Below are 288,358 nucleotides of genomic sequence, written 5' to 3'. Positions count from 1 at the left end.
TGAGTCTTTTAATTGTGATTGTATTTATTGACTTTTCTTTAGAGATAAACTGTGATTCTTTTACCAACAGCTTTAGAAACTGTAGCTTTACATGTTGCTAATGAACACAACACACCAGTTGCTTACAGCATGGACCAGATAAGAAAGAGACTTCAGCTCTCACATGCACTGCATTTCTCAAAGAAGCCAAACAGGTATGCCTACAGTGTCATGTGGTGTTTGGATGTCCTCTTTTGTATTGGTGACACTTCTTTCCCAAGTCTTTAGTCACTGCCTAAGAGCAAAGGTTTTTGTTGAGAAAAATTAGACTGGAATTTCTGCAAGGCTATATTGTAGCCTTTACACTGAAGTCAAGTAAAACTGCTTCCTTACTTTTGCTAAAAAATATTTAAAAGTGCTTTCCCTTAAGGGAAACGTTTGAGCTGAAGTGCCACAGCGCTAAAGTGAAAAGGCTCAGTGACCATGACAATGTGCTAATGCTACAATGGGTCTCTAACGAGTGAGAGCCAGCGCTAATTTCCCTGTTTGACAAAGGGACTCTGTGATCCTTGGCTTTTAGGGGTTAGCCGCACTAGCAGGTGTGTGTGCGTGTGTGTGACAGAGAGAGAGGGTGAGAGAGAGATATTTTGTATCTGCTGTAGTCTCACAGGCATGCTTGAATATACCGATTCTCCTGCCATTGTGTTCAACTGTGTGAGTCTGAGTTAGCTCGTGTTTTGCACTGCATAGAAAGGGTTCCTTTTCGCATGCATATGAGCAATTGTTGAGGTTAAGGGTCAGAGGTGGCCTTCTGAGGGTTACTTGGCGCAGGTCACAGAGTGGACAGGTTGAGCGGCATATCTTTTACATCTCTCAGCATGCACAGTGAGTTACTGTCACAGGATGTGCCACTGTTGCCAACACTCACAGGAAAAATCCCTGAGGAAGATGAACAGTCCGCATCTGCCAATCCCATGCAGAACACCCACAACTGCAACGCACTGGTTAGCAGAAAAAAATCCCAAGACAAAAGACGTGAACAAAATCAAATAATCCAGATGTTTATAATCCGGAAAAGCTAATTACTGCATTTACCATGAAAGGAAAAATATTTATTTTTGAGGCAGCTGACAAATAACCTCTCAGTTATTTAATAATTATTTAACGAAGCCCCATCCTCAATGAGAAATCAATACTGTAAATTTTATTTATATAGTACTAAACCATAGCAACAGTCACCTTAAAGTATGCTATATTGTAAAGTAGAGAAAGCCTCAACAATCAGACCCCCTATCAGCAAGTACTTTGGCAACAGTGGGAAGAAAAAACTCGCTTTTGACAGGAAGAAAGCTCTGACAGAACCAGGCAAGATATAATTTCTCTGCTACTTCAGATTTCGGCAAGGTAAAGTAACCATTCAGAGGAGGACGTGTGTATTGCCCTCATTTTCCCACTCATCTGTTTCTTTGGAAATGTAAAAAAAAAAAACATGCTAAAAGCGTACACAGCCATGGTGTGCGCAAGGATCTTGGGTTAAATGTATCCACCAAACAGGACATGTGAGAAGAAACTGCTATGTGAGAAGATAAAGTGGAGATGGAGAAGGTGCTCAGATGGTGATGAAGGACTGGACAAGTGAAAGGGATGAGGAGGCGAAAGAAGAAGAGACAGAGACAAGGGCAGGAGGACGGTGACAGCTCTGACACTACGTCCAGTCTTTCAAATACTGGGATAAATTTAAAGCTGAGGATTGGATGTGCCTTCCAGACCTGTCACTGAGATAACTCGCATTCTTGTGCATCTGTCCGCATCTTCATCCTTTCTCTATTAGGGCCTGTGGGTTTGCGAACATGAACATTACCAAGAACACTGTGAAACCTTTTTTTAAAAAACCCGTGTCTAAAACACTGTGACCACAGTATATGAACATGATGCACCTGACCATGAATTGTAGGTTATGTTTCATCAGGTCACCTAATAAGGAAAGAAGCTGTCCTCCCTATTGTTAGCCTTGAACAACCCACGGGCAGACACTTCACTGGCTCACCTCAAACCTGAGATAACTCCAGACTTGTGCACATCAAGCTGCCAAAGGTCATTTTACCTGTCATCATAACAACTCATTGAATTTCACTAAATGTAAACATCACTTCAGTCCTTGTAGCGAGTGCTTCAAATTGTTGTTTTTGCGAGCCTGTTATGCAAATGATGCTTTATTCCATTTTCCAGCTGTTGCCTCCAAGATAAAAGTAATCGTGCAACCAGTTTGATGAGAAAACACAGCTAAGGCAGGAATAGGGGGAAAGGTCTTGAGTATTCCAGAGATCCCACACTGGATCGGTAATGATCTTGACTTTCTGTCCCCCTCTACTGTCCACATCTCAAGCAGCACATAAATCATACAGTGTATTCAGACGCACCGACACCCTGGGGTAGCTGGCTGGCATCGCTTTCTATCTATCAACCCTTCTGTCTGTTCTCCATGCTTGTCTGTTTGCATTCCTCCATCTGTGTCTTGCCAGCATTCTCCTCACATGTACACAAATCCTAAGTGGGTGTTTGAGTGACTCTATGAATTTGGATGAGTGCTGAGCCTCTCTTGAGGACTTGTGAGACTAATGACTGAATTGCACACCTGCCTGCCACTCCTAAAGTTCATTCAAGAGGAGAAAAAAAGAGCAAAATATAACATTTGCTTTGTTGGATCTTAAGTATTTCTTATATTTTTAGCATGCGCGCAGTGCTAACACCATCTGTTCTTTCGCGTTATTTCGATCGCAGTCTTTTTGTGAGCCCACAGTGTGCTGAGACGGTAACAGACAGAGATGAGGGGGTAAAGGTTTAACTTGGCACAGGACGGGACAAGCTGATGAAGTGAGACACTTCATACCTCTGGGGAGGGATCATAGCTTCGCTTGCATCGTGTTCTGCTTCCTCTTGTTTCTCAAATTAGTGCCTCCAGTTGCTCTTGGAGGTTGTGCTTTAAATATCTGTCACACCATATGTGAAAAAGCAGTACAAAGTATTTTTGAAATAAGCATTCTGAAATTGTTTTTACATTTGGTAAATGTTATTGTGATGATAGCCATAAAAGGTCTCATTTCTATAGTGCATGTTTGTTTCTGACTTCAGAAAGAGCTTTCAGACAAGACATTTACAGAGCGTTTAAATTTCACAGATGGATTAAGTTCGATATTTAGCTGGTTTGTTGCAGTCCGTCTCAGTACTACATGCCTGAATGAATGTTTGTCACAGTCTCATGTTATGATCACTGCTTTTTGTGCATTTACATTCCATCTTTGCTCCTTTCCCACCCTTGTTATTCTCTTGATTAACCTGTGCCCAATTATCCATCCCTATATGAAGTCTGCGTGTCCACCCAGGTTGTTATCTTAAAGGTAACGTCAGCCTACTCAGTGTACTCAAAAATATATTGATCAGTGTGTAATTACATTATCCAACCAAATGATGCGTTCTCATGAAGCCATTAAAAACACATAATCATGAGTACTGGTTTAAACGTGCATAAACATGTTTATTTATTTCTGATACTGATAGCAGATTAGATATGCAAAGCTCCTGTCTCTGGACAGCAAGCCATCTAAACAACAGCAGCTGGTTATAAGCTAGCATAATGGCAGCTCAAGTTAGGCTTGGGTGTGTTGAATATCACACTTTCCCTCTGATATTCAGTTTGATTAAATCCTTACATCATATGAGAGTTTATTAACTGCCGAATCCAATAATGTTACATCCACTTCAAAGAAAGTTAACTAAAAACAGTTAACAGCAGCTAACGGAGGCTAACAGCAGCAATAACAATAGCAGAACTTACCAAAAGAAAAGTACTAACTAACCTAACTATTGCTGTTACTGGGCAGAAGTCAGCTTCACTGACTCAACCACTTGTACTGGACTTCTTTCTCAAATTGTACAGTGGAAAACGGATGTGGAAACCAGCTAAGGTAAGCAGCAGATTAACACCCTATATTCACTATAGAAAAACGTCAGCTGGGGTTGTCTGTAGGACAATTCTGATTTCTGTTTTCTTACCACTCCCAATTCTACCAATCTTAGCTACGGTTGTCTGTAGGACAGACAACCGTAGCTAAGATTGGTAGAATTGGGAGTGGTAAGAAAACAGAAATCAGTTAACTGCAATCTGCATTCTACTGACATCTAGTGGTGAGATTTTAGAAACTGTATCTTTAACTCCACCCTAAATCCTCACTTTTATTTCCTGCTGCTGGCTGCCTGTTTTGGTGTTTGTTTGTTTTGTTTTGTTTTTGTTTTTATTTCATTAGTGATCTGTTACAGCGCTTTTGCACAGTCATTCTGTACAGTGCCAGTACTTTTAACTTTTAAAAATACCTCTAGGTGCTTGATTGAAGAGTGGCCATTCATCCAGCCATCTATCCATCCATGGATGGGCACATTGCAATGGCATTTTCTACCTCTTTTGCCAGTCCAGGTTGCAGAGGCAGGAATCTAAGTCGATTAAGGCATTCCCAATACACCCTTACTGGGTCCTTTCTTTGTGGAAAAGCAGTGGCTATACTTCTGGATGACCAACCTCCTCCTCCTCACCCTTCAGAGGAAGCCCAGTTGTATCTGTGATCTCATTCTTTTGGTCCCTACCTAGAGCTCGTGATCATAGGTGAGGCTAAGAATATATAGTGGCTGGTAGATCAACAGCTTTACTTTTACACTCAGCCAACTTCAGCGTGCACAACACCCTGTTTGCTTGTTTGATGCTGTCATCCACCATTTATAAAATGAGCTTGTAATATGAGGAAATACAGGACCTAAGATTTTCCATTGACTCCTGGATAACGTTTTAAGAGAGCACAAGCATAATGGATTATTGAAGTTCTCAACATAATCATGAATCATTTGAATTCATAAAAGTGAATTAAAGACATCAGTAAAAACAAATAATGGATGTTTGATACAAAATGTATTTGTTATGTTCAACCAAACTGTCAAGCTTCATAGAAGTAATTAGATACCACTAGCACAAGAAAATTGATTTTTATGTATGTTAAAACATATTCTGTCATTTCCACAGAGCTATCAGATAACTGACTCTGACGGCTAGCGTTGGGTAACGGCTGCTATGGATTTGAGATTAGGCCACAGCTGTCCCGGAGAACCTTATCGTCCTGCCATGTTCGTGTTTCTTGCAGAATAGGATATTCTTTCCTCCCCTTGAGGGAGGGGGGGGGGGGCAAGGCTAAAATGCTTGAACTATCTGACACCAGATCAGCCTGGTGGAATTTAGAGAACGGCGCTGTCCCCTTGCCATGCAAATGCCCGCAGAGGCGGTGTCATCTCTGAATTGCGTTTATTCGTTGGCACCCTGTCATAAAAAACCTCAGCTTCAACTGCATGTTAATCTTGTCAAGTAAAGTCTTTTTATTCTTTACTTTGGATCCAAATACGAATTACTCCTCTTTATTGTTTTCTTCTTCACCCACCCCTTTTCTTCTGGCACTTTTAACTCAAGCACTCCTCTTCTGCACTCTGACATCCCAAATGCAAACACATAAACACGTAGTGGAGCATGGATTTGGTGACATGTGGTAGTGGCGGTGGAGGGCACTAAAAAGGTTCCAGTGATGAAAAACCTCTCAGCCTTCCAGGGAGGTCATCTTCTGTTTCACACCAGGCAAAATTTATGAGCTTGCCACTCAGCATCTCTGCTCTCATGTTGAGACGTAGCGAGATTCAGAGAACGCCATGCAGGAGAGGAAGGAGAACTGAAATGTAGACGTAGAAGAAGCAGGAATTGTTGTTAGCGAGATGGAAAAAAGTGATGACAAGGGGAAAGAAATAACTAACGCTGCTGCGAGATGTGACACAAAACTAAAAATGACAAGCTTTTATTATGGAAATCAAGACAAGGCTACTTAAATATGTCACATATGAATTTGCACTCATCGGTGAGTCACAGGGGTAATTCAACCTTTTTTATGTTTGAAGATTAAAGGTCAAACACTTAACTGGTCTGGACCAATCATAAATGTGACTTGGTCCATGAAAAGCTTAAATTAAAATCTTCCATTACTAATCGTCAGACAGCTGTTAATTACAAAAAACCTCCACACCAGACGAGACACTATAATATGTAGGGAAATATAACATAAGCACTCTGCAGCCGTGTTGCGGCTGTTACTCAAAAAAAAGTAATGTAGTGAACATTACTCATTACTTTTCCTAAAAAAAATGCACTACGTTACTTAATTACTCACTTGAATGTGTAATTTGTTATATTACTTGTGACATTATTATCATGTTACTCAATAAAATGACTTGAAATGCATTATCAACAATATGACAACAACATGTACAAACACAGACTGACAACACAAAGCAAAGATGACAACCAGTCCAAAGGCTTCACTGTGATGATCATCTCAATGATTTCACTGTAGAAACATGAACAGGTCAAAATAGAGCTATAATGCTGCTCATCACAGCCTTTGTTACCTGCTGAAGATCAGGCTCCGGTTGGTAAACGGACTGATTCGATTATAGCGATTTTCTACTCTTCTAGAGTACTCAAAGCGCTTTCTCTAAACTTAGTGGTGTCTAAATTCACACACATTCATACTCCGATACTTGAGGTTAGTACCTTGCCCAAGGATACTTGGCAAGCAGACTGGAGGAGTTCGAACCACCAACCTCCCGATCAGTAGGTGACCTGCTCGACCTCCTGAGCTACAGCCACCCTGCTGTCTGGGGTTGGCATACATTCAGCTTTCAAATCAAAACACAGTCGCCTCAAGGTGTTTTATATTGTAAAGGGAAACCCTCCAATAATAGAGAGAAAACCCCAACAATAAAATGACTCCCTATCAGCAAGAACTTTGGCAACTGTGGGAAGGAAAAACTCCCTTTAACAGGAAGAAACCTACAGAAGACTCAGGCTCAGGGAGGGGCAACCATCTGCTGTGACTGGTTGGGGGTGAGGGGAGTGAGGCGGGACACAAAACACACTATGGAAGAGAGCCAGGGCTCTTTTCTAGCATTGTGTTAGCATGCTGTCTGTGCAGATGCTCGCAAAGATCTCATACATAAAGCAGATATTTCTGTCTTGGATGCACTATTTCTGTTTCCAGTGTACCATAGCGGTCTTGTCCTTTCAAACAGTAACAGTAAAAAGTCATTTCATATCTCGACTGCCAAAGCTGCAGACTGCCCCACCATTTTCCTCCTTTCCACACAACTGAAATCAGCTGGTTGTACCACAAGCACGCAGGGAGAAAAAAAAAAAGCTGTTAATTTGCTTTTGTTGTCTCTCTATCCTGAACCTTTGTAAGGTAAGTGATGGCATAATCATAGCTGCAATGTAAAGTAGAGTAATGCATTACATCACTGTGTTACTGAAAAATGGAATGTAATTACAGTACAATACAATATACCCAACACTACTCTTGTGTTACCTTATGATTTCAATGCAAAGGTTAAGAAGCTCTTCGGGAATACTTCTTAAACTTAAGATCCCCACATTAGAAGAAACATGCAGTGAAAAAGTATCATATTAAATGATTATTTTAAAAAAAATACTTTAAAGGATTTACTTACTTTAAACTTGCTTTGAAAAAAAATGAGTGAAGTTGGGTATCAGAGCAGGACAGTCCAGCAGGACCTGGTTCAAAGAGATTCAACATTTGCATGTTGGAAACACGATATTATTCACCAAGATGAGGGAGGGTGTATATAAAGTATACATTCCAGAGCACGAGCCAGCATCAGGATGCGCTTCAGTGGAAAATACTGCATACTGCTCAGCAAATATCTCTCAAAGACATGATATGAAGAAATTACTTTTGTATTTGCTCTAATTTTTTCACTCATTTTCATATACTTTATAAACGTTTATGCCCTGTTCAGAGTAAGATTTATAACTATTTCAATTCCACAAATGGTCAATAAAGCGAGTTACCCTCTGGTACATCCCTGAACCACCCACACACCATTTAATGGAAACACCACTTGCCACAGAGCTGCGACTCATTTGAACCTCATGTTTTTCCTCACATATTTCAAAGACTCAAAGTTGTGTTTTGCCCAATTCTGTCAGACAGCTACCACATGCTGCCTTCAAAGGGAGATGGATTCACACAAAGCAGGGACTCTGGGCAACAGAAAAAATGACCTCTGCCATCCATCATCGTGTTTATTTACACGGTGATGAGATCAATATTTTATAGGAGAGGCTGGTGGAAATTTGGATGTCCTGACTCGGTGTGAAGCCACAGTGAACGCTTATGGAAAAAGAGTCACCCAAGCAAATTAAGCTCAGCCAGGGTGTATGACCCACTGTTGTGCTGGAGATGGATGAGGGGGAATGAAAAAAAGAAAAGCTCATGATTCCCATAAGGAAATTTGCACTCTCCTTTTAAACCATCCTAGGGACTAAGAAAAGAGGGCAGCCAGGGCTTCCCAGCTACCACATCTATTTGTAAATCAGTGCCTCAGCCAAAGGCAAATTTGGAAGTTTTTTGGAAACTCCTGCAACCGTTGGGAAAACATGTATGTGTACAGAAAGGTCCTGCTTCTAAGTAAGAATCTTCTTACTTAGAGGCAAGACATTCACAAGGATTACATGAGCATCTTATCAGTCTGATCAAAAACAAGATCCTCGGTTCCTTACGTCAAAGTGAAACCCACTCCTGCAGATGAGGGTTCATGTTTCAAACAGTTTCTCTCAAGTTAAATAAAATCCCAAATGTCAGCCAAGAGTCTGAGTGACTCCAGTTCAAGCATCCTTCTCCTCTCATTTGCACCTACACTTCTAGCCCGAGACCAGATTTGGTCGAAGAAAGTCAGAGACTATCGAGCTACAGGCTAGCGAGCGAGAAATGCACAGTTTGGAGATGAGGTGGGAGGCAGGCACGCAGCAGGGAGGAGTTCAGAAGGCAAAAATAACAAAGACAGTGATCACGGTCGTAAATTATGCCGCCGACACATCAAGCTGTCCACGCACTCTTTAGGTCGAGTGTCAGCTGGTTTGGAAATGAAAACATTTAACCCCACTGTGGCTTAAAAGGTCATAACTCACAGCTCTCCCCTCTGACATGAGTTACGGCCTCTCGTTAGGACTGGACATCCCTGTCTCCCACCTTCTGTCTCTCTCCTCCCGTCTGTTCTATTTGTGCAGTCGGTAGATGTATCCATTGCCGGTATCTCCGCAGGCGCTGAACAAGATACTCTTACCCAACCTAGCAAAAATGTGCCACAAGTGTGCAGTAAGAGGAAGTGAAAGCAGCGGTGGCGTCACACGCACTTTATTTTTACAGTTTGGACACACAATGCTCTCATGTGATACGGGCGCTTAATCTCCTCCAGTGTAAATTTATATTCAATTCAAGCAGAGAATGAGACCGCTTTAATATGAGGCCCCCTACCAGTCAGTGGCATTCTGCCTGGGAGACCTCTACCACCTCTATCATCAGTGGATAGAGCTCCTTATCCTTCTCAACACCCCATAGAGCCGGAATTCAGCAGCAGTCTGATCTGAAATCGCTTTGATTTATCTGAGCGTAAAACAAGTCTCAACACAGGAGTTACATCATTGGCTGCTGCTGCTTTTTTAGCTAAGGTGAAGGATGAAATGCAGGGGGCTTGAATCAACATGGACTTTCACTGGACTTTAACAACGGCGTGATGATTGAAGGATTTATGCAGCCTCGTAGATATTTTTTAAGACAGTAATTTGGGGATATGAAATAAAATGTACTGCCAAGGTGGTGTAATCGAACCGTGGGAGTCGCTGTGAGCATAAAGGAAGATTTATCACCCTCAAAGCAGCATGTTAGCCAGATAAAATGTTACTTGAGAGAATTTAAAACCCCTGCTGCAGGTGTTTAATAATAAAAGACACTGACTCTGAGTGGCTGGTGTGCGATAGTTAAAATATCAAATGTAGACAGATAAAGCAAGGAAGGGAATAAAGACAGAAAAGCACCATCATAAGAAACCCAGAGCCTTACTTAAGTCTTCTATCACCTTCCTCCACAGATTGATTCTTTTCATTCTTTTGAAAGTCTGATCAAGTGAGGTCTGTAAGGTTTGCCATAATTTGCTGTGGATTGGCGAGATATTTACGGACCCAAACACAGGATGCCGGAGGTAGGAAGTGGAGCTAAAGTTATCTTTAATGTTGATTTCCCAGGTTATAAAGTGCAGTGCATGCAGTTTACAGAAAACAAGGAGTCCATAGATCAGCAAATGCTAAGAATTATAAATGCATAAACTTACAACTACAAGAGAACCTGGCACTAGATCAGAGGTGGGCAATCTCAGTCCATGAGGGCCGGTGTCCCTGCAGGTTTTAGATGTGTCCTTGACAGCGTTGGTCAAGTTACTTGAAAAGAGTAATCAGTAACTAATTACTGATTACTTCCCCAAAAAAGTAATCCCGTTACTTTACTGATTACTTATTTTCAAAAGTAATTAATTACTTAGTTACTTAGTTACTTTTTAAAAACACGATTTACAGGTGATAAAGCGATAGATTTTTCAGCACAATTCTACTTTTTCTGCATAATTCATCATACAAAATGTAATCAAATGGAAAAGTCCCTTTTTAAAACTTGTTTTATTAGTTTTAATCTTTTAAATTTATGCATCAAGCAAAAATTTAATTATATGCAACATTCTCTGACTGGAAGAAATTTGTTTAACTTTTTTCTGCACATTCCAGCACATAAAATAAATAAATAAACACCCAGCACGCCCCTGCGGGCGGTTTATCCTTCAAGCTCGGGTCCTCTATCAGAGGCCTGGGAGCTTGAGGGTCCTGCGCAGTATCTTAGCTGTTCCCAGGGACTGCGCTCTTCTGGACAGAGATCTCCGATGTTATTCCCGGGATCTGCTGGAGCCACTCGCCTAGCTTGGGAGTCACCGCACCTAGTGCTCCGATTACCACGGGGACCATCATTACCTTCACCCTCCACATCCTCTCGAGCTCTTCTCTGAGCCCTTGGTATTTCTCCAGCTTCTCGTGTTCCTTCTTCCTGATATTGCTGTCATTCGGAACCGCTACATCGATCACTACGGCCGTCTTCTTCTGTTTGTCTACCACCACTATGTCCGGTTGGTTAGCCACCACCATTTTGTCCGTCTGTATCTGGAAGTCCCACAGGATCTTAGCTCGGTCATTCTCCACCACCCTTGGGGGCATCTCCCATTTTGACCTCGGGACTTCCAGGTTATACTCGGCACAGATGTTCCTGTACACTATGCCGGCCACTTGGTTATGGCGTTCCATGTATGCCTTGCCTGCTAGCATCTTGCACCCTGCTGTTATGTGCTGGATTGTCTCTGGGGCATCTTTACACAGCCTGCACCTGGGGTCTTGCCTGGTGTGATAGACCCCAGCCTCTATGGCTCTTGTACTCAGAGCTTGTTCTTGTGCTGCCATGATTAGTGCCTCTGTGCTGTCTTTCAGTCCAGCTTTGTCCAGCCACTGGTAGGATTTCTGGATATCAGCCACCTCCTCTATCTGCCGGTGATACATACCGTGCAGGGGCCTGTCCTTCCATGATGGTTCCTCGTCTCCCTCCTCTTTCTTGGGTTTCTGCTGCCTGAGGTATTCACTGAGCACTCGGTCAGTTGGGGCCATCTTCCCAATGTATTCTTGGATGTTCGTTGTCTCATCCTGGACTGTGGTGCTGACACTCACCAGTCCCCGGCCCCCTTCCTTCCGCTTAGCGTACAGCCTCAGGGTGCTGGACTTGGGGTGAAACCCTCCATGCATGGTAAGGAGCTTTCTTGTCTTTATGTCAGTGGCTTCTATCTCCTCCTTTGGCCAGCCTATTACCCCAGCAGGGTACCTGATCACGGGCAGGGCGTACGTGTTGATGGCCCGGATCTTGTTCTTACCATTCAGCTGACTCCTCAGGACTTGCCTGACCCTCTGCAGGTACTTGGTGGTTGCAGCCTTTTCTAGCGGCCTCTTCATGGTTCCCATTTGCCTGCGGGATCCCCAGGTACTTGTAACTGTCCTCTATGTCTGCAATGTTGCCTTCTGGTAGTTCAATCCCCTCAGTTCTGACTACCTTCCCTCTCTTTGTTACCATCCGACTACACTTCTCCAGTCCGAACGACATTCCAATGTCATTGCTGTATAGCCTGGTAGTGTGGATCAGTGAATCGATGTCTCGTTCACTCTTGGCATACAGCTTGATGTCATCCATGTACAGGAGGTGGCTGACAACTGCTCCGTTCCGTAGTCGGTATCCGTAGCCAGTCTTGTTAATGATCTCACTGAGGGGGTTCAGGCCTATGCAGAACAGCAGTGGGGACAGAGCATCTCCTTGGTAGATCCCGCACTTGATGGTGACTTGTGCTATGGGCTTGGAGTTGGCCTCTAGTGTTGTACGCCACATCCCCATTGAGTTCCTGATGAAGGCTCTTAGGGTCCCATTGATCTTGTACAATTCTAGGCATTCCAGTATCCAGCTGTGGGGCATTGAGTCATAGGCCTTCTTGTAATCAATCCAGGCAGTGCACAGGTTGGTCAGTCTGGTCTTGCAGTCTCGGCTGACTGTTCTGTCTACCAGTAGCTGGTGTTTTGCGCCTCTGGTATTCTTGCCAGTTCCTTTCTGTGTCCCGCTCATGTATTGACCCATGTGCCTGTTCATCTTAGCCGGTATGATGCCTGACAGGAGCTTCGACATGGTGCTGAGGCAGGTTATTGGTCGGTAATTGGAAGGGACCGGTGCCTTCTGGGGGTCCTTGAGGATCAGGACTGTCCAGCCTTCGGTTAGCCATTCCGGGTGTCTCTCGTTAACTAGCAGCTGGTTCATTTGTGCTGCCAGACGCTCGTGGAGTGCAGTCAGCTTCTTTAGCCAGTAGGCGTGAACCATGTCGGGCCCTGGTGCTGTCCAACTCTTCATACTGGAGACCCTTTCTTGGATATCTGCCACTGTGATGGTTACTGGACCCTGTTCAGGGAGGTCGCTGTGGTCTGCCCTCAGATCCACTAGCCACTGAGCATTGCCGTTATGGGTTGCGTCCTTTTCCCATATGCTCTTCCAGTATTGCTCCGTCTCCAGCCTTGGTGGTGCTGTTCTCTTATTATTATTGTTCCCTTGCCACTGAGAGTACACCTTTGCTGGTTCCGTGGAGAACAGCTGGTTTATTCTCCTGCCTTCTATCTCTCTGGTGTACCTCCTCAAGCGGCTGGCCAAGGCTGTGAGTCTTTGCTTGGCAGTTTCCAAGGCCTCAGGTATGGACAGCTTGCTGTATTTCTTATGCACCTTCTTTGTCGCACCTTTCTGCAACCCCGTTAGTTGGCTAACCTCCCTCCGTGCTACTTTGATCTTGCCCTCTAGCCTCCTTCTCCATGGAGGGTACTGCCCCTTGTGGCTGTTCAACTTGTAGCCAAGCATCTCACTGAGAGATATATATATACATATACATATACATACACACATATATATTTGTGTTTACACTCACTCTTTCAAATAGATGCAAGTAAAACACAGCAGAAAATAAATAAAGTCAAAGACTCAGCGGTCCTGTTGCTCTATTTTCACCTGTAAAGCAGGAGTAGGTAGGCGGAGGTTTACCCTGGTGCAGGTGTGCCGCAGCGGTCAGTGGAAGGATACGGCAGCTTCTCTGTGAGTTTCCCATTACGTCGGAGCGCACTCGGTGCTTGCTTGGAAGTTTAGGGGGTTTTTTTTTCGCTGTAAAAATAAGTTTTCTTCCCACGCACAACGGACACTAATGTTTTTGTCACTTTTTATGGAATCAAACTCAAAGTAAGGTCAGTACTTCCACGCTTTAAACGCTGCATGCTCATACTCTCTCCCGCACTGGATATATTATCCATTGTTGATCTGCACACAGCTGTTGTCACGAATGTCGCACTTGCTTACGTCACTGTCATGAGACATTCTTGCAAAAAAATCACGGTTTTAGTAACGCAGTAACGCAGCGTTCCTACGGGAAAGTAACGGTAATCTAATTACCGTTTTTGCAATAGTAATCCCTTACTTTACTCGTTACTTGAAAAAAGTAATTGGATTACAGTAACGCGTTACTGCCCATCTCTGGTCCTTGAACCAACACAGCTGATTTAAATGGCTAAATTACCTCCTCAACATGTCCTGAAGTTCTCCAGAGGCCTGGTAACAAACTAATAATGTGATTCAGGTGTGTTGACCCAAGGTGAGATCTAAAACCTGCAGGGACACCGGCCCTCGTGGACTGAGATTGCCCACCCCTGCACTAGATGATCCACAGTTAGAGAGACAACTCCCCAATGGACAAGGGGAAACTGAGATAATAAATACAAAAGGTAATGAGAGAAGTGGAAACAGGTGGAGAACACAGCTGAAACTAATCACAAAACAAGGGAAGTAAAATTAAATACAAAGCACAACAGACAAAATACTATCAAAATAAAGCAGGAAGTGGCTACACAGAAAGGAAAGCAAAATATATAAAATATATAAACTTTATACCTTCCCAAAAAACCTATAGAACGGAAACAAATAACAAACATACTGTTATAACGGACACAATCAAATTAAGAACCAATTAGAACAATAAATAATGAATAAGAATTCAGTCCACAAACCCAAAACCCAGGACCATGACAGTAGTCCAGTGGACCCATCACATTAATGTCTTGGAAAATTAAACATGGACCATAGTGAATAAACCTAAAGGAACCAAACTAAAATACCAGCTTTCTTTGTTGAATCCAGTTAGACAGCTCATCATTATAGATTAGTGTTTCAAATGCTTTGTCACAGCTGTTTCACAGATATGAATGAGGCGTCGATTGGCGTTTGTGGTTTTGCACACTGTAGGTCAGGACAATAGTGAGATTCACATGCAGACACTTGGTAGCATCTCATTTTAATTCACTGAGTAAGGATTATTTCCTGCCTGAAGTGTTGTTAATACTTCTGTTTCAAGTCAAATCATCATTTTTCATATTCCCTACCAAGAAGTATATAAGTTAGTAAGTAAATCAAACCAGGAGGTGAAGGTAAAAAGTGAGTGAGGACACATCTCTCAGAAACAAGTAGCATCTGCCAGAGCAGCAGTATTTGACACTGGGATAACACCAGGTTGAACTGGACTGTATGTTAAGTTATTCATAAAGTTGGGAAATAAACAGTGTCATTGAGAGATCTGTGCATGTCTTCATTTAGACATTATAGAAATATTTATACATCAGATGTAGTGTCATACTTGGGTAGCATTGTGCAATAGTTGTAGTTGCAGCACTGTCACCGTACAATAAGATGGCTATGAGTTTGAATCCATTGGCTGGCTGGGGCCTTTGTGTGGGGAGTTTGCATGTCCTCTCCTTGGCTGACTGGCTTCTCTACAGACCAAAGAGAGGCATGTTAAGCTAAGTTGGTGATTCTGAATTGGTTTTTGATGAGAATGATTGTCTGTCTCTCTTTTAGCCCAGCTACAGACGCTAAACCTTTCGCGGCCAGCGTGTACCCCACCTCTTGCCCTATGACAGCTGAGATATGTCAACATGGTTTAAAATCTCTGAGGAATGTTTCCAGCTCCTTGTTGAATCTATGCCATAAAGAATTAAGCCAGTTTCCAAACAGGGGTCCAACTAGGTACTAGCCTGTTTAGTATTAATTATTATGAATTATTAATACTAAAATTCCCTGCAGCGCATCTCATATGGCTTTCCCTCTATTCAGCGCTGCACAAAAACAAGTGTTGAAAGAAGAGGAGATTTCATCTGTTTTTCTATCCCTCCCTGTCATCTGATCGGAAGCACGGCGGCAGGCTCTGGAGACCAGATCTAGGAGGGTTTATTTGGTGCTAAAAAAGTTATCAGCAACTTGTGAAGGTGCTAAGCAGAGATCTGTCACTGTGGAGGAGGAAAGGGATGATGTGTTAGAGAGTGGGAGGGAGTAATGGTGCAGAAAATGGAGAAGTGTTGAACAAGGCAGGAAGACAAGGTGGAAAAACACGGGAGTAAGGAAAGAAGTCAAGCTAAAATGTTTCACTCAAAAAGGTAGTGTGACTGAGATTGTGATTGAATCTCCAACATGTAAAATAAGGGTCCTACATGTGATGTAGGCAGCCAATAATATAATAAACTATATAAAGGTTTTTGGTCTTATACACTGTGGGGTTATTAAACCATCAGAGAGTTTCTGAAGTCATGAAGAATTTAACTTCTGTTTAATATTAACAGAAAATACAGATCAAACCTTTGACTTTACAGAAGACTTTTTCTGTGATTTAGACATTTCACCCATTTGAAGGTAGGAAAAAGCAACTTTACAACCTCAAATCTGGTCTCCGCGGCTGATGAATATTTCACTTTGGATGAAATACCTTAAACAAAGCAGCTGAGGTAAAGATGCATGTCCACCTTCTCTTATTTATTTCTCCATCCATTTTCTGCCACTTATCCAGGTCCAGCTTACAGGGACATAGTCGCAGAGCCTTGCTGTCATAAAGAGTGCAGTCTGGGTTGGACAAACTCAGCATAATGCTTATGTGAGTCAATGCAGGTCCATTAAAACAGTCCTACACTGGTAATTGTTTGAATTACTTGCATTGCATTTTATCTTGAAAATCTTCAAAGAAAAACGACCTCTCGATTTTTTTCTAGCGTCTAAAAAGCCGAAGAGGGTTACAGAAAATAAAATAATCTCCAAACGTTCCCCTGCACATTAGTCTGTGTGGTACTATTTTGACAGTCAGCCTTTAAGATCAGATTTGGAATCAGCTCCCTGCTCCCACCAACATTTTGGTACGCCGTGAAGATAAAAGCACCCGACTTGCTTGTCTTGGCATCGGTGCGGCTGAACCCTTGGCCGGAGGGTAAAATCCGAACCACAGAAAGCGAAGCCTGGACTGCCCGAGAGGAGAGGGCTGAGATGAGAGAGGGCAGGTAGTATGAAAAGAAAACAATAAGTTGGGGCATAGAAAACAAAGCTAGAGAAATGTGTGCTTATAGATGGAGGTCTGCTTAATAATTTCATTGAGTCAATCTCATGTGAGTGAGGCATCAGTGATGGCCAGAGGCAGCTATCAGGGCTGTGACGGTGATGGCACAATCTGTTTTTATGGCCTGTGGTCCCAGGCCGCAGGAACACCATCTCTGAGCCATGAAAGGAAAGACGACTTCAATTGAGTTATTGGACTGCGGAGTGAGAGAGGTGGAGAGAGGTCTTTTAACTTCATTAAACACTAATATGAAGCAGTCGGTGCCTGTCCTCCTTTTTAAAGCAAGCTTTCATGTGTGTGTATGTGTGTGTGCGTCTGGCTTGAAATGAAGGCTTTGACAGAAGTTTGTGAGCTTGGACCCCCTCCCCCCCGCAGTCCCCTATACTGCACAAGCCAGTGGTGTTATTAGGTTAGGTTAGGCAGATTAGCATGTGCATTTTTGTGTGTGAATGCATGTGGCAGTGTGTGAGATTGTATGTTTTGACAGCATTAGTATTATAGGATTAGTCAGAGGCCATAGAGGTAATGTTGGACAAGCACATGTCTGTGTGTGTGTGTGTGTGTGTGTGTGTGTGTGTGTGTGTGTGTGTGTGTGTGTGTGTGTGTGTGTGTAGCTGAGTGGTTTGCTTGTTTTGTGGGGGTTACAGGGGTTTTTAAAAATTAAATCGACTGTAGGTATCAGACCTAGTCCAAACAACCTTTTCACTCTCTAAAAGGAAAAACAATCCTCAGCTCTTTGGAAAATGCAAACAACAACTGAAGCAAGATGACAAACCATCCGCTGGTGATTTAAAAAAAAAAACCTGACCTCAGAAGCAGACTCTTAATGCTAATAATTCAGTATTGAATACTGTGAGACAAATGGAAGGACAGAAGATGAATCAAAATAAAGTGGATGCATTTCATTAAATAAAGTTCCAGTTTAGCTTATAGTTCAGTTTGTTCAGTGGTTTTGATTGTGGTAAAAATCAAACAAACTAACGTTCATTACAGAAAGCTAAACGAGCCAATTTTTTTCTGCCATTTTGATTTTATGTATTGTTACACATGACCTCAGAGCGTTGGTCCAATCAGTTGGACCAACTGATTAGTGCTGATTAGTGCTGATTAGTTGCTGAGGGCTTGCCACATGAATATAAACCCACAGAGCTAGCTTCTCGGTCTCTCTCTCCTCCTCCTCCTTCACCTTCATCCGCACCCATAAGTTTCTGTTGCTTTTACAACTTTATTTATTAGGTACAGGCTGAGTTAGGAGTCACCAGCAATTCTGGCTTCAGTTTATTATCTGTTAGCTGAGTTTACAAGAACAATTTCAGTGTAGAAGCATGAATCCGACAGGCCATTATGTGACTGGTTCGAGGTCGTCTTCCTCCTTTGATTGTTTTAGCCGGGGCGCTTCCCTTTTTGTTTCAGTTTTTCAATTGTACGTAAATATTTTGATTATTAAAAGTTTGTTTAATAGCAGCAGCATTGTGCCATCTTTTATGTCAGGTTCCTTTGAGCTTTAACATATTTGGGGGCTCTTCCAGGATGAAACCCAGGACCACTCACAGTCCAAGCGTGAATTATACCCCTATATGAAGACAGCACAGAGAATTTCTATAGTTGCCATCTGACAGCAGCCGCATTCAGCTACCACAACCAGATATGTTTCTGTTGTGGTTTAACCACCTTGAAACAGGTGCCATCTTGCAAGTGTGTGCTTCTAAAACCAGCCTGCATTAGCAGTATTTCATAGGCACAACTGGCATCCACGGAGGACAATTTTTCCCATGAAATGCTGGCATTTTTGTACATATTGTATTTGCAGTATTTCCAAAAACTAAAGTAAAATGTGATTTTTAACATTTCCATTCATCAGTCAATTATATTCCACTTATCCGGGCCTTGGTTGCAGGGGGCCCCCTGAACCAGGAAACCCAGACCTCTCATTCCCCAACTATCTCCTCCAGCTTATCCCAGTCGTCGGGCTGAAAGATGTAATCTCTCCAGTGCGTCCTGGGCCTCCCCCAAGGCCTAGGCCATCTCACTCAGGAGGCATCCTAATCAGATGGTAGAACCACCTCAACTGGCTCTTTTCAGTGTGGAAGGGTATCAGCTCTACTATGAGCCCCTCTCAAAAGACTGCACTTGAATACAAATGAATTAACCGAGGACTATTTTGTGCATGTTCTGTGTTCGACCCCCACCTGAATTATAGACCATTTCTGTACATATGGGATTGACCAATATGGCTCCCCTAGGTCAGCTCTGTCTATTGCCCCATTCAGCAGATTTTATAAATGCTTTTTCACATTAATACTACACAAAACACTTTTAGACAAAAGCGTGCCTCCAGTTCTGTAGCAGTATTCTCTGTTTCAATATAAACACAACCTCATGCACAAAGTCAGATCCGTGAAAAGAACAGCTTCTCTGGTTTATTAGGGAAGAACTTAACTGGCATGCACAGAACCCCGGTTCTAACTCCAGTTCCAGCACCTTTGGGATGAACAGGAATGCCAGCAACGGGCCAGGCTTTGCAGCCAAAATCAGTATAAAATTCACTAATCCTCTTGTGGCTGAATGAGAGCAAATGCCTGAAGCAACTTAAAAAAAATCTGTTGGAAAGTATAAAACCAAGAGAACAGACGATCATATAGAATTATTATACACACATTTAATCAATTTGGAGTATGTTTTTTTCATGTTCATGCACATACTGCTTGCTTGTCATGCAGATACTCTAGAGTTTTTTTTACACTTTTAGCATGTTTTAACCCCATTTTTCATTTCTTGCTTTTTGTAGAGTTAAATTGCAGAACTTCAGCAGGAATTTAAAGTTATAAACAACTGACCCATTAGAAGCTGAGTAATAAGGTGACATGTAACTGTGAGCAGTATATCCTTGTAAGTCTCAGTCATACTTATTGGATGTTTTCAGTCTTGCAAATCTAATAACTGGACATTTGCGGAGCGGTATGTGCTTTTCTTATCTTCCAGCTTTTGTGCATATCACATTCGACAAACAGCAGTAAAAAGCAGAATGTGTGAAGTCTTTATTCAACAGATTGGTCCTTTAAACTGGACTGGAGGTTGCTTTATCTTTGCTCAACCGAGCCCTTTAATGCAGATGGATCACCCAGCCGCTATTAGACAATGTCTCATGTCAGGTTTACACAGTGCCTGTCTAACAGTTCAATCTCGAGTGGTCCTGGGTGTTTTGTTGTGACAGAATGATATGTAATCTCATATCATTCTGTCAGTCATTACATGAAAGGAGCAGTGTTTCCATCGACTTCTCTTAAATCTCCCTAGATTAGCCAGATGCCAGGAGGCTGTATGGTGGTCTGGACTGAGGCTGCAGGTTATGTTTGGACTGATGTTAGAAGACTCGGTTGGTTTATTGGTTGGTCAGTGGTTGGTGTGTATGTTGCTGGCAGGAGGTCCATTCACTGACAGAGGGATTACGGCAAGCTCGGAGTTCAAGCCTCTGCGCTGACAGACATCTTGCCCCCGAGAGTCAACACACACTCTGGAGACACACTCCACCTGCACCCGCGCCTGACCCCGATGTGTGTGTGCATGTGTGTGGGTTCATCGGGGGAAGGATTAGTGAGTGTTTCACTACGGTCTCTATCGACATAAGTTTTCCTTTATTTTAAGGAAACCTGTCTGCTTTGATGAAACGACATTTATGGATGATTCGCATGTCTTTGAGTTTAATATTGACATTTGCCTGCAGCACAGTCCAAAGGCCGCTGTGTGGGCAAGGAAATGGAATCAGATGAAACAAAATCAGGAACAACCAGAAGTGTGCAGTCACAGACATGGCAGCAGAATACATCAGCAACCATTAAATCAATTAAAGAGAAATATGGAGCGATATCTCGCCAAGAAACCTTATACTGCAGTGTTTACCCCCTAAATGAAATGACTGACAGCTCACTATTCTTTCTGGGTGGTCTTTGGAGGTCGCTCGCAGTGATGGTAGCAGAGGGGTTTTTGACCCTCTCAGCTATTTTTCATTCCTACTTTTTCCCCACATAAATCTTTAATGGAAGTAACCACATAACCCTCGTCACGTGTCTGTTTCTTAGTCCCAAAGGCAATTCTGACATCTTATTCACAGATCCATAGCACCTCCCTTTAAGAGACACTCTGTCCTCTTTAAGGATTTCAAGACTCTTTCCCCCGCTTGGGATATTAACACAGCTTTTAAAACAGTTCACTCTGGAGTCACAGAAAACCTTATGTCACTTCTCAAATGAGATGAGAGGCCAGAATCATTTCAAACAAACAGAGACTGCTTGGGTCGCTAAAATCACTCAGGGCTCTAATGTAGTTTAATATTATTTTCATCTGGCTTGGAACCGCTTTTGCAGGTTATGCGGGATAGTATAAGAATGTGGCTTTAAAAAAGTTTGATTCTGTCATCCAACAGAAAAAAAACAGTCCCCCAACAATCAATTACTTTTTAAATATGTGTTTGTGACTCCAAAACTGAAACAGGCATGCAGAATAGAATAAAACACACAAAGCTTAAACCCACAAATTCCAAGTGCCAGTGGACTCAGCTGCAGATATCTGATACAGTCCAACGACTGCCAAACCCATGTTCCTAATGAATGATTAGCTCAAATTAGCTATAGATTCATTTAATAGCACACACATTGTTGCCACATAATTTTCAAATAACTTCATTTTGTTCTTTGTCCATTCCATTACCCTCAATTCTTTAATTGTTTACAGAGCCTCCTGTTTAGACCCTTTCACCTCTTCCAACCTTTTTCTCTGGTTTTTCTAATTCCTCAGCTTTTCCACCTCCCAGCCAGCCCCACATATTTGATCTACCACATCCTTCAGAGCTGTTTCTGCCTCATGTTTATGGCCATTTGTCTTCATTTGTCTTTTGTTCTCTTTACTGAGCTACCACACCCATTTGAACTGATCAACTACTGCAGCGGTCCCCAACCCCCGGGCCTCGGACCGGTACCGGTCCGTGAGTCGTTTGGTACCGGGCCGCGAGAGTTGAGGCTCAGGTGTGAAATGTGTAGTTTTCAGGGTTTTTATTGGTTTTCAGCGTTATTTTGTTATCGTTTTTATCGTTTACTCGGTTTTCCTGGGTCTTTTCAGGTGTGTTATGAATAAATTTTCTTTTTTTCGGTACCGGTACTAGTTTTATTTTGTTGTATTTATCTGCGACACCTTAAAGGCCGGTCCATGAAAATATTGTTGGGCTATAAACCGGTCCGTGGCGCAAAAAAGGTTGGGGACCACTGAACTACTGGACTTTTTTTTTGCATACGTACAGTGCTGTGAAAAAGTATTGGAACCCTTTCTGACTTCTTAGTTTTCTGCATATTTGTCATACTTGCATGTTTCAGATCATCAAACTAATTTTAATATTAGACAAAGATAACATTACTAAGGGCTAAAAGTTATCCAAACCTCCCTGACTCTGTGTAAAGAAGGTAAATGCCCCTAAACCTAATATGTGGTTGTGCAGTCGAGTGTCTGCGGTAAATGGAAATGTATCTTTCACATCACTGTGGAGGAGATTTGCTCCACTTTCTTTGCAGAATGTGTTAAATTCAAACACTTTGGATGATTTTTAAAGCGTGAACGCAGTCTTAGAAAGTCTTAGAAAGTCTTAGAAAATGAATTTACACAAAAACAGGTAGGTTTGAATAACTTTTTCCACTTGATTTCAGTGTTTTCAATTCAGTTTTATTTATATTGCGCCAAATCACAACAACAGCTGCCTCAAGGTGCTTGACATTGTCATATCGAAATGAAATCCTCATTAAAAAAGCTTCTTCTTTTTTTAACTTTTCTCATTTACACTAAAATACAGTGTTTATATTCACAGGAAGTACCTGCAGATCATCAGCCATGTAAGGAGCATCTTCACTTTTTTCATTGTCACTGAAACTTTACACTTGTGCACATTCACCTCATCTGCAGCTGTTCAAAGAGGAGGATATGATGCTTTCTCTTCATATTTTATGACTCCATTGTTGATTTTTAACAAGCTTGATTCCTGCTCTGGGCTAATTATCATATCCTCACTACAGGCTCCAAGCAGCCATTTGCCCTTTGCCCTTTGAGTGTCATACCTTATCCAGATGTAAGGGCTTTACCACCGACCACACTTCACAGGCATTCTTCAGATTGCTTCTCATTTTGGCCGATTATTCCTCGTTTCCCCCGAGTCTGCCAAAGTTTTGACACCTTGATCCAATGCTAGACCAAACACAGAGCTTAAGACACGGCAGCAAGTATGGACCACTGATCGCGTCTGTCTTAATACCTCAGTGGATGTTTGGGTCAGTCATGTGAACGGACATTATAATTGGCTGTGTGTTTGGGTTTCTGCTGAATTACCAAGGAATACAACATGTGGTCCGCTCAGTGAAACAAAGAGTGATTTTTGTGGACAGGTGGGATTTTTAAAACAGGTGTACCAAGTGCTGAAAGAACGCTTGCACACAACGGCAACAGCACCGACAGGCCGTTTATCCTCCCTGCCGTTAAATCGTTTTTCATTTTGTATTTTTAGCCTCATTTGTGTGTATGCACACGCTCAAACTGGTTGTTTGAAATGGATGCACTTCAGTGAGTTGTTCAAACGGCAGATGACTCTTGCTTGTGTTATACAGGAAGCTAAAAAAAGATTTATTGCCAGTTTTCCCTCGGGAAGAATAAGAAAGAAAATGTTGCCCGTGTTTGTTTGCACTCAAAACACCATTGTGGTTTTCTGAGATGCTAATGGCTCAGACCAGCCGCTCGCATCTTGGCTCATGCGATTTAAACCGTACTGCTTCAAAACTCATAAAGTATTTTGTAAAATGACTTTCTGGAAGAGCTCTGGAAGAGTATTTATGATGTGTGCCACCAGATTTGTGGAATTACATAAATTGAGTGAAGTTTGCGGGCTAATTGTGCTGTTGGTGTTTATGGATTTTTCTCAGGAAATACAGTAAAAGAATATAGTCAGAGTTTTCATAGGAAAATATGAGCTGAAGCTCTTAAGTGCCCAGCGACAGTCCCACACTGTCTCGTCTAGCATTCCCTGCTAGCGGTTTGACTGTTTTTCATGTACAAATAGTTTCTGTCCTTGGCTCTTTTTTTTTTTACCTTATGGATTAAGTTAGTGTTTTCTCACACAGGAAATTGCATGTCTGTCGGGAGGATTGTGGGTCAGCGTCCTCTTCATAAATCATCTCTCTAACAGTGACCACATACTAACTTCATGTTACACAAAATCACTCTGCTGCCCTCAATTTGTACCTAAACTCTCATTTTCAGCAAATGGTGCCATATTTGATTTAAAAACTCTCTGAACTTATTTCCAGCAACATTCACGGTTAGCCCGAGCTGCTCAGCTTAGCTTACCTGCTGTTTATAGGAATAGGACATGTTAGATTTTCACTGGATTTAGGCTTTTCGTGTGAAATTGAGCAACAAAATTCCTCTAGGCCTTTCCGATTCAGCAGACAATCTGTGTTGTGCTTTGCTTTATCCACATTCATGCCACCGTATACTAAGATAATAACGCAGATTAAGCCTTCTGCAAACACTCCGCTCCGTGTCATTCCATCGATCAGCCAGCACCACCCTGTAAATCCCCCAGCAGAGTGAAAGTATTGTTAAACTATTTTTGGAGCGGAATCGGGGTAGAACGAGTTGGCTGGACTTTTTATTTTTCTTATTATTTATTTTCTGTGTTTAATTGGACAAATGAATAGCATTCCAGCCTAAGAGCATAGTAGCATTATTGTTCTCTGAGAATAAACACAGAGGGGTCCTGTGTGGACTATAAAACTCCAGAATAAACAGCACTCTCAAAGCCCAGTATTGAATGTCTGTTTATGACTTGTAATATGAAGTGCAGAGCTCTAAAATCACTAATTACATCAGCTACGTGGATTTCTGGGGAGAGTTCTTAAAGAGCGGCTATGCACATATGTGTGTGTGTGTGTGTGTGTGTGTGTGTGTGTGTGTGTGTGTGTGTGTGTGTGTGTGTGTGTGTGTGTGTGTGTGTGTGTGTGTGTGTGTGTGTGTGGAGGAGGCTTTTAAAATTAAGTCCAATGAGTTTTGTGGGCCGATGGCTGCCTCGTGCCTTTAGTGAAAACTCTGGCCTTTTCTAAAAGACATAGATCCGTTTGTTGAGTTTCGGCTCTGTGCCTGTGTGTGCGCTCCAGTATTACGAGCTTGTTACGTGTGTTCTACAGAAGGTTGTGCATTTGTGTGTGGTTTGGTAAGGGCATTCGGGGGGCTGACCTCGATGCAGGGCGGGAGGGAAAAAACGGTTTCCTTTCCCCTGATCTCTGCAGACTCTGGTTATTAAAACATGTTTCCCCCTTCCGCTGAAATGAAGGAAGGTGAGCTGCCGACCCCATCAACATGTGCAGCACCATTAAAACCTGGAGGCAGAAACGAGAGCACGCTGAAACAGGAATGGATAAAGCCATTTTTTTGATAACTTGATGGATTTATTATTGATCCCACTTCGTGGATTTGAGTAGAAGTAGTTTTTTAAATCCTACAGTTGCATTTTTTTTTTATTTTTAACTTTCTTGTTATTAATAACAATTATTAACAATATATCAATTACTTAATGCATTTTTTGCTACATATTACAGTTGTGCTGCACATATTAAAAGATCTGCTGCAAGAGAAGAGACACCCAGACATGCAAGCATCAAGGAAAGAAGTGTAGAGAGTCTGAGGACAGCTGAGGGATGAGGGGGGGAGCCGAGAGGATGCAAAGAAAGGAAACATTCATGGCTGTATGTGCACAGCTATGCAGTTAGTGGCCAGTCGGCCCCGTTGGCCGCCTCTGCGTGCACCATCACCTCATCACTCAGCAACCTGCCTGGACGCTCAGCGGCCGCCGCCCAGTCCTCCCCTCCTGCTGCTGCTGCTGAAGCAGCCACATTACAACTGCGTCCCAGCAGAATGAGCCGTCACCTCATATCTCAGTGCAGGTATGGGCTCATTCATGAGTGCTGGACACAGATTTAACACGAGGCCAGTCGCTGGGATGACTGGTGGCCTGGCAGGCTGATGGATGGCCTGTCTGTATGGTTGAAGTTGTGCTGCTGTCTGACTGGACGCCACGATGACTGTGCTGAGGTCATTGCAGACGGATGAACCAAAACAGGCTGCGGGTGAATCGTTTTAGACATCAGATATTATAATAATGAGCTGGCTGGCTTGTTTAATTAGAAACAAAACAAAATGAAATCACATTTGGAGTTGCAAAGTTTGTGTAAACGTTACATGGTCTGCAGGTCAGTAACTGCTCTATACCTCAGTGGTTCCACAAAATGCCTGGAGTGCTTCACACACACACCTAACACAGCAGAGGGCAATGCAATGTGATTAACCTTTAAAGAGGCTTCAGACTGTAAATATTTTTAATAAAACAATAAACTGCTACTCAAAAACTTTTTCCAACCTATGTTATTTTTTTTAAATGTTACCTACTCTTGTCAGGTCTCATATCTCCAGAAGTACATTAGTTAGAGACTCAAAAATCTGCTATAAACATGCTCAATAATAATCATCTAAAGGATAAAAAGGCCAGTGAAACAACTATTCAGTTTTATTTATATAGCACCATATCACAACAGCAGTCCCCTCAAGGTGCTCAAAATCCTACAATTAGACAATCCTCTATGAGCAAGGACTTGGAGACAGTGGGAAGGAAAAACTTCCTTTTAACAGGAAGAAACCTCGAGCAGAACCTGGAGGTGGATATCTGCTATATCTGTGGAAATCGTTTATGCCAAGAAATAACAAAAATTACTCTAAAAAATATTTGCAAACAGATTACAAATGTAAAAAAAATAAATAAATTGAAATCTCAGGAATTTCCTATTGAGCCGGCTACTGCAGTTTTTGAATTCTAGCTTGTAGTTTGGATTACTTTCATCAGTGGATCATTATGTACTTGGTACCTTATGAGTACTTAGAATGAAAAATACACTTCTCCTTTAATATCTATAGAAGACTTTGTAATACATGCAAAATATATTTTAGCAACATCTTGCTGAAAAAGATCTTTCCTGAAAAAGATGTCATCCGAGTGTCCTTCATACGTCATGCCATCCACACCACATTCACCAGTGTATCATTGTCAGGTTTTCTAATAAGAATGTTAGATTGTGACTGTGTGTTCTGGATGTTGTGTTACTAATTTACCTGATTAGCTGTCAGTGACGTTGCACCAGGGTTTTGTTTTCAGTGCATTTGTGGCATAAGATTTGCAATAATCATACAATTTTTTTTAAATGTAGCCACACTTTATTTTTATCTATATTTTAACAATTTATTTTAATTAAATTCAGGGAAAAAATCCTTTGTAGATTATTTGTTCTGCTTTTTTGTTCATTTAAATTTTACAGAGTCACACTCATTTACACTTTACTGTAGCACAGCATGTAATTACACCAGACAAAATGTCATTTCCTTTGCTGGATATGTTTCACTTTAAAAGCATTAACTGATCAAATTAAATACATTAACAAAGAATGGACACAAAGAAAATATTCAAGTGCCAACATCTCAAGCTTGTTATGCTCTTCTTCAGTCACACTGTTCAAGAGTTGCTGTGTGAACTGTTCAACAGAGGAGCAGCGCTGCTGTAACAGGAGGCCTGTCACTGCCGACAGCACCTATCTCAACTATGGGTCATACACATTTATAGCTCATATCACATTCACTGGCTATAGACAGCAGCAGATCAAGTCAGCATTTGTGAGTAGATCGTATCCTGCTGTACATAATTTCATGCAGAGTATACAATGACAGACTATAGCAATGTAGACCGCATAAAGTAACACAATCTCCTGTCCATCAATTTCTAATGTAAATACAGACTGTTAAAGAACACATAGTGTTAGAGAGCTAATACTCACTGCCTGGAAGAAAGGAAAAATAATAAGTTACAGAGAAGAAACGTTGTTTAGACATCACTTTAGATTACAGAACTAAGTAGAGAAGTGGATCGCCTGCGACAACTAAAGCTCAGCATCATCCAACACTAATCCAGAGTTTTTTGTGCTTCTTTCACTAACAGATGGGTGTCGCAAATGTGTACGAGCACCAACGAAGCTGCTTAGCCTGAATATCTCAGATCTGGGGCCACTGCTTTAGTTTTATTCCGCTATCTACTATTATGGCCTGAGCTGCAACAGGAGTTGTGAGATATCCTAACATGGACTAATGCATTAGATCAGACACCAAAACGGGCGCGCTAAAGCCGGTTTAAGCAAAGCCAAGACTGCCATCTAGTGAATGAAACATGTCATTCTGTTCCCTGGGCTTTCATCCATTAAAAAAGGAGTCACTGCTGCCTTTTTAAGGAATATTCAAGGTCGTAAGGCAAAAAGAATACAAAAGTGACATCATAGTGGCAAAAAAGATTGATGTACCTTCTTGTTCCACGCTAATGACAATAAACTTACAGATTATTGTGAGGGCAGGACCCAAATAAATCTTTGGATTAATTTTTTGGATCCTCCTGCAAACACTGAACATGAGCTTTGGAATAATCGGCTTGCAGGTACACGGGGATGCAAAGTGCTGTAATAAAGGCTCTAATAAACAATAAAGCCAGGCTTGCTTGCAGGAACAGTGAGGATGAGTGAAGAAAGAGGGAGAAAGTCAGCAGAACATTCTGTTACTGAGGAAGAAAAAAAGGAAAACACCCTGAAAAATGGTGCTTTGGGGTTTCATATTCTGCACAGACCATTAAAACTCTATTTTATGCTGTTACCTCACTGTAGGTTCAGTGAAATGTCACACACTTTGGCTCAGTTTGAGGCGAAAGATGCTTGTAGATTTAAGGCCTTTGAATTTTTCCCATTTTAATCAGTCTGCGATGATTAATCTAAACCACAGTTGGGTGCTAATGCGCTGCCGGTGTCGTTTGAGTGCAGCCTGGGATTTTCCTGAAGAATTTTTAATTTTGGTAGGTGAGATATTTACAGCTTTGAGACCAAATCCAGACCCATAAAAACACACACACTTTTTTTTTTTTACATGCCTCTAAATACAGAGTTAATTTGCTTTTTTTGTCCTCTGTGACATTAGTACATGAACAGTGAGTGTGAGGTGTTTTAAAGGGTTCATTTCATTATTCCAAAAAGCACCCTACCGTCAGGAAATAAACACACTTGTGGAAAATGAAGTGTCTGATGTGGGTGTGAAACTTTTCTAAAGGCCAGAAGATTAGAAAGCATTCAACAAACCTACGCTGTTCACATTTGTGCAGCTCACAGAGCTGGAAACCAAGATTTTTCTCCCATGCTATGAATTATACTTACCCCATCTACCAGGCCTTGGGGTAATAAATCCAGGATAGGTTACTGGGGCTATAAAGTCAAACCACATCTCCCTAATTTCAGTAGTGGCTGGCTGCACTGAGGCCAACTGGAATCAGGGGACTTGCTCTGTGGGGCAGGGTGGTAACACCCAGGTGGTCTGGAGCTCAGGTAGTCTGTGACATCTTTCAAAACGACTGCCACGTCCAGACAATCTTTGGCCTTGTTTTGGCTCCGGGCCTGAATTGCTCCCTTTGGGCTTGTAGATCAGAAACCAGCTTAAATCATACATGTCCTTTTGTGTTTGTGGCGAGCATGAATGGAGTACTAGTGCTACTTTAAACCTGAATCTATTTAAAGTTTAACTATATTTGAATGAATTTTATAGAAACCTGAGGAAACACAGGGAAATGCTGAGAATCCACGCTACGTTTCTCTTTGCCACCAAGGATTTATTTGTTTTGAAAGCCCCCCCGCCCATAAAACTTCCAAGTACTGTGAGAAAACCTCGTAGTTTATTTGGGAAAAGAAGCTTGCCACTGAATAACACTTTGTTACATTAGTTCAGGATTTAATAACATATAAAAAGCAACAGTGTGAGGCATCTAGTCCACTCCTGGAATAAAGCAGAATGGGGTGGAGAGTGGACGTTTATACGAAAACAATCCAAAATGTTCATTATAATTCAAGCAATGGTCAAGACGGCCCTCTCCCTCTTCCTCCTCTTTTTCTTCTTCTCCTCCAGGCGACCTGTAGTGTCGGCAAAGAACATGATGTCCTCTTTGCTCTCGATCTCCCGCTGGAGGAACTGCAGGGCTGCACTGTTAAAACCCATCACATCCTGAAAGAAGGAAAGTGGAGAGAGAATAGAAGCAACAATCGGTTAAACGCCAAAAAGCTTTGCTCGGTCCCGCTCCCTTCCACTCAGATGTCACTTACTCTGATTTCCCGCACTTTTGAGAGTGTATTGGTCCGTAGTTCATCGATGACAGACAGCAGCATCTGGTTACTGGAGATCTGACCAAAATGGATCCTAGAAATAAACAAAACACTTTTATTAGGTGCACCTTGCGAGTGTTATTCATGGTGTGTTATCCTGCTGGAAGCAGCCATCAGAAGATCATCACTTGCAGTCATAAAGTGATGTTAACGGTGAACAACAATACTCAGATAGGCTGTGCTTTTAAGTGTGCCATGAAAATATCCTCCATCCACTACCTGCAACCTGAACTGTTGAAAAAAGGACATATGGATCCACGTTTTCATGTCTGTTTCATCCATGTGTCACAGAAGAACCTGATCCTCATCTCATCGGGCGACGTTTTCCAATCTTTAATTATTCATTTTTGTTGAGCCCATTCAAATTTGTAGCCTCGGCTTCCTGTTCTTATAGCGCCTTTGAATAATCTGCATTTTCTCAACATTTTAGTTTCGTTAAAACATTTGATCATTGAAATGAGCTTCATAACACCTAAAAACCCACCATTCTTATGTTAATTAGTTTTTTTAAATTTATGTTTTAAATCTTTTGTTGTTTAAATTTTTCATGCAGATCCCAGACTCCTGAGTCACCACTCAACAAAGATTAAATCTGACTATAAAACAGACAACCATAATAAAGCACGTCTTACTTGAGAAGGAAAAACAGGCAGCGGCAGACCAGCTCCACCTCCAGGCCCTGCTGGATGTAACTGTTGAAGAGTTTCAGGAGCTCGGGGACATAAGGAAAAGGAAGCACCAGCAGAGAAACCTCCAGCTCACTGATGATCACAAAAAAACGTAAAAAAGAAAAAAATCTGAGTGTATTTAAATGCACAGGACAGTGTAGGCAGATGGTAATCAGCTTCACATCATTCGCTTGAATCTTACCTCGATCTGACCTTCTTTATCACATCTAAAACGTAGCGGGAGGGCTTAAAGAGGGGCAGAGACAGATTGAGTTTATAGCTTGAGCTGAAAACAAGGTTTATTTGTGATCTCAGTATGACGACATTTATTGTTCATAACTCTGTTTCTCTTACCGAAACATTTCCAAAGGCCACGAGGATAGGGTTGGGTTGCGGTGGAGGAAGCTGCAAAAGAGGATGAACTGTTTAATGTGACCTGTGATGCTTTTTAAAAAACAAAAAACCTGATTTAAACTTCTCTGATGTGCCCTTTGATCTTCTCCTGCACATCTGGACCCAAGTCTGTGCTTCTGCCAGTATTTACATGACTCCCTGAAAGTCGTTGTGGATCTGCCACAGGTGCCCGGTCACAACTATGTGACTCATCAATTTAAACTACACTCTGGTAAGCGCACAGAGCTAAATTTAGCAAGTAGGGTAGTTTCCATGGTGATTTTTCAAATGCCCTATTGTAAGTGGACAGAGCAGGACGTCCAGTGGAGCCTTCCAAAAACAGCATCACCACTCAGGGTGGTCCAGAAGTGCACAGCAAGATGACCTTGAAGGGAGGAACTTAAAAACTAAGGTAATGGTGTTTGACCTCTTCCTCACATCAGTGCATTTGCAGCTGCTGGAAAAATGATTTCTGCTCAGAATCAGCTGAGCATTGATAAAACAAAAAAATGCCCTTTTACTGCACTACCCCACAGCAAAAGCAGAATAACTGAAATCATGACTCAACCTCTTTGCCTGCGCTCTCACAGGCATATCTGTGCTCTTCCATCTTCCTTGTTTCCCCTTTATAAAGCTCCAGAGCCTCCATGATTCGCTCTGCCTGCAAAAAAAAAAAAAAAGAGAAAATCGCACAAATAGGAAAAAGATCAACAAAGAAGGCTTCTGATTTTTGACCCTCATAAATATGAAGAATAATTCTTAGTAAAAGGCAACTGAAATATAGAAAATCATCAAGGATTTATTCAATTAATTAATTATTAAAGAAAATATGCTTGATAAAAACTGACTGTGTACCAATCAAGTAAATTTCATTTGACCAAAGTCCGTTAAATTGAACACTTTACAATCCTACTTATGGAATACAATTACACAGAAAATTTACATGTAATCAGATTACTTAAAGTTTTCATTTTGGCCATAAATACTTTTTGAGTGCAGATAATAACTCAGCTAATTACTGAAGAGAACTCACAGCTTTGACTGTCTCCACAGTCTTCTTGCCAGCAGGTGCTGCCTCTCCTTGCGTTTCTCCCGGTACCTGAGAAGCAGAACGTATAAATGCAACACTCATCCAACATAACAGCAACTAAGTGTAGAAGCTGAAAACTAAGCACTCACCACAGGTGCATCTCCTTTAGCCAAGCTCTCCTCAAACTCTGCCTCTCGCTCCTATCGACACAAAAAGGAGGCGGTGTTTAGGTGTTTATGTCAACCACTGTAACATCATCTATGTGGGCCCTGTCCTCACCATCTCCCTTTCTTCCTCCAGGATGATGGGCTCCCTCGTCCTCTCCCAGAGACGCAGGGACTTGTCGTGAGATGACGACACGAGGTGGTCTCCGTTTGGGCTGATGGCCAGACACCAAACCTCCCGATGGTGGCCCTGTGATTCAAAGAGGACGTTCAGTGTTACAACGTAGCGTAGTGGCAACGTTCAAAATGTAAAATGAAGAAGCTGGGCAGTAAGAAATGTGGGGCAGCTACAAAAACAAAATCACATAGGAAAGACCAAGTATCAACAGCTACTGGGTGGAGTGCTATAAAAATTAGATTATGAATTAATTCCTGATTTAAGATAAAACCCCTTTGAACCCTACGGCGTAACCTTCCAAGCCAATCGGTCGTCTGCGTTGCTGCGTTGACCTGACGTGAAATTACACTTGTTGTCTGGTTATAACCCGTTTACAGTTACATCGTAGGTTACAAATTAGATTTCCAGCTGAAGTCTATATAAGTTTATGTCCATAAACAGAGGGAGGCGACGAAAGTTGGATTAAGAATCAGCGCCAAAAAAACCAAGGTACTCCGAGTTGGCTATGCACGTGCCCGCATTCCTGTCATGATCAACCAACAACGTGCTGAAGAGGTGGAGAATTTTACATATCTTGGCAGCATCATCTCGAATGACGGGGTCTCTGATCGGGATGTCGACGCCAGAATAGGGAAGGCAGTTGGTGTCCTGCGACGTCTCCAACCTATTTGGAACTCGACCTCCCTGAATGTTAGGGTCAAGATCAGACTACTGAACTCTATCGTCTTCCCTACTGCACTATACGCTAGTGAAACCTGGCACTCAACAAGTGCAATTATTCAACACCTGAACGTGCTTCAACAACGTGGCCTGCGGCGAATCCTGAGAATTTCCTACCGGGACCGAATAACAAATGAGGAGGTCCCACGAAGAGCAGGCACCCGCCCATTAGCCGATGTTGTTGCAGAAAGGCGCTTCCGCTTTGCGGGCCATATTTTAAGCCTACCCCCTCATCGCCCAGCTAAGATTGCCATGACATGGCGTCCACGCACTGGCAAGCGAAAGCAAGGCCGACCAAAGACCACATGGCGTCGAACATTCATGGACGATCTGAGAACTGTCGACATTGTTACTCAGCAGCACGACTGAGACATTGTTTTGCTGTCTCCTATTTCACCACCAGATGTCACTGAAACGAAGCTTTGAATGAATTAACCTATTTTTAAAACAGCTGATGAAATGGTTAAACACTGCTTCATTTGCGCATCACTAACGTATTGATGTGGCATCCTGGAGGATCTGATAGGGTCCAGGTATCACCTCATGCTACCGGCAGTGACACTGACAACCAGCCAAATGCAAAACTAGTGTATCTATGAAGCGCCTTGAGGCGACTTTTGTTGTGATTTGGCGCTATATAAATAAAATTGAATTGAATTGAATAGAATAGTGAAAAGAAACAGTCAGAAAAGATGAAAAGGGAAACATGTGAGCGGCCTCCACCTGCCAAACCATTCCTGTTTTGGGGATTGTCTCATTGTTACCCCTCTAGTGCATCTTCTGTCAATTTCATTAACACCAAAGGAGCTGAAACTAATTAATAATTAACTTAACCGACCAGATTAATATCGTAGAAGTTTAACTGACTTCACTCTGAATAAAAAATGTTCTTTTCATTTTTCGAGCGGTGGGCGTGGGGAAAGCTGTTACCTCAAGTGTCTGGATGTGCTCAAACTTGTCTGCGTCCCACTGTTTGATCTTCTTGTCCTTCCCTGCTGTGAAGAACAGATGAGTCTTGGGAACAAACTGGAGGAACATGACACTGCAAAGAGAAAACAGAGGAAAGAAATTATGAGACAAAGCAGACTTAGATCAATTTCAAACAAGGAGACAGGAAAGAATATTACACAACAACACATTTCAAAGAAAATTAGAAAAAAAGTGAAAGAAAAATCACATTTAATCAAAAATTAATTAACAAACGAAAAGAAAGCATCAAGTACAGAAACTGAGATGGTCCATGAGAAAGCAGAGGAGCGTGCAGATGAAAGAGCAGCTGGTGTGAAGTCACGGGTCAGTGTGAGTTAACAGGACACAGATCAGAGTCTCTAACCACAGAGATGAAGTCACGGTTGGAAGCTAAACTGCCCAGTAGATGACTTCATCACTGAGTAAAAAACTCTTTTATTTCCAGTTGAACCTCTGACTGTTTGGTTTGGGTCTGTGCTGGGCAGTACCTGTCGTCATGAGCAAACATGGAGCGGTGACAGTCGCCAAAATCCAAACCCCAGATCTTCACGTTTCTGTCGGCGGAGCCAGTGGCAATAATTGTGCTATCCTGGTTAAGAGACACACAAGGTCAGAGTCAGGAAGACTGTGGGCTGAAGTGAGTCTTGCAGCTAATAATTTTAATATCTCAACAGTACTCACGTGTGAGATGTCCAGACAAAGTACAGGCAGCTTATGTCCATACAGAGACAAGAAGAACTGGAGCAGCAAAAGGAAGAATGTGTAGAAATGATGTAAACAGTGTCATGAAGCCAGTGTGCGGTAAATATAAATTTAAGTTGAATCTTGTATGTCGAGCGTACCTTAAGTGTGTCTGTGTAGAAGATCTTGACTGTGCAGTCTAACAAAGAGACAGCCAGCAGTCTGTGGTCAGGAGAAAACTTCACACAGAGAACGTCTTCCTCCAACTGCAGAGTGCGTTTGTGCTTCACTGTCAGCCGTCTGTGTCACAAACACACACACACACACGCGCGCGCACACACACACACACACACACACACAAACACGCACACACAAAACAACTCTGCAGGTAAGTCGTGATGCAATAACACAATTTTCAACATCACTGCTTTCACCATATTTAGCAATGTTTCATATTGCACCTACTGCAAATAACAGGAATAGTAAATTAGGCAGTTAGGGCCAAATATTACTGGACACATTCTTATTGTTTTACATGCACACCGTCCAAAAGAGCATCTCCAGCATATCCAGGTTATAGCAGGAGTCTTAACTGACACACAGTCTTAACTGTGTGTCAGTTAAGACTGTGTGTCAGCTATGTTGACACACAATAATGACACACAATAATGACACACAATACTTTGGGCTCTTCCCTTACTTTCCAAGGGCTCAACGCAGCAGATGGATCTGCGTACTCTAATTGGGACTGATTTAGACAGGACGCCTTTTCTGACACAGTCTCAGGGACCTCCTGAGTCTGCAAAACTACACATTCACTCATCCATCTCCTCTTCAGCATCCAAATGTGGACCTTTCCCCCCCTTTTAAAGGCTGAAAATATTCATTTAATATACATGAACACAAATCAGAACAGATAAGAGTGGACATGACGAGAAGTCGTGTTCAGAGACAAGAAAAAAATGTAAAACTTGTGTCCAGTAACATTAAGCAGTAGCATGAAGGCCGTGGCTATGATACAAACTGCTGTGAGATTATGTTAAAGAGAAGACTTCATGGAAAACAACAACAACAACAAAAAAAACGCACACACAGCAGATTCACTGCAAAGTCTATTTAAATATTAAGATCAACCAGATTGACAATATGGAGAGTTAGAGCAATGGTTTGATTGAAACAGAGGCCATGTAATGTATGGGAATGTCCCGATCAGGTCTGCTCAGACTTGGTCTATTTCTACAAAGATGACTGGAACCACAACCACAGGCAGTTGTGTTAATAGCGCTGACAAAGTATTTAGAGAGGATTGGTGAGTTTTGGCCATCAGGCAGTCACTGTCTGCAAACGCATAAAATATTAAAAATAAGCATTTTATTTATTATGTTAATTGATCCTATATACACATGTAGCTCCTCAGTAGTTTCAAGCTTATACTGAACCTGACCACTTTATTCCAGGTGTTAAGGGTCCTATGAGATCATTGAAAATCTACCACATCGATCCTGAACATTGAACAAAATAAACTCACTTCTGGCTCGTCTCCTTGTCCTTTACCAGCTCAAACTCCCAGAACTTCACAGTCTTATCTGCACTTCCTGAGATAATCCCCCTCTAAAGGAAACACACACAAATAAAAAACAAATCAAATCAGTCTTTGGACTTCGATTTTTTAAAAAAAATCCGTTTATGGAAAGGATAAGTTGGGTGTGAAAAACACTCAGACACACAAGCTGAGTACAGTGAGGTTTACCTGATCTGGGGCCAGGCAAATTGACCACACAGCTCCATCATGGGCATCTACAGTTTCCAGAAGGCTTCCTGAACCCAGCTCAAAGATCTGCAGCTTCCCACTCTAATAAGGACAAAACACATTCTTGACTACAAGAAAGTCTACAACTTTGTAAGGAGCAATATTCTCTCTTCCAAATGGTTGCCATTAGATTACAGGATTCAGAAAGAAATACACTCTACACGCTCAAATCCACTAAATCACCGATGACATCAATAACTTATAGAGAACAGTGGTTGAAACTGACTGTAAGCCTTGGACAGAGTGTCTGAATGACTCAGTGTGTCCACATACCTTCGTTCCCAGGATTATCTGTCGGTCTCCAGGCACAAAGAGGGAGCAGAGGGCGTATTCGCAGGCCATGGTGCGAATCACCTGCAGAGTGGATCTGTCACAGTGGGCAGGACAGTTAGAAGACAATGACCAATGAAGCAAGAGCTTTTTCACTGAATGCAGCAAAATGAATCTAATTATATGACCCTTTCAGGACCTGCTGCATCTAAACTGGTGTTACCTGTTCCAAACTTTGACGGTGTCTCCGGAGGCGGAGAGGACAGCCAGGTTGTCTGAGCTGAAGGCCAGTGTGCGCACATCTGTGCGGTGTCCCCCGAGTGTGAGGCGAGCCGTTTTATCGGCTACGGGGGTCTTGTGTGAGGTCTTCAGGCTGTAGGTCTCAACTGTGTTATTCTGGAGCAGCAGAGCCACCTTCAGCTCACCACCTGCACATGACAGGCAGTCCACCCACCTGAGAGGGGACAGAGGACATGGATGGTGTGTACATGTGAACAGACCCCTGATTCGGAAGAGCGTGGCTAGCGAAGATCCCTGACTTGTGACACAAGTACCTGGGAGGGATGCATCAGGTCAAATATGTGGTTCCATTTATTGTGGCGCCCCCTTGTGTAAATAAGAGAGGAGCCAGACACAACCTTTCTAATTCTGGAAAGTGCCATCCTACATAATTTCAGGTACTTCAGATATATTTAGATCAACAACTTGTACACAATTTGAGCTATTTACATATAAGGACAAAATTATGTTGATGTTTGAAAAAGCTATGTTAAATACTCTTTGCCCTGTTTAACTTAAAAACTTGCTGTTTTCATAGGGGGGTTAATAATTGTGTCCTGATCTGTACTTACTTGAATAAGAAGTCTAAATGTTTTTTTTCCCACTTATTTATATTTTATATTTATTTCTATTTGTAAATCTTGTGCAGCACCACTATTGTCAGGTGGTAAGAACTTGTGCTTTTAAATGACATGAATCTTCACTTTGTTATTTTTCTACATGAATTAGCCTTATTTCATCCTATGAAATTATTCAAGGAACTAAAGACTGTTAGTTGTCTGGAATTGTACTGCAATGTAAGGCCGATTAGAGCAGTTTATAATACTTCATTCCTGCATGCTCCGCTTTTACTTGTCCAGCAGGTGGTGGCAATGCACACAACAACCATGATCAGAGGAAATTCATGATCTCCTACAGGTAACTGTGGCTTAATGTTTAGAAATAGGATCACTGGATCAACACAGATAAAGAGACAAACAGCGGCAGCAAAGTGAATTCAAAATGTCTGAAAAGTTAGATTTGAAACAAGAAAATTCATTTTAACATTTATTCGGATGCTATCTGGACCTAAGTTTCAAAATCTTAGGGAGAGCATAATTCGCTGCACTGACCTGATCTTGGAAGATGCCTTGATGTTTGTTAGTCTGATGATCTCGTCCTTCAGCATCCTCTTCACCACGGGCTCCTCTGTCTCCTCACCTGAAGCTTCCTGAGCTCTGCAGAGAGCAGGGATAATAATCATCAGTTCAAAGGGAGAGCAACAATAACAAAAAGCTGAAACTAATCATTTAGGCAGCAGCACTTGCACTTGTCCTTCCACCTCCACTGACATCAGTGTGTTAGAAGTAGTCAAGACAGGTGGTGTCAGTACTGGAGTTATATTAGCGACATTCATATGAAGCTTTCTCAGAAGAGAGCAGAAATACACGCGTTTAATTGTCTTTGGTAAATTTGTCCACCTCAGTATCTGAATGTCTGGCTAATAAAACTAGCGCTGGTTGTGCGGTGGTAACAGTAACAGTCAATGTGCAAATATTCCAAAGAACAGAATACATGTGCGCTTACTTGGTGGCCTTCTTTTTGGCTTTCTTCAGCTTCTTTGTCATTTTTTTCTGCACTTCTTCCTCTGACAGCACAGTGAAGAGCTCCAGGACTGAGTCGTTGCCCTGAAAGACATAGAAGGCATAATGTGTGTCATCAATCGCTTTTAGCTAGAAAATTCGTTTACAAACACAAAGGAAATGGAAGGCATTTAAACTAGTATGTGCAATGTTTAAATTACAGCTGATTGTCAGGCAAATGCTGACAGGCAGTGTGACTGTATAGGAGGAAATAACTCAGCAATCAGTCTGACCAACAAAACAAAACCATTGAAACTATTCTTAATCGCATTTAACCATCAGGTCATGTGATCAGAAGACAAATGAATATACAGACAATTACAGCAGGTTGTGAACTGACGTACATTAGTGATGTCAGAATGATCTCTTTCACATTACATTAGCGACACTGACTAAAAGCCACAAGACGACCTTACTACTGGTGAGTGCCTAAAAGCTACCAGTGAAAGAAGAAACACATACTACAGCATGACTGCAGCAGGTCTCAGTGGGCTCAAACTGCACCGAGCAAGCATTACATTCAACCCACATATAAATACTGTGTATTCCAGACATCATGCCGAGTCACAAGCAGCTGTAAGATGCTTCAGTACTAACGTGGCAGGCGATGACTCTGGCGTGGCGGTCTGCTGTCAGTGAGACGACGCGATCTCTAGCTTCTCTCAGGATGGAGCCGGCCTTTTCACAAGATAGGATGCGCTGCCCAAAAAGAAAAAGAAAGAATAAAGGTTAAAGAGAGAATTTGGTTTAATTTACAAAAATACTCTAGTTGAAGATGGTGTTGAATAATTGGAACTATTAACAACTGTGAAACATTAGAAAAAAAGAATCAACAGCACAAAAACTTTATCCTTCTGAGACCTACACTGCTTAATAAAGAATGACGTTCCACTACAAAGTTGATACATGCAGAGCATTTGAATCATTTTACCCTCACTGCAATGAATGCTACTTTACCTCTTCAAGGCTTTCATCCACGTCTTCTTTATCGTCTTCTTCATCATCATCAACCAACAGAGTTTTTCCCCTCTTCACCTTAGGCTCACCCTCAGCTTTTGCCTGCGCAGGACGCGAGCAGACAGAGTTTTACGACCTTACAACAACTCCATTAATATCGTTTTTAGAGCCAAAACCTACAGTTAATAAGAATCTGATTAACTTCAATAACAAATTTAATGTAATTGAAAAAAAAGTGCCCGTGTTGTGTAAAATTACAGGCAAAATAATGCAAAAGGGAAATGAAAGACTACTAAAAGCAAAACATGACATCTTCATAGAAAGTAAAGCATCGCACATTAGGGGAGAGACTCCAGGATCTCAAGAAAAACTGTTTGCTTTCTCTCTGATTGTCTTTTTTCAGTAAAGGGCAGTTGGGGGAGGAAGAGAAAAAAGTGCTCAGCTGTGTCCTTTCTCACCTCCTCCAGGTAGTTGATGTCCCAGGCTCGAAGCTCACTGTCTGCAGAGCCCGTCAACAGCCTACTCTCCTGGCTCAGCAACACCATACCCCAAACCTAACATACACACACACATTTAAAACAAAAACATCGAGTCATCTTAATAATCCAGGAAAAACATTAAAATTCCAGTGGAAAGTCTCTTATAATCCCCATTTCCTTCCAGTGAAAGCAGCTAGTCACAACAGCTCCACTATATGGACCAAAGTACTGCACAGTACACCTACAGGAACTGCTTGGCCATGGAAAATCCTGCCATGAAGCTCCCAGTGCACAGTTTTTGTCCTGAGGTTAATGCCAGAGCAGGTTTGGAACCACACTGTGCGCTTCAGCTTCAGTGTGGGTGATATTACCTCAAAATGCTATCACAAGATGTCAAGGAAATGTGCAATAATGATATTTCTGACACTAAAGAACAAAAAATACTCAATAAATGCTGTACCAATGAGTAATTAAAAGAAATTCCACAAAACGACTTAAATAAATGCAGAGAAAGAAGCATCTCACCTCACTGCGATGGCCCACCATAGTCTTAAAGCAGTGCTGTGTGTCCAAGTCCCACCACTTGACAAAACTGTCTTTGGAGCTATACAGTGGGCAGAGCACACAATTAGCTTTTCAAACCTCCATTTCAAATATACAATCCAGTAGACAAGACACAATGTAAACATCACGGTGTCCTACCATGTGACGAGGAGGTTCTTGTCTCTCAGGAACAGGGCCTGCGTGATGACATCTTTATGGCCTCTCAGCCTGTACAGCCCACACTCATTGATGATGTCCCACACGATCACATCTGTGTCCTAAGAGAGGAGTAAACAGTTAACTGAGGTGATTCCTTGCAACTCACAGTCCATCTTGTAAAATAAAAAAGCATTTTTAAAGGCAAAGTAAACCACTCTACAAACAAACCTCCAATTTATCTTCCATTTATATTAACACCTTTATTTTCGTGTAACTGTTGTCACTTTGATGTCGAGTTTAGAATCATGTCAACACTTAACAAAACCAAGGAGCAACCTGCCACACTCACCTTTGAGCCAGTAACAAGTCTCGCCCCGAGTGCATCATAGTGTATGACGCTGACTGCAGACTTGTGGCCATTGAAGGAGACGTTGCTCTCACCGTTCAGCAGGCTGAAGATTCTTACTGCACCATCTTCGTAACCCACGGCAATATGAACTCCATCAGGTGAAGGGCAGAGAAAGGTCACCTCATGTTTCTGACCCTGCAGGATCAGGACCTACACACACAGAGATGACAAGAATAAAGATAAGAACAGATAAAATCTGAAGGGAAGTGTACCTGGATATGAGTTGTCGCATCGTTATAATCACACTTGAACCTCACCTTCTCTCCTTTTCGAACATCCCAGATGAAAACATGTTCACATGCAGCCACAGCCACATAGCGCCCCTTCTCCCCTCCTCGAAGGGTCACATACGTGATGTTGGCTTTTTGGCTGCCAATGACCCCAAAAACGGCGCTGGCAACATAGCGCAGGTACTGCTTGGTCAAACCCATGACCAGCAGCTAAGGTGATGCTGAATCCTGTTTCACACCAGAGCACAGGAGAAAAATTTACTGTGCACACCTTTTATGGACGAAAAACAAAGACTCAGTGCTTGATTGGCTCCACCTGATTCTACATAATGTCTGAATAAATTTAAGACAAGTTCAGAGTTCAGCATGTTCTGCTAGATATTGAAGTCTACATTTTCATGAAGATAATACAGAAAACTGTTTTATTATCTTTATAACACTGTTTGAAAAGTTGAACATTACACCCACATGTTATTAGTTATCATGTCACCCTAAAGTGGCTTTGACGCCTCTTGTGCTAAATGTTCCAATATAGTGTGGGGAAGATCGTGAATAGTTTTTATATGAAAAACCAGTTTCCAGATACAACAGGAGGCATAAACACATAAACACTGCTGTAAACATTAACCATTTTAAACTTTGGTACTAAACCACATTTGCACAATCAGGGCATCCCTCTCTTTTTTAAGGACCTGGCTTTCTGTTTGTGCAACTGTTGGCAAAAAAAGATGGAAACATCATTGACAATGCATGCTTTCCATCATGACAACAAAGATGAAATACATTGTATATCAAATGTACCCAAGAGTCCACATATTAATAGATATTCACAGCAATAAAATGACGAATCTTTATCTATATAGCATAGTTTAATTTGTGCTGCAATTTGTCCCTGCTATCTAGAATATATATAATCTACCACATATGCGTATTAAATATATCACAGTTTTCAAAAATAAGGTTTTCTGTTTTATACCAGCATAAGACACTACATACTTAATACATGTCTGATCTTAGTGTGCTATTCCGTATTAATGAGGTGTAAAGTATTTTCGTATTGTTTATAATGTGTCGAACTACGGCCTTTATTTCTGCAGTGTCGATTCAATGTTGTTGGTCTATTCCTTCGTTTTATGTCCTTTCCTCGTAATTTGCAAATCCTGCTTTAAAATAATACACCAAAAATACGTACTACTTAGTAAACGTGTAGCAAGGTATAGCACATCAGTCCTCGAAGATACGGGTACGTTCGTTTTAGTACACAAAACTGCAGGCAGAGTTGCCGGTTTACGCTTCTGGCATTTGACTCAACACGACAACGTCAACCTCCGCCCGCCCGGAGACAAATTTGACCCAAATCGAGTGTGCCTAAGCATGATAACCCAGTTACTAGACCCACGTGGTAAAACAATTCTTGGATAATTGTACTTAATAAAAGTAACTATAACATAAATGTACATCTCTAAACGTTATATACAACATTTGCGTTTGTTTCGTCAATGTAAAGCCTCTATGTTGGTCCTCTTACCTTTGAAGTGTGGCAACTAGCAACTACCTTGAAGTGCCTGACTTCGGCTGCTGTTTCAGACCCAACCAATCTATCACAAATCGTTACTAAAACAATACCATGCAGTGCTAGTTTGCCTATAAAACTATGCACACAGATACAGTCTATTGGAAATATATATATTTTTTAAATATTTAGATAGGATTTTAGCAGTGAACTGCGAGTCAAAGAAACCTTTCTGTTTCTCTGTTTTCTCGATTGCGCTCTTTCTATTGCTTTTGACTGCAATACCAAAAAAAGACATTTTATACATTTTTGAATGTACAGTCCAAAATAAAATAATATATTAGGTCTTTACAGATACTCGTTTTTGTTTGTTTAATTTTTGGACAGAGACGTCTGGCTTAGAGCCAATGATTTTTGCGGTTTACATCAATAAAGTGACTCCACAGTGATCCCTAAGCAACCATACCGGAAGTGTTTTTTTAAGTCAGCTGACTAGCACCGGAAAAATAAAATGATCTCGTGAATAGCACCGGAAAAGTGTTTGTCTAACCTATACAAAACAAAAGCGTGTGCTATTTTAATAGGAGAGTATAGACATGACAGAAAACTATAAAGAACAGAGTAAAAGTACATTAAACATACTCTAAAAAATAGTTGAAAGGTCAGAATAATCATACTCACATAGCATTGTATTTCGTTAGTAATTCCAACATGTAACACATACATGGGACCGCCACTGTAGAGAGAGGGAGAACAGACTTTCACTAACTACTTGATAATGATAAAATTAATGAAACACATAATTAATGGAGTCCTAACTGGCTTTTTCTAAAGGAGGGACTAAAACAGAAGAAATTCTTTAACAAGGTGCATTTGTACCCTATTAAAGGAAAGGTATATGTATATGTTTTGGGTGTTTTTTAAATGCAGGAGGTCACTCGATTTGTTTAATCCAAGCACCTAGCAGAAACGTTTTTTAAATCATCCACAGCACTTTATTAATGAAACTTGAGAAATAAATGTAATAAGTGAGATCAAAAAGATGCAAGCAGACACGTTTATGTTCAGAAATTAACGAATTAGGTCAAAGAAAATGGGAAAATGTAGTTGTCATGCTTATATGAAATGTAGTTTTTGAAATGTAGTTAAATGAAAACATTTCGAGAAGTTTATTTTGAAATGCCTAACGGGATGTTGATTTTTTTTAATACTCCAGACTTTACGCCGCAACAATCAGCTCTTAGCATGGTTGCTAAATGTGCAAATCCTTGTAATTGGCACTTTGAAACTTACTTTTTGACTGCATTTGCAGTATTTGTGCTTGTTAGTATGAGGACCCTGAGGATGAACATCACGTCTTGATTTTATATGGTGTCGTGTCAAGATTTATTAATTGTTCCTTTTATAATTTTGGCGTGACATCACCCCTGTAAAGGAAATACATTGCTAGGTGGGTAACTGTCTGTTTGGTTTCTGAAACACTCTGACCAAAGTGCACTATTTATCGATTTATAAAGAGACTGCTTTTCTGGCCTGACATAGAAATGCTTCGGAAGAGAAAGAAGTTTACCTAGTAAGAGACAGACGATTAATTTCTTGTGACGGATGCTTATCACACATGTGTTTGATTATTTTAATGAAATGCAGCTGTTACAGAGCTAATGGAGTAGTAACATGCCAAATGCCATGTCTTCAAACTGCTTATTTAATTTACAAAAAGTAAGTAAAAGTATCCAATTTGCCACAAATTAACAGCAAGAAAAGCAGCCAATTACAAACAAAAACAGCTCGACCAGCTTACTAAAAATAACTTTCTGCGTTACACTGAACTTATTTAAGGCTTACGAGTTTTGTCGTGCTCATGACATGGTTTTATCTCGAGCTGGGGTTTATATGGTGTTACATGTGTGAACAAAGGGACTACTGTCATACGTGTATTCAATGAAGCGCCCAGCTTTTATCTGGTGATAATGTTATTACATGAGGGTTTCTTGTTGAGTTTGCCGCCGTAAATCAGAGACAGTCTGATATGTGTGTCTGGAATCAGACTGGTGGCAGCCGTGCATGTAGTTTGTAAGGTCCGTCTTTACTCCAGGTCGTTATTAGGAATGGGAATCGACAGCTGGTTTTCTACTCTCTAATCCGTAGACCTGCTTCATGACAAACATCTTGACTTTTCATTTCAGGGAAAGCTTATTTGTAATAATGATTCCTGAGTTCAGTAAGTGTTTCAGTAAGCCAGGTTGAAATGTGTGCTGTTAAAACAGCTGGCCGAGCTCAGCAGTGCTGTCTGTCTGACAGTTGTGTATTGCCAACGGTGAGGTTGAACTCAGAGTCACGTGCATATTTTGTACTGTCTGAAGACCCGGAGATAAGTAAAACCTATGTAGGTCACTGACATAGTAAAAATGTGGCTCCATTACAGACTCCTACAGATCAGTTTATTAGATAGATTAACAGGATGCATGTTACATATGTATTTGCATAGAAAAAAAATAACATCTCAGTCTTATAGGTTTGAATTTTTAAACACTTCTTTATTCTAAACAGTTTATTTCAGACCTGAATGTATTTTTCATGTGCTAAGTAACTGCTCTGTTAAGTGATCTTATTAGGTCTTCTTGATGCTGTAATGTCCTCCTCATAGCCACCGAACAGGTCTCTGGAGGCTAGAGCCACCTCCAGGAGACTGGAACACCCTTGAACTGGGTTTTGCACAAAGATCCAATCCTTGAAACATGTTTAACAAAATCATAGGTTTTGTTTTTACCCTTCAAGTTTTCAAAGATAATGTCATTTTTGCCAGTTAGTTCTCCCTGCCTGCACCTTTCTGTGTTCTCCTTGTGTTTGTGTGGGTGCTCCAGCTTCCTCCCCGAGTCATTTATGGGGTTAAGGCCAATCAGTGATCCTAACGTGGCCATCGGTGTGAATGTGAACATAAATGGGTTGTCAGCTTTTCTGTGTTAGCCTTGCAACATACTGGTGACCTGTGGCCCGATCACAGCTAGGATAGACTGATTACCTGTGAAAATAAACCAAAATGCAGATCTTCTCAAAAGCACAGCAAACGAGCACTGTTCATTTCCACAATCATCTAGATTTTTATTTTATTTTTTTGTCTGTCAAAGCCACAGGGAGACACTGGAAATAGGCAAATGACTTTATCTTGTACTTGCAGCCCAGCTAGTTGGTGATCCTCTCGAGGCTTGTAGTGCCGGATGGGGATGGATCCTCTGGGTGCTCGCTCCCAGTTTGTGGATATCCAGACTCTTCCCACATGGCAGCAGCAGCTGGACAATGACGGCGAGGAGAAACGGCTGGTCCGGAGCCACAGCATGCTCAGCCAGAGTTTCCCCTCACCCTTCCCCTACAGACCAGATATCAACCGCAAGATCATCCTCTTGTGAGTCATGCTGTTTCTTCACATTGTTGCTGCTCTGTAGAAATCTGTCTTTTTCATAAGAGGTCACAACGTCACCCACGGTTTCTTCCTACACAGTTAGTGAGTGCTTAACAAAGATAGACACAGAATCATATAGTCATTCAAGCAAAAATGTCACAATGAAATAACTAAAGTTTGAAAGTATATTTACCTTGTAGCTTTAACTGGTTTTGGTGGTCTATATGATGTATTTTTTGTAACTATGTCATACTAAATTTCTTCTTTTTTTAACACAGTGATGAAAATCTGCTCTTTGCAGTAAGATACAGCTGCTGTGTGTGTCATTGCTTTTGTGAAAGTGACCAGTCATACCGAAACTATCAGTAAATCAGATCAATGCCCACAAAAGTTTCACTTTTTACCTGTCAGAGTGTGTATTCCCACCCACCTTAACCAAAGAGAACCCAACTCACAGTGACTTTGAGCACTTGGCTGCTTAATCCAAACACACTTTTGGATGCATATCTGTGTATTCTGGTAATCGCTATCAATCATCTGTCATTTAAGCAAAGTGTGTGATCCTAGATACATCCTAAAAAAGGGCAGTAATATTAATGTATTGATATTAGCAGTATCATATAGTAGTAGTAGTAAATGCTGCTTGTGTGTCCATGTGCTCATACAAACCTGTTCAGAGTCCATAACCTCGTAAATCTTCTTTGTAGAGAAACGCATGACTATGTGGAGCCCGACTTGGCAGCAGTTTTTCTTTAGGAGCCTTGTTGTGGTGCCAGCCTTCCCCTGAGCAGTCATCAAGAGCACGCACATTCCTGCCACAATAGCATGACCAGGATTTGAGAGCAATTGACCCTCGAGCAGTGGTGCTTTTAACCCTTCCAGCAGCTAGAATGACAAAGGGGTCTATTTTTGAGCTAATATCAGAGGTTCCATATGACTACAGCTTAGATTTTCAGCCTTTCACTACTTTCTCAGACTTACTTTTAAACCCATGGTGGTTAAAAAGTAAAGTCCAAGCAAGATATCTGAAGGTATTGAAAGTCTTAATAGTGTCTCATTAAATAGATAAAGAGCTGTTGGCTCATTTCTTTTGACAGAAAGTCATTTATAGAGTAATTAAATAAAAATAATTCTATTTTATTTACTTTATGGTTGTTTTAAATGTCAGAGTCAATGTCATTGGACCTCAAAGCATCATCACGCTGAAGTTCTTCACAGAATCTTGTAGCAATGTTACTCTTCCTGTAAGTAATGTTTGTTGATTTATGTGATAGTCATGATATAACTCTGTCAATGTGTTGCTATTTTTATTGTTTTAAAATGAACTTGTGCTTTTCGTGGATACTCTGATAGCGCACACCTGGTACTATATGTTGTTAAATGACTTTGTTCATAAATGGGGAGAGGACGTTGCATTAGTTTGGGATATATCTGCTCTACGACTTAATACAGAAGCTAGCATTTGACAAAACAGGAACAGGGGATTCGCACGAGATCTGTTTCACTGTTGTTTGCAGGCATCCTGCTTGACTTGATTTGGTGACTCATCTGTAATTGAGCTAGGAGGAATGAGCTGAACAAAAAAATACACAACTCTTCCTCCGTGGTCCTGGTTGCTGAATATGTCTTGTGATCAAACACTGTCAACACATGCATTTCCTCATTGTTTTTTCCTAACACAACCTGAAGGGCTTCTGAACAAAGAGTTGACTTCAGGTATTAAAATAAGCATTAAAGTTTCGCCAAATGTCTTCAGGGTCTAATTGTTTGCAGTATGTTTGATCCCTCGATCACTGTTACTGTTAGAGGTAAAGAAAAAGTCTTTGGTTACCACTGGGCTGTTACTGGAGACTGGGGCCTGGTGATGACTGTCAATAAAAGTCACATAAAGCAACTTGGATAATGAACATCAGTAGAAGTACAATTGGGTGTTGAAATGTTCGGACAGTGGCACAGTTTTCATAATTTTAACTCTCTGTGTCAACACAATAGTTTTTAAAATGCAACAATAAAGTGCAGATTTTTAGCTTCTATTTCCAAGTGACTGTGCAAAAACATCATTCTCACAGTACTCAAATGGATGAGTTACCCAAATAATATTTTTTTTTAAAAACCCAGTGAATTAGTTTTTTCTTTTTGTTCTTTGTAAAAAGTTTCAAACCCACAGACATCACCAAATAGCAGATTTCCTCTTTCTGATCCTTTGATGTTGGCACTTCTGGAGCCTGTAGCGTGAAACACTTTCAACATACCCAGGATATCTTTGTTTCACTTATACTAATTCAGACCAAAAACAACGATAGACTAGCCTTCTGTTTAACCATGTAGCTACAACGGTGTTCCCAAAAGGGGTGATGTTGGAAACGTATGATGACTCAAACATGATTGTCCATACAAAATATTGTTAGAGAGAGATGAGATTAAAAATATAATGCATGCTATAGTCCAGTATACCTGCTCCAGTTAATGTGTATGTGTAGGACATACATACTGTACGGTGCTTTTATCCGATATTCGTAAAAGAAACCCTTCGGTGAATGTGCGCACATTAAACACTTTGACTGAAAATGCGTTATGTTATAAAAGTTTTCTTCAGCCGCATGAATTGAAGCTCAAAGTTTGCATTTAGATTGCATCTTTGTTTCATTGTAAATCTGTTGTAGCTGCTTACAGCATCAAACTATTCAAAAATTGCGTCCCTGTCCAAAACATTTCCACACCTAGAAAATACAGAATAACAAACTTATATAAAACATTGTTTTATGGCAAAAAAAAGTGGACAACATCTTTGGCAAAATGACATCACATTTTTTTTATACGCCATATCATTCGTATTTACTCTGTATAGTTTTAATAGATTGGTTTTTTTTGTTTTTGTTTTTCCCCCACAGTGTTGGTGACATTGCTCTGCTGAATTGCACCGCCGTCGTGAACACCAGCAACGAGTCGCTAAACGACAAGAACCCCACGTCTGACAGCATCCATCAGCTGGCAGGACCCGAGCTCCGAGACGAGCTGCTTAAACTCAAAGGTAGACATGGATGGTTAAACTGCTGAAATGAGCTTGATTTCACTTTGGTCTTCTCAGAGATATCACTGGGAGTGTTAAATATAACCAGTCACCTGATATCACGCTGGCACTACCGCTGGCACTCTAATACAGAGTAACTTTTATCAAGTCTCTACAGCTGCTGAAAGTACTGATAACACACAAATAAGTATGTTCTGGCTTCTTAATCGTGCAAATGAGATTGTTAGAGCTGAGATGAGATCTCTGATTCTGACTTTTCACCACCATTGTGCTTTTTTTTTTTTTTTAACTTTTTTTTGGCTTTTCAGACGTCCCAAGTACAAAAAAAGGTCTAGTTACTGGTGTTCACCCCGACACACTGGAAGTGTCTTTTCATCAAAAAACGCCACCTAAAAATATCTACATTATTATATATATATTGATGCTTTAAGATGCAGTATTTCAAGACGCTGGTGCTCAAAATAAAAACCTCTGTGTGGTTAGCATACCAGAAAATTTAATCAGCAAATTTAATTGTCAAAAGAAAACAGTTTTCTCTTTCATGAACTCAGTTGTCGGCTCTCTGATTCACATGTGTATTTGCTGGATCAACAGCCATGAGAGTTTATTTTTAACATGTAATAATAAATATAATAATCTTTTTGTGTGTTTGTGTCCAGGATGTCGCACCGGGGAGGCAAAGCTGACCAAGGGCTTCAACCTAGCAGCGCGGTTCATCATCCACACCGTGGGGCCAAAGTACAAAGCCAAATACAGGACGGCAGCAGAGAGTTCACTATACAGCTGCTACAGAAACATCATGCAGCTGGCTGCGTAAGAATCAGCAACTTATAATTCAGCCCACGTGCTAAACTTGGCAGTAATCGGACTTTCACAATTTTCATCTGTTTCATTCTCTGTCAGAAAGCACCAGCAAACAGTCACTGAATGAAAGTGACGGAGCTTTCCAGCTTTTCAGATTACAGAAACACTAATTTTAGAAAAGTTGGATCCATTTTAAAGGTTGATGGAAAAACATTAAATCCATCTGTAAAATATGAACTCATTGGATAAATTAAAAACAACCCCCCCCAAAAAACAGTGTTTCAGATTAAAATCCACAATTTCCTGATCAATATTTCACAGACCAGATTGTGCCGTTTCTGTCCTGATCTACTTGGTGATATAGATGTTTGCAGTATATGATGAAGTGGAGAGAGCAGTGATGATGATTTAAGGGAGAAGGCTGAACCCACTAAGACAAAAAAAAAGAAAGGAAAAAGTCAGACTGGCAAAATTTAAATAGTAGTACTGGAGGTCAAAGGAGCTTGCAAAGTGTGAAACTGGCTGATTGGGACCCACACCCAGTTTCACACCTTGGCTCAGGCGATTAGAGGATCATCAGGGGGTCCTTTTGTCCCTCTGTGGGGGGAAACTCCCACTAGGTTTATATCTGGGACTCTCCACCATTTGACCTTAGAACTGAAGAAGCTTCTCGGATGAGAGGTGAAACGTCTTCAAGTAACTTAAAGAAGTCCAGACGCTTTTCTTTGCAAGCTCCTTTGACTACAATGACCTGGATGACTGAGAACCTTCACAGACATAGTACTGGAGGTATTTAGTATTTTGTTTTTACCCCTCAGCTGTAAAAAGGCTGGTCAGAGATTGTTGTCACGCCTCCCTCAGGTGGGCAGGCAGCATGGACACCTGAGTTTGTGAATGCGATAAATCCAGAACATGGCAGGAGTTTTAAATGAATACCATACATGTATCTACTAAAAATCTTGGAGAAATTTGAATCTCAAACTCAAGGTCAGAGGACAAGTTTTCTGAAAATCGTGCAAATGCGATAACTCGCGTAGGTCACCTAGGACTTTCAAATTGATACCATAGGTTTGTCTACTAGAAAACTGAGGGGAAGCACTGACGGCTGCCAGCATTTTCTTTACATGGAATTACATTTTTACCTCCATCAAGGATGTTATGTTTTTGGTAGTGTATGTGTCATTCTGTTTATAAACACAACAGCTCAGTAAGTTCTGGATGAACTCTGAAAACTTTGTAGGTGTGTAGAGTGGGGTCCATAATAATCCCTTCAAATTTGTCTTAAATTTGTCTCCACCAAGATCTTCAAGGTCAACTCAATGACTTATTGATCAAAAACTGATGAAAAGCCCAAGAACTTCAAAACTACGATTGTTACAAGTTGGTGTTTATTGTCAGCATATAGAAAGTGCCAAATGAAGGTTTAAAATATCATGTCACATTTGACCTCTGACCTTTCTTCAAGGTCAATAGAGGGATCTGAAGGTGCTATATTGAACCATTGTTTGTACTGACAACATGTAGACATATTGGGAATGATGTATGTCACATTTGACACTGTATAGTCAGTGTGTACTGTAGATGTGATGTGCAGTATGTGAGACTGTATTTCTTCATTTTTCACCACAGAGAGCAGTCAATGGCATCAGTTGGCTTCTGTGTGGTGACCACAATCAAAAGAGGTTATCCTCTGGAGGATGCAACACACATTGCTTTGAGTAAGACACACAGACACACACAGGTTTTTATTGGAGTGACACTTATTTTAGTCATATTTTCTTATTTTTTTTATCTCTCTTTGTAAGTTTATCGGTGCAGCCCTCCACCAAAATCCCGATTCCTCATGTGACCCCTTTGGAAAATTGAACTCCCCAAGCTTGTAATCGGCCCAAATTCAAAACAGTGGAATTTAATCTAAGAGGTTAGATTGCCACCCTGAAATCACTCAGATCCACTCAAACAGAAGTCTTACTCACCTCTGGAGTTAAAGCTACTACTGGCTGTAAAATAACCACAAAAACTGAACTGAATGTAAGACTGGATATACACGGGTCATAGTTGAGTGTATTAGTTCAGTGAACACCCAAAGAGAACCATATGTGGCAAATATTCTGCTTGTTTGCAAAATGTTTGTTCAGGTTTGTTCACTTAAATACACGACTACAGGTCCGCACCACAGAAAAGGACGCATCTCAGTTGGTTTCATCCTCTTCTTAGTCTTAGAAAAATTGCAGTTCTCTGTAAACTACAGATTTGCTGTTATTTGTCTGTGTTATCTTGTAATAAACCAAAACAAATGTGTTTGTAGGGACAGTGCGGCGGTTCTTGGAGAATCATGGAAACAGCATAGAAACGGTGGTGTTTGCGGTTTCAGACACAGAGGAGGTTTGTGTGACTTCTTGTCTTTAGTTTAGACCAACAGGAAACACTGAACATGCATGTTCCTCTTATTTAAAACCAGCTGTATTAAGTTAGCCATGTGCATATTAATCACTAATATATTCATATTTGTGCTCTTTCAGTCTGTGTTCAAGAAGTTACTCCCTCTGTACTACCCACGCTCTGAGGGAGAAGAAAAGGCTTGCCTACCTCTCATCCCAGCTGACATCGGCAATTCTGAGGGTGAACCAGTGGTTCCAGAAAGACAGATCCGCATCACAGAGAAACCAGGAAGCATTGAAGGTGCAGCCTTCTTCTTCTTCTTCTTTTTTTTTCTTTCAATAATGTGATGAACAATTTCCTGAAATCGGAAAGGGACACACAACATGCTTCACTTTCATTTCAGTCGAAAAGAAACAAAACATTTCTTCCCTGTAGTTTGAATTTGTAGAATAAAAGCTTTTCTTTTCATTTGAAGGACTTAATTGTCAAGTTGAAATGGTCTGACCGAGCAGTCAGCCGTTTGGCTTTTTAGGCTGTCAGCCATTCATGTTGTTTGTCACTCACTCACCAACCGAACCATAAAACATCTGAGCTCAATCATTAAATACAGTGTGAAGATGACACTGGATAATGATTAACTTAGAGCTCAGGTTGTTTTTGTGAGTCAGTCAGACTGCATCTGCCTTCAGGCTCCTGAAGTGTCAGGACATGATTGTTTTATTTGTAGTAAAGCACTGACAGGACATGAGAATGGAGACGCCGTATAACCTGACGTAGAAGTATCGCAGACAGATTTTAACCAGCATAATGCCTCGTCACAATGATTGTCTCAAAGCCCTTGAACAAAAGTGTTCTCCTAAAAGAAAGAGTTTGATGTGATCAGCACACGACTATCAAACAAAGGAAGATTCGAGAAACTTTCAGAATTCTAAATAGGGAAACTGTTTTGAAGCACATCAAAGCTTTTCTAGTCTCCCAACATTTTTATTTGTCCTCTAGCTAAATGCAGACCAAGTAGTCTTTATTGAAAGTAATCGAGGCCCAACAGTTCTGTAGAAATAGCAAAATAATAAAAACAAAAAGGACAAACAGAAATTTTGAGTTTTTAAACCCTCCACATAAACTGGATTTTGTATGACCTCTTTAGTTTACCTCAACTAAGCCTTTGCTTGCACCCTAAATGTTAGGTTTTGGTGAAGAGGCCTGTGAAAGTAACACCAGCCCATGTGTTAGTGAGTGTTTGTGGTTTCCATTTTGAGCCTCTTGCCTCCATTGACCTCAAGTGTGGTGCCTGCTGGCCTGATGCTTCAAAGCATCGACATGTGGCTTTGGGGTGTTGATCCAAAGCAAGCAGGCTGCCTGCGAGTGAAACCCAATAACAACAGGCTGATGTATACACACTGACAGATGCACATGTCCGTTTGGATGTTGATAAAATGCACAGACATGCATGCAGCAGCGCATGTGGTCTTGGAGAAACAAGGAATGAAACAGACTTGAACTCGAGCCTGGAATCTGTCAGCTGAGTTTATGACTTCATAGCAGCGCTTTCACACACACGTGTAACGGCATCCTTGCAGATGAATTGGAATCTGTGTAATAAAATAAATACGGACAAACAAGCAAACCCATGAGAATGTTGCTGCATTTATAATTTGCTAAAACTTGTACACAGATAGTGTTTTGAGGGGAAACGATCGTTTAAAAAAGCCAGAGTTAACTGGATTAATGATTTTTTGTAAGTAGTATCGGATACAAGTTCAGCATTTCATTACGATGTCTTATCTGTTGGCTTGTCTAGATGAATGTGAAGAGGACAGCCTGGAGTTGGATCTGGGTCAGGTTGGGACTCACGCCTTCGCCCGGATGGAGGGCGACGTAGACAAACAGCGGAAACTGATTTTACAGGGACAGATGTCTGAGGCAGCCATGCAGAAGCAACACCAGAGAAAGTAAGAGTCCAACCAAACTGTGAGATAACTCGATGATGCTTTCAAATGTTTTTCTTTAAATAAATGTAATGACATAATACTTCAAGTGTTTTCCACTTGTATTAACATTGACGTTGCCTGTATTAAAGTTTTCACGTGCAAAATCAAGTGCAGTATTTTCTTCAGTTACTAAACTGTAAATAAGTACAATTTGAATTACTCTATTTATGAAGTATTTCTATCTAATGTTGTTTCAGTTTGCACTGTAAGTGTTTGTCACTTAAAATTTTACTGAAACATTTCTGAACGGCTACGTTTTGGCTGCTTTCATGATCACACTTAAAGTTCTTTTTAGTTTTTTTGGGTTTTTTATAGGTTTTTAGTAGATGTTTTGGCAGTAATTTACAGAGGCAGTAGTTATAGCATGTGTGTAACCGCTAATTGTTGCATATATTTAAGATACTCTTTCTGTTTTAATCCTGCAGCTACGGTCGCTGGCTGTGTCGAGCGAGAGCAGAGGACCTGTCAGACATCGCCGCGCTGAAAGCGTTGTACCAAACTGGTAGGTGTTTGAGCATGGGACGTGCATATTAGATCTTTGAAGGAGTCTTTCAACGTCTGAATGTAGATCTGAAACAAAACCAGGAACCAAAAGACAGTTTTCAGACATGTGTATTGTAAGGGTGCTCGCCTGAGAGTTTCTGTTTCGCCTCTGCATGAAGAGCGAAGGCAATTCATCCTCTCTAAGGCACAATTGACTGTCATCACCAGTAGGAGGCAGTGTTGTTGCACACAGTCCAGGACAAGGTTGAGCACCAATTAGCTCAGCCGATGTCAAGTGAGGCAAAGGTTGAACCTATTTGAACTTTCAGGCCGTGTTTTGAGGTGGGTACATTTAAGCTTTAACATTAAATATATAGTTTTAAATTAAATATTCTTTAATTTAAAACTATATATTTAATGTATTTTACTTGTATCACAAGAAAAGTCTTTCCAAAAAAAATGTTCTTTATGTTGTTGACTGTCTTAGGGAAATATGCAAAAGAAACATTTTACATTTTTTAGTGATGCTACATAAGTAGAAGGTCTGTATGCATTCAAGTAAGAAACAAAGGCTGTCATACAGCCACTAATGCACATTACAGTTGGAGTGTTTTATCCAAAAGTCAGCTTTCCAAATCACTGCAGATTACAAGCAAAAAGTCCAGATCATAATCACAGAGGCTGAACTGCTGTAAAACTAACTATTACTCAGTGTTGGCCAGATGACCTCTGTAGGCAGAGGGCCAAACACAGACTGTATCTCCACACTTCTCACTTACTACATCTGCAGCTCTGTTTCAGTACTGTGATACTATATTTAAATTAATACAAAATTGCAGGGTCTGAGTGTCTTTACACTTTACTGTGTATTTGTCCAGGCGTGGATATATGTGGCAGGACGGTGATGGTCGTGGTTGGACGAAACATCCCCGTGACCCTCATTGACCTTGAAAAGGTAACGTGTGCCAATATGTCAAAGTGAAGCACTTTTAGTGATCTTAGTCATGTCGGACCTCACCGTAACAGATGGTGCAGATTTATTTTTTTGTGTACTCGTAATAATGCAATACGTGTGAGCAAGCACAGGTCACATTGATCTGCTTTTAACCTTGTTCACTGCACGTTTGATTTTACTCCTCAGTACCTGTTGCAAAATACAATATATCTGTTTTTAAATAGGAAAAGCTGCAACTATAAAAGAAAATGTATCAGATGTGGGTGATCTGGTTTTTAACAGAACTGTAAGTAAATAAATACTTACAGTAATCCTGTGTCTTTGTTTCCTCTGCCCGTGTGCTGTAGGCGCTGTTGTACTTCATCCATGTAATGGACCACATCACAGTGAAGGAGTATGTTATGGTTTACTTTCACACGCTGACCGGAGAGCATAACCATCTGGACACTGACTTCCTGAAGAAACTCTACGACATCGTTGACGTCAAGTCAGTCTGACATTTTACTCACCTGATTACACTGAGCCTGTGGCTAATCTAAACCTTGACCTAAAGGCATGACTGCAATTTTTTTAAGTATTTGCCTTCCATCTTTTAAATTAAAACATGTCAATATGAAGTGGAAGAGAACATTGAATAGATAAGGCATTAACTTAGTTCCAGTTTTTGTCTTATTCCTCTGGCATTGAGTCACTGAGTAAGAACAGTCTGCTTCAGCTTTCCATTTATCCAGAACTGTTGTCATCTGGGTTTACAACATACAGGGAGTGCAGAATTATTAGGCAAGTTGTATTTTTGAGGAATAATTTTATTATTGAACAACAACCATGTTCTCAATGAACCCAAAAAACTCATTAATATCAAAGCTGAATGTTTTTGGAAGTAGTTTTTAGTTTGTTTTTAGTTTTAGCTATTTTAGGGGGATATCTGTGTGTGCAGGTGACTATTACTGTGCATAATTATTAGGCAACTTAACAAAAAACAAATATATACCCATTTCAATTATTTATTTTTACCAGTGACACCAATATAACATCTCCACATTCACAAATATACATTTCTGACATTCAAAAACAAAACAAAAACAAATCAGCGACCAATATAGCCACCTTTCTTTGCAAGGACACTCAAAAGCCTGCCATCCATGGATTCTGTCAGTGTTTTGATCTGTTCACCATCAACATTGCGTGCAGCAGCAACCACAGCCTCCCAGACACTGTTCAGAGAGGTGTACTGTTTTCCCTCCTTGTAAATCTCACATTTGATGATGGACCACAGGTTCTCAATGGGGTTCAGATCAGGTGAACAAGGAGGCCATGTCATTAGTTTTTCTTCTTTTATACCCTTTCTTGCCAGCCACGCTGTGGAGTACTTGGACGCGTGTGATGGAGCATTGTCCTGCATGAAAATCATGTTTTTCTTGAAGGATGCAGACTTCTTCCTGTACCACTGCTTGAAGAAGGTGTCTTCCAGAAACTGGCAGTAGGACTGGGAGTTGAGCTTGACTCCATCCTCAACCCGAAAAGGCCCCACAAGCTCATCTTTGATGATACCAGCCCAAACCAGTACTCCACCTCCACCTTGCTGGCGTCTGAGTCGGACTGGAGCTCTCTGCCCTTTACCAATCCAGCCACGGGCCCATCCATCTGGCCCATCAAGACTCACTCTCATTTCATCAGTCCATAAAACCTTAGAAAAACCAGTCTTGAGATATTTCTTGGCCCAGTCTTGACGTTTCAGCTTGTGTGTCTTGTTCAGTGGTGGTCGTCTTTCAGCCTTTCTTACCTTGGCCATGTCTCTGAGTATTGCACACCTTGTGCTTTTGGGCACTCCAGTGATGTTGCAGCTCTGAAATATGGCCAAACTGGTGGCAAGTGGCATCTTGGCAGCTGCACGCTTGACTTTTCTCAGTTCATGGGCAGTTATTTTGCGCCTTGGTTTTTCCACACGCTTCTTGCGACCCTGTTGACTATTTTGAATGAAACGCTTGATTGTTCGATGATCACGCTTCAGAAGCTTTGCAATTTTGAGACTGCTGCATCCCTCTGCAAGATATCTCACTATTTTTGACTTTTCTGAGCCTGTCAAGTCCTTCTTTTGACCCATTTTGCCAAAGGAAAGGACGTTGCCTAATAATTATGCACACCTGATATAGGGTGTTGATGTCATTAGACCACACCCCTTCTCATTACAGAGATGCACATCACCTAATATGCTTAATTGGTAGTAGGCTTTCGAGCCTATACGGCTTGGGGTAAGACAACATGCATGAAGAGGATGATGTGGACAAAATACTCATTTGCCTAATAATTCTGCACTCCCTGTATGTTTAAAGTAGAATTAGATTTGGCTGACATTGTTGGCCAACTACTTCTCCAGTCTTAACTAACCAAAACTTAAAAAAGAATCAGACAGAGAGAGGTTGTGTAAAAAAGACAGTCTTTGGGAATTCCCCTCTCATTCACTCCTTTTCTCTCTCAAAGGCCATGACGATACTATGATTGAGTCATTATAGTAGCCGCTGTCATATTTTCTTCCATACAGCATAGTGCTTACTGGATTTTAAATCAATCTAACGGTCATTTTGTATCAACATGACAAAGGGTCCACTTTTCGATCTAAATCAAGGTGTTTAACATTTTGTATATTAGGCCATACAAACATTTAGAGTTGACTTTCATTTGACCTATTTGGTGTTCGTTGGCTCTTGCTCTTAGCCTCTGCATCTGCATTAAAGTTGAGAAACATTGTTCGTGCCACAGTACGATACCACCAAGGTTACAGTGTTTAGATTATTGGAAAAGCCAAACAAGCTGTGAAACACATTTGTTTCATTGTTGGTGTTGGCGCGAAGTCTCGCGGTGACTTGAGGCCAAGCAACTTCGCTCTGCCTTGGCCTCAAAGAGTTCAAACGAGTTCTAAACTGAGACCGGATAAGCCTTTCAAAGACAGCGCTCTGAAAAGTTGTTGTCAGACATGACTTTGTGATAACTGAGGTTGCAGAATGGATTTGGATCTGAATCAGTCATTCTGTTGAGCAATGAAGTGTCCATTGTGTACCATCACATTTGGAACTCGATACACATGGAGTCAGATGCTGTTTGATCTCTTTGAGATCTCCTGAAAAGTTCACCATTTATGAATATGTTCATCGTGCTTAATCGTAGCCACATCTTCCAAATGGAAACCAGAAAAATCTACACTTCTATTCAGAGATCAGAGTAGACCTACAGCTTCACTGTTCTGAAGTGACTCCTCTATCCACGCAGACTCCCCTGTTTGTGAATGTTATGTGTCCAAAATTAATAAAGACAGACATGAGTGGTCATACAGTAGATATTATTAGAGTTAGGTTTAAGTGTATGTCTTAATCATCCTACTACTACTGATTTAAAACTAGCACTTGAAACTAGATTAAACAAATTTCTAGTGTCCATAAACATCAACACACACATGAAACCCACACAATATCTAAACGTAACTGGAAAAAAAGAAGGGGTTGAAATTTTGTTAACTGGAAGCCACCAAAGGAAAAACCTAGAGAAACTCGGGTACTCGGTGGGTAGGAGAAGCGTTTATAGTTGTCATCTCTTTTTAGTTTTGGTTACTAGAAACCAAACTTGCTTCCTGTGTCAGTGGGAAACTCCATGCAGTCAAGACGTACCTTTCCACGCTTGTGTTTCTCAGGTTTCATTGCTTTCTGACTGTCTATTCTGTCGGTTTCACAACACCTTTCTTAACCTTCATAAAGAAAACTGAAACTGTAGCACATTCCTGATGTTTATCCTTTATGTTGTGTGATAAATTTACCCTAAGGGTGTCAGATGCAGGTTACGCGATATATTTCAGTGAGGCAGGAAAAGGGAATTTAAAAAAAGCAAACCTTGCTTTCACAGAGTCTTTAAATGCGAATGAAGACACCTTCATTCAGCTTCCCCTTTCATCGGAACAGGAAACCCCCATTCAGTCATAAGTGACGAGGGCGAACGTTTGTGTTCTGCTGATTCATCAGTGCAGCCTTAAAATGTTAGGGATGTTTAGGCTCCACCACCTCTGCAAACTTTTAGCTGGACCTAACGAAACCCAGACAACAGTCTGGCCTCTACTAAAGGCTCATTTAATGTGAAACAAAAAACGCTGAGGTTATCTGTTTGCTTGTACACTTTCTGACTTGGATATTGTACTTTGGCTGCAGTAGAAAATGATGACTGCTAACAAGTTTGTCATTTAGCAGGGACGTGGGTCTGGCAGAGCTCTGTGTTTAAAGCACAAGAACTGTGCTGCCTGTCAGTCACAGAGACAATCAAAGCCTTTTTTGAGGGAACTTTGTGTCCTCATTCTTCTGCAGGGCGAGGAACACACGCACATCACGTTCAGGGATCACTTTACTTCTAAACAGTTACAGTTTCTGTTCTAGCTATTTTCATTTAGGAGTATTTTTCTTTCTCTGCTACATTTCTCAAGCAGTTGCTTTGTTTTGGGGGTTTTTTGGTTTGGCATCGTGATATTGAACCCTGGTCTGGCTATTTGGCTATTGATTGACTGCAGATGCATGTTAGCTTCAAATTACCTAACCAACAGACTCTCGCCAGATTGAACATATCCACAGTTTTGGAAGCGTATATGTTGTCTGCATTTAGCAGGAGACCGATTGACTCGAGAGTGATTATTTTTAAATATCCTCGGGTCCGGCTCTGGACCAGTGCAGAAGGCCACAAGTCACGGTTTTGTACGTTTGAATTATTTGGATAACTAAAAGTTCCTGTGTGTTCCTCTGATGGACAAATGTTTTGGTTTTTCTTAACACAAGCAAATTTAGTATGGATTGAAGTTCAGGTCGGCACTATTTCCAGAGTTTTCCAGAATGCAAGAACTTTTTGGCAGCATCCAAAGGGGCCGGGGTTAAAGGGAAAGAGCTTACTGTTATTATTTAATTTGTGTTTTATTTTAAGAGTAAAGTGGAAATGTTGAGTGTAAAGTTAAAGTGTGTGGACAAACGTGTTCTCTCTGGATAAATCTGAACCTGAATCTGAACCTCACCCTGAAGACTCAACATCTGTGTGTGATGGTTGATTCCTACAATATCAAGAAGAACTTCCAGATGCAGCACATTAATTTAAAATATCATCTGAATTAGTGAATATCAGAAATACGAGGAATTTGGCTCTAAACACATGTAACTAGTAACTGACCCACAGTTTTAGTTGGCGCTCTCTTGCTCTGGGATATACCCCTGATTTGTTTGTTAGTCTCACAGTCTGGTTGTTTGCTTCTGTCTTGAAAACAGACGCGGAAGTTGACTCCAGCAACTTAGGAATGGCAGACATAACAGGCTTATACCGGTTTGGTAACCTCAAGTTTACATGTCATGTTTTTGCCAGTGATGTGGCTCTGTTGCTTCATTGGAGCATGGTCTGTAGTTAAATAATGGTGATTGAAATTGAGTTCCTCCCAAATGTAGATGCCTCTCGGGCCCCTCTTCCATCAGGGAGAGTTGGTTGCGTGAGACTGACAGACTGGTGAGCCATCTGCGGTTTTGGCTGCTTTGACTGAGCTTCAGATACAAGTAGATGGAGACAAGTGTCTAAAATTAGCTTCCTTCTGTAGACAGTTTGGCACAGTTTTATGGCTAAAGTTGTCTGATCAAAGCAGTGTAAAGCAGCATTGTAGTATGACAGCTGCTGTAGCTGACACTGTCGATTAATTGTCTAATTACCTGTCTGTTCAATCAAATAAATAACCAAGCATTGGAAAAACATTTGGCACTTCTATGTGGTAAATGTGTCCATGCTAATGTACAGGATGGAGCTGATTGTAAAGTGGTGTTTTTGTGGGACAGTAAATGTGTGGCTTTGGAAACGGCCACAGAAACATTGTGTCTCCTCTTTCAGAACATCAATCATTTTCATTTCATAATACAGGTTTTTTAATTTTATGTTTGATTTCCAGAATAATGAGTCATAGGGTTGCTGAGAAGTATTGTTCCACTAATGTTCTGCTTTATTTCTTGCAGGTATAAAAAAAATTTGATGGCTTTCTACTTTGTACATCCAACATTCCGCTCGAAGGTAAGGGATGGTTTTATTTACAGTTTCTGCAAAGCTTATTTAATATACAGGCCTGTGTAAAACATTTATATTTCAGTTGATAATGTATAAATGTATGAAAACAAACCTTGTCTGTGTAGTTTATTGTATTTCAGATGATTTTGATCAAGTTTTTATCCTTTTTTTGTAAGAAAAAGAGTGAGCACAAGACATTAAAAAGCCATATTTATACATTTAAGATTAAAATGCTGTGCCTTTACACCCTTCAGTGGAAACTTATTTCCACTGCTTGCCTCATTCTTTTGTTCACGAGCCAGGGCTCGTGACCACAGGTGATAGTAAGAATGTAGACTGACCTGTAGATTGATAGCGTTGCTTTCATGCTCAGCTCTTTCTTCACTACAGCACACCGACACATCATACGCACCAGTTTGCCTGTCAGTCTCCTGCTCCCCTCACCCCTCATTCACAAACAACACCATGAGATACTTAAACTCCTCCAGTTGGATCAGCAACTCATCCTGACACAAAGTTGGGACTCCACCGTTTTGCCGTCAAAAAAAACATGGCCTCAGATTTGGAGATTTGTGCTAGTTTTCATCCCAGCTGCAAACCACTAAAGTGCAAGCTCGAGGTCACTGCCTGATGAAGTTAACAGAACCACACATCTGTAAAAGGCAGACAACCAGGAGCGTTTTGCTTTTGTTATTAATCTAAGTCCTTACATTCCTACCACACTGATCCAGAAAATATTTTCCTCTTTAGGTAACTTCTGGTTTATCTGGTTTCCTGATAACTTTTTCTTTATTCATTAAAGTTCAGTCTTGCTCAGTTTTGTTTTTTTACAAAGTTGTGTTCAGTTATTCTTTGATTATTGCATGACTGGTGTCCTGGCAATGCAAAATCAAGCTTGAATGTTTTTAAAAACTGATGAACGGTTCTTTACACACATCCATTCTCTTTCTTCACTTGTCTCAATCAAGGTTTCAACATGGTTCTTCACCACTTTCAGTGTATCTGGCATGAAGGAAAAGGTCCGCTACCTCGACAATCTGCAACAGCTCTTCACCTGCATCAAGCCTGAGCAGCTCGATATCCCTCCATTTGTCTTGGAGTACGATGCACGAGTAAGAACACAATAACAGAGAGATCCATAACTCAGTCCTATGTTGTTTGCACATGATCCACGGATATCTTTCAAAGTGATTTGAATCATTTTGCAAAGGTAACTGCTAAAATACATAAAGGATTTGATAAAGCTCTCAAAACTGGCCCAAACGTTTGTTCCAAAAACCCCACACAGGTTGGAACTATTTATTTTAACATAATCAAGCTGACATCCATCCAATTATTGCTCATCTAATTAGCTCTCCTTCACCAGCAGCAATGCATCTGAAGTATAAAGCAGCAGGTGTTCTGCCTTTGCCACACAGTATGTTATTGCAGATGGATAGAGCTACATTAACCTAGTAGAAATGAATGGTGTAAATCAGCCACTGAGTAATGCTGAAGGTTTGTTTTGTTTTTTTCAAATGTAATATCAACTTGTGTGTCTTTCCCTAAATTGAATCTGTGTAATCAAATCTTGCATATTCACTAACAGCACTAGAAATTGCTGACCTTACATCTGCAATAAACCAGTATCCTGCTACCTTGTTGTGGCTAACTGCACGGAAGGTCAACCATTAAATAGACAGGAAATGAAAGCACATCAGATAATGTTGTAGGCTGATTCACTCAGCGGTGGGAGCTCAACGATTTGCAGAGGTTCAGAAGTGACATTCAGTTATTATTTTCCCTAATTATTCTTATTTTTACTACCTGCCTACCTAATGTGATATTAGAACAGAGTGTTTTAATACTGCAAAGTGGTTCAGCTTTTGCCACTTTAAAAACTTTTTAACATTTTATAGTTGAAGCCATATGTGGTTATAGTCTGACCATTACTAAAGTACTTTGTAAAACATCTAATTTGGGCCAGTTTTTCTTTTTTCTTTTTTTAGCTTTCTGACTTTACTGTGACAGGCAAAGTATGTCAGTTGGGTGCAGCTGTGGTAACCCCTCCGCCTTCCTCTATAAGAGTTAGGGTTCATTTGAAGTAGTGGCTAGAAATTCTAATGTAGACACCAGAAAGTTGGTCCCACTTTCTCTAGATGACTAAAATATAGCTCAGGTGCTGAAGCATGTGGTTTAAAGTTACAAGTGACCTGCCAAAATAATTTGATGTGTCAGAAACATCTGGAAGTTGCAGCAGATTATCCCAGTTAATATATTTTAACTTGGAAAATATGTCACTACATTTAGAGCGCTGATGTTTGGAGCCAGTAACTGACTTCCTTTGATAAATTAGAGTTTGTGTGTCTCCACCTCCCTGTAAGCATCAGTTTTGCATTTTCAGATGTCGAAGGACGGACCGTAACCCTGTTTAGCCTCACGTCAGCTCTCTGGCTGATGATGTTTTAGTAGAAATATTTAGGTAGGCTATGTTCCTGTTGATGTCTCGAATAAACCTGAAATCACACAAACCCATGTGTGTTTCTATTCACGTTCTTTTTTCATCAGTTGTACAGGGAGTGCAGAATTATTAGGCAAGTTGTATTTTTGAGGAACAATTGTATTATTGAACAACAACCATGTTCTCAATGAACCCAAAAAACTCATTAATATCAAAGCTGAATGTTTTTGGAAGTAGTTTTTAGTTTGTTTTTAGTTTTAGCTATTTTAGGGGGATATCTGTGTGTGCAGGTGACTATTACTGTGCATAATTATTAGGCAACTTAACAAAAAACAAATATATACCCATTTCAATTATTTATTTTTACCAGTGAAACCAATATAACATCTCCACATTCACAAATATACATTTCTGACATTCAAAAACAAAACAAAAACAAATCAGCGACCAATATAGCCACCTTTCTTTGCAAGGACACTCAAAAGCCTGCCATCTATGGATTCTGTCAGTGTTTTGATCTGTTCACCATCAACATTGCGTGCAGCAGCAACCACAGCCTCCCAGACACTGTTCAGAGAGGTGTACTGTTTTCCCTCCTTGTAAATCTCACATTTGATGATGGACCACAGGTTCTCAATGGGGTTCAGATCAGGTGAACAAGGAGGCCATGTCATTAGTTTTTCTTCTTTTATACCCTTTCTTGCCAGCCACGCTGTGGAGTACTTGGACGCGTGTGATGGAGCATTGTCCTGCATGAAAATCATGTTTTTCTTGAAGGATGCAGACTTCTTCCTGTACCACTGCTTGAAGAAGGTGTCTTCCAGAAACTGGCAGTAGGACTGGGAGTTGAGCTTGACTCCATCCTCAACCCGAAAAGGCCCCACAAGCTCATCCTTGATGATACCAGCCCAAACCAGTACTCCACCTCCACCTTGCTGGCGTCTGAGTCGGACTGGAGCTCTCTGCCCTTTACCAATCCAGCCACGGGCCCATCCATCTGGCCCATCAAGACTCACTCTCATGTCATCAGTCCATAAAACCTTAGAAAAACCAGTCTTGAGATATTTCTTGGCCCAGTCTTGACGTTTCAGCTTGTGTGTCTTGTTCAGTGGTGGTCGTCTTTCAGCCTTTCTTACCTTGGCCATGTCTCTGAGTATTGCACACCTTGTGCTTTTGGGCACTCCAGTGATGTTGCAGCTCTGAAATATGGCCAAACTGGTGGCAAGTGGCATCTTGCCAGCTGCACGCTTGACTTTTCTCAGTTCATGGGCAGTTATTTTGCGCCTTGGTTTTTCCACAGGCTTCTTGCGACCCTGTTGACTATTTTGAATGAAACGCTTGATTGTTCGATGATCATGCTTCAGAAGCTTTGCAATTTTGAGACTGCTGCATCCCTCTGCAAGATATCTCACTATTTTTGACTTTTCTGAGCCTGTCAAGTCCTTCTTTTGACCCATTTTGCCAAAGGAAAGGACGTTGCCTAATAATTATGCACACCTGATATAGGGTGTTGATGTCAGTAGACCACACCCCTTCTCATTACAGAGATGCACATCACCTAATATGCTTAATTGGTAGTAGGCTTTCTTTTATTTTCATCTCCAAGTTTAATTTCACCTGTTAAACCGTTGACTATAACCTCAATTAAAATGCCCAGGATGCTTTGTGATTACTAAATGAACAAAATAATTATCAATAACTTTGATTAATCAAGATTTTTATCGTTTTAAGAAAAGTTAACTGATGTATTTTTTTTTTTTTACTGGCATGTTTGAAGAAAAGCAGGTGAGGAGTTTTTGATTATCCACTGATAACTCTGCCGTCACACCTTCCCCTCAGGTTAAGAGTGTAATATCAGTAAATAATATCAGTCGCTCTTCTTGTTTTCATCTTGGTAATGTTACCCGCCTTCGTCCTTCACTTACTCCAAACAGCACCGCCATACTTGTCAGTGCTCTTGTCACATCTCGTTTAGATTACTGCAGTTCTCTGTGGTCTACCTCATAAATCTCTTCATAAACTGCAGTTAGTTCAAAATCCAGCTGCTTGTATTGTATCCAGAATTGGCTCTAATGAACGTATATCACCTGTTATTAACTCCACTGGCTTCCAGTTCACCTACGTGTCAATTTCAGATCCTGCTTCGGGACTACGATCTCTCTCTCTACTTTCAAATCGCGTGTTAAAACCCATCTATTCAGAACTTCATACCCTTCATTATGACTTGGTCTTGTCGATGTTTACCTTGATTAGCTTTTATAGTTGTTTTATTTGTTTACCTTGTAATAAATAAAAAGTGTTATTAATAATATTTTTATTATTAACTGTGGGTGTCTGTTTATACTCGGAGCTAAAATATAGGGAAACATGACAGATTGATGGCACATGTTTAAGCGTGTTTCCTTTTGGCATTCACTGAGTTCCCATGAAACAACATAAACATTTGGATGTTCTTTAGTGGCATCAGCTAAAACGGACTGTCAGAGTAGAACGTCAGCGTTGCTCCTATTTTGAGTACTGAGGAAATGTCAAACCCTGAGGAAGCATAGTTAGAATCAAAAACAACGTCTAGTTTGTTAGTTTGATGCAGTTTGAACTTAAAAAACGTTCTTGCATCCTCCGTTTCTTTGGAATAATTCACTTTTTCTTTGTTTTTGTTTTTTGAATAGCTGATATGTTTGTAAAACACTGTGGATGTCCACTTATTGATGTTGGATTGCAGCAGTAACAAGCTTGTTTTCATATTTTGTTACTCGGGGTAGTTATGAATAAAGACACACGAGGTCACAGAGCTGTAATAATTACTGGTAGATGAGAAAATGCACTTGTACATGAGGTTACCTGTACAATAAAGTATCATTGTTTCAGATTCAGTGTTTTGCAGGGAATGTAACTCCAACAGTGTCCTGATGCATCAAGACACAGAATCAATTTTTTGGAACAACAGTGTATTTTCCACTTTCAGTACAGCAGACGACCTGGGCAACATTGTTTATATTGACACCTACCCAGAAACACTTGTCCTGCTGAGCTTAATTACAGTGCTGATGGAGTCCAGGAAGTAATTGCTCTCTTTGTTTGCTGAAATTGAACCTAACCAGGAGGTACCTTCTTAAACGGAATCTCTTTGGAAACCTCGGCCAGTTTGAACAGTCGTTAACTCTCACAGCAGACTCAGAACAGAATTGTCATTTGTTTATACCTAAGAGTAGGAACCAGGGCTTTCACTAAAACTCTATTTGCGCTGTTACTAACTACAGAGGTTGTGTCCTTAAACTCATAAGATGATGCCACAGTTTTTTTTTTCGTAGCAGTCAAATAAACCCCACATAGCAGGTTTGAAACTTCTTAGGGGCGAAATGGGGGTTAAAGTGCGCCGTGTTCCAGAGCCTACACCAGAATGGTAAGGATGATATGACGTGTGAAAGAAAGTTGGCTACAGTTACCACTGAGCTTAGATAATTGTAGATTTTCTCAAAAGGGAAATTGAGATGGTATCGCTCATGTAACCACTCACCAGCCGTCCATTTTCCTTTATTAGAAAACAAAAAAGTGAAACTTACCTCATTCTTTGTTGGTAGAGTACTTATTTCATTTCACAACACCTGCTGGCATTTCACCATTGCCTCTCAAAATGGCCTCGGATCGACTTGTCTTTAGTACTGTTGGCTGTTTTCACATTTCTCACATTTGGCCACATTTATTTTAGCTTTGCTTGTCAGAGTTTGACTAAAGTGGAATCTATTATTTCTTTTTAATGCTCTAATAAGCCTTTTCAAGGCACACTGCCTGCAATAGATGAGCTGTTGTGTAAATGTAATTATGTAAATATTCTTCTTGCACAGAACTTGTTTGATTACAAGTTTAAATGGCGTATTTTCACATCCAAAAGGAGTTTTTTTTGTTTGTTTGTTTTTTTCTCTCAAATTTTTTTTTATTACTTTTTTTGACAATCTGTGTGGAAATTTGTGGGGTGGGGGTTTTTTCTCCCACTGGTCTACAGCTAAAATCCTTCTGAGTAAACATAATCTAACTTCATTAATTTTTGGCCTTTTTATGCTTTAATTTGTTTTCTGGCTCCTGTTGTCATGAGGTGCTGTTAGTTCTTAGACAGCTACTTTGGTAAAAATGGCTCAAATGTGGATATTTGCTCGTTTTATATGCTTGGGATCATTGTCCTGTTGTATGATCCGTTTTCAGCCACGCTGTAGCTGTCAGACAGATGGCCTCTATCATATTTCTATATACAGAGGAGTCCATCATCCACTCAGTGACTGTAAGGTGCTCAGGTCCTGAGGGCCGAATCATCATCCAAATCGATACCTGTCTACAACCATCCTTGACAGTTGGTATGAGAGGTTTTGGTTTTCGTCAAATGTTTCGCTGTCCATTATGGCCAAACATCTCCACTTGAGTCTCATCTGTTCTAGAGGTGTTTTGCTCTGTTTACATGCAGCTTTGCAAATCTAAGCTGTGCTGCCGTGGTCTTTTTACAGAGAAGAGGCTGTCTCCCAGCATCTCCCCAAACAAGCTTTAGTCTTTTTCTAACTGTACCGTCATCACCAACTTTTACATTATAGAGTCTGAGATGCAGCTCTCTTTGTTATTTCTCTGAGCATTGCACAGTTTGACTTTAGACCGAATGCTGCGATGTTCATTCCTGAGATGCACAACTGAACGCACCGGAACAGCAAACTGCCAGAATGTCTTCATTTACAAGGTGCTCACAGTTACTGCAAATCAACTCATCACAAGCGTCTGATTAGCACCATCTGGCTGCTGCTTACCCTCTTAATTCCTATGGAAGCAGTAAAGGTTTTTCACAGAACTACATGGTCCTGTGAAAACCTTCTTTTGCACATGAATATCTGCTGACCTCTACTCTGAGCTTGGACTTGAGCTACCTAAATCTAAAGCTGCATGGTTTTTTTTTTTTGGTTTTTTTCAAGTGGATCAAAATGTGCCTCAAAACCACTTTTAATTTTCTTTCTCAATATGCTGTCGACATGTAGCCGAGGGATGAACCAACACGTCTACATGGCGTAATATTCTGGTCAATTGATGAAACAGATGTTTCTCCCTGTTACAACACCCCACGTAGACACAACATCTTGGTCTGACATTCTAGACTCTGAATAAATGTATTATTCTTTTAATCATCATTAACGTTCAATAACCGTGCTGTCCTTTTTATGTGATGTTTCTAATTAAATCTTCTCTTTAGAGGCGTTTTTGTGAAAAGTTTACAAGCTCAGCATTTAATAATAACACATAAATGTAAAATGTAAAAAAATAGAAAACTTAAAAACAGTAGCCAATCAGCTATTTCACTGTCATACATGGAGCCCGAATATAAAATTTCAAAGCAGACACATTCTGATAAACCAGTATCCTTTACTTAACTCGGCTGCACACTCACACCTTGATTCACACTCATGTTTTTGTGCTTGTATATTCAGTAAGAAGATCTTTTGCTTAACTAAAACTTGAATCTTTCTTAATGTTAGCGTGTTGACATAATCTTTAGCTTATCAGTGTAATTATTCTACCAGCAGAACAAAGCAGTCATGCCACACCCAACACTGCTGTCGTCTCTTCTGACAGTAGAACACTTTGAAGTTGTGAAAGGCTCTGACAGGTGTAGTCAGATTACTGCCCACAAATTTTTCTCTGCATTATTAAAACACGTGCAGCAGCTAACAGGACAGCCTGCCCCTCCTGGTACGAGGAATACAGCTTCCTGACACTTTGCTATATCAAGAAAACAGCACAATAGACCTGAATGAAAGCGAGGGTGGGTTGTGATTCATGAATAATTTACTTCCTGTTAGCATGTCCCTTCTGCAGCTGCTCCATCACATTATTGTCTCCACAAAACACTTCTGTTGTGTTTTGTAAGGCTTTGTTTATTTCTTTGTTGCAGTGCATTTGACGTCTCAGGGCCACCGTAGTATAAGTCAAATTCTCTTTGTGTTGGCAATAATCACTTTAGTGTTACCAGCTTTGGCTCAAGTGATCTGTGCTAACCCAGGTGTTTGTTTTATTCTCATCTATAACAGGTGAACGGACCCTACCATCATTCAGAGGCTTCCGGTCTGTGACACGAGTCCAATCGAATCTTTCTGTCCAAGTGGCGAAGTGGTGGATGTCTTTTCTGGACATGAAGTTTTCTGTGTGGTCTGATCTCCATCCTCCTCTTTAAGGCTTTGAACCTCAGTTGAGGAAACTCTTCTTTTGTTCTGTTCCTGCCAAAAAAGACCAAATTAAGAGTCGCAGTGCACATATAGCACGGCGCGGTCTGGTGAGCAATCATTGTTACTCACCACAGACTATTTTTGGATCTGGCATGGCTCCTGGATTATGCCTTATACTGAGAGACTCACTCAGCAGTTTTGTCATACTGCCCAAAATATGAAGTATCACATCATAGCTGGCACTTAACTCAAAGGCTTTCCTGTGATGTGGTCGTATCAGACATCCTCGCCCATGTCTCAGAAGATGGCTTTTCAAATGCTGGAGTGATACGGGGAGTGCCTGTTTGGATTTCTACACCACACGGAGCGGCAGAAAGTCTGCAGTAAAGACAAACATTGGGTTTTGCTCAGCCGGAAGTTTTTCTCCACCTGTTTCAGCGTAATATGAGACCGTGAGCGCCAGCAGTCCAAACCGGAAAATTCCAGACAAACATTAATGCCGGGGAGATTTTCTTTGATTAAAAGCACACGTCAGCTGGCTAACATTCAATTTACATCACAAGGTCATCTTCATATTGTGTGAACATGTGAAGTTAGCTTAGCTTGGCACAGAGACTGAAAGAGGAAGCAGAAAGGCTCAGCTTAAGGTGTCAGAGTCACTTCAGCTGTAGCGTCATACATTAAGTTAAATTCACAAATATTAGAGGGAGATGCCTCTTATCGTCTAACTCCTGGCCGGAGAATAAATAAACCATTTCCCAGATATGTAGATCTGTTACTAGAGGCAGTGCTGAAGTACTTCTGCTTAGCATTAACAATGTAAAAAGCCCTGTTTGTTTTCCAGTTAGCTTTATGGTGGGCCTGAAAGGAAGCAGGGCATGTGTGCCTCTACCAAACTTGTTAGCACCGTGTCACTGAAATGCATATTTAACCTCACACATTTAACAACATATGCCTAACATTAACTGCTTCCGATCTTTGACTGTTCTAACTTAAATACTATAAAACACGTTAATTTCCTGTTTCTGGAGATGGAACATTTGTAACTGTTTCTTGAAGCAGTAACTGGAATCATTAAAAGAAATTGGCCACTAAACAGTGATACAGTTCTAATAAGGCAGTGCCTCTGTAACCCACAACAGTGGAAACATGATGTGCAAGTGAACCTAAATTACACAAGTCAAGTCATGAGGAGTCCTCACTCTCACAAGCCGCTGTGAAGGAAAGTGATTAACTATTTTTTGTGCTTTTGTGTCAAATCGCTCTGTTACTCAGTCACTAATTCCTTTGTTTGCACAGCTCGCTTCACTTTACGTTGTCGTCTGTGGTTTGATTTATCTTGGACTGCCACATGTGTGGGTGTCCAGGTCAAATGGAGTGAAGTAAACTCTGAAAGCATTTCTGATTGTTTGAACCTCCGATCAGTCATGATGTAGCAGGACCCCCGCATGTGTGGTAGCCCAACACTGACACTATCGCCATAAATCTGGAGGGGGGGTTCACCTGTGTGTAGTTCTGCGTTCATCCAGGCCAAACATCAGGAACTCTGCATGATTGCATTTGAACTGTGTTGGCTGCATGGAAACTCTTTAACCTTGAAATGAAAGCGGGGATGTTATTTAACACTAGCACACAGAGTTCAGCTTCTAACTTTTGAGGTTTCAGATAATGTGATGTGCACACTGGTGGGGGGTATGTATCTCATGTCACTTACTCCAGGAGCTTCTGTTTACTGTGTTTGTAGGGCTCCTTCTAAAATCAATAATAAATGGCCTCGTGAGGAAAGCATGCGCAGTCAGATTGAGCTGTTTAATGTCTTTTGTTGTTTTCCTCAGTGCTTTGAGTTCCATCCAGTGAAATGAGGTTAGTGTTCCCTCCTTTGACAAAATGAAATGTGCTGTCACTGCTGAATCGGTCAGCACAGACTTGCTGTTAGAACTGTGATTATATCAGAATGTGCATCAATGAGCCAAAATATCTGTGTGTAGATGTTTGGGGGAGTTTTTTATCATTTTAAAGTGATATGTGGAGGGCCTGGTGTTTGACATCCTCTGAGCTTTACAGGAAATGATGTCATTCATGTTTAAATTTCCTGTTCTTTTCTTTCTTTTTCTTTTTTTTTTTTAAACACTTTGATCATAAGATTTTTTTTTCTTGATAATAACGGGCTTAGACTATCCTTTTAGAAAAGAGCTGGTTGTATTGTGGAAAGTATTTAATACCTGATGAAGAATAAAGATTGATTTTGGTGCTGTAGAAACATTTGTTATGTTTTCAAAGTGACTTTTCTGCTTAGTCTCAGTTTTCTTAATGAGCGCCTCAAGGTTTTGCTCCAATTTGGGAAAAAGTGTAAAGTGTAATTTCTAACGCAACTCTGAATTCTTACAATCATCATTATTCAGGTGCATCATAATATTCCATTTTCCTCGCAGCTAATGGATGAGGAGAGATTTGGTGCTAAGCTTGTGATGTGTGCTCTGCAGCAACTTAGTTCTGCGAAATGAAAATTCCTCACACGGTTTACATGAAGGGTATTTATGCAACTCTTAGCATTTCGGAGAACTCCATGTTGCTTTGAGTTCAAGCAGTTTAAACCCACATTCCAACACATATGGTTTGGCTTGACTAAACAGTGAGGTACGGCTGAACGAAGGACGGCTTTTTAACTTCTTACCTTTCAGACTGAAAAAGTCCATACAGTAAGTATTAATGTTACAACACTGTGATACATTTATTTTTATACATTTTATAAAATTGAAAATTCTTCGTGCTTGTGTTTAACATAAAGCAGAACGTGACACTAAATAAAAGTAAGACAATTCATTCTTTTTGTGGTTCTGCCACAGTTTTTCCTTCCACTGTTGTTTAAACGGGGTCATGTGATTGTTGGGGTTTTCTCAGGTTTCTCTGTATTATTGTCGGGTCTTAACCTTACAATATAAAGCACTTTGATGCAGCTGTTTTAATTTGACGCTATTTAAATTAAGTTGAACTGCGAGAAATCAGAGAAAATTGCAAGTCTGTTGACATCTCCACAAACGGAAATTCACATCCATTATACTTACATTCAGAGTCCAGCCAGAGCTGCGTTGCTTAAAAATAGAAATTATTTCACAAAATGACGTAAGCGCTCAGCAACCCTGCTTTCATATAGGAATATAACCACAAATAGAACCAGTTGAGTCGTGTCCCCTATTACAGAGAGACGCACCGCAGGTGATTTGTACTCATCAGCACAGACTGTTAGGCGTCTGTCTCTGTGTATAAATTAGATGGCAATTGTTTGCTAACCTTAGCCAATCTGTGGGCGTTTGCATGGATGTGCAACACCTTCAACCTCTTGCTGGCAAGCTAGTTGCTGTAAACACTTACAATCAGTCTCCAGCAGCAGAAAAAAAACTATCACCAGTAAACCAACAACTTTTCCTGGTTGCAAAGATTTGATTTGATTTTGGCTCTTATATTCTTGTACTCTTTGTAATAAAGAGATAAATGAGATGTCTGTCTTGTGTTTATTTATTTCAAATTGTCCAGTAAACAACTCTTGAATTTTGAGTTTTAGGTATTCAGCTGAAACAGCTGTTTGCACAAACAAGACAGCAGTCTCATTTTCAGAGGCTGTTTCCAGACATGTGCACTAATACAGATTTAGTACTCTAGTGGCAGCCGGAAAATAAACTCTTGTGGGCATGTTTGTGATAATGGAGGAACATGTCCACAAGGCCCACTCTGACTGTGTTTTTGGGACAGCACTACAGCCTTGACGACAGAGAGGAATACTGTGCTTAAGTTCTGGTGTAGCAGAAGAACAAAAGACTGCTGGGATCAATGGGGTGTTTTAGAGGCTTGTGAGTCTATCTGCATAAGAAATGTCAGGACACAAAGGGAGTAACAGCCACACAGCACTGTAATTTGGCTCATTTATATTTTAACACAGTGTAAAGATCGTATAGTGTAAAATAATTATCTTAAAATAAAGGGATTCATGATTAAATCCCAGTCCATGGCTTAGAGCCTCCAGGGCGGCACATTAAAAGGTTTGCTGTGTCTCTCAGCTCGGTCTCAAAAGCATTGAGGAGATTCCAGGAGACAGCAGTTGCTTTAGGAGAGCTGACGAGGACCATAGAAGGGCCTTAAGAAATCAGCAGAACCGGTATCTACTCCTATGTCTGAGGAGGAACAGTGTAAGCACTGCCAGAGTTACAAATTGACCTCCAGCAGGCCACTGGTGTGAATGTCTCTGACCAAACAATCAGAAACAGATTTCATGATGGTGGCCTGAGGGCCCCACATGGGCTTGTGGGTCCTGTACCCACTGCACAGTGCTGTGGAGCCTAACTGGCATTTGTAGTTAGAGAAGTCACATCATCAAAGAAGATGTACTGTTAAAAAGAACTACGCACCTTGGCTAGATAATGAACTTAATGCTGCAATGTCAGAAAGCGATATAGCAAAAGTAAAAGCACATAAGTCTGTCAGTCCACAAGAGTGGGCAAGATATCGTGAGTTAAGAAATCAAGTAACTAAATTGAATAGGTGCAAGAAGAAAGGATATTATCAACTTAAGCTCAAGGAGGCCAATAAGGACAGCAAGAAGGTGTGGACAGTTTTAAATAATATAATGGGTAGAGATCTTGCTCCGGTGTCACACGTCTACACGGATGGAACGTTTATAAGTAAAGCTAAGGATATACCCTATCACCATCCTATCACGCCACCTTACACAGGATGTTATCATGAATAATAAGCAATGCCAGTTTAAGTTTGAGACAGTAAATGTTGAGATGGTGGAGCGTTTATTAATATCACTTCCTGATCATACATGCTCCGGCTCTGATAACATAGACAGTAAACTGCTCAAAGTTGCAGCCAAGTTTGTGTCCCTTCCTATATGTCACATATTTAGTAGATCTCTGGCATAGCTGGATCTGTATTAGAACAGGTCACCCAGATTAAATTACTTGGTGTTAGCATAAACCACCACCTTTCATGGTCTCAGCATATCGACTATGTTATTAAGGAAATGGGACAGGACATAGCTATGGCTAGGAAAGGCTCCTTTTATATTACTTCTTCAATTATGAAAGGTGTCATTAATGCACTAGTATTATCTCGTCTAGAGTACTGCTCAATCAGCAGCTAATAAGACAGATCTGAACAGACTTCAGTTAGTCCAGAACAAAGCGGCCAGATTAGTGTTAACGTGTTCATATTATACAAATATCAATAAAATGCACAATAAACTTTCTTGGCTTTCTGTACAAGCTGGATTATACTATGGCTTACTTGTATTTTTAAAGAAAGCAATACTGTTAAACACACCATATTTTTTTCTGCTCAGTTGCAGCATCCAGATGAAAAACATAATCATGCTACACGGTTTTCAGCAAACCGTAATTTAGTAACTCCTCGAGTTAAAAGCAACTTTATGAAAAACTCTGTTATATTTAGAGCATCTTTTCAGTGGAATAAGTTGCCTTGTGCAATTACAGAACTGGCTTCTATTCATAATTTTAAAAATCACTTAAAAGCCTATTTAGGCAGCTTTTAATTTATTGTAAATATTGTAAGAGGGCAATGTCATTTGTAATGGAAATTTGTGTATTTTGTCTTAGTGTTATTGATATTTATATGCTTATATTTTCACAAACTATTGTAAAACCTTACTGTGGATGGAAGAGCCAAATTATGCGGATATTTTGCATCCACTTTATTGTGTAATATTTTATTTGATTGTATTTGATGGTTTGGGCCCCAGGAGGAGCAACCACTGTTGTGGAAGCTAATGGGGTTCCTTATAAATAAACAAATAAACATTACATCAAACAAAAGTCGTTTTATAGAGAGCTGTCAGCATAAGGCAGACGGGACGAGGCGATGCTTATCCTGAGGATATTTTTTCCCCTTCCTTTTTTTCGTGTCGTGTAATAACCAGGATACTGTCTTGCACACAGTTCTGTTTTTTTGAGGAATGGAGAAGGAAACTGGACCAACATGTCAGCCATGTGTTTGTATAGTCAAATATATTTTATTATTATTTCGTAGCTCGTGTGTACATACTGCTGCGAGTGACTTACCTGCAGGAGATGTCAAAGCCCTCTGGTGTGTTTCTCTTTAAGAAAACAGGAAAGATGGAGACCCATAAGTGGCTGAATAAGATGGATAAACAGCAGGTGTTGCAGTCAGTGTGGCTTTTTCCACCGTCTCATCTTCCCTTTGCAGAAAACAGCATCATTTTCCAGGAAGTGAAGAAGAAGTGGCCCTGTCCTGATTACCCCCCCCCCCCCACACACACACACACACACATGCACAACCCCCACCCCACCTCCAACCTGCACATTGCCCTCAGCTCCTCCCATCCCCTCACCTGCCAACATCCTGCTGACCACGTTGACCCTCTTTCATCTCTTTTTCAGTTTTTTTTAAAGTCTCTCTATTCGTTCTAGCTGGATTAAAGTGCTGGGGGAAGGGGGGGGGGGTGGAAGGATGTTGCTGTCTGTTCTGTAAATGAAGAGCTGTGGAGAGCACAGGACCAAATCTATCTTTTGTAGGCCTCTCTCCGTGACAGGCTGGGGATTAGCCGGCCAAAACACAGACAAAGAGAAGAGCAGGAAAACACAGGAAAGCATCAGTTGCTTCTCACAGCACACCAACGACTAAAACGTGTTACTTTAACTGCAATTCAAAGAGATATCACAGTTTACCTGGCAATTTAGCCTGTCATTGACACACAGGGTGAATAAAGCACTATTTAAAGGTGCTATTTCACCTCAACTGCTGTGAGACATTAGGCTGCTTTTGATTTCACTAGTTGAGTTTCATGACATCCTGTCACTGTCAAAGTCTAGTGTTTATAAAGTGTGTGAAAAAAGTGAAGCTCAACAGGTTTGAGCGCTGTTATTACTCATTATAAAAAAAATAGTAGTTTTCATTTGAAAATATTTGCTTACTGCTTTCTCATCTAAGTTTTTACTGAGATGAGAAAGCAGTAAGCAGTTTGTCACATAGACTTTAACGGCAGCAAGTAATCATATGTGTACCAGCACCTCTGTGGTTTTAACTTGAGTTTCATTCCAGGAAAGACAAAGAGACTTCCTGAGGGGTGTCCAATGAAGTGAGATTGATTGGTGGGTGATATATGTTTAGCCTAAAGTCAGAGTTTTGATTGTCATGAAGGTGGTTCTCTTGCTCACAGGCTAGATAACTATGTGTAATTTCTGCTCCAACATATATACACAGTTTGGGTTTAAAGGTGACTTTAACTGCCATATTTTTATTAATTCTAACAATAGAATAACAATAAAATAACAACAACTTGATCTACAGAAAATATTTTATTCTCACAACCTGTTGAGCCTTGCTAACCACACAAATTAAGCTCTTTTATAAAGTCACAGCCAAGCTGTGTGTGTGTGGGTGGACTTTTGCATTCAGTAGGCAATTCAGAAAATATATAATTGAACACATTTTTATGCTTGGTCATGATTTTGCTGCCAAGTCTGTTTGAAATCGCAAAGAATGAAAAAACATTGCTTTTGCATATTTGTCACATTTCAAGTCATCAAACAAATTTTAATATTGCACAAGTATAAGCAGCGTACATACAAAATGTTTTAAATGATTTCGTTTATTAGGGGAAAAAGTTATACAAACCTACCTGGACCTGATGTTTCACCTCTCGACCTCATGATAGGGTGGGGCTAGGCTTCACAATGAGCTCACCCAAAACCCTGGCTGATTGTGACCCACACCCGTTTCCACACCTTGGCTCATGTGATTAGGTAGAGGATCAACAGGGGGTCCATGACCCTCTTGGGGGCACTCCTATAGGGCTTAAAATCTGGGACTCCACCAATTTCTCTTAGGGTTAGGAGGGGAAACGTCCTCGAGGTAACTTAAAGAAGTCCAGATGCTTTTCTTTCCAAGCTCCATAAACTACGATGACCTGAATGGCTGAGAACCTTCACTCACATTTGCAGTTCTTGCTAAGTTTAGGGGACAATTACTTTTTCACACAGGTCCAGGTAGTTTGGATAAGTTTTTAGATTTAATAGATGAAATCACAATTTCAAAAAAACTGTAACAAAAATTTGTGATGGAATTTGTTTTTCGCTGCACGGTGGCTTCCTCCCACAGTCCAAAGACATGCAGTTAGTGGGGTTGGGTTAATTGGAGAATGTAATTGCCCATAGGTGCGAGTGGTTGTCTGTCTTTCTTTGTCAGCCCTGTGTTAGGCTGGCGACCTGTCCAGGGTGTGCCCTACCTCTCGCCCCATGGTAGCTGAGATAGGCTCCAGCACCCTGCGACCCTGACAAGCAGAAGAGGATGGATCTTATGTTTTTATGATAATGTCTCTGCACTCAGTCCATTGTATGAGTGCACTCAAAGCAGAACGCCTGTGTTAACAAAGCAAGATGACAAGTTGTGACAGCCATTATTTCTGATTGGGGCTATGCTGAACTTTTCTACCCATTTTATTAAAATCTCACCAAGCACGCTTAATGCAGATGCCACCACACAACCTGATGACTCATCTCAGCTTTGAGGCCAACTGTAGCACAGATTGGTGTGAATCTGTTTTACATGACAACAAGTGAAACCCATTATTAAAATCCACTGTTACTTCTCACACCAGGGGAATATGACAGAAAATAAAAAGCTGTGAATCAGAAGGACTTGTCTTCAGGTTTGGAAGATTCATGCAGGTATCCAAAAAAGACAAACTATTGACAGATGAGCTAAACCTGCAGAATTAAATGAGGTTTAGACTGTAAGCCTCTTCATTTCCTTTGAAGCAGTGCTGTGTGAATCCTCAATCAATAAAACACAGGACCGATTTCCCGTCTTGTTCATACTAGTAATTGTTAACATTTCACAGAACAAATGGAGGCTTTAAGTGCATGTGGAAGCTGTGCAACCTGTTTATCAAATATGCGTTTGATCAGAATCACAGCCAGACTACCAGAGAGTGTGAAGGCAGTGCAATGCTAAATAGAGAAAACTGAATATTTTAACTCGTTTCCAGTGTCATTACCTCCGGTCATGCTGATAGATTTCCCTGCTTTATAATAAGATTTGATCAAGGAGCATTTTCTTAGATTGTGGATTTTATTTTCTATCCCCACTCCAGTGTGGTTTGTCCCTTTTAACTACTTACAACCACACTGCAAACATTTCTGACCCCAAGTTGAGTCTGCTTGCTGGAACATGTCTGGTCCTCAGAATAATAAAAGGGAAGAAGAATGCAAAGTTAGAAGAAAAAACAGAAAAAACACAACATGTTCACAGAGGCATGAAAACCAAAGGAAAATCTGATGCACGGAACGCTGACATGATACCGGAGTGCACGAAAACAAAACAACAAGCCGTCGGGTCTGCAGCCATGTTAGTGGCTCTGTGAGGCAGCGCTAAACAGAACAGATGCTGAATGAGTCAAATGTGAAAAAGGGTTCCTGGATTAGTTACCACACATGTCGTTCAGCTGAAATTACACATTTCAAAATTTTCACTCATCCCATTCATGGGCTTCGGAAATCTTTGAAAACATTCATAGCATGGTAAAAAAAAAAAAAAAGAGTAAAATAATAAAAAAAAAACCAGTAAAGTAAAATTTTGCAGGACTAATTGCAATATGCTAAAGATAATGTGCTCATATTGTAAGATAGAGACCCTACAACAATACAGAGAAAACCTCAACAATCAGACAACCCCTATGAGCAAGCACTGGGCAACAGTGGGAAGGAAAAACTCCCTGTTAACAGGAAGATCCAGCCTAGGGAGGGGCGGCCATCTGCCCCGACCGATTGGGGGATGATGCGTGTATGTCTAATCAGGACAGGGGATCAAACTCAGTTGTGGTACGTGGATCCATCTTTTTCATTGGACAGTAAACGAGGATGATAGCTGCACATCTAATTTTGCTTTTTCCGTAATGTCCTTAAGGTCTCACAGACTGTATATAAAGATGGATGTAGCCACCGTGTTATCACCGGCTGGCTAATGAGTTTCTTTGTGATCCACTGAGCTGATAGAGCATGCACTGAACCTGTATTATCATCCCTTTTTTGATTCTAATGAGTATTAAAGTCCAGAAAATTAGCATCATGTTGTTTCAATAACAACATGATAACACTTTTTTTTTTCACGCAAGCCTTTGTTAATTAGTGCTAAACACAACGTGGCAGATAAGGATCTTGTTTGATTTTTATATGTTTGATCCCCAAAATAAGAACTGGATGAAAGACCTGTTATTGATGCTGCGAAAGATAATTGACCTTTGAAGAGTTTTCAACAGAAACAAACACGTCCCCATCGTGCACATCGACGAGTAGAAAAGTCCAGGGATAACCAGAAACAGAAGGATTCTTTCGAGCACATGAATATCTGCATAGAATTTTTAATGTGGATGCATCAAAAAGCTGGTGAGATACAGTACTTCATCCTAAACCACAAAACCACAGACAGACCATAAATGTGTTTGCCAGCTTTTGCGATAATTCATCCACAACTCGTTGAGACGTTTCAGTCTAGACTAAAACAGAGGAGCTGATAAGCTGGCTGCACTTCCATGGCAGGAAAACAGTGTCATAGCAGAAACAGCACGTCCAACGTGCCTTTACATCTCAGTTCAGCCTCCAAAGGCACAATATACTGCACAACTCATATCATCTCGTATATCAATCATGGCAAAATAAAGTAAACCAGATGGCTGTTTTTCAGCTGCATTTATCAAAGAAAATAACTTCATTTAGGCATCCCTTTGTGTCAGCGCGCTTCAGTCCACAGAGTTGTCCGGTCTGTCTTATATCACGACCCAGACTTGTGACGATGTTTCAAAATGAGCATGTGCTCACTTGATTAAAACTGTACGCGGGTCCTTGGGTCTGCCTTTCTCAATTCTCTGGGACAAGGGGGCAAGAGGAGGACAGAGTGCAGTGAAGGGATTAGGCCACTAGGGGGGACAAGTTTGAGCTTCAGATCAGGGAAAAGGATGTTTACTAACCCCTGCTTCATTTTGCCTTGTCTAACTTTGTATATTCCACTAAGTTAGTGTCATTTCTAAGCATTATGCCTACCACTTTAAAGTGTCATTATTAGCCTATTTATTGTGTTTGCTTTGCTTTTATGTAGCATTTGTTGTGTCAGGATACCCAGGCATGCTCTATCAGGATGCAGCACACATACAGTAACAGTATCAGTGGTGCAGATAAGCTCTTGTGTTGGTTATACGAAACTCAGTCCAACATCTGGGGTGTATTGATACTAGCTGGGACACTGAGTTATGTAAACACATTATCCCAGTTAATGCACCCTGGTGTTAAGAAAGTAACTCCTCGCAGTTATATTTGGAACATTTAAATGATGCATTTGTTTAGCGCTTGCATGTTTCTCAGGGAGGAAACACAGCTTGTTCCATCTAACAAGCACAACCTTCACAAACAGAGGTTCAGACTGTAAACAGTCTGTCTGTGGCCCAAAGTCACGGGTCTTCTTAATGTTGTCGTATTGCAGCCCATGCATTATGGAAGACAAAGGATGTCAAAATTTAAAAAATAAAACACATTTAAAACCAATTTCAAATACAAGAATTACAAATACAACAAGATGCACATTTTTTTTTTATTTCTGTATGTATTTTCTTTTTTACATTTATTTTTATTTATTTATTTTTTATTATTTATTTTATTCTGTCTCTCCTTTGCATTTTTATCCAAACTGATTTTGGTCATTTCCATTTGATGCTTCTTCATACCTCAGCTTTACAACATTTAAATGGGAAGTATAGTACGTTTTACTACATAACAATCATACTTTTTTTCACTTTACGATTTAGTATGTTTGTGTGAAATACTCTGTACTTTTGACCAGAAGTACAGTCTGTGTGGAGTTTGCATGTTCTTCTCGTGTTTACGTGGGTTATCCCTGGGTACTCCAGCTTCCTCCCAGAAATACACAGTTGCAGGGTTAGGTTAATTGGTAATTCTTATTTGCTCATAGGTGAGAATGTGAGTGTGAATTGCTGTCTGCCTCTCTGTGTTAGCCTGGCGACCTGCATTAGACTGTGGAGACCCTGAGCTCCTTCAGCAGGAGAAGTGCAATGGCAGGTCCTTCATCCCAAGAGCAGTCAAACTGTACCTGTATATGTGCACAGGTTAAATACCTGCTTAAAAAATTTAAATGTCCATGTGTGCCCAGGCGCACCAAGCTTAGGTCCAGTCCTTTTGGGGTCCTTTGCTGTTCCTAGGACTGCGCTCTTCTGAACAGAGCTCTTGTCTGTTGTCCTTGTATCTGCTGGAGCCACTCGCCCACTTTGAGTGCTTCAGCTACCAGGGGGATCATTGTTGCTTTCAGCTTCCACGTGTTTTCGAACGCCTCTCTCAGTCATTGGTATTTCTCAAGCTACTTGTGTCGCTTCTTCCTGATGTTGCCGTCACTTGGTATCGCCACACTGATCACTACCACATTTCAAAAATTCTTGAAAAAGTTGTCGCCGCCCAGCTTCATTTACATCTCAATGACCATAATCTCTATGAACAATTTCAATCTGGTTTCCGCCCCAATCATAGTACAGAAACTGCTCTGTTAAGAATTACCAATGACCTTCTGATGGCAGCTGATTCTGGTCTCCTATCCATTCTCATCCTTCTTGATCTTAGTGCAGCGTTTGATACCATTTCTCACAATATTCTCCTGAACCGGTTAGCTTCCATTGGTATTAGTCATACCCCACTTACCTGGTTTACCTCCTATCTCTCAGACCGCACTCACACAGTTTATCCAACTTAAATCCCATTCTTCAACTCTCTATCCTGTTTCTGCTGGTGTGCCCCAGGGTTCAGTATTGGGGCCTCTTTTATTCATTATTTATATGCTTCCTCTTGGTTATATATTCCGAAAATATAATATAAATTTTCACTGTTATGCCGATGACACCCAGCTCTACCTTTCTTCTAAACCCAATTCATCCCTTCCACCTACCTCCCTCTCAGACTGTCTTATTGAGATTAGATCCTGGTTCTCCTCCAATTTCCTCAAACTTAACAGTAATAAAACTGAAGTTTTAGTTGTTGGTACACCATCTATCTTAACCAAATCCCACAGCTTTTCCATTAACGTTGAAAATTCTCCCACCCTTCCCTCCCCTCAGGTTAAGAGTTTGGGTGTCATACTTGATAATACTCTTTCATTCCAGTCTCACATTAATTACATAACACGGTCTGCTTACTTCCATTTACGTAATATTCACCGACTCCGTCCCTTCCTTACTCCCCATGCTGCTGCCATCCTTGTCCATAGTCTTATTACGTCCCGTATTGATTACTGTAATTCCCTCCTATTTGGTCTCCCTAAAAGGTCCCTTCATAAACTCCAACTTCTTCAAAATTCTGCAGCTCGGGTCATAACTTACACTCCGTTAAGTGCTCATATTACCCCAGTTCTTCAGCAGCTTCACTGGTTGCCCATAGAAGCCAGGATAAATTTTAAAATCTTACTTCTTACATACAAGTGTATCCATAAATCTGCTCCTTCATATTTGTGTGACCTGCTCCATATCACCACTGTTTCCCGCCCTCTCAGATCATCATCTGCTATTCATCTTACTGTTCCGTCCTCACACCTTATTACTATGAGGAACAGAGCTTTCAGTCGCTCTGCTCCTCGGCTCTGGAACTCTCCTCCTCCTGCACTAAGAAATATTGACTCCCTCTCCGTATTTAAGACACAGCTCAAAACACATCTGTTAAACTGGCTTATTCGCTTTAATGCTGATTTTATCTGTTGTCACGCTCTGTTTTGTAATTTTAACTTATTTTATGTATTTTATGACTATTGTTCCTTTTATTAATTGTGTTTTTTGTAAGGTGACCTTGGGTTTCTGAAAGGCGCCCTCAAACAAAATGTATTATTATTATTATTATTATTATTACGGACATCTTGCTCTGCTTGTCCAACACAACTACGTCCGGTTGGTTAGCTATCAGTGTTGGGAAGGTTATTTTTGAAATGTATTCCACTACAGATTACAGATTACATGCCCCAAAATATATTTTGTAACGTATTCCGTTACATTACTCAATGACAGTAACGTATTCTGAATACTTTGGATTACTTAATGTATTATCATGCTGTTTACAACTACGTGAATGTACTATTGCTGTGTGATTTATTACTGTTACTGAAGGTTACTCACCATATCAATAGCAACTACATTTTTAAATCTTAATATAAATGAGTAACAGTAGGTGGACATTAGGCAAGGCTGCACTTTTTGCAGTGATCTCGTATAGAAAACTATTCCGCGCGTATATAAAACAGGTCCGCGGCTCCGAACCGTAGTAAAGGGACCTCTGGCTAATACGTCGGATTCGTGTCGGGCTCGTAGCTGAAAAATAGCTTTACTTTGTTGTGTGGGTCAACTTTGCTAGCGAGAGACAGAGAGAGGCGTTGAAAGACTGCTCCAACGGAACTTATTGTTTCGGAGGAAAACACGAACACGGTGTACAGTCGAGTCTTAATAGCTTACTTACAACTGGGCTCGTCAGGCACTCTTCTTGGCTGCAGTGGTTATTATTATATTTACATGCTTCCAGCTCCCGTTTCTGCTCGATGACAGCTCGTACTTTTCCTTTTTCTCCCTCCTCGCGCTCACAGACACATAACGGGTATGGCAGTCCATTCTCAATGCAACACGGACTACACTGCCCATGAGGCTACATTCTTTAGGGCTATGCCTCTAACATTATGCTATTGCCTTCTGTTGCGAAATCGATCAATGTAGAGCAGTGAGACAAACCACGGAGGCCCCAGAAAAGTGCAATCAAACGATGAGTTTATTAACACACAGGAGAAAACATCAGCATATGTCCTCTGACCAAAATACATGTTGTGGACACTTATAAAGCAGTGGGGTACACGCCCCCCCATGGCGTCAATTACAGATTAAAATACGTTCCAGACATTAGTCACAGTGAATGGGTACATCTTGTACAATTTTAATGGCTATAAGCAGACATAGAACTTCTCTTTTCTATAACACCTTCCATACAAGGTAATAAACTTCAAGCCCTCAGGGTCTCTGGGGCTAATTATTGACTCTGGTCATCTGTTGCCAAGTAGAGTAAAATATAGTAAGACACCAAATGAGTTAAGGCCTCAGGCCTGACACATTCCTAGATTATATGTGTTGTAAGCATGCATTGCAGTTATCCTTCTATGTTCTAGTTTCCCTCAGCATGTATCACCTGGACAGTCACGCCAGTGAAGCTTAAGACCCTTAATGAACCGAACATCAACTCGAAATAAGCACAAATATGCAATGTGTATGAAATACTTCTGGCTGTACTTGTAATAAAAGTTAACATAATGGAAGGATCCTCAAATGAACATCTTCAATAGACAACTTTAATGCAATATCAATACTGTGAGAAATATTGTTAGATGGAATAATGCTGTAAAGAATGTTATTAATGCAGTTATAATGATTCAGATTATATGGCAGCAATAAAAGAATTTCTGTATCTCCACACTTCATATTAAATCATTTTAAAAAATATTTCTTCACGTCATTATGAGACGCGAGATTGAGACAGACATTAGAGCCTCTTAGTGCGTGTTTTGTTTTGGTTTCCACCGGCGTGGAATTACCAAAAATAGAGAGGGCATAGCCTAACATGTGAAACAGGAAAAGACCGCCGTGTAATCCGTTTATTTCAACAAAGTAACTGTATTCTAAATACCACCCTTTTAAACAGTAACTGTAATGGAATACAGTTACTCATATTTTGTATTTTAAATATGTAACGGCGGTACATGTATTCCGTTACTCCCCAACACTGTTAGCCATCACCAGTTTATCCGTCTGTATCTGGAAGATCCAACAGGATCTCAGCTTGGTTGTTCTCAACCACTCTTGGCGTTGTAGCCCACTTTGACCTTGGGACTTCGGGGCCATACCAAGCCAGCCATTTGGTTATGACACTCCATGTATGCCCTGCCTGCTAGCATCTTGCATCCTGCTTTTTTGTGCTGGATATTACCATTCACAGTGAACTTTAAAACATAAAGTGATGTGTCTTATATGTATTTGAGTGTATATAGTACAATTATACACAGATTCACGTTTTCATTTTGACCCCTGTGCTCATGTAACAGGTAAATTTCTGGGACCCAATGTGAGATTAAATAAAGTTATGTTAACTTCAATACAGTCTATAGACCTTCGGTTTGCGTGTGACATGTTTGCAGTTGTTTGTGTGATTTATAAAATCTGTTGCATAGAATTAAACAGCTTGGGCTAAAAATGTGTCTATATTCAACGCTATGATCGGGTCTAGTCTTTGGTGGGTCCGTTCCTTGTTCCATTCCTGAAACAGATGGTTCTTTAGCTTTAACGCACTCTCAAAATTTAAAGACACATTTAAAACACCACTCAAAATGAATGCCAATAAAAAGAGGTGAGCCTCCAGCAGCGACTTTAAAGTTTCTCGGGTTACAGATGTTCTCATATAAAAGGCAATGAATCACTACATTTGTGTGTGGATGTCAGATCAGGACACCCAGCATTTGTTGATTGTAACATGAGAATCTTAAAAAAGATCACAGACAGACATGCTCTAAATAGCCTCAATAGTTGTTTAAGTCATGGCCAACAAAACAAAACATAAACATGATTTAAAGGACACATTCCTCTAAAATTATAATCTGCATATCTGAAAGATGACAACTGCAATTATAGGAGCACAAGCGCACAGATGCTGTTCTCCTGACAAGCGGATGCTGAGCAGGAGAAACAGGGGCGGCTGGGGAAAGACATTTTGGTGCCGATCCTCATCACTTGCTCAAGTTGTTTGAGCATTGACCTTGGCAGACGACAGCGCCATAGAAGTGCCCTTCTAAAGTCCTGTTTTCATTTCAATCCGTCCTTCCTCAGAAGACCAAAAAGCAAGAACTCAAATCTAGGATTAAAACAGTGTGGCTTTAGCAAGAGAAGGTTTTCAGAACTCCAGTGCCATCACAAAAGAACTCAAAGCATGATGAAAAGTTGCCATTGGTGCCACATTTCATTATTTGTGTCATATGTCTTTATTGCAGTAACATCAGGAAAGAGTATCTCGTGTTTGAAATGGAAAACATTACATTTTTATGTTTGCAAAAACATTGATTGGAGCAAGCTCTGTTCCCAACTGTTGTTTTATAGGGCTTAAACAGTTGAGACTGGTAGCAGGGACAATGGTGATGCGCTGCTTCTTCCCATAAGTGACTGATCTAGCAGATATTAACAGCACCGGCTGTTGGACAGTGAGTCCTGCTGCGTGCTGAACGACCGAACAGTTCAAAAAGATCGCAGTTTATGGTGTGATAATTTCTCTGCTAAATGAATGCAGCCTGTTCTTACAGTACAGAAAAAGTGCCAAATGGCATGTCACACAGTTACAGACTGTGCTCTTTGTGCATCTCACTTTCAGGCTTGAAACTGAGAAAAATTGCATTCTAATAATCCATATATTTGCACATACTGAGCTCAGTTTGCTCATTTCAGCCCTTGAAAACAAAAAGCTGTACTTATTTTGGGTAATTTAGGTTGAAAAGTTATTGCGAAATCTATTATTTACAATCTCCAGAGGTGGGGAGTTTAAGGTAATGGTGTGTTTTTGTCAGGCAGTTTGATGGAAAACAGCGGCTAACCTGGGGAATGTGGGAAACTTTGTGTTTCGGGAGCTTGACTGCTCTGTTTTTGCTTCTACTTTGGTCACACATTTCTCACAGCCCTCCTCCCAAATGCTTTAACTGTACTTAAGTTTTGGTCCATGTGGTTTTTGCTCACTTAAGTCATGATATCCCAGGCTGCTTTAAACTCTTACTTTTAAGTCCAAAGTTTTTGCCCTCCATGTTGTCCAATGAGCTGGATTGGAGTCTTTGTCGGGCCGATTCTGGTCCCCGGGCCTTATGTTTGACACCCCTGGCTTAAGTTTCATTGCTTCATATCCTATGCTTGCATGAATGGTCACCGTGACTTAACTGAGACATAGGTCACAGGGAGAAAAACGGTTTCAGCTTCCTCCTGCTAACATATGACAGGAATTATAAACCATGTTGTGCTGTGGAGGGTGGAATAAAGTGTGTTTGCAGTCCACAAAAAACACAGTGGCTCTATTTCAACCCTAGCTTTTCTTTTTAAAAAACAGAAGAAGAAAGAAAGAAAGAAAAAACAAACATCTGAGCTTTGTTAAGACAGTCGTTTTACTTCAGTGGTTTTTCACATGTAACTGTCGACAACCACAAACAAGCAGAGGAAAGATGAAAAGAAACTCCCAAACAGAGAAACATGCCTGTCATTGTAGTTCAGTTTTAAGTTTAGCAACAAGCAACTAATCAGTGACGGACAGAAACTGTGAACAGCAGCTGGCGCGCGAGGTTTCCTGTGTGCCTGGTACTAAACCTGCGCTCGGCAGATGCAGCTGTGAAATCAAGAGGACACAAAGCATCTGGATCTTTAACCAAATAAGAGTTTGGGAAAATGTTTTGCTCGGTTGCCCAGACGCTTATCATCACCAGTGTAGAAAGGATACAGTCACTCAAGTACTGTGCTTAAGTGCAGTTTGGAGTTACTTGCACATAGGTATTAGCTTTTATTTTTTATGATATATACTTATATTACAAAGAAAAAAATTTCTTTTACAGCAGACAACAATTGCAAACAGTTACTTCATAGTTTTACATTTCACATTTTTATAAAAGTTCTCTCCTCACTCTGTTTGACATTAGCTGTCACAAAGTCTCTTCTGAACTTCTCTGTTATCAGCAGCTGTTTGAAAGTTTACTCAGTAGTTAAAATGAATCATCACCAGCTACAACGGTTACACTCAGTTGGTGCATCAGTGCATTAACCATCTAATAATGTCAAGATTTTACTGTTACAAGGCGCCGCTTTACTTTTGAATCTTTCTTTCTGTCTTTTTGAACAATTGAATACTCATTAGCATAAATCAGAACTCAGATATTATTTTACTCAGAATAATTACAATGAAAAGTATAATTACATTTATACTCCTTGGCCTTTGCTTCAACATCAGACACTGATTGTATTTGTTGTATGTTATATGTATGTTATATGTGCCGCACTTTATATCTGCTGTGGCTGTTTTTTTAGGTGTTTTATAAATAAAGTTGACATTGTATGGGAAGTAAATAGTTATCATCCCATGAAGGTACAGCGGTCTACTTCACTACTAACCCCTGCTTATTTAGTAGGTTTTCAAATCCACTTCTCGGAGTTGACTGACACGAAATTTTAGACGTTTGTTTCAAACACAACCTCTGACCACTCGTTAAAGGCAGTCATCGGCTTGGTTCACATCTGCTCTTCTGTCTTAAGTCTGTGCGCAAAGTTAGAAATATACTGTTAAACAGACTGAAGCTGGAAGAAGAACAGACGCCTTGAAAACACAAAGCTTTAATAAGAACAGTGTGTCAGCGTGCATTAGGGTTCCTAGGAAGGATCCAAATCACCTCACACACGTGGACGCACATTCAGCCTGAGGTTCTTCAGGATTTACAGCCGGCCTCATGCTGCACTCTCCTCGCTACGCTGAAAATATGTAGAATGCAAGTGCGCATCTGGTGATTTTATTAGTTGGATTTATCTTCTAACACGGATTAACTGGCACTGCAAACTCATCTTTTTGAATTCATTTGGGGGCAGTGTGGAGGAAGTTGGGGTTTAAGCAGTGCTCACATATGATATGTGAAATTAATTTGTTGGTAAGATATATGCACTGTAAATCCACACATGACCGACTGACAGAGCTGCCTCATGATGCTGCGAGATCTGCGGGGCTATATTTTACATAGAGTGACTGGCAGAAGGTGCTGTTGGGGTGTGCGTGCTGAAGGGGTTGATTGTATTTCTGGGAAAGAAACCATCAGTGCGTGGAAAGGTACATGAGAACGCTCTGTAGCCTCTGTCTCTTTTTCTGTTTCAGCCACAGGTTGCTCCCCCCCTCCATCACCTGTTTCTCAGGACCTTGACGTCCTCCTATATATGGCGCTCCTCAGGGGCTCTGCGCGATGGGGCAGTGGTTCATGGTGTTTGCGCAGCTTGCATGATTCCGAAGAATCATGGACAGTTTACACAAGCTGCCAAACTTCACACACTTGTTTTTTTTATGTTCATGTGTTTATTTCACAGGTCCAGAGTCCAGACAGCCACCGTACATGGAGAGGAAGTTTAACAGCGCTAATAGACCTGCAGGCTGATAAATAATTATTAGCCGGGGGAGGATTTTAAATCCTTGAAGTTTGCAAAGAAGAAATCAAAGAAGAATATTTCTAGTTGAGCACCACTGCAAGAGATTACACAGGTGAACTGGATCTTACAACACAGATCAAAAACTGCAAACCTTGCTAGATAGATAGATAGATAGATAGATAGATAGATAGATAGATAGATAGATAGATAGTAGGGGTGCAACGATATTCGTATCGATATTGAACCGTTCGATACAGTGCTTTCGGTTCAGTACGCATATGTATCGAACAATACAAAATTTGTAATTTATTTCATCAACTTTCCTTCTGACGATGCTGTCTGTGTTGAGCGCTCAGTGAATCTGCGTTCGACTACTCCGCCTAGGCTGCACTGTCGAGCGCAGATCCACTGAGCGCTCAACACAGACAGCATCGTCAGAAGGAAGAGCGCAGGGCAAGCTAGCAAGACAGAAGTTAAGCTCTCCTTGCAACATGGCAAATTGAACCTCCCCCACCCTCATTCAGATCTGGCGTTTGGAACTATTTTGGTTTTCATGTGAAGTATGACCCTGAAGGTAAGCGCGTCATGGACTAAAGTAAAACAGTATGTTGGATGTGCCACGCAATGCTCAATTACATGGGTGGGAACTAGTGTGTTAGCGCAGTTAGCTCGTTAACGTGTTGGCCGTCTAGCCCCATGCACGGAGCGATCAGGGGTAGCTCGTTAACGGAGATTTGCCATGTTGTGGTGTTAACGTCATTTCAACGAGATTAACCTGAAAGCACTAGTGGGAACACAACGAATATGACTGCACATTTACATCATCCTAGTGCAAAAACAACAAGCATGCATGCTACAAACTTTATCCGAGTCATTTAGACAGCCGTTAGCACATGAGTCTCCTTATGGGGACCTGATATGTTTAATATGCTGCTGAGAATATAGCCCAGAAGAAGCGTATAATATAGCTTTTATTTTGGAAAGAGCCCTTTCTCTGTAATAAACTCTCTTTTCCAAAGATGAGTGATTCCTCAATCAGATACAGGGCTCGCAATATCGCTAGCCCGACGTCCAGGGGCTAGCGATTTTTCCAGTCGGGCTACCAAAATCTATCTCTGCCCTGCCCGTCGGGCTATTGTAGGAAGGAAAAATATATGTCAATGCTTTTGCATTCTTTCAGAGATGTAGCTGGGTAATTATGTCATTGGCATCGGTGAGCCACTGTCAATATGTGACATATTGAAATCGCGTTTGAATTTGCACTTGTTTTTTTGCTTTCACTTTGCAATCGCTCGGACAGCACTGATTGGTGAGTGATGATCATTTGTGCACCAATTCCTCTGACATCGTCTTATCAATCGTTAGCTTACTACGCAAACATGACAAGTGAAATCTCCCGCAGCAAGCTTAAACATGTGAGAGGTTGATCGCGCAGAGAATCGCTGAGCTTATGTGAGTGCGTGTGTAAAAGCAGCAGGATATATATTTCAGTTCTGCTGAGCCAAATAAGACAGGTCAGGGTGAAGAAGTGACAGCCAAAGAAAAGCTTACCACAAAACGGAAAAGTTATGACAAATCAGACTATAAGGCAAAAAGAAAGTGCAGCTTTATGGTTTCATGGACAAAAGAATTTCTGTAGCTGCAATATGACGAGCTAAATAACCAGGGCTGCACATAAGTGGTCCGCAGGTGCTCATTCGCTGTCAAAATAAAAAACACGCACAAGGGTTAGGGTTAAATTTAAAAACTGTACTTTTGAGTTAAAATATATATTTATAATTTTAATAAATGACAAATTAAAAAGGCATGAACATTTTTTTGTATCGAAAAAATATCAAACCGTGACACCAAAGTATCGAACCGAACCGAACCGTGAATTTTGTGTATCGTTGCACCCCTAATAGATAGATAGATAGATAGATAGATAGATAGATAACACTGGGATGTGCAGTGCTTAGAGGGGCTGTTTTGTTACAGTGTTTATGCAACTCTGTGATGCTGTATTTTGATGTGCCACAGAAACTTTTCTTCCTTAACCTTGTAACACCAGATTTATCATATCATATATCATTTTATTTAATTGCAACAAGGTTAAATAAGCATGTTTGTTCCAAACAAAATGTGAAAAATTCTGCCAATTATTTCAACTTTCAGGCTTTACAGGAATAACTTTATCATTAATATTACTAGTATTATTAGATTTAAATGTTCATGATGGGCTTCTTTTCAGCACCATTCCAGCCAAACGAGCAGCACCAATGGTGGATAACTTCTTCTTACAGCCTGCAGTAAGAGTAAGAGTTTAAGGTTGATCAGAGTGATGACAGCACCGACAGAGGAGAGCCAGAGCTGGAGGGCATGTCATGTATGAATGCAAATGTGCAATTTGAGTTAACTGCTTGAGCTAGCCTGCAGGCTTTGCTCCATTAAGAGTCATTGCATTCATCTTAGCAGATTATACCCTGGATCATCATTAAATTGCCATAAATGTTGAGGTTAAATAAAAATAAATTACAGTGAGTATCTGGCTGAGAGAGAATAGCGTGAGCAAGTGCACTCTGTACTTAATGTGTCTGCTCTACTGGGAGTGAAACAACAAACCATGAGATAATTGTTATAAGGTGAGCTTGAGCAATTTCCGCATCTTGTAGGGGTTTGTGATCTGGGGAAACCAAAAACTGGAGTGGAGCCAAAGATAGTTTTTGTTTTTCAGATTAAGAAAAGGATTAAAATGGTCTGGCACCTTAGCAATAACGTCACTTTTTCAGCAACAGCTGGATAAACTGAAGCATGATGATATTTTCTGTGCTAAAACAGGATGTCAAGAGTTCAGGTTCACACCATAAATACTTCCACCTGATAATAAAATAAACTAAAACAAGAATAAACATCTACATTTCAACACTGAGAGCTGAATCCCTCCCAAACAACCATCTGATCATCATCATCATAGTGCGCACTGAGCTGCAGCCTCAGGGGCTCAAGAATGAACTAAAAACTGCAAAAAACAAAAGCAAAGTGCCAAAAACTGCATTTCCCCCATTGGACACCTGAGCACACCAGCCTCTCTGAGCTGCAGTACAACCTAAAAAAGTGAGACACACAGGAAACGGCTCTCCTTCAAACTAAAAGTTCAGTCTCACCAGTTCAGCCAACACATGCCGAAGGCAAAACTTTTACTTTGGAAGCAAATGGTCTTCATTTCTGGTTTGCATCCCACTTATCCGAGTTTCCCTACTGGTTGGTGAGTAGCTGACGAGTGTTTGGGAAGAAATCAGCATATTCCACACAAACAGCTGGTGACCATGGCAACCTAGTAGCTACCAAAACAATTGCAAAGTTGTTTTCGTTGCAGCACTTTAAACCTCTTTGTTGCTTCCAACAACAAGCGATCCCCAACAACCAGTTGCCAACTGTTGGAATATATACATTTACCTAGCAACCACTGGTTCCCAGGGGGTCAGTGATTTGTCTTTAGACCTGCATCAGTGAATTTCACAGTAACTGTCAGCAACCACTTGCAACCAGTTATGGAATTTACATTTTTCCCTTTCAACCAGCGGCTGCCAAATGGTCACTGTCTGGTCTCTAGATCAGTGTTAGTGAGGTCATTTAGACCTTAATGTGGTACTTCCCAAACCAACAGATCGTGTGATCTCTGGTGCATATGGTTCCTTTTCCTACATATCTTGGACTGGAGCGGCCAGTCCAAACGCCAAAGTGGTTTGAAACGCTAACTTTCTGATCAGCAGAGAAGCTGCTCCACCTCCCCATATCAAGCAATATGTAAACACCACTATAAATGTGGTCGAAATTAGTCACAATATCACACACAGCTGCCACTACTACTACTCATTTGCTTCACACATTCTATAGGACTGCATAACCAGGCCTGTGTCTACCTGAAAGAAAAAGATCTTGATAAAAAGTGATTAAAAGAGTCGCCTCTAGAAAATAGTAGAAATTAATGTGGTTGTACAAGGTCAACACCATACTCTCGATAAATCCACTCAATAAAAATGTAACTTTATAGGGTTTGAAAGATTCTGTAAGGACTTGATTGCTTACAACACAACAAATATATAAATACACAAGCGAATATGCAGAACAAATGCAGTTACCCTGAACATTGGATTTTTTGAATGGTTCATTGAGAAGAAATATAATCCTATGACCCAATCCCATTAAAAATATGAAGTGAAAAACATCCAGTAAAGGGATATATTTTGTTAAACAGCTGTTCATACCCCCAGAAAAGCTAAGCCTTCCAGACGCTTTGTGTTGTTTCATGTATATTTAAATATCATGAAGTCATTAGTTGTTGAATAGATCAAAGCTGCCAAAAGGCACAAATGGATACCATGGATGTTGTGGGCAGAAACAGCTGTGCTTACCGATCTGAGTGCAAGAGCCCGTTCCTGCTAAGCCAAAAGCACGCCTGACATTACAGCAGCTCATCCTACGCCAGCAGAAGCAGACACGAGGAGTCAGGTTTGACAACATTAAGTCTCTCCTGCACTCAAATCCATCACGAACAAGCAAAACACACACAGTAATCAGCAAAACCATCATCCCAGAAAACAGATGCTATCACTTCCACAGCTCATTACTTGCATCTCTTTTGCATGGATGCTGATGAGGTTTCTGATGAGAGATCTACAGCGTGTCAGCCAGGCATTAATTAATCCACGCTGACCCCAAGGACCAAGCACTGAAAACAGGAAGGCACAGAGGGGATGCGAAAACATTTTTAGGATTAAGTACCACCAAACGAGCTCTGATGTGCCACAAATGTGTCACATGTGCGGGAAGCAGCTGTAAAACATTTAGACGGTTCAAGAGACTCTAAACAAAGCACCCTGCTGAACTACTCCCCGCCCTTTCTGTCATCTTACAATTGTCTCACGGTCTGATAATTCCTGCAACACTGTTGATTCTGGTAATGACGAATCATGCTAACTTTATTCTGCCCACAGTCAAACAGTGGTGGGCGTTGTGAAAGAACAAAAAAAACCCTCTTCTGTAAATAATGCTGTTTGCTATAGAGTAGCTAAATGTCACTTTTGACCTTTGAGAGATTAAAAAAAAGTTTATCTTATTCTTTTAATAAATCTCCGTTAAAAAATATAATAGATAAGCTTCATCTGTACATGCACTTGATCCATCGAAGAGCTAAGTTTCTCTAGTTAACACAAAACAGTTTTAGTTAAAGACTTCACAGAAACAGTAAGAATGCCGCTTTGTTCCACAATAAATAAATTAAACCAAGAAAACTAAAATAATAATAATTGCAAGATTACTAAACACAAACTGAAAAGCCACCTAATAAAATGTACTTTACTTAAGCAGTTAAGCAGAGTTAAAAGCCCTATTTGCTCAGGACTAGTATTAACCTGAGAACCTCTAGTAATTTGTAACAATCATGAAGGTCATCTGCCATCATAATCATCCAAATCTACCACGTCTGGAATTTGGAATAAGATGCCACAGTACATCACCTACCGCACTCTGCCAAACACAGAGTTTCTGTGATAATATTAACCATGTGAGACTCTTCTTCTATCACATCTCTGTGATGTCAGTCACTTTCCTACCTCTTTCTGTTCTGGAGGACTGCTTTGTGAATCATGAATGAAAGTTCGGACAGCGTTTAAGTTACAAATTCAGGAAGTTTATGTGGCTACAGGACGGAGGCACATTCATGGAAAGATCGGGAGTGAAGGCAAAGATCTCAAACAGGGATGAATAACATGCAAAGCAGCACTGAGAAAGAAACATGTTTCTATTTTTCAAGGCTGAGGGTTAAAAGACAGAAAAAAAACATTAATTAGTAGAATGCTTCCAAAAAAAGAGAACCAAGAAGCTAACCATAATTTTGTAAGGTCCTGTTCTCGGTTTCAGCACTTTGGTTTCTTGAAACAGAAGTTGTCAAATTAGCTCAATATAGTGTGGTGGGGTTTTTTTGCCCTGTCTCCCTTTCCTCACCCACAGCTGGTCATAACAGATGGCTGCCCCTCCCCGAGCCTGGTTCTGCCAGAGGTTTCATCCAATCAAAAGGGAGTTTTTCCTTCCCACAGTCTCCAAGTGTTTGCTCATAGGGATCGTCTGGTTGTTGTGGTTTTCTCTGTAATATTGTAGTGTCTGTACCTTACAATATAAAGTGTCTTGAGATTTTTATTTGATGCTATATAAATAAAACTACATTGAATTTAGTGACCATTATTACACAAGTAGCTGAAGTGCTAAGTGACCAGCTAACGCTAGTTAGCTTATTAGCATGAAGCAAGACTATGACATATTGTCTCCATTCTCTTCCTGCTCTCTTGTGCTCTCTCTGCCTTTCTCTGTAGCCTCATGTCTTCTCTGATTAGCTCCAAAAGTTTATTCTCTCTGTCCCTCTTTTACCTTTTCTCTTCCTTGTTCTCCTCCTCTTGGTCACCTACTGCTGCACTTGACCCTGAAGTGTCCTCAGGGATGGAGGTAATTAAGAAACAGGCCTAGTTGCAGGCCTCTGTCCTAACACCAAATCAATAAGGGCAAACTAAGGCCAAGTATCTGCAGTCTCTTCGCACCTATTCCCTCCCGTCCCTGGATTCTTGCAATCCTAAAGGCCGAGGAAATAAAAAATGTCAGTTGACAGAAAGAGAAACAAAGCACATTTTAGGAAATGTAAGTTTATTATCTTGCCCTGAAGGCTTCTCCAATGCTGTCATAATAGAAGACAGGAAATAAGAGAAGAGGGAAACACATGTGCACCATAATCCCTGGATGCAAACTTGGGAAAACTGAATTAGAAAGGTGGTACAGCAGGACACACAATACCCTACAGAATTTATTTACTTGGATGAACTATTTGGTTTTGGAAAGAAGAAAACTTGCAGATAGGAATACTAAAACTACTTCCTGCCTTATCAATATGGGTTCTGTATAGGATGAACTTTATCCATAAATTAAAGATTGCTAAATGTCTATATTACAAACTGCATATAGTTATTGTATCTCCATGCTATGCTGGTAAAATTCATGGCCCCTCCTAGCAGTCTGCACCTTGTTCCCTAAGAAGATGCTTCATAAAAATCTGAGAAAAGTTGTGCATTCAACCAAATGTTTATTAATGATTTTCAACTGTGCAAAAAATACTGAAGCCTAACACACATGGCCCCACCCATAAATATGCAAACTTTAAGCCTTAGTATAACGTAAACACTATGTTGAGTTACGTTTTTTTAATGAAGGACGATTCATCCTGTTCACTTGCTATGAAGACGGAGATAAACTACAGATACCGAATGTTTTTCTACCAGCCTGTAACCATGTTCATATCTATTGTGGGTCTTGTTGTGTCCTCTCTTCCTTTGCTCTCTTCTTGTCACCCCCAACCAGTCACAGCAGATGGCTGTCCCTCCCTAAGCCTGGTTCTGCTGGAGGTCTCTTCCTGTTAAAAGGGAATTTTTCCCTCCCACTGTTGGCCAACTGTTTGCTCAAAGAGAGTCGTGTTGTCTGATTGTTGTGGTTTCCTCCCTGATATTGCCTTGGGCCGATCATTGTTAGGATTTGGAAATTTAACATCTATGGAGTCTGTGGAGAGGCTAGCTCCAAAGGTAAGCCTACTTTTGGAGCTAGCCTCAAGTGGACATTCAAGGGACTTCAGTTGTTGGCAATTCATTTTTCAGCCTTTGAGTTTAGTTACTTAAAATAACAAGGATACTCCAGTCTGGTTTTTTAATGCTTTGGTAAGCTGACATGAAGCATACAATAGGTGCGGTAAGAACTTGGACTAAAACAGACTGTAGTAAAACAATAAAAACTGGAAAGAAGAACAGTAGCAGCTGGGTGACCCACCATGATCTCATCCTCTCTGCCCTGCTCTGTGGTAACTCTCCATTGTGTCTCTTTCTCCCTCTCCCTGCTTACTTGTATCAGTATTTTTCCAGAAATTGTGCATTGTTTGGCCCGGCCAAACACAGTCAGAGGGGGTTTTTGTGTCAGTGTGTGTAGCGGGGGCACGTGGAGATGTAGCTGCACGTACGGGGGAGGGGTGGAGGCAAAGGCTGGGGTTGTGTGGGGTTTTTTGTAGGCCTGGAACTCCCTCGTGGAGAGAAGTTGTAACTCACCGTTCATTTCCGCTTCTGCAACAGACACTCTGCTGCGAGTAGGAAAAAGGTGACAGCTCCGCAAAAAGAAGAAAGAAAATTAAAAAGTTAAAAAGAAAAGGGTCGTGTTTTTCCAGAGTTGATCTGCATTACTGTTTGTTTATGGGAATTAGAGCAATAGTTTTGTATCGATTGTATTATAATAATAACAACAATGATAATCAGAATGAATATAGAATCATTACTATTAATATATCTCAGAAACCCTAATCGTTCGTTTTATGCAGAGGTGTGTTCACAAGGGGGGCATCAGGTGGCACCAGACACCCCAAAAATACGACTGAAGAAACAAAGTTATTCAATGCTTTAACTCATACTTAGTGCCACTATTCATGTGATACCATCAGTATCTTCCACAGTGTATTAGTCAAGTATTCTTTAAACGTCATGGAAACAGCCATGGCTCTGTAGTTTTATTGTAGATAACCACCAAACTAATTGGTGACTTTCTAAAGAAATAATAAAACAGAGATAAAAACACAAAACAATGTTTGTATTGTTTGGATCTAAATTCATTAGCTTGCACTCTGCACCACGCAGCCCTGCCAGCTGGACTGCTTATTATGTCAACCATGTGTTCACTCAGACATGGCGCGCACGTCGACCACGTTGGAGTGCATGTGTTTGGCACACAAACTAAAACTAGTTCATAAATAAACAACTTGACTTCAATTACGGCAGTGTTTTTAGAAGGGACCTTTAATGTAGTCTAAAGCACTTTAAGTGGTAAGTACGATTTGAAAGATGCTATATAAAAACAAGTACATTATGATAATATTCAAACATGTGGGAAAGCGGCGGGTTATTGCCACATACCGGGAATTTTCAGCAGTTCAACAAGTCATGGCTGAAACATTCAGCATGTTTGTGGTGGATCATGACTTCGATATATAAGAGTACAACAGTCAAACCCTCAAATAGTCAAACAAATAGTCAAGTCACTTAACTCACAGAATTACTTTACTCTTAAGATAGAGTACTTGTGTTTCTTTATTTCCATAAGATCCAGAGTAACCAGAACAGTGCATTTCTCTTCTGAAAGGGCAGTAGAGAGAATAGCAGTGAGTAAGTCAGTACCATCAACAGCACCCTTTACATTGAAAAACAAGAAGCGCTCAGAGAGCAGACACACCTCCACAGAGGCAGCTCACTCTCTGAGCAGTATTTACTTTTAGGGAACAGTACTGTGTTGTGAATATTCATCTTCTTTGCTTTTTTAAAGGTACTTTAAGAAGTTTGTAGTGCAGTAAAAATCAGATAAGGGCAGCATACAGTTCTGCTTTGATTACAGAAACGTTATGTAGGACTAGGTAATGGATAATAGATGCTGATCAGTAAATACCTGGACATGAATAACTTTATTTGATTATATAATATTATACTGCAGAATGTATTTGAACTAACTAGGCAGCTAATTCTCTTTCTATTACTTTAAAGATATAAAACATAATTGGGTCAACTTAAAAGAAAAGCAGATGTGAAATGTAAAAGTGAATGCAGACAATAGTGTGATATTTTAAATGCCCATATACCAGAATCATTTCCTAAATGAAATACAGACAAAAGCAGCAGAATTTTAATCAAAGTTTTAAAGAAAAAAGTCACATCTGACCTTGAAGAAGAGGTCAAAGGTACAAAGTAATGAGATATTTAAAATCCCCATATATCATTCCTCATATACCTATATGATGTCAATACAAACAATGTAAGAAACAGAGCTCTATGTGGCATTATCATGACTTTGACCTTTAGATTAATTTACTGACCTTAAAGAAGAGGTCAGAGGTCAAATGTGACATGTTTTTTAAACTCATATGGTACTTTCTAGTTGCTGACATTGCACACCACACTTGTAGGAGTCACAGTGTCTAAGTTATAATGTGTTTTGCCAATTATTGATCAACAAATCATTAAGTTGATCTTGAAGACCTTGGTGGATATAAGCCAGATTTGAATGGATTGTTAACCTGACCTAAACCCCTACAAAGTTTTATCAGAATTCATTCGAAACTTTTCGTGCTGTCGTGTTTACAGACAGAATGACACGCATGCACGCAAACCCTTCCAAACGCATAACTTCCTTGGCAGAGGCAGCAACTTCACACAGACCAAACTCTCTCGAATGAATGGAATCTGATGGAGAGATGCTCCTGCGAGGGGAAATCCATGCAACAGAGCAAAAGTCAAGTGAAGACATGGCTAGAACAAACAGAACCAGCATGAGTTTGCATGAGTTCAGTATTAGCTGCTTTCCATTTCAGGAGCAAACATATAGATCATGCCAGAGTTCACCAGAGCAGCCAGGAAAAGGACTGTTGCTGTCAGGGGTCTGACCATACAAGAGAAAACATCGCCGCACCGACTCTGAAAACCAGTTTCATAAAAAACAAACTTTGGTTTGTGCGGCGCATAAAAAATCTCATCCATGCCAGAGTGCAGGGCAGGTGCTGCTTTGCAAAGCGATATTAATAACTTGTAGTTGGGGAAAAAAAGTGTGATTTCAGCTGTCTGCCACAGCTGCAGTCTGTTAACAAGACCTTGATGCAGACTTAGTGAACTGTACTTTAGGATTAAATTCAAATGAGTACACTGGACTTTATAACAGGACGCTCTGAAAGACTGTGTGGGTTTACCAGCGTGATCTTCATTCACGTGAAACCACAAACCACAGTGGAGGAGGAAAAGAAGTCCGAGCTGAATTATCAAAATTAAAGGTTAACAGGGCCTATAAAGCAGCATCAGCGAAAGGACAGAGGGGGAATGGAAAAAGAGGTTAGTTAGGGCAGATAACTGCGTCACCTAAGTCCACACAGTGAGTCACTGCCCGCAGATAAGTCACTGCTTTTATGAATGGCAGTTGGTGAGTGTGGGCTGGGGGTGGCAGGCAGATGGGGGCGTCTGGCCTGAGCGGAAAATAACAGCAGATAGTGAAGCTACACCAGAGGATGTGTGAGCATAGCGGAGAGGACTAAAGAGGAGAAACAGAAAAAACACACATGGCAAACCTGCTTCCTTTTCATGTTCCCTTCAAGCACCGATTCTGCTCAGTCCTCCACTAAAGCACACTGTCACAAAAGCAATGTCCAGGCTGTTATTACCCAATAAAACCCCTGGCAGGGGAGGAGTGCTTTCCACTGCACTCAGATCAGCGACGGAGGGATTTAAAGGTCTGAATGCTGAGCTGACGGATCTCCCCACTAAACCGCTTCCCTCAGTGATGGAGACGGAAAAACATCTCTGGTTAAAGTCAGTCAGTACGCCCGCAGGGCTGAAATGAAGGAGTCTATAAAATCCAAACGGTACAAGATCAGAAATACATCAGTACCACTTTCTTTAAGTGCATTCAGATATTAAACATCCCTTTTTAAGTAAGAGGCAGCAATTAGGACACTGTTTCGCTGCTTGAGTATTTCGTTTTTTAATTATTCTTTTCATCAAGGAGGTGTCAGATGTCTCTCATAATTATCTGTGCAGCATGACTAAACATAATGTCAGAGAGGCACCTTCACTGTGCAGGGGAACAAAAAGTCTTGTGACAGATGGCACGGTCCCCACAGAGCCCTGATCTCAATATCAGAGAACAGCTGAGACAGCCTAAACCCACAGAGGAACTCTGGAAAGTTGACTGGAATAACCAGTTTGCCAAGTACCCCCCCCCGCACACATCAAAAACCCCACACCAAGTATTATTATATGTTAAGTGCTGATTTATGTTTACTTTAAATAAAGTTAATGATAAATAAAACTTACCAGCAGCACGCAATCAGACCCGAGCACTCGCTGTTTGAAAGTACAGCAGATCCCACTTTGCAAATGCACGTTGGACTGCCGTGCCCAAACAAATACTCACAAAGGATCTACCTTATGTTTTCCTAAACCTCCTTTACATCCTCCTGAGACCCTGCGTCCTCACGGTGGGACACTACACTACGGCATTTCTGCTGATTATGCTTCATTCTGCTCAATAACATGTTTTAAACTTTGTTAAACAATTGTAACTTTATTGTGTCATCCTGTAAAATAAATCCAACGTCCCCATGTGAGGACATACTTTTATTTTTAAAAAAAACTTTTTTTATATACATATATATATATAAAAACACTGATCCAAATTAAGAATACTTTAGATACTTTAACAGTTGATGGCGCTAATCTAGCACCTGGTTCTAATCTCTGTAATTACCTGACAAAGCGAAGTAAAGTTGGCAGCAATCATTTCACTAGATGGTAGTTATTGATGGCAGCGGTTCAGGTAAAGGTTCAAGGGAAGAACCTTCTAGGAATTTTAAGAGAAGATGGATGTTACCAGAGGATTGGTTAAACACAATGGCATCAGATGTTCGACAGTGGCCCGTTCACCACTGCGCAGGACGTGGTTCCTTCTTGTTTTACAGGATGTCGTCTTCTGAGAGAATCTGGACTGAGCTGGCATTGCCGTCACCACAAGCCCAAAGTCTAATCTAATAATCTGCTGAGGAGAACTGGCCCAAATATCACGAAGACCTAAAGTGTGGATCTGCAGCAGGTGTTGAGCCTCAAAGTGATCAGAAGTGCTTTCACCACCAGTCTCTGCTAAATGGTGGTGAAAAGGGAAAAAAGAGTAAGGGAAAAAAGGCTTCAAGTTGCTAACACTGGAATACTGAAATAACCCATCTCTGATTTAATCAAAATAAATAATTGATAGAAGGATGAAGTTATGGCTACACAAAGCAGGTGGCTTAAGAGGAACAAAATCTACCAGAACAAGCTGGCAACACACCACAGGTATACATGTGCTTAAGTCATTTGAAGAGAACAGCCTATGTACTGCTTATCCTTTTATCCATGTCAGAATCGCTTGAAATTGTAATTTTTAACAACTTTCTGCATTTTCTTTTCTTTTTTTTTTTAAATTTAGGTTATGTAATGATCTCTACTGTAACATGACACAAAAACTCAGGATCATTTACTGTGCTTGTACTTAAAACTTCAGTTTAAATGTCAGTTTCAGGTCAACTTTTGAAACCCCGTCATATTTTCTAGTGTATTCCTGCTGTGACCTCTTAACGTAGCATCATGAACTTTGCTTTATGCCTGCATTTATTCTAGCTGCTATAATGTGTATTGCTGAGTCATTTTACTTGACCATAATCCTCCCATGATGTGATGCTTTATTGCTATCGTATAAAGAAAGGAAATTTAAAGTTTACAGAGCACAACAGCAGGTTCACAATAAAGGACCGCCTCGGTTCTTTAGTCAAAGTTATTAACTCAAGCTCGTATTTCTCCACACTTCTAGTCTTGCTTCCAAAATTTCTTTTAGTCACATTAAGTAAAATTCTGCTAAACTCCCATTTTCTTAAGTCTAAATCACTTGACTGTCATGCTAAAACATTGTCAGTTTTACATGCAAGCTTTCAAGCAACAAACAAATGAGGCACATATTGCATTGAATACTCTTTATTCATTATTTCTTCTTCAAACACATTTTCCTGATGTACATGTACATTTCCATTCAAAGGAGAAAAAAAAAAAAAAACTCAAGTGAGGTAAAAGTGCTGAAAAATGAAATAGTTTAATGGTTGTAACCATCAAAGTCACAATCACGAAGCTGACAAAAAAGCTCTTCTGCATCAACTATTTCCAAAAATATATATATAGTGCGACAAAGTTCATATTTTCCCCCACTTTTTTCCCCCCATTCAACTTGTGTTACCACAGGCATCCCTTCACACAGGCGCAAACAAACACGCTCCACCACATGTTAACGTAAACACACATCTGTTTCTGCTGCAAACAAAATAAATCATCGTCATACAGAAACTGTAGGACAGCTTCTATCACATTCCTATGGCATAAGACTTGCACTTTATACAAGCATAACCACTAAATATCTCATCTGCATCTCCCCTCTAGCAAAGGATACAGCTACAGGTGTCATAAGGGGGGGAAAAAGAAAAATGCTGTACCAATTAACAGCAGCCCAAACATGTGAGCCAACTCAAGGTGGTGTGAGAGAAACACTGGCAAGTTTACAGCAGAAAAAAGTGGCCAGAAAATAAATGCAAACTACAATTTTCCCTTTCCATTCACAGAGAGTTCAGACATACGTCAGCCCAGTAAAGGAAAGGGTTAGACACAAGCCCCGCAAAAGCTCGGGCATAGTCATCAGAGAAAGCCACAATAACCGTAAACATGTGAGAGCAGGGTGGGGCAAAGGAGGATTGGGGGAGGAGAAGAAAAAAAAAAAAAAAAAAAAAAAAAAAAAAAAAGGCATTGGACTAGTATTCCAGACTGCTATCAACTTTCTAGGAAAATGCAAATTTGCTCGCAGTCTCTTTGACCTCGCTCTTAACAGCTGTTGGTGAGCGACATCAACAAAAAGCCTGAGAAGAGGCTGGTTTTCACCACACAGCAGGCTTCAAACTCCAACTGTGAGCAGCAGCTGGCTCTGCATGTTGCTCCAAGCCTCATCATTACTTCAAAGACCATAATCCACTAGGAAAAAAGGATTTTAGCCTGAGAGTCAATGTTCTGTCCCCGAGCTTTCAGAGACAACATCTCAGGGTTAGGAGAACACCACTAAAAATACAGCTTTTGGCACAAACCTAGGAGAGCCTCTGAGTAACGATAACATTTTGGAGCGAATGGGTGTAAAGATAAAAAGCAGGGCTGCTGTCGGGGTGTAACGAGCTGAAGTCTGCAGCCTACCTCCACCTTATCTAGGAAGAGCCTGTAGTAAGGGTGAGCAGAGGGAGAGTCAGGATTACAACAAAGGAAAGACGAAAAATGAAGAGAGGTGGGAGGGGGCATCTCAGGATCAAGGGCAGATTAAACTAATTTGCTCTCATAAATTTAAAAGAAAAACAAAATATGAAGGGGACAAAACTGTCTTCAAAAACATGCAGTCCCTGAGGACCAGCACGGCTCACACAGCAACTGACCAAGGCCTCTTTAAAGTGTTCCACCAGTGTGGGAGGGGGTCTTTACTCTGTGACCTCCAGCTACTGTGCCACCGTACAGCTCGTCAGTGCACTTTAAGTATTTCTTGCTTCAGATGGGGAACAGAACAGTCAGACAAACTGAATTAGCCCAGCTGTTTTAGAGAATACAGTCCTAGGCAAATGCTGGGAAGATTATTCAGTTGAAAGGTGTAAATATACAACACCTGTTAGGGGGGGGAAAAGGAAAAAAAAAAAAAAAAAAAAAAAAAAAAAAAAAAATCTCAAAATGTCAGATTACAGAATGCATTTGGGCAAGACAGAGGTCAACATGACTACAGCGACGTGACGGCCCAAACTTATAACAAAAAAAAAAAAAAAAGAAGAAAAAAAAAAACTAAAATGAAGAGGCTCAGATGGCTGTCATGGGAATGACTGCAGATTTTAAAGACAAAATAAGGTTTGGGACAAACTAATGTTAAAGAAAAATAATCTTAATAGGAAAAAAAATCCCACAAATTTTAAAGGCAAACCAAAATTACTTTGCTCCTCAACCAAAAATATGCGCATTCACCGTACAAACTTGTATCTAATACAGACAGTTTTATATCAAAGCTTCACAGGCTGAAAGAAAACTTTTGCTAACCTTTCCCCTTTTATGACCACCATTAAAAAAAAAACCTTTTAAAAAGATCAACTCTCCACAAAGTGACAGGCACTTGAGTGCTTCAGTTGCTGGTTGTAAAGCAGACTTTTGGTCCAAGAGCATGTTCTTAAAAGAAGTTTAAAAAACAAAAAAAAACAAAAACACGCTGCAGCTAAGCTGACACAGCACAACCTGCCCCTCAAATGTGACCTGCAGCCAGACCAAACTGATCTCCCGCAATTGTTCTATCAACCCAGACATTGTGAGCGAACCAGATAAGAAGTCTGCGGTTATCTCACACCAACACAAGCCACAGTGAGATCAGCAGCAGCAATACAGGGAGCCGAACTTCTGAGAAACTCAGTGCATTTGGGGGAACAAGTTCATGAGGAAATCCTCTCAAACTTGGATGCTGTTATGTCAGGAAAACCAACAGGAGCAGTGGTGGCCAGAAATGCTCCCAGCTTAGGTCATCAGTGTGTTCAGGTGTTCAGAAATTAACAGCTAATATTAGGCTTGGCTACAAATAGAAATTCATAGGTTTGGAGCGGCGACTTCATCTCTGCTGCCGTTTTGGTCGTAGCTTCCACACTGATGACATTCCAGGTCTGAAAGGGGGAATGGTATCCCACTAGCAGGCATGTTGTCTGCCCTCCCCATGACCACAAAAGGGGTTCAAAACGCTCCGTGTCCCATCAGGCAACAGATGAGGACAGGAAGTGATTCAGCTGCCACATATGTAAGGTGGTAGGGCTGCTGCAGATCACACAACCAGGCTCCAGCTCCCTGCTTCAAAGGTAGCTAACCCCAGGACAAAAAAAGAGAAGGATGATAATTATAGACTAAGAGTAATTTGAGAGGCACCGAGCTGCGTCAGAGGTGGCTCCCATTTCAGGGCTGCTGTCGAGCATGCAGTAGCTGTGAGGGACAACCCTTCGGGCCCCTCCATGTGCTGCTCCTTTTAAGGGAAGAGACAACTAGCCTGTCACTCCAGGACTCCCAGCCAAGCACATTCTCTAAACCCCCCACTAGGCTCAGTCCTGTCCATTTGCCTCCCACAATAACCCAGGGGCCGTGGCATGCGGAGGTCAATGGCAAGGCTTTCGGACTTAAAAGACAGGGAAAGTAGTGAGGTCATGTATTTGAGGCCTACGCTGTCTGAGAGTTCCACTCGAAGCCAGTCTCGACTGAAAGGTACAAGGCTGAGGAAACAAGGGGGAGGGAGGGGAGCCAATCCTATGTTGAAATTCACAGTGGAAAAATAAAAAAATACTTCTATTTTTTTTTCTCTTTTGCATCATTTACAAATCACAGGCACCGCTGGCAGATGTCTCAGAAATATTTACATGTCAAAATGAATTAAAACAAATCGACTCCTCGCTTCCCGCTGATTTCTGACAGGATATTAGTGTACCACCTTTTCTCCCTCCACAGTAAACTTTAACACCGGTGATGAGCTTCCCCCCCCCCTTTTTTTTTTTTACATAATACAATAATACTATTTTTCAATATTTTATGCATTTTTTATCAACTTTTTTCACCCCCAACCTTTTTCTTTTTAAATCAAGATGAAAACCAAATGTAAGGCTACGGCATTAGCTCCTCTTTCCTTTCTCCAAATCACAGCCCATACTTAAATTACTGATGGGGTAAACCTGGAGGTTAAGGCACAAAATGCAACTCCATTAAGAATGGGATTGATAAACAGTGAAACAACCAAACATGAGAGAAAAAGAAAAAAACAAAATCAAAACACTTAAAAATATCACTTTCTATTCAATGACCTAGACACTTCTGTCGGTAAAGGAATGAGAAAACAAAAGCAAAACGCTCGTCCAATTAAATATAATTGTGCCTTGAGAGGAACAAATTATTTATTGCCAAACATTTTTTTATGTTTTTTTTTTTCTTAAATTCATTCCTTCTCTTCTCAAAAGCAGCAGCAGCGACGCCATCTTGCTCATCCCAAGTCGTTTGTCTCGTCAGTTACACGGCAGCCATGTTGGAATGTTCTGGTTGGCCACATAGTAGTTGCTGAAGTTGTGGTCCCGGACATAAGGCGCTGGCTGGTAATAGCAGGTGACGCAGGACGCGTCGGGGATCGCGTTCTGCTCCGCCAGGACTCGGAAGGCCATCAGCGAGATGAGGTGAAGGGTCTGCCGCCGCTCGTGACCCATGAGGCACACCGTGCTCTCGTTAACCACTCGCCGGAGAATCATGAGGTAGTCGTACTTGCTCTTCTCCTCGCCAACAAAGTGGCTCTGGAGGTAGGATTCCACCTTACGCTGCTGCTCTCCTATGTCAGGAAAGTCAATGAAGAAGCGTGAGCACATATATCGCTCCAGGCCCTTGAATTCCTCCTCGCTGGCAGGCTGGAAGTCCCTCACCAGCAGGTTGCAGTACTTCAGCAGGCCACCGCCTCGGATCTCCTCAGGCCGCTTGGTGGCAATGAGCTTGTTTCGCAGGTGGCTCAGCGCAGTGTTGAAGTCTCCATACATGCTTTCCCCTCTAACAGTGGGGTGAAAGGCCTCTGACATGGGTGCCTGCTCCACCTCATAGAAGGAGAGCACGGAGTCCAGCACAATCTGAAAAGAGTCCACACTGAACTCAAACTGCCGACGTATTGAGTCCACAAACTTCAGCTCCACGTTACGGCCATTATTGTTGGAGAGGGAGATGAGGCTCCAGCGGTCCTGCTCTGTGTTCACTTTGACTAGCTTCTGCACGTAGGCCTCTTTGAGGGTCATCGGTGTAATTTTCTCTTTGTTCACACCCTCAGGCAGAAAGTCCAGCAGGGTACTGAGCACAACATCCTTGATGAGCTTGAACTCAGCCTCGTGTGGCAAGTCCACCCTGAAGATGACGTCCAGGTCCTTGTAGCTCCAGCCAATATCTTGCACCAGCACGTGGCTGGCTGTGGAGCCATTAAGCCGTACGTCCTTCACCTTAATGCCGCTGAGCTCAAGGCGGGAGCGCACCCGAGCCACAATATCATTCAGCTGCACCTCCAAAGTAGGAAAGTTCCCCCGTCCATGAACGGGCACGACCTCAGTCAGAACTTCATTGAGCCGGCTCAACTGCTCCCAAGTCAAGACGCTGAAGGGACAACTGTTTGATTCCTCCTTGTTATCCATCTTCTCAAAAAGTTTAGATTGACTAAGGAGGCAGGACAGAAAAAACAAAATGTTAGTGACAGCCCTCAAGTGTGACACATACCAAATAAAGTCTACCATGTGACAATATTAGCCAATAGTCTTTAAAGGAAACAAAAATCACTTTCTCTTAATTTTACCAAATTTGGTCTAGCTGTAGTAATGAGTGTCTAAAGGAGGTGGGGGGCGCAGTTAAATGTAATCAAGAACCATTTTCTTGCCGTGAAACAGGAGCAGCAACAGGAGCGTTCAGCACGAGCACAGGAGAACGCGAGCACGAGACAACCTGCACGCTACACACAGTAAAAGGACAGAGCCCGTGAGGTTTCTAGAACAGCTCACTGCGCAAGCCTGCCTTTTATTCCAGAACCGCTGAGAGACAAACACCGAGCTAGCTTCAAGTCCAGTAAAGCCGGGGGTCTCCCGAATAAACAACTAGTACTACTAATAGTTATTCCCCACTACGTGGAGCGACAAAAGTCGCCGCGACACACGTTAGGCACAATTTTAAACAGCAGTTATTTGCTCCAGCTGACTTTTCAATTTAGCCGTGCGGAGGTCAAAATCAAGTTTTACACTATGTACAGCAAATAAGGCTCAGTGCTAACAGCATTTAAAACGCGTACCAAACTCTGCTCTGAAACTGACGATAAGAATGCTTTATCACTACACTAGCAAGATAGTATTATGGTTAGCTTAGCCATATGGCCATAAAACCCTTTGTGAATTCAGCGGTTATGCAAAGTTAGAATATCCTCAAGCAACACACTTTAGGTATCTACGTCTCACGTTAAAATAGCGCAACCGGCGACACGTTTTTGAATCGTGGCTACAGCACGGCAAACTTTAAATTTAGCAATTCAAACTTAGCGAACGCACCACTTTCCCCAACTACGAAAATAAAACACAGATTTGCGTAAGAAACTGAGGAGGGTTTTAAAAGATACATACATTTCCAAAAGGCTGTTCTGTAAGCATTCAAAGCCCGAAACGTGAGATGTGAAGTTTGCTGTCACGCACACGCCTCCACATAATCCACTGCCCGACAGAGAGACACAGCCACCGTTTAAAAGACAGCGTTAGAACCACCAAACCCACTGAAGACACGCCTGTTTTATATAGCCGAAGTACGACCTTTCCGAAACACATGCACCGCCGTGGCACGACACAGTTCCTCGGACTATGTAATGTGCCGTTTACACTTAGAAAGTACAATGTGAGCAATACAGCGAGGATGGTTAAAATAAAATGCTAACTTTAAATATTTACTCCAAACCTCAGTTTTCATCATCTGCAGATCACATAATAATGGTCGCGTCAGACTGTATCAATGCCCTTTGCTAAGTATCTGATTGGCCAATGAGGTTTATGCGTTGCCAAGTAACCAGGAGCGTCTAGTTTAAGAGTAGAATTTAACTGTTGGTAAGCAAAGATTTCATAATTTAATTTAATTTCTCTTTGCTGATATTTTGACTGTTATAATAAAATCTACTAATTTGTGTTACTTCAAAACAAAAAAGATTCATATATACTCTGGATACATATTTATTTAAAACAGGGAAGCTAAAAGTACCATCTATGTTTCAGCGATAGCTACTGTTAATTATTAGCATTTATGTGTTTGTGTGTGTGTTCACAGTAATTCTGACCCAAAATATTTATCCTGTGCATAATATTGCATTGCTAGTACGTAACTGTTTGTTTAAAAAAATAGTAATTATTACCACTGACATTTGATTAAAGTACTAAGAATGCAGCTATTCTCAAAGCCATTGAATGAGCTAGAATATGGATAAGTAGTCGCTGAAGTACAGAGTAAATGTACTTATACTTTACTTTTACAACTTTCTACTTCCACTCCACTGTATTTTATGTGCAATCATTGCACTTTGTAGTCAATACTCTTTAAGCCTCCAGTGACTTATTATTTTTTTATTGTTAATATTATAAAACTACCTATCAGTGTGTAACTAATTAAAATGTCCTTCAGCTGTAAGTATTGTTTGAGCTTAAAACACTTGTTCTATTACCTAAATAAAAGGCCTAAATACTCATTTCATCAATTTCACTAAACAGTCATGTAACACCACCTCTATGATGACATAGGGCTCCACTGAAACCAGAATATTGTGCCCTGTGTTTTTCACAATCCATTTATTCCTCATTAGATATTCCGAGTTCCTGTGGACACCCCACGGCCTTATTCTTCTTCTCCTCTTAAATCAATACATTCATAAATTAATACTCCTGGAAATACCCCTGTATCTGAGTAATAGAATGCAAATCAGAGGTCAAACAAAAGCAGTCTCTTAAATCTCTTTAAAAATGCTTAAATGAAAACTCTTAATCTTGTTCTGAATTAGAGGGTATTCGATTTTTTTCTTCTTTTTTTATTTTTTTGCAATTACTAGTGACCAATCAATTCACAAATTCCATGGGCTTAGTGTGATCATCTTACACCAGGACAAATGTATGTCTAAATCTGTCAAACAGTAACCAGTTGTCATTTGCAGTGGCTGAGTACAGTTAATCTTCTGTATGTCTTGAAGAAAAGTGTGTTGTTTAATAGATAAGTGGGCAAAATACTTGGCCTTCTACTAACTGTTAACAGCAATACAGGAAGTTATACAGGAAGCAATGATGGCCGATACTTTCCCCAGCTGCTGAACCTACCTCATAGATTTCAATGGAAGAAACCTCACTAGAATTTCACTAGAACACAAACTTAAAAATCCTCTTTAGATCACAGATCGCCACATTGATAATCACCACATCTGCATGCTAATTATCCCCAAGAAAGGTTTTCCCTTACTTTCAAAGATGAATTATTGTTAATGATTTTTTAGAAAGAACCTGCAGAATCCCTCTGATGCTGTGACAGAATTGAAAAGACCAATGTATTCTGAATGAGAACACATAATAATGAACAGACTTAAAGAAGAAAATGAAACAATTACATAATTTCCTTAGGGACTATTAAAGTACTCTGATTTTGATTGAGTCTGAATTTATTAAGGATTTGCAGCAAAATCAATAACAAAAAAAAGTGAAATTATTGCAAACCAAACAAAGTGAAAAGTACAGTATACAAAAGTACAGTACAGACATCCCCATTCAACATCATAAAACTGTTCTAAACTGATGTGGGATTTCAAAAATGAATACCCTCCCACACAGTTACATACACTTCCAAAGAGCTGTTCTGTAAGCATTCAAAGTCCAAAATATGAGATATGAAGTTGGGTGTCACACACACGCCTCCACATAACCCACTGCTTGGGAGACACACACAGCCACCATTTAAAAGACAGCATTTGAACCACTAACCCCCCTGAAGTACTATCCACTGAAACACAAACACCGCCGTGGCACGACACATTTCCTCGGTCTATGTAGTGTCTGGTAGATATTTTCCCCAGCTGCTGAACCTACCTCATGGATTTCTGTGGAAGAATCCTCACAAGAATTTCATGCTAAGTATCCACAAGAAAGCTTTTCGCTCACTCTCAAACATGAATTATTGTTAATGATTCTTTAGAAATAAACTGCAGAATCCCCTGACACTGTGAGAGGACTGAATGAGAACACATAAAAATGAACAGACTTAAAGACAAAAAATAAAGCAATTTATTAAGGAATTGCAGCAAAATCCATAACAAAAAAGGGAGAAAATTGCAAACTGAACAAAGTGAAAAGTACAGTATACAAAACTAATTACATCCCCATTCAACATCATTATATATAAAAAACTGATGTGAGATTTATTTTCCTCATGTCAAAAACGAATCCCCTTCCACATTGCTCACCCTTACACACAAACACATCAGTGAATGAGTCAGGGAATAGGTGACTTAAGATTCGGTTTCATGAGTAAGAACCATTTCCTTTCCTCTGTGTTGTCCACGATGATAAGACCGGGAGGTGAGATGAAACCACCGATCAGCAGTGTGACGTTTAAGCTGTGTCAGCTGCGTGGTTGTGGATTGTGGGTAGCGTGGAGCCCCTAAGGGAGCCAGGCTGCACACCAGCGTCAGTGAGTCAGCATCAGGAACACTGATAGGAAACTAGCCGATCAGCAAGGGGATTCCCTCCTCCTGTCTGCCTTAGCTTCTCATTTAAGATTTTTTTTTAAAAATTCTAACTTGTGATGACAGAAACTTTGATGTCATTTTCAGATTTCACTTTAATACAGTTTTAAATGATATTTCATTTAAGCGAACAAAGGGAAGATTGTAAGCTGATAAGGATGAGGAGGTTTACTTTCCCCTTTTATGTGATGAAGTAATCACAAAGATCAGATGAAAGAGGAACTTGTTTTGGGGCAATTGGGCAGTAAAACTGACAGGCTGCAGCTATAATGTTGGTTATCAGCGTTTGTAAAAATGAAAATGTTTGAAAAACAACCCTATGAATTTTCCAGAACACAAGATGATGTCTCAGAATCACTTGGCTTTGAATTTAACTATATAAGATAAGATAGGATAAGATAAGACAACCCTTATTGTTATGTAAGCACAAGCATACAAAAAAATTGGAAGCACTGCTGAACCTGGTGTATAGAGACAAACAAACAGTCACACTTCTTGAATAAAAGAGTAACAAGAATATGTTCAATACAATAATAAATGAAAGAATAAATAACTAAATATTTTGTTGGTAACACTTTATAATACCACTTGCAACTAAGGATGTATTTCTCCTGTAATTAAATGGAATTTCTCTCTATTTTATTTAAAGTTACAATGTATTTACCTACACATACTTACAGGTAGTTGCAGTAGAATAGGGAGGTAACAATTTGGGTTTTTACATGAAAAAAAACCTGTATGTAATTTTAAGTAGTGTGAAAGTGAGTAATTCTAAATATTTAACAACTTTGGGTATTTAACTGGAAGATACAATTTATTACATAAGCAATTTCAAGTACTGTAAAAGTCATATTAAGTAGGTCACAAGAAGTTGTATGTCACAGGAAAGAAGAAATAATTAGATTGTAAGCAGTAGTGGAAAAGTAATCGCAAAGTGCCTGATTTCTGTGTATAGTGCTGGAAAGGAGACAAAAATTAGACTCTATGCAATGTTAAATACTACATAGGTAATTTTAATTAATGGCTAATTTCCTGATAATTTTCCAGAGAAACAAACAATATTTCCATATCTTGTACTTTTTGGGGCACAGGTCCAATTTTGGAGTGGATTATTTTCTTGCCTAACAAATCACGATTTATTACTAAGCATTTAAACTTACTTCCAGTATAACTATTTCTTTTTTCCTGTAAAACCTGATGTATTGCCCTTACTCTAGTGTACCTACCTCTAAGGATGTTTAAATAAATATAATTAAGTTATAATTTCAAATAAAATTCACTGAAATTTCATTTAATTTCAGGGGGAAGTACACCGGGGGAAGTCACTTATAAAGTGCTACCATTTGTGGGTTTTAGACTCAAATTAATCTGATCCTGGAAATTTTTCAGTTAGTCAGTAAGATAACATTTTATCATATGCCTTATTGGTAACTGAAGCACCTTTACACTGTTTTGGGATACTTTAGAAATAGTTATAAGGCTATATTTTCAGTTTCTTTCTCATCTTTGAAAATAGTAAAAACAAATACAACAATAATGGACTCCTTATCAAATGATTTGCATATATAGTATATGTCAGTTATCTATGTGTCAGTCAAAGATCTGCTACAGTGTGTCTGCCTGTGGTTTTGGTCCTGACTTCATGCAGAATTGTCTAAGCCTGATGGCAGATGACACCACAAGGCCTCAGGCGGCTGGTGAGTAGTCTGGGTGTGTTCAGAACTTTGACCTTTAAAGCTTAGCTGACATGAGTGAGCCGATAGCTTGGATGCATACACAGCTGCTCATCGCCCAGCTACTGCAGTGTTTTTTTCAGGTGATCCCTCATGGTATTGTAACATGGTATGTTAATGGATGTAAGTGAACTTGTGCACTTCATTAAAAATGGACTTTCTGGCGCTCTCTCAGAGGACTGTACTAAAAAGAAAACACACACCATGTGACTATAAAGGGCCCCTATTATTTTTCCTATCCTTTGGTCTATTATACAAGTTGTTTATCCATGTGAAGGGTCTATAGAGTTACAAAAGGCACAGAAACGCACCTGACAGAGTTGTTCTTTCGCACACAAACGACCGCTGCTAGAATGTCTGTAATGCACTTTTTGCATGTCTTTGTATATCTGTTTGCCTACTTGTCTGGTCAGTACACTAATATAATACCTGTCTTGCAGCTACTTAATGTGCTTTCTCAGCAATGAGGAAAGAAAACCAAATGTTGTGTGACTGGGTGCAACCAACCATACTCTTCCTTAAGCTTAAGAACTGAAGACTCTGAACATCAGGTAATCTTAATTTAAACTGCAGTTTCTTATAACTATAAATAGATGGTATGTATATAGCAATTACTAGCACAGTGCTTAGCTGATGTTACCAGTGATTGATCTTCTCTTACATTCACACAAGTGTGAAGAGTCCTTACTGTGCCATACTTGTTATGCCCATCTTTTGTGTACAGTCTGTGCTTCTTAGATTGTAGAAACTTGCTTTTATAGATAAGCATTTTTGTAAATAATGATTTATATTCTGGAGAGCACAGAAAAGTTTACCGAAATAAAAAGTAGCCTCTGCTGGTGTCACACCTGAAGAAATACACCTCCAGAATTGTGATGATTAAAATATTGCTATGAAAGCTTGAACCTGACTGGTCTCAGCTTTCCTCAAGCCTGCATGAGCTGGCTGTAGGAATTTTTTCCAGTTCTGTCACAAGATAAGGTAAAGGTCACATCAACACACTCACTTTCAGAGAAATTGGACAGGATTAAGCTGCCACATATACATTTACATATACTGTAAATGAACGGTCTCCGGTTAGATTTGAAGGATGCACAAGAATCTGGTAAATGGAAAGTCACAGTCACTGTCATCTACAAAATTACTTTTTATTTAATACAAAAATTGGTTTTTATTGAAGGCTTGTGCAAACTTTCAGCAGCCAACTATACTACACAGTATAGGGCTGACTGGCAGGCTTTAACCAGGGTGGTTGTATGGGGTCAGGCAGGTAGACTGGGGTTTAAAAATGCCTGAATCTGAAACACACTGCTCTTCCACAAAACAATAATGCTTAAAGCGTGGAAATGAGCATCTTAAGAGCAGAGAGTCCTTTCATTCAAAAGATAAAAATCACAATTATAGTCTACAGAAGATGGTGCCGACAGGTTTCACTGAGGCTATTTCTTACAACAAAGTAGTTCACGATGAGGCTCGTTATTATCCTGACCTAGAAGAGATGTTGCCGAGTCCTTTAAAAGTCCATTAACCTTAGCTGTACTAGGGCGGAAGCAGACAACACAAATCCTCATCAGGCAACCTACTTGAAGATGAAAACCACCCGGAGGTTTACAGAAATGTTTTTGTTTAATTTGAGGATCTATAATGACAGACAGTGGGAGTCTGGATACAGACGACACAAAGATAACTAGGCACTAAGACTGAAGATGAGCTAGGTGGTTAGCCGCTGCTGACAGGAAAGTACCAACGCAGAAATGACAGCGTGTTGAGCTACTCATTATCTGTCTCTGAAGAAACACTCCTCCAATACTCTGTAACACAAAGACACAGCTATGCAGGAAATAGACTGCGCTCTGTGTTATTACCAGGTCGCAGTGAAAGACATCAACAAGGCTGGATTTCCTGTAAGAACTCCTACGCGTCATCTCTCACCTTGCCTAGAATCCAGTGGTCATGTGATCTGATCAGTGTTGTTCGCTTTAACAGCTTGAAGATTCAAAGTGCACACAAACTGGTTTCACTGCAGTGATAAACTTTATGCTTCTATAAAGGATTTAAGCAATTCGACAGGCTATAAACATACAAGTGAGACTCTATGGACTTAGAAAAACAAACATGATAGCAATAAGTTGTTTCGTAACAGGTTTTGTAAAATGTTGAATGTTATTGTCCAACGATGCTGAAAAAAGGGACATTTAAAGAGCTTTCATGACAAACAGTCACTTGATCCATTGTTAATGTACAATATTGATTAGTGCAGCTGAAATTTAACACACTGGGGTTTTAAAGACCAGGCATAAACATCTGCTTAAATTAAACAAACGCGTTAATGTTCCGAGTACATCGTGTTTCATGTTCTCTGCACCTCCGGTTTACACGCACCAACATATCGTTTACATTTGTTTTAGGAGGGCACAGGTAGTACTGCTATTATTGTGCGAGGTAAGATCTAGAAGATTGAGTTACTTTAATCTCTAAGCTACAAATGGGCCACATGGCACATTCAGTGGTCTTAAGAGGGCCGAATGAGCTGTGTGTTTGGGACCCAGGTAATTTCTCAACCAGAAACAGCGATTAATTACAGTTGTCCTTCTCAGAGGAGTACTGTAAAAATAACTATATATTGTGAGTTAATTTAATAACATGTACTCGAATAATGAATGTAAAGTAATACATTTCTAACTCCTTTACCTGGTAAGGGGGAACTAAAAAAAGGATGTCAGATATTGTTCTTTACTTCTAGAACTTAATAGCAGACTTTGTTTTGTTAGCTCCCAGTTCCTTGTGGTTGAATCCTGAGCTTCACCCAGTATACAACAGGTGGGAATAGTAGAGACAGAATATCAACTAAATGGAGCTCCATGCAAGATCTTGCCTCGCCAGGTGAGGATGATCATGAGGTACTTGGTGGATCAGGCCACAACTGGGAGCACAGTCACCAAGAACACCATTGGTATTACATTACACTGTAACTGACTGAAATCTTGGAGTGCCCACAAGGTCCCCCTGCTCAAGAAGGCACATGTACAGGCCTGTTTGCCAACATCTAAATGACTCAGAGAAGCTTTGAGAGAAAGTGCTGCAGTCAGATGCAACCACAGTCGAGCTCTTTTGCATCAACTTGCATCAACAGCTCTCTTGCATCTGCCAACTTGACCTTTCCAAAAAAAATGAAATGCTTAACATGACCCAAAGAACACTACGCCTGTCAAGCACGGAGGTGGAAACATTATGCTTTGGATTGTTTGAGTGGCCTATGGACAGAGTCATGTACAATAACACCTTGGACAAGGTCATAGATGGGTCTTCCAGTATGACAATGACCCAAAACATATCATCAAGGCAACAAAGGACTGCCTAAAGAAGAAGCATATGGAGAAGGTCATGGAGTGGTTTAGTCAGTCTCCAGACTTCAGTCCTACAGAAAATCTGTGGAGGGAGCCGAAGCTTCGAGCTGCCAAGCTTCAGCCAAGAAATCTAAAGGATTTAGGGAGTTTCTGTAAAGAGGAGTGGATTAAAATGTCCGCAAGGCTGGTGACCAACTACAAAAAACATCCTCCTGCTGTGATTGCCAACAAGGATTTTCCCACCAAGTACTAAGCCATGTTTGGCTTGGGAATCAAACACGTACTTCACTCCATGAAATACAAGTCAATTCCTCACTTTTGTGCAATGTGTTTTTTTGGGGGGATATTTGGTTGACATTCTGTCTCTTTACATCAAAACTCTCAATTAAAACAAAACTGCCACAAAACATGAGCTTAGGATCAAATAATTATTTCCTCCACTGTATTATTACAGAGCAGCCAAGGTTCATAATATATGATTACAGAGTTCGAGCTGCAGTTTAAATAATTTAAACAACAGGATTTCAACCAATGTCAAAGTCATTTGGTATTTATTTGTGGTTATTTCTGGATTCTCAGATCTCGCTTGCTTTTCTAAATAACTCGAGCACTGTAAAAACAGCCCTCCTCTGGACGTTCCTCACCAAGCAGTTTGTGTTTGCTGGTGTGTTTCTGTTGTAAATGCAAAGGCCTGTGCTGACAGAACAAAACATCTGAGCATCACTCCTGTTATTTCAGCTGTTTATGCCAAGCCATCTGCCTCCTAAATATGAAAATATGCAGCATGAATGGAGCTGCATACATAGGCAACTTGAATAGAACATCTCTGAAGGGACAGAGGTCTGCACTTTCTCTGACTAGACTACCTAAGTCACTTATATGTGCATCCTCCTACCCACGAGTGTTAGGTGCTGTGCCATCTGAGAGGTGACTCAGTGTGTCCAGTCCATGGGTGGTTAAGCAGCATTGGCCATTAACACATTAAACACACAAAGGCACAACACAGTTCATTTGCATGTACCTTTGTGCGCACCCGTGCAAGCAAACAAGCTGTCACACGAGAGAGCCATTAAAGGTTCCACGATGTCCGCTGACGTAAACATGCGCTAACCTTTTCTGAATGACTCAGTCTGGCCATAAACGCACTGGGCTTCCTCTGCCCCCCCCCTATGTGCCCATTATTACAGGATCAGTGTTCATCTTAAAGCCAACATGTTCTCCATGAATGTCTGCTGCACTCAGATATCTTTCCGCAGATGAAAAGAAACAGTGTCCCTTTCTTCCTAATCGCCATGAAATTGATTTATTTTACCCCAAAAAGTCGCTTCCAGATATTTATTGCATGCAAGAGAGAATAATAAAACATATTTTAAGAGTGATACAACTGTGGAAAGACATCTGAATGATCCTTGGCGTCTGAGCACAAAAGAAATTGACTGTTAAATGGAATATGTTAGAGCCAGCTAAGAAACATCTTGGGCAGTTTAGTTGTTTTTGTCCGTTTTATAGGACAAAGAAATCTCTTCAGAGTTGTAACATCACTTTCCTGAGGCCAAAGCCCATCTGTGTAAGAGAACATTTGTATATTGAAACAACAGCAGAGCAGAGAGACTGGCTCAGGATGAAATTGGCAAAGAGGACACATGACAAAAAGAAAGGCAGGAGAACTTTTAATGGTCTCAATGCAGTGTTAGCAGCACTTAGAACAATAGTCTGTCTGGATGACAGAGGCAGAGATCTGTTCCCAGAATAGATGCTCAATCTCTCCACGCCAAAGAATGCAGTCCCTCCAGTGGCCACTTGAGGCTGTCTCCAAAAATGGGTTGTTAAAGTGCTTCCCTTAACAGCTTAAAAAACAGTATTGGGCTTTGTAAATATTTCATGAATTCATCACATTGAATTGGGTTGTTTTTATTGATACAGGCAGCATCAGCCGCTAGCTGTCTGGTAGATCTCAGCGATGCTTACTCAAGCCACTCGACACCCTGGCCATGCTTCTGTTGTTTGGTCCTTTTTGAGCATTTTATGGCATTAATATGACTCTTTGTGTAGTGACCATCCAAGAAGTTTCTACTTTAGATGTGATGAGTGCAAAACGCAGAGCCCAAAAGCAGTGGGTGATATCACAGTGGCTGTGTCCATCTGTTATATGCTGTTTAAAATTTATGGAGGCTGTCCAACACTCTTTACGGGAAAAAGCAGGTTTAGTCACCGTGTACCTGGAAAATATGAGACTAAAAATAACCAAGTGCTAAAGCAAATACACTAAATGGACAGCTGAGTATCGTCAAACTACATAAACAGAAAGTTTTCACATGACTAAGTAAACTAAGTAACCAAACAGGGAACTAAGTAAACTAAGAGCACCATTACTCATCTACAGGAATAGGGTAAGTAGCAGCTAGGTGTTGCTAATTAACTGCACTTAATGAATTAATTGCGAGCAGTGTGAGCAAATCTGTAAAAGCAGAAGTTTGGGCTGTTGGCTGGTGTGCAGCATTCAGGAGTGTGTTAACACAATGCCGCTATCTTCCCAGAATCTTCCAGCCTTCAGGTCTGATTAGCCTCAGTTAGCATGTTAAAAGCTCATGATGGTGCAAACAGAATAAGACTGAACTAATATGGCTTATTTGGAAGGGTTACCAGGAGGAAGTCTGCTCTCTCTAAAACATCCAAAAACATCATCCCACAGAGCCATAAGGTGGTGGAGGACTGAGGACATAGGATCTGATCACCTTAAAGTCACTGAGTTTACCATTAACTCATTTGTATACCAAAATATTCCAATGTGAGGCCACCTGTCTGATAGCTCAAACTTGACTGAAATCGGTTCATGCAACAGAGCAATGATTCCAAGCACAACAGTAAATCTACAACTGAATGACTCAAACAGAAAAGAATCCAAGTGCTGCGATGTCCCAGTCAAAGTCCAGATCTCAGGACTGAATCCTTGGAAAACTTTCTTTTTTTACATGGCTGTAGTACAAGACCCAAATTATTACATCACTGGACAGAATTCTGCTTAAACCACAAAAACACAAAAGAGGATTACAGTCCAAGGTAAGGTAATAGGTAATAAGAGGCAACAAAGAACTTCAAACCAAACGAAGCCAAACACTGAACTCCATCATATGAATAACATATGACATTTTTAATGAATGAAAAAACAAAAGGTCCTGTCGGTGCCTTGTTTTGGAAGAATATCTTCCTGCCAGTAATGAGATCATGACCTATTTTTGTTGCCAATTTGATTCAGACTTCTTACAGGTGCTCCTGACTCAGCATCACACAGACACTGACTTCCTTTTCTGTTTTCTTCTTACATTCAGTTCATCCAGGATTATGATCAACGTCTCCCCTTCTGTCATCCGCATATCTCACTGCCGGAGCATACTAAAGACATTCACTGTAAGCTGCTGCAGGTCCAACATAAATTGTAGACATGTCTGTACATAAACCCGCAGATTAGAAAGGTATTGACCCAAATTAGTCTTGTTTATGTGAAAAGAAAAGAAAAGAAAAGAAAAATTTACAGGAAATATAACTCATGGCAGTGAATTTCCTATGAAAGGCATGACTACATGGATGTCTGTGGCCGATGCTGTAAGTGTGAAATGTCACATTGTGACACTACAGTACGTGTTGTACTAATATAACATAAGCTTCATGTCAGAGTGCTGCAGATAGCTTTCCCTCAACATAACAAGAAACTACACTCTGAACAGCATCAACACACACACACACACACACAACCTAAAGTATTACTACACAAAGTCTGTATATAAAAGATGGAAGGAATAGATGGACAAGCATTGTTTGTGAATCTAGCATTTAGCATTTTTTTTTAATTATTAATATTTTATTTATTTATTTATTTATTTCAATTTTTAAGTTCAATTCGATTTTATTTATCTAGCACCAAATCACAACATCAGCCGCCGCAAATCACTTTATATTGTAAGGTAGACCCTACAACAACAGGGTATTGCTTATTTTAGTCTTTACTTGAAGACATTTGACAGCAAAACTGGGCACGTCATTCACTCTGATTGGATCTCGTCTTCTAGAACATTTTCATCTCTTTTTTATCCTCGATGAAAGTCTCAGTCACTTTTTATCATTGTTTTCATCATCCATGAACTTCTATTTCGTTATTGTCTTGTTTTCGTTAGAAACTAAATTAAGTCATTATATTGATTTCGAGGGTTTTATTTATATCTTTGTTTTGACTCTTTTCAGTTCTCCTCTCTTGACTGACAGTACACTAAAGTTTGTTCCTGGATTTTACTAATATATTTTTTATTATATTTAATGTTTTCAGTGCCACTGGCCCCCACCCACCCAAAGCATAGTTGGGGAGGTGTTTTCATCAAAGCTGCTAATTTTGTCTTTAATTAAACATACTTTTAGATTTTGATTTCGATGGCTTCTTTTCTTTGCCTTTGTTCTCAAAATGACTGCAGCTTAGACACCACTCTCTGTGTGAGGAAGGATTTTATTCGTTATTACTTTTTCACATAGACCATATTAGTTCAGTGAAACCACTCCATGCTCTTGAAGTAGCTCCAGTGCAGTCATAAAGGGTGTTTGCTTTGCTTCCCTGCCCTGCAGACCTGCAGTTTCTTGGCCTTCTTCTTTTAGCTGCCATTCCTTAATGACATCTCAGTCAGTAGAAACTGCAAGCTGCGATTGCTGCACTCTGAAATCTTTTTATAGCCTCCTCCTGCTTAGTAGACATCAGGCAGTTGATCAGAGGAACTTGTGGTTGCTGAGTGTTTCCTTAACGGCTGAAGGGCCAGAGAATCATCATCAGCAGGAAATTACTGAAAACAATCCTTGACCTGTCTTATGATTCCAAACAAGTCATTTAACCACAATAAATCTGACTGTTTTATAAGAAGAACACAACATTTTGCACGTTCCTGCAAAGAGCAAACAAATGAGACCAAATAAAGGCATAGATTTATGAATCATGATCCCAGTTTCAACAATAAGATGTATGAAATGTAAATAAAAAAAGAATCCAAAGATTTGCAAAGGCTTGAAGAGTAAGTGTTACTAAGAAGACACAGCTGAAGGAAAATCTTCCTTTAAAGTGATGTGAAAGGATGTCTGTATAGGTTTCAGCATTTTTGCTCCTCTAATTTGTAAACGAGAAAAACTACTATATTTGATTTTGTTTTATTTTCTTTTTTGCACAAGTAAAGGACAGTTGGACAAGTAAGTATTATGTAGTGTCTGTAGAACTGTGTGGTGTGATGATGGCTGTGGGGATAATTGGCGACATGAAGACGTCTCTGTGATGACGTACTGCCAGAACGAGCAGAGGCATTTAGAAACTGCATGATGTCTGAGCTGGTCAACAACACTGTTGTGCTTTGCTGGCTGATGACACTGCTCACACTTTTGAATCTTTCCAAAACAAATGATATTGTTGGTTATTTTTAGAGAATTTGATCACTATTTATCACTTCATGCCCAGGCTGCACAGCTTCTTCTTTGCCACTTAACACACTGATGACAATTTGTGTTATAGTTTGATAATTTCCTCATTTTTAAGACTGTTCGAGTTATACCTGAACTTTATCTTGTCTGATTTAATGCCAAGGGAGACTGAAGCCTGGGGAACCCGGGCCTGGTTTAGTAATACCTGAGATCACTGACACACTGATGAGGGAAACTTTCGGTTTTCTGTTCCAGAAACGTAACTGATTACCTCTGTGAAGCCAACAATCTCAGTGGCAGATTTCCTTCTACCGGATGAGTTTCTCTGTGACGCCTCATCTCCTGCTGCACCTGAAGCTAAAACTCTGTTTTACTTCCTTATTCATGCAGTTGCTGTGTAAGCTCATGTTTTTACTAACACTGAAGCCACGTTTAACTTTTGACAGAGACAATGATCCCTGGATAATGTAAGTTCAGTCTGTAGTGATCGTCCCCTCACCTGCACTAAAACATTTATTACATCCCTTTTTATGGTTGTACTAATCTGTATGTAGCTTTAGACACACTAAAACTAATCGCTGACAATTTAAATGGACTAAATGTGAGTTGCAGAGTGTTTCTGAAATCAGGCTGCAGGTTGATTGCATTCTGGTGGCATTGTGTTGACATGTTGAAGGCTGTTGAGCAACATTGTTGAGAACGGTGTGACGGACGTCTAAGCATTTAAAGTTTGGACCCAAGCCTGTAAATCAGTCTTCCTGGCTCTCACTGAGTAAAACATGCCTGATTCTGATTCATATTTTTGTCCTTAAAGATAAAAATCCAGTTTTTTCTTTTAAGGAGGAGTGGCCATGTCACTGATTTACGTGACTCTTTTCTTCCCCTCCTGTTTTTCAAGATAAACGTCACTGTCCACATTTTAATCCTCATTCATATGTGGATTCAAACAGAGGATCTGCTCTCTGTTTACTCATTTCTGTGGTTAATACTTGTGTCAGAGCTCCACTGATGATGTCTTTCATTGCTCATGCACACACTCGGCGTCAGCTCGCTCACAGTTGACTGAATGAACTCCAGCCTGCCCTGTCTGGAGCAGGGCGTAGGTATTATTAGTATCTGGGTGTGTTTCACTGCTTCAATGCTACAGTGAATGAGGTAGGGCAGGACTGAAATCTGCCACACTGCAATAACCCCATAAAATCAACACCCTAATCACTTCATCAACTGGTTTCCACCTTGAAATTGTTATAAATTATTTAAAATAATCCTAATTAGAATGGGTCACGTTGTGAGGCACCACAAAATCACAAAAGGACTTTTATACTTTACTCATCTCATTCAGTAGAAAACAGTCTGAACATGTGACATAAAAAAATAAAGATCATGCTCTGATAACTGTTCTCATGCATGTTTGTATAAATGGTAAATGGCCTGTATTTGTATAGCGCTTTTACTAGTCCCCCCTAGGGCACTTTACACACCCAGTCATCCACCCATTCACACACACATTCACATACTGGTGGAGGCAAGCTACAGTTGTAGCCACAGCTGCCCTGGGGCGCACTGACAGATATAAATCAAATCTTTGTTTTAGCACTTTTTACACTCATCATTGTTTTCATCAAGGAGTCTAAAAAAAAGAAAAAGCATATTTGTTTGGATCATCAGTGCTGTAAATGACAAAGACTGATGGATTATTGGTTTTTAATGGGATGAAAGTGGCAGAGGCCCATTTTCACCAACCACTCCTCCCACATATGAATGACACATTGTCTCACTTGCTGCCAGTTTAAAGTCTTTTTGGGTTGTTTTGTTTTTTCCAAGTTGATTCATGCTCACACGGGCAGAAAAGCAAACGAGCGCTGCGCTGACATGGTGTAGTTCCTGCACAAACAACGTCTACAAGGAAGAGACTTCAGAGCGAAATCTAAGACTGCAATGTTTTCATAAAGCGAAACAAGAAGCTACAGCCATTTCTGGAAAAACAAAAAGCGTTAACACAAAGAACAGCTCACCTTTAAGGGAGGCAGCCACTGATACTGAACACCAAAAATCTACAACAGACTGTCAGTCAAGAGAGGCACACTGAAGAAGAGCCACAACAGAACTATCATCCAAAGCAAAGTCAAAATCCAACATGAGCTAGCTAAACAAAAAGTAGTAAATGCTAGCTAGACGATAAAAGGGCTAAAGAAAGCTTTTTTACATTTAAGCATCAACTTCTTCCTCCACAAAGACATTAGATGGCCTCCTTTGTACCCCTGATGACAGGTTCTGACACTTTCGCACACGTCAGTAAAGATGAGCATTAGAATCATAATTGAATTAGGCACCGAGCTCAAGGCTAAAAGGGAACTGACAACTGTTGTTTCTCAAGAGTGCTGATTCCAAAAGCAAGTCAGTCCACATAAACCGTGTTTAAAAAAAAAACCTTTCTTCTGTTATTGCTCGGACAATTTACAGCTGTATCGTAAAGATAAATATGAGAAAGCAAAACAATTCTTTTGCAAAGCATTGAATGTTGTGGCGCTGCCAGCTGAGGAGCTACGGGAAAGTTAAACTGTGCAAATAGCAGCGGTGAGTCATGTTTGTTCATTTTCCATTACAGCAAAATGCCACCAGCAACACTTAACTACATGCTTGTTTACATCACTATCTTGACTTGCCCGTGTTGTTTTATTGCATGTGTCACATCCAGTTAACACAGTACTCCCTGCACTCTGTTTGCATTGTTTGCCATACGTACAGTGCCTGTTTCCTGCTGGTGAATTTATTTAAATGTGCTGCTACAGTGATCTGATTCTTATCTTAAATTTATATGAAAAAATGGAGTTTTGTGAACTACAGCATTAAAAATTACTATTTTAAGAAAGATTTTAATGGCAGCAACAGATCAGGGCCATGTTTGCTACTAAGCAGCATCAGCTTCACTCAGGCCATAAAAGTCTGGGATCTGAGGAGACCCGCTGCTGGACCTCAGGGAGAAGAGCACTGTTCCAAGAACTGCTCAACAGTCCTGTGTCTCCTTGTCATAGTCCTCATTTCATGATGTGCCAAATAAATGATTTGAAAGCTGTGGACTGCAGGTGAGTTCAGCACCCAGACTTTTCTACTACAAAGTCATGCTACTCTTATAGATGCAGTTATGCACGTCCTTGTTGAAATATGCAAAAAATCTGGATGGGAGCATGTATGAAAGCTCTATGTATCTGACAGCACTGATGCTCCTTTCCAGACATACTGCCAATACTGATGAACCCCCATATCATCAGAGTTGGAGGCTTTTGAACTGAGTGCTTCCTCTCTTCTTTAGTTCAGAGGATGTGGCGTCCATGTTTTTAAAAAAATACTTTTTACATTTTGATTTATCTGACCACAGAACAGTTTTCCACTGTTCTTCAGTCCATTTTAAATGAGCTGTGGTCCCTTAAGATGAAGTCACATATGACCTCTTTCTATGATAGACCTGCATTTTTGGATGGCACTGCAAACTGTGGTTTCTGGAAGTGCCCATGCACCATTTTCCACAACAAAATCATGCCTGATTTCAGGGTCTAACACGGGGGAACAGGTTTTAGATCTCACCCTGGGTCAGCACACCTGAATCAAAACTGGTTCATTACTAGGCCTCTGGAGAACTTCAAGACATGTAGAGGAGGTAATTTAGCCATTTAGATCAGCTGTGTTGGATCAAGGACACCTGCAGGACACCGGCCCTTGAGACCTGGAGTTCCCCACACCCACAGTCCAAATGATTTTCAGTGTGTCCTTTTGTGCAGAGATTTCTCCAGTTTCAGAATCCTTTGATATTATATGCTGTGCAGATGAGAGATTCAAAGTCTTTTTACATTTTTTTATTCAGAAACCAGAAATTTGCGCACAATTTGTAGACACAGACTCCAACATCCAGTCATGTTACTGACCTGATGTAAAATAGCCTAATTAATGATCAAAACGATGTTTAAGGATTCTTCATCAAAGATGTGTAAATGTGCTGAGTTTACCGATTTCCATCCACACAGCTTGTGGACAACCTTTGGGATTTTCTAAGTTAAAAATATCTGAACGTCACTTAAAAAGAAGGTGAAAATATTGCAGAGTCAGGCTTTGACAAGTTCAGACCTACATGTTGATTCACATGCCACCTGCCAAAGCTACAAACTGCTTTGGTGGTTACATGATTTGGGCTCATAGCAAGAAAGCACATTTAGCTTAACAACAACAACAAAAGGAGTTACAGGGAACAATCTAAAGTGCTGCAAAACTTCATGGCAGAAAAAAAAACACTTATTTGTGAAATATCTTGGCACAGTAAGGACATCTGAAGTTCTCACAGTCAAAAGCAGCTGTCAGCGAATGCATGCAAACAAACTGTTTACTGTGCACTGTTTGCGCTCCTCTTTCACATCTGACTCCATGGTTTACATGTGCTGTTGCAAGTGTAACAACAGGCATGAGTAATGTGATGCATTGTGCTCTCTGTGTATCCTTGAGCTCTGAAAACACCCACAATGCATCATTTCCACCCAAGGTTGCAGTCAAATAGTCAGTTGTACCTCCTCAGGGAGGCTCCTAACTGAGGTTTTTGAGATGCAGCCCTGATAAGAGCTCAGTGGATTCTCTGCTACAGAAAGGTGCTTCAACAAAACTTGAAGTCACCTATAATCTGATTGCTTACGAAAACAATCAACAGCTCTAATGTGAGTCAGTCATTGTTTCTGCTGTATCTTATGCCATAACTTGATAACATCTAAATATGCTTATATGTCTACAGAGTATACAGCCATACCAGGGCATACAAAGAACTATTTAAATGTGGTTAAATTGTACATTGTAAGTTGGTAGATCCAATCTTGTGTGCTCTCAGAAGCTAAGCAGGGTCAGGCCTGTTAGCAGTTGGCTCGGTGACAGCCTGTGAATATCAGAGGCTGTAAGCTTGAGGTGACTGTAGCTCAGGTTAACTGGAACATTGATGTTTTGATGCCTAGCTGCTTCAGTCTGCATGCTATTGGACTGTGGATGTTAAATAGAAACTGGTGCATGAAGCATGTTGTATAAAGCACTTGGATAGACTAAAAAAGTGCTACACAAGAACCAGGTCATTTACATGTTTTAAACTATTCTGCCATGAAATGCAGTACATTTGGAAATGTGGGTTGAGCTCTATATGATTCATCAATGATCAAAGTTAAGTGAAGGGTGTGTAACTTGGTTAGCTTGGTTATTTCCTCATTTTGGGTGTTCCAGCTTTTAGGATAATCTTTAATTCTTAGATGTCAGAGATGCTGAAAGTGGATTATGTCTTCAGTGGGAAAAAACAGGAGTGGACAGCAGGATGAGCAACATTTGTTTCATTGTTGAGACTGTGAGCCCTTTGCTTTAATAAAATGCAACACTGGTGCTAAAGTCTCCAAAAGTTGATTCTGTTCATCTGGACGTAGCGTTTTGTGGGAGAAACGTTTCGTCGCTCATCCAAGTGATCTCCCACAAAACGCTACGTCCAGATGAACAGAATCAACTTTTGGAGACTTACTTTCCTGAATGATTGAGAATGCATCAAGATGGCACTAAAGTCATTTTTCTCCTTGGTGGTTAAAACTTATACAAGTTATATGAAACAGCATGGCAAGAACTCATTGGGTAAAGAATTTAAGATGCACTTTTTGTAGTCCAATGAGGAAATTGTAGCAATTATATGAGGACAGGAGTGCTCTTTTCCTGAGTCTTTATGAACTCTCCTTCATCTCATCATGCTTCAGTCCCACAGGAGTGCAGACTGGTTGGTGACACACTGCTAACAGTCGTTAGGGAAAAATCTGTATTCCCCAAGTGGTTGTTAGAAGCTGCTAGCAGTCACTGTCAGTCACAAAGAGGGTGCTTCTCTAAAAACCTACATGTTAATGCTTTGGTTGCTAGTGGTTTGCATGGAAGTTGCCACACTGAGACATTTTCATTTGAAAACGCATCTTTTTCTATCTGTTCTGGCCTTCTTACCACACTGAGAGGAAAATGCAGCGTTTTGAAAACGCTCTCCAAAGCGGATACATTTGAAAACACCGTTTTCACGTCGCAGTGTGGACAGCAAACCCAGAGCCTTTTTGAAAATGATGACACATTTTAGTCATGTGATGCAGTCATGTGTCCAACTAAACTAAGATAGCGGAGGGCATTATACAGCAGCTCATTAGTCCATTTAAAAAATGGCTTTTCCTCGACATTTTGCCGCGACGTTTCAAAGAGTCGGAAAGTAAATAAACGGCAGACAGAAATGAGGCAGGTTGTTCGGCCGTTTCAATGTGAACGACTGAAAATGATAGCGTGGCCGCGGAGCGTTTTCAGACAAAAATGCCGCTTTCAAATTTATCCGGGCTAGTTTGGACATAGCCTCAGTCTACCCCCTGAATTTACTGACTTTTCTTTAATCCAAACTAATTTAATTGGTTTATCTGTGAATGCAGGCCACAGGACACACAGCTGACAAATATACATGACTTACTGTATGAACCCCCCCTACCCCATTTCATGTTTATGCTTACAACCAACAAAACACAACAGAGAAGACCTGTCTTCTTCCCCAACTCAGATATCTGACCGTCCCATTGATCCTTACCTAGGAATCACTGAACACCCACACGTCGAGTGTCGAACAAGTCAACCATAAAATACATTTTAATGAAAAACAAACAAGCGGGGATGATCGTACTGTTTCCAAACACCCACATATATTCAACAGATGTTTGGAAATGTTGTTGAGTCAAGTTTTGACAAGTTCAGATCTCAGTAATGATCCTGTCAGCTGTCAAGCTCAAGCTAGTAACCAGCTCAGGCAGTTAAGTATTAACTTAACTTAAGATCAATAAAAAAATGTGTCATAACAAGGTTTTGGATATGACTTAGATTTTTGCCTAACAGAAGGAACAATCTGAAGTCTTGCAAGATTTAATGGCAGAAAAGACACTTAGTTGTGCAATTTCTTGGCACAGTAAGAATATTTTGTCTGGTCAGAAACTATCTGCTAATGTATATCCACAGACATATCTAAGGTGACATTTGATGGCGTCCTCTGTATCTCTGACATCTGATATGTATCAATAAAGATGCCGGTTGACAAACATTAGAATGGGTTCTGGGTTTTAGCCCCAGGAAGCTGCACAAGAAGAGGCCTCCCTCAATTGATGATGGACGCCCAGTTATTTTGTTCTATAAGGCGGCCTGAAATATGACAAAAACCACTAACTTCTAAAAAATATTTCTTTCCTGTGCACCGTTTGAGCTCCTCTTTCACATCTGACTGCACAGTTTGTATGTGCTGTCATTGTTCCACATGTAACAACAGCCAAAAGTAATGTGAAGCATTGTACTCCGTGTTATCTTGACCTCAGAAACACAAAGTATTATTTCCACCCAAGGTTGCAGTCAAATAGTCAGTTTTACCTCCTCAGGAAGGCTCCCAACCGGGGAATCTGAGTGGCAGCCATAAGATCTGGATCAATTCTGCAGATTCAGTGTTAAGGAAAGCACAACCTGTAATATTGTCCACTCACCCTCTTTTGCTTTGAACGTTCATTTATGTCTAATTGGATGTGTTCAATTTTCTGTCAAAAGCTCCAAACAGTTTCAACTTTTGCCAGCTGGTTGTGTCACGCCATCAGTAACTCAATAGAAAGATTTCGTTTTCTGCACAAGCAAAACAGAGGGTGTTTCAAAACCCAAACAAAACTCTTCTCCAAGCTATGCACGTTGGAATAAAGAAATTACACTTGACTTCTCTATGGTATCTGCTCTGTTTTAACAAGGGAAGAAATTCCCATTCAGCCATTTAGACTCCCAACCGCTGGTTTCTTGTGAATATGAAATCAATTTGACTTTCCAGGACAAACATGTGGATGAATGCAGGCTTGTGCCAATATGCAACAGAATCAATGTACCAAGGAAATTCAGAGTAACAGTCAATCAACAGGGAGTGGTTTATCTAATGTGTAAGTGTGATGACGCATACTCGACGCTGGCCACAGAAACCAAAAACAAAAGCACGTCTGAGTTGCTGTGCACGTTCAGCATGCACACAAGCTCTGGGATGTTGAAAGCTAAGAAGTCCACTTTGATGTTTGGTCTGCAGTGCAGGGATCTTCTGTCTCAGCCTTGTGGTACGGGCTTTTATTGTAATCCTCTGTTCATAAGAGCTGTGTGCTGTATGAACCAACTTCCTTTTTTGACTTACAAAAGCAGATTCATAGTTTTGCAAGATGAAGTGAGTGTTGTTGCTATTGTCGCTGGTCATTTAGAAATACAACATTAGCCCCGACTTCCCTGTTACAAAGGTCTGATTTCTCTTTGTGCTCAGACTCAGATAGCAACCAGTCAGGCATGCACTACTACCACCTGCTTCATATGATTCCTAAAAGGTAATTGGAAAAGGAAAAGAGGAAATAACACAGCGTTGCTCTCCACTTCCAGTTAAAGCTTTCACTTTCTGCTTTTCTTCTTGAGATGATTGAATCTGACTTTTCATGTGAACCATTTCATTTTCCCATTTCACAACTGATTTGATTTTCAGTTTTTGAACATTTTTTATTGTGAGCTTATTATAAAAAAAAGAAGATGCGTGTGCTTTCAGTTGCTGTATTGGCAAGGTGGTGATTTGAGCTAAAAGTTGATGCCACTATGCTGACAGGACAGGTTTCTACTTGTCACCGTGAGGTCGTGCTAAACAAGTGCAGCTGAGACTACAGTCTCATCGGTCTGCAGGTTTCTGGTGACTTTCTATTGATTACATTCACATTTTGATCTGATGATGGTGCCAAAGGAATAGTTCAGGGATCACCAACGTGAGAGGAACAGAAATGACCCTTCCAAAGCTTTATACTGGGCCTTGATGTGTCCCATTAGTTAATACTACGTCTGAAATATAGACAGTATAAAAGATGGAGACAGTGACTGTGATGTTTGGTTAATAAAATCAAAGGTTTTAATGTCCTGAGCTGAGCGTTTTTGTTCTGGATTTGAAGAGAAAAGGCCAGATATGAGTGTTAACCCAAACACACCGCCTACTACTGACGAGTGACAAGTCCTTAGTCAGTAAGCATATCCTGGATAATCCTTGCTGACTCGTCATCATTCACCATACAGTTTTGTATTTAATATGAACTGAAACCAGTGACTGAGCTCATTAACCTCAGGGGTGTCCAACGCCAGGCCTCAAGGGCCGGTGTCCTGCAGGTTTTAGATCTCACCCTGGGTCAACACACCTGAATCAGATGATTAGTTCATTACCAGGCCTCTGGAGAACTTCAAGACATGTTGAGGAGGTCAGTTTGCCATTTAGAACAACTGTGTTGGATCAAGGACACATCTAAGACCTGCAGGACACCGGCTCTTGAGGCCTGGAGTTGGACACCCTTGGCCTGTGACGAGTTGAGGGTTAGGGGAGATCTAATAAATGTGCTAAGCACTACATGTGTATAAAAAAATAATAATAATAATTTTAAGTGTAGTTTTAAAGCATCAGTGCAGAAGTTGTTGAGATATTTCAGTCAAACCAGAAATATGAGCTTCACATCGTCACTAGAAGAAAAGTCAGAGAACACATGGCTGCGACATATGGGGATGATGAAGGCTCATTATTACTTAGTGAACAATAAGTGAACAATGTAACCTGCTTGCTTTTGCAACATCTTTCTCTCAAACCAATGACTATGATGTAAACACTTCTATATCTCTATAGTCAAAGTGAAATGTATTACTTGAAAACAGGTTAAAAACATTGACCTCTGCCACAGGTGGCTGTTGTTCAGGGGCTAAAGCAAATCATCTGCTAATCAGAAGGTTGGTGGTTCGATCGGTGGATGCTCCAGTCGGCTTCCAAATATCCCCAAGTTTCTCTGAACGTGAATGTTAGACAAAAATCTAGAAAGAACACATCACATATAATTTGATTTGCATGTCACAGAGTGAAATAAGTATTTGATCCCAACCCAGGCAGGATTCTGGCTCCCACAGAGTACCATCTATCAATCCCTTACCATGAGGCGTGAGCTCCAGGCTGAGGACAACCGATGGTCATTTCACATGTTCATCTAATTTTTTTCTGCATTACTTCTGGCTGATATTCTGTCTCCATTAAACAGTGAGCAAACCTACAAATTCAGCAGAGGATCAAAAAATTATTTCCCTCACTGTGTATGAGGGGACAGCTTGGACGCTGCCACAGTGAACCATGTGAAGGAAGCCAAGTCTTCACTTTGAACTCACATTTACTGTAGATTAGTTCATGTTAATGACACTGATGCTTCAGCATCTTATTAGCTTTATAAGAGCCATAGTTGGAGTTGAGCAGCTGGCCCCCAGTGACGGGTTCTTGGTTATAGACACTAAACTTTGAACAAAATATTTAATGTTTCCACCTACATGGCAGAATTACACACTCATCTGTGCATCTATAATCAAGCACAGCTCCAACCACTGACAATGGTGTTGTCTTTGTAGGTATTTATTATTAAATAATGATCAAATTCAACTTTTTGGGAAACTCAGAAGATCAAAGTGACTGCCAGGAGAAACTGAACTGGCCTTTAAACTTCCACCCCAGCAGCTACATTTCTGGGGTGACCAACAAAATTCTGAGGTCAACAAAGAGACAGTCATTAATGAAATATCCTTTATGTTTAACCAAAGTGAAAAATACACGGCTGTGGTATTTTACTTTCTAAAAGCCACTGGTGCTTAAAGCATCATGACAACATGATCGAGTTAAAGCAAAAGAATAAATGTGCTCCTGGTTTCTGATCACTTTTCATAACATCTTTATTGAATCTGTGTCTCAGTTTTAAACATATTTACAGATAGTTTCATTTCATTTCGTTTTTTCGTTTTTTAGTTCAGTAAAAATACAAATACAGAACACTCAGTTTTCAAAATCAGCGCCGCTCCCAGCGACTCGATGGCCGTGCAGGTTTCAACTCGGGCTTCCTCCTCGTGACATGTAGGCGGTGATGATGTCAGTGTGATGTCAGCGACTGCGCTGTAACTACGGACTCTTAATGGACACGATTGTTGAATGAAGGAAAATAACACGGAGGAAATAAAACGCAGGAGGAATGAAACAGTCCTACGACCTGATCAACACAGGAATGCTCTGAGAGCCTCTCTGAAATTTTAAAGGGGGGAAAAAAAAACAAAAACATCACGGCTGAAATTTTGCTGCATAAATAAAATTAACCAGAATAAAAGTTACCAACATTTCTACTTCTGCGTTACATTTTGTCCAAAAACAAACAAACAAATACAATTTTCTAGATCGATCAAACATGAGCAGCGTTACGAAGAAGATCGGCTATGACTGTCTGACATCACATTAATGTAACCCCCGTTGTCTGCTTCCACTCCCAGTGTTGGAGTTAGTGATGCTAGTCGACTCCTTCAGCCGACATCTGTCTGTGTTTGTGCTGTAAAAGCAGCAGGAGCTGTTGGTTAGCAGCCCCGCATCACACAGTATGGCTTTACTGACAGACGACCAGCAGATCTAGTCTGCAAATCCTACTTTCATAAAAGGAAATGTTTGTTTCTTACATTTTGGCGAGAGGAGGACAGGGATGAATACGCAAAGCTGTCACAGCATTTAATAAATGTGGCTCTTTTTGTGCTGTTATCTTTGTGTCCCAGCAGTTCAGGGTGATTTCTGTAAGAGTCTCCATAATGTGTGTGCAATTACAAAACCTACTGACCTACTACAAAACACAAGACGAAAGCATAAATGCAAAACATGAAGAGCTCCTGGCTAACACAAAATGACGTGTTAGCCAGCGTTTCCTGTTTCTGTATGGTGCTTGGCTTGTCTTGCTGGTATGTTATGTCTGATGTTTATGTAAAGACTTAGAGCAGGGGAGTCAAACATAAGGCCCAGGGACCAGAATCACACCAACAAAGACCCCAATCTGGCCTGCTGGACTGCTTTGGAAAATGGCAGACACACATTTTGGACTTTTAACTATATTTTCACAAGTTTCACACCTTTTCCTGCTGACATTCCTTCATGGCCATTCATACAACACCAAAGTAATTAAGTAATAGATAAACAATGAAATGACAGAATGTTTTCTTTCACTTGAGTCTACAGTAAAAGAATTTTGTGTGTCATTCATTTCTTAGGTTTCCTTCATTTACTACAGCTGCACTTTTTACCATGTAGATCAATGACAAACTTTCGTGAGTGAACGTCCTTTCTTATATTAAGATATCTCTGGGATTAAATGTGCAGGTAAACGTCTTTACACTGACTGAGTCCAGCCCACATAAGATCACAGTGGGCTGCATGTGGCCCACGATGTAAAATGAGTTTTCTTTAAAGCATCTAAACAAATCTGTGATGTTTAATACTGCTGTTGTCGTTAAGACGTTCCGCAAATGAACCAAAGCAGGAGCGGTATCTGGTTCTTGTGTGTCGGATAATCGCTTGCACTAACATTGCTATGATATGAGACAAGCTTACTCACATGTCCGCTGCCCTTTGGGACTTTTTAATGAGTCAGAGAACGGCCCTTAAAAGTAGAAGATCACATCAAACGTTTAAACCCTTTAGTCAGATTCACATGGGAGAACTGTATCATTCTTTTTTTTCCCCCAACATACCATTTTATTTATTATTTTTATTTTGCAGACTGCATTACATTATCTGAGCAACCCGAGCAGTAAATCCATCACGCTGCATTAGATGTACCACAAGGAGCTGTGTTAAGAGTGATAACTGGAGGCACTGCTGTGCTGCTAACGGAGCTGCACAAACTTCCATAAACAAGGTCAAGATCTTGACGCGAGTCAGAGTACGGAACGAGCCCTGCTGTGACTTTCAAACCTCAGAGAAAAATGGCTCCAAAATCTGGGCAAAAGATGTGGATCTGGAATCAAACGCATCCCTATACTGGAACTTCAGGCTTGTCCCTGACCTCAGGCAGCACTTACAAGTTTGACTCTGATAAAGTAACACAACTGCAGCTACATACAGAAAGTATTACGATCTAATATTAACTGAATAGCTTATTGTGTATGTAGTGTAATAACTCAAGTGGAACATGTTTGATTCCTTAAAAATGTATGTTTTTAAGAGTCCGACCAAAACATGAGCTTTAAGTATGAAACTGAAGCAAAGATTTAGGTGGCAAATGATGCATCCGACTTATGAGGTGGGGTGGGTGTAGATATAGGATGCCAGCAGGAGACCATAAGGTATTCTAAATTTATTCACCCTTCTCAGTGCCACTCCTCTACCAACCTCTTCTTCATAGTCTTCCCATTAAAAATGCAAATAAATGATTTTCACCAGGTTTCATATTAACCACAAAACAAACATTCCTATACATAAAGCATGGTTACCCCATCACAAAGCGTAAGGGCCTGAACATAATGTGCCTGATTGATGAAAAGCTGGAAAATAAGATGAGACAAAGGTTTACAGAAGCTGTGAGATGATGGGGGAAAATGTGAAGGACAGAGATTTTAAAAAAAGAAAAAGCAGCATCGAATCCTATAGCAGCAGAATGTTTTTTTTAAGGAGGGGAAAGCTGTGGCTGTGTCTCTACATGGAAGAGGATCAGGACACATGTGGAGTGGTGAGAAAAGGGGAGGCCTCCTGTAGTCCCCGTCTAATTACTCTTCCACTTATGATGGCCAGTTTTTCTGAAAACCGAGGATCAGAGGAGGCGGTGACCACTGCCACAAACAAACGCTTTGATGATGTGCCCATCTGCTAGCAGTTCCAGGTTGAAGTTCATCCGATGGAGGTTAAACAGGAAGTGGATTTGGGTGGGAGAAGCTGAGGGCTGTGATTCAACCCTGTGTCCCCAATATTGATTTGTCCAAAAGGAAAAGAAAGAAAAAAAACGGTTGTGTTAACAGACCCTGTAAAGTCCTGAAGTCTGTCTGCTTGGAAACAAAACAAAACAAAACAAAACAAAACAAAACATGACACTTTCATCAGTTTAAGTGTCAAAGTGTTTTTGTAATCCTTCATAGTCAGCTGTCAGCGTGTCAGCTTGAGTCTGCATTGGAGTTTCTTCAAATAAAGACTAAAAGTGATAACAAAAAAAAAGCTAATCACGCCTCTGGTTTGGAGCTCTGTCCTTCAGTAAAAAGAGTCGATTCAAGCCAAACACGAGGCTGAGCAGCACACCCACCATCCTTAAGATTCGAGCAGAGAAGACAGATCGACAGAGTCAAAGAGTAAAACATAGAAGTAGAGCGAGTAAAGTAACAGGTCCTCTCGCTCTGTAGTGGTCTCTCCCCAGCCCCCCGGTTGATGGTCTCAGTTAGGAATCAGTTGAGAGTCTGAATTGTAAGTTTGTCTGGTGTTCGTGGGTGGGTTTTTCTGGGTAGGCAGGCAAACAGGCCCCTGGTGCCGTGGTGCACAAAAAAAGTGCCAGCCCGTTTACCGCTGAGCGGGCTCGCTGCCGGGCAGGGTGATGTTTCCCAGGTGGAGGACTGGCAGTGGGTGGGCCTCCGTATTGAAAACCCAGTTCTCCAAGGGCAACAGGTCATCGCTGGAGAACAGCAGGTACAGATACCTGAGAGAGATGATGCGGGTAAGGGGAAGGACGTGTGAGGGGTGGTGGGTAACGGGGTGAGGAAGAAGAAAGAATTGCATGAGTTAGGTGAATATAATGTCAACAGCTTCGTCATATCAAAGTGGGAAGTGTCAGCTTAAACCAACAATTTAAATCCTAAACCTCTGTTTAATTTAGTGTTTTTACAGCTGTTGATTCACATCTGTTGTCATGACAAAAAACAGCCACAAAACTAAAACAATTATTATGATTATCACACCCGAACAGCACAAACTGCTCCACATGTTGCGAGAGAAACCTGAATAAATACACAGAACAACTCTATATGCAGTGTACAAGAGTTTACTGCAGGAGGCCGAGAACTCGTCCTAAACACAGTTTACACCGTGACTGAGAAGCTCTCAATTTCATCAACATCTAAGATTAATTAAATTCTCATCTAATTTTTTTTAAAGATTTCAACTTGCTTGTTCACTTCTTAGCTCCTAAATTCTTGACATAAACTCAGACGCTGGATATGTGTGACGATCAGCGTGACTGGCAGCCAATCAGCAGCCTTAGCTGACACTTAGCCGCTGTATTGCTTTGACGCAACTGGCTTGAAGCCAGCAGAGACAAAGATTGAGAAGAGACAGACACCAAAGTCTGCATAACACTGAGCCATTCAAATGTCAACCTCTCAGAGAGTTAGCAGACAGTGTGGCGTGCGACCTTTAACGACTTCAATACCAAAGACGGATTTTATTGGCATCTGATGCTTTGTGGGTGTTAATTTTAAACCCGTTATACTTGCAAATGAAGAGCTGATAAATAGCTTCGTGTAAACACGAGAGCTGACAGGACCGGCAGTAAAACTGAGCTTGCTTTGTTTTATGATTTTCTTTAGCCTGTCAGGCTGTCTGAGTGACAGTCACAACTGAATTACATCAGGTTATAAATACTGAACATTGTCAGGAGGAGATGGCATTCAAAGAGCAGCCAGCAGAGGGAACCAGAGAGCTACATCAGTATTCAGTTCTCCCACTGTGTACGAGCCTTCAGTGAGAGCCTCTTCTCCCTTCATCCATCAGTGACCATGATGTGCCACAGAGCCATGGCAGCTTCCCTTCATGTTAGCTGACTTTATTTATTTGTATGGCTGTAAAAATATCCTGACACCTGTTCACTGTCCCCAGAGAAAAGAAATCACAACAATAACCTGGTGAAATGACTGGTTCTTTGTGTACGAGCAAAACAAACAAAAACAGCGAGTCTCTCTTGTCCATACTATAGACAGTAAACAAAAGTTGGATGAAGCCTCTGAGTCTGAAAAGTGAAGCCAGCTAATTAGTGCCTTTAACCTGCATAAATACCTGTAGCTGCAAAAAGACGTCTGTCTATGGGAACGTGTCCGTTTGCCTGGACCTCTGTAAACACTTTGCTGTTGAGTTCATGCCCTCAGTGGTCACTCTGCAGTGCATTTGAAAAGCATTCACAGCGCCTCACTTGTTGCACATTTTCTCATGTTACAGCCTCACGCCAAAATTCATTTTTCACCTCAAACTTCTACACAAATCCCCATTATTGAGAAGATGAAAAAAAGTTTGTTTGAATATCTTTTAAATGTATTAAAAATAAAAAACAATTAAATAACATTTACATGAGTATTCACAGAATTGGCAACAAAACTCAAAATTGAGCTCAGGTGTATCAGGTGTTTCTACAACTTGACTGGAGTCCACCTGTGGTAAATTCTGTTGAGTGGACGTTGTTTGGAAAAGCACACACCTGTCTATATAAGGTCCAGCTGCTAAAGGTGCATATCAGAGCACAAACCAAGGAATTGTCTGTAGACCTCTGAGACAGGATTGTATTGAGGTACAGATCTGAGGAAGGGTGCAGAAAACAGCATTGAAGGTCCGAGTGAGCACAGCGGCCTCCATCATCTGTAAGTGGAAGAAGCACCAGGACTCTTCCTAGAGCTGGCCGCCTGACTAATCTGAGCCACCAGGGTAGATGGGCCTTAGTCAGGGAGCTGACCAATAACCTGATGGTTTCTCTAACAAAGCTCCAGCATTTTTCTGTGAAGCGAGGAGAACCTTCCAGAAGGACAGTCATTTCTGGGGACTACACCAATCAGTGCTGCATGGTAGAGTGGCCAGACAGAAGCCACTCCTCAGTAAAAGCCACATGACAGCCCCCCTGGAGTTTGCCAAAAGTCACCTGAAAGATTCAGACCATCAGAAACAAAATCGTCTGGTCTGAGGAAACAAAGATCAGACCCTCATAACTGCCCATCACCTGGCCAATACCATCCCTACAGTGACGCATGGTGGTGACAGCATCATGCTGGGATGTTTTTCAGCAGCAGGAACTGAGAGATTAGTTGAAGTCGAGGGAAAGATGAGTGCAAACAAATCCTTGATGATAACCTGCTCTAGAGCGCTCTGACTGGGGCAAAGGTTCATCTTCCAACAGGACAATGACCTAAGCCCACAGACAAGATAACAAAGGAGTGGCATCAGGAGCACTCTGTGAATATCCCAGAGTGGCCCAGCCAGAACTCAGACTTGAACTTCTTGGGAACTAAAAATGGCTGTGCATTGATGCTCCCCATCCAATCTGATGGAGCTTGACGGGTTCTGCAAAGAAGATTGGGAGAAAATAGCCCCCCCCAAAAAACATGGGCCAAAAAAACAAAAAAAAACCAAACAAAAAAAACCCAAAAACCCCCAAACTGGCCAAAAAATAGGTTTGTCAAGCTTATTACAGCCTGTCTTTGTGTATCATACTCAAAGACTTCAGGCTGTAATTGGTGCCAAAGGTGGTTCAATAAAACATTGGGCAAAGGTTTGCAAGAATTTCAAGCAAACTTTTTCACTGTCATTATGGGATATTGTGTAGAAGTTTGAGGTGAAAAATGAATTGAATCCATTTTGGAATAAGGACGTTACATGACAAATGTGGAACAAGTGATGCAAATACTTTTCAGATGCACTAAAAGTATCAGTAAGAAGCATTATTAACGGTATGCTCATTGGCCAGCAAATTGTTATTGACAAGTCACTGCACCAAACTATTTCTGAGGCAACACAAATACAAGAGTTTGTACAAATGCTGCAAACTTTGCAGCAGCTTCACTCAATGTGATTGAGACTGTTGATGCAACTGAGAATGAACACTTACCACATGTTTCTACAATGACCACATACTTAATCTACAAATATGTATGAGTGCTCTGTTAGGACAAACTTTAATAAATAAATAAACAAACATCGGGTTAGAAACTGACTGCTTTTATCTTCTTCCACTTCTGTTTAACAGATAGTTTGAAATAACTGCAAACACTTTTCTCTGGTAAACCCCCTCAGTCAGCACCCATCCACCCACACTGAATTAATCACAAGAATCATTAATTAAAAAGCATATTGACTATTCATAGCTTCTGCCAATTGATCGATCCATTAAGACAAACTTACTTGAGTGTCTCAGCCAGGAAGAAGCTCTGCTGCACGTCGTCATAGGTTGGATTGGATGAGTAGACGTCCTTCACCCCCGAGAAACCTCCACTCACCCTGCAGTACTTATCAATGGCCTGGAGAAGACGGGGAGACGGGGGGAGGATGAGAGGTAGAAGGGGGAACAGAAGAGGAATGAGAAAAAGATGGAAGGCAAGTTGTAGGATGAAGTGGAGAGCAGAAACAAGGAAGTTGAGGAGACAGAAAACAAATGAAGGCAGAACAAAGAGGAAAAAAAGTGGACAGAAATGAGAAAATGGTAGAGGGAAGGTTTACATGACAGAAAAGCAAAATGAGGAGAAAGCATTAGAGTGGAGGAAAGGTGGGGGGAGGGGAGTACAATTTTAATATGCTTATAAAAAGCATGGTGTAATTAATTTCTTTGCGTGTGACAGATTAGAGAGTGTCCTGCGGTGACATACAGGAAGCAGCAGCTGCACAAAATGTGAGGAAAAAACAGATTACCACAACTGCTGCCTTTCTGTTCTTTATACTTCATTCAACTTTTGTGTTTTGTTTTTACAAAGCAGTTTCATAATGAAGGTACACACTCATTTGGCTCCTGTTATCCTTCACCCGTGGGAGCTGGAGTGCAATGACAAAGTAAACGCTTTCTTAAGGTGAAGTAAAGCCCGTGGCCATCCCACAGGGGTATTTACAATCTTCTAATCAGGCTCTTTTCACCTTCATCTGCACATTTCTACTGAAGGCAGATTTACTGTTTCAACTGGAGATATTTTTTCTTTTTTGGGGGGTAAAAATGTCTTTGTTCTCTTTTTTGCTTGTGCACGATTCCTTTCGAGACACACGGTTCTTTCAGGACAAAATGACAGCACAATCGTAGGTGGTTGGGATGTAAATCCCCCGTTTGCTCACTTTCGAGGGTTTATCGCTGATTCTTCAACTGTGAACGATGTGATGTGTCAGTGTTTCAACAAGCGCAAAACAACAAACACGGAGAGCAGCCGGGCCGACAGCAGCAGGAGAACCGGGTCTATTAAATGATCTGACATCTGAGCATTGTGCACTGCGACTCACACAGACAGCTGAGTCACGCAACGCTTTGAGTTTAAACTGTCGCCAGATTCTGATTTCCATTCTAATCACGCTCAACTTACACAAGTTATGCATTTATAAATCAATCTCTTGAGCGCAGGGCTATTAACGAGTCCTGTTTTTGTGGATTCAGCAAGCACGCTCAGCAAGTCAATTCCTTTTCATTCCTTCTATCGAACAAAGCGATCCAGATTAGAAAACAGAGCACACTTTTGTAATCCTGCTTCTCAATATTCACATCTATTGACGCAAAACAACAGCGGCTAACACATATTCCACGTATCACAATGCTTTTCCAGGCAGCTTAACTGGATGATTCCCTACTACAAACAGTTTTGGCTCATTTGCGAGCAGGTGCTTTCCCTGCCTGCACACACAAACCAGAAATAGCTCATTAGAAATGCAGCAATCACCCAGCTGGCGACACACACAGTCCATTCTTACCTGCGCGCTCTACTGATTTGTGACACTGACAATTGGTGCTTCTGCTCATGTCTTATTGACACAGACAGTGCATGGAATTCAAAGTGTGATATCTGTCCTTGTCTTTCAGTTTGCCCCCCTCTCTCACTCTCACCTACACACACACAAGTTTCTCTATCCTGTCCTCGAGTGACCGTTTCACTGTCAGTTTGGACCATAATTCCAGATTTTCACGGGCTGCTGCGTCCGGCAAACGTTTGCCCTTCCTGATCTGCACTGCAGTGCCCTGCAACAGCCAGTGTGGCACACGAACACGATAATAACAACCAGAGTGTATCATAGATTAGGTCCAGGCACGTAAAAGACACATTTTAACACAAGTCACATAAACACTTGAGCTAAAGCTCAACAGTCTGGAAATTTTCTTTCATATTTTACACAGTGGTAGGGGTATCTGCACCCACAAACATAAAAGACACATGCGCGCGCACCCACACACACACACCCACCCACGCACCTCAGCACCATCTGTGCTATATAAATTATCCGATAAAAAGTCTACCTGTAGGGAATGGAGTGCAAGGCGGAGCAGTGTTCCTGCCACAGCCAAGTGAGGACACACTGCACATAACAGCAGCTGGGCTTCACCTCTGCATGCACACGCATGCACAAACACACACACGCATACACATGTAAAAGCCAGCCAATGTTAATAGCTGCTGTGAATAGAGGAAGCGTGACAAACAGAGGCAGGTTTGGTGTACCAGATGGATGCAGCTGGGGTACGGGTGTGTGTCTGTGTGTGTGTCTGTGTGTGTGCATGTGAGAGAGAGACTGAGAGCAAGAGGAAAGGAGGAGCTGAACTTTAAGGCAACAAGCAGAAAAGGTGTTTGTGAAGAGTGGTTGCTGGGGTTAAGAGAGCAATACAAGAACAGAGTAAGGTGAGTGAGGAAGGAGAAAGCCTGAGGTGTTACGTCAGAAAGAAACAGGTGAGAAAAGCAATAAGATACTCACATGGTTAAATACAGGCAACGTGTAAATAGTAAGGCTGCGTCCACACTAGTGTGTTTTCGTTTGAAAACGCATCATTTTCTCTCCGTTTTGGCCTCCCGTCCACACTGAGACGGTGTTTTCGCTCAAGGAAAACGCAGCATTTTGAAAACGCTCTCGAAAGCGCATACATTTGAAAACGGTGCTTTCGCGTCGCAGTGTGGACAGCGAAAACGGAGACTTTTTGAAAACGATGACACATTTTAGTCATGTGATGCAGTCAAGTGACCAATTAAACTAAGATAGCGGAGGGCGTTATACAGCAGTTGTTTAGTTTGCTTTCAATTTTGACAGCCCTACTAAAGATTAATATCAGTCTGTACATGCTCCAGGTAGCTTTTCTTCAAATTCTTTAACTCTCACTCGCTTTTGCAACTTTGTACTTTTGTGTTACTGGGCGATATATCGAGTTTTTAAAAAATATCGATATATTTTCATGCGAGATATAAGATGTGACAATATCCTTTATATCGATATAGTCTACGTTACGTTATAATTATACTTGTGGAGCCACAAGTTTGCCTCTCTTTCGTCCACTTTTGTCTCTACGCAACGTTTCTCGGCCTCGCCTCACCTTCACTGAACACAACCCCCCCTCCTCCCCCATAGCTTCACCTGCAGGCAGCGACAAGATGGACACGGCAAATCTCCGTTAGCGAGATGTGGGGCTGGACGGCGTCAACGTGTTAGCGAGCTAACCGCGCTAACGAGCTAACCATGCTAACGACATGCAGCCCACAGAGGCTGCACAGCCTAAAATCCTTTCATTTTCTCAAAAGTTGACAGCGCGCCTTATGTATGAATTCTGGTTGTGCTTACTGGCTGCGAACCGATTTTAGGTGATACACGGCGCTCAGCAATCTGTAAAAAAAAAAAAATGTTTTAGTACGACTTTGGTAAGCTACGGAGCAGCACCGCTTGATGGATTGTCGGAGAATTACGGCTACCGTAGTCTGGAGCCTCGTGGAGTGATACGTACTGTGCTTCAACGTAATATTACCGTATTGTGTGTGTATAAGGACCATAAATGGCACCTGTTCAGAGACATGGTTACAAAGAGGATTTCAAACTCAAGGCTGTCAGTCACACGGTAGAAGTTGGGAACAGAGCAGCTGTGAAATCTGTCTTTGTTATTATGCTCAGCGTCTGTTAGTTTACAATTTGACTGCACAATTATGAGCTTTTTGTTATGCACAAAAACAACATTGTTTTCTTTTATTTATGGAGCATTATTATTTAATAAATGCTGATAATTTATTTTTGAGTAATTTCTTCATGTAAATCTATGCTGTATGTAAATAAAAATGCCCGTATGACATCTGGGACAAAATGTGTGACTAAGAACTCTCTTTTTGTTCTTAACTTATGGCTTTAAAAAAATATCGAGATATATATCTTATATCGCCACCCAGCTAAAAAATATCGAGATATGAATTTTGGGTCATATCGCCCAGCCCTAGGACATAGCCTAAGAAACGGAAACTCAAAAAGACAGCACGAAATGAAAAAGAAACTAGATATAAAAGATGGCTCTTAAACCACCCTACATAAAAACTCCAGACAGGTGTTAAGTATGCGGTGCTTTTACACAGAAAAAGTGAGAGTGGAAAGTAGTTCTGAAAACTCCAGTATTTTTTTAACAAGCATTGATTCAGGTTTATTATGAAGGTGCATATTTAACATACTCAATTAACATGCAGCATGAAATAACAGATAAGTATGGTTGAGCGAATGGGGCTGACACAGAGTGGAAGAGTTTCAGTATGCAAACAGAAACTCTGAGGACTCTCTCACTATGTGCGCTGGTTGCCTAAGTTAATGCCTGTGTATTTAGAGTTCATTACACTTCTGATGCCTCTAAGGGCAAAAGATATGATAACCAAAACAACGTATAAAACACAACACCGTATAAAAATGAGCAATTTAGAGCATAAAAACTTCATGCAGAAAGTCAACCTCTTTCTTCTGCGCACATAGTTTAAAAACACTTGCTAAACATCACCATTCATGATTAGGCTTAAATCTGTCAAAGTAAAAGTATTTTGTTCCACATACAGAGAAAATCCTTGACCACTACACAAAGAAAGGGGGTGGCAGCTCTCTTTTGCTGCATGTCCACTTATCCGTGCAGGTTCTCAATCATCCAGGTCACGGTGATCTTAAGTACTTGATTCTTCTTCTTTTTCAGATTCAAAAAGATGTTTTACCTCTTCTTCTGTTCTGGCAGCTGATGGGCAATCCCAGGTCTTTAATCCCAAGTGGAGTTGTCACCTTGGAGGTAGTGCTGAGAGTCAGTGACATATGCTGTCATCGTGTCAGTCAGTAAGGTCACATGGGTCAAAGTGTAAAGGGAGGTTCAATTGCTTTGGAAGGAGTCACAAGACTGGGCAATAGTGGCTGCTAATTGGTGTCATAGGTACCACAACACTGTTCACTGATGGTCGTTTACACTGGACAAAGATGTCTCCTTTACCCCTCTGTCAAAGCATCGGTCTTCTTGGTTTAAAATGTGAAGCGTATCTTCATGTCCTTTCTCTTTTAAGTGTAGATGTGCAGCCGAGTCTTTCCTGGCTTTACTACACTGGGCCACGTGTTTTTGGAGTGGCTGTGTGGCCTTTCTTACATAAAGGCTCAAGCATTCTCCACTGCACTGCACATTTTGCACAGCTCATCTTGAGTTAGGATAGTTTGTCCTTGGAAATAACTGGTTTTTGTCAGGTCTGTGCACTTCTCAGACAAACCATATTAGGAGCAATAATGTTGTTCCCCCAGTTGTTCTGTTTCTCCCCACTTAATGTCTGACACTCACTTAACCCATTAGTGGGAAGGGTCACAGCAAATCAACACAAGTTTGTTCAGAGTGATCACTTTTATCTTAAGATGACACATTTCCATCTTGTGGGAGTGGTCTCTTCCAGGACAACAATGGTCTTCTCCAGAGAGTTTGAGGGGGTCGCGGTTTGATGAGGATGATGATGTTTTGGCCTTCACAATTTCCAGATCTAAGCCCAACTGATCGCCAGCCTGCCATTGGCAAGGAACACTTCAGCTCAACTACTTTTTAAGATAAGATAAAACTTTATTAATCCCTCGGGTGGGTTCCTCTGGGAAATTCGGTTTAAGCTACACAATATCTGAAAGCTGTTACATGCTTGTTTGTAGTTTCCCCCCTTTCATCTAAAATATGACACAACCACAAGACCGAATCAAAACAATCTAATTAACAAAAAACAATGTTTAAACTGTTTATTTACCTGTTACCAAAAACTTAACTGAAACTTCAGGATATTTGAATCAATAAAACTTCTTGATCAAGGGCAGTACGACGTAAATAAGCTGTCATATTTATTAGCATTGCAGGGTGTATATGCATTATTAAAAGAGAGGCAAAGATGAGCCTTTCAGCACCAGCTCTTTAGTGTGAGTCACACCGAATACAATCACACTTCATAAACACACCTGCTAATAGATTTGTCTGAAACATGAGCTCGAACACAATTTCTCCCACTCAGAAAAACAAAGAAAAGGTGACAAGAAGATTGGCAGGACAAAAGAGAAAAGTAAAGAGGGAAAAAAGCAGTAGCTGAAGATGAGAAGCAGGCCAATAGAGATTTATACATAGAAGACGCACCGAGTCCCGTATAGCGGGTGAACTCTTTAATCCTCTGTCAGAAGAAGTGGAACAGAGGGGTGAAATGTATAGAAACACTTTCATTTCTCTCACATTTCCATATTGAAGCACCAAAGGAAGAAGATCTAATAACATATCAAAACATCCCACCAGTACAAAAATTGCAAGATGTCAATTTAAATCCCTTCATTGTGCTCTTTGAAGTTTGGTGAGACCTGCACTGCTTTCGTTTCACATATTTAAAGCTTAAAAGAACAGTCTACCATAGGTTGCTGATGATGCTCTGTTAAAAGCACAGGCATGGTGAAAATGGTTTGAAAAGACGCATTTATTCCGTCGGTTACCTGCTTTTAGATGAGAGGCAAATTACTACTAACAGTAAAGCACAGTCTGACCTTCTGACTCAAAAGTCGATGTTAAATATGGTTTCTACTGCAAAAAACAAGCTCTGTTTACTGTTTCAATGTGCCATTTACTTTCTAATGGACGCAAAGCAAAGAATATTTAAGTAAAGAAAGAAAACTGGAGAAAAAAACCCTGCAATGGGAGTACTGTTAGTTCATAATGAACAGCTAGACAGTTGGAGAAAAATGGAGCATTTAGTTGAGATTAAAGATCTGGTTAATAACATAATAACGTAAAATAATTCAACAAACCTAACTAAAAACTAACTTTGAAACATCTTTGATAAACAGTACCGTTTGCTTCATGAGTATTTGCAGTCACCTGCCTCAACCACTGACACTCACGGTTCTTCTCACACCGGTTGCTGGTAAACTTGCATCTTCCCACTAACTCCTTTTCTTGTCCATTTTCATTTTCATCAATTAGCTTTCACATGACGTCATTATTGGCGAGCCCACCAGTAAAAGGAGAAACAAGACTCTTCTCTGGTAACTTCCAGTTATTTTTACCAAGTTTGTTTCACCAGAATTTACGGTTGCTAGCAAAGCATTAAGTATGGCACTGTGCGTAACAACACTCATCCTGTCTGGGGATTTTTGCTTCAGTGGGAAATCTACACCATAACTATGTCACAACCGCAAGCCATCTGAGACCCTACAACGTAACCTCCCTTGAACTGTAACTACATATCGCGCCGAAGCAGCAACTATTGTGATTGGCCTGTTCAGTAACCACCGTCTCCACAACAAACAGGGCTGACAATGGCAGGTCAATAAAGTGACATGGAAATACGTTTTGATTAGACTGATTATATAAATGACCCAAAATGCTCCTGTAAAGATAAACGGCACAGTGGTGCAGTCGTTAGCACCGCTTAACTTTCCACAGTCCATGATCAGTTAAGTGGTGATTCTAAATTGGCCAGAGATGTGAGACAGATAAAGAGCTTGAGTCATCAGTAAGCCTAGAATAGAGTCTAATCTTACTGACCAGGACACCAAATTAGTGAGAACTAAACTAGAAAAAGAAGGTGACAGTAATGAATGAGCAAATGAAAAACAAGAAGAAAGAAGAAAAAGAAAAGCAGCTCCAGCTCCAAATAAGACAGTTAACGAGACAAGCTGTCCTCTGGCTGGGAAACCTGTTACTCAACCACTTGTCCAACTCTGAAAGCAATTTTCAAAAGTTGGCTGTTAATTGTCTGCATCCAACAGAGCTGTGAACAGTGCTGCGAGGCACCAGTGCCAAAGGACACCTTGTGCTTATCAGAGACATGAGCAAAATAAACGCTGACAAAACAAAAATATTTAGTCCCCCTGAGATGAGAACGGGTAGAGAAAGCTGCATAAATCTTTGGTATAGTCAAACAGATACAGAAAAAATGAGTTTCATTTTGTCTTCCGTTGTCTTTTATTAGGAACCACGCTACGCACTACAAAGGACTCTTCCCAAATTAATAACACGTGCATGAATCCTGAGGGACAGCGTTTCTAATTGTTTGCACGTTTGTGTGTCTATGTGGACTCCACGTTTTCACTGTATTCCTGTTTCAAGGATAAGCCTCAATTTAAAAATGCAAAAACATTTTGTTCCACATCCTCTCCAGTAAGTCTTTAAAAACTGCCCTGCAGGTATTAAACTCTAATCAAAATGATAATCAAGACTAAGATTTATACAAAGTCTAATCTCTTTACCTGTACTGCTTCCCAGCCCCACTGTCGGTACTTGGGGTCATGAGTGAACCTCCACATGTACCAGTAGGTCTCGATGACCTCCGGCCGCAGGATGTAGTACTTCTCATTCTGCCGAACAGCCACCGCCTCCAGGCCGCTGTCGAACTTGAAGGCCTCTGGGCCGAGCTTCAGCACTTAAGAAAGAGAAAGAAAGGTGAAATGTAAAGGAAAGGCCAGGAGGTAGAAGAGAAGGGAGTAAAGGTAACATTGGAAGAAGAAAAAGAGGCAAAAGGGAAAAGAAGAAAAAGCCAGAAAATAGTGGAATGAATCAAGGATGTGATAGAACAGAGAGAGGAAGGAAAAGAGTGATTAAATAATTAATGGTTGAAAAGAACAGAGAGGAGATAAAGATTATCTTTTGCTCCGTGCTTGTCTTAATATGAAATAGTGCCTGTGTGTAAGCAATAAAAAGCATCCCAACCCACTGATTTTACAGGCTTTTCTTCTTTTTACAACCACTGCTTTCTGCCAATGAAGTGTGATAGGCATTAACAGCCTGAGTGGAAAATTACAGAGGCTGACAAAACAGTGACAGGACTGTCCCTGAACGGATTAAACACACTGACATGCATATGTATGTGTTGACGCACACATTTAATAGCTCCCATTAATGGCTGCTTATTAAGAAACAGGCCAACTTTAGACAGCCTGACCACAGCTATCATATTCTGACTCTCTCCCTTTCTATTCTTTATTTGTCTCTTTCTCCATCTTCATTTGTTGCCATGGTAATCCCTCCTCTCCTCTCTGTCAAGTAAATAGTATATTTTTTATGCTTGCAGGAAATGGCAATAAATAAAGCATTAATAATAAAAAAAGAGCTGAAAAACAGGTACTTTACTAACTGCATAGTTTCCAATTAGGACAAGCAGAATTAATTGTTGGTTGAGTCACTGGGAGGATTTTATAGATGGATTTACTGCATGGGCAATCTCAGGGCCTGCTGATAAGATTTATTTTTTATGTGTAAAATGTATCAGTGTATATAAAATATTTGAGTAACTGGATCTTAAAATACAGTACGTATGTAAAATATTTTAAACGATTTGTAAATTAGTTGCTTAAACCATAAATAACGATTGGATCAAGTCAAATGGAAATTGTCAATCTGCTAGCAGGAGTGGGTGATTTTCCGAGCTATAGTCCTGCCTCCAGTGGCTGACCTGAATGCTAATGCTGCTAGCCTGAGTTTACAGGAGAACTGGAGCTTTGAGACAAGTGACAGTGATGCTAGCTTAGCTGTGCTAAGAGGGAAACTGACTGTGTCCTCTGACATCTACTGTAGAGGATAACGACACCCATTCAACATTTTCCTAACGTATATAGTTAAGACTATTTAACACTACCTGTCAGCATCTGATCCACACCAACATTAAATGTTTAGGATATTAGAAAGTCATTAAAAAAAAAGACAGTGACAGTGATCACTTTTCTCTAGCCTGTATGCTTGTGTATATTGTGTTTGTGTATATTGTGTTTGTGTATATTGTGTTTGTGTATATTGTGATTGTGTATATTGTGATTGTGTATATTGTGTTTGTGTATATTGTGTTTGTGTATATTGTGTTTGTGTATATTGTGTTTGTGTATGCAGCACACTGCTTCCTCACCTGTCCTGTCATAGGATTCGTGGCAGGTGTGCGCGATCTCAGCTCCTAGCTGCAAATAGTGTCCGGCCTTGTCGTCAGGTGAGCCATCGGCGCCCAGTGCAAACATGCCTCCGGCGAAGCAGGCCAGGTGGCCCATCTTCCTCTCCAAGTGGCCATTCTTCCACTCGCCAATGAATGTTAGGCCACCGTTGGATTTGCGTACGAGGTGGCGCTCGATGGCCTACAGGAAGAGAGAGCGTGCAATTGCGGAAACAGCAAAGGCTCTAATGGGACGTGTCAACATTTCAGAGAAGATGAAGACCCAGAAAAGTAGAATATAGCAGCTTGTTTTCAGTAACAACGTGCCTGTGTATGAGTGTGTTTAACAAGATAAGGTGGGAAACAGGAATGACAATATTAATACTGGTATGTGGACAGAAAAAGGTTACACCGTTTGAATGGGGCATTGACATTGAGGGCAACTGCTTGAGGGTGTGGAGGGTCAAACAGAAGGAAACTAAAGCAGCAGTGACGGTCACATTTGAAATCCAGCCACATCCTTCACCCTTTGCTCCGCAGCATCTGCTCTGTTCAGTCTCTGACACTCTTAATGATGAGTAGACAGCTTCATTAACATCTGCTTTCTACTAAATCCACTCCTAGTTTACTTGAAAACAAAGCAATGTCTTCCCTTTGCAAAGGTGGATACTGAAGCTGGTCAGCAGGGACTCTGTGGTTATTAAAAAAGAATAACTGCTGACATTTCCAGTTACAGCTCTGACTCATCTGCATGCAGTATACGATTCTTCATAAAAGAAAACAATCTGTATTTTAACTTTGCAGCATAAGTCACTACGCTGTACCTCGATGGCGTCATCGTAGGTCTTGCGAGCCTCTGTGTCAGTCTTGTCTGACATGAGCCAAGCCTTCAGCAGGTACTCATAAAAACTGTCCCCGAGTCCTCCAACAGACGTGTGATCTGCAGAGAGAGAGACACAAAGAAAGCTCCAAGTGTCACCGCGTGAGCGAAAGAGGAAAAGCAGCAAGAGCCAAACAAATGAGAAAGCCAAAGTGAATTATTTATTTTTTGACTTTGCCTCAAAGTCCTTGGCAGAGTGTAGCATATGGCATCAAAAGCATTTTTTTTAATCAAAACCTTGGGCATTTTTCTTCTCTACATCCACAATATATCAGCAGCGTGCTTCCTCTCTCGTCCCATTTTGTTTACCCTCTCCCTGATGTGTGCGCTCACATTTCAGTGTCCCCAATCGTCCTCGTCAAAGTTTACACAGCTTTCATGTCTGCCCTAATTTGCAGGACACCACAAAATGAAAATAGGATGCCAGAATCTGGCAGTCTGGGATCGCAATAAGAAAATAACCCCCTGAGAGCACTCAGGGCCCACTCTGATGGCACTTTGGTCAGTTTCAAAGGCAATTTTACTGACCCACAAAATATTACTTAAAAAACCCCCACAGGGCTTGAATGACTGTAAATTATCCCATATATACTGATCTTTTCTACATTTGGTTTTGTGAGTGATAATACTGCAAATGAATTGGTGCCTCAACCACTTTTGCACAGATGAAATGTTTATTCAACTCTGCCTTCACTCGGGGAAAAACTAGAATATTCTTCATCCTTCAGCTCTGTGTAATCATAGCTGATATTTGAGCAGATGCTTTTTGTCTCATCATCAAGGAGATTCTTTTCTTTATGTGATTAACATGCCCGCAGGTAAATGGAGGGATGCACAAAAGACGGGGAACAAGGAAGATGAAAAAGCAATCTAAGCAATGAATTATTCATCTTTAGTCCCAAAGAGTGCGCAAATCTCACAAACAACCTTGAAGACATTGCCGAGGCCAGTGTGGGCTGACGCATGAGTTTATGTCTGGATTTCACACGTGTGTGCTTGAGTCAGTATTTACACAGAAATGACAGCAAACAGCTAAGAGCCTGTGTCTATGAAACTACTTAAAAATGAGCACAGTGAGGTAGTCAGAGCGTGGAGGATCATTTGGAGGGTTAGATGACAACTACTCTGATCCCCCAAAGAGTCTGGGCACTCTAACGTACATGACAGGGTGCAAAATGGAGACTGGAGCCAGGGGAAACAAAGTGGACTCACATTACAAGCAAGTCCACTTTATGTTCCAGCGTTCATGTTTGGGGGCATAACAAACAGCATGTCTGACCTTTAGGAAAATGAACCTCAGATAAAGTAAACGATCGATGTATTGTGGTATTTTGTTTAGAAAAGAGGCATTTGATATGGTTGACACAAGTCCTCTCTTTTCTTTTTTAATGCAAAGACCCCCTTTTTAAAAAATGTGGTTATTGATGAATCCTAAACTACTGATAGCTTTAACAAACTATGTGGACAAATGATGGAAATTGCCAGATTCTGCAAATATAGGACTTCTCAATTAACTGCTATTTCACTGTTAAATATTAATCACTAAATAATTATTGTCTAATTATGACGTTTTCCACTTTTTTTAAAAAAAAATTTGTGACTATTTGAATTACTTTGATATTTGGAGGGTTAGGCTGTCTGGAAAAAAAAAAACCCAAACAAAACTGGGCACTACCACCCAGAAACATGCCGTGTGTGCCAAGGTCAATCCATTTAACTCACTGTTTGTGCGTCTGAGATAATTGACATGTGATATCTTCATGAAAACATCTGTCTCACTGTCCTAGGAGCAACCATTGTTTTTCTTACATTTTTTTGTTTTTAAGACTCTAAATAAAGAGCCAAGCTGTTTGGAAGTTTGGTGAATGATGAGCCAAACCTTTTCATCTGCTGTAATTAGAACCCGACTGATATATCATTCGATATTAAATATTTGCAGATTGCAGGTTTTGGTGATGTTGCATAGTTTCTTCACCAGATGCATTTCCATTTCCTTGTTGGTAACACATATTTGACATGCTACAAACACAACAATCAGCTGAATCAAGCAGCTCTGGGGAGAGATTAAGCAAGTTAATCCATAACTTTATATTTTCAGAAAACTTGACCTTGACCCTGAGGTATGGTATCAAATAAATTACTATCTACTTTCAAGGGAAAAAAACAAAAAATAACATTTTTTATGAAATTAAATTTCTTGGAAAAGGGTTGTACAAATGAAAACATGCCAAGCTCTAACAGTCTTTTTCTGTTTTGGTAGTTTTATTACAACTCTTTACTCATACTCTGTTTTACTGTCACCTCTCACAGTTTTAACTTAGCATACACCCACATATACTCCCTAAGCTCCTGTCTCCATTATTTTCTGTCAATCAAAGCATCTGGGTCATGCAGAGAGCACCTGCCAATCAAAGGCAGGGTCTGCTGAGGTGGCAGCTTCAAACACACAGACAAAGACGCATGTGTAAAAAGACGCCTTCACAAAGCTTCACACGCGTTCTGTTTCAAAGCAGAGGTCAAGGACACAGGCTGCCTGGAAAACACAACATCTTTGCATCTTATCAAAAGAGACAGTATAATGATTTTTATGTGAAGGACCCGAACCAGCAGAGATTGATATATTGTTATTGCAGTTTTTAAAAACAAACAACTGTCTTTGCATATACAGCAAAATGAAAAGTGGGAACTCTTTAGGATCACCAGGATTTCTGTACTAATTTCTCATACAGAGTGACTGATCATTATTTATTTCACAATTACACACTGTTGTCTGGAAACTGTTGTACTTTTCATGACTTTATTGAACACAGAGTGCTCACTTATCGTGCAGGCTGTTAGTGCACTCTTTAAATTAGCATCCTTTGAAGCCTTCTTTACCATTTCAATTTAATTCAATTAATTGTTTTTAAATTATGGAGCGCCAAATCATAACAGTCCCCTCAAGGTGGTTTATATTGTCAGGCAGACCCTACAATAATACAGAAAACCCCAACAATCAAATAGCCCCCTCTTTGAGCAAGCACTTGGCGAGAGTGGGAAGGAAAAACTCCCTTTTAACAGGAAGAAACCTCTCACAGTCTGAAAATCAAGACCAAGCAAGTGTTTACCCTTCTCCTCCCCAGAGGGTTCTGTCCTCCTTAGCTCACCTTAGGACACCCGTGTTACAGATTTACCACAAACTTCCCACCGGAGCGAGTTTTTGACCCACTCCACGTGCTACTCCTGCAAAGCAGCACAGAGGTACACCCCCCATTCAGCATCGTGAGAGACTCCTGTGTTTTTAAGAAGGTGAAATAAAGTATATCGATTTGTTATGTCAGGTTGTGTCTATAATTGTGAGCCAGATTTAAATTACACCACAGTACACCCTGGAATTCTTTGTAATTGTACATAAACTGTATATAAAATATGGTCGAATTATACCGAAAATAATGGATAAATTGTGGCCACGTTATGGACTTCAAAGAAATGCAGTTCACAAACTAGTCGGCAAAGTTCCATTAGAACACTGTTGGACTCGGCACCACAGTTTACATGATATACACTCAGCTCCAAGTTCTTTAAGCAGTAGTGACAGCATCAGAAACAATGGAGCTGGAGCCACACAACTGGATGATCCCAAACAGGTTTTCCAGCATTATATTGTGTGTAAACATTTTCACGTAACAGAGACATTAAGCTGATACAATATAACTACTCTTACAAGAGGTAACCTGTTCATAGACTAGACTATTTCGATCAAATAAAGAATACATTAGTCAAAATCGAGGTGGCAGTTTTCCTAAAAAATTCAATGAATAACCATTTGGGCAAAGAATAAAATGTTTTCACTCAACATTTAGTCCTATTGAAAGGAGGAGAAAGGAAAAAAAATTACAAAACATAATTGGGCTTCTTTCAGTGACTTGATGTCAATTCAAGATGACATCAATGAGAACGGGAATGTTATTGTCTTGTACACGAGCCAGAAAAGTTGCAAAAAAACTGGCGACAAGTGCAGAAGCAGTCAACATAGCTGCTTCATCCAAGCTGCTGTACACTGCATAAATAATAACTTTTTAAAAAACAATTTATAAAGAGCTCCGAATAAAGAGTAGTCTGGCAAAATGCCAGCCAAAATAAGTAATAAAAGAGTTTTAAAACTTTTATGAAGCTGCAGAAAGACACCGATACTGTTGGTAAAAAAAAAAAATCTTTATAGGTGTAAAGGCAGTTCTCTTAATCTTCAGGTTGTTTCTTGCCTACACTCCATCCTCTGGGAGAAAAGAGTAAGGACTGAATAATAAACTTTTACCTGTAGCAGTGTGTACAGCCTGTAGATACTGAACCTATGTAAAACACTATTCTGTCTGGGCTATATTTAACTCTGATACATGAACATCTAGAGATGAAAGACAAGGACTGTATACACAGGAGCAAAGAAGAGTCACTGCGAGGTTCCAAAGAGGGAGTGGGTGCTGTGTGTAGATAGGTAGCACTGTGTTACACTAAGACAGAACAGTGTGTGGTAATAACACTGTCAGTCACAGCTGGATCTCATTAAGAAAGGGGAGCTCAGACTCATTCCTCATTAGTCTGGCTTAACTACCGTCTACACACCTACACATTAACATACACGGGGCAACGCTGCACATGCTGTCAACACACGCTTCCAATCTTCAAACGGTCTCATCCAATACCAACATTGGCAGTATTCATAATTCAAACACAGAGTTATTGCAAATAAACCCCCATCACAGAAAAGAAAGGTGTTTTTCATCCTGTCTGTTACAGTTAGTTTCACCCTGAAATAAGTACAAACCAATTAAGCTTTTTAGGAAGATAACAGAGCCTCCAAATAGTGGTTGTCTACTTGTCACAGAAGATAATACGGTAAGAAAACCCTGCAGCTGCACAGATTTTAACTCATGGTCTCTGTTAGGTTTGTTTGCTGATACGGTACTAAAGAGAGAGACAGCCTCACTGCCTCTCTGTTCTGAAGAGCTCATCCTCGTAATGAATTTAAACAAATGTATCTCGTCTCTATTTGACATTTTCTGTCACCGTGTTCTGTTTATCTTACAGGTCTTCTAAATTACACAAAGAACAACCATATTTAACTTTATGTCAATTTACTTTAATTTAACCTTAAACATAATTCAATAGGTTTTAAAAAAAAAAACAAAACAAAAAAAAACACACTGCTGTAAAGAAAAGAGTTACACACTCGCTCCAAAACAGAAGACTGGATAATAATCAGTTTAACTTAATTAACTAGAGGCAAAATTCGCCTTTGTTGTACCTATCAATAAATACACATTTAATAAACAATAAGTGTTTGCTTCCAAAGTTTGAAAGTGACAGTAATTTTATTGTAACAGTGATCATTAAAGATCGATCACGTTTAAGAGTTTCTGAGCCATAGCTAAGCCTCGCCAATAATATGCTATAAATCATAAAACTGAACTGTGCAGTTTAAAGTGCATTTAATTAATTCAATACTTAATTGTCCCACGAGGGGAAATTGGATTAGCATTGATACAATTAGAAAACTGCTAAGACCAATAAAATATGCTTAGTTTGTCTATCAGTCCCTCCTACACATTGTCTGGGCCAATAGAAACCCTGGTATGATGGTAACACATTATATCATGTTATAACGACTTTGCTCACTTCCCCTCACGGTTTGCTGAGCCTGCTGTTACATAGCGTGGCTTATTAGCCAGCTAGATATCAGGTGAGACATGAAAATATTTCAGTTACATTGTGAAGTGACACTAAGCCGCAGCCAGCTAAATCCCTGTTAGGATTATGAGGAGGTCATTGGAAAGTTTTCTTTCCTGCAAGTGCTCCTCAGTCCCAAAAGGTTTCAAATTCCTGCTATAGATGACTGGACAGCAACATTTTATAGCTTCATGGAAAATGATGACTGAAGTGAAAATACAGTGAAATCACTCATACTTTTTAAATTTAATTTCTTATATTCTATTATATTGTATTGTTGCTGCTGTTTGTACTATTGTAAGTTGACCTTGACGGTCTTAAAAGCATCTATAAATAAAATGTTTCATCATCATCATTATTACTACTATTATTATTATTATTATTACTTTGCAACAAAAAAAAAAAAAAAAAAATCACCATTCAAGGATGTTGCTGCTCAAAACTACTTTCATCTACCTGAAGTTTCATATTAATTACACTGCTCTCACATAACTCCCTATAATCAATAACAGTGCTAAGGCAACAAGGTCAAATAGCAGCAAATTAATGTGGCCTGGCCATAAAAATCACGATGCAGACACTCAAGGAGCAGCATGCAAGTGTGAGCAGGAAACAAACTCTGCTCATATATGCAGACTGATCTACACTGAAGGCACAGAAATACACATGCGCAGAAAAAGTTGTTTTAAACATTTTATTTCGCAGGAAGGTAAAGAAAGGCTCATTTCCTGACTCATGCATGCACATAAGCAAACATAAAACATCCATCATCACCTGCCTAGTCCTCCAGCTTGCCAGTTGCTATCCATCTGTTAATGCATTCATTCATCCATCAATCAATCTGCCCACCCTCCATCTTCAAACCATTTATTTCTCCCTGCTTTTGGCTCATAGTCTGTGCACTTACAAGTGCATCAGTCTGACTGCCAAGCCACCTATCCATCCATTAATGAGCCTCTCCATTTATCTATCTATCCCTGAGTGCTCTTCATTTGTTTTGTCAAGTAAAACTAATAAAATGGAGACTTAAGAGTGGCACCATCACCTCATCTGTTTCTCTTTTTTTCCAGTTTCTCCATCTTACTTTGGGTGCTGTAAAACTGAACAGGCTGAATATGGCACTCTCTTACCATGGCAACTATACCTAGGACAAAAAAACCTCAAACACTATATATTCAATTTGAAACAGATTTCATCTTTTCATTTCCTCTCACTGAACTAAAGAGCAAACCCCAAGCAGATTGTCATATCTGATCTTCAGGCAAAAACTATGGTGCTCCATAAAAAAAGTGTGCACACTGACAGGGTATATTTTAAAAACCACAATGCTTTAATATTCTGTTGGAATTCCTAGATAACAAACACCAGACCCATATATAACTACATATCAGTCAACTAGCATCTAAGTCTCTGATGTGAAAGACATGCTTAAAAAAAATGAATGAACAGATAAATAAACAAAAAGAAATATTTAGTAGCCACTATGAAAGATTGGACAATAAACTGAAATACTCTTAAGTACTGTTAGGGGTCAACGTGCATACATTCAGGGCTCTGTGTGTGTGTGGGTGTGTATATGTTTAGACATCTTTGTGAGGGCAGAAAATTTGCACACTACTATACTTGTGGGGACCAAATGTTGTTTTAGTGTCAGGGTTAAAGTTAGGTTTAGGCTGAGGATTAGGATTAGGCATTCATTTTTGATGGTTAGGGTAAGCGGCTAGGGAAAGCGTTATGTCAATGAGATGTCCTCACTAAGATATGAAAAGGAGTGTGTGTGTGTGTGTGTGTGTGTGTGTGTGTTTTAACCAGCATTACATTTACAATCTGCAGAGTTACTGATTATAACAATACAAAAGTTTCATTTAATACAACGCTCTGTTGGCCTTCTGTCCAGCTAAAAAACACTTCTCCTTACTGCTTGCTTATATAAAGAAAAAAAGCAACAGAAAACGTTCCAGTGACGCACTTTGTGTCCAAACCCACATTTGAGTTAGCATTTACATTGCCTCAATACAACAGCAATCATTCTTTCTATTATTATTTGTGTTTTCCAATGTATAATTCAAAACTTGATGTACCCCTGACTAATGCTTGCTGTCTCTGCAGATCATTTTTTCAGCAGAGATATAATTAAAGAAATGACTGCTTTCAGAGAAAGAATAGTTTGCCACTGCAAGCCTAACTTTACTTCAAGAGTTCTTCATTTCCGCTGGCTGACTGCCGAGTGTAATCGATATACTGGGAATACTACATTCCCCTTCTTCCATTTTCTTCTACTCCATTCAATTTGTTCTCATTAAACAAGATCCATTATGCTTTTCATCTTTTCTTCACTTAGTGATAATCTGTTCTCATTCTCTTCATTGCTCTCCTGATTCCATGATCATTTCAAGCTCACAAGAACATCGACACTTCCCAAATGCAGCAATGCAGGAACTCGAGCATTAAATCATATTTAATGCTTAAAAGAAATGCTTCATTACAACACTGGAAAAGCCATTTCACCCCAATAAATGGAACACTGAAATGTATGAACAGTTCAGCAAATGCAGGATTTAAGCTAATGTCTAATCATGAAAAAGCAAAACATCAAAAAAGTCATAAATTAATGCTAACAACTACAATGCTTTAATGAGAGCCCTGGAGCTATGCGATAATGTCAACACAAATACATGTACTTACGCTGGCCCCAGCGGCCCGTCCGGGGGTTCAGGTAGTTTGGGTAGAGCCCGTTGGGTCGGTCCATTTTGGCTAGTAGCTTTCGGATGTGCATCACCTGAGAGGAACACCAGTCGAATCGGTTTTAATCCAAACAGGAAATGTTCTCCTTTTTAATCTAAATATTTCAGCATTTCTATTTTGAATGTGGTTTCTCTTATTTAAGATAAAAGGCTATATTTTTTTTCTCAAAATACTGTTTTTAGACCGTTATCCGCAGTTAAATAACAAATCAGCACGCCGGCATGAAAATTAGGACATATAGTGTACATTCATACTATTACCTTCTGATAGTAGGCTGGGTTTCCTGTCAGGTAGGTGAGGTGAACAAACTCCATGTGGAGGGTCCCAAACTCAGCCAGGATGCTACTGCCTGCTGACGCCCAACCCCAGTTACGGCCGACCCCACTGAAGAAAACAAGAACACACAAGAACAAAGAAACGAGACTTGGTCATGGTGGCAAAGGGTTAGGTTTCAACTTAAACCAATGATGGATGGACAGTTTGAATAAGGATTTACGTATCAGTTTTTAGGGCAAGGATTTTCAGATATCTGCCTTATTCACATTATCAGAGCCCAAGAAGGCTAGTCAGGCCTTCATTCTTATCATCATCATGGTTTCCTCTAATGTTTCTTATCTTGGATCTATCAAGGAATTTGTATAACCAAGACATATGCTAACCATTTCCCTACTGTTGCCTTTAACAATGCGAAAAAAAGACAAACACATTTGTCATGACCAGGACTGCACCACATCATATCATCAATGGCAACACCAGATTAAATTAAACATGATATAAAAGTATCATGTTGTGATATCACAGATAAATGCCACACATTTTAATTCCACGCTGTGCACACAAGACGAAACTCCCAGGAACATGTGAGAGCAAGAGCCACATTTCAGCCTCTGTTAAGGATTTAGTATTTAAAAAGGAAGCTACTTAAACTATCTCCAACATAATACGTAAGAAAACAGTTTCTTCTAAAGGTGAAAACAACTTATTTTACTACTTGAGGCAAAAACACAGTCAAGCACAACCAGACTGTGAAGGCATGCATAATACCAGCAGCTGCAATAAACGTTAGCAAATGACTCCGCTCATCCTTGGAGCTCTCGCTAGCTGCACTCCATAAGACAGGTAGAGCACATGGTTCATGGAAATTACTGATGCGGTTACACTGAAGTAAAGAAGGGTTTAAAGATACAACATGCCAGAAAAAACATTTTCATTTTCAATTTTATTATGTTGCAACCTATATCGGGCGATCGTGGCTCAAGAGTTGGGAGTTCGCCTTGTAATCGGAAGGTTGCCGGTTCGAGCCCCGGCTTGGACAGTCTCGATCGTTGTGTCCTTGGGCAAGACACTTCACCCGTTGCCTACTGGTGGTGGTCAGAGGGCCCGGTGGCGCCAGTGTCCGGCAGCCTCGCCTCTGTCAGTGCGCCCCAGGGTGGCTGTGGCTACAATGTAGCTTGCCATCACCAGTGTGTGAATGTGTGTGTGAATGGGTGGATGACTGGATATGTAAAGCGCTTTGGGGTCCTTAGGGACTAGTAAAGCGCTATATAAATACAGGCCATTTACCATTTATATTTACCATTTAAAAGCTACAAGGTTACATTACTTTTGTCACTGTTAAACTAAAGTGTTAATCAGTCATGTTGCACTTTTACTTAAAATTAGATGCAAACTAACTTTAAGAAAGTTTTATACTATTTTAAGTCTTTTAAATGCAGGTGTATTTCAGACCTTTTTTAAGGACCTGCGTCAGGTTTAATAGGAACCTAATAAAAAATTTAACAGGAATGCAAAAGAAATAAACTTTTTAATGGCATCTTTTAAATTTTTCATCTTCATAACAACCATATAAATGTGCTAATATGGTATATAATCAATTTAAATATCTTTTGGTCTAGGGAAACACAGCAGAGCTTCAGGCTGTTGATGTGCTCTGAAGTAAGAGTTGCAACCAGTAAAACATCATCTTTTCTCAGTCATGTGACGCAGGAGGTGGATGGGAATGCTTCAGCTTTACATGACAGGATGCAACATTAATAGGCTGTGACTTGTGTGTTTGTGTGTAAAGCACCTTATATAAACTGGTTTGTCACTTATTGTTTTTTCTGGTTTAAATTCCTCTGTGTACAGTTGTTCCCAAGAGTATTTGTGGTGCGTGTGACTGTGTAGCTATGGATGGTGATCTGTGTACGCGTACACACACACACACACACACACACACACACACACACACACACACACACACACAATAACTGAATATGTAGCGACCAGCAATGATGTAATTTGATTTCATTGTTTCATGCTGAATAAGAAAATGTAAACTGATAATAGAGAGGGCAGGCTAGGACAGGAGAGAGCGTACACATGAGGCATAAAACTGCACAAAGTTTCTCATTCTGTGCATGGGTGAAATGAAAGGGAGGAGGAAAGAAAATGAGAATAGAAACACTAACAAGAACAGAAAGCGATGAATGTTAGAGTAACATTATACATCAGGCAAGCAGAGCACTGTTAGAACCTGCATTACAAACAGGATGGCTACATGTTTCTAAAAGTTGAATTTAACACTGGTTCTGGATTTTTTGCAGCTTTTTATAAAACTAATTTGCACAACTTCCAAAAATTTCCCTCAACACTTGGGCTTGGCTTTATTGAGACGCACACACACACACGCACACACACCCTTTCTGAGTTTGGAAGACCTAAAAAAAACAGTCAAAGCCAACTTTTAAATACATTAAAAGCAATGATTTTACTTGTAAGGTCCAAGCAGCAAAACTGTGAATGTGTTTCTACCTTTCAGTGGATTCAACAGCACCTTAAAAATGTGTATGTTGGTAAGATAAAACACTGCACTAAATACTCAGTGTCAGATGGTATTTTTTCTACTCTTACATCTGTATGATATCGCTCACAGGGGATATTGCTAATACAGTTAACATAGACACACAGCTCTGGCTGTGACCACCTGCTGGTCAAACCTTCTGTCTGCAAGGAACTGTAAATCACAGCAAAGCTGACCTAAACTGAGAGGCAGGGAGACTAAAAAGTCTAGTGTATAACCATTATGTATAAACCATTTCAGGTGGCTACATCATGAAGCTCACTGAGAGAAGGCCAAGGGTTTGCAGCGCTGTCAACAAAGCAAAGGGTGGCTACTTTCAGGAATCAAAAATGTAATGTATTGAGAGTTATTTATCAATTTATCAAGGTTTAAATTAATAATACTAATAATAATTATAATAATAATAATAATTATAATAATGAAAATACATTTTATTTGAGGGCACCTTTCTAAATCCCAAGGTCACCTTACAAAGTGAAAAAGATATCAATAAAACATAAGATTAAATTAAATGGTTTCCCTGGATTTTAAGTGTTCAATCGGGTGCTCAATAGGGAAGGCGAGAAGTTTACTATTAGCCTGCTTTATCCATTCCAGAACCAGTGCGTGCTAATGCTTGTTTGGGATTATTGTCCTATCAGAACACCCTCTCAGCTGAAGGTGATAAACTGGCTTCCCTCTGAACTATGACGTTGGTGTTCCAGGTCATGACAGGCTTGAGTCTTCATGGCTTCTAGGTTGTTCCTTGAACATCTCAACTAATTTCCTCTGATCTGAGGGTGAAAGTCTGGCTCTTCTTTCAGACAAAGTGGTGACACAGCTAAGTAACACGTACTTAGTTGTTTGAACTGATGCTTAGTGTCTGTAGTTGTTTAGAAATTACTCCATCAAGCTTCTGGAGTGGTGTTTCTAAAGCCCCAAACTCAACCATATTGAAAATGTTTGGACTACGCTTAAATGACGGGTCAGTGCCAAGACACCAACCATTGAACTCTACTCATTCTGCCAAGAAGAGTGTCAAATATCCAGACAGAATTATGCCACAAACTTGTTGATGGCTATCTGGTCAAGATTCAACTTCCAGAGTGGTTTTTAACCAGATATTAGTGAGGTTACATGTATGTAACTGTGTCAATTAGAGATAATCCAAAACAAATTCAAATGTATGTGCTTTATTCTTGTTTTTTAAATTCATTAGAGATGTATGCTGCCCTAGAAAAAGAACACTTCAAAGTAATCAATAAAACACCAAAATGACCATGACATTCGTGCTCATGAGTGGATGTAAACTTCCAACCACAACTGTAGTTGTTAAGTAAAGCAAACTGATATCTGTAAACTCTTCATTAGTATTCTGGTGAAATCTGTTAAATCTCGTGTAGTCTCAAAAGAAAACTGGCATTTCTGATCGTGTGGAATTTATTTCATACTCATTTCAGCATTTAAGAGAACCTAACAGATGATGGGATGGTTTTTAGTGGTAGTGTCACTAACCTCTTAAGGTTGACCATGGCCCAGGGGATACCAGTGGGGGTGTTGAAGGCAGGAAGCAGCTTCTCAGCTAGCTGGACTGCCTTCAGTTTGAAAACCTAGAGAGTGTGAGAGAAAGGGTTCACTTTAAACATATACACTTCATTCATTTGCCCGCTAAATGTTCGACTCAAACACCTGACAAACACAAGCATAAAACAACTGCCAACAACCAAACAAATGCAGAATGTTGGATACTGGGAGAGACATGATTGCTAAATGACGGCCACAGAGCTGAGCAGATTTTTGGAGAATACAGAAATCTTAATATATGCAAAACCTCCCTTCAAACTGTGCTGCAGTTTGAGAGAAATACCGATATGTCTAGGGAGAAAACCTTGCAGGGCATAGGACACAGTCTAGATTTCTATTATCATGACTGGCGTCTAATTTCTACAGACTGATGCAGAGAAATGGACATGTGTTCGTTTGGAGATTACACAAGTTCTGCTGCTAGTTTGACAGATGAAGGCTCAGAAGCCCTCGCTGCAGCGCTTGTTCTTTTCTCAGCTTGCCAATCAAAGAGATAAAAGGAAACTAAGGTTATTCTGCTGCTGAACTGAATACAAGCAAATGCTGAAAGCTGAAAATGCCACTGTGGATGTTGTGATTCAGCTCAGCAGCGACTGAGACGACAACATCTACTGAAAAGACCTTTTTCCAGCAGCAGGCGTTTACTTCCATCTGCGGTCAGTTGACATTCTAATAAACTATCTTACACATTTTACATCACATTTGAATAGAACAGAAAGAAGACGGCTTTTGTTTCCATTCTAAATTGCACAGGGCCTTTATTTTGCTTTTGTTTCTGTCACACATACTGCTGCAGCATTGGAGTCTCATATTCAATACTGGGTTCACTTAATAAGGCCAGAATATGTGGAAGTAACTCTGCAGGCAGCAGTAAAGTAATGTCTGTTTGATGTCAGTGAGATGGGATATTCTTAATATGGTCATCTAAAGGACACAGATCCAGCTGTGAGAACAGAAGCACACCTGCAGAACGGGTGGGTGGTTGTGGTGGGAGTGTGGGGGGAAATTGGTGTAGTGTTGCAGGAATGCCAGTGAATGACGATGTTATGGCCTTTCAATAGTCAAAGTAAAGAGTGAAAGCGATTTATTTTTTACTCTAATTTTCTCTTTTATGCAATTAAAGTAGTACAATTACAAATCCTCTTTGGGGGTTGCGTCAGTAAGTAAAGTCAGTGTAAAACTCTGCTAAATCAAACATGCAACCCACTGAGGTGACCTCCTGTGGCAGGGAGGAGCCAAATGTAGCCTCTTTATATATTTTATTATAAGAGTCATAATAAATTTAATCTGCCTTGCAATAGTTTTACATCATGCTGTATGTCCACATATAACTGACACTAGGAAGACAGACATGTTTTGGTGTGCACGGCTTTAAGCACACAAGTTCAATCTCGTGTCCTGCCTGATTTTTAAGCTACTTTTAAAAGATTTTTCCAACAGACATTTTTGTAAGGCAACATTAAACATGGATGTAGCTTCTGGGTTGAAAAAATTAAGCCAATGCATAAGTGCCTAAAAACCTGCATTCTATCTGAAAACCACCACATGTCAATAACAGTTATTACCAACCCCCAGTGGTTGGTAATAACTCTAATAAACATTAACACAAGAGAAGAAGACACCCTACAATGAGTTGAAACATGAACTTGTTAGTTATTGCTGCTTCAAAATCTTATTTGGTTTTCATATCTACCCATTTTCAGTGATATCTACTTTAATAGCAGGAAATTAACTAGGCTTATAATTCCTTTGTCTCTCTCTTTTCCATATTTTTTAAGAAACCTATATCTGACAACTGCATAATAAAACGCGAAATTCTGTTTTTGGCGTGCCACCCCAATATTTTAGTGCCCCCCCATATGGGAACCCCTAAGAAATAATTCTTAAATAATTCTCTCCCTCAGACACTAAGACAGGCTTCGGTCTCATTACTGCATAAAGAAGGAAAGGATCCTACCTGTTGTGGCTCCTATCGACCAATAAGCCTTCTTAATGTAGACTTTAAAATCTTATCCAAACTGCTAGCAACCCGTTTGGAAAGAGTTCTCCCTTCTATTATATCAGACGAACAGACAGGCTTTATTAAAGGAAGACATTCCTTTTTTAATATACGGTCCCTTCTTAATATAATATACTCCAAAAATCATAGCACTGCCCCTGAGGTGGTGATCTCACTGGATGCTGAAAAAGCATTCGATCGAGTGGAATGGGGGTATCTTTTTGCAGTCTTGAGGAAATTTGGTTTTAGTGACAGTTTTATATCTTGGATTCATCTTTTATATACTACGCCACTGGCATCTGTTTGTACTAATGATGTGAATTCTGAGTATTTTACTCTATCACGTGGTACACGTCAAGGTTGCCCACTCTCACCTTTACTTTTCACTTTAGCAATAGAGTCTCTCTCTGTGACTCTCAGAATGTCGCCTCTATTTCAAGGGGTTATTCGTGGTGGTACGGAATATAGGGTTGCTCTGTATGCAGATGACTTATTACTATATGTTACAAATCCAACAATTCAAGTATTTCCTCTATAATGAAAATACTTCTGAGTTTTGGCTCTTTCTCTGGGTATAAGATTAATATACAAAAAAGTGAATGTTTTCCTATAAACCCAGCTGCAAAAGAGCTTAGACAGACAGATTTTAATTTCCATTTAGCTTCTTCAGGTTTTAGATATCTAGGAGTGCATATTACCAGTTCATTTAAAGCTTTGCGAACAGCAAATCTTAACCCTTTGCTGACCTATGTAAGGTTGGCTTTTCAAAGGTGGGCAAATCTTCCTGTATCACTTCTTGGCAGGATTAATATTATAAAAATGAATATCCTGCCTAAATTCCTCTATCTTTTTCAAATCTGTGAATCGAATGATTTCATCATTTATATGGGCAAATAAGACCCCCAGGATTAGTATGTCCTCACTACAACAGGGTAAGCTCAGTGGGGGTCTTGCTCTGCCCAACTTGATGTTTTATTATTGGGCAGCCAACATTCAGAAGTATACCTATTGGCTGACTGATCCTCAGGCTTCTTGGTGTTGCCTTGAGGCTCAATCATGTTTCTCTTCCTCACTCCCAGCACTATTATTTTCATCCCTTCCTGTTTCCCTGTTACGATTCACAGACAACCCTGTTCTAATTGGCTCTCTAAAAATATGGTATCAATTCCGGCGTCACTTCAATTCTGCTCTGACCCCAATCTGCAACAACCACCTCTTCCCCCCCGTCCCTGGTGGACTCCTCCTTCCGTATATGGGTAAGAAAAGGTATCAAATGGTTTTATGACTTCTTCAAAGATAACATTTTTCTCAGCTTTAGTGAACTTTGTTCTTTGTATGATTTGCCCTCGTATCATTTGTTCCGCTACTTTCAAATAAGACACTGTGCATCTTCTATCTGGTCAGAGTTTCCAAATCAGCCTCTCAAGCCTTGGTGGGAAGACTTATTCCAGTTGAAGCCTCACAGTAAGGCTCTAATATCACAAATATATACTTTAATTATGGCATTGGGCAATTACTCAACCAAGAAAATTGCCTCGAGTTGGGAACAGGAACTGGGTCTTCAGTTTGTTGAAGGTTACTGGGACAAAGTAATTGACAGAATTCATTCTTCAGCCTCATGTGCAAGACTCTCCCTTATTCAGTTTAAGACGGTATTCAGATTACACTTCTCAACATCTAGATTATCTAAAATATACCCCAGCATTCCTGACCTGTGCAACAGATGCAACACCTCCCCCTGTGATTTAACTCATATGTTTTTTGCCTGCCCGTCACTTCAATTATACTGGACTTTTTACTCTGAAGTGCTCTCTCATGTTTTGAGCGTTACTCTCAAACCATGTCCACTAGTTGAACCTTAGTTGTAAGCAACTGGATATTATCGCTTTCACTTCACTGCTGGCACGGCGTCGAATTTTGCTGTCTTGGAAAGCTCCTCACCCTCCAGCCCGATCACGTTGGCTGGAAGATGTTATGTTCTTTTTAAAAATGGAGAAAATAAAATTTAGACTCAGAGGAAATGTTAATAAGTTCTCACAGATGTGGCAGCCTTTTATCATTTACTTTAATTCATTGAAAACACTTACAACAGACTGAACTTTTGTACCACAGGGTTCCCTTTTGTTATGGTTTTGGGAGGGAGTTGATTTTTTAAATAATATTTTTTTGTTTGTTTGTTTGTTTGTTGTTTTCTGTGCGTGGGTTGTTGGTTTTTTTTTGTTTTTTCTTCCTTTTTTCTTTTTTCTGTTTTATTGTTATCATCCGAATTTTAAAGGCATAATTTGTTTTGATATATGTCTTTATATCGGTTGGTACTTGCTGCATTGGGCCTGATATGTCAAATTACATGTGCAAAACTTTATAAATAAAGAGGAAAAAAAAGAGAAGAAATAATTCTTGAGGCGACACTGATCATGTCTGCTTTTTGCAACCAAGATGGCGACTGTGGAAACGCTCATCTCCAGGCTTCAAACGGAGCCTTGAGAAACCAGTGAGTGATCATGCTACCTACATCCATGTCTTATACAGTCTATGGCCGAAATCTTGGCTGCGTGTAAGGAAGACACGTTTGAAGAGTCAGGAGACACAGGTTAAATTAATATAGAAGAAAACAAACAAAGTGGAGAATACTGTAGAGCTTATGGTCTGAGTTGAAAAGATACAGTAAATGTAAGGACTTAATACAATATTATATTTTCAGTTGATATGCCCACTACTTATGGTAAGCTACATTAAAAATGCTGTATAACAAAAATGAACTGTTGTGCTTTGTTCTTTTTTTTTTTTTTAACCTCATATTGTACATTGTGGAGGGTTGTTAATAGCATCTGCATGATTACAGTCATATACGAAAACTATCATTCACTGTTACATGCCATGATAAGTGGCACTGCTGCTGTTCTTTTTCTCTTGTCTTCCAGGTGTAGAGCTTCCACCTACTGGTCCATTCAAATTGAACTGGTACGCATTTATTGGCTGATCTGAGCACAGTAAGCCAATTACACAACATTCAGTATATTAAATCGTGCAAAGTTAAAACAGTTAATCAAAAAAACATGATTATTGAACATGTGTGCTTATAGGAGGTGGAAAAAATATCATCACAGAGTCAATAAATTAATTAATAAATCAATGAAGTTCATGGAGTATTTGCACCAAAGAAATCCTATGAACTTAACAGAAGTTTCCACAATAATCAACAGAAACTGGGAGGTCTGGGTGAGCTGATATGGACCGACTCAAATCTGATCTCACTGCAGCACTTTAGTAAAGTGTGAATGGCAAACATGTTGCCAGTAAAAAGAAAATGGTTCAAGAATGCCAGGCCTGTAAAAAATTTCAATTTCCAGTTTTGCAATGTGTATTTCACTCATGGAGGACAGTTGTGGGACAAATGCCCAAAGAGGCCTTTATATAACTAGTAGACAGCAGTGCCACAGAGAGAAGTGGTTCAACACAGGGCAGACGGAGGCTGATTCATCAACACAATCTGTCAGGGCTGAACAGTTTTATAGAGAGACCAGATCTATGGAAAATTCCTGCTGTCTCACAAAGTAAGAGGGAGCAATAACACATGCTGGTGTTTGCAGAATACTTAAGCAGCCAGGGGGACACTGTACAGAAGACTTGGAGGTCAAACTGTGGAGTTAAACATGAAACAAATAGAGACAAGGGGAGGGAGAGTGGGAATGACGCCGTCAAGCCGATGCAAAATAGGCCTGCATATGAACAAGATATGAATTGCATGAAAGGAAATGAAGAAAATTTACTCAGAAGGCTGAGAAGGGATGAAAGAAGCAGAGAGAAAAAGAATGATGAAAAAGTAGGCTGGTATAGACGGGACCACACCCAGGACAAGACTATCACATCTCATCTGAGGGCAGATGCTGTCCAACCAGTACTGGTGGGATTTTTATCAAACAGACTGAATTATCTCAAACCAAACACACACACTACAAAGTAAAGGAGGACGGCTGACAAAATAAACTGAGACCCAGCTGAGCAACACTTATAAATGTGTGCAGATTTAAGATTGTCTCACAGTACAAGTAGCAACTTAAGTACTTAGAGGGGAGTGAGAAACTGTACAACTGAACCATGTTTGTTCTGTGTGTTTGAAAGCTTTCTTCAGAGATGTTGCACACTGTAAATGTGAATTTTACCTTCCACAACAATAAAGACTATTAAGGGCAACTTTGCTATTCTATGCCTCTTCTACACACATTAATATTTTATAGTCATACTGGTTTATTTTTAAAACCCCAAATAAAACTATAATTTCAAGCAGGTACACTGTACGCTTTAGGAAACCTATGACACTAGCAGAAAATGATGGCAGTGTTGTTTCACCATGCACGGTGTGTAAACAGCCGGTTAACTGCTGGGAATCACTTACAGAACTGTGGGCGTATGTGGAGCTGAAAAGCTGTTTCTTCACGCAGTGATAATGGCACGCCTATATTAGCAATTCCTATGGTGAGATTTGCCTTTACCTTCTGCACCCGACTGACTTTTTTTTTTGTCAGGTTGTGAAAGTTGCACTGTGCATGTACTCAGCCGTCATAAACCTTTCCATCTATCCGTGGCCTGTCGGCTGGGTGCACCGAGGCCCTTGACAAACTTTTATTGGCAATCTTGCTGCTGATGCCATCAAGCAGGAACAGGAGCCAAACGACCCACCGGGGAAACAGTCAGCCGCGTTCACAGATAAAATTGGACTCTTTATGATAATCATTTCCCTCCACTGCCTCCATTTACATGCAGAGCTACAGGGGAAAAAAACGTTAAGGAAAAGCAGCCAGAAACCAGATAGGTTTACTTTTCTAACAGACAGCACCAAAGAGAATCAGAGACAGATGTAGTGTTTCTGCTTAACTATCCGTACATTTGCCTGACTGATGCATTGCTACACTTAATACATGTAATGTTTGAGCCATTTTACTTGTTTTGAGGCAATTAAGCCTGATTTGAATCAAACTTTGTCAATGACTGCATTATTTAGTGAAAGTCATGTGGACATTTTTGGTACTAAATTTGTAGAAAAGTATGACAAGTGTAGCTTGATTATCTATTTATCACTTACAGTATACAAAAGGCTGTTGTTGTACCAACAGATTACATAAATGGGGCCTGTTTTGCTCTTTCCCAGCTTCATATTTTTAACCTTAGGTTCTCCCAGAGTTAGTAAAAATTATCATACTAAATACTGCATGACTTCCAAACTTCTTGATGTATGCTCAATCATCCAGGTAAGTAAATCTCCAAAAGTTGATTCTGTTCATCTGGACGTAGCGTTTTGTGGGAGAAACGTTTCGTCACTCATCCAGGCGACTTCTTCAGTCTCAGCTGACTGCAGGTTTCCCCAACCTTATTAACAGTACATTTGCATAATGACTCAAACTAGCCCACTGAAGTAACAATGGGCTTGGAGGTCAGTTCCTTAATCTTAATTATGCAAATGACCATTGATCAACAACCACTGATCAAAGCCCACAGATCAATGGCCATGAGTACCATTCACAGAGAGTTGGAGAATGGCTACAATCACAGCATTGTAAGATGGTCACAGATGTACCCTTAGGCCCCCTCCTCGATTCAGAGATGGTCTTTCCCTTTTCACGTATATTGCCTCCTTGACTCCGCGCTCAAACCAGCGTTCCTCTCTGTCACTGTGTCCTCATCCTTGAAAGAGTGTCCACTGGCCTGTAGGTGTAAATAGACTGCGGCGTCCTGGCCTGACGAGCTCTTCTGTGGTGTGCCATCCACTTCGCCAGAGGTTGTTTGGTTTCCCCGATGTATAAATCCTGGCAATCCTCCTGGCACTTAACAACGTACACTATGTTACTTTGTTTGTGTCGGGGGACCCGATCCTTGGGGTGGACCAATTCTTGGTGCAGCGTGTTTTGGGGTTTAAAAGCCACAGAGACCCAGTGTTTACAAAAAATGTATCTCAACTGCTCCGATACTCCTGACACATATGGGATCACTACAGGTTTTCGCTTGGGCAGCGGTTGTCCTTCTCTCCTGGATCGGCTGGAGCTTTCTTTAGGTGCCTTTCCAGCTTTGACAAAAGTCCAGCTGGGATAACCACATTTACTCAGGGCCTTCTTGATGTGCTGTTCCTCTGCCTCCCTGGCTGCTGTGTCTGTGGGGATGGTGTTCGCTATGTGTTGTAGCGTCCTGATGACACCCAGTTTGTGCTCCAGTGGATGATGAGAGTCAAACCTTAGATATGTGTAGGTTTACGGTACATGTCAGCTTTTAGATGTCCCCCATTACTTATGGAAATCTCACAGTCTAAGAAGGCTAACCTGACACTTTTCATATCCTCCCTGGTGAATTTGATGTGTCGGTCCACTGAGTTAATGTGATCCGTGAAACGTTTCTCCCACAAAATGCTACGTCCAGATGAACAGAATCAACTTTTGGAGACTTTCTTCTGCCTTATATACTGCATTTCCATTTTTGCTTGCATGTCTCATTTATTCACACATAGTTGCCATTTTCCTAGCAAAATACAAAAAAAAAAAAACCCAATGAGATGTGACTCAAGACCTTTGCGCAGTACAGAAAATAGAGAGCATAATAACAGGTCCTCTTCAACAGAGCAACAGAACAAAAAGCCTCAACATTTAACTGCCCTCGAACAGGTTGCTGAGAGATTTGGCATTAAGTAGCTCCAAGAGCGCGTCCTCATTTCGTATTCTTCGTGTCTACTGAAAGTTATTCAACCTCGACTTTGACATTCTGTCCTATTCTCCAAATGATTACTTAATTGTGAAATGTACCACTGTTACATCATCAACAAACCAAAAAGAGAACCCTGCGTCCTCACTGCAGCGGAGTACCCAGAAGGCCTATGTGTATCTATTCTTTTGACATCATATTTACTGTAGCAAGGAGACAAGATTAGGATATTGAAAGCTGTGAGGTAAAATCCTTGGGGAGGATGAACCCAGACAGTGTGTTCTCTGGCGTTTCCCAACTTGTTTCTGTCATTCTTCCTCCAGGGCTGACAGCTTTAGGGTCCGGCCTTTTAAAATGCATTACAGAACGCCTCGAAAATCGATCACTGAAGGATGTACTCACCCAATGAACACACGCACACACGCAGATGTGAAACACACAATCTATAGGGGAAAAAAGCGCTAAGGTCAGGCAGTGAATTTAGCTCTGGCACATATATTTTGTACCTGAATAAAAAGCTGGAATGGCACTACGCTAATTTGAACTTATCACTGATATATCACTATGAGCCTTTGCTGTATGTTAGTTGCTAAGTAACAAGGCATTGTTGCACAGCAAAGATATGGGACAATGTGGAGACAGTGATGCCATTACATAGTTAGGTAATAAATCCTGGGGATCCTTAAAAATACTTGCCCTGAGGATGTGTGAATGTTTGTTTCAGTGGGTCAAATTCACAGAGAGCAGGTTCACAGTATGGCAGGAAAGGCTGGAGGTTTATAGGGGGACACCAGCTGGTTTTGTGGTCCTCGTGATAGACATTAATGCTGCTGGTACGAGAGGTTTCATTCTTACTGGGACCAGCTGTGCTAAGCATGTGTGCAATGGTCCTGTATGCCCATTTGAATGAAGCTACCTGCCAAATGGGGCATCTATGTTACATCCTAGGGACTTGGAAAGCTGCTTCCACCATGCAAACATGTCTTGAACTCTGTCAGTGATCCAGTTATTGCACATGGGGATATCAGTTGTAAGCTGCAGGCAGCTGGAAGAGACTAGCATCACTGCAAAGCACTCTGATAGGAGATGTCAGAGTATGATACAGAAGCACAGTGTGCACAAGTACAAAAAGGAAAAAATATAAAACATATACACAAAAAACATGAACAAATACACAACGTATAGCTTTAACTTTTATATTTCCAATTTAAAAAAATGCAGCTGTCACCAACAGGTGGCAGAATAACATCTAGAACCAACAGTTAAGCCATTAGAAAAAACTGGAACTTGGCCGAGGCCTTTCTGTGCAGAATTTACATGTACTCCCCATAGGAGTTGGTTACCCCACACAGCCTGGAGACATGCTTGTTAGGTTAATTGGTGACTCTGAGCTGGCCATAAGTGTGGATGTGGGATTGGATGTGGCGACCTCTCCACCTCTAACCCTGCCCCTCGCCCTATAACCACTGGCATAGGCTATATTCACCGACCATAAAGTGGTTAAGCAGTTCAGATTGATGACAGTAGCCCATCCATTGAGAATAATAAAACGATGCTAATATTTGCGCAGTATTCCTGCTAGACTTTCTATCCACTGCAAAGGAAAACGCTAAGTTAGACATCTGTGCTGGTGGAACAATCTTTGCTCTCAACATAAAAGTCTTTAATCTGATGAAAAAGGACCTTCACTTTGTGTCCAAGCATTTTGAAGGAGACAATCTGTCACATTACTATGAGTGCAATGAAAGCTCCTGATGGCAGGGAAGCTAGTCTTACACAAACAATTCTCCTGCTGATGAAAATCACCCCTGCACTGCCTGAAAAGCACAGGAGGACAGGCTTTGACCCAGTCCTCCTGTCCGATATCAATAAGGCTAAGTGAAAAAAGCTAAATGTTCCACTCCATGCAATGTTGTAGCAGCTGGTACATGAGCATTGCCTCTGAAGTAACTGCCCTACATCACAGCAGGGTCTCTCTGCATTCCTCTTTCCTATATGTTCCCCATAAATATGAACCAGTGATACTTGCCCACTTAAATGTGCTATATGGGAAATTCCACTGCAAAAAATAAATGATCAAACTGCCCTGTGAAGATTAACTCTTCATTTAGGTCCTTCTGTGAAAGAATAACTACGCATCACTTACAATACTAATGCTATTATAACAAAGTAAAATAAAACTCTAATTTGTATCATTCAGCAGGTACAGGTATGATTAATTATATTAAGCACCAACTCATTCCCCAGAGGTCACTCTGTGAAAAGAGCTACTGTACAATTAAGCGCTTGCCTAAATGACTTAATAAGATCAACATTTTCATATTGCGATACATACAGACACACACTCGCTATATGCAAGAAGATGCACACAGTCTCTGGTGTAAGCAGTGGGCCACAGTTGACATGTAATGGAGCCTCCTAAAGGGATTAAGGGGTAGACTGTGAAATGTGCTGAATGTGCCTGCTTGGTAAGAAGGGGCCTGGGGGCCAGCAGGAGAGACAGGATTAAGTCACCCCCACCCCGTGTGTGTGTGTGTGTGTGTGTGTGTGTGTGTGTGTGTGTGTGTGTGTGTGTATGGTTACAGTGTCATTTCCATACTTTGTCTTGCCACTTTGCCATCACTTGATCCATTTGCTTATATTGTTTCGCACCCACTGGGCCAGGATCAAAGGCAGAAGGCACAAAGATGAGCTGCTGCAGAGAAAAACTCAAAGGCCATCATCAAACTGGCTCCGTGACAACTTCATTTGTTGCCATCGGAGTGAATCAAACAGACTGCCGTCAAAATGTGACACATTTTCCATTGAGCATTAACTGAAATGCTGCACTAATGCCTTTAAAAAGAAGCTATGACTGATGAGTTACTCTGCCTTCATCGGGTCTTGTTCTGGTGTGTCGTCCCACCTGACGCATTTAAATAGTCTCCACTGTATTTAGTATTTAGCTCAAAAGGCAATTCTTTGTCAAATGTTGCCATATTTTCCTGGAGGACAGCTAAAAAAAGAACAAAGCTGACTTGTTTTTCCTATACAGGAAAACACTGAGTGAAAATCAAAATGTCAGACAGCCACAAATAGCTGTAACTGGATGTTATGGTTATGTGATGTTTAAATAAAGAAATTTCAGATAAGCTTCTTGTGAAACTGAAGCACAACTTTCATATGAACTGTACACCTGCAAGTCTTCACTATTAATTCATACAGACATATCTTTCCCCCCCATTTCCCCATTCTACATCCTTCTCTTCTTTCCCTCATTAACTTAATTCTTTTAGCCTCTATCCTCTTTCTTTTCCTGTCTTCACAGCATGGTCCATTTCCCCACATCTTTCTGCTTGTCATCTCTGCTACCAAAATCTCTCACTCTTTTTCTGTCCTCCACCCCTCTTTGCACCCATTTCTCTCATGTCTCCACAGCTCTCTGGTTTAATCTCATTTGGGCCAACCTTGTTCTCCTTCTAGCTCCCCTCCTCTGTTTGAGGTTGCGCTTTTCCCCCTCACTGATTTGCAAGTTTTGTTTGCAGAGAGAAATGCGTGAAGCTGTATTCAAATTTAAATTTCTCTCCTGTTTGTTACACCATCTTGGTTTCCCTTCCCCTCCCCTGAAAGTGTGCGTGCCTGCTGGCACAACAGCAGCCAGTTACTGAGCATGTCATCACAGCAATATCTGCAACGGAGAAAAGGATTCTTGGGGGAAGCTAGACAACTGCTGCTAGAAACAGCTGGGGTGGCCTCGATATGCACTGCTATCTTATGGTACCGAACGTCAATATTGATGCTACTTAACTTGAATCCAGTATATCTGCAAAAAATATATATTGTAATCATTTTTTAAACAAACCTTTTTTCAGTGTTTTACTTTTTCTTATCATATAAATGTGTATTCCATGTGATTTTGTGCAGAGTGCATTATGAGCCCCAATAATGTCCATGCATGTGCTGTCCAATAATAATGACAACTGTATGGCATTATGACATAGTCATAGATCAAAGTCTGTAAATGAAAGATGGCTACAGCTACTTGGTTTGAAAAGTAAAGCTGGTGAGAAGTGCCTGAAAGTTGGCTTTGCTTGTAATGACCAGCAGAGGGCGACTCTTCAGGTTGTAAACAGATGCTGACGCTGGGTGAAATCACCTGCAAAGAGTGTGCTGCACTAAAAAACTCATTGTAATTGCTTTGGTCACAAACAAATTGTAGTGGTTTGCATGTAAAATGGTGATTTGTTTGCAAACACTCACTACAGTACTCTCTGAGTTGTAATGCAATTTGGTCAAGTGGAACATGTCCTTGTAGCTGCAACCAACACATTTCAAAAGTGAAGCTTTTACGTTCAGGTGAAAATTCTCTGTTTCTGATTTGCATTGCACTTCACAGTCTCATGACCACTTGATGAGCAGTTTGCAGTCAAGTTGGTGTCTTCTATAAAACTACGGGCAAGCACGGCAACCTAGAATAGAATAGCCTTTATTGTCATTGTACAGAGTACAACGAAATTGGAGTGCCACTCCCTTGGTGCAAGTTTCAATAATAAATATAAATGTAAAATATAAAAAGTACAAAAAAACAATCGTAAGTACTCAAACAATAGTATGTACAATATATACAGGATAGCAGCATTAATATAATGACAGTATGAATAGCAGCATAATATAATGACAGTGACGGTATGGAATAGGTTCAATTGTTTTTGTGCTTATTTACTACGGTGATAGCTCTGGGAAAGAAGCTATCCATGAATCTGTTTGTCCTGGTTTTATGTGACCTGTACCGTCGGCCTGACGGTAATAGTTCAAACAGTTGGTTGCTGGGGTGAGAGTAGTCCTTGATGATATTGCCAGCTCTGCTGAGGTACCGAGAGTTTGCAGTGACCTCCAGGCTGGGCAGAGAGCAGCCAGTGATCTTCTGGGCTGTGTTGATGACCCTCTGCAGTACTTTCCTGTCCGCAGCTGAGCACCCTGCATACCATGTTGTTATGCCGTACGTTAGGATGCTCTCTATGGTATCTCTGTAAAATGTCACCAGCAGCCTCTCCTCCAGGTTGTTCCTCCTGAGCACTCTCAGAAAGTGGAGACGCTGCTGGGCCTTTTTAACCACCGCTGTAGTATTTGCAGTCCAGGAGAGGTCATCAGAGATCTGCACGCCCAGAAACCTCATGGAGCGTACCCTCTCCACACAGCTCCCGTGAATGTAAAGTGGGGCCGGGTCTGCTCTGCCCTTCCTGAAGTCCAAGATAAGTTCTTTAGTTTTCGTGGTGTTCAGTTGGAGGTTGTTAACTGAACACCACTCAGTCAGTCTGTTGACCTCATCTCTGTAGTCCGACTCATCCCCCCTTGAGATGAGTCCAACCACTGTGGTGTCATCCGCGAACTTTATGATGGTGTTTGAGAGATGGGTAGGGGAGCAGTCGGATGTGTAGAGCGTAAACAGGAGGGGACTCAAAACACATCCTTGTGGAGACCCGGTGCTGAGTGTGATGGTGCTGGACCGGTGGGGGCCGAGTCTGACAGACTGTGGTCTATTTGTCAGGAAGTCCTTGATCCAGAGGCAGATGGGGGTGGAGAGTCCCAGGTGAGACAGTTTCTGGACCAGGATCTCTGGGATGATATGATTGAATGCTGAGCTAAAGTCCAGGAAGAGCATTCTCACATAGCTTCCTCGGTGCTCCAGGTGACTCAGCGCAGTGTGGAGCGCTATGGTGATGGCGTCCTCGGTGGATCGATTTGTCCTGTAGGCAAATTGGTGGGGGTCCAGAGTGGGAGGCAGACCGGCCCTGATGTGCTGACAGACCAGTCTCTCAAAGCACTTCATCACTACAGGCGTAAGTGCAACAGGCCTGTAGTCATTTGGGCTGGCCACAGCTGTCTTCTTGGCGATGGGGATGATGGTGGAGGTTTTGAGGCAGGGCGGGACGGTGTTTGATGACAAGGAAAGGTTGAAGATTTTAGTGAAGACTCCGGTCAGTTCGTCAGCACATGCTCTGAGAACCTTTCCATGTATTCCATCAGGACCTGCCACCTTCCTGGGATTCACTGACTTTAGAACACACCTCACTTGATGCTCCCTGAGTGTTAGTGTGCCAGTGCTGGGGGCGGGTGGAAGTGGTGTGGCAGCTGGGGGCCTGGTCGTCTCAAAGCGGGCGAAGAAACGGTTTAGATCCTCAGCCAGTGAGGCATCAGTCCTAGATGTTGCCTGGTTATTGCTTCTGTAGTTGGTAATGTGATTGATCCCCTGCCACATTTTTCTGGGGTCGTTGTCAGCAAAGTGATCTTCAATCCTCCTCCTATAGGCAGCCTTAGCTTTCCTGATGCCTCTACTCAGGTCTGCCCTAAACCTAAAGTAACCACAAGCAAGTTTTCAGTGCAGCGCTGTACACCTATTTGTGATCAATTTCACAACATTGACTGTGACTATGCATTTCCATCCAAATGGTCGCTAACCAGGCTCTAGGCCTGCCTGCCTGACACCTGTTGGGACTGAGTGACCTCATCGAGGCTAAAACCATATTATAAATCTACAAGTTAGTTTGGTAAACATATTTATCCCAGTTTGACACGGAGATGAAACTTCCAAATCTCACGGTTACAGCACACATACATACACGTACTGGTCAATTCTTCTGTGTAAGTCTGTGCGTCTCCATTAGTCTCAAAACTGTTCATTCAGCATGTCACCATTTGAACAGTGCACTCAAATCACATTTAAAAGCAATGTTCCTCTCAATTTAAAAACCAGCAACCAGATGCAAAAGTGACTCCTCCTAACAGCAAGTGCAAAAACACACTGAACTTGTAATTGTGTAGTTGTTTTTAACTAAATCTGAAATTTAGATTTTGATTGACCTACTGTGTTGTACAAGGTTAGCATGGTGTTGTACCATACCTTGTCGCTTAACGCCAAGCATAACTAATGTGTTATTGACAAAACCACAACAACCTCATTATATTAAATGTGGCTGTCCCAATAAGCTCTTTTTCTATTTTTACCACATCATCTGCAACGCCTAATATTCAACATTAATGAAAGGAGGTTGTTGTTAATGAGTGATTTTTTTTTTTTTTAATCTTAGACTCACCTGATTTCAAGTTTGCTCCATTTGTGCATCTTAGTGCCAAGTACTAAGATCAGGGCAGCTCGTTCCTACAAAGTCAAACAAACCCTCCCTCTCCAGTTGACCCCCTGTGTAACCAACTCCCCTCCTGCTGGGCAGCACAGCAACAGCAGCCATTCACGGAGAGAGAGATGCCCCCAATTTGTTTGATGGGTTAAATGAGGTCAAACAGGCAGCCTATGAATACTGGAGTCTGCAGAGCCTGGACAAGAAGCAGCTTAGCTCTACATCAGTGTGCAAACAGAGAGTGAGCACGAAAGAGGTGAAGACTGGGGCAATGATGGAGAAATGTGAAAAAACTGGATGAAGGAGGAATCTTTCAGGGATGACGTCTTATTAGGTTTAAACTAATGTGTCTTGGTTGCAGATACAAAATAAACAGCATGTATGTAGGCACATTTGTTACTCGTCTCCTATCCATATTTAAGTTTCTGTCCCCTCCACACTTCTTTTGCCTGTTTTTTTCTTGCCATCTTCTTTCTGCCTCCATTCTAGCATTTCTTCTTCATTTGTGATCTCTCTCCATTCGATCTCATCTGCCTTCTTCCTTCTTTTTGCCTGTGTGTTAGATTTATCATTTGCCCAAAAACCAACCATCTCTCCTTTCCTAAGCTTCTTCCCTTCTTCAATTTTCTTCTTCTCTTCCCTGCTTTTTCTGCCCTTACCATCATTATCTCAGCCCCTCTTCTGTCTCCACCACCCTCAGCTTCATTTCATGTTCCACTGCTGTCATTCTCCATCTCTTTATCTCTTTCCCCTCCCTCCACCCATTCGCTTGTCCACAGGGTGGCTATGGCCGTTTATGCCTGCAGAGACTTCAGCTTTTCTTTTGGATGCTCTCATCTCATTATCCTACATTACAGTGCTTTGCTTGCTCCACCCAGACCTTCTCCCTTCTCTGTGCAATCTGGTGTTCCTTGCTCAAATCATTCCTGTCATTGGACTTTTCCCTCCACCCTCTCCCACTACATTCCTTTATACCTATATCGCCTCCACTTTTCAATAACATCTAATCTTTACCTTTACCCCTTTCCTGTTAATTCCCATTTTTCTTCCATATGACTTCATGTTGGTTTTTGTAACGTATGCTTGTTTAACTGAAACTCTTGCTACCCAGCTTCAAAGGGACAAGAGAGAGTAAGTAAGAGGGAAATAGTTTTCTTTAAGAGGACAGATTTAGAAAGGTTAATGGGTTTATAAAGAAGCACACATGGGCAAATTATTTGCATCCTTTTAAACACAGTAAAGTACTGCATTTAATTTTGTTTTACAACAACAAAGATATTATATCCTATTGAAGGCACAAGTAAAGGCAGTTAACTTCTAAGTCCTTTCCCTGCTTTGGTGCTTCAACCTGTTAAATGATTAGCAACATAAAGAAGCAATCTAGAACTACAACTCCACTATTTCATGATTTTATGAGGGCTATATTCTCAAAGTCCTAAAGAAACTCAAAGACATGACAGAACTTGTACAGTTGTAAAGAGCATTGGAGTCTCCATGGCAGATATCACTTTCATCGATAAAATCTTTGATCTAATCTTGCCTAACAAGCAAAGGATCTCTGGTTCGATCCCGGGAGGAGGCATAAATCCCTTTGGGCATTCATCAGGAAGGGCATCCAACCTAAAAATCTGCCAAATCAAATATATATGAAGCTACACACTGTGGCAAACCCTGACGAATAAGGGAGCAGTTGGGAAAAATTGCCCCGTCTAGGAGATACCAGCTGTAAAACTGTCTGCCTTCTCTTAACTATAACAGAATTGAAAGACGCTTGCCATTTAGCTAAAAATATCTGTCTTCAGACATCATGAGCGATTTAGTCACATAAATAAATAAATGAATAGTTTTCTAAAATCTATTTTTTCTACTACCACACTTAAGTTACACCCACCAACTAAAAGATGCTAGCTAAGGCCTCAATCGCATAGAGAACAGTTAGCAACCGGTTACGACAGGAAATAGACAATGGTCACCTTCAAAGGGAAAATTGTGCGTTACTGCAGACTACAGTCTACAGACAGACTACTGCTGCTACTACTCTGCAGACTACTTCTACTTTTAAAGGTTTTTGATGTAGGAAAACGCTTCCTGCATAAGGTGGAAACGACAAACTTGTTTCACCATTTAAGGCAAAAGCAAAAAACAAAACAAAACACACCAGCCTATAAAGGAGATGCTAGCAGCTGGTGATGTGCAACCCCAGAAAATAAACATGTGAATGCACTGGGCAACAGTTTTTCTAAGTCATCAGAAATTACTCACTTGAAACAGCGTAATGTAGTTTTGAGGCTATATCATCCACCACTTAGCGAGTAGTCTGCAAGTGTTTTCAAACAATGACTGGCAACCACAGAAATCTACTTGAGAGCATGTAATTGCAAGGATTTCTCTCAGTGCACCACTGGATACATCTTTGTGACCCATTTCACCCAGCAACCACTTACTCCCTAACAATGCCTGACCATTGGGGTCACTGACTGGTCTCTAGACCTACATGACTGGGGCTTAGCGATCAATTTCACCTAGCGTCTGTTAGCAACCACGAGCAACTTGCAACTATATCAGGGAATACTCCGTTTTAATAACGATTTTTACCTTTACTTTGGGTGTTTGTAAAAATGATCAGATGATCATATTTAATCATTTTAACCTTCCCTGAACTACACTTAGAGACAGGACGAGGAGTGCATGTTATTAAACTATGAATGACTTCTCACACTTCACCACCCAGTGGGTCACACTGGACTGTTTGTTGGACTGGGCCTGCAGGCTGTATATTTACACCCTCACAAAGAAAATCCAGAGGAATAAACATCACTACAGGCCAAAGGGGAAAACACACATTTGATTTTAAGGTGAACTGGCCTGTTAAGTTCCCCTTGCTAAATCAGGTGCAAAAAATTGTTGCAACACTCACTACAGGAGCAATGGGAAACAACTTTGCATAAATGCAGAGAAAACCACTGACCTGTTTCAACACCACTATAACACAAACACTACACAGTTTATTTAACTGACAGCAGAGGCCAGCACTCTTTTACGCCATACACAGTCTCTAAAGCCTTACATATCCACTGTAACAACCAGACACGGTGTTTTTTGGCAGGTATAATACCAGGCAATTGTCATTTTAGTGTGAGTATAGATACTATGTTTCAGTGGTTTGTTTTCTTCAGTACAGTAAAACTGCCAGTGCAATAGGCAAGTTTGAGAAAAACCTAAAAAAATAAATATATCATACATAAAAATAACTCCAGAACAAACTATTGTGTTTGAATACAGCCATATCTTTGTTCTTGTGTTGGAGCATTTTATTTTCATACTACTTGCCAGTGAAAGTAACTGATGCCTTTGCAGATTTATTAGCAACTTCACACAGCAGAGGAAGAAGCCGTCCTCCACCTGTCAGCAGGGCTGCAGCCATAGATTATTTTAGTAATTGATCTATTCCCCCCAAACAATTCCTTCAACCTTAGTATTGAAAAATACTAGCGGCCGCCAGTGCCGCCCTTCAGCCTCTTAGTAGAGACACCTTGACCTTGAGGTAGACTTAAAGTTCACTGTGATTCAAATTTGTCCAAGTTATCTTAGTGGTAACACCTATGGTAGCAATTTTAATCCTACTTTCTCGAGTTATTGCATTCACAAACTTGGGTGTCCAAACTGCCTGCCTGGTGGGGTGATGACTATAGCCCACGAGCCTTTTATGGCTGAAGGGTAAAAACCACCAAAAATACCAAAATTTATTTTTCTCCTCTTTCTTGAGCTGAAAATGTTTCAAATTTATATCCAATTATAAAAGGGAGTCTATGTGAAAACCGCTGATTCAACTGTTTTTACACTGGGCTGGGGTATTGCTGGATACATAAGGATGGGGCAGTGTCCAGTCTCAGCAACATCCTTAGATACCATAGTCACCAAGGGATGCTGACAGCATGTTCACAACAGTCCCAAGCAAGGTTGCCTCACTAAAGCCCTTTTTCTATTAGTACCTACTCAGACCTGCTCGACACAACGTGAGGCAGTACGGCTCGTTTTCCATTACAATTGAGTACCGATGAATGTGTTTAACTCACTATAGCAATGTAGCCAAACTGACATCATTTGTACGCAGTGTTGGGGAGTAACGGAATACATGTACCGCCGTTACGTATTTAAAATACAAAATACGAGTAACTGTATTCCGTTACAGTTACCGTTTAAAAAGGTGGTATTTAGAATACAGTTACTTTGTTGAAATTAATGGATTACACTGCGGTACTTTCCTGTTTCATATTGTCGCGGGTCAGGACTGTTTGGGTTTTGTTTGACAGCTACGTTCTGTTGTTCCAGGCGGCAGCGTTGCGGTTGCCATGGTTACAGGGCGACGCTCTCTCTCTCTCTGCGACTGTGTGTTTCCTGGGTGAGAGAGCGCCTTTTCGTTGTTGTTGTTGTTGTGCTAAGCTAACAGGCAGAATGCTACAAGCATAGCTCTAAAGAATGTAGCATCATGGGCAGTGTAGTCCGTGTTGCAGGGAGAATGGACTGCCATACACGTTATGTGTCTGTGAGCGAGGAGGGAGAAAAAGGGGAGTGGAAAGGTACGAGTTGTCATCGAGGAAAAACGGGAGCTGGAAGCATGTAAATATAATAATAACCACTGCAGCCAAGAAGAGTGCCTGACGAGCCCAGTTGTAAGTAAGCTATTAAGACTGGACTGTACGCTGTGTTCGTGTTTTCCTCCGAAAACAATAAGTTCCGTTGGAGCAGTCTTTCAACGCCTCTCTCTGTCTCTCGCAAGAAAAGTTGACCCACACAACAAAGTAAAGCTATTTTTCGGCTACGAGCCGACAGGGACCCCGCCGTATTAGTCAGAGGTCCCTTTACTACAGTTCGGAGTCGCGGACCTTCAGTAATAGTAATAAATCACACAGCAATAGTACATTCACGTTGTTGTAAAAAGCATGATAATATATTAAGTAATCCAAAGTATTAAGAATACATTACTGTCATTGAGTAACGTAACGGAATACGTTACAGAATACATTTTGGGGCATGTATTCTGTAATCTGTAATGGAATACATTTTAAAAGTAACCTTCCCAACACTGTTTGTACGCGACATGAACACTAAAACAAAGGTGGCAGTTGAGGCCATTTTATACCTGCTGCTCGGTTTGTGGCTTTTAGTCAGACTCGGGGACATTTGGATTGCTTGAAAATCCTGTTGAGTAGGCACTAAAAAAAAAAAAAAGTACCTTGTGCCAGGTACTATGACCTAATAGAAAACCCTAAAATGAGTGTCGGGCCGCACCGAGCCAACCTGAGCAGGTACTAATGGAAAATGGCTCTAGTTGCAGCTAATTCTAAACGAAAGTGTACACAAAATATAATTTATATCAAATTCCTTTACAAGAACAGACAAACAAGAGAGAAGCGAAAGATTGTGGAGACTAGTGCAGACAGGCGTTGAGTAGAGTAGGACAAAAAGAGTGACTAAAGACAGGAGAGGAGAAGTTTGGAGGACATAAGAGAAAAGGAGTAGAAAGGAGAGTCTAAAAGAATAAAGCTGGGGACAGACGAGGAGTAAACACAATCCATCACTGCTGCACTGTTCCCACTCTCTCAGGCAAACACCTTCTGAATGTTGATCTCCAACCCTCCTGCTCTTTGTTCTTCTACATTTGTCTGCTGCACCTTCATTTCTGTCTTTATCTGTTTCTCCCTGGCTGGCTTTTATCACTTTGGTTTTGCTTTCTGTCCTTTATTCAATCTTCCTGAGTGTTTTCTCAGATTCTCCTTTTGTCTTTCTTGTCTGTGTTTATATCTTTTGGGACTGCACTGTTGGAGACTGACAAATACAACCAATAATAACTAGGAAGCCTTATCTGATGAGGCTGCCCTTGGTCCTCTTCCACACATATTACATCGGTGGGTTTGTTTTGTAAATTGCTTGTATTGTTTTGGCTTTCTCTACTTGAGCTTCTTGGAAATTTAGAGATCAGAAATTTGCACATGGAGGTTACCCAAAGAAAAAAGAGCAAGCATGGTGGCTTCTGAGGAAACTTCAAAGCTCTCAACGTGACAGGAAGCTTCTGCAACGCGACAAAGCCAAATACAGCTCAGCAATGTCTTACATTCTTGCCAGCTGTCCCAAGCAGCAGCATGCGTTTCTAATATCATTACCCTCTCGTTTCCTGCATGGCCCAGTCTTGCCGTTCTGTGATGCAAGGCAGACTCAACCTGAAGCTGCGAGTCTTCATAACTTACTGCTCCGAAAATAAAGCCAAAGTGAGCATGCTTTAAATCTGTTTTTTAATGGCCGGGGGGACTGCTGTGGTTTCAAAACAATGTCTGAATGTATAGAAGTCAACAGGAAAAAAAGACTCCTTAGATGCCCTGATCTATGTCCTCAAAAAAGCCAAAGCGCTCATGACCTTAATCACTATTACAGCCATACTCAATGGGGTTTTTTGTAAATTACAGTCCCCACTGGTGTCCAAAGTGATAATAATCCTCACTGACACCCCAAACCAAGGTTTCCAAAAAGCTAAGATGGCAACAGCAGACGCTCAAAGCTTCAAAAACAAGACGCAAACCAGATGATGTCCCAGGAGTGCTCACAGACATATTCAATCTGTCCTTGGCCCACGCTGTGGTACCGGCCTGCTTCAAATCCACCTCCATCGTCCCGATACCCAAAAACTCCAACCCATCTTGCCTCAGTGATTACCGCCCAGTAGCACTCACCCCCATCATCACTAAGTGCTTAGAGCGACTGGTCCTAGCACACTTCAAATCCTGTCTCCCCCCCACCCTGGACCCCCACCAATTCGCATACCGCCAGAACAGGAGCACAGAGGATGCAGTCTCCATCGCACTGCACTCTGTCCTCTCACACCTGGACAACAACAACACCTACGCCAGAATGCTGTTTATAGACTTCAGTTCAGCATTCAATACAATCCACCCCTCACAACTCATCAGGAAACTGACAGACCTGGGCATCAGTTCCCTCATCTGCAAATGGTTACTGGACTTCCTGACCAACCGCCCCCAACATGTCTGGCTGGATAACCACTGTTCATCTACAATCACAATGAACACCGGTGTACCACAAGGCTGTGTGATGAGCCCTTTCCTCTACTCCCTCTTCACCCACGACTGCAGACCTGCTGATGGTTCCAACACCATCATTAAGTTTGCAGATGACACCACGGTGATTGGCCTCATCAGTGACAACGATGAGGCCGCCTACAGGGAGGAGGTGGATCGTCTGGCTGAGTGGTGCGACAGAAACAACCTGCTGCTTAACACCGTGAAGACCAAGGAGCTCATCGTGGACTACAGGAGGAATGCTGACCCACATCCACCCATCCACATTAAGGGGACGGCTGTGGAGCGTGTGAGCAGCTTCAAGTTCCTGGGAGTCCACATCTCCGAGGATCTCACCTGGACGACCAACTGCTCCAAGCTGGTCAAGAAGGCTCACCAGCGCCTCTTCTTCTTGAGGACTCTGAGGAAGAACCACCTGTCCTCAGACATCCTGGTGAACTTCTATCGCTGCACCATCGAGAGCATCCTGACCAACTGTATAACAGTCTGGTACGGGAACTGCTCTGCCTCGGACCGGAAGGCGTTGCAGAGGGTCGTGAAAACTGCCCAGCGCATCGCCGGAGCACCACTTCCTGCCATAAAAGACATCTACAGGAAGCGGTGTCTGAAAAGGGCTGGGAAAATCATCAAAGACCACTGTCACCCATCACATGGACTCTTCACCCTCCTGCCCTCTGGGAGGCGCTACAGGAGCCTCCGGACTAAGACCACCAGGTACCGGAACAGCTTCTTCCCCACAGCTGTCAGACTCCTGAACTCTGCCTCCTGACATCTGACCCACGTTAACACATGGACTGAACATACACACACCCACAATGGACAACTGTACCCTCAAACACACAATAATAACATGGACTGAACCACCACTCACAACCACTAGCACTTTATATAGCCTCTGTAGAAACTATCTACACCCTCACTTATCTTAACTGCACTACTGTATAGCTCTGTGTAAATAATCATTCTGTACATTCGATAATCTTTAATCCTACAACTGTTTACAACTTGCATAGTTCCCATTTCTGTATAGCTGTATATCTCAGATTCTGTAAAGTTATTTATTTCATATTCTGTATAGTTTTTCATATTTATATCCTGTTCATAGCCTGTTCATAGCTTGTACTCACTACAGCCTGTACATACTTATAGTTATAGAATATTCACAACATACTTCATACCGTGTACATTATAACATACCATAATAGACCCATTTCTGTATTATACTCACATATCTATATTATTGCTAATATATATTGTAATATATCTATATCACTAAAGCACTTCTGGATGGATGCAAACTGCATTTCGTTGCCCTGTACCTGTGCATGTGCAATGACAATAAAGTTGAATTCTATTCTATTCTATTCTATTCAGTGGCTATAGCCATCATTTATAAACAGCATGTGGAACTGAACAACAAGCACTGGTTTAACGTCCAGTAAGAATTGTATCGTATATGAAAACAGAGTTTGAGTATTCAAATTCTGTGTTGGAAGCTGTGGTAATATTAAAGTCTGAAATTTGCAATGAGCGAGATGAAAGTGTGTACAGACAGATAAAAAAAATAGAATTAACTCTCTATAACAGTAAATATATATATGTTGTGAAGCTGTATTCTGTGCAGGAATATACAGTATGTAAAAAAAGTATTCTTAATATAATCAAAAAGGGGAAAAATAACAACTGAGGTACTAGTGTCCATGTTTGCGTACTCACTGAAGTTGAAATTAAAACAAAAAAATGTATTTTTTTTTAAAGTGAAATTAACTCTTTTGTATAGTTAAAGAGCCATTATAGAGGCAGTGAGCTCTGTAAACGACCTCTGGGAGATGAGTACTTCTGGGCTTTAATTAATGCTTTTTTATCTATACATGTTAGAACACGAGCAAAATGTATACAAAACCAGAGCATTAGTGTTTCTGTGCATTTGTTTGGGGCCATGTGTTTTCTTGCGTTAACTCTAAATCAATCCATCACTATCTGTGACTGTCCCACACACATACAGCTACAAGGATTCACTAACATCCAACATGGGACAGACCTTTAACGCCCAGTTCATCACCAATCCTAAGCTGTTGTGTTTTTTCAATCATCTGTTACCACTTATTTTTTTATAACAATCTGTATTTATTCTACTGCTGCCTGAACAGTAGGAGGGTTAAATGCCTTGCTCAAGGACATGTTCAGTGAGAGTGAAGAATGAATCTGACTTGCTTTTTTCCCTCGAGAGCCATTCATCATCCTCACTCCCCACTCACATCTCTTTATCTGTAACAATCACCTCCAAACACCCTCCACTCATCTTCACTGTCCCATCGCACAGGTTTCTCCACCCTCTCCTCTGTTCCCTCCATCACTGTCTCTCCTCTAAGTCCTCCCATGCTCGATCTCCCTCTTTTTCCACCTCCCACTGCTTCTATTATCACTCCAGTGGGCTCTGATGAATGACTGAGTTTGATTTGGGTGGGGGAAGTGAAATTGAGCAAGGGAATAGGAGGTGAAGTGCAGTGTGGGGAACAAGAGTGGCATTAAGTTTTGCTTGTGAGCCACTTGGGCTTCTGTTGTTATTCGCAGTAAATTATCACAATGTTTATCGGTTCCATAAATCCAACCCACAACCTCTGGACACTCAGTGTGACTGAGTAAAGTTTGTTGAGCATTTTTCAGTGAGTGGGCAGAACAAGATTGGTTTTTTTTTTTGGTTTTTTTAAATCTGCTTCTGAAACATTGCAAATGACTAATCTGTTCTCTTCATGGCTTTAATTACCCAACAAAACAAACGTGTTACTTTTAGGGTGTTTAACGGTCTTTCATTCCAATTTTCAAACCAGTTTTTTGGATTTCTCCTCAGCTGTTAACCAAAATCTAATTGTAAATAAATGGTTAGTTTATGCTTATGCTTTCTACTCTCTCCACTAAAAAAGAAATACAAAACTTGAACTTTGAGACACTCACGTCTACATTTACCCTCTTTTTAATTCAGCCACAGCTTCCCCTTACAGCAGGGATGTCACATACAGCCCACTTTAAACTTAAGTGGGCCAGACCAGTGAAACTGCTGCCTTACCTCTGTGATATTATCTTCATCTATTGAACTTATGTAAGGACGCTTTGGCAACATGCAAGCAACCAAGTCAAAGACTCCATGTCTGAAATGAGGCCAATGTGGAACTGCCATCACTTTTTAAATCGCTACTTGAGTCCAGCTCTAAAAGTGAGTCCATGTACACAGCCTCCCATAATACAAAAGCCCAACCTTGCAGCATTAAAAAGTTCACTAACAGCCTGGTACAAACAATAGTTCTGATGTCTCTGCTACATGGTACAGTTAATGATTATGTTTATTAGAGCCATACAGTTTAAAAACACATTTAACTAGCTGACTAATTAGCAACCCTGCCTCTGATCTATCATTTATATGCAATCTATAGCAGGTACAAGGCCTTTATCAAGAGCAAAAGAATAACTGCGGTTATTGAAATGCATTTTAAAACCACTGGCTATCATCCGATTGAGCTTTTGTCTTAGCAGTTAAATGACTGGCTCACCCCACACACATTCTCTGACCAGATGGCTTCACTGCAAAAATGTGCTCTTTAGACATTAGGACAGCAGAATAAGCTGATGGTTTCCCAGAATGAGCAAAGCATAAAGGGCAAGAAAATGCCACTAAAGTCTTGACCACTAGCATCAAGTTAATGTGAATGGGTGTCTGCTACTAAACTGATCATATTTTTCACAAATGTCACTTAAAAGACCGGAATTTTTTTTTCCAGACTACTTCTTGATGTACATGAAAGGTACGAAGAGAACAATATTAGTGACAGGACAAGACAATAGCTTTGTCTTTACAAAAACAACCTTCACCTTTAGATGAACCACAGCAGCCTTCATCTAAAGGTGTGGCCCTATAATCAAAGCAAAATGCCTACTCAGCCCATCGTGGTTTATTTTGAGAACTTCACTGGCTGTCTACTCGCACAAAACACCGCTTGATTTCTGTATCTTCAGGGTGTACTTGTAGGCATTTCTGACAGCTGTGGTTTGAGAAACAAAGACTAAAGGAAGGGAAATCAGGATTTATAGGAGACAATATTGAAAGTTAGCAACTGTGTCAGAGCTGTATTTGTGGTGAAGTGAAAAGGCTAAGAAAAGCACTGATTTCTTTCGAGATCTGTTGGCCGGCAGTAACCCCCCCCCCTATAAATTCTTGGGAGCACAGTAGTCGTGGAGGTTGTGCTGAGCGAGTTTGATGTATTTGCTCCTATTATAGAGGGAGCACTGCTCGGCTGGGCATGAAAGTTGGAGCGGATTGGATGGACAGAGAAGAGGTGGGAAAGAACAGAAAAAGAAAGATGGATGGCTGGATTTAATGTTCACCAGCTCCTTAAACCAAGAAGCAAAATTTGCCTGTTGGCTTTAATAGGAGAGGAGAGATGAAACAAGGAGACATGAAGATCATTTTGAGGATTATAGCCCAGGTGATTTGAACTAACATCTATTTTTCATCAATTTTCTGTCCAATGTAGAAAAAAATAACACTAAAAAATTCTTACACTCTCATATACAACACACACAAGCAAATAAGTACTTACTTCCTGTCCAGAGAGGTAGTAGGCAGCCAGCAATCCTCCTATGAACCGAATGTTGACCTCAAACACTGACACCTCAGCATTCTGGAAAATTAAGGCAGCACAAAAATCATTAAATAAAGCAGCTTGCTACAGGAAATGGCACAAAGTAATCACTAATACCCAAGATCTAAACAGAACAGGCAAAACAGCACGCCCCTATTGGCTCTATTCTCTGGTGACACTGGATACATAACTGTGAACAGTATTCGTTTCTGGCTTTGGTGAAGCCCAGTGGTGCTGTATAACAAAACACTAAGATCAATGGCTTCTTAATGTTATTGCTGATTTGCATGTCACGCAGGAAAAGATGCAAAGTGGAAAGGTACTTTCAGACAGATCAGACAGTAAAAGCTGTCCAAGTGAAGCAAAAATCTTTGAATCATTAGCGCTGAGCAACAAGTCAGTAACCTGCCAGCAGATATGAAGTGGAACGTGTGAGAGCGACAGGAGAGAAAAGACGTCTTGAGGATTAAACACTGAACTAAAGCCAGTGTACACAAAGTGGTTAAGGTGATTTCGCACATTATTTGGGTCTAAAGTTGTTACCATGGTTATTGTTTGCCAATTCGAATTAGTTGGCTGCTCATCCCAATTAATGTGCCTCCAAAGGAGAACCTAATTAAGACTTTCATATACACACTTGACTGATTTCACTCTGTGCAATGCTTGTACTGCTGGCCTTGCAGCTTCCTTCAAACCACAGCATTCCTCGTGTTTGGGAAATTGGAAGACTGTGACTGACAACATGGCTGATGACACAGCGACTGTGATGCAGAAATGTTATTCACCTGGAACGCCTTTTTGGTCCCGTACATTCAAATGCTGAGAGCTTCTTGCAATTTACAACATGACCTTGCGCTGATATTTTCACATTAGAAATGAAAACGTACCAAAGATGAGAGAACTCTGCCTACACATTTTTTAAAGTGCAGGCTGAATGACCTCTGTTTACAGTAAATGAATAGGAGAAAGAAGCGGAGGAGTGCAGGAACATTGTGTGGCTATAACATGTTAAGATCAGCCACAGCATGGTTCAAATAAATACATCAAATATTTATCATTGAGCCTTACTGATTACAGTACTCACAGTTTACCGCGCTCTCTTCTGTAACCTGATGAGGTAACTCTAACCTGGAGTCAGGAGCACATGTGAACAAGAACATTCAAAGACTGGCTGTGATGCTCAGCCCTGAACACTGGTCAGCACCGGTACTCACATTAGCGCAAACCTGGCCCTGATGTCAGCCTAGCTTCATCTAATCCACTTAATTCATTCAAGAGCCTCTCTCGGCTTCTTGCATTTCCTTCAGTGCAAAGAGCTGTCATAACCTGTCAGATAATGCTTCTGCTGGGAAGTCTTTTCAATAGAGCTATACAGGGAACAGTGAGCCTTCTTGGCATGCCTTCCCCCACAGGCACATTTCCCTAAAGAATGCTTTTCTTATCTACAGAGGCATACAGTGTTACATCTAGCTGTACAATGCTGTGGTTCATGTCTGAAAATCTGAGCATCTTTTGAAGGTAAACCCCACAATCTCTATAGTATCTCTTGATCTATGGGCTGTTCGCAGCAGGGTGGATTTTGGCCTCTCAGATATAACAGGTCTGATTTGCTCCTGAAATAGTGAAGCCCTATCATTGTTGAGGCTTTCACTTGAGTATAAGCAAAAAAAAAAGAGAGAGAGAGAGAGAATGTAGCAGCCGTACACTCGATGTTGAGTTAATTTTTATTTTGCAAGCTGTTTGAATGTGTCTTAAAGTACCAGAGTTGCTTCCTGCCTCAGATCCCATGTGTGGATTAGTGCTGGAAGGGAAAAGTGTTGAATACTGCCTGCATAAACCTATTTTCAACTTGCACAAATTTTCTCTCTGCACCCAAAGTTTTCAGACTAAGCTCAACTAAAAAGGTTTTCATTTTTACCGGCACACAATCAGCACTTCACAAAACACACTGAAAGGCAAGACGAGCTACGGGTTTGTGTTAAACCTGATGAAAGGTGGCGACTGGGAAGCTCTCATCCAGCCGAAGGCTGGCATCCGTCTACAGCAGGATTGTGTAAAACTCAAATACACAGTGGGCCAAAATTCAAAACTGGGCTAACATTAATATTTATTGGGAAAAAAATCTTCCTCCAGATATAAGAATGAATCTTTTCTTATGGACTCAAACAAGTTTTGCTGAAAAACTGAATATGGAACAAGCAAAGCTTAATACTAAACGATATATATATTAGCTGTATAATACCAGTAGGCCAGCTCTAATAGTAATTTGGTATGGCTTCGCGGGCCAAATGTAATTAGGCTGCGGGCCAGAGTTTGACACCTATGCTCTACAGCATGAGTCAGCCTTTACTTGTTAGCCATTTACAGTTGCAGTTTAGAAGCACTGAGCCCAATGAAAAGCAGGGACAAAACAACCCTGATTTAAAAAAACAAACAAAAACAAAACAAAAAAGCCTGAGGTGAGCACAGAGGGGGAAGTGGGAGGCTACGTCCGCACGTACCCGGGTATTTTTGAAAACGCAGATTTTTCTATGCGTTTGCACTTTTCGTCCACATGTAAAAGGCATTTTCGGTCACTGAAAATGGAGATTTTTTAAAAACTCCTGCCAGGGTGGAAATTTTTCGAAAACTGTTTCTACAGTTTGACGTCACACTGTGCGCCAGGTTATTGTTTCAGTGAAATGAATTTCTACAATGGCGGACTTGCTGTTTAAATGCTTACATATACAGGGAGTGCAGAATTATTAGGCAAATGAGTATTTTGTCCACGTCATCCTCTTCATGCATGTTGTCTTACTCCAAGCTGTATAGGCTCGAAAGCCTACTACCAATTAAGCATATTAGGTGATGTGCACTGATGAAATGAGAGTGAGTCTTGATGGGCCCGTGGCTGGATTGGTAAAGGGCAGAGAGCTTCAGTCCGACTCAGACGCCAGCAAGGTGGAGGTGGAGTACTGGTTTGGGCTGCTATCATCAAAGATGAGCTTGTGGGGCCTTTTCGGGTTGAGGATGGAGTCAAGCTCAACTCCCAGTCCTACTGCCAGTTTCTGGAAGACACCTTCTTCAAGCAGTGGTACAGGAAGAAGTCTGCATCCTTCAAGAAAAACATGATTTTCATGCAGGACAATGCTCCATCACACGCGTCCAAGTACTCCACAGCGTGGCTGGCAAGAAAGGGTATAAAAGAAGAAAAACTAATGACATGGCCACCTTGTTCACCTGATCTGAACCCCATTGAGAACCTGTGGTCCATCATCAAATGTGAGATTTACAAGGGGGGAAAACAGTACACCTCTCTGAACAGTGTCTGGGAGGCTGTGGTTGCTGCTGCACGCAATGTTGATGGTGAACAGATCAAAACACTGACAGAATCCATGGATGGCAGGCTTTTGAGTGTCCTTGCAAAGAAAGGTGGCTATATTGGTCGCTGATTTGTTTTTGTTTTGTTTTTGAATGTCAGAAATGTATATTTGTGAATGTGGAGATGTTATATTGGTTTCACTGGTAAAAATAAAAAATTGAAATGGGTATATATTTGTTTTTTGTTAAGTTGCCTAATAATTATGCACAGTAATAGTCACCTGCACACACAGATATCCCCCTAAAATAGCTAAAACTAAAAACAAACTAAAAACTACTTCCAAAAACATTCAGCTTTGATATTAATGAGTTTTTTGGGTTCATTGAGAACATGGTTGTTGTTCAATAATAAAATTATTCCTCAAAAATACAACTTGCCTAATAATTCTGCACTCCCTGTACACACAGGTACTGTCCCTCTACACATAGGACTCGGTTCTGCTTCTATGCACCATCTTTGTTTACTCTTTCCCACCCAGGCTTCTAGACTTCTGATTGGCCAACATTTCTACACGGACAGGAATATATCGCCACCTGCTGCTTTGGCATGTTCCTGGCAGTGTTTTCTTTCTTTTTTGGATTTTACGTGTGGACGGGATTTTTTTTTATACAAACGAAAACAGAAAATCTCAGTTTTTAAAAAAAATACCTGTGTACATGTGGACGTAGCCGGAGCTACACAGGTTGTGCAGTGAGGCTTGAGAGCAGCACAGGAATATACGGTTGGACTGAAATCATGTATTTTGTCATGGAGCTACTAAACAGAACACCAGGGTCACTTCATTATATGATCTTCTATTTTAACGCTCTTAACAACACTCGCTCCCCCCCTCTATTTATATCCAACATGCATCAGTATAAACAGATCTGTCAGCATTTATTTTTTGTGCCATTTTCTGTTATTAATAATGAAGGTTTGTTTTAAATGAGTGCAAGCCACTGATAAGCCTCAAGAATAAAAAGGTTAGATCGGACTTTCTATTAAAAAAAAAAAAAAGGGAAAAAAAGAAAAAAGAAAAGAAAATCAAAAAGCCAGCACAGCTCTGGAGAAAACATTCTTTGGAAAGATAAAACCAAGATCAACCTATGGAAAAGGCGCAGAACAGCTCCTGATCCAAAGCGTACCAAATCAACTATAAAACAGTAGAAGCAGTGTGATGGCTGCCAGTGGCACTGGGACGCTAGTACTTCTTGATGATGTGACACAGGACAGAAGGAGTCGAATGAAATCTGAGGTGGTCAGAGACATACTGTCAGCTCAAATCCAGCTAAATGCAGTCAAATTGATTGGGCAGTGTTTCATAATACAGATACATAATATAGCATGCATTTCGCTTGTTGAAGACTAGACCCATTGCCAGCAAAAGGTTTCAACCAAATATTAGAAATGAAGATTTTATTTTTAGTTACTGAATTTTTCCAATGACATTTGAGCCCCTGAATTAAAGGGATTGTGGTAAAAATGCTTTAGTTCATCACATTTTTATGCAATCTTTTTCAACCTACTCAAAGCCTGCACTTCAACCACATTGAAGTTATTTCCTTTAAAATTCATTGTGGTAATGTATGGAATCAAAATTAGAAAAAAAGTTGTCTCTGTCCAAATATTTACTGACCTAACTGTACATTAAAGCGAATAGGCATGTGTGCCCACATGTGTCAATGTGGGAATTATTAAACCCTTTATAATCAACAGTGGCTTCAGCTCTGTAAATGCAACATGAACATGCTACACGTGTTGGTGTCATGTTCTCAGTATTGTCTGCCGTCTACTCTGTTCTGTACACTGAAAGGAAAGAAATAGCCGGAGCCCAGTTCACACATACTTGTCAATAAAGCTGATTCTGAAAGGTTCTGTATTAGCTGGATTTTAATCATTATATTAACAATAAAAGGTAAGAGACACACAGGTTAATGTTTCACACCTCCTTGAATGTATATTTGTAGACTGTCGATTTTAACCCAACACTCCCAACCCTAATTGCTGTTTATTCCCAGAGCTTTATATGATGTTAAAACATCCCTGGTGTAAGATACTTGCATGAAACAACATATTTGAAAACATTGTGTTTTAAAAGCTCAACAATAACATTTTACAATGTAATTTAAAAAAAAAAAACAATTTACAAAAGAATATTCATATTAAAACCTGGAATCTCAACAGCTGGTGAGAATGCATCTTTTTGTTTGTTTGGTTCACAGTGTGTGATTTCACTGAAGTATCCCAACAAATCTGATGACAGACCTTCAAATTTGATAAAACATGTCATCCAGACGATTCAGCTAAAATATTAACGTCTGTCATTGGAAATGACACGAGAGGAGCCAACACAGTAAGTCACTGCTCTCACCTTCAGTAAAAAGGCTTCTAGAAGAAGGAAACTGATGGGAGAAGATGTGTCTAATCATGCCAAACATGACAGCTTAAAGTGAGCCGGACCACAGAAGCTCAGCAATGGTATAAAAATTTTAACAGCAGAATGGCCTTTTCTACCTTGTCAAAGACTGAATCATGTCTCTGCATTTCTTATTGCCAGAAACATCATATGCTAGGAAAGAAATCTGAATAAAGAACTCTGCATAAATGAATCCAGGAAATCAGACTGGGCTCAAACAACAGCTAGAATTAATCAGTATTTCAATCTCCTTGCTGCATGGGATCAGATCAAATCCTCATTTTGATTGGGGTCATTAATGCATTAGTTAACAAAGTCTATTAGTTTGCTGGATGTTTGGGCCTAGCATAGATGCAGTTCGCATGCCGACACATCCATCATCTGAGGGCAAGCTGCAATGCGGGGGTCTAACCAGGACACTAGAGAGTCCAACAGTGACTCACTGCTTGGCTCAAACTGACATGGCAGCTATTTAATCATTCATTAGTGGTAAAGCTGGAGCTGGAGGATGTGTTGGTGGCAAGTGGGTGGCTGAATTGAGAGGTAGACGAGCGCAGGTGTAACATAGGCAATAAAAATGTGCATAAATTTGCTAAAAGCACACAAGAACCACACAGTTACTTTTAAGCAATAAATACTGTGTGTACACACAGAGAGAGACCAATTTACTATGTTTATGCAAGATGAAGATGAGGGAAATAATGTCACGACTCTGCAATCACATATTTCAAAAATACTTGTTATTTTCTCATGTATGGTTCGCAGTCCACTTCAAAACAGCTTACAGCACAATTCAGCTGGAGTTTTTGATAACTTGGATCTTATTTTCATTGTTTAGGCTAATGACTTTATTGCTCACTAAACTAACTGGGTTCTAGGAACGGGGCAACATGCTACAAAGATTCAGGTCATTCAACTTTAGAAACAAAATGGTAAATTACACTCTACATATTTCTAAAAGACTAAAGATTACAGTTAGAACTGAACCATCCACTAGTTTTGATGCCACAGGCACATGTTCCTGTGTATTGTTGCATGATGCACTGAATTCTTCTCCCCCGCATATCAAACTAAACTAAGAAAAAATGGAAGACAACATCTTCGGATGAATTTGGAGTTGCAGGAACTACTTTAATGAATGCTATGGAATGATGAATAGCAACTATTCTTAGTACAGTGGCTATAAAGGGTGTACACATATCTCTTTAAATACCAGGTTTTAGTGAGGTTAAAAATAAAAAAAAATGAGACCACAATAACTCACTGACAATGATTTCAAAGCAATTCAATTATTTCAACAAACAAATCTGTTAGTGGATTTTTTTTTAAACAATCAGCTTTTTGCATAAGTCGGCACACCTTTAAACAAATACGCTGTTGAAGCAGCAGACAGCGTTCTGTCTTCTTGGGTACACACCTGCTATCAATTAAAGAGACTCTGATTAACCCCAAATACAGTTCAGCGGTCCTAGCAGGACCTTCCTGACATTTACTTAGTTGCCTGCTGCATCAAAAGCTCTGGTTCACAGACCGCTTACAAAGCATCAAAGCGATTTCACTGTTGAAAGGTATCAGTCAGAAGAAAGGTACCAAAGGTTCCACTGCACTGAATATACCAGGAACAGAGTGAAGACAGTCATCAAAAACTGACACCGCAAAAAACTGGATGTCCCCCAAAAACTGATGAAAAGACAAGGTGAAAACTAGCTCGGGAGCCTATCAGAGGATCTAGAGTAACACTAAAGGAGCTGCAGGAATTTCTGGAAAGCACCAGTTGTGTACTATGTAACAACAATCTCATGTATTATATATGTATTTTCCATTTGTCTGGACTATGGGGCAGGATTGCAAGACGCAAGCCTTTCTGGCAAAGAAAAGCATCCAAACCCAAGTACAATTTGCAAAAAAACAAAACAAAAAAACCCAAACCCCCAAAACAAACAAACGTAAGCATAAATTCTCCCAAAAGCATGAAGGAAAATGTGTGAGACTGAATTTTTTGGCCACAATTCCACAAAGGTACTCATGTCCAAAAACAACTTTTTTTGCATAACCAAAAAGAACACCATACCCACGCATGGTGGCGGCATTCTTACACTTTCAGGATGCTCTTCTTCAGCTGGAACTGGGGCTTTAGTCCCATATAATCCCCTCCTTAAGTGGATGAAATTATACCAGTCAAATACCAATCAAACAGCAAAAGTGCCAGAATGCTGCAGATGAAGAGGACTTATACCATCCAACAGGACAATGACACAGAGTACACATCCAAATCAGTCATTTGGATCAGACCTAAATCCAACAGAACAATCTGTGGACTGACCTGCACAGGACTGTGCACAAAAGATGCCCTCTCTAGCTGACAGATTTGGAGTGCTTCTCCGAGGAAGAGTGGCCAAATATTGCCAAGCCAATAAATACTGTGTACACACACACACACACACACACACACACACACACACATCCAAGAAGACTGAATGCAGAGATTAAACCAAAAGGTGCCTCAATAAAATACTGGTTTAAGGATGTGCACACGTCTACAAGTAGCTTATAGTACTTGTAGTACTATAGTACAATGATGGTGCACACACAGAAGCAGCTAACCTCAATGTAATATTGGGCAACTTGCACTCCTATATGCACCGGAAAGTGATTAAACTCGACTAAGAGTGATGTATTTAATCTCCCAAATGGAAATGCAGACTATGGCCTGGTTCCAGCCTCAGTGCTCTGACTGGGGAAGCTGGGTACAGCTGCTCTCTTTAGGTTGAACAAATCTTTGATATTCACAAGGGCCAAGTTTAATAACACTTTTGCTGCCAATTACACTGCCAGGCCACTGCAGGCTGGAAGAAAAATATGGCTCACTCCAAGCTGGGATATTACCTGTTTTATAAAAGGCCCATGCAAAAGCCAGAGTAATGCCATGACCATATTTCTAAAGTTTAGCCTAAGCTAGCTAAACCTTTCCTGAATGTTATAGTATAGCTGGAAGCTTATGCCTGAATCCCCTGCCTAATGCACACAGGTATAAGAGCATCAAACCAGGCTATTAATGAAAACACAGCGACACGCCTCCCTCCTCCTCTCACTTGTTAACAGCAGCTTCAAATCTCATCCTCTCTCTTCTTCTCCTCCCTCTAATCTCCACTCTCCTCTCCCTCCTAAGTAACCAGAGGGCTCTCCTCTCCTGCCTGATTTTTATTACTTCACACGAGCATATTCGCAATTTTGTTTCCTCACGCTCTTATCTCCATGTCACTGTCATTGCATTTGTTTTACATTTAATAATTCTCCATCTTTTTTGTAAGGCACAAATCTCATACTCATGCTGCTAAGGGAACTTTTATTACATTAGCTGCTCCAGTGGGTATTTTGGATATCACTGTGCTGGAGAAGACACTGCTACTTTTATTTAATGAATCCAAATGGGACAATTGTAAGATGACTGTGCCAATTTTCATCTCTTTCTGTATCCTTTTACTGTTTTCTCAGGGTTAAAAACTATAAAATCTTCCGGTGTATCTCTCTCTCTTTTCCTCTGTCCTTTTCACTTCACAAATATCCACCCTTCTTATTCCTGTATATGATGCCTATATTTAATCATTCATACTTCTATCACGTACCTGCCATGTCAACTGCTGATGAATGTCTCTAAATTCTCTTAAAAATGCTTTATATAAACGAGTTGCCCTCATGGACTGTAAATAACTTGTACTATGTAGTTCCATTAAATATGGTCCAAAAGGCAACAGCACAGTGAACAGGCCCAGTTCAGTCATTTAATTTAGCAGAGGTGAGGCCAAGTGACTCTCAACCCAACGCCTATCCATACAGCTTGAAATAGTTTGTTTTATACGGGTCTGATTTGTTTTTACTTGTACAGAGTCACTACTATATCTTTATGTATAATTGTCTTTTCTCCCCATCTTTTCTTTTCTTAACCTTTATTTTTCCTCCTTCCCTTGCCCATCTATTTTACCCATATTGCGGCCATTTTGCCCTCCCCCCTAATCTTCCTCCTTCCATTCAACTAAACTATGACTGATCTTGACCAGTTTCAGTTTCTCTCTCAGTTGCATTTCTCCTAACCCAATTTCACCCATGTCCTCCATGCAATCTAAGCCTTTCACTCCTCTCACTCTCTCCATTCCTCTTCTCTGCAGAACCACAGTGATCCCGAGGTTAATTAGCCCTCCAAGTGTCAGGCTCTTAGATCCCCTGCTTGGTGTCCTGTGATTGGCTCAGTAGGTGTACTAAGAAGCTTGGGCACCAGAGTTTGGTGCCGGTATAAAGACAGGAATAAAAAGAGAAGAGGATTGCCAGAATGTGGACAGAAGAACTGAATTGAATTTAGGGAAAACTGATTAGAATAAACAAGACTACATGTAAAGCCACATTATTTAGAAATACAGAGGCACTTTTAAAGGCTGAGAATGCACTGAGGAGCGAGTGAGTAGTGAAAGATGGGGAATGAGTGAGCTGCTTTGGCTCAGGAGGTAGAGCAGCTCATCTACTAATCGGAAGGTTGGTCAATTCCTGCTTCAGGCTGCATGCCAAATATCTTCAGCAAGATACTAACTCCCAAGTTGTTTTCCAACTTCGGGGGTTATGTACGAATGTTAGATAGTAAACACTTAGGTAGGAAAGCATAGAAAAAAGTGTTTATGTCAATGTGTGTAAATGGGTGAATGAGGCGAGTTGTATGAAGCACGCTTAAGAGCAGAAAATGCTAAAAATGGAGTATATAGGAGGAGAAGGGCTGCAACAATTCATTGCATAATTTGAATACTTCAATTACAAAATAATTCTCAACACAAATTCTCTGCTTCGATGCTTCCTTTAACACATGGCTCCGTAGCGTCACCATGGAGACACGTTTGCAGCTAAAACACCCCTGCAATATAAACGCATTTAGGAGCAGCGTGACAATAAAACTTTGACATTAAGGGCAAACACACTGATAACACAACAGCAGAGATGATGATGATGATGATGGTGTCAAAGTTTAACGTGGAGCCAGAGTCTGTTTACACACCGTGAAGAGCAAAGCGGCGGCGGCGCCGCCATCACCAAGACTGAGTGAAAGAAAACATGGTTCTAGCGTCCTAAACAGCAGCACTGTTCCTGTGATCACCACTGAAGGTCAATTGATATGCCTTAGGTTAGATTCCATGTATATCTTATTTTATTTTGACTTTGGCTGTATTTGAGATTATTTAGATATTTTTGCATTTAAGAAAATATTTTCTTTAAAAAATGTAATTTGATTGTATTTACGTGCCATTTTAAAGGGTTAAGTTGTTTTCTTTTTGTTTTTGACAGCTGTTTGCTCTAAAAAACTGCAATTTCTAAAAATGGAAACCAACGAGTAGTTCATTTTGAAAAACCTGTGTGTTCATTAATAAGAGAACAGCATTTCTTATCCGATTACTCGATTAATCAATGGAATTATCGATACATTACTTAATTACTAAAATAATCAACAGCTGCGGCCCTAGCAAGCAGCACAGTCTCGGTCGTTGTGTCCTTGGGCAAGACACTTCACCTACCGCCTACTGGTGATGGCCAGAGGGGCCGATGGCGCGATATGGCAGCCTCGCTTCTGTCAGTCTGCTCGCTTCTGGGCAGCTGTGGCTACAACTGTAGCTGCCTCCACCAATGTGTGAATGTGAGAGTGAATGAATAGTGGAATTGTAAAGCGCTTTGAGGGCCCCGAAAAGTGCTATATAAATGCAACCCATTATTATTATTATTATTATTATTATTATTATTATTAAAAAAAAGAGGTGATTGACATCTGAAAGGAAGGAAAGAAAAGCTGGTGATGGGAGACTGAAGCAGAGGAAATAAATGAGGGGAGCTGCTGAACTGATGGACAAGACATGGAAATGAGAAACACTTAACAGAAAAGGCTGTGAGGAGAGGAAGGGAGAAGAAAATGGATAGAGAGGACAAAGTCACGATTGTGACTGCAAAACACAGCCTGAATGAAGCAATGTTTGAAATCATTATTACTATAATGCTCGATATGAGGATAAATACTGAAAATATTCTCTAGTCTAATAGTTTCCAACAGCAACACTGGAGTGATATAATCTAGATGAATTAATTGGTGACAATTCAGTGCCAACATTCACAGGGATTTTGAGTAATGTTTGCATATTATTTATGGTCTAATAGTGCTGATGGGCTGATGAAAAATCATGTCAAGAAAGCATGCATCAGATCAATGAGCACTCCGGTGATATTTATTTAAGTGCAAGTCATCTCTTATGACAGCAGCACATTCTTAAGAGCATTATGTGGACAAGCTGGAGACCATCATTAAGATATTAATGGAAGGCTTAATTATACCCAAGTGTTCTTGGGTATTTTATGTGTAGAGAGGGAAGGTGGGTACACACCACACTGAAGTCCAGATTCTGTTCAATCCACTCCTGGCCATCCTTGAACTCCTCGTGCAGACCCATGATGTACAGAGTATCTACTGCATCCACGATGGTTGCCCCCAGTTGAGAACTACCTGTACAACACGCAAGATCAAACAATTGAAATTCTTCCATCAGTTATTGCTCATATGAATATTTATTTATGCAATTAACAGTGACATTGGTTTTACATCCATCAGAGGCTCTCCCAAAGACGCATGCATGGAAAAAGCTGCAAACTGTACACAGTGCAAGAGATGCACTGAACTTATTAAGAGAAAGTGAAAAGTCAGTGCAGATAACAGTTGGATCTATTTTCTACAAAGATTTAGTCTGTGCAGCGTTATCCCTCCAACAACGATGATTTACCCCTAACCTGAGGATAAGCACGTCACATATCGCACTACTCAGTCCAAGAGGCCTGCATGTGTGTTGCTGTTCTTTGCCTCTGTTGACAACAGTTCATCCAATCCACTTTAAACTTGCTTTACTGATTATTTTGTGTTTTTGGAGTGTAAGCCTGTGTACGTCTTTGACAGGACATTTACTGATCACATGGTCAAGATAATTTTCTCTCTGATTAGCCACCGTCTCATTTGGCATTAGCATTGTTCTTCAGGCTCGCTCAATGGGTTTGTCTTTATTAGCACCAAACCCTGTAGCTTTCCTTTTTCCAAAGTACTAACAATTTGTGTGTCTGGTGGCTTTTAGAAAAACTGTGTGTGTGGCGTTAACTGAAATTTGTCAAATATAGCTACAATTACACACTCTACTCTCGCTTACGTTACTTATACTGTAAATTAGTGTGTTTAACTTTAATATAATTAATTTATTACTTAAAGTATGCTTACATTTTTGCTCAATTTACTGTGAATACAGAACAGGCTTGCTGCTGCTGTAAATGTACAGCTTTAAATCAAATCATTGGACATAATTACAACAACCCAGACAGCAGTTACATTTAAAATGTTTATAATACTTCAAATAAATAGTCGGATGCGCATTCACAGCCACAAGCTAACATGACAATAGCTTGTGACATTGACACACCACCACATAAACATTCTGAACAACAAACCAATAAAAAAAAAAAATCCCTCTCACGCAGTTCAAGATGGATCTTTTAAAGCTAATCAGAACTCAGATCATTAAAATCAGCAAAAAGTAGACACAGTAAAAAAAAAAAAAAAGACCAAGAAGCCAAGGAAGCTGCAATCAGTGCATTTCTAATAAAAAAAAAGAAAAGAAAGAAGGAAAATAAAAAAAACAGAACTTAAAACTGTTGAATTAATATTTTCAGAAAGATATGGAGTGGCCAATCAATGGGCAAAAGCATTCAGCCAAGGCGAATGGTAGCAACCATAAAAAATGATCAGTTTGCAGCCACAGGAGCAGCTCTGTGTGTTTGTCTGTTATTCAGTGACATTTTAAAATGTTTTTCCTTTGCTAATGTGTGTTCATATAAAGCATGTCACAGTAGGACTAATTCAAACACATTGCCACATTTCATTGCCTTTTCCATTCTGAGGAGGAGACTAGTAATCATAAGACATTATAGGAACAGGGAACTGCTTATTATAAGTTATTAAAACTGACTTTGTGCCTATAAGGTTCAACTTTATGTAAATCAAAACCCTCCTTAGAAATTAAAGTGAAAAAAGGAGTTATAGGATATTATAGGAAATATCATCAAAATGACTATTTCATCAGATCATCTACACCCTTTCTACTATTGCCTTCCAGTTTGCTTTAGTTCGGTTTGCATACATTACCACCATATTTCAGAGGTAAAAGTCAGTGGCACTGCCCTTTAAAGCCGTCCCCATTTCATATCAGAAGCTGCGTGAACAGCTAGAATTCCTGAGTCTGCTCGCCATCCCTTCTTATCTATGAATCCATTCAAAAGGAGAGTGTCTGGCTTCATGCAGGAGCTGCAGTGTTATTATCATCATAGACAGGAACCTCTAAATCACTCTAAAAATACACTGCAGTCAGGCGGGCGGAGCTGATAGCAAGATGCCCTGGCTGCCTGCCGGATCTTGACAGATTGGCGCGACCGTTGGTAGAGCAGAGCCCCTCTGCTGCACCACACAACCCCCATCTCCCTCCCTTCTGTCACTTCCATCACCTACAGGTACGCTTGAGGCTCCCATAGCAATGTGACACTGCTGACGCAAAGACAGAGGCCTGTCAAAGATACCGTCTCAGAATACTCCTCTAAAGGTTTTGTGCAATAGCTCCTAAATGCAGTGCTTCCTATGTGTTCACAACAATGACACCTCTGCTCTGTCAATCATTAACACTGTTGTGTTATGAAGCAAATGAAATGTGACACTAACATTTTATATACCGACCTGTTTTCTTCTAAAACAACAAAAGGGTATCAAACCTCTTGTCTATGGTCCAGAAAAGAGGATTTTAATACCAAACTGAGTTTTGGTGTTTATCAAACATCTTGAACAGAACCTAGACATCCCAGACAACGTATGTTGTGTTAAAATGTCTTGGATTTGAAGATAACAATTTGGGTATTGATCCAAATAGAAATAAAACAGCCCTTAAAATCCTCTGTAAGTGATTATTCAATCCCTATGTTCATGAAAAAACCTGCAAGTGATACTTCAAAGAACTGGAAATACTGTAGAGTCTTTACCTTACAATATAAAGCACCTTGAGGTGACTGTTGCTGTGAATTGGTAACATATAAACAAAAAGGATTGGACTGGATTAACTGATTTGGGACAAATTGCCCTTCTGTATGTAGAGCAGAAGATCTTAGCGAAAGGCTTTTTTCTTTATTCATTTTTAAAAACTCCAACTTCTCACGTAGTGAAGGTGTTCTCTGGGTTTTTCACCTCGTCCGCGTTTGCCAACATGAAAACCAATGACAGCGGAGCATTTCTTTGGCCAATCCAATCTAGCAACAACCTCATCAAATGAATCACCCTCCAACTTCTAATCCCAACTCCAAATTCAAAGCAAAAGAAAATTTAAATGTGCAGATTACTTATGCGTATCCGCCGGACTCTTCTGGGTGTGTTTCTCTAACCTTGAGAAATTCTGCTCGCTCTCATCTTTGGAAATAACCTTGTTATCACACCTGGAAAGTTTCTCTCTCCAGCTCAGCCTCCATCTTTTCGTCTGCCCCTCCCTCGTATACCGAACCATCTGCTTGTGCTCATTCATCACTGTCTTGCTGCGTTCTCCCTAATCTTTCCTTGATCGCTCCATTCAGAACCCAGATTCGCGAACAATCCATTCACGCTTTTTTACATATATATCTCATTCAAAAATGCAATTTTTATTAATTTGACTCAACAACAGCTTTACCTACGAACGGTCACCATGCATCTTCCTGTATCATCTCTGTCATGTCCTGTTGCCATGGGTTTTCACGACCTGACTGCTCTGCAGCCTTGATATAAACAACACCAAAGGCATCACATGAAGTTGAATTGGTGCTTCCAGGAGTTGATTTTAGGGTTGCCAGGCGCTGCTTATCAGAGACAAATTGGCCGGGATGACGTTTATTTATTCAGGGAATTATTGCCACTGCACACAGACCTCGCCAGCTGCAAACCAACACACACTCTCATCAGCTCTCCTGCTCTTTTAACATAGATTCATGTACTCTCCCTTTCCTTCCCTTTGATACACCACACAGCTTCTCACTACTTCAACTGAACTCCACCCCCCACTCTTCAACATGCTCTCTCCATCTATCACAATTTCACACACCTCTCTCTCCCTCTCCCCCTCCATTATCTCTCTCTCCCTCTCTCGAACACTCACACTCTCCGTCCCAGGCTCCGTGCCGGTTTCATTAGACGACAGGTTTCAGAGGCATGAATTCACACGAGGCACGAAAACGTGATGCCATTATTCAGTCTCCATTCTCCCTGTCTTGTAAACTGTCGGCTCAGGGAGAGTGGGAGATGATTGAGAGCTTAGGTGTGTGTGTTTGTGCGTGTCATGCATAAATTCGCTTGGTTTGGCTCTGAATCGAATGAAAATGGAAGAAAGTGTAGAGGTGATGTGTGGAGATACATACAAAGCATTTGTGTTTCAAGCGTCCGTGTCTTGCCTTGTGTTTCTTATCATGACCTCTACACAACTCTGTGGACATGCAGGTCTAGTTGCAAGTCTACTCTTCTTACTCCTGTACAGACTATTTCTCCCTAACATCCAGGGCTGCCCTCCGAAAGCTGAAGTCAGAGATCCCAGATTTAAGTTGCAGTGTGTTTGAGGACGTGTGATGAAGCTGAAATCTGAGGTTTAAGTGTTACCAGAAGAGCCGTTCCCTTTAACAAATCTCTGTATGATGCTGCGTTTACTGACCTACAAGAAAGTAAATAAGGGTCTGGTTCTTGCCAAATTATGAGACCCTTCCTCCCTTCAGTAAAGAAGATCTGATCCAAACAGAACAAGCTGACAACGTACCATGCTGCTCGAAGCCTGGTACATTTAAATGTCGGAAAAAGTTTTTAAAATTCTAAATGCAAACTCTGAGGAAGAGCTACTCCTACTACTACAACAAACAGGAAATGTGTCTAGTGTTCCACACTGCTGAATCTAAATAACATGTGTTATAGGTGCTTGTTATTCCAGGAACTCATTAAGATAGATGGACACATCAGCCATCTATTTTAATTAACATTGCAGCTAGAGAACTGCAGGTCATGAAATATTAAGCCGTGGAAGTGCCGATTGCAGCCACATGTAGAACGAGGCAGGCTGTGCAAACAGAGCACTGGGGGAACTATGGGTGAACTGAATAGAGAGTCTAGAGTGTGGAGAACTAATCCGAGCAAATAAAGAGTAAAATTAAGAGCAGAGCAGCAGGATTATGCCGGTTTCAGGACTGAAGAGCAGAGATGAAGATGTGAAGAGCTGCAGAATGAGGTGGATCAGTGTGAACAGTGAGAGGTTGCAGGCAGACGTAGACAAAATCAGAAACTTTAACTTTTCTAATTTGTAAAATGAATAAATCCTCTAAACTTAATCTTAAATACCAGTGTTTTAAATCTAACTTATAATTTGGAAATTATTATAAAAAGTTATGTAAAATTAACAATTTTACATTTACAGGAAATGCCTTTTGTTGCCACTACATCTGTTGTTGCAGGATGGGGCCAAAATCTTTCCAGTGGTATCAAAAATGATATTGAAAATCAAGCATTTTCCTGGGTATCGGTATTGAATTTGAAAGTATCATGACAACCCTGCTCCATTTAAAGAAACAGTATTTTCTCTGGAGTGTTCAGGATACCCTGGAAATACTCCAGTTCGACTTTAACAAAGTAGCCGAGTTCAGTTAGTGTCACAGGGATTTAATCTACTATCTAACTCGATCATAAATGGCATTGTTTCTTCACAAATGCTGCAGCTGTTACCAGCAGAAAAATTTATTCCTAACATATATGTGGTGCAATTTTGGGAGACGTGAAATAAAATGAGCTGGAGTCACCAAAGTCAAGATTACCATGATGCCTTTTGCTTTAAAGTGAACCTTTGTTCCAACAAATCACTCCAACAAATTTAGCAAGCACAGTTAAAGCGTCCTGCACAGTTCGGGACCGTTTGTCCTCTTCTATGGACCCAGGTCCTCTGTGGCCCTGCAGCCTGTCCTGTAATATACCCAGTGGCAATTAATGAAGCCAAATCAAACTCCCCAGGGCAATTCAGACTAGCCTGGCTGGCGATGAGTAACTGGTTACCAACTTATTTGGCAGCAGAATTAAACATCTGCTGTGTTCTGTTTTCTGCCTCAGAGTGTTACTGGTCAGTCTGGGCTTTTCAGCTCTACATGAGCTCCCTGGCTAAACCTCAGCCCGGATGCCCATTTCCAGGCTCGGTGCCAAAGAGCCTCAGTCGGCACTGGTCTGAGTGTAAAGGTATTTGCTGGCATCCCCTTGCCCCATGTGCAAAGAAAATTAAACAAATAACTTTGACAACAGTGTCGCTTGTGTTTGCAAATGAAGAGTTGAATGGTCAAAGGATTTCAGCTCAGTTAATGATGACACAATCGAATTAGATAGGCCACCATTATGTGATTATATGACAATATGTGCAACTCTCCTGCACTACGGGCGGAGCTAGGATTATAGGGTTACTGTGAATCCCTATATCACATATATATCCCCACATGGCTACTGTGAGTGTTTGTTTTTCACCCTTGAGCCTAGTTTGAATACTAAGTTGTAATAAAACTGCTGGTATTATTTTCTGCAATTTGGCCTGGCCTGTCATGGACAGAACACCACAGGTCTGTCTAAAAGAACACGACTCAGAACTGAACATGAACTCAGAAGAAAGAAGAAAACAGATTCAGCAAATTTGATCTACACTGCATTTTCCATATCCAACAGACAAGTTATACAAAGTTTAGATAGGTGTCTATGCTCTTTTGGTGACTGTGCTAATCTTTGTGAAAAATAATTTAAAAAGGTAATAAAATAAGAGATGTGAGATGTGAACAATGTTCCTTAGCACTGCAATCAAGTTAAAAAAAAAATGTCTTCTTGTCAAGAGGTAATAATCGCCCACAAGGACAATGGAACCAGAAAAACATCTGCAAAGCGTATTTTTCATCACTCCATGGTATTAAATCTTAATGACTAAAAAGGTCATCTAAATGATCCATCTGCTCAACTGTAAAAAGAGAATATATGGCCGTTAAGCGGGTTACTAGGGCAATTATCGCAGCCTTTCTTGTACAAAGTTACTGCAATCTAGCCTTTCAAAAGCTCAATTTATGTTTCGTAAGTCAAAGTCTCCTTTGTTTAAAACACAAAGCATAATGTCAAATGTGGGTCTTTGTCACTGGCAGACAAAAAAAAATAAAAAACCGACAAAGCTGAGGAAAGTCATCTGTATGAAAAGACAACGTTGGCCAAGATGTGTAAGTGTGGGCAATGGGGAGGAAAGAGGAGTGTGACCTTTCCTGAAGTATTTTAGTTAAATAAAAGGTCAGCAACTCCTACAAAATCTAAATGGTATGCACATGAGATTTGCTGGGAGACAGAACTATACAACCAATTTATCTGAAACAAATTCACATCAAAACAACTGGGCCGCCGAGTACAACTTTTTCCCAGCTTTGCACTGCCACCAAACCTCCCTGCACTGTACTGAATCAGATCCCTTTAACAAAAAGTAACAACCCGACTGGTTCCAATGAGCCCAAACCAATTATTCAGCAGCAGTTATACAACCTTGATCATCATCTGCTCACATTGATGGCAGACAATAAAAATGCCAAAGCCTGTGGGTACAAACCTACAAGGTGATGTTTTGTTTAAGAACCTTCCCCTTTTTCTTCTCTGTTTGAGAGGCTTATGCACATTCCTGCTGGACTCAGCAGCAGGCAAATCCTTCTGTTTCCTGCTGTCCAATTCGGCACTGGCAGCCCTGCTGAAAGTTTAATCTGAAAGGGAGGCTCACATTAATGTTCTGAAGAAGATTTGATGCCTTGTTTGGGAGCAGAATTCAGGTCTTACTCTTCACTCTCTTTTCACATTGTAACTGTTCCAAAGCCTGTCAGGGTAGGAATTATGTAACAAGCTCAGTCATAAATAGAAGTACCAATTAATTCTAGCAGGTACAGATCAGATCTGAAGTGGTGTCAAGAGGTTACAATTACTAATAATACATTTTTAGAAGCCATAAAAAATGCATTTAACCTTAACCACTAATGTAAGCATTTCCATTTGTTTTCATAGTTATGTTTCACTGCTATCAGATTACAATATATCCAATAACTTACTAATAACTTACTTCCAACTCGGCAAATCAAGTCCATTTGGCAGGTGACTCTGTGGAATATAGTGATGGTTACTGCTCTAACTACAGCCTGACATCATGAACCTGTGATTCCAGAAACACTAAGAATTTCAGTGAGCAAATTTGCCACCGTTACCACTGTGAACCTGAAATGTGCAGACAAGCATGGCAACAGTAACTAAGAGGCATGGAGCTTAGTGAAGCATCAGCTGGATTTCTCTCTGTCTTCCCCTCCACAATCCCTGATCTCTGCTTCACGCTCTTCCTCTGCTTCCTATTCTGCTGCAGAAAGCAGTCTCGAGTCTTTGGGCCATCATTAGGAAGCAATCATCAGGCAAACCTTTTACCCCACTCCACTCTTTCTTACTGTCTCAGTCATCAACACATCCAAGCGTACAACGTGCAAGCTTTGGGAGCGAAATGCCTTCAGTTAAACAGCATGGCTTCTCATCCAACATGGAAAATCACTTCAGTTACTAAGTATTAACCAACAGAATATTAGTTTCCCATTATTTCCAAAATATGAGATGAATAAGAGTTTCCTTTTACAAACAAATAGAATAATTTTTTTTTTTAAAAAGCTTGTGTTATAAACTCTCGGCACTGTCAAGTAAATTTTTCCTACTTGAAGCACACATGACCATGAACAAATTTTCAGTAACCTAGTTAAACTGTGGTTGTTTGGAGGTAAAACTGATATTGTGTCTCATTAGAACCTGTACACGAGAGATGTGTCTGCAAATAAAAGGTAGAAGGTGAGTGATAATGACACCCTGTCAGGTGAAATGTTAGGAAGGTATTTATGTATGCAAAACAGATCTAGGTTCAGCGACTCGCCTATGAACAGTAAGGGTTTGGCTGACACTGTTTTACACTTACGAGCACCAAACTAAGACCATGGTAATAGTGCCATAAGATTTCTGGAATCAACCCTCATGAAAAAGGCAACAACAGTGAGGAGTTTTGGATAATAGCTTACAGCTGACAGCATGCTGCATCCATAAAAAGATAACTAAGGAAGTACTAGAAGTAGGCTCTGTGGGTTATTCAATATCTTGCGATCAATGCTGACAATAAACCCAGGGCAGCACAAGATGCATCGCATTGCTTTTGTTTGTATACAGAGACTTTATGGACATGCACAAATACTCTAACATATCATGAATACCCCAAAAGGTGTATTCAGTTCATTTGGACGTAGTGTTTATAGTGGGAGAAACGTTACATCACTCATCCAAAGTGACTTCAGCTGACTGCAGGCTTCCCCAACCTTATAAACAGTACTCATGGCCGCTGATCAATGATCTTTGATTAATGATCAACGCACTTTGATCGGTGGTTGATCAATGGTCATGACAATTTGCATATTAATAATCAAGGAACTGACCTCATAGCCAAACAGTCAAGGCACACTTTAGTACAAGAACTCAGTTTATGGCACTAGATATTACTTATTTAATATCTGCACATAAACATGTTATTTTGCATTTTGATCATGAAGCCATCACATAAAGGCATGTAAGAAACAGGGTCAAGTAAAGTTACATGACACTGAGTGAAAGTGGTCATTACATCATCCACACAAACCCTGCAGAGATAATGTGAGAAGGAATGAAAATCCAGTAGCTCTACAGAAGATTACATTAGCAAAGCTTGAAATCAAAGTAGGGTTTGATCTGGTATTTTTACAGGACTCTGAAAGTGACTGAAGCCAGAGAGAACCTACTGGTACACAGAGGGCCTGTAGATAGTCTTCTAACCTCCCCCCCAAAAAAAGAAAATGACTCGTATACTGAAAATCCTGTAATAATTCTTTTTGCTTTAGTTGAATGCAGTAATTTACGAGCTTTAATGCCATTAAGAAAAGCAGCAAAACAAAGATAGAAACAGCATCAAATGCTTTTGAGATTACAACCGAGAATGTGTTGTTGAAAACTGAGTTTAAAGTGACAGATCATCTCTGTGGGCAAACAACCAAAGTAATCTTGTAATGGAAAAAGCATGCTATGAATAATGAGGCAGCTCTCTCCAGTACTGAGCTGACAGTGGAGCCAGGTGTCCAAGCCTCATCCCCGCTTTGCATCATCCTCATCGCCTCCAACCTAACAGGCCTCTAGCAACAACATGCCTGAGGCTGTCTGTAATATCATTTACTGTGAGCGTGTCAAACTGCCGCTGGGAAAAAGCCATGGGGATGAGATATGAGCAAATCTCCACTTGCAGGTTTAGATGAAAATCGCTGGACTGCAAAACCAATAAAGCAATAACAGCCACTAGACAGAGTATGGATGGCAGGCCTCAGACTCACCACTGAACTCCCTCGCGTGTCGCGAGACGAGACTAAAGCCGCTGAAATTACTTCAAAAAGCCACAAATTAAATCTATAGAAAGTAGCAACCCTAAGACTCCTCAATCCTCCTCAATTTCTACTGCAAGTAGGGCTACAACGATTCGTTGGCATCATCAATGACGTCGACTACGACAAATAGTCGACATTTACATTGTCAATGTGTCGTATACTAATACCACGTAAATGCATGTTTGTAACTGCAATACACTACAGGAAGCTATGGGGGCAGTATCACCTCCATCGTCTGCCAAGACTGGAGTCAAAACGAATGAAAAAGATCGCAACTGCAAACGCAAAGCACGAGGACGGAAAAAAAATTAACTGTCTACATGACTGTTACCGCATCATCATTTCTAATTCTGTTTTGTTCTGTTTTAGTAGTATTAGGCACAGGCATATACTAGTTTTTAAAAAATCCAGTGTACTTGCTACTTTTGTCTTACAGAAAGGTCATGAGTTATAGTGGCTTGAACTGTGTAGACAAAGGATGTGTTTGGATCTGAAGTCAAAAATCAACTCAGCTCATCTCAACAGAATAGGGTGGAAAAATAAATGCATCAGCATCAGCGCGAGGCAGAGGAGACAAGGTTATCTGAGGCACAATGGGAGCCCTGGTCCACTTGTTACCATTCTGGCCAGCCCTCTTCTCTCAGGACAGATTAAGGCTGAGCTGGAAGGCATGCAGTGAGCACAAAGAGCTTTACGCATTTTCTTTTTTAACAGCTGCATGGAGGGCATGTTAAATAGAAGCAAGCTGTATACAAACTGTTATGTATGTAATGCTTTTGTCGGGAACGCTTCTCAGTTCTAGCCTGACACGGGACGATGCCGCGCTCGCTTGGTCGGAGATGAGAAATCTTTCCACATTGCCCTCCAGTCAAAAAGTCAGGTTCAGAATTCAAGTTTAAAGAAATGCAAAGGGATAATTTTTATCCCAACGTGCAGTGCATCAGGGTCTAGCAAAATATAAACTTGGTTTAAATCCATAACTCGCACTATTTTCATCCAGTCAGCCAGACTTTTGGATGTCTGAGTCCCCCGTGTTAAAAGCAGTCAATGTCAGTAATAGCTAACACAGCAGGAGGTCCACTGCATCTCTCAAATACTGCTTTTTCTTTCTGCATTCTGCACTCTTTCCAAATCACACAAAAACACAATCAATACCGCCTGTAAGAAGACAGGATACGCCTCATCAATAATGGAAGTGTGTTTTGTGAGGAGCGCAATGCTTGATTTTGCCTTGTGTCTTGCTTGTATTTTATTGGCCACCCAGTGAATAATAACGGCATCTATCCAGAGTCAGCTATTACAAGGCGGCAGGGGAAAACCACCCAGACAGACACAATGATAAAACACAAAAGGACATGCTGCAGATGAACAGTCAGACACACATGAATACTAACAAATGGAAGTGCGCACACACACACAAGCAGCATCTATCTACCATTTAGCAGCAGCTCATAAAATAACAGAGGCGCCTCCGGCCAATTTGCCAGACGGAACGTTCCAATTTGACACAAACGCCTCATAAGCATGCACCCTCACACCACACACACACGCACATAAACGCACACATCCAGCAACATTAGCATAAACACACAAGTCAAGCTGGCAACTCAAACAGATAAACAAGCACAAAGCCACATTTTCACAGGTATAAGCTCACAGTATCCAACGACTTAAATGAGATTTTGCGTATCATTATTGGCAGTGATTATTACTAACACATCTATCGATATTAACCATAGCTCTCCTCATCTTTTCACCATTTACTTTCGTAATTCAAATGAATCAAACACGACACAAAGGCAAAGGCTGCAGCCTACACAGTCATTCCATCCAGCTATTGTTTAGCAGGTTATGTGCTAATTGCCTCTTCTTTACAAAGCTGTGACAGAGGGCTGGATAGCTCTGGATAGCTGTGTGCCTACTTCATCAACTCTGAAAGCCATAGACCACAGATGAAGACATGCAATTGACTAACAACACAAGGAGGTACAAGAAAAAGCTTGGGAACCCTTTGGAATAACCTGGATTTCTCTATTGATTACTGACAGAATGTGACCACCTAAGACAACTGCGGACATGCACTAGGGCTGCCACAAACAATTATTTTGATAGTCGACTAGTCACCGATTATTTCTACGATTAGTCGACTAATCAGATCATCATCCATTGGACGTAAAACGTACAGCTTATTGCACCAGCATGCATCTGCTCTTATACAGTGGGGCAAAAAAGTATTTAGTCAGCCACCGATTGTGCAAGTTCCCCCACTTAAAATGATGACAGAGGTCAGTAATTTGCACCAGAGGTACACTTCAACTGTGAGAGACAGAATGTGAAAAAAAAAATCCATGAATCCACATGGTAGGATTTGTAAAGAATTTATTCGTAAATTAGGGTGGAAAATAAGTATTTGATCACCTCAAACAAGGAAAATCTCTGGCTCTCACAGACCTGTAACGTCTTCTGTAAGAAGCTTTTCTGTCCCCCACTCGTTACCTGTATGAATGGCACCTGTTTGAACTCATCATCTGTATAAAAGACACCTGTCCACAGCCTCAAACAGTCAGACTCCAAACTCTGCCATGGCCAAGACCAAAGAGCTTTCGAAGGACACCAGGAAAAGTATTGTAGACCTGCACCAGACTGGGAAGAGTGAATCTACAATAGGCAAGCAGCTTGGTGTGAAAAAATCAACTGTGGGAGCAATCATCAGAAAATGGAAGACATACAAGACCACTGATAATCTCCCTCGATCTGGGGCTCCACGCAAGATCTCATCCCGTGGGGTCAAAATGATCATGAGAACGGTGAGCAAAGATCCCAGAACCACACGGGGGGACCTGGTGAATGACCTGCAGAGAGCTGGGACCAAAGTAACAAAGGTCACCATCAGTAACACACTACAACGGCAGGGAATCAAATCCCGCAGTGCCAGACGTGTTCCGCTGCTGAAGCCAGTGCATGTCCAGGCCCGTCTGAAGTTTGCCAGAGAGCACATGGATGATACAGCAGAGGATTGGGAGAATGTCATGTGGTCAGATGAAACCAAAGTAGGACTTTTTGGTATAAACTCAACTCGTCGTGTTTGGAGGAAGAAGAATACTGAGTTGCATCCCAAGAACACCATACCTACTGTGAAGCATGGGGGTGGAAACATCATGCTATGGGGCTGTTTTTCTGCCAAGGGGACAGGACGACTGATCCGTGTTAAGGACAGAATGAATGGGGCCATGTATCGTGAGATTTTGAGCCAAAACCTCCTTCCATCAGTGAGAACTTTGAAGATGAAACGAGGCTGGGTCTTCCAACATGACAATGATCCAAAACACACCGCCCGGGCAACAAAGGAGTGGCTCCGTAAGAAGCATTTGAAAGTCCTGGAGTGGCCTAGCCAGTCTCCAGACCTCAACCCCATAGAAAATCTGTGGCGGGAGTTGAAAGTCCGTGTTGCTCGGCGACAGCCCCAAAACATCACTGCTCTCGAGAAGATCTGCATGGAGGAATGGGCCAAAATACCAGCTACTGTGTGTGCAAACCTGGTAAAGACCTATAGTAAACGTTTGACCTCTGTTATTGCCAACAAAGGTTATGTTACAAAGTACTGAGTTGTATTTTTGTTATTGACCAAATACTTATTTTCCACCCTGATTTACGGATAAATTCTTTACAAATCCTACCATGTGGATTCATGGATTTTTTTTTCACATTCTGTCTCTCACAGTTGAAGTGTACCTCTGGTGCAAATTACTGACCTCTGTCATCATTTTAGGTGGGGGAACTTGCACAATCGGTGGCTGACTAAATACTTTTTTGCCCCACTGTATAACTATCATTAGCTTACAGCTTTAAGTATTTAAGGTATGTGCTAACTAAAAATAAAGACAAGATGATAGTTTATTAAATTTTAATGAAATCTGCAGATTGTTTCGGTGAAGTTTAATAAACTCCTCGCTATCTAAAATATAACAGGACACCGGAGTATATTCTCGAGCATCTCACACTTCTGATAATCAGTTGTCTGCTTGACAGCTGTGTAAAAACTATAACTTTAATCTCAGCCAAACCAAGTTACTCAAGAACAAATAAAATACTAAAAAAAAAAAAAAGCCAAACAATAACATTTTTAACTTATCTAAGTGACTTATATATATTTAATAGCGGTACAACGATATTCGTATCGATATTGAACCGTTCGATACAGTGCTTTCGGTTCGGTACGCATATGTATCGAACAATACAACATTTGTAATTTATTTTATCAACTTTCCTTCTGGCGATGCTGTCTGTGTTGAGCGCTCAGTGAATCTGCGTTCGACTACTCCGCCTAGGCTGCACTGTCGAGCGCAGATCCACTGAGCGCTCAACACAGACAGCATAGTCAGAAGGAAGAGCGCAGGGCAAGCTAGCCAGACAGAAGTTAAGCTCTCCTTGCAACATGGACCTCCCCCACCCTCATTCAGATCTGGCGTTTGGAATTATTTTGGTTTTCATGTGACGTATGACCCTGAAGGTAAGCGAGTCATGGACTAAAGTAAAACAGTATGTTGGATGTGCCATGCAATGCTCAATTACATGGGTGGGAACTAGTGTGTTAGCGCAGTTAGCTCGTTAACGTGTTGGCCGTCTAGCCCCATGCACGGGGCGATCGGCGGTAGCTCGTTAACAGAGATTTGCCGTGTTGTGGCGTTAAGGTCATTTCAACGAGATCAACCTGAAAGCACTAGTGGGAACACAACGAATATGACTGCACATTTACGCCGACATCATCCTAGTGCAAAGACAAAAACAACAAGCATGCTACTAACTTTAGCCGAGTCATTTAGACAGCTGTTAGCACATGATTCTCCTTATGCTGCTGAGAATATAGCCCAGAAGAAGCGGATAGTATAGCTTTTATTTTGGAAAGAGACATTTCTCTGTAATAAACTCTCTTTTCCAAAGATGAGTGATTCCTCAATCAGATACAGGGCTTGCAATATCGCTAGCCCGACGTCCTGGGGCTAGCGATTTTTTTCAGCCGGGCTACCAAAATCTCTCTCTTCCCTGCCCGTCGGGCTATTGTAGGAAAAATATATGTCAATGCTTTTGCATTCTTTCAGAAATGTAGCTGGGTAATTATGTCATTGGCATCGGTGAGCCACTGTCAATATGTGACATATTGAAATCGCGTTTGAATTTGCGCTTGTTTTTTTGCTTTCACTTTGCAATCGTGCGAACTGTGTATAGAGAGCGACAGCACTGATCTGTGAGTGATGATAATTTGTGCACCAATTCCTCTGACATCGTCTTATTAATCGTTAGCTTACTACACAAACATGACAAGTGAAATCTCCCGCAGCTTAAACATGTGAGAGGTTGATCGCGCAGAGAATCGCTGAGCTTATGTGAGTGCGTGTGTAAAAGCAGCAGGATATATATTTTAGTTCTGCTGAGCCAAATAAGACAGGTCAGGGTGAAGAAGTGACAGCCAAAGAAAAGCTTACCACAAAACGGAGAAGTTATGACAAATGAGACTATAAGGCAAAAAGAAAGTGCAGCTTTATGGTTTCATGGACAAAAGAATTTCTGTGGCTGCAATATGATGAGCTAAATAACCAGGGCTGCACATAAGTGGTCCGCAGGTGTGCATTCGCTGTCAAAATAAAAAAAACACGCACAAAGGGTTAGGGTTAAATTTAAAAACTGTACTTTTGAGTTAAAATATATATTTATAATTTTAATAAATGACAAATTGAAAAGGCATGAACATTTTTTTGTATCGAAAAAATATCGAACCGTGACACCAAAGTATCGAACCGAACCGAACCGTGAATTTTGTGTATCGTTGCACCCCTAATATTTAACCGGAGTAGCGAAAGACGGCGGTGGGTTTGAAAACGATTTGCTGGGAGTCCGGTGTTCTCACGGGCTCTAGTGAGCCTTGAACCCCGGCTAGCTATCGAGCTAGTGGGTAACAGACGTCTCCGAAAACGTCGGAGCGCTTTTGAAAATATGTGGTGTCTTGATAAACTGAGCAGATATTTGAGGTTTACACAGCTACATTCTCGCCTAAAAATATGTTAAACGTTTATTTTGTGACCCAGAAAGAATAATAAGAGTAATATTAAAACTAACTAGCTGCTGCCATTGTTGGAAACTGAGCTGGGCTGCGCTATGAATTCTGGGACAGAGCTACTGCTTCTTCTTCTTCGGGGGTTAACGGCAGCTGGCATCCTTGTACATGCAGTGCTGCCATCTTCTGTTTCAGTCCGTTATTACACTCTTAAATCCTACTACTTATTCCTGCGTCTTTTGGGATCTTACAAAGCTTCAAACGACGCGTCGACTATTAAATCAGTCGTCGACGATTTTGATAGTCGACGTAATCGTGACTACCGTATTTTCCGCACTATAAGGTGCACTTAACATCGTTTAATTTTCTCAAAAATCGGCAGTGCGTCTTATAATCTGGTGCGCCTTATCTATGAATTCTGGCTGTGTTTACTGACTGTAGCAATGGGAGTTGCATTTACCTGTGTGTTCCGCCCGGAGTCTCTGATTCTCACCTTCCGGTGTTACACTCTCAAGACTCCAGGCGGAACACACAGGTAAATGCAATTCCCATTGCTACACTGACCTCGAGCTGATTTTATGTGGTACACGGCGCTCAAAAATCTGTCAAAAAATGTTTTAGTAGGACTTTGCTAAGCTACGAAGCTGCACCGCTTGATGGACTGTCTGAGCATTATGGCTACCGTAGTCAGGAGCCTTGCAGCTCATAGTAATCTGGGTCCAAAACTCCGTCCACGTCAGGTCCCAAACAAACACTGTGTAAATTCTTTCATCTTTAATAAAATGATCAGTGTTGCTGCTTTACCAGGTGTATCAATTAAGTTAAACATCCAGGCATCCATGAAAACAGAATTTATTAAATTAAACGGAGTTAGAAGTTAGCAGGAAGTTAGTAGATAGTTAGCTCGCTGGTTTTGCTAGTTACCTTAACATGGTATATCATGTTCTGACTGAGAGATTTCTGGAAAAAAATAAAACGTACAGCTCTGCCATCACTTCCAACATGAATGTAGAGAGAAAGCTACACAATAGTGATGTTTGTAGGATTACTGAAGTTGGGCTAGATGGTATATAATGCTGTGCTAGTGATCGCTAGCGACACCGCTATGTTAGCATACCAAAGCATAAAACTGAACCTGGAGAATGAACGCTAACCTTTTTCCACTTTTTTTGACAAATGCAATCGCCTGGAAAATTGCTGTAAACGGACCAAACTTCAGTAGGAGAGAACAACTGAGATAGTCCAGCCACAATATGAGGTTAGTCATTAATGTAAGATAAGATAACCTTTATTAGTCTCACACGTGGGAAATTTGTTACAGCAGAAAGTGGACAGTGCAAAGTTACATAGCAAAAATTAGAAAAACACTGGAATAACATATACTGTTGTTCCAGCGTTTATAGAGCAGCTACCAGAGAATTCAACATTAATGAATTAATGGTATGGAAGTGGAGGAAGCAAGCGGAATGAGTTGAGTAAAGTTTGACTTTTCTGACTGATTTGTTTCGTTAAATGCGCTTTATAATGCGGTGCGCCTTATGTATGAACACAGACCCGTTTGTCGACAGTGCGCCTTATAATACCGTGCGCCTTATGGTCCCATAAATACGGTAGTCGACTAATCGTGGCAGCCCTAACTTGCACCATCTGAACTAATAGCACACAGGCAGTTTGAAGTGGCCATAGCAAAACTGTAGAGATACAAGAAGCCTGAAAATGCTACACGCATTCTGGCTGCAACAGAAGCATATTTCATTTCTAAAGCATGGCAGAGGCTTGGGTTTGATTTGCTGACTCTGAGCTTGGGTGGCTTTCAGCACTGAAGAGAACACTGAATTACACACTGCATCAAAAAAGCTCAGGGGCACCCATAGTACACAAATAAACTACTTTTCCAGGATCCACCATGATCTGACTCACATAAAGATCTGACCATTTTTATACGTAATAATATGAGAGATCTTCATAGCTCCAAAGGATTCACAAATGTACAAATGCCTTACAGCAACATCAAACATGAGCACGTATGAAAAACAGCTTTGCTAGCGCAATTATTTTGCCCATTTATCAGTTAAGAGAACTATTTTCAGAACTTTTGGTTCATAAAGATACCAGTAACATTTTCTATATCAGAAATTTGGACAACCTTGCTGACAAAAATTCCGTCTTAACTGGGCACTGGTTATTTAAAACTACTATTATTTCTTCACTTCAGCAGCTTCTGTTTTTTAAAATGCCTCAGGCACGAGCTAAGCCAGGTATAAATATTGTATTTGTTACAAGAATGAACTCAAGAACCTTTGTGCTCTCTGAGCTCTCGGGGAACTGAGGACTCAGTTAGCTGGGCTGCACTCGTACTAATAGATTTACAGTGTATAACCAACAGGTCAAATTAGCCAGGCGACCCAGCCAATCAAAGCAATCTGTGCTTTTAGGGAGGAGGTTTTTAAGAGACAGAAGCTAAAACTGAGCATTTCTGGTACAGGATATGAAGAGCTATTGCAACAGACAACAGAAGTAAAAAAAATATATATATATTTTCTGAACAAGCATCCAAACATATCCCAAAATAAAATGATAAATCTGCAACTGAGCATAATACGAGCACTTAAAGTTTGCATAGTTATGAACTTGCAGACTATTCACAGCCAAAATTGATCAGCTCCCATTTGCCCAAAGGAGCTTTGCAGTGAGTTTTAGCCCCCTGCATAGCCTGTCTAGCCTGCAACTTTAGTGTTTTGGTTAATTGGCGCAGTTCTTAGTGGGCGGCCCTTCTCAGTCAATAAGTTCTAAAAAGCCTCTGTACACTTCAGACTACACAGCAAGCAGCAGACAGGCAGAGTGGAGCATTAGCTGCTGAAGAGCCAGATAGTTTTGTACAAGTGCTGGCAGAGACCAAAAAAGAAAGACTTCACAGACTTCCAAACATATATATATTAGGGGTGCAACGATACACAAAATTCACAGTTCGGTTTGATACTTTGGTGTCACGGTTCGATATTTTTTCGATACAAAAAAATGTTCATGCTTTTTTAATTTGTTATTTATTAAAATTATAAATATATATTTTAACTCAAAAGTACAGTTTTTAAATGTAATGTTGCTGAAAAAACAAAGGGATAAAATAATAAATCTATCTGATCGAGAAATCACTCATCTTTGGAAAAGAGAGTTTATTACAGAGAAATGGCTCTTTCCAAAATAAAAGCTATACTATCTGCTTCTTCTGGGCTATATTCTCAGCAGCATATTAAACATATCAGGTCCCCATAAGGAGAATCATGTGGGCTGTCTAAATGACTCGGGTGAAGTTTGTAGCATGCGTGCATGTTGTTTTTGTCTGCTTCCACTTGTCTTTGCACTAGGATGATGTCGGCGTAAATGTGCAGTCATATTCGTTGTGTTCCCACTAGTGCTGTCAGCGTTAATCTCGTTGAAATGACCTTAACGCCACAACGCGGCAAATCTCCGTTAACGAGCTACCGCGGATCGCCCCGTGCGTGGGGCTGGACGGCCAACACGTTAACGAGCTAACTGCGCTAACACACTAGTTCACACCAAGCATTGAGCATTGCGTGGCACATCCAACATACTGTTTTACTTTAGTCCATGACGCGCTTACCTTCAGGGTCATACATCACATGAAAACCAAAATAGTTCCAAACGCCAGATCTGAATGAGGGTGGGGGAGGTTCAGTTTGCTATGTTGCAACCAGAGCTTAACTTCTGTCTGGCTAGCTTGCCCTGCGCTCAGTGAATCTGCGTTCGACTGCTCCGCCTAGGCTGCACTGTCGAGCGCAGATCCACTGAGCGCTCAACACAGACAGCATCGTCAGAAGGAAAGTTGATAAAATAAATTAAAAATTTTGTATTGTTCGATACATATGCGTACCGAACCGAAAGCACTGTATCGAACGGTTCAATATCGATATGAGTATTGTTGCACCCCTAATAGATATATCAATAGAGATAGATTAAGCCATAATTCAGTCATTTTAACATTTTATATGAATCGTTTCTGTAAAACATATTTAATTTGAACAGCAGGTAATGTTGTTAATGTTTTGAAAATGTACAAAATGTTCAACTACAACGAGTGTAGTGGCTGGATCATTGTGATCATCATAGGTGGCAGATAAAGAGGTGCATACCAATAAACAAATCCCGATTGTCTCTCCTTGTACAAAAAAGAATTTCTCACCAAGCATTATCAGCTACACTGTCTAATTTTAAACCTAACACTACAACTTTACTGTGATAAGGCTGACACATTGGAGTGTTAGCCCAACAGTGAGATTATTTGAGTGTTTATTGCTCACTAACAAAGTGCAGATCTATGCACTACATAAAGACTTGTTAAATATCTGCAGTATCTCAAATACATTTAGAGTTCTCCTGTTCGTCACGTGCATCCTCTTGTTGCAGCCTCAGCGATCCTATGCTCGTGTTTGCAAACATTTTTTTCCCCTAATGTGATATGCATCCTGCTGGAGGCACTATCGCATGACCTTGTCCACAAGAGAACGAGCCGTGTGTGTTTGTCTGAGTGTTAGGAAGATGGTGTGTGTGTGTGCACATCACGCATGCATCCAAGTGCGACTTATGACTGTGTGAGCAAACTGCCGATGGGTAAAGGCGGCAGTATCTGGCTTACCAAAGATATTTGTGGAATGTCCTTTCTTGGCGATGGGCTTTAGCTCGTTGTGACCCCAGCCGTACTGTCTGTAGCTGTCCCAGGCATGTTTCATCATCTAAAAAAAACAAACAAACAAAAAAACAGTATGTTAGAAGAAGCAAAGTCCTTTGACACGTGTGACATCACTGTCACAAAAAAACAAAAGGGACACAATCATACAGTCATCATGGTGGTATGATTTCAAGTTGCACTGATATAATTTGCATTTGAGCATTACATTGGTTTATTTACAGCAGCTGTTGTAGCCTGGGTTAGTTGTCATAGGAACGTGAAATCCACCAATCAATTCAATGCAAAACAATAGTGTTTTTCTACACACAGGCCCAATGGCAAAGCCTCGTCTTCTCTCTCTATATATCATTATATTGCATTACTTCCCTTCAACCAATCATACAGACATCGGTCTACTGAACAGAGAAGAATAAGACTCTACTTTTCATATGAGCTTTGAAAAGAGGCTGGAAAAGAGGAGACTCAGGGAGGGAAGGAGGATAAAAAGAGCAAGAGATTGGGAGATGAGCCCTGACATGGAGGCTGATGCTGTGAAGAGGCGCTCCAGGGCAAACAGAGAAGATGACACAGCCAAGAGAGGAAAGAGTGCCAGCTTTTACTGAATCAGTGCTGCTCTCTATCCATTTCAAAACACCTCCTCCCCTTTGCAACTCTTACACATGTGGCATCGACAACAGAAAAAAGAAGGCACATTTCCTGTCCATGTGGCCGTGTATTGTATATCACAGTCTCATTTTAATGGATATCTGCTGATTTCTTGCCCTCTGTTGCAGTCTGTCTACTTGACTGTTACCTCATCATCATTTCTGGTTAATGATGATCTCGGTTTTGACAAAGTGACTAAGATGTAGAGCTCTTCCCAATACCAATTGAAAGCTGGGGTTTCCCCAACTACAAGCTACAAAATTTACAAAAATTACAAAGTGCATCTCTGGCCCATAAAATATAGACCTGTCATTTTACGGCCACCAAGCTACGCCAGTTTCCCTCTCTGTCCAACAGCCTGCCTCTTTATGCCACCATGTGCAGATGAGCATCCAAATCCTCTTCCAACTTTCTCTCTCCTTGGAGCAGGCATGCAGCCAAGCTAATAAAGACAAGGGCCAGGAGTTTCATTGTGTTCTTGGCTTCGTGGCTTTCCATGACGCACTCCATTCACGCACCGAGGATTATAAATCAAATTAATACGCACCAGGACATGGACACTTAAACGTTGGCTGACTCCCTCTGATATGTGTTGATTGGACGCTTCATCAAATTCTGATTGGCTCATATGCCAAGGACAAGCGCTGCAGTGCGGGGAGCTTGACAATGTTGACAAACTGCTTATTTAAAGGACCTTGGAATACTAATTGGACATTAGGCTACAAAATTCAGTGATTGATTCTGACAGCTACCGCTTGCCATCACAGTATCTTGGGAGATACATGCAAAGGATTGGGGGGAAGGGGGTGGATGGGCTTGCATTGACCCAGTGGCTGATGCACTCTACAATCAGAAGTAAAGCTCCTCAGTAATTTGCTGCAGAGAGGAAATAGCAGCCAAAATGAACACTCCTGTGACCTGTATTCATCAATATCCCTATGAAAGGGCACTGCAGGATGCTAGAAGGTGGCTATTAGCACCAAAGATATTATTATTATTATTATTATTATTTGGCTTTATGTTGTATTATGTAGTTCAGAGTAGGGAGCAGGAAATTCTGTTAAATTATCCATGTTCTTGTTCCACACTTCAAGTGTTGCTGGAATTAATCTGTTCATGGACACCTTCATAAGAACTTACAAGTATCACAAATACCAATTTCATAACGGAAAACATGAAAAAGTTTTGTGTTTAAGCCAAACTGAACACAAAGCATCTAACACCGTGATAAACTGTGCAACAAAGGGTATGTTTAAGTTAATAAACCGTGTTCCCACCCACACTGCACCAAAGATTCCTCCACAAAATGTGCCGTGACACACGCCTTTACCTCTAGTCAGTGCTGCTGGTGATTACTTCTCTTTTCAGTTAGTACCCACTGTGAATTACTACATCTCGGAGTGTGGAGACATCCGACAGCTTGTGGTGTAGGATAAAGGGAGCCTGTTCAACTCTTCAGAGAAGCACCAGTAGAAACACAACGCTGTCGTTTCACATGATTCATCTTTTCTGTGGCAGCTGCTTATACTTATACTATTATCTTGCATATACTTTTAGTTTTAAAATCCCACTTCTATGCTATTTTGCATTTTTCCCCCTCCAACTCTTCGATTTGAACTGCAACGAATGGACAAGCTAATGTTTTCCTAAGTTTTTTTTATTGGACAATGGCAATTTGTTTAAACCATTACTTACAAGATAAGAGGATTTTTCCCCCTATAAAAAAGTATAAATTTGTAGCTTTCTCATTTGGAGTCTAGGCTGAATCTTACTATCTGCAAGTCTACCAGATCCTGCCTCATTAGTACTTGTCATGACTTGGTAAACATCCTACTGCTTTTTTGTTCTGCCAGGTCTGAAGAACAAACTACTTCAGAAAATGCAGAAAAATATAGCATTTATCCAGGTATAACAGCCTGATGTGTTTGTTGTTGCATTGTTTTTTCTTTTTTCTGCTGAAGACCGAAAACTGAAAGCTGCAAGATGATGCAAGAGGTAGTACATAAGCGTTTTATTTATTTATATCCGTTATCTGTCCAAGTATACATCTCACAGATTAAAAATCTCTTTTTCCAAGAGAGTTTAGAGACGAGGAGGAAAACGTTTTGCGTTTGGAAACAGCTCATCAGAAAATGTCTTCACTCACGATGAATTATTATTGCGATTTTGGCGAAATGCTGAGTATTGCAACAACATACATTTATCAGCTTTTTAAGCTGTAAATTATGTCCTCAAAGTTAGACTGTCAAAATTTTGTTTATCCAATAAAATAAACAGATAATGTTATCTTACTTGGTTATTTTTTTTGCAACAAAATGGCATTAGCAAGTATACCAATACTGCAACCAAAACCTGCCATACATGTTTGTCACAGTCTGCAACTAATGAGGTCAAGTTGGGAATTATGTGCAATCTGTTTCTGATAATGCAGCAATTAACTGATAACTCGTTGAAGCTAAGTCTGCCCAGTGTTGGATGCTCTTTGAGTCGAGCCGGTTTCATGCAAGTCTGTTCAACTAACGTCATCTCAGGATGACTGTGCATGGGATGAGCCCTCTTGTTCATAGTATTCATTCAACTATTTAAATGTATTTTTTGAAATACTGATATTTGGTGTATCAGCATCCCTTGACATGTATCAAGATATGGCACGTCAATCCAGAATACCAATATAGGAAGACAGTAGCACTGTCAAGAAATATGAATATGTCTGTATGTTCATAGGCATCTTTTGTTTTGTAACCATTATTTCTGAATGGCTACATTAGCCAGTGATCGAAGCGCTCACTTGTAGTATAGAGAATTTTTAGAAACAATCTCCTGGCAATTTCTCCTTATTTTTCCAAATCCAGGCCATTTTTTAAAAATTAAAAAGTCATTAGTCATAAACTGGATCATCATCAATCAGCACACTCGTCTCAGTAAGGCAGCCTGTCCCCATTTCAACTGCATAATGAAACACATTCACACATGGTTTCAGTGTCTGAAGACCAACTTAATAAAATCGTGTCTTGTTGTGTTCTGTGCCTAAGGATCGGGAAACCTGTGACTGAAGGTTTTTATTATCGCCCTCTACAGTGTTTTGCTTATTTTCATGCTTCCCAGTTTCTATACTGCAACTGCAAAAGTATTAATCATGCAACATTATACACTCCAGCTCACTCTGGAATGAACTGGCAGCCCAAGAGTGGCCCTGTGTTATTAAGGTCAGAGCCAGAGAGAGATTAAAAACCTCTCTTTCCCTCCCACACCTTATCAACTGATGAGCTTGAAAGTAAAAAGTGAAGTCTCACACACGGTGCAGGGTCCAATGGAAAAGGCAGTGGTATTTCTCATTTGAGGAATTTATTTGGCCAGCCCACAAAAAAGATTTGTCTTTCCATTTTGGTTGAGGAAAAAAAAAATGTAAAAAGCAGTCCGAAGTGTAAAAGGATTTAAAAGGTTAAAGCAAATGGTGAGAAAATGTTCCACTGTGAGATACACTACCAGTCAAAACCTTCTAATTTAATGGTTTTTCTTTATTTTTACTACTTTCTACATTGTAGATACATACTGAAGATATCAAGTATAAGAAAGATATATGCAAAGAAACAAATGCTAAATAACTCTCAATATGTCCTATGTTTTAGATTCCTGAAAGTAGCCACCCTTTGCTTTGTTGACAGCGCTGCAAACCCTTGGCCTTCTGTCAGTGAGCTTCATGATGTAGTCACCTGAAATGGTTTCACTTCACAGGTGTGCCTTGTCAGAGCTTATTTCTTGCCTTCTTAATGGGGTTGGGAGCATCAGTTGTGTTGTGCAGAAGTCAGGGCGGTGCACCGCTGACAGCCCTTTTTGACGAATGTTAGATTTCATATTATGGCAAAAACCAATCAGCTAAGTAAAGAGAAACAACAGTCCATCATTACTTTAGGAATTGAAGGTCAGTCAGTCTGGAAAATTGCTAAAACTTTGAATGTGTCCCCAAGTACAATCGCAAAAACCATCAACTGCTAGGATGAAAATGGCTCACATGAGGAAGACCAGGAGTCACCTCTGCTGCTGAGGATAAATCCATCCAGGCTCAGAAAACACAAGTTACCAGCACCTCAGATTAGAGCCCAGATGTCACACAGAGTTCAAGTAGCAGACACATCTCTACATCAACTGTTCAGAGGAGACTGGTGCGAATTAGGCCTCTATGTTCAAACAGCTGCTAATAAACCACAACTAAGGAAAAGCAACAAGCAGAAGAGTTTGTTTGGACCAAGAAACATGAGGAATGGACATGTGATGAAAACCTGATGGAAGACTTGTGCTTTGGTCTGATGAGTCCAAATTTGAGATCTTTGGTTCCAGCTGCCTTTGTGGGACGCAGAAAAGGTGAACGGATACTCTCTACACGCATGGTTCCCACCGTGAAGCATGGAGGAGGACGTGTGATGGTGTGGGGGTGCTTTGCTAGTGACACTGTTGGGGATTTATACAAATTGAAGGCACACTGCCACAGCATGGCTACAACAGCATCCTGCAGCAACATGCCATCCCATCCGGTTTGCGTTTAGTTTGACCATCATTTATTTTTCAATACGACAATGACCCCAAACACACCTCCAGACTGTGTAAGGGCTTTTTGACCAAGAAGGAGAGTGGCCTCCACAGTCACCTGACCTAAACAAGATGGTTTGGGATGAGATTGACCACAGAGTGAAGGCAAAAGGGCCGACAAGTGCTCAGCATCCCTGCGAACTCCTTCAAGACTGTTGAAAACTATTTCAGGCGACGACCTCATGAAGGTCATCAAGAGAATGCCAAGAGTGTGCAAAGCAGTAAACAAAGCAAAGGGTGGCTATTTTGAAGAATCTAAAATATAAAACATGTTTGGAGAAATGTCCCACTTTTTTCACTACATAATTCTGTATGTGTTCATTCATAGTTTTGATGCCTTCAGTGAGAATCTACAATGTAAATAGTCATAAAAATAAAGGGAAACCATTAAATGAGAAAGTCTGTCCAAACATTTGACTGGTAGTGTATGTAATAAATTACTGCAGCTTTGTATGAATCTTTCAATATGTAATGCATTTAATGCTGCTCCAGAGTCAAGAATGCAAAACAAAACCCTGATCTCATGGTAAATGGGCATTATTAAGACTGAAATGTGTGAAAACAGTCGGCAACCAATCTGTATTCTTACATAGACATAAAATTGTAAATTTATCCCAAAGACACGATGTCTTCTTAAATGTTCTTTATTCACAGAATCCAACTCCCTAAATCAAGACAATTAGCTGTCTTAGTCAGAAAGGCAGGTTTGGCTCCATCTTCATGGGTCTACACAATGTGTTAAAAGGTATGACCTTCACAATGGCAACCTGGTAGGCTGTTTGTGCCTGCCCTACATAAGAAGCACAATGTGCCCGTGGCCATTTCTTACCCAAAGTACCAGCAGCCATCATTCAGACACCCTTTATGGCTCATGTGCCGCAGTCTCATACACACAAACACAATTACAATGTACAGTCATGGACAACCACAGGGCAATGAAATATTCGTAAATCTCTCTCTAGCCAGCGGCTGCAACCAAGGCCATTACTCGAGAAAAAATAATGTATATTAAAAAAAAAAATACAAAATAAATTATATTAAAAAAAAATCAGCTCAGCTCACACAGAAGTGGGACACAATGACAAGCTTTTGGAGGTTTGGGGAGCTGGAGAGTTATGTGCTGCTTAGAGTGACCTCCAGAGTCAGTCTGACTGATTTAAAGCACCCGTCTGCCTGCCCTCATCTTTCTCATCTCCTTCCAACTCACCCCATGGAGGCCTCCTATCTGGCTTAACGGAAGTCCTTTCAGAAGACGCATTAGGGTGGTAAGAGTGTGACATCTGAATTGCCTCTTGCAGTAAATACATTCATGGCACTTAAGCAGAGGGTGGCAATAAATTCCCCATGAAATTGAGGCAGTAAAAAAGTCAAGATAGGCTGTTTTCAAACAGCTCTGAAGCCAAGAGTTCAAGAGATGGTGGCTCATAATATGGTTACCTCTGTGTTATGTATGGAACCTCCATCCAAATCAAACAATTCCCCCCATCATGACGACAATCCTATCAATCTCTGGACAAAAATCAACGGGGGCCATGTTTCCAGGAGACAATGAGCATGTCTCAGAAGCCAGATTTTAATCCAAATGGTGATTGCAAGTTATTAAAGGCATTTATCAACAAGTAGAGATTACTTAACTCTTGCCTTATCTCTATTATAGTGAATTAAATGACTATCAGCGAGAGTAAGGCTTCCAGGTCCACCGGGAAGACAATGGCACCCTCTCACAGCAGCAGCCTCCCTCAACAGGACAACAAGCGGCAATCCAAAAGCTTTTCCTGAACAGATTAAGGTGCTGATCTTGCCAAACTCCAAACATCTGGATCTAAGCAAACATCCAAAAAATACACTAGAAAAGTCCAAATCACAGAGGCTCAGCACCCCAGGTTAACCACAAAAGTTCTTTGTCCACGAGTTGTAGTTTAAAGACATAATAGCAAAGTACAAATTATTAGGCAGCTAGTTTTAATGTTGTGACTAACAGTTGCATATGGAACTACCAATGAGTAATGGCCTATAAATAACTAAACATATGAAATAACTCACAGTTTCAAAGGTAATGCATCATATTGACATTTTCAAGTCATAAAGAAGCTGCAATGCTTATGGATTTTATACTGATAATTTTTATCAAAGCTGAACTAGAAGAAAATGACTAAGATTAGAAGTGAGAACCAAGAAGATTATATTTTCCAGTGAGATATTTTAAAGGGGAGAGGATGACTCACCATAAGTATTAAGTGCAGAATAGAGTAAATATTAGACAAATAAATCAGGACTTTTTACATCATCTAACCATTTTTGCATTTTTTTTTTTTTTAAATCAACCAAGTACACAAGCTAAATAAGCCTAAGCTTTACCGCATCAAACTTGAAAAAGAACTGTAAGTGAACTTGACACTGTGACCATTTATAATAAACTTGGAGGCAAACATTTTTCACTATTTGAACATGCAGCTCGTTTTCACATCCAAAATATTTACTACATACTGCTGACCAATGTTCCCTCTAAGCTGTGCACGTGTGTGATTGCACACTGCTGGCACGGTCTCTGCGCACAGAAAATCTGAGTTGCGCCCCAAAAAAAATCTAACCTGAATTGAAATTAAAATTAAAACTTTAACAATTCTGTTTTGCAGTGTTAGTAAGTGACTGGCTGCTCCCGTACAGGATTAGAACAATGCCACCTTATCTCATAGTCCAGCCAATGATGCGATTCACATATACGCAGCTAATCAACGTCGTTGACAGGCTATGACAGCGTCCTTATCTGCCGACACCGGTGTTTTAGCTAGCAAAGCGGCGTGGCTGATGTGGAGTGAAGCCACGTTAATGACAACGTGTACAACCATTGGAGATGTGAGCAGGACAGACGGAACAATTGAAAAAGTGTGGACTTTACACCAGTTTTTAAATTATGTTGATAGGCCACGTAAAACCAGAGTTATGATAAAAATATCTGCAATGTTTGGTTTTCTTCCTGAATACTATCGTTGTTTATATTTACTGCGGGAAGAAACGGTAAAAACTGCGTTTTATAAGGAAAACGCTTGAAAGCACTCAACACAATCAAAAACAACACCAAAAAACCCAGCCTTTCCTATTGGTGGAAAAATGTACCATGTCGACCAATCAAGGGGGAAGTTTTAGGAGTAAAACATCTCAGATGTGAGAGATTTGCGACGTTTAGCACAAATCTTGTGTAGTTAGTGTGTAGTGTAGTCAATAGTTTTGTTGTGTGTGTCAGAACAATGAGGAGACTACTGAATGTTACAGGTGTTACAGCAGTGATACATCTCATGTTGTCAGGCCTGCAGGTATCAGGCTGTTGTTCTCCTTTATCTCATAGTGGACAGAAATTATTTTTTGGAGTGGCACAAATAATTTGTGTGGCATCAGATTTGATGCAGAACAGCTGATTGTTCTGTAAATAGTTTGAAATGTTGAAGAAAAAAAAAAACTGTTGTTTGCAAAACTCAGTTACTTTTTTGAAGTAGTAACTATATAATTCTTTGCCCAACATTGGTCTTTATATACTGTATTTTATTCAGACAGAGTTACAGGACTCCCAGACCACAGACTCATAAGACAAGTCAGAGCTTTATTTTAAAAAAGAAAGAAAAAAGAAAGAAAGTTGTGTTTTCAAAATGGGAGTTCATGTTATTTTTACTTCCAATAGTGTTAACATACTACACAGGTCATGAACAAATTTTTTTTAATTTTCATTGTAAGTGGGCTAAAGCAGTTAATTAAAAGTCATCTAACATAAATGTAAATGCTGTAATTTGATTATTTTAATAAACCATGTAAGTTGGATGGATTTGATGCTGGCCGGCGTGACCACAGTGCACACGTCTGCTGTTGCTCACAGTGGTCCGAGGGATCGCTCAGGGAGTTTGAGTGTTCGCTCAGACACATGAAAAATTAGAGGGAACATTGCTGCTGACATAAAGTGTTTTCCAGGTGGTTACATGAAATCGAGCTGTAGCCTTCAGTCTCTGAATAAATGTATGAAAATACAGTGAAAAAACACACTCTTTATTTAAGAGTGTGTTTAGCAAGAATAAAAAGCCTGCAATCAGTATCTCAGACTAATCAACTTGAATGTACATCACACAGAAGCAGTCAGTCATGGACTTGTTGCTCATGATTCAATACCAGTTCACAGCATTTTAACATCTCTGCTTTGTGTTTTTGTATTGACTTAGAATTTCATTTCCTTGCGACTCGAAACCTGGTGATTCATTACTCATGATGGTTTTGGGAGCAGGTGGCTGAAAGTCTTTTAAAGTGGGCTCTGTTTTGGTTTAGTGTTATGGGCAAGAATGCACTTTGCACTGGAAATGTTGAATCATCATCCTGTTCACATTTAAATGCAGTGCTTACAAAGTGTTCTTAAAGAGCAGAACTGCTGAATAAATATGAAAGTTCAGGTAATCACTTGCACTCTGGAGCTTTGTCCATGTAAGCAGATGTCTGCACACCCAATGCAGCGAGCCCCTTGAATGTATAATGATCTGCATAGTGTATTGTAACAATGACTTGGATAATGGCTTTCAATCTGTATTTCATCTGTCTACTGAGTGATTTGTAGCTGCTGTGATAAGCACAACTACTAAACTTAGCACAAAAAGGAAGGAAATTTGTGTTTTATTGACTATTTCTTTGCTGTAACAATCCTTGGCAATAAATGTTGTAGTGCTGGAAAGCCTGTCATTTCCCCTTAAATGGTGTCACATTTGCATTTGTGGGTTGAGCAGCAGAGTTGAGTATGCGAGTTGTGCCCAAGAAAAACTTGCCAAATCTTCTCTTTCGATGCCAAACAGCTTATTCTGCTATTGGCTCTTGTTTGGTGCCATTTACTGGACTGAATGATTAAAGATTGAAAAAAAACAATTGGCAATTTAACAGTTTATTTATTTGATAACCAGAATCATCCACAGCCACAACAGCTGTGTCACAAGTATGCCAATGTGATTGTTCTGGTCACGCTGGCACGAACAGAACAATCCGGCTGATCCCACAAGAGTTCAATGGGGCTGAGGTCAGGACTGCAGGCAGGCCGTTCCATCCTTTCCACTCCCAAATTCTGGAGGTAGTCTCCGATAAACCCTGTTGTGTGTAAGCAAGCGTTTTCATCTTGAAGGACAGAGTTTGGCCCCAGACTGTGGAGATATGGGACTGCCACTCTTTGTGGAATCTCATTCTGATCTCTCTCAGCATTGAGATTGTTTCCAATGATGACAGGCCTCATTTTTCCCATGACTGAGATGCTGCTCCACACCATCATGCTGCCTCCACCAAGCCGTTACCCTAATGGTGCAGCAAACAGCATGGCGTTCTCTGTGCTGTCTCCATACTTGTGTTTAAGCCACTCTTACAAGCCATCTGCTGTAGGCAGAATTTGGACAAATCACTGAACATAATGTTCCTCCACATGTTCAGATTCCAGTGCACATGTTGCTGAAACAAGCGCAATTGGGTCTGACGGTGAACAGGAAGTCATGCCAGGCCTCCTGGTAGCCCTGGCTGTGTGCAGTCTGTTCTGGATTCTCTGGGTAGAGAGCCATATCATCCTGCAAACCTTGATAGTAGATCTGTAGACTACTACCTATACTTCTTAAGTGCAGACAGAGTGAGGAAACTGTTTTCTTATGTTGTCAACTTATTGTACATCCTCCATTATATGGAACTTGGCTTTCAATTTGTAGATGATACTAGCTCTCACTCCAAATAATGCTGCGTGTCTTGGTTTTGCAAGACTCCGGGTGAAGTTGCCCTGTGGGCCATATTAAGATCAGTCAAACGTGGCAGGGTTCATGCTCACAGGTGCTGCTAATCAGGTGCTAATCAGGCACCTAATAGTCAGCACCTGGGATATAGAAAATCAAAACAAGAGTCAATGAGAGAATAATCTGTTAACTAGCCCACAAATGCATTTTTCTTACAAATGTGGCACCAACTAAGGAGAAGAAGCATTGTTACAGAAGTAACACAGAAGTTATCCAAACACAAATTTTCTTACTTTTTGTGCAACGTTTATATAAAATATTCATCAAATAAAGCATCCACTGCAGAAAGGTTGTTTTGGGAAAAAACATACTTTCCTTCGCTTGAGCAGTAAGAAAGATCTAATATTTCTTGGGGGGAAAAAAATCCATAAAATGTCACTTGCTGTAAATTTATGTTATAGGTTTGATGTGTACTAGCAACCTTGTAGTGCTATTTCTATCCCCAAGAGAGTATGAAGTCAATATTATTGTGAATAAAGCCAATATAAGACTACAATTGCTTTGCGATAAAAGACAATTACTGGTGAGTGGAAACTTTAATTATGAAGTAGCAACATAGATGTGGTAGTTTGCCCTGGATTCAGGTGCACACTTGATTACAGCTGACACCGGAGCTTGAAGGAAAACAGTCTGATTTTTCCATTCATGTTTCTCTGATTGCTAAGCTTGGAGAAGGACTGAAGAATCACAACCGAATTCAATCTTTTACATAGAGGAGAACCACATAATTCCCCCATGAGAAAGCACTTTGAGACAGAAACTGCAGTCCAATTGCAGCCTTCTGTCTTTCGTCAATTGAGCCAGTTCTGAAATGTCAGACAGTTTCCTGAAAGTACAAAAAAAAAAAGTTTTTTGCCATTCTTGCTCCCTCTTAGGGGGAAAAATACAGTTTGATGTATGACGCTCATCCGTAAAAGCACAAGATATCCACACAAAGACAAGTGATCAAACCGAGTTACACACATACACAAGGCAGGCAGATATTTTGTAAACAGACAAGATAAGGAGGGCGGAAATCACATGACTGACAGTGAAAAACAGATTTCACTGTCAGCCCTGTGATTTTACTGGAAGGGAAGAGCTGAAAAGATTAAACTGCTGTCATTTAGACTTTTCTATTGTTTAAATGACAGGAAAAAAATATTAGAGATAGAGCTGTTGTACTGTGGCAGCAGCCCAAAGGGATAGATGACCATTGTAAGTCGAGCCTGTCCTCTGCCACTTTCAATGTCTCTCTCTCTCCATCACCTGAGGTCTAATTGAGGCTCATTATGCCTGTCCTGTACTTAAAACAATCAGGACGCTCTCTGCCTTTCACCCGATAAAGGTATTCAACACCAGCTCTCCAGCAAAGTGCAGTTAAGCTCTTAGTTTTGGCTGACAGACATGCTCTACCATCAGATATTTCCAGAGGTATCAGCTAATGAATCGGCAACGCGGAACATACACTACCAGCATTGGCTACTCCTACACTTCCATTTAACCTTCTTCAACAAAACAGTTTATAGCAGATTAGCAACCCAAAAGAAAGAACGAAAAACCCCGTGTAAGGTAAATAACAGACCAAAACAGAGGAGCCCAAACTGCAAAAGCCTGGTTGTGTTTAGATTTTAAGTGTAAGTTATCAGGTTCCTGTCCAAGGAGCTCAGGCAATGCACTGGGACGCACTGTTGGGTCTCCATCCAATAGGCAAATGGAGGGTAGAGGAGGGAACAAACAATTTACCAGAACTTACCAAAAACAAGTACAAGTGAGATTAACAAATGACAGAGGAAAACACACACACTTAATTTTTATTCAACCAGTTTAGGATGACAGGGCACATGACAACATGGCCAATAACTTTACAGCTGTTGAGACAACATCTGAATGTTCACTCTGTAGGTTAAAGCTACAACTGCTTTGCGATAAAAGACTATTACTGGTGAGTGGAAACTTTAGTTATGAAGTAGCAACATAGATGTGGTGCAGCAGTAGATTTTTTTTCCTTTTCTATATATGTGAACAAATCTCAAAAGTACACTTTCTTGACAAAAACTCTCTGAGCTTTATCTTACTACTTTAAATGATTCTTTTCACACTCATCTGGTAGCAGGACAGTGAACACGTACAAGTTAGAGCAAAGCAATACTGACAAGCGGAGCTGGAAGGAAGAAAACAAGGACACCGTCAGGGATCGTCATGGTTACTCTTTATTTTTTTCAGTAAGGTACAGTACTCTAAACTATTCTGCACATGCACAGTATGTAGACATACCTGTATGATATTTTTAATTACTGAAGAAAGAAAAGCCTTTGAAAAACAAACGTTGGCTAGTACCCAACAAAGGTTTGTGGTTTGTAACTTGATGATCTAGGTGTGACAACATAGCAATTCCTATAGGCAACCTGGAGCCAAGTCATGAAGGGCTTTAAATGTAACAGACAATCAATTCCAATTTACAGACACTCTAATGTATGATAGATGACCGTTCTGCAATGTACGACAAAATCACTGTGTAGTGATCATCATCGAGTTACTCTGATTTCTACCTCTATTAAAGAAAGTAGTCTTTTTCCAAACTTCAATGGTGACTTGTAATGATATTCAAATGCTTTGAGTAATCTAACACCGATACGCCATTACAGCTCTCCTATCATGGTTAGTATTTATTAATACGTAAAAACATTACAGCATACTGTGAGCAAACAAAGCATTTTCCCTACTAACGGGGCGGAAAAGCAGTTCAACCAGTATTAATATTTAAGACTAAACCTTTACTTGCATTGTTGCACTGTGATATGAGAGACTGGACCTCAACACATTTGACACAAGCTGTGATAAAATACTGCTGTCTCATCAGATCTCTGTTCCTCAAACTAGGAGAGGGTCCCGTTGGTGGAGAATAGAGCCCCATGGTGGAGCATGGACTACCAACAGAAAACATGGAATGAAACTAAACTGAAGGACACTATTGTGCAGACATACATTTCAGAGCCTTTTTTATTTATTTTTAATAATAGACTAAAACAAATTGTGTTGAGGGTATTACCTTTTAGCGTGCTTCAAAATGACGCACAACAGACAAAGTTTGAGAACTTGAAGTTCTCATGTGATTGAGGAACTTTATGTAAGCAAATACTATGAAGACATGAGATAGGAAGAAGGACTTTTTTCCAGGATAAAACATCAGAAATATATGGAAGAGGATTAGAGCCACTGAAGAAAAAAGTGGGCATGTCTTTTTTTTCTTCTTTTCCAGAATGCCGAGACAAAAGTCAGAATGCTGAGACATGCCCACTCCCCTGTCCCTGAAATAGTTTGACAGAATCTTTGGCCTTAAATAAAAAAAATAAAAAATAGGCAGAACCTTTCCTCCATTTCTATTTCTCAAAGGCATGTCCACCTGTGTGTTTAGAGTTGCCTTCAGCTATGGCCCTGGACCTCCAACACTTACTGCCAATAAGGTTCATCGCAGTAACATCCAGATAACGAAGCAGGGAAAAAGCTCTAATTATTCCAGCCTGGGAGCATTCGTCTATATTCCAAGATGGTTACCTCCAGTGCTAACATTGTGCTGTTGAAATAATCTATACTGTGAATTATAATATAAATGATGTTTCTTGCTAATGAGCTCTGCTTTCCAGACGCTTGCTTCCATTGTCCTGACAGGAGATGATTCTGCGACTGGGGAATTTAGATTTTATGTTTTACTATGTTTCATTTATAGAAGACAAATGGCTTTAATGATCAACACTCTCCCCTCTGGATTAGTGTTCTGTTTTTCAGAACCTTTCTTCTGCCCTTATTATTTGCTCGCACATATCGTGTGGATATTGTTGCCTTCTCCTGAAGGGATGGATTGTCAAATGTCACCACTTAACCTCGTGCTGCAAAAGGCTGGTTACAAGAAAGCATTAAGCCTTACACAACCAAACATGATTGCCTCAAAGAAAACAAACAAACAAACAAAGAAAACAACGCTTGTAGCTCAGCCCCAATACACAATACATGCTCTAAAGGAAGTAAAACTCAGATAACACAAAGCCTGTTTATATTGTGTAGATTCTCTTTCCCTGTAGCCTACTTGTTGTGTTAGATACAAATAATACACAGTGTTGTCTGAAGATGAGAAGTGCCCGTTGTTCAGCAAATCAATATGGAAATCCTTATGATTTTATTAAGACTTGTAGCTACCAATGAGGGAGAATCCTTCGAGGCGACTTTTAAATAATGCTGAATAAAGGAGCTGAGAGTTAAGGGGAAGGATTTAATAGTAAGAAAGAGACTGAGGTGGAAACAAAAATAATTGAAAAGAATGATAAGATCAAAATAGAAAGAGAGAATGAGGGCTAAGAGCAAGAGGAGGGGAAGACTTGGAGAGCCAGAGAGAGTGTGAAACAGCATGATGAAAGCTAAGCTGTGCCCTACCCCGGAGGCAACTGTGCTACAAACACACACACTTGCAGTATAGACCCGGTGTGCAGACAACATATGAGGCCATCTGCCAAACACTATTAGGGCTTCGAAAACACGACTGGGGGAGGACACCTGTGAGAAAGAAAGATTTGACACAAGAGATGGAGGAGAGGACACTCATGGGTTCAATTGCAGATTTTTCACATCTCCATCAGAAACCTTTTCTGTGTCTTTATGGGCCGATGCACCTGGATAGCGGCACCTTTTAGACAGCACTTAAAGAGGGCTGCTTTGGTCATTGATTTATCTGGGCTTTACAGCCGCAGTCCATAGCTCTGTAGGGAAACACACAGGCGCTACCTCCAATATCAGCCACAAATCTGTAATCGTTTGCTTTTGCTCTGCAGTCACATTTGAGCGACTGCTAAGCCAAGTCGCCAAGTCGCTTCTGTGCCCCTCAGACAGTACATTGTATGCTGATGATCCAAAAATACTGCATTATTGACTGAACGTTTTCATGTTTAATCTATTGTCCACTTAAATTAGAGCTTCTGAATATAGAACCTGTATTAAAATGGGCAGAATTCCTAAACGCTTTGCACTGGACTTCAAGCCTGGATGTCTGCGCTTCAATCACATTTTAATTTTTTGATATCAAATCCATTGTCCAAATACTTACAGGCCTAAATGTAAGATACTGTAAAGCCTTTGTATGTTGAGCAATGTGTTAGCAACTCTTTAACAGTAACATATCAGCACATAGACACTGTGACAACATGTTAACATCACTTAACAACTGGAACTCACATCTGTGCCCATCTCTCATCTACAGTACTATAGATTAAGAAGCTAATCATGTTTTTCACCCTTTTGCTTTAAAGTGTTCATGACATCCTATTCTATAACCTGTCTACAGGCACTAGTGTTTTTTAATATTATTAATGTACAAATTTTAGTGCTCCTTTAAGTGAATAGTGCCTTTGAGCCACAGTCTATTAACTCCAGCCACCTTATTTCAACAGCTCTGGGCCAACAATACCTCATGATGTGACAGGAATAGACGGCAACAGTCAAATTCATTCACTTCTTTTTCTTTCCATCTCCAGACACAGGTTTAATGGCCGCTGATGTCTGGGTCACATAATTAGCTGAATAGCTAAAGAGCACAGAGCTCTGAGCTACTGGATGTTGGGGTGGGGAGATGGGGGTGTCAATGAAATATGCATTTGGAAGTCATAAAAGCAAGTTCTTTTCTATTTCTGCGGCAACAAAGAGCCTGAGCAGCATGACCGGTCAAAAAAGCAGAAAGATTACGACGTTGGATCTGACCGATTTCTCTGACTGCCAAACCCTGAGCTGGACTGCAAAAGCTCAAAATTGTAGTCTTTAGCAGTAAGGTCCCAGTAAACACCATGTCATTTCCAAATTGCAGTGCTCATGGAAATTATAAAGATCCTTTATTTGCATTTTTAAAAAGTACCCTTTCTCGTCTATTAGATTTGGTTTTAATAATCTGGTATTCCTGTGCAATGAAGCACCAAATAATATTAACCTTCAGCTTTAGTCTGTCTTAAATCTTAAACATTTTTGTCAAGACCAGCAATTAACAGAACACAAATCCATAATACAGCGCCTGCTGATGAATTATAAGTGTGGCAACAGCTATGGAGAGCCAAAAACAACAAAAAACTGAAAATGAGCACGTTCCATCTGGGAAAGCTGTCGCCTGTCAATATAGAGCAGAGGGAGAGCACTGAAACCTACAGGGAGTGCAGAATTATTAGGCAAGTTGTATTTTTGAGGAATAATTTTATTATTGAACAACAACCATGTTCTCAATGAACCCAAAAAACTCATTGATATCAAAGCTGAATGTTTTTGGAAGTAGTTTGTAGTTTGTTTTTAGTTTTAGCTATTTTAGGGGGATATCTGTGTGTGCAGGTGACTATTACTGTGCATAATTATTAGGCAACTTAACAAAAAACAAATATATACCCATTTCAATTATTTATTTTTACCAGTGACACCAATATAACATCTCCACATTCACAAATATACATTCCTGACATTCAAAAACAAAACAAAAACAAATCAGCGACCAATATAGCCACCTTTCTTTGCAAGGACACTCAAAAGCCTGCCATCCATGGATTCTGTCAGTGTTTTGATCTGTTCACCATCAACATTGCGTGCAGCAGCAACCACAGCCTCCCAGACACTGTTCAGAGAGGTGTACTGTTTTCCCTCACATTTGTAAATCTCACATTTGATGATGGACCACAGGTTCTCAATGGGGTTCAGATCAGGTGAACAAGGTGGCCATGTCATTAGTTTTTCTTCTTTTATACCCTTTCTTGCCAGCCACGCTGTGGAGTACTTGGACGCGTGTGATGGAGCATTGTCCTGCATGAAAATCATGTTTTTCTTGAAGGATGCAGACTTCTTCCTGTACCACTGCTTGAAGAAGGTGTCTTCCAGAAACTGGCAGTAGGACTGGGAGTTGAGCTTGACTCCATCCTCAACCCGAAAAGGCCCCACAAGCTCATCTTTGATGATACCAGCCCAAACCAGTACTCCACCTCCACCTTGCTGGCGTCTGAGTCGGACTGGAGCTCTCTGCCCTTTACCAATCCAGCCACGGGCCCATCCATCTGGCCCATCAAGACTCACTCTCATTTCATCAGTCCATAAAACCTTAGAAAAATCAGTCTTCAGATATTTCTTGGCCCAGTCTTGACGTTTCAGCTTGTGTGTCTTGTTCAGTGGTGGTTGTCTTTCAGCCTTTCTTACCTTGGCCATGTCTCTGAGTATTGCACACCTTGTGCTTTTGGGCACTCCAGTGATGTTGCAGCTCTGAAATATGGCCAAACTGGTGGCAAGTGGCATCTTGGCAGCTGCACACTTGACTTTTCTCAGTTCATGGGCAGTTATTTTGCGCCTTGGTTTTTCCACACGCTTCTTGCGACCCTGTTGACTATTTTGAATGAAACGCTTGATTGTTCGATGATCACGCTTCAGAAGCTTTGCAATTTTGAGACTGCTGCATCCCTCTGCAAGATATCTCACTATTTTTGACTTTTCTGAGCCTGTCAAGTCCTTCTTTTGACCCATTTTGCCAAAGGAAAGGACGTTGCCTAATAATTATGCACACCTGATATAGGGTGTTGATGTCATTAGACCACACCCCTTCTCATTACAGAGATGCACATCACCTAATATGCTTAATTGGTAGTAGGCTTTCAAGCCTATACAGCTTGGAGTAAAACAACATGCATGAAGAGGATGATGTGGACAAAATACTCATTTGCCTAATAATTCTGCACTCCCTGTATAAGTACATTTAAATACAGCAAATGATTTAGTTTACTTTTATAAGTGGACAGATAACCGGTGAATAGGTAAAAAATGGTGCAACTTAACTGGTTTGGTGTTTGTCCGTCAGATACACAACAAAGCACATTTTTTTGTAGAACATGCAAGCAGGCCGTTGTTATTGCCATATTTGTCGGACTAAGGTGCTCATAAATCTGGGAGTAATCTGGGTCCTAAACTCCGTCCTTTAAGGTCCCGAAGTCAAACGAACATCACTGAGAGTTATAAACTGTCTAAATTCTTTCATCTTTAATAAAACGATCAGCATTGCTGCTTTACCAGGTGTAACTATGACGTTTAACATCCAGGCATCCACGAAAACACAATTCATTACATTTAACGGAGTTAGAAGTTAGCAGGAAGTTAGCTCACTAGTTTCACTAGTTACCTAAGCATGATATAGCATGTTCTGACTGAGAGATTTCTGGAAAAAAAAAATCAAACGTACAGCTCTGCTATCACTTCCAACATAAATGAAGACAGGAAGCTACACCACAGTGACGTTTGTAGGGTTACTGAAGTTGGGCTAGCTGGTATATAATGATGTGCTACGTGATTGCTAGCGACACAGCTATGTTAGCATAACATAAACTGTGAAGCTGGAGGATGAACGCTAACACTTTCCCCCTCGATAAAAGTTAACGTGAGGGTTCCTGATGGTTAGTGACAAATGCAGTCGCATGGCAGGATGCTGTAAACGGACCAAACTTCAGTCAGGAGAACAACTGAGATAATCCATCCACAATATGAGGTTAGTCATTAATATACTGCAACAACATGGGAATAGAGCAGCTGTGATAAAATACAGCATTAATGAATCAATGGTACAGAAGTGCAGGAAGAAATAAGAATGAGTTGAATGAAGTTTGATTTATCTGAGTGTTTTGTTGCCTTATAATCCCGTGCACCTTATGGTCCAAAAAATACATATTTGACTTTTTTATTTGGCACACTGCAGTTTAATGTAGCAAAGCACCTCTTTTTAACTTCAGTGGATATTATACATGGTTATGCTCAGGATATGTCAGCCCATTTCTACTAGAGATGCCCTTTGGTTAAACTTTCAGCAAGGAATTTGCATTTGCACTGTTAAATGTTTATATAGCTTTAATGCACATAAAAAAAACAGCTGCTTGTTTTAAGTGAAAATAAATGGATGGGGTTTTTTTTTGCGCTAGTAATGTTGTGGAGTTGTATTTTGTCTCGCAGAAATTATATCGTTATCACAAATTTTCAAATATATATCGTGATAAATATTTTTGGCCATATCGCCCTGCCCTAATAACTGTCATAACTTAGAAGTAGGTTTGCAGGAGACTCTCCACATGCTTAGCTGTAAAAGTAAGATGACAAGAGGCCAATGGCCCAGTGGGTGCCGAGTGGGGGTCTCAGTGCTTGTAATATGTTTTCTATGTTTTGCAGAGGAATTTGGTGTAGCTTGGGTGAGGGGAGATGGACTTTTATGACCGACAAGAAGTCACACATCCACACGCACGCACACTCACTCACATACACACACAGGTACGCACAAACACAGAATTTACAACACACTATGTGGGTTTTACGATGGGGTCACTTCTATAAAACTGGTTGTAACAAACAAAGAAGTGAAGATCTGCAGAGGGACACCGGCCCCGTACATCTCCCCTTTAGAAGGTGCATGTGCAACTGAAGATGAATAAAGGTTTTGTGAAATGACTACTGAGTCCGGTGTAGTCTCTGGAGGCCTGAGGAATAAAAAAGAACCGGGGTGAAACTGCTTTACGTAACATTTTCAACAAATATATATTTAAACTACAAAATAAGAAACTTTTATTTTCTTACAAGTGGTTGCTTGAGTTTTGAGACCACCAGAAAACTTCTTACCCAGCAAACAATCCAAACTGATTATATAACCGGAAACAATCATTTACAATCAGTGATCCTTCGCAGCCACGGACTGAGCGCAGATGTCAATTTGAAGCAAATCAAAATAACTTCAAAACTGATGCAGGAGAAACACTGTCAGAAAAAAAGTCAGGCGGTTGAAATAACGCCATGTAATCTGGGTGGTAACAGGCTGCTGACTGTCTACATACAAAATGAACAATGACAAGAAGATGGATGCTGAAACATCCCTTTGGACTTGAATTCATGGCAGCAAAATGCAGGCCAAATGGCTGCCTCTAGCCGGGATTTAAAAGAGGAAAAAAGAAAAAGCTCCAGCTTCGCAGCCGCAATTGTTTTGCAGAGTGTGATTAGACTTTCTCCTTGGAATCACAAGGCAATCAGGAAAAGGGGAGTGTACTGTGCCGTAGCCCATACAGCTGCTACTTTCTTGCTCATTTGGGAGTGTTCGGCATTCTCTCTGAATGGTAATTATGAAAGGAACAAAAAGGGGCCTTTACAGACAAAGGCGGGTTTGGAGTGAATGGGCCCTGCTCCCATACGCCACGAGTGTTCTGACTCCAAGTGCTGTTTCATGGGAGACGATACGAGGCAATTATGCAGGAGAACTTGCAGGGGGTGAGAAAGGAAGAGGAGCACGGAGAGGGAGATACGCTGGGCCTGGCATAGAGAGCGGGACCAGATAGCACCATCTGCATTCTGCACATGCACTGTCCGTCTGGCTCGCTGTTGCTTTCAATAAAAGCTGGAGCTCAGGCAGACAGGCAACAGAAAAAGTATTCAAATATACAGTACAGAGGAGGACTCACTGGGCCGCACATACACCACACACCAATCCTGCACTCTACTGCAAGACTGGGCTTCATGGGATTTAATGGCACTGATTTAACTATGTTAACCAAAGCTGCCACAGTGAAAGGATATAATATCATAAGTGGTATTATACTGTAGGTCCCATGCTGGCAAACGCATACAATGGCACCTGCGTTTCTCAACACACCAACAAATCTCCATTTCCTGCAAATAAAATCTTTAGCAAAAACTAAGATAAGATGTATTTGCTTAAAATGGAAATATGTGATTAAAAGTGCAAATGTTTTGCAGCGCTGCTGTCACAGAACTGAAAACAAACACTAACTGTATGTAACAGCTGAGTCTAATAAGCTATGAATATGAAAACGAGTTCTTTCTTCTTGCTGCATTAACATAACCATATCAAAGCAAAAGGGCTTGAAATTGTTTTCATCTGAATTTCTAGATCACTGATATGCACTTTAATTTTTTTTTTTCACCTTTCCTGCGTGGGAGGGCCGTTTTTGTTTTTGCTCTCAGTGGGGGGTTGAGAAACAGAGATTGACTTCTTATTTAAAATGAATCAAATCAAGAAAAGAAAGAAGAGACTGATCACGTTACCTCTCTTATCTTGTCTCGTTTCTCTTTGACGTCGGGTTCTGGAGGCTCGCCGTCGCTCACGCCCACCACCTTAGGCATGGGTACCGGCGGCAACGGTTTGGGACCTACGTCCTTCTTTTTCAGGTCCTCCATCACTTTGTTCTTCTCCGTCTGAATCTCGGCCTTGAGCTCCTCACGTGACTTTCGCAGCTTCTCCTTTGCCTCCTGCAGTGCTCGCTCGTGGTCTGCACGGATCTTATCCCGCAGGCTCTCCTCCTCTTCCCTACAGGAGGAAGGAATAAGATAAGCTTTACTTCTTTATGCTCTGCTTTGATTTCCAATAGACCTCACAAGTCGGTTGCTCATCCCCACAGTGAAATTAGAAGGGTTACTGTAACCATAGCTAACACGCACACAAAAACATTTGGGGAAGAAAGGTGTACCGAGAGACTTGTGCTTGAAATTAATTAAAGATGGGCATTACAAACAAACTCTGACCCTCTAGGAAGTTAATATTTCATTATTTTTGGAAAATAAAACTAAAATATTTACTGTTTACCTTTTTTACATTAATATTTAATAAACTATTGAATTTCTTTAGGTCAGCAGGTTGAGGATCACTGCAACAAACATCTGCAGGAAACCATTTTACTCAGATGATAATGAAAACACAAATAAACATTTTCCCAGGAGAAACCTAACCCCAACCCCATTAATCTGCAGTTACATCAGCTCCAGGAAATGGGACAGGTGTGGAGGAACACAATGAGGAGACCAGCAATGGCAGAATGACAAACATCATCTGTGGTTCCACATGACTGTACAAACCCTAGGGGTGTTGACAAGGCTCTACCCCGCGAGGATGTGCTTCAGTAATGAAAAACAAACATAGTGGGGAGCTGAAGCAAAGGTGACAGGAGGCCGACGACACTTTGCTGTTCTTCTGTGGTCACTGAAGTAAGGAGAAACTGAAACAATCTCTTTGAATCTCTCCCTGCCCTCATCCGGATTTGCACAAATATAATTTCAGCCGCATGTCCGCTGATACGCAGCAGAGGTTAGCTCTTTGAGCTGCTGACAAATGAAGACAAAATGAATGACCAGTTCAGCTGGAAATAACTAACCACCATTACATTTATGAATACAAAAGTACATTTCTTACATTTGAAATAACAAATTTCATTACAGTAAATTCTAGCTTAAAAACAGCTTTTTCCCTTTATATGCTACATTATTTGATTTTTGTTTTACCAAATTACATGCTACTTATCAAATATGAAAGAGATCTGACCCATCTTTAAATCAAAACTAAAAAAATATATATATATATCTGCACATAGGACACACACTACAGACTCACTGCCTTGACACTTGTCTCTAATATTTTCATTACTCCTTGATGCACTGCTTTAGTTGTCAGTGTCCTAAATGCTTTAAAAAAAAAAAAAAAAAAAAAAACCACAATAAATGAGGAATCTTCAAGCAACTTGCTTGCACTTCATCTGACTGCAAACACATGCGACTGTTTATTAATGACCTACAGTGTGACAAACACAGGAAATGTGGGAGGAACTGATAACCTGCTGAGCTCCGTGTGGACTCAGCTGCAAGTCTCCCCGGAGTTACAGTTCAACATCTCTAAGAAGATGAGAAAAACAACTCACTGGGTGTGTGTGTGCGTGCCCATGTGTGTGTTTCCCTATCATTGAAACATGCATATTAAAAAAAATAAACCTTGAGCCTTCAACACTACACTATGTATTAGTTTCATTTCAAATAAAATCAATAATCCTGTAAAGTGCTGCAGCTATTCTACAATGACAACGTTACTTTACTTAAAAGCCTGGTGAACAGCGTTTAGCACAGAGGATGCCAAAGAATTTTCTTAAGTGTTTGTAGAATGATTTTTAGTGTTTTCTATATCAGCAGTTAGGCCATGAATACAAATAGGACACGAACAAGAGAAAAATAAAAACCTAAATGTTCTATATGCGGTTTTGTTGTTTGTAGACCTGCGTGTGCTCATTAATTTACTTATTTATTAACTTGTAATGTTTCAGCGTCCAGTTCTTAGCCTGTGTGGTTTCTTATTCGTTATCAATATCCGGTCATGACTTGGGTATTTTTCCCTCTGTTCAGGTGTTTTTCATGCATGCTTACATGCTGGCGTGTACATCCATTCTCAGCCTGAGACTAAAATTACTGCTAATCAGGAAAAGAAAGAAATGGTTAGCAGAGTGAGGTGTGAGACAGCCTGCATTAGAGCAGATGTCTTTATTGTACACCTGGTTGATAAAAGGTGATGATATAACGTGAGCTAACTTCACAAAGAGAGGAAGCCTGTCCAGACCCACAAGAGCAATGTAAGGAAAGAGAATAATGTTTAGGTTTTGCTCCTGTATGAGAGCCGCCATACTGCATGAAGCCAGACTTCTGCTCCTTGTTTTGCATCCATACCAAAGATTTTAAAAGAACAGAAAAAAAGAAAAGAAAAAAAAACTACTGACAAGTGGTAGGGTTGCTTCATGGATGAGCTTAGGTTATTTCTAAGCATTAATCTCACACAGACACACAAATGTCACATTAGTCTGCTAAGGAGGCAAATGTCAGCAGTGCTAGCACCAGCAGCCTTTTTTCCTCCACCTGTGCAGAATGCAATGCCTAATGAGAAGTGCAGACAATGGCTGACCGTTTTAATTGTTTTCAGCGTTAGGTTTCACTCCACTACAAAGGGATCCCCGTCTTCCCTGTTTCTGGGGCTAAGCTAAAGGACCAAAACAGCACAAACATGAACAAGAGCAGCGCATACACAGGTTGTTAAACTAGATGTTAAACAAATTTTTGACTCTGCTACTCGCTGCAAATAAACTGCTACTTCAAAGACTGAGTGTCAAATATGGATGAACCTATGTGCACATACGAGTTGCATGCCTCACTGCACGCAAGAGAATAGACTGCCTACATCTATGGACACAAAAAAAAAAAATTGAGCCAAAGCTGAAAGATCAGATGGACCTGGAATGAAGGCAGTAAAAAGCTGCCAAAAAACAGAACAAATGTATTAACCCTGTGATGGACTGCTGACCTGTCCAGGGAATCTTAATTGGACAAACAGTTAAGAAAATAGGCAGGTGAAAAATTACATAGGAAAAAGAACAGGGCTATAAGACAAGGCTGGATAGGGGCTGTGTTTGATCACCGCCCATTTTTCCCGTTACACTACTTAACCTGTTTATGTTTGACTGGAAGTGCAACCTTTCCGAAGCTGCACAACAGACTGGTTAAACCCTGGCCAGTTCAGTATATCCCACTGTGTGGGTAGGAGGGAAAAAAGGTGCAAAAGACATGTAGAACAATAACAAGCAAACAAAGTGTGAAGGAAAGCAACGAGATAAGAGTGTGTGACAGAAAATAAAATGTGTTATACTAATTATCCTTCAAACGGCACAGTGTGCATCCATTTTCTAAGTCTGTCATGATGCTGGATGTGTGGCCAGCAGAGACCAAAATAAACAGCTCCAAGTTATGCAACATCGCCCTGGAAACAACTCATAAATATTCATTATTGCAACTCAGCGTGTCTTGACTTTAATTGATAGAAAACACATTTCGAAACAACATGGCATTTACTGTGAATGCAGGTGAATGTTCACATCGTTAGGGATGCTTCAAATGTGCTGCTTTTGCTTTGTAGGGATTTCATGTATGTATTGTTCTTGTACAGACTATAATCCTGCCTGCGTGTCACTATATTATCTGTGATTTGTGTGGGTGTATGCGTGCACATCTGCTTCCTCTATTTTGGGCTCTTTGATTAGGTCTCAGTGTTACAGAGCCTGCACTCTTGGATTTGGATTTTGAGTGCACATACAGCCAAATGGATGACAGTATAGTCAATAGTACAGGGTTTTCCTGCACACAAAGAAAAGTTTGCCTCTCTCTCAGGATTGTGGTAGCATTTTTTATATGGGTTTTCATTTTTCAAGTTTTTGTATCAAATGGCCAGAAATTCTCCAAATAATAAGGAAAAGTGCTTCGGTGGCTCCTTTATTGCCTTCTATAGCTGAAGATACAGTGTGCCATCCGTTATGAAAAGAGTCAAGATAATGCCATTCCTCAATTCACAGCAAAGCACTATCCGAACATTCATGAAAACCATCAACATAACTGACAAAGTAGTCGAGGACATGCAAATGCTACTTGCACTTGCATTTTCCACTTCATGCAATATATTACACATCTACTACTACTACTGTAAACCCATTAAACACACAGGATAACTATGAAAATCATGCTAATAAAGAAATTGCCGCAGACTGTGTGATCTGATACCAGAAACAGGTGAAAACTTATTCAGTCCATACATATTGCTGAGAAAAAGAGTTCAGTTCAGCCCTGTTTCATCACCAGTATCATCGAGGAGCAGAATTATGTAGATCTCAGCTCTAAACACTCAAAATGAGAACAGACCTAATATGTTTCTCCTTTAAAATTCCAACTTTTGCAATGAGATGTTTTTTGTTTTGTTTTTTTTTGTTTGTTTTTTTTAAACGAGTTGTTCTGTTCTGCATAAAACAAGGTCAAATAAAGCTAAGGTGAAGTAAGTTTCACATTTTGTACTCCGTCTTCTAGACATTGTAGTTTCAACAAGCTTAAGCATGGCGTTAAGGAGTTTTCTCTAAGTACAGTTGGATTCTCTGTGAATCAGATTTGTCATTTCCTAAGTCCTCATAATTTTTCCTTTTCCTTGATCTCATGATGTTTTCCATCAAAGTCAAAGAAAAGTTTTTAGGGTAAAGAATCATTTTGGGACTTCTCAAACGTACCAACTGCACGCAATTTGAGGGAGGAAAATCTTGTACGTAAGACTGTTAAGATGTATTTGTCCAATAAGACAAAAATAAGACTATAAGACAAAAGACAAAAATAAATGTGTTCATTAGCATGTTCTACGACCACGCATATGTAAAATTGCATAGCATTATGATTTCAGTGCAGCATGATCAGTCTCTGACTACTCCAACCACAGCACTACATGCTAACTCGTGTTATCGACATAGTTAGCCCAGAAAAAATACCTACACATACCTACTTCTTCACTATAACTAGTAGGTAAGAAATTACCTCACAGAAGAATCTGTTGTGAACTTCAGATGTACACATGGATCAGAGGCCGAGGGCTCAGTGTGAACCTGGGGCAGGACAAACATCATCTTTGCCATTACCCATACATTTTTTATTTAGCATTCTTTGATGAGACATCTCCCTCCTATAAGTCTCTGTTTAAACTGGCACCACATCTGTTGGAGTAAGATTCTGCTCCATGCGTTTGCAAACACAGAAAGTCAGAATGCTGTCCCCTGAGGCACAAACACCAAAAATTACAGACCAGTGCACACCACCACTTCTGCTGAATTCCTCCAACACAGACATAAGCCTCCTGCAAACTCTTTTCCTTCCCTGTGCATACCCCCCCTCCTCCTCCAAATTTCCTCTCACGCCACTCTTTCCTCTTCCTGAGCCATTATCAAGACTCACTCTAGCATCACCGGTGAATCCCTTTGAGTCTCATATAATGTCAAACATGCAATTAAGATCAAATCAACAACTGCCTGACTCAATAACCTCAATTACCTTGAGAAAGACAAGCACGGACTGAAGATACTGTGTACCCAAGTGACTGTGCTGTGCCTCGCCTATAGTTTTACTCATCTGCTCATGTTTCTCACCCCAACGCCTTAAAATATGAATGAATGAAGGCAGGCCCCACCTCCCTGATCAGCTGTTGCGCTCATGTCAGCCTAATCACTTCCATATATCATCAACCTTCCTTGCTGTCACTGAAAGTTAATCTTCAGTGGCTTCATGAAATCTGCTGCTCAGCATCCTTTTCCATGGCAACTGAAGAGAAGCAGCAGTTGTCCAACTGCCTGGTGGGGTATCTAGGACAAGTTTTTTTTATTTTCTTTTTAAACTGAGGAAAGACAAGGTTCTGGGGAAAGCAGTACAGGCTACAAGCCATGTTTCCATAGTAACACACACACACACACACACCACAGACAGCAAGTCAACACTTAATTACTTAATTGACTCATTTATTCATGGGACTAAGACTGCTGGGCTATTAGTGACTGCACAGTGTCTGTGCAGCTGCAGGGGGAGAAATAAATATGAAGACTGCTTTTAATTTGACAACTAAGAGTTGCAGGGGTTTATAATCAAGTCAGATTTTACCTTATCAGAGCAATAGATTATGTATTGATACGTCTGGGCAATAAAACAATAAAAATAATTATAATGAAATCTCTTTTCCTGATTAGGAAAACCAAAAAACAATCATTTTTATCATCTGAAGTTATGCCACCTTTGTAAAATGCAAAGCACACACACAACACTAGACTTTACAGTCCCAGATACTTTTCCCCTCTCACACCTAGCCGTGTATATTGATAATGTGAATTAGTTAAATCACATGTATTCAAGTAATTAACCCCCCCCCAAAAAAGCAGCAACTGCAAAATATGCAAACAGTATGTGTGCCACTTGCTGAAAAACAAGAACGCTACAAGCAAAACTGAAATCCTCTTAGCTGGCTACAGTGACAGAGATTAATTTAATGGTGTTGAATGAATCTCTGTCACTGGAGCCAGAGAGTGACATTGTGAAGGAGGTCAAACTGTCTATGAGAAGACAGTTTGACCTCTTTCACAGAGCGTGACCTGCTCTATGTCAGCTCGTGTTCATCCTACAGTTCATCCCTTTCATGTGAGACTGCAGCACAGATAACTCTTCAGTAATTACTGTGCAGAAACTGAAGGCTTCTGTGTGTGTGTGGCTTTAGTGCCACACACATCAATGATAAAAATATTGCACTGCATTAGATATCAAATAAAGCACACAGGAAGTTCAACTGCCTGGAAAGCCTAGTTCTGTATTGCTAGAGAAAAAACAACTAAAGAAAGCACTGAGTGTGCACAACTGCACTATCACACAACTCCACTAACAATACATGATTCCACTTAGGGCTCCCTGACTTTACTATATGGTCGATGGAAATCTGACATAGTTTACCTGTGTTAATCAGAGAACCAAATGAGTCTTTTTTATTACAATAAAAAAGTTAAATGAGACTGTACAGTATTGTGCAAAGTATTGTGAGTTTTTAGAATTTTAACATTCTTGAAATTCAACATTTGGTACGATCACCTTTATTCCTTGTTGTGAAACCTTGCCTGATTTCTTTTAGGCAAGGTCTTTGTGTAGGTTCTCAGTCATCCAGGTCATGGTAGCCTAAGGAGCTTGGGAAAGGAGGCCACTGAACATCTTTATTTTTTTAAAAGATGTTTCACCTCTCATCCTTAGTCTCTAATTGTTAAGTTCTGAAACCAAATGGTGGAGAGTTTAAGCTATTTAAACTAGTGCTGTCAGCGTTAATCTCGTTAAAATTACGTTAACGCCATAACCGCATTAACACAGCAAATCTCCGTTAGCGAGTTAACTCATTAGAGCGGGTAGCTTGTTAACGCGTTAGCGCCGTGCAGCCCCACGCACGGGGCGATCCGCACTACCTTGCTAATGGAGATTTGCCGCGTTAATGCGGTTATGGCGTTAATGTCACTTTAACGAGATTAACGCTGACAGCACTAATTTAAACCCAAGTGGGCGTTGGCCCACTATTAACCATCATATAAGCCATAGTAAGGAAAAGGGGTATGTGTCATTACCAACACGGGTTTAGGGTGAAACCACTGTGAGACCTTGTCTCCGTATCATGTGACTTATAGAGGTCACCTGACAATGAGTAATGAGTTCTCACTCACATTTTGCCAGACCAAACACAGAGCTAATCACGTTTTCATAGTCCCTTGTAAATAAGACAGCATGAAAAGAAAAGAATATGACGTGCCATCTATCCATCCATCGCTCCTCTTCCACTTATCAAATTCAGGATAGCAGAGGGGCTGGAGCCTATTTCAGCTGCCATAGGGCGAGAGGTGGGGTACATCCTGGACAGGTCGCCAGTCTGTTGCAATGAAAGCAGGGAAGTGACATTTTCTACAGATAGGGTATACTGTCGTTCTGGAATAGACCACACCCATCAGGATAGAAATGTTTCAAATCATAAAAAGTAATCACTCAGAACAACTTTATTTTGATTTGTAGGGACCCATGCCTCTAAAGGGTCACGCTGAGCCAAACCAATGGTTCTGTTTTTTCCTTTTAATTTGTCACCCATCGCTATAAGCATAAAAGAAATACTTCTGAAATAGTCTTTATAAAGTCAATAAGTGACCATTCTTCCTGGCCTTTTTGCAAAAAGTTAACCTAGTTTACCAAAAGTATTTTCATGCATCTACAGTTAATACAGTCCTGTCAAAATGTTGGCCTTACTGAGATACATGCACTAATGTGCTCCCAGAGGATCACAAAGACACCAGAGCCAAGGCCTCTGATGAATAATTCAATCTAACAAGCCCCCCTTCTGTTCACATAGGTGTTAGCTACCTGACAACCCAAGGAAAATCTAAATCAACTGCTGGCTGCTAGAGATCAGAGATTCCACAGTAGTAGCTAAGCTAGTCACTCATCTGCATCAGTCTCCTGTGTGCACAGACAGAGAATGGTGTCAGTGCCATCTGCACATATTAAGAGTCATATCTATTCATCAAAGGAGAGAAGATGAATAGGAAGCAGTTTTGGGGAGGGATGTTTTTAAAAATGTTGAGATGCTCTGGTAGCTAGAGGTGCACACATATCTACAGACAGAAAGTTTCAAAAGAAGAAATTATATGAAGCTATGTTGAATCATTTAAAAAGAAAAATGCATATCCCTCCCATATGTAACTACATTTCTGGGTTTCTGGTATTTCACTTCAACCAACTTCCAGGTAATCCAAACAAATAACCTCTAGTTTCCCTTTTGTATTAACCCAACAAATATCTGCTCTGGGTGTATAGGAGTAGACCTAAATCCTTTTTTGCCATTCACCAAGGAGCTCACTTAAAAGCAGAAAAAGTCTTAAAGCGATACACCGACTCAGAACACATATCTTATAATATGCAGTCATTTCACATGATATGCACCCTGAATAGAAAAGTGCATCCAATTAGCAGCACTAAGACAAGTCCGGACCGAAGGAATTTCAAATAGTTACTTCAGCTTCCTTAACCCTGCATTTTTATAAATCTGCAAGTAGTTTTCCAAGCTTTACTCCATCCAAGGGAAAGGCTTGACAGAATCCCTGCCACTGAACACATCCTACACGGGACAAACAGTAACAGTGGGCTTAGATCAAAGTTAACACTTTGTGTGGGCAATTCAAGTCAAGAATCTCTTCATTTCTCCAGTAAAGCATTTGTCCATCTTGGACGCAAGAGTATAGAGAACACACTTCTTTTCAAGTATTACTACACCAGAGTCCTCATGGGAACAGTGCCTGTGAGCTTCAAATGACACTTCTACCTGAGAGACAGCTGTTGGGAGCTTGTGGTACGGCAGCTGAATTTTTGTTTCTCCCCAGTTTTCCTTCAACATAAACATACATACACACTTTACTTGTCCTGGTTTTTCCCATGACCCACTTGGCTCAAATGGAGGCTGTATATGTAACTGCTATCCTAAGCTTAACTGTGGGTTTGTAATAGCATCCTCTCCCTCTCTTACTCTTCAAATTCTCTCTCTGCCCTAACAACCATATCACAATAGCTACAATCTCTCAGCTGCAAACATGTGAGCACACACACACGCACGCAGCCTTTATTTCCTTAAATATATTCATATTCTCTTTCTGCTGCTCTTGCTCTTACTCATATCAGCCATCTTTGACTATCCTAGCCTTTTTTCCATCCTCCTCATTTTCCTCCCCCGTGTCAAGTGTTGTATCAATTAGTGTTCAGTTACGTTCGTGCTATGGCATTTATCTGCCTGAATGCATGTTCTTATTCTCCTTTCTCTCGTCGTCTTATTTCTGCATAACTCCCTCCCTCCCATAAATGTCTGCGCAGTTATGATGTATTCTTGATAGTAACTGCATCAGGTGAACACCTGGGCACTCTAGCTCTACCTTTGATGACCTGCATCATGTCTGTCTGACTCATATCGCTATATGAAACACAGGTGCCCGTCTCCATCTCAGCTGCACAGGAAGCAAACACTACAAATGGTTGCATGAGCCCTGTGAGACACGGACTTCTTTGGTGTGAAAAAGTGCGATGATGCAAGTGATGCAAAGTTCAATCACCAAGCCTTTGAAAACATGGACTCTTATTTTTCCTGTAAAAACTAATGCACAACAGCAATTTTGTCAACAATAACAGATAAATGGTGTTGCATTACTGTCATTCTGTTTACAGTGCACTAAAAGGTAGAGATGATAATAAAATGAAATCAGGACAATACACGCTGCACAAACAAAAAGATGTTTCTAATTTCCATGCAACTTCAAACCCTTATAAGATGCTAGTGCTAGTTTAAAAAAAAATAGAAATTAAAAATAAAAAAGGAGGGGTCTAAGCTCCCTTATTGCTCCTGGTTCTGTCCAAATTTAGGACAACATCAAGGTTTTCCAGCAAATCTGCACTGACTCAGAAATCACCTTTAGAGCAGAGATTACATTCCCCATCCCGAGGCAGATCATAAATCCGGGAGCTCTGTTACAGGGCACAGCACATTATTATCAAGCTGGTACGGCTTTGATACAGCAAGCTGAGTTTTGCAGGTTTTGGGGGGGGGGGGAAGGGCCTAAAATCACATTTTAATTCAGAACGGTCTTTTTGAAATTCAAGCCTTTGGAAACCTGAGTGCCAAATCTTAATTTGGCGTAAAGTGATCCCACTTTGATCGCATTGCTGAAACTGACAAGGATTGTGGAACAGGGCTGCCACTCCAGTGTTTGGCAGGAATTGGACTTGGTGTGAAGCTTTGTAGTAAACATGGCCACAACTACAAGGCCTCATTCTCCCTCTTTACGTACTTTCGTATTTTGTTTTTTTTTTTCCCCCCTTCTCTTTACTAACCTGCTGTGCTGCACTCATGAAAAACAATACAAACAAGTGTCTTTCTTTTGTCTTTCAAGAGAGCTTGTCACCACTGCCACACTCCAAAGGGACAATAAATGTGAGACAGAGTTAGGCACACTCCACTGGCATTCCTTGGCAACAAAGACAACACTTCATCTAACTTTTTCTTATTTTAATTACCTATTTTCAGCACTACTTTAACATTTTGTCCCCCTTTCATTCCAAAGTACTTCCTCCATTCACTTACAAGTTACCATGCAACTACAGCAACCAGCACACCAATGCATCTCAACAGCTGCATTACTTCTTGGGTCTGTTCCCCATCAGTGGATATCAATTTAAGTTTGTTCTTAAATTATATTATTCATGCTACACATCAATAACAATGTGTAAAAGTCATCACTTTAGACAAATACCAAGCTGCTATCCATGCAGATTGGTATTTATAGTGGAGGTACCTCATCCTGAAAAGTAATTTTACTCAGAGTAGTGATTCATAACAGCTTGCTTTGTCCCGTTACGCCTTTCAACATCCGCAATAACTTTCAGAAATCTGAAAAGGTCTCCCTCGGTTGCATTGCCTCCGAGCGATCACAGAGTGGCTTCAAAGAGTAAATGATACTGCAAGAAGACATTTCTACATCTCTTTCACGCACACACGGTGAAATTATAAGTCAGGAGTTCACATTACAGTTTGTTGCGTCACAGCAGTGAAAACCCACACTGTTAACATACTCTTTAACAAAGAAAAACTCAAGCTGTTTTTTGAACTGTTACAGGAGGAAAAATAAATAATAAATTACTAAACTCCTAATTTCTTTTCAGGAAGGTATGCATGCATGATTGATGAGTGTTTGCGATCTTCTGCTGAGTCTCGGGAAATGACAGTGCAAAAACGATGACTTCTGTATAGATTAGGGATAAACTAGAAATGCCTCCCTGCAGTTGCATACTCCTGCCCATTAGTCAAGTTGTAGCTTATATTATGGTCTGTCTAGACTCATAATATACAGTAAGCAATCAAGACTTTATCTTGTGGGTACACAATATTATTTCGGGGGGGATTCACAACAGACTGACAACCAGAAACAAACACCAACCTCAAACAGCTACTAACTATAGCTTTCCCAACGACTTGGATTCTATATGTGTTTGGGAAAAGGAAGTGTTCACAACAGGAGGATTTCTTTAATGAATTATTAAAAAAGCCTCAAAGTTACGTCAGCACCCACCCACCCCATTATCGCTTGCGTCATCACTACGGGTATAAAATTTCACTGACACTGTGTGGTATCGTATCGTTACACTGCTGCTACTCTCTTCCTATGTGGGTGCTCCTTAAGACTGGCCATCCTGCTCCTCCCAACAGTTCTCCAGAGAGGAATGAGGACTACCGTCAGCAGTTTACGTCCAAAATGGGGGAATATGTGAGAGTGTGAAGAGACACTGAGAAAGCGGCTGAATGGACAGCTACAACAGCAACTTGGCCAAAAGGAAAATTAACTGGCAGGAAAATTAACATGAGATGGGCAGGGCTAGTTATTAGCACTGATTGAACTTTTATAATAAAAGGTGACAAGAAACATTCACAATCAAATTAACAGACACCGCTCTTCTCCTTCTCTCTCTTTTTTTAAAGGCTAAAATAAGTCCACAAATGTACTTGATGGGCCATTCTTGTACTCATGAGGCCCAACCATGTGAAGTCTATATGTCAGATTACAACTTATCTGCACAGGTTTAAGTTATATCACTACAACATAATGTCCACAACATTAAAATGGCCACTCCAGCTTTAGCCCAGATGCCTGGAAATTTTAGGCTTTTGTACCACGTTTACTGGAGGAAGGCAGAACTTTTCATGTCACAGCAACAGATAACCTAGAAGCTATCTGACTCGTCACTGCAAACTCTCCTTTAATTCAAAAAGAAAGACGGCACCTGTAGCAGAGTTCCCCTGTTAGGACATAAATGTAGGTCCACTGGCCACAAACATATCAGTGCAGCTAAGAAGTTGGGGAATGAAAAGTGTGTCTGCATTATTAAGATGCTATTGGAACCAGTGATACTTGCCCAGTGATAAATACTGCATTAAAGATCTTGCTGATCAAAGTCAAAGACATGTTTTTTATAGAAGCTGTACCTTTGGGATGGCTTTCAAGCACTGGAAAATAACACAACGTCTGACTGCCACTATATATAACTTTTTATTGATGTTGTTTTGTTTTGTTTTTTTAAGGGGGGGGCGGGGGTGAGACGACTTGTAAATCATTATAATACATCATTAAAAGACACACGAATAATGTAATTTAAGAACAAACTTGAATTGATATCCATTGATGGGGAACTGACCCAAGAAGTAATGCAGCTCTTGAATTATTTTGAGCAATTAACACTGATCACATCAAAAAAATATCTGGAAAGACCTCCAACATGCACAAACATTTGACCACACATCATGCAATCAATTAGCAGTATGTAATGTCTTTGATTCCCTCACTCAGCGATGACTCTCAAAGCGGAGCCAGTGAGAATCGATACCAAATCGAACTGATAAGTGATATTGATAATTTAATCCAAATAGATTCTTATCAATTCCCACCCCTAGTAACCACTGCCCCACTGTGATGCTGAGCTGCAATTAATGACAGCAATAATCGCCAGTCTGTCTTTAGGCATCAACCCTTTTTTCCCCCATTTTCTCCATTTTTTAAAAACACATTCAAAACTCAAAACCAAAAGCTTATAATTAAATTTATCATTTTTACCTAACCAGCTCCAGAAGTACACTCACACACAGATCTGTACTTGCCATAAGGAGATTTTCTAAGAGGACACCTAATCCACCCTTTGTAAAGCAGCCCGGTTCTTAACGTGGGGAGCCATGCAGTTACACTGGATGCAGACACTTATCAAAGATGATGGCTTACTGCTAATTTCCAGTGATTTCCCAGATTCAGTCTGGGAGTTATTCCAGGAAAAATCTAGAACAGAGCCATCAACAGTTGAACTGCCTGTTAGTGATCAAATGTCGTTGTTATCATGTTGACTTTGTGCAGCATCAGCTACATGAGAGCCACCAAGAAATGTAGAAACTGGTCGAGAAAAAAAACAGAAGAAAAAAAAAAAAAAAAAAAAATCTAGCCCATACACTATCTGTATCACTTAAAGAAATGCTGAAAATGGGACGATCGTGGCTCAAAGAGTTGGCAGTTCGTCTTGTAACCAGAAGGTTGCTGGTTCGCGCCCCGACTCGGACAGTCTTGGTCGTTGTGTCCTTGGGCAAGACACTTCACCTACCGCCTACTGGTGATGGCCAGAGGGGCCGATGCCGCGATATGGCAGCCTCGCTTCTGTCAGTCTGCCCCAGGGCTACAACTGTAGCTGCCTCCACCAGTGTGTGAATGTGAGAGTGAATGAATAGTGGAATTGTACAGCGCTTTGAGGTTCTCGAAAAGTGCTATATAAATGCAATCCATTGAAAATGCCACTACAGAGAATTGTCATTTGTGAGTCAACTAGACTGTATCAGTCAGACTATAAATCAATTTTACCTGGTGTGTGATTCAGACACACACACACACACACACACGTAAAGGCTAATGCCATGCTGTTATTACAGAATAATCATATAAACATCCATGTGGGGTGTATAACAGTCTACCGTTAGCTAAGAGACATTCAGCCCCAACTTAAAACACACTTCTTACTTCTCCTGAATTCCTCTGCTTTGATTTAATAAAAGGTGCATTTTTTTTTTTTTTTAAAATGCACCTTGTATGACTTACTCTTGCCAATATGAGGCTTAAATCAAAAGCTCAATTTAGCAAGAAAAATGCCTTGTTTTTTCCATTCAGAAATTACTATTAAATATTACAAAATACATAAAAGGTTCAAAGTTTATGGATTCAGACATTTTGAACACCAGATAAAATAAATAATACAGTGCAAAATCATCTCAGTTGTTACTGCAATTGAGTGATACGTGATGGAATCATTTTAATATGACTAACCATTTATTTCATATTTCTTAATACTCAACCTATGCCAGTGAGTAAATGCATGTATTCACTGGTATTCACTCCTGTTAACTTAAGGGATACTACACAAAGAAACCACACGCTGTGTTTTTGGCACGTATTGCTAAAAAGTTATATGGAAAAACTGGTTTAACAAACAATACAGAAACAAGGCCTGAAATCTCTGTTTCGCACGCCCAGACTTTACACTTCAGTCAATCTGAAGGGCTGCAGCTGTCGTCTACAAACAAAATACCATTACGATGATATAAAAAATGGAAAATTAAAAAAAGAAACAAAGACAGAAAATGTAATTTACACTAAGCAGGTCTGACTGTTTTCCTTTTCCAAAGCAACAGTGTCATGTTTGATGGAAGTCCATTGTATTTCTGCAGTCTAGTCACTTCTTAATACAACTAGCAGATGAAATCTATGGACAACAGACAAATCATTTGGCATCAGCATTCGTCAACATGGATCTCAAGGATGGACTTACATTTGATAAAGTATTCTGCATGTTTTGAAATCTATTCTGAAAGCAACAGGGTGAAAACATTAAAGGGGAATAGTAACAAGAACCTGTAAGCAGACGGGTGTATGGGTTTAAAGTATTTTCTTGACTTTCTTGAAGGCGCATTTGATACTGTAAAACAATTCAGACATTCAGTTATTTAATTGTAACTTTAATTTTTAATTTCATCTTATATGCACCAACAGTTTTTTATATAAGGGAAATTAAACATTGTCAATGTATTCGAAAATGTTGAATCTAGCAAGCTGGAATTTGAGAGCATGTTGGAGTTACTGGAAATCAAATATATTGGCTGCAAGGCAGCTGCTACTGCAGTGATCATTACTTTTAAAAAAGGCAGTACACACCACAACCACACTTAGACTGAGAAAACAGTCTTGCAAAACCCTTGTGCTAATGTGCTAGCCAGTGGCAAGAGGGTACTCACGCCCTAATATACTGGTTTACAGTATACTAAATAATACTAGGGTTAAAGCTTAATACCAACACCTGGGGGGGAGGGAACCACCATGAGGCCAACAAATGACTTTAAAAAAAAAAATAAAGATCAGAAAGATGTACTTCCTGACAGAAACCTTCCAATTATCTGGACTTGAGATAGCACTAGGAGTACACTAGCCTGTGACCCCTTAAGGCTGGGGTTGTGACTATCACGTAATTTCTAATGTTTAAGTGGCTATCATCAGCTTACATAGTATCTGAGAAACATTTTTTTTGACAACTATAATTTTAGACAGAAAGGCAGAATTAGCAGCTGCTCTAACCATATATAACAGCTTCTAACATAACTGATAGGCCAAAACAAAATCAATTCTTTCATCTATTTGCAAAACAAGCAGGGCCGTTTGCAGCTGAATTTCTGACTATCATTCAGCTACGGTTGTTAGACTTCTTAAAGCAATCAAAATATTGGAAAATTACACTGTTGTTAAAGGCTTAAGGCCATTATAGGTCCATTTTTAGCTTCAAAACTTGAAGCCCCATCGACTTGCTTTAGATCTAACTTTTATAACTGTTCTACATTGTTTGCTGACGCGTAAAAAACCCATTTTGTCTTGGCAAGGTACTTTGCTTTCCTTTTAGCTCTGAACAACAGAAGCAACTATTAAATAGCTTCACCCCTGTTAAATCCACTAAACAGTACGGATGGTTTCACGAGCTTCTGCAAAACTGCAGCCCCTAGTTTTAACAGTGTATGTGCTCAAGTATGTGATAGGTGGGCCTGCAAATACAAACAAGCACGCCTTGATTATCACCAGGCATAAACACACGCACACATACACACAAACACAAGAAAAATAAATAAATAAAACTACAGAGATTTACTTTGCAGCTGACATGGAAATTAAGCATGAAGACACAGGAATGATATCACACTAAATGTGATAAATAAAGGTGCTCCTATGTTGGCTTGGGCCTTAAATATGATCTGCTGCGCTGCTATGTTGATTTATGGCCCTATCATAGTGCAAAAGCAAAGTTACGGCCCTGCAACACTAACAATAACTGGCAACGTAATAAGTAGCAAAACCAAGGTACTAGTGGTCACATGACTAAAATCCATTGGAGGGATGCAGTACAAAAAGGTTGTACCTGTAGATTTTCTGCTACTTACAGGTGTGTCTGAATCATAAACTCACTTGCCTCATCACACTGTTCACAATTAAACTACTTGTGTTGTACTTGTATTGTTGTACTATTTCATTTGAAGAATTGAAACAGAAACTGATGCATAACACTAGGGCTGCTTAATTAATCGAATTTTAATCACGATTACGATCTGGGCTTTCAACGATCATTAAAAATGACTGAGCCGATTATTAGCCTCTCCCTCGTGCTTTACTCTCGCGCTGCTCCGTGTGGCAAATCAACAATTAAGAGCAGCGGTCCCCAACCTTTTTTGCGCCACGGACCGGTTTATGCCCGACAATATTTTCATGGACCGGCCTTTAAGGTGTCGCGGATAAATACAACAAAATAAAAGTAGTACCGGTACCGAAAAAAATAAGATTTATTGATAACACACGTGAAAAGACCCAGGAAAACAGAGTTAACAATAAAAACGATAACAAAATAGCGCTGAAAACCGTTAAAAACCCTGAAAAACATACATTTCACACCTGAGCCTCAACTCTCGTGGCCCGGTACCAAACGACTCACGGACCGGTACCGGTCCGAGGCCCGGGGGTTGGGAACCGCTGATCTAATACAAAGCATTCTGAACTTTGCTTTTAGCTTCAGTTGCATGAAAAGGTTTATGTACCTATAATATACTAATAATTGTAGTTGTATAATAAAAGTATTTGCTCTAATCAATAAACAATCCCGACTCCAGAAAGTACAACTTCACTGAAAGTTAACTTCAGTGATACAAGTGGGGATTCTGAGGTTGAAGGCACGTACTCCTGTTTCTACAAAGTTTGGTTATTCACAAAGCCTGATCATTTCAGACAGTGCACAAGAACAGACAATGCTTCCAGCTCCAGAATCTAATAAGAAAATTCCTTGCATTTTACTTCTGCTGGCTGCAAAAGAGACTTCCAGTATAGAAGTTTATGGGAAAATGACCATCAGCTCCCTTTGCTCTGTGACTTTAATAAACTCTTTCCTGATGTCCTTAAGGGATTATTCACTGAAAAAGGAACATTGTAAATTGTAGTCCAAAACAGAAAAATAAAACAAAACAAAAGAGGATGAAGCTGACAGGGAATGAATGACAGTTGACCAATGAGGTGTTTATAAAGCCACAATAAGACAAACTGTGGAAACAAAGGAAAATCAGCAGGCACACTGCTCTCCTCAGGGGTCGGAGTCCTGCAAAGATCACAGGAAGAGAACAATTTGACCTCTTAAATGAGGTGAAGAAGAGCCAAACACCTGCAGGAATCTCTACAGCCGTTGTAACCACTGGTTTTCTGTCCTCTATGGGAAAAAAAATACTTTATATTAAAGATTTAAGGCAATACATCTGAAATGTACAAAGACTCTTCTGCATTTTGTAAATAATAATTTTTGTTTCGTTTGTTTTTTTGCTTGTTTGTTTTTTTAATATCCTTGCCAATAGGCCTGCCAATTATAGCAAAAAATGTAATCTCAATACCTTTTGTTAATATGGGTATCCAACCTCTTAGCATCATTTAGCCTTATTATTTACAGATTTTGAGGTAAAAATTATTTATTAAACCTATCTTTTCAGATAAACTAAATTAAACAAGCTACAGCCTTTTCTGGACCGAATTTGATCAAATGGCCTCAGCCCACCCAGTTACCCAACTCTAACGCATGGTGAAGGGAGCATCATGGTTTGTGGGTGATTTGCTATGTCATGACCAGTACATTTTAAAATCATTGAGAAAAAGAAATGAACAGGTCATAACTGTATGAAGACATTTTAAAGCAGAATGTCAAAGCAGCAGTCCAAAATTGAGTAAACTGGAAAGCTTTGGTGCAATGTACAATGATCCAAAGCACAAAATGACATCAACAATAATGGTATGATTAGACAAAAATAAAAATTCATGTTTTGGATATACCAATTAACCCAACTGAGATGCTTTTCGATTGTTTGAAAATGCTGTTCAATCGGTAATATTAATAATAAAGTTTTGTAAGGAGTGGTCCAGAAGTGTTGCAGAAGGTTCTGTGAGTTACTAAATTCACATAACAAGGTCACATAATTTTATCAGTGTTTTGAAGTGTGCCCTATTAGTGTGTTATGAATTCAGTCTGACTGCATCTGTCTATATTTGAGACTTGAAGGTGAAGATTACATCACAATTTAAGAGAAAATAAATCTTAAAACCCAATAATTCCAAAGTGTACAGAAACTTTTTCTTGCAACCGTGTTTGGTGACATGGGGATATGACACTCATGATGTGAGATTAGTAAAGAAATGACATCTTCCACTGCGGGAGAGGGAGATTGAAATAGTCTACACAGATGGTGCACCTAATACCTCCAGACACAAGCCCTTTTTATTAGTTTTTATATAACACTTTATGGAAAAAGACAGGAACGTGCCAAAATGCATGTGGATGCCGAGGCAGGTTCACTGAACCACAGAAGGAGCTACTGATAGATGATCTGATATTTACCGGACCATAAAGGCAAATAATCATTCAGAGGACAGGATATTGCAGTATTGACTTCGGTAATTCCCAAACTACAGGAGGCCTGGATGGACCAGGCAGAATTCAAATCTTCATTATAATATAAAAAAGATGCCTTTTTGTCCAGGTGAAAGAAAATGTGTTGCTCTAAAAAAAAATATAGATACACATTATAAACATTTTTCCTCATAAATGTTTACTGTAGATTCACTAAAAAGGAGAAGACCACAGCCAAATAGAGGTTAAAATTGGTGGCAGATGGCATTTCTGTCAAACCCCACTGGACACCCTGGCAAGTATCCAGTATGAATGTTCATGTCCAAACCAGGACAACACAATCATATTATTACTCACACCAAGAATAAATGAATAGATTTGTTGGATTGGGATGGCCAATAAGGTTTAAACTGATCATATGTAATAATAATAATAATAATAACTAATAATAATAATAACAACAACAACAACTAAAAAACAACAACAACAACAACAACAAAACAATAAGGCGCAAAATGACAATTCGTTATTTTTCATTATAAATGGTTTCATCTAAAATGTCATCACAGTTTCTTGATCCCTTCTGCAATATTTTCAGTCTGCTTTGTTATTCAACCACCTCTTTAAAGTCCAAACACATTTTAAATTTGTCTTGTAATACCTAAAACCACTATCCACCCAGTCAACACTAAATACCAACCAGGATGTCTGTATATGTGATCATAAAGGGTTAGAATAAGGATCATTTTTCTCTGACTTCTACATTTCTACTGTAGCTGATAAAATGTCACTGCTTCTGCCAACATGCCCTCTTGCCCCTTTTACAGATTACAGTGCTGCACCTGGCTAGTCCTATGTTGTTTGAGCCAGAACAGAACAAACCCAAGGCAGAATCATTACTGGCCTCACAGTATGTTGAGCTCAACTGGGCTTTATATCCGAGCATTCAAACAGCAAAGCCTAAGACTTAAACTTGTAAACATCCATTCTGATTTTAAATGTCTATTTACCAAAAGGATCTTTACATAAGGCGAAAGATTTAATTCTCAGGTATTATGGCATCAATATAATAAGCCAATATAATAAGCAGCCATGGTACAAGTCAGAACAGAAATGCAAAGAACTTCCTTGAATGTTCCACCAATCTAACAACTCCATTCTTTAATGTCTGTTAAGCATCTTGTTACTTGTCTTCAGCATAGTTTTAATAAGATAACGGGTGGAAGATCTAAAATATCTTCAGTTTTAACAGCCAACTATTTCAGTGCTGATCTGAAAACCTCAGCAGAGAAACACCCTCTACTGTTCAGGTAGAAAACTCAAAATTATGCTGAAAGATGCTAAATAATCACCGAAGCATCATACTAGCCAAAATACAGACGCTTGACCAGAAAATAATGCCAGGCATTATTTTCAGTGACACGTATTTACAGCAACAGGGCAACTTTCAACTCTTAAGTGGGTTATTTCATTATGGGCTGTTTTTATTTTCAAAATGTTAGAAGCTTAACAAGTTCTTCTTATGTCTCTACAATAAACTCAGGCATGTCAGAGCTCATCAGTCACATAAGGGTCCAGTTAAACCAATTTAACCTGCAAACCCACCTACTGGTCATGCTATGTAACTACCAAAGCGAAAAACATCAAGTAAACTAAAAGTTAACTTGTTTTTGAATAAGCCCACAGAAACCAAGGGAAACCCTGGAAGCAGCACAACTCCTCCTGGGTGTTTACAAAAACCAACACTCAAAACTCAAAAAGATGTTCAGTCCGGCACCATGTGAGCAAGGCTACACATACCTCTTCCCCGTTACATTTCGTTTCTCCAAAAATTCAATGGCTGGATACCAGCATAGATTAATAACCTTTTCTCCCTCATAAGCTTTACAGGACTATTAACAGGTTGAGCTCGTGAACAAAGAACTGGTTCTGTGGGGGTTTCTGCGGCCGAATAAAGCAAAGGCGAAATTATTATGAGCGCGTTTGGGTTCCTGCGGGTCTCTTTAAATACTAGCACACCTCATTTTCCTGAGGCTGTTTGAACCCCGAGTCCTCTGGAGCACACAATAACCACTTTAAGAACAGCTGAGGCAGCTATACCAACAAGCAAACTGAACAGATTTCAATAAGCTGTTATAAGAAGGGGTGGAGAGGATAAAAACACCTCACATGAATGCTTGTGTAAGGTTAAAATACACGGAGCACATATTCCTGACTTTGAATTTGCATAAAACTAATTTCCAGACATCTCTAAGGTTACGATTACTCTTCCTCTGTAAAACACAGTGACATCTCAGTGGCTGTATTTTAATCACATTTCATATACTCCTCTTAATTTCCGTCAAATGTGAAGCTACGTATTTATATTTTTTCTGTCCTTGGTATATCCTTGAAAATGGACGGCAGTGAAGATGCTCATAACTGTGTAGCTTTTTCCCCCCCACTCACAGCCATGTTATTAATTCCAAGGAGTTGCTCACTAAGCAATTAAAAATCCATGAATCTGAATACAAAGCTGAAAAAGGCTATAAAAAAAATAAAGAAATATAAAAAAAAGTATTCAGTTCATTAAGAAGAAGAAGAAGAAGTGCCTTCTGCCATCTGTGACTGCACACTGAACCTACTGGAATCTCATTTAAACAGCTTACCCAAAACATGAAGAGTACGTTGAATGGGATTTATTTCAAGCCTGCAGCATGGAAGTTTAAAGCAATGTTGCCGAGCCCTTGTAATGCATATCAATCCATTTTTTGAAGGCTATAATTCTTCCTGCGAATGTCAAGTTTCTTTTTCTATCTGACTTTCTCAGAAGCTAAGTTTATCCCCCATGACGATAACCTCAGTTAGCATACTGCTGTGTGTGTCTGATGCTACGTCACGTTCCTCTGTAGCTCTGGAAAACCAATCGCTCGCAGCTGATTTAAAATTCATCCAGTTCGACACACCAGTGAGGAAGTGTTTAAGCAGACATCAGATTTCAAATTCTGATTTACTAAAACATACTGATATGTATAACATACTCCAAGGTGATGAAATTTGAACTATCCATCTACTAGTTCAAATTAGGAAAGGCCTAAATGTAACGCACGTTTAATTATATGTAAAACTCCCATGTTCCAGCTTTACAGTGACACAGATCACAAGACTAACTGCGTTCACACTAGGCATGTGCACGGTCAACAAGACATTTATACACTGCTACTCTTGCTAGTAGGCACCAGAAATACTAGTCGGTTAAATCTATTATTGTTGTTTTACTAAGTTGGTTCAAAGATGTTACAACGCCACCTGAGACCAACTAGTGCTGCAGCCCTGACAAATGCCTGAGACCCCCTCGCTCTCTGTGAGGGAACTTGAAATGAAACAGATTGAAAGTAAGAAGATGACAGCTGTGTGAAACACCACAGCTCTGCAGTACATTGATGGAGAAAATGAACTTTTGTATGTTGGCTGTGTGAGAGAAAACTGGCATATAACCACACTGAAGTGGTCCAAGTAATTTGTAACCACATTATGCACAGACGTGTGGATGCTAGCCTGCCACGAAAGGGGCTACTGCTGCTAGCAAACATTTATCAAACTAATCTGACACTGTGTGGCCCCAGCGCTACACATTTCACCAACATTCATAACAAGATTTGAATGTTGAGGAATCCGTTAATGGTCTCAAATGACTCCTAAATTCATACACAGTTATTCTAAGGTCAGTGCTTATCCTTGTCTGTTAGATTGCGCCCAGCGTCTTCTGCCTTTCACACTAGTTAACTAGTCTGATTTTTTTTCCTGTCTCGTTCAAATGACTTGTAAATTAGTCCCCAGGAACATCCTGGGGACCCTTTTGTGTTGGACGTGCCCAGAAATGAAATATAGGAGTAGAGTCGAGAAGACCTCAGTGACGAGTAGAGTAGAAGTATTTGAAGCAAAACATGACTGCCACTTATGGCGAAGCAAGAATAACTCCAAGTTTCCCACCTCGACATTTAAAAAAAACAAACAAAAAAAACAAAACACTTGATAATACGCAGCACCATTTGAGCTCAGCACTGCCTGTTCTGTTTGTCTGAGTCGTTGGACAACAGCAATTACGTTATTTCAAGCAGGCAGCATTGAAAGAAAGGCTTTCAGAATGAAAATATGAACAGGCACCACAGGGAATAAGGAGGCAAAATGCAACGTTGAAACTGTGGGAGAAACTGCTTGGTAACACCCTGCCAAGATTTCAGATAAACTAATGACGTCCGTTACCGGCTTGCAGATGACCTTTTCTATTAAATTGTTCTTCTCACCTGCCCTTTGGCACTCATGCATGTCATAAATATTTTGTGGCTGCAAAATAATATGCATGTGCTTGAATGATTCATACGTGAATGAGTTATGCCAGCGAAAGACCACTCCAATAGAAGGACAATAACTACTATTAGTTCTTTGGCTACACTGAAAGCACAGTAATGTTTGTGGAACATGTGTGTAGCAGAGCTTGTTAGTAGATACACCTGAAGAGCACGTTCTACTTAAGATTATGTTAGTTAACAGGAAAACAAGACTTGAGGATTTATTTCATGGGTTCTGTTGTGTTTTTAGCTTTTGAAAACAGCACAGCACTGTGGAACTGTCACTATCTACTGGCTGTTAACTGGATTTTGGTGTCAATTCCTCAGACTGGTCTGATTTTGTGATTGCTAAATAGATCTCCGCAGCATATTCCCTCTTCTTACACACTAATCTTACGCACGGTGTAGCCACTTTGATTGAAACAGTGAAAATGCACCGTTGCAGCATGTGCAGTGGAAACTGCCTACAACTGTTAGACAGTTGTTCGGTGTAGTGTAATTTTGAAACAGCATGTTAAAAATGAATCTGTGCATTTTCACTAGCTTGTGTTTTCTGTCCATTTTAGCATGTTATTCAGTAAAGGAGGATCACAGCTGTGCTTGTTGGGTAATTTAGCTGGAACTCAGCAGAAGAAATGCTAGTACTCTCATGAGATCAAGCCTGCCATGAGATCTACATACATTTAGTGTTCTATGGTGTTTTTCCATCTTAGTTGGATGAACACTTGTTGGGAAACACTTGGAAAACCACTTGTCATTAACCTGACTAACTCCATCTTCACTTCTGGTGTTGCACTACGTGTTCTACTCCACCCTTCCCACCTCATATGTACACGTACACAGTGAAACCCACAGATTGCAGCCTGGTAACAGAGAGAAATTATGAGAGAACCTGGCGTGACTAGAAATGAATGCAGCAGAGGCACTCACACTGCTCTGAAATGAACACAGCAGTACAAATTAGGTAAATACAAGGTTTAGCTTCTTTTCTATCATTTAAATACTGATTTTAAAAAAGTAAATGTTTCTATGTCAGTGTTCCCGAGTCAGTTGAGATATCATTTGATAGATGCACATGAACCTTGTGCAGAGCACTGCATTCCAAAAGGCACAACACTATTAGAGATACCAAACACTGACCCTGATTTAGGAGGGAGAAAGCGCCTCAGAACGATAGCTGGACAGAACAAATGATAAATGTCAACACTGAAGCCCAAAGTGACCAGTATGTAGCTCACTGCTGACACTAATTTCCAAGCCTTTTTAAGCAGTCACTAAGGCTTTTCAAACAGCCTGTGTGTTCTAGATCATCAAGTTCAACAATGTCTGCCTGCGGGACAAAACAGCAAAACTCAGGCCAAGGTGATAAAATGCCTGCTGTTAAAGAACTAAAACCATTAGACCTAGTGGAGAAACAAAGGGCGAGAGAGCACAGAGCACACTCAGCTGTGCAAAGGAATACGGAACAAAATGAAAGGAGCATTTGTGCTGACGTGTATCACTTGGCAAACAGTACCACACGTCCAGAGGCATCAGATTGTTTGAAAAAACGTGTCAAGACACCTGGTTGAATGACATAAGGTATGTAAAGAACCAAAGATAAACTAAGTACTTACTAATATGTAAGAAAACCAGTTGTTTCTGATCTCCTTATTCACTGTCAAATACACACAGTATATATATATATATATATATAAATTAAGACACGCTAGCTCTTTCTTTTCTACACTTAACAACACTTCTGTGGGCCCTTACCTGTGTCTGTGCTCATCATGTCCTCCCTGTCCATGTATGATCACCTGTCCTGAGGCGTGCTTGCCCTCTTTGGGTGTGTCAATATGAGGGATAAGCACATCCTCCAAGCCCAGGTCAAAGCGCTTGTGCTTGGAATTGTCTGGGAGGAAAAAGAAGGCCCCAAAGCATAAGGTGATGAAGGCACTGAGGATGAGGAGGAGGATGAACTTCTCAGAGAGCCTCAACGTGGCCCTATGGTGCGGGAAGGAGGAGGCACCCGGCGACAGAGTGGGTATCCTGCGGCCCGACAGCGGTAGTAGAGCCGGCGTCGTCATCTTTTGACTGTTTGAAATTAACTTTACTAGGGATGGGGTAAGGTGGGTTTCACAGGTGCCACGGGTTGCTGTAGCGGCATGCACCGACTGGTTAACTTTATTATCTCATCCCTGCTTTGGTAGGTCCAGAAACCAAAAAAGGCAGAGATCCCTCAGTAACAGGGTGACTTGTCAGCAGGAACATGGCCATGATGGTTCTGAAAAAAAGTACACCGAGGCATTCAGTTAGGAGAAAGAAAAAAAAAAATCAAATGAGAGCGTATTTAACAGACTAAACACCATTGTAGAAAAACCTTGCCTTTTCCTTTCTTCATTTTTTACCAATTTTTTTTAGATAGTCAATGCTCTCTATGCACTGGCAGGATAGACGAGTTGATGTCCTTTATAGTCTTTCCTTCAGTTGTCATTTCTCCACCTTGGCAGCATGTCTTTTGTAACCACTAGTATCCTCTCACCATGCACTCTCCCTGACAGGCTTCTACTGAGCCAAACAGCTCTGAATTACAATCAAAAGCAAAGTGACAGCTCAAGTAAATGGCATGTCATAGATCAAGCAAGAGCTGATATATTAGAATAATAAACAATCCTCTTGGCTTGCTATGGTGATTTTAACAACATGTCATCTGGAAAATAAATACCTCAGGATGTCTCTCACTCTCTTTCTCTTTCCACAAACATACACAAAAGACTTAATCCTTTGGCCATGAGAAAAATGATAGATTTTCCAAGAGGCTTAAGGTATCAAGAGTTTGTGCAGTATCTGTTCGATCAACTGTCCTTTACGCATACTGGCTTTAGTGCCACTGCAGAGTGAGCACAGCTTTCTTTCTACAGTTTTATCTTATTGCAGTGGTGTATTTCTTGCTACCACACATGTATCATGATAAAAAGCACAAAAGTAACACACAATGCACAGTTGTGTTCCAAACTCTAGCCAAGAAAAAGGGAGTAAGCCGCGCTTTCTAAGTACATTGCATGCCTGTTTTCTGTGCTGTACTACATCTGAATATCAACCCACCTATTAAACACCCGTGGGCTATACTGGAAAAGATAACGGTTTTATTCCCTCGTGCCAGCAGATGTGGAAAGAAGATGTGGGGTAAATGTCTGATTCGGCTCAGCAGCTGCTCCAAGTGCGAATGTAAAGGATGGATGGAAATGAAGCAAGTACCCCTTTAAAGACAAACATTGCTATTCGTACTAAAGCCTGCGGGGTTGGAGCTAGACAGTGTTAACAGAGCCCTGTTTTTCCTGTACTTTTCCATCATGTTGGTATGGAGCTGCGTCTCCACGCAGAATACCAAGTTCATTCTGTGACAGTGCCAGCCTGTGTGAGGTGATTAGCCAATACAAAACGCTAGCTAACAAGCAAATGCGCTAACTTACCCGGCTAATACTGGCTAGCAATGGAAAGAAAAGAGGAAAATAAAGTTCCTGTCAACGCTCAGGGGGAAACCCACACAATAAATAGAAATAGCCCGACATACGCGTTTCGGCCCGTTGACATTTGAGCTATCCCGGAGGTTGTAAAGACAGAGCTTTAAAACCCTCAGCCTGCCCAGGTGCTAGCTATTTGGCTACAAGGCTAGCACTAGCTAGCTGGCTGGCTGCGAATTGACAGAGGCGGTCTCTTGTGTGGAAGCCACTCTGCTGCATCACCACCTTTCTCATATGCTCGTCGAAAATCGATGCCTGTCGGGATTCCCGGTCCACGTTTTGAAAGGAGTCGCTGTAGCAGGTGTCCTCATGTCCACAAATGAAACACCGTGGTGTCGTGCCGTGGCTGAACCGCTGACCGTCAGCTCAGACCCACATAGCGTTACAGCTCCGCGGAGAGGATGTTGATAACCGGTCGCTCTGTTGGACTGCAGCGACAGACTGAGTGCGAGCTGCTGCTGCTCGGCGATTCAGCATCAACTACTCTGCCTACCCGAGTTAGGGACCGTCTGACAATTTCGCTGGGCAGAATTACTGTTCTGTATGTAAAACAAGGCACACCAACAATGGCACACCCCCCAGCCTGCTAGAGGGCTAGATTCTTCGTCCCTATGATTCACCTCTGTAAAACTGAAAAACAGCTGCAGCGTGCATGATACTACATTTGTGCAAATTATGGTCCAATCCTTCACCTCGATTATTTTTTTTAGCATTTGTTTGTTATACTTAAATTAGGGATGCACCCTTTTCCAGCACAGATGTGATGATTCTATTGTAGTGTTAGATTAATATGCTGTATTCGTCACTCTTGGCAAGAGACGGAGAATCATTTATTTATGTATTAAGGAAAAATCAAAGGTTGATTTAAACACTGTTTTCCTGAGTTAAACAAATACAGTATAAAAAATAAGTGTATTTAATAAAATATTATAGCCCAGCTTATATAGGTGCCAATATTTGGTGATAAATCAATCTATATTTTTTCTTTAGGCACACAAAACAAATAGATTTCCATAGCATTCGTTATATGTAGTTATTTATGAGTCCTTACTAGGACAAACTTATTTTTTTGTATCATTGCAACATCAATTACTCATTAATGGTCTGGTTGTTGTATTTGTGGAGTATGTGCCCCCTGATGGACAAACTATGCAATGTCAGCACTTGTAGCATGGTTGAGGGGTGTTTCTCCCAGTGCAAGGATATAAATGTACTGAACTGGTATGTCATAGTAAAATAACACCTGACAACAGGACCAACATAAATGAAATCAAAATGAGAGAAAGAAGGTATTCACACTTATTCACCTTCTTTACTTTAGTTTCATTTCAGCTGTGTGAGAGTCTTTTCTGAACACTAATATATATTAAAAAAACTACCCCAAGTATACCTGGAAAAGCTGATGGAGTAGAAAGCTTGAAATTCCTGCAAAGCTTCCTCTGTGCTTTGTTAGTTCTTAGGCTGGTGGATCATGAAGTAAAAAAAATAACTAAAATAAAGATGGACCTTTTTTAGAGATTAGATATTAAGGGGTAGGTTTTTATTTTGGTTTGTTTTTTTAAAGAAATGTATCCGATTTTGGGTCAGTGCTGGGTCGATATCAGATCCAAATAACAGATCAATGCACCCTTAAGTTGTGAGTAAGAAGCTAACAGTTCAAAAATGAATAATTTTACTGCATTGCAGTCTGTTTGGGGTCATTATCATACTGAAAAATGATTATCTTGCCAATCAGATGTTTTTCAGATAATAAAAAAAACTGATCGTACTCTTCTATATTCATAAATTCATTGTTGTGTAAAAAAAAAAAGTAAAATATGGATTCATCATTGTCACTGATTTTCAGTCCAGTTCTTATGTCATTTGTCATAGCTCAATATATTTGTGATGAACACTGAATGAACTGAAGGAGCAGTTGACTCTCAGGTCCTGTGTCAGGTCTGCCTGGGACTTTCTTCTCATTTCTTAAGGACATGACTTTAAGATACTGTTCATCTGCTGTATCGAAATCAAGCTTTATTAACAGATATAATTCCACGATTGCACAGAAAAAGCACAGCATATAAAGGAAAAAAGTGAACATTAACTTCCTTAAAAGTGCTTTAAAAGTACAAATACCTGCAGTTACACACATCTGACTGGCACTCCCCCTCTTTAAGATGACCACAGGGGGCAGCATAGAGCCGTGTGCAATATGCTTTAAACATGCCACTTTTACTGGTTCAGAAACAGTGCAGTTGTGTTTGCCTGAGCATAGAGCTTACAGCATTGTCTGTATATATCATCATCATCATCATTCATTTGATCAGTAATAAAACGACCAGGGTATTTCACCTTTTTATAAACTTCAAAAACATTGTTTGACAGTTTAAACACTGGAAAATGCAGCTTTTTTAAATCCTGCTTGGCTCTACATAGCAAAATAGCACTTTCACCTGCATTGTACTTTATACCACATTGCACACCATACTTAGTGCATATATTAAGGAGCTGCTGGAAACCAGCACTACTTGGACTGAAGACCACCAGGTCATCTGCAACATATAAATTAAATAAATCTGGAGACAAAATCCCACCCTGTCTGACACCATTGCTAACACCAATGGGGCAGGAATACTGCATTCCCATCTAACCTGCATCTTCTGATGAGCATTCCAGTAATGTACCCAGGAAGTCACTGTCATTTTAATTTAACAAAAAGTTTCCTGTGGTTTACTGGATCAGAAGCATCAATAAAACACATGAAGACTGATGAATTTTTGCCCCATACAAGTTCACCATTTCCTCAAGTGTGTATATACACATGTCAGTACCATGTTTCGCTTGAAGCCAAACTGATTACCCAGGGAAGAGATATACACACTGACTCTATCCAATAGGATTCTTTCTAGAACCTTAGATGAAATACTGGCTTATAATTATCCAGACAGCTTACTTTTCCAGCTTTGTCCTTAATAACTGGGACAAGAAAAATACACAACATCGAGTCTGGTAATATTACATGGATGGTAAAACCAGTGAAACAGAGCACTAAAAGAGGAGCTAGCCTTAAACTAGCATTTTTTAGATGTTCTGCAGTGATGTGACCCAAACCACAGCCTTTATTATTAAATCATTTATGAATGGTTTCATATACCTCATGTGTATGTGTATCCTTATAGGTTTATCAGCAATGTCAGAATCATCCACATATGGTTCACTTTTTATACAAGTGAACAATGTACTGTAATGCTGTCTCCATAATGCTGCTATATTATCTGTCCAAGAAAAACCTTCAACTGTGCACGGCAGAGTTATTTAACAATTATTAAGAATTTTTACCACTTTCCAAAAATCTGTGACATTATTATTCTCCATTTTCAAATCTGCTTTCACAACTTGCTCACCTTTAGATGTAAAAACAGTATACTTATATCTGGCATTTGCAAGCCTTTTCTGTTCAAACTCTGGGCCTTTCTTAGGTCTTCCAGCCCAAAAGTTTTTAAGATACATGCGCTTCATCCTGATACATGGCTAAATGTTCTTCCCAACCAGGCCTGATATTAGGTTTCTTTTTATCCTTGCATTGTACATCAAATGGTTTACCACTTTCATACAAAGCAGTCACAATATCATCATGCATGGAACAAAGTTTATGTTTATGCTCAAGATTCTTACATTTGACACCTTTGCACAAAATAGCTTCTTTAGGCAAATAAATGTTGTTTAAATATTTATCTGTATTATTATAATAGGCCAATACGCCATCTTCACTAAATTCTGACCATTTTACACTGGTAGCATTATTAGTTACATGATTATTTCCAATTGTTGCTGGCAATTGTTACACATTTACAGTAAAAGTAAAAGGTATATTGTCTGACACAGCTACCCCATACTCAGTGTTGGGGAGTAACGGAATACATGTACCACTGTTACGTATTTAAAATACAAAATATGATATGAGTAACTGTATTCCGTTACAGGTACCATTTAAAAAGGTGGTATTTGGAATACAGTTACTTTGTGGATTACACGGCGGTACTTTCCTGTTTCATATCCGATTGTTCAGTCTGACGTCACTAGCCGTGTCTGGACCTAAACTCCGCTGCAGGTCCATATATCAAACGATCACTATGGCATTACTGAGAGTTGAAAAACTGTCTAAAGTCTTTCATCTTTAATAAAATGATCAGCGTTCTGCTCTAGCAGGTGTAACAATTGAGTTTAACATCCAGGCATCCATGAAAACGGAATTTATGACATTTAACGGAGTTAGAAGTTAGCAGGAAGTTAGCTCGCTAGCTTCTATCTAAATACAATATAGCATGTCCTGATTGCGGAGTTTTGGAAACAAATTAAAACGTACAGCTCTGTTATCACTTCCAGCATAAATGAAGACAGAAAACTAAACAGCAGTGACATTTGTAGGGTTACTGAAGTTGGGCTAGCTGGTATATAATGATGTGCTACGTGACCGCTAGCGATACAGCTATGTTAGCATAATATAAACAAGCTAACTTTTTTTCCACTTATAAAAGTTAACGTGAGTGTTCTCGGTGGTCAGAAACAAATGTAATCGCATGGCAGGATGCTGTAAAAGGACCAAACTTCAGCCAGGAGAACAACTGAGATAATCCATCCACAATACCAGGTTAGTCATTCATATACTGCTGCATGGGCTGGGCTGTAGTTACATCCTAAGGTTTTAAAAACTGAGCTTAAATAAATGATTAGCGGTAATAAAAGCCGAGGGAGGTCAACAGTGATCACTGACTGTTTTAGGAGCTTTTTGAGATCAAATAGAAGAAAATACATAACATTAAACATGTTAACAACACAAAAGCCATATTAAACGCAGACTACTTTAGACCCGGAAGTAGGATTCGTCGCGTCATCACTGAACAACCGGATTGTCGCGGGTCAGGACTGTTTCGGTTTTGTTTGACAGCTACGTTCTGTAGTTCCAGGCGGCAGCGTTGCGGTTGCCATGGTTACAGGGTGACACTCTCGCTCTGCGTTTCCTGGGTGAGAGAGCGCCTTTTTGTTGTTGTTATTGTGCTAAGCTAATAGGCAGAATTCAGAATGTAGCTTCATGGGCAGTGTAGTCCGTGCTGCAGGGAGAATGGACTGCCATACCCGTTATGTGTCTGTGAGCGCGAGGTGGGAGAAAAAGGAGAGTGGAAAAGTACGAGCTGTCATCCAGCAGAAACGGGAGCTGGAAGCATGTAAATATAATAATAACCACTGCAGCCAAGAAGAGTGCCTGACGAGCCCAGTTGTAAGTAAGCTATTAAGACTCGACTGTAGGCTGTGTTCGCGTTTTCCTCCGAAACAATAAGTTCCGTTGGAGCAACTCTGTCTCTCGCAAGCAGAGTTGACCCTCACAACAAAGTAAAGCTATTTTTCAGCCATGAGCCCGACACGGAACCGTATTAGTCAGAGGTCCTTTTACTACGGTTCGGAGCCGCGGACCTTCAGTAATAGTAATAAATCACACAGCAATAGTACATTCACGTAGTTGTAAAATGCATGATAATATGTTAAGTAATCAGAATACGTTACTCTCATTGAGTAACGTAACGGAATACGTTACAGAATACATTTTAGGGCATGTATTCTGTATTCTGTAATGGAATACATTTTAAAAGTAACCTTCCCAACACTGCCCATACTTCATAGTCATGTTTCCTAATGCTGCCCAACATCTGTACATATGCAGTGATTTAGCCATAATGTAGCATGCCAAGCTTCACTTACATATGTGTAGCTGTCTTGGAGTGGTAACTCTTCGCTTGACAGAATAAGATCATTATCTTCCCCAAAACAGATTAAGTGGATAGCAGACCGAGAATTGCTGTGCGAAAGATGAGCATTAAAACCACCCACAACATATATATTATAAGTACTTTTATCTTAAATAAAGGCATTTATATGAGCCATCCTACTAAGATATTCCTAATTTTCAGGAGTTCAATAGGGAGTATAAATCATTTAAGGATAAGAAATCTATTGTTATTCTGTGTATATTGTATACCAATACACCAGTCTACATCCAGTCTAACTGGCTTTATCATAGCATTAATTTTTGATTCATTAGATTCAGCAGTAACCTTGAAAGAGCTCAATTTTCTGACAGGTGGCATCTCTGTTAAGTTTCTCTTTAAGATACAGATGATAAAGTGTTTCTGCATATACAAATTTGGGCAAATTTAGTTAGGAACACACTTACTAGTTTAGTTTTTACAGCTTTTTATGGTACTCATAGCTCCAGTGCCAATGATAGATACAATTCCAGGCCTCTTGTTGCATCCAGTGTTCGCAACATAAACTTGAAACAACCTTCTCCATATTATCCCCACATTCATTCAGCACCTTAAGGCAGGGTTTAATATTGTTGACAGCTTTTTGCAGTCTTTATATCCAATTCTCCACTGTGAGGCAGGACAGAGCCCAAACAAAACGTTTTTGGTGGCTTCAGTCCCCTCAGAGTCAAATGTGTTCATAGCCAAGAACACAATTTCTTCCTGACTTGAAGTTTTAATTTTTATCACAAGGAAATTAAGTAGTTCATCCTCCACAATTACCCTGCCATCAGTCGTCCTTTATCTTTTTGTTTTTATTTGAGACCGTTTACAGGCAGGATCTGCAACACCACCACCTGCTGCATCCAAGTTCACTTTATTAGTGAACTATAGTTCACCTATATACAAGTATATCCAATTTGTATATAGTTTGCTAGGCCTGATATTTCCTTTGTCCACAACTTGTCTGGTTTCCTCAAATTTTTTAAAAGTCAAACTACACACCATATCAAGATATGCCAAATTTTTAGCTAATAGCTCTTTGGGAATCACCTTGTTGGTGCAAAAACACAAAAATGCTACTTTATGCCTGTAAAACTGTCGTCTTTGGCATAATTTGTAGATTTAACTACAGAAATGGGAATAAATTCTATATTTTGTGACAGCAGAGGGCGTAAGCATAAAATTAAAATAGTGTTTTCTGCTAAGTTGTCTGCTATGTGTAGACATGTTGGTTTATGTCTTGTGTTAGGTATCTTTTTATGTTTGAATAATTCATAGGTCACTGTTGTTGTTGAGTGTTTTAACCAGTGTTGGTCAAGTTACTTGAAAAAAGTAATCAGTAACCAATTACTGATTACTTCCCTAAAAAAGTAATCCCGTTACTTTACTGATTACTTATTTTCAAAAGTAATTAATTACTTAGTTACTTAGTTACTTTTTAAAAACACGATTTACAACCTGAATAGGTGATAAGGCAATAGATTTTTCAGCCCAATTCTACTTTTTCTGCATAATCCATCATACAAAATGTAATCAAATGGAAAAGTCTCTTTTTAAAACTTGTTTTATTAGTTTGAACCTTTTAAAAAATTTCATTATATGCAACATTCTCTGACTGGAAGAAATTAGTTTAACATTTAAACCTATTTTCTGCACATTCCAGCACATAAAATAAAATATTTTTTTGTGTTTACACTCACTCTTTCAAATAGATGCAAGTAAAACACAGCAGAAAATAAATAACATCAAAGACTAGCGGTCCTGTTGCTCTATTTTCACCTGTAAAGCAGGAGTGGGGTAGGCGGAGGTTTGCTCTGGTGCAGGTGTGCCGCAGCGGTCAGTGGAAGAATCCGCGAGTTTCTCTGTGAGTTTTACGTTACGTCATTACATCGGAGCGCACTCGGTGCTTGCTTGGAAGTTTAGGAGTTTTTTTTTCGATGTAAAAAGAAGTTTTCTTCCCACGCACAACGGACGCTAATGTTTTTGTCACTTTTTATGGAATCAAACTTAAAGTAAGGTCAGTACTTCCACGCTTGCATGCTCATACTCTCTCCCGCATTCGATATATTATCCATTGTTGATCTGCACACAGCTGTTGTCACGAACGACGCACTTTCTTACGTCACTGTCATGAGACATTCTCGCAAAAAATCACGGTTTTAGTAACGCAGTAACGCAGCGTTCCTACGGGAAAGTAACAGTAATCTAATTACCGTTTTTGCAATAGTAATCCCTTACTTTACTCGTTACTTGAAAAAAGTAATCGGATTACAGTAACGCGTTACTTGTTACATCTCTGGTTTTAACAAAAAAACCCAAAACAAAACAACAAAAAAAGACCTCCTCTGAAAATGATACAGATACAGATACAGGGACTGGAGTTAGTTCAAAAGCAGCCAATGTCCAAAGAAAAACGTTGAAAGACATTCAGAAACCCTGGAGAATTATGGCTCAAGTATTTTATAATAGTTAGTCAAGGTGGAAGAAATCAAGTAAGGTAGCAAGTAAAACCTCAGCACTTAAGCCTAGAGTATAATGTACACTTAGTTACTCTACACTAATTTAAAGTGGCTGTGAAAATTCTGTATCACTATAAAGTATTTAGCAACAATAGATTGTTTAAGCACGTCATATTTAAAAACAATGGTTAGATGATGAACTAGCACAGCACCATGCTGACACATAGTTTAGTTTTCTTAAGCTATCTCAATATTAAAACATGTTATTCACAACAGAAAGCCTGCCCTGGATTACTTCACAATTACGCTGTGCACAACAAGTCATGTTGCTGATGTTAATCAACTGGAAATTAAATTAAAAAATGGGAATGTCCTGTTTCATGAGAAGAGCATGTCTTGTTGAGAGAGTTTCCAAAAGAAAGGCACGATCATTCATCCTGAGTCCTAATGTAGACCCCTACTTAGGAAATCTTATTATGTTTTAAATATTGTATGGGACACACAGTTGAGCAAATACAGAGAGACAAAGAATTCATAGTCTTAACCATTTATTCTGGAAGGCCACTAGACAGATGAAGGCGGGGTGGCTGTGTCATATCTTACAAATAAGGCTCACATTTAGGAACAACCATGAAAATACTGCAACATTTTATCTCTATGGTTATTCTGTGAATTGCAGACCGTTTGAGTGAAATGGGACAGAATAAAATAGAGAGGTATTTCTAACTCTCATTAGACTAATAAGCGTTTCTCAGTGCTGGCCTCTTAAAGAGATTTTTATGAAACAACAGGACGCAGGATGTCCTCTGGTGCCATCCTCAATCCCCAGAGCTCCAAAGATGAACAACTTCATTATGCAGAACATAATGGAAAGAGACGTTAATATGAACATTTAAGGTCTCTTTCCAAGCACAGACTATATTTGTAAAGCAGTTAAGCAAGGGAATGTATAGCCAATGTTTGCTTCGGCAAGGGAGAAACATTATCTGAGACCATTGTTTCTCAACAGAAATTTACATAGCGGCTGAGAAAGAAAGACCCAACATTAAAAACACTCACAGTTTTTTTTTTTTTTGCTGCAATATATCCTTTAAAAAATATCATATCAGTGCAAAGAGGACAGGGATGTCAAACTCATTTTACATCATGGGCTACATACAGCCCGCTTTGATCTTACCCGGGCCAGACCAGTGAAACTCTCCTTTTCTGTCAGTTTAAAGATGTTTAACTACACATTTAATCCCTGTCTTAATATAAGAAAAAGAAGGGAAATTCCAACACTCAACATCTCAGTTTTTATATATTACAAAGGCATACAATTACAGAAAAGGTTTGGTAGCTCATTGCCCAGACTATCCTGTATTTATAAAACAAGATAGTAGAAAACAGGAACATTTTGTCATTTAATTGTTTATCTATTACTTTAGTGTAGTATGGGGGAGGTCTTTATCAATAGGAAAAAATATATTTATATTATAAAAATATTTTTGATTCCTTTCGATTTTACATTTGTATTTCACCTTCAAATTGTTTTATTTTATATTTTTTCCTGCCTTGCTTGTTTTCATTCTTTTCAGCTCAACCTCATGTGTCTGAATTTAGATGTTTTTTCATTGACATAATGTATTAATATTACTGATCTGAAATCACACAAAAAAACATAAAATCCTAGTATTTTTTACTATAAAAATCACAGACATGTTGAGTAAATTATTTTTATAACTTGAAATGCAAATATAAATTGTACATTTTGAAAACTTATGCACACATTTTGTAAACATATACAACTAGTTATCTAAAAAATGCAGCTAATACACCTGCCGTTTTTTAAACTTTGTACAACCATTTACAAATATTACTATGACTAAAATGAGAGAACAATCAGGTGTCGCAATAAGATGCCCCACAAATTATTTGTGCCAGTATAAAAAAAATAATTGTTTGTCCGCTACAAGACAGAGAACACCACCACAGCGATAAACCCTGCAGGCCTGATAACAGGAGGTGTATCACTCCGCTTTTCCACCTAGAGACAGTGTTTACATGTTTGCCTTTGTGACATTCATTAGTGCCCTCACTGACACGCAAAAGAATGACTACACAACAGACTAACTACACACGACAACACAACACACTAACTACACACTCCACGCTAAACGTCACAAATCTCCCACATCTCAAAACTCTCTCTCTCACTCGCTCGCTCTGTCTCGGTACCATCACTCCCAAACTTTCCCCTCTTCCTAAACAACAAAATCCCACGTGTTGACTGTCAACACGTGGTCACATGGTACATTTCTCAACCAATAGGAAAGAGGTGGATTTTTTTTCTTTACTGTTTTCACGCTGTCCTTTGAAAATGCTTTTTTTAAAAACAAAACAAAACAAAAAACCATGACAATAGTATTTAGAATATCTCTCTCTCTCTATATATATATATAGATATAGATATATATATTACCATAACTCTGGATTTAAGAACTGGTGTATACTTTGAAGTCCGAATTTTCAACATGGGCTGAAAGACTCAGCGTGGCTGATCCTTGTTGCTGTGTCAGTTTAAATCAGTCATGTGGGTTGGAGGTGCAGCGTGTCCTGGAGGGTTAACACTCACCTTCATTCCATTTCCAGAGTGTAACAACCAACCACCTGTGTGAACTCTGAAATTTCCATGGTATTTTTCAAAATGTGCTCTGGCACAATCATAGCTATCTATTGCTACTGAAAACAAAAAATAAAGCCGTTCTGTGGTATGGGCTGAACCATTTCTTAATGGTGGAGGGGGGTAACACTATGAAATATATTCAGTTTAAGAATTTATATTCACTGTTAACTGTAATTAGGCTCAAAATGTTAATCCTATCTTATTTTAATAAACAACACTGTCATATGCAAAACTAGGGTGGCACTTGGGGTGGCAAGACATCATTTTAGGGTGGCACATGCCACCTCATGGCACCCTTCTTGATCCGCCCCTGTTCCAAACCACAGGATGCTATTGCTATTTATTGTGGTTTAACCTCTCTGGGTACTCTGGTTTCTTCCCACAGTTAAAAGTCATGCAGTTATTAAGGCTAGATTAACTGGTGATTCTAAATTGCCCATACATGTGAGTGCATAGCCCTGTGATAGACTGGTGACCTGTCCATGGTGTACTCTTTTACCCTGTCACATCTGGGATAGGCCCTTGCAATCCCGATAAAGATAAGATGATGGATGGCGTGGAAGTTGTTGTAAATCCACTAAGTTTTTATGTTAACCAGACTGTAGATTTTGTTGAACATTATGTAATATGAAGACAACATGAAGTATTTAAGTGACCAAGTAGTATTGTGGTAAAAGTTATTTAATAGTGTTGGAATAAAATGAGAAAATTGTGAAGGATTAAAATATTCCAAGAG

General features: G+C 40.4%; 4 protein-coding genes and 1 long non-coding RNA gene across 9 annotated transcripts; 1 reads left to right on the top strand and 4 right to left on the bottom strand.

Annotated features, from left to right (window-relative positions):
* Nucleotides 1-29,748: 29,748 nt before the first annotated feature.
* Nucleotides 29,749-43,465, bottom strand: wdr3 (WD repeat domain 3). 2 transcript variants are annotated; one of them, XM_040034722.1, is made up of 27 exons: nucleotides 43,341-43,465; nucleotides 41,840-42,040; nucleotides 41,523-41,732; nucleotides 41,174-41,292; nucleotides 40,997-41,075; nucleotides 40,451-40,546; nucleotides 39,993-40,094; nucleotides 39,633-39,734; nucleotides 38,980-39,080; nucleotides 38,526-38,630; nucleotides 37,358-37,588; nucleotides 37,138-37,231; nucleotides 36,805-36,906; nucleotides 36,583-36,665; nucleotides 35,216-35,354; nucleotides 35,055-35,111; nucleotides 34,862-34,962; nucleotides 34,335-34,446; nucleotides 32,622-32,756; nucleotides 32,492-32,542; nucleotides 32,346-32,411; nucleotides 31,881-31,973; nucleotides 31,274-31,324; nucleotides 31,122-31,165; nucleotides 30,884-31,012; nucleotides 30,192-30,285; nucleotides 29,749-30,093 (listed from the first exon to the last, which is right to left on the bottom strand). In XM_040034722.1, exons 2-27 carry the CDS (start codon nucleotides 42,011-42,013, stop codon nucleotides 29,938-29,940), a joined length of 2,826 nt encoding a protein of 941 aa, XP_039890656.1. In that variant the 5' UTR covers nucleotides 42,014-42,040; nucleotides 43,341-43,465; the 3' UTR covers nucleotides 29,749-29,937. The 2 variants fall into 2 exon arrangements, with proteins under 2 accessions (XP_039890656.1, XP_039890657.1); XM_040034723.1 differs by lacking the exon at nucleotides 43,341-43,465 and adding an exon at nucleotides 43,005-43,305.
* A 1,057-nt stretch (nucleotides 43,466-44,522) lies between these two features.
* Nucleotides 44,523-73,405, top strand: gdap2 (ganglioside induced differentiation associated protein 2). Of its 2 annotated transcripts, none has more exons than XM_040034724.1 (14): nucleotides 44,523-44,775; nucleotides 46,504-46,728; nucleotides 49,617-49,756; nucleotides 50,416-50,569; nucleotides 52,190-52,278; nucleotides 52,869-52,945; nucleotides 53,083-53,242; nucleotides 54,744-54,894; nucleotides 55,359-55,435; nucleotides 56,295-56,371; nucleotides 56,719-56,858; nucleotides 62,383-62,437; nucleotides 63,400-63,543; nucleotides 70,931-73,405. In XM_040034724.1, the coding sequence occupies exons 2-14, from the start codon at nucleotides 46,544-46,546 to the stop codon at nucleotides 70,970-70,972; spliced, it is 1,491 nt and encodes a 496-aa protein (XP_039890658.1). In that variant the 5' UTR covers nucleotides 44,523-44,775; nucleotides 46,504-46,543; the 3' UTR covers nucleotides 70,973-73,405. The 2 variants fall into 2 exon arrangements, with proteins under 2 accessions (XP_039890658.1, XP_039890659.1); XM_040034725.1 differs by lacking the exon at nucleotides 44,523-44,775 and adding an exon at nucleotides 44,935-45,044.
* Nucleotides 73,406-105,139: 31,734 nt separating this feature from the next.
* On the bottom strand, nucleotides 105,140-111,560 carry tent5c (terminal nucleotidyltransferase 5C). 2 transcript variants are annotated; one of them, XM_040034721.1, is made up of 2 exons: nucleotides 111,461-111,560; nucleotides 105,140-110,188 (listed from the first exon to the last, which is right to left on the bottom strand). In XM_040034721.1, exon 2 carries the CDS (start codon nucleotides 110,164-110,166, stop codon nucleotides 109,015-109,017), a length of 1,152 nt encoding a protein of 383 aa, XP_039890655.1. In that variant the 5' UTR covers nucleotides 110,167-110,188; nucleotides 111,461-111,560; the 3' UTR covers nucleotides 105,140-109,014. The 2 variants fall into 2 exon arrangements, with proteins under 2 accessions (XP_039890655.1, XP_039890654.1); XM_040034720.1 differs by lacking the exon at nucleotides 111,461-111,560 and adding an exon at nucleotides 111,136-111,294.
* Nucleotides 111,561-135,582: 24,022 nt separating this feature from the next.
* man1a2 (mannosidase, alpha, class 1A, member 2) lies at nucleotides 135,583-277,222 on the bottom strand. 2 transcript variants are annotated; one of them, XM_040034718.1, is made up of 14 exons: nucleotides 276,938-277,222; nucleotides 274,962-275,472; nucleotides 249,220-249,481; nucleotides 227,075-227,171; nucleotides 206,204-206,322; nucleotides 193,999-194,079; nucleotides 166,440-166,534; nucleotides 162,364-162,487; nucleotides 162,044-162,137; nucleotides 153,600-153,715; nucleotides 152,758-152,977; nucleotides 151,109-151,281; nucleotides 142,811-142,926; nucleotides 135,583-139,352 (listed from the first exon to the last, which is right to left on the bottom strand). In XM_040034718.1, exons 2-14 carry the CDS (start codon nucleotides 275,273-275,275, stop codon nucleotides 139,217-139,219), a joined length of 1,947 nt encoding a protein of 648 aa, XP_039890652.1. In that variant the 5' UTR covers nucleotides 275,276-275,472; nucleotides 276,938-277,222; the 3' UTR covers nucleotides 135,583-139,216. The 2 variants fall into 2 exon arrangements, with proteins under 2 accessions (XP_039890652.1, XP_039890653.1); XM_040034719.1 differs by lacking the exon at nucleotides 276,938-277,222 and adding an exon at nucleotides 276,662-276,930.
* Nucleotides 236,329-244,352, bottom strand: LOC120735380. The gene is made up of 2 exons (XR_005696235.1): nucleotides 244,308-244,352; nucleotides 236,329-240,525 (listed from the first exon to the last, which is right to left on the bottom strand). It is a non-coding gene; the product is annotated as an uncharacterized LOC120735380 (long non-coding RNA).
* Nucleotides 277,223-288,358: the final 11,136 nt, after the last annotated feature.

This window comes from Simochromis diagramma, unplaced genomic scaffold (assembly GCF_900408965.1).
Source record: "Simochromis diagramma unplaced genomic scaffold, fSimDia1.1 OVJJ01000091.1, whole genome shotgun sequence".
NCBI classification, from domain to species: Eukaryota; Metazoa; Chordata; class Actinopteri; order Cichliformes; family Cichlidae; genus Simochromis; species Simochromis diagramma.
Note: the sequence above shows the minus strand (reverse complement) of the source record. Positions and strands in the feature narration are given on the sequence as shown.

What these genes read in the sequence shown, in the direction of transcription:
- wdr3 (XM_040034722.1), bottom strand. Translation starts at nt 42,013, where the DNA reads ATGGGTTTGACCAAGCAGTACCTGCGCTATGTTGCCAGCGCCGTTTTT. An exon ending in ACCGTCAAAGTTTGGAACAG is followed by an intron (nt 37,232 to 37,357) that starts GTAACACCAGTT and finishes CCACTGTGACAG; the next exon opens with ATCCACTCTGCAGGTGATTC. An exon ending in TGGCCTTTGGAAATGTTTCG is followed by an intron (nt 31,166 to 31,273) that starts GTAAGAGAAACA and finishes CCCCTCTTTAAG; the next exon opens with CCCTCCCGCTACGTTTTAGA.
- tent5c (XM_040034721.1), bottom strand. Translation starts at nt 110,166, where the DNA reads ATGGATAACAAGGAGGAATCAAACAGTTGTCCCTTCAGCGTCTTGACT.
- gdap2 (XM_040034724.1), top strand. Translation starts at nt 46,544, where the DNA reads ATGGGGATGGATCCTCTGGGTGCTCGCTCCCAGTTTGTGGATATCCAG. An exon ending in AACCGCAAGATCATCCTCTT is followed by an intron (nt 46,729 to 49,616) that starts GTGAGTCATGCT and finishes TTTCCCCCACAG; the next exon opens with TGTTGGTGACATTGCTCTGC. An exon ending in AACATCATGCAGCTGGCTGC is followed by an intron (nt 50,570 to 52,189) that starts GTAAGAATCAGC and finishes TTTTCACCACAG; the next exon opens with AGAGCAGTCAATGGCATCAG.
- man1a2 (XM_040034718.1), bottom strand. Translation starts at nt 275,275, where the DNA reads ATGACGACGCCGGCTCTACTACCGCTGTCGGGCCGCAGGATACCCACT. An exon ending in AACGAGACAAGATAAGAGAG is followed by an intron (nt 227,172 to 249,219) that starts GTAACGTGATCA and finishes TGTTTTTTTTAG; the next exon opens with ATGATGAAACATGCCTGGGA. An exon ending in GGGGCTGGGAAGCAGTACAG is followed by an intron (nt 142,927 to 151,108) that starts GTAAAGAGATTA and finishes CGTCTTCTCCAG; the next exon opens with GCCATTGATAAGTACTGCAG.